Source organism: Sander lucioperca, chromosome 20, assembly GCF_008315115.2.
Source record: "Sander lucioperca isolate FBNREF2018 chromosome 20, SLUC_FBN_1.2, whole genome shotgun sequence".
Taxonomy (NCBI): Eukaryota; Metazoa; Chordata; class Actinopteri; order Perciformes; family Percidae; genus Sander; species Sander lucioperca.
The window spans coordinates 15376249-15664606 of record NC_050192.1 but is presented as its reverse complement, the minus strand read 5'-3'; the positions used below and the strand labels follow the sequence as shown (position 1 = coordinate 15664606).

General features: G+C 38.0%; 1 protein-coding gene across 2 annotated transcripts; it reads left to right on the top strand.

Annotated features, from left to right (window-relative positions):
• The first annotated feature begins 72298 nt into the window (after positions 1–72298).
• On the top strand, positions 72299–213421 carry tafa5a (TAFA chemokine like family member 5a). 2 transcript variants are annotated; one of them, XM_031284882.2, is made up of 5 exons: positions 72299–73085; positions 160536–160685; positions 198346–198473; positions 206341–206554; positions 212110–213421. In XM_031284882.2, exons 1-4 carry the CDS (start codon positions 72974–72976, stop codon positions 206347–206349), a joined length of 399 nt encoding a protein of 132 aa, XP_031140742.1. In that variant the 5' UTR covers positions 72299–72973; the 3' UTR covers positions 206350–206554; positions 212110–213421. The 2 variants fall into 2 exon arrangements, with proteins under 2 accessions (XP_031140742.1, XP_031140743.1); XM_031284883.2 differs by lacking the exon at positions 72299–73085 and adding an exon at positions 125477–126225.
• The last annotated feature ends 74937 nt before the right edge of the window (positions 213422–288358 follow it).

The following is a 288358-nucleotide window of genomic DNA, read 5'->3' as shown; positions in this document are numbered from 1 at the left end:
TAGGACCAAAATACCAGACCGAAATAAAACAAAGTACAAAGCAAAATACCGAAACCTTAACACAGACCTGCTCATTAATGTGCAAAATTGCCTTCAATGACTTGCCAGATATTTTACAGAAATATGTAACTCCATGTAAACGAAATAGCAAGTTCTCTACTAGTTGACAAACCCCTATCGTCTCATGGTAAACAACTTTGTCATCAGTCTGCACTAAAATCCTCATAAAGACTTACTGACTGTATATCTGCCAAGCAGATCTGCATTCTGTCATGTATTTCTCTATTATTCCTTGCAGAGTTAGGCAGCGTCTGAGAGCAGCCATTTCAATACATTGTACAGACTTCCAACCAGATTCAAGTCTGTTTTTTTTGGCTGTGAAACCTTTACATTCTTGTTCTAAAGACAACCATGGTTTGGTTTGTTGAATTCATATACTGTAGTTAGGCCTGTACGATTCGGGGAGAAATATAAATCACGATTTTTTTTAGCTTAGAATAGATATCACGATTCTCTGCCATGATTTTTTTTCTCACGAAGTGAAATGTTTATTGCACACATGAACCATGACACAACAAAACAAATTGGCAGTACCAAACATAATTTTTTTTTGGCACCTATAGCACATTGCGCATCACCACAAGCCTGTAAACACAGAGGCTTCAATGAAGAGAAGGGAGAACATTGCAGCGCTTGGGAGCGCTTTAAAACCTATTTTATACAGTCTATGTTTAAAACTCACAGAAGAAAGTAGTAGCATTTGTGATGCAGTTGCCGAACAGGGGTGAATTGAGATCGCGATTTTATAACGATTTATCTCCTCTACAATCTATTTCCCTTTATGAATGGGCCTGCATTTGTCTCAGTTAATTCTTCCCTCAATCGTCACAGGTCTCAGAGTCTGTGCCACTAAAAAAGCTCCCCGCCTCAGCCTGATTCTTCCACCTGCATGCATCGCAGTAGGATGGTGTTAGATGATGAGCCTTGCTGTGCCGGGGCTTCTGTCAGACATAACACTGACTGAAGGTCAATTTTTGGTTCATCAGACCACATATTTTGTGTCAAGCTCTCAGAGCTTTAACATTGTTTCTTTTTTCAAACATTTGGCCTGGTGCTTTGGGTCCTCTGTCATTTACCTGATCGAGGTCCTTCACACCCGATTACTCAACTTGATAACGCAGGCAGTTGTAAGAAGAGTGAAGATACTTAATATAGCTTTTCCAATTTTTTTTACTGATTGAATGTGTTGACCAACTTCATCTGGTTAATTGGGGACCATGTGTACTTTCTTTTGCTATGCTTGTGGCGTTGCTCTACGTATGGCAACGTCGGTTTGCTTGGTCAGTCGGTTGCTTCGCCCACCATTTTGTTCCAGACCGAAATATCAGCTATGAGATAGATTGCCTTGACATTTTGTACAGACATTCATGGTCCCCAGATGGTGTATCAGACTAAGAAATAGAGTCTGCACACTAGATAATGCTCCAATGAAATATTTATTTAATTACCCCAAAGGTACGGTGTCCGACAGGGGCAAACGCCCTGCAACTTAAGAAAACACACGCAAATAGACAAAACACAAGCAAATTAAGAAAACAACTTCATTAATTTGACAACATATGCGCGGCATTCAGCAAACGCACTGCAAATACACACAACACAACCAAATACATAAACGCACTGCAAAGACACACAACACAACCAAATAGATAAACGCACTGCAAATACACACAACACAACCAAATAGATAAACGCACTGCAAATACACACAACACAACCAAATAGATAAACGCGCTGCAAATATGAAACGATGCAAAAAGAAAAGCACACAAACCCAGAAAACAAATGCAACAAAAAAACGCAGCATCCAGATTACACAACGGAAGTTCTCCAGACCTCCAGAGGGAGCAATTAGTGGAATAGCTGGATTTTCGACCCCACAGGGAGGGAGGGAGGGAGAGAGAGAGAGAGAGAGAGAGAGAGAGAGAGAGAGAGAGAGAGAGAGAGAGAGAGAGAGAGAGAGAGAGAGAGAGAGAGAGAGAGAGAGAGAGAGAGAGAGAGAGAGAGAGAGAGAGAGAGAGAGAGAGAGAGAGAGAGAGAGAGAGAGAGAGAGAGAGAGAGAGAGAGAGAGAGAGAGAGAGAGAGAGAGAGATCTATGTTTGAGATATGTTTTCTCTCGTTTGGTGGGTGTGTCTCGGCTCAGGTCACAGCTGATACTCAATCAGCAGAGACGTCTGTAAACTCGTGGTGATAAAACATTTAAAACTGCATCAGCGTTTAACGTTGACGTTTGTTTAAGCCATATTACATGAGAGGGTTCCATTTCGGACCTCGGGTTATTTCGAGGTCCGAAATGACTGAAGTATAGGCCTCCTCAAGTGTAATATTGTGATTATACAACAACGGTTACCAACAAAATAAGTGATTAATCTGTATTCATATTATGGAGCAATTCGCTCTTGAAATACGAAAAACAGACAGGATTTCTAGTCCCTCCCTGTTTAGTAAACCAGCCAATTTACCGTGGGATTTATCAAACTGAATAAATCCCGCCCGCACATAAACACAAAACTGCTTTGCTAACTCCATCGTGTTGTAAGTAAGACATCTGCTGAAAAAGTTATTGTATTCATCAGCATGATTGCCGTACTGTTTAGTTCACAAACACCCAACACACCAAAGTACAAACACATAGCGGACCAGACGCGAGCTTTTATTTTGAAAAGCCGAAGCTCGGGGACAGCACCAGCCGGGAGGGCATGTGACGGGAGCATAGACTGTATATTAATAATATATTATGTTATTAATAATAATAATAATAATAATAATAATAATAATAATAATAATAATAATAATAATATGAATTTAATATCGGTTAATAACGGTCGAAAGTCAAGCTGTTCCACTAGTTGCTCCCTCTAGAGGCCTGGAGAACTTGTAATCTGGATGCTGCGTTTTTTTTGTTGCATTTGTTTTCTGGGTTTGTGTGCTTTTCTTTTTGCATCGTTTCATATTTGCAGTGCGTTTATGTATTTGGTTGTGTTGTGTGTATTTGTAGTGGGTTTGCTGAATGCCGCGCATGTGTTGTCAAATTAATGAAGTTGTTTTTCTTTTTGCATCGCTTCTTTTTTCGGGGTTTGCGTGCTTTTCTTTCTGCATTGTTTTTTATTTGCAGTGCGTTTATGTATTTGGTTGTGTTGTGGTATTTGCAGTGCGTTTGCTGAATGCTGCACATTGTGTTGTCAAATTAATGAAGTTGTTTTCTTAATTTGCTTGTGTTTTGTCTATTTGCGTGTGTTTTCTTAAGTTGCAGGGCGTCTGCCCCTGTCAGCCACCGTACAAAGGTGACGTTTCGAGTATCCTGCTTTTCTTCATACAAATAAATGAATACACAGACACCTTTAAATACCTATTAGTCCAGGTCATCTGACAGAGTGATACAACATTAGATTGCCATATATAGAATAAATGAATGCATATATACAGTACATTTTTAGATAGATCTATCATACAAGTACACATTACTGCAAAAAGATGCTTGAAAATACGTAGTAAAACTAGTAACTATGTGATTGCGTTTATAAACAACATACTATGTACTGCTTGTGTGAACTTCCCCAGTTGATGGACCTCAATAACTTTGGTGAGCCCCTGACTTTTACTTTATTGCCACCATGAGGTTCACATTTGTGGTTTTGAGTACAATGTCTCAACAACTATTGGATTGCTATGGAATTAGGTACAGACATTCATCTCCCCCTCAGGATAAATTGTAAAAACTTTGGTTAATCCCATACCTTTGGTATAGCGCCACCATCAGGTCAAGTTTAACACTACTAGTAGGCCTACCTGCAAAACTAATGACATTCAGCCTCAGCTGTTCTTTGTTTAGTGCTACAATAGGTAGCAAATGTTAGCATGCTTATATGCTCAAATAAGATGGTAAACATGATAAACATAAAGATCAGCAGGTTAGCATTGTCACTGTGAGCATGTTAGCATGCTGACGTTAGCATTTAGCTACATAAGTTCACCCTCAAAGAGCTGCCAGCATAGCTGTGGACCTCTTAGTCTTAAAGCATGTTTTTTTCATAACTGTACTTCAGTTAAGTTTGAGAGACAAATAAAAAATTCTCAGTTTTCTTGGTTCATAAAAAATGAACTCAAAACAGTCAAGTCACAAAAGATAGCCTAAAGTGTATAATTCTTCACTAGTAACAGAAATGTATGAGCATTAGTTTGGCAATCCTACTTTACACTTCCTCTGTTCTGTGTGTGGATAGCTGATTATACTATTATGTTTTTTAGTTCACTTACCTAAAAGAAAGCTGCTTAATTTGAGGTTGTGACCTCTTTCCCCCTGTAATCCTCTTTTTCTGCTCTACGGCAAACACAATAGGTAACGGACAGATAAATATTTATAGGATCAAGCTGCATCGGGACCTTCGCCAGAGTTCCCTATGAATTTTTCATCCAGGGCAAAACTGCAGAAGCGTGTTGGAAGCTGGCATCTTTGTATACCTAATGTCAGGAAGCGGAGTGGGCCCATGTCACAGTTACAGTATATCTCCAGTGATATTAATGCTGCAGGGCTGTGGCGGGAAACGCATGTCGGAGGGTTGAATTACATACAGGGTTACATTGTAGAGTCACATGGAGGGAAGGGAGTAAATGCTCTCTTGAACTGATGTCTCTGTGGGCTGGAGTGGTTACTGTAAGTGTGTATGTATGTGTACAGTTGTAATGCACGTTTTATGCACTCCCCTCTTCATTGCTTCCCTTCCGTTCCACCATTACGGGTCGAAGGTGACGCCACAGGGTAAGAGGTCAGACAATCAGACAGATATCACTGTGCAGGGAAACCCAATCTGTTGTTGTCTTAGAAAGCCAAGTGGCCAACAGAGGTCTTGGTTCATGACAGAGGTTACAACCGCACTACACTTGTGTGTGTGTGTGTGTGTGTGTGTGTGTGTGTGTGTGTGTGTGTGTGTGTGTGTGTGTGTGTCCTGTTTACAAGGGGTCAGGCTCATTTGTGAGCTGTCAAACAGAGATGCTTGGACAGAGATCAAGAGCAGCTCACAGGGGCTAGTCCTGCTCTCCTGGGGAATTGGATTCAGTTTGATGTTTGGTACGACCAGGAGGGAATGATGGGGGGTGGCAGGGAGGGGAGAATGGGTGATGAGTAAAATAGTTGGGGTACGCAGAGAGAGAGAGAGAGATATAGAGAGAGAGAGGTTGCAAAGCTCGGCAGATTAAAGATTGATGGAAACAGGGAGGGCAACGATTTGTGATGATGTAAGAAAACAGAAGCTTGACTAATGGCCGCCAAGAAAATAATACCCCTAACTGAAAGGGAGGTGAAAAGAGAAGAGGGAAATGCTTTTCTGCAGCTAATACTCATCTGACTGTTAATGAATGCTCTTGTATGCAGATACAAGCCAACGTCTCATTATCTCCCAAGCTCTGGAAACTAAACTGGCTGAGCGGACCACAAAGGGAATGAAATTATATAGATTTTGTTACGGACTTTTCATTTTAAAGTTTCTTTAAAGTTTTTATAAATATTCATCAGTTACTTTTGAAATCCACATGAACCACTCTTCACATTGGCATGAATTAGAGCCACTGCACAGCACTGATTTTAAAAAGAAAAAATGTCACTTCAAAAGCTGGTTCGCCTGTCACTCCTGTTATTTCTTTACAAGCAATGTAGCGTTTAAAAGGCTATTTGTTAGTCCAGCGCAGTGCTCACTGTGCGAAAAAAGCACAGGGGCTACATTGCATCACGTCCAGCAAACTTCACGGAGCCTGTTTGTAACAGGTAGGCAGTCTTGCATAAAGTACTTGAAAGCAATACTTGAGTAAAAGTACAAGTATCTTACAAGAAAATGACTTTGGTAGAAAGTCACATTTTAGAATATTACTTGAGTAAAAGTCTTAAAGTGCTCATATTATGCTCATTTTCAGGTTCATAATTGTATTTTGAGGTTGTACCAGAATAGGTTTATGTGGTTTAATTTTCAGAAAACACCATATTTTTATCGAACTGCACATTGCTGCAGCTCCTCTTTTCACCCTGTGTGTTGAGCTCTCTGTTTTAGCTACAGAGTGAGGCATCTCACTTTTGTACCATCTTTGTTGGGAGTCGCACATGTGCAGTAAGTACTGCAAGCTTGTATGAGGGAGTGCCACACTAGCAGCTAGGCAAGCATTATAACGTGTGTTACACAGTGACGCACGTTATGTTACGTGACGTCACATAAGTAAAGGCTGGACTACAATAGAGCTGTTTGGAGCAGTTTGTGAACAGTGTTTTCTCTGGAAGATGGTAAGTCCCTTTGGGGTGGACTTTGGGCTTTTTCACTTTGTAAACCTATAACGTGCACAAAAAAGATATATAACACAATAAAGGAAAGGGGAAAAGCCAAAAACCATAATATGAGCACTTTAACATTTCTGATAATAACTGTACTTAAGTATCAAAAGTAATTTCTGAAATTAAATGTAGTTAATTATTAAAAGTAAAAGTAAAGAAAATTTTTGATTTTAAACTTTATTGTGGCTTCCCTAGAGCATACTATTCAGGGTTTCCACACATTTTTAAACATCAAATTCAAAGTCTGACATTAACAAAGACAAAAACAGAAACTAAATTTCCATTTTCTGTGAGGAAGAATCTTTTACTCCAACGTACGAAAACATTTCTTGCAAGTAACGAGTAACGAGGACAACTAGGGGAAATGTAGTGAAGTGAAAGTATACATTTTATTTAGGAGTGGATTAAGTAGTGGAGTAAAAGTGAAAGCTTCCAAATCTATTAATAACGAAGTAAAGTACAGACACGTGAAAATTCTACTTAAGTACAGTAACAAGTATTTGTACTTTGTTCTTATTACATCACTGCCGGTAGGCTAATGTTACCGACAACGTCATTTTTCACTTCACCTGTTCAACTGACTCCAGCAGTTTAGATAACACACTCGACTGTCCTGCTGTTATTACAGACATCATGTGAACTAAACACAGACAGTTGACTCATTCATGGACTCACGGCAGTGCGTCGCTGCAGAATGAATATAGGGGAAACACTGGAGTCAAAACCGTGCTCACTTGGCCAGAACTGCAGCACCGTGCCAGTCAGGTTTTAAAACGCACACCGTTGTCCACACAACATCGGGGGGTAACAGCAGAGGCAGGCTATAAAGTTTTTACAAATACTCTGGTAGCGCTACCTTTCTGTTTTCCTGTGTGATCACCACATGGATTTTTATTACTGATGTGATATGATTACATTTATTATTTTTAACATCACAGAAATTAATGATTCATATGAATTATAAGAAAAAAAAACATACACACAGTGATATGTATCATTAGTGTCCAAAATGGATACTAGATATTTGAGACCATACCGCTCATCTCTAATATAATATATGTTCAATGTTTTAGGTTTAGAATTGTTCTCTCCACAAAGGACACACTGTATAGTTACAGTATTGGCACATAATGATTTTGTCATTATACTGTACTATGATCAAATATAAAAATAACACCCCGCAGTTTGTCATTTATAATACTTGTGGGTATGGCAGTGCTGTCTTGACATCACATCACAAGAACATATAGTCACGGCACAGAAACCCCTTTGGGAATTGAGGCCTTTATACACCATATGGCTGATGTATGGAGAGGTTTCTTAGAACAATATAATAAACAATACCTTCAACTAATCCATGAGCAATTGCCAATCATTTATATGATTCAAGTTCTACCAGCAGCTTACTATATAGAACTGTCAAATGTCAGCAGGCAGATACAGGTGATATACTGTATAAGGTTGCCATATCTTTTTTTTCACAGTTGGCTGTGAGGGTGAGATCCCGGTCGTGATCATTTTGTAATTACACTTCGACACTTTTGAGCAGACATGGAGCAAGACGTATGGATTTCTGCAGGGAGGCGAAGTGAGGAGAGATTGAGTCTATCTTTCTGTTCGTAATACCTCGTAACGTATCTCCATGTGTCTGCTCATCATCTCCTCTGTCAGAACCTCTCCCTCATCTCTCCTCCTCCCCCTTCCCCTCTCCTCTCACTCCCTGATTTTCCTATCAAACTTTCTTCTCCACACTGTCTTGCTTTCTGTATCCATGTCCCCATCCCTGTCTGAATCCCATTCCATCTCATTCTCACCTCTCAAACTCTTACCCTCCACTATCCATCTCCTCATCCTCCCCCTATCTATCCTATTCCACTTCTGTTGGCATGACTGATTACTCAAACTGGTGCCCATTCTTCGCCACGTTGCCTGCAAAGTATCCCTTACAACCACAACTATGTCACCCCCGATACGCAGCCTCTGCGTGCATTGATTACCCCACATTGCACAGGGATAATCAGTGGGCGTGACCAGATTTTGAAACATGATGGGTCCGTGCTTGTGTTTAAATGAAGCTGATCTTGCTGGTTTTTAATCTGAGGCGCAGAGGACGCTTAATCAAGCAGTATTTTGATGGATTCACGGAATGGGAAAGCCATTCATCAAGTCAATTACACATTAATCACGAGCTCACCCGTAGATTTGGGAGTGAGACACGAGGAGGGGCACCACTTTTGTTCTTGGAATGAATAGCGAGCTGCATTATGTAAAACCCTCTTATCCATAACAATGAGTCTGTGAATTATTGTACAATAAAACGTGGCCTGTTGAAGGATGTTGATCAGCCAACCATTGGCGTCTTTTACAAAGACGGATTCTTGAAGGGGCTCCGTTTGATCAATACTCTGTGAATCGTGATGTGAGAATAGTAGTCTACATCCAAAGACCACGTACAGTATTATAATGAGTAAACATGCATTGATTGGATTGTCTGTACAATAATGCAGAGCTCTGAATGCTGCACATGAGATTGGATGTAAATTAAAGTCCATTCACTTCCAAGTGTAGACACAGTGTGATTGATATTCAAATATTGATTATCATATTCCCTCGCCTTTTGGAGTGCACTGTGTGGACCATCCATTTGCATAACTTCCAGTGCCAGTTAGTATTGAGGTCACAACAGGTGAACTACTCCCACAAACCTCCCATCAATAATCCATTCAGACTGACACGCTCTCAAGGCTTGTCAGGAAACCAAGGATGAAATATGAATTGTGAAAGCTGTTGCAGAGAAACGATCGTGTGCGTATATACAATGACGTTAGTTGGCTCCCTAACCCACAACACATTTTGGCAGCAACCGAGGTGATTAACTGAGGATCTGAAAAGCAAAAGAGGAAAACCTTAGTATGGAATGTCTGTAAAATATGTACATCTCTTTCTATAAGCTCAACATCCGCCAAGGAACTGGCCGGAAAATCCACAGCTTGTGCATATTCATAAAGGAACACTTATGCAAAAGTATTTTTTTTTTCCAAACACCGTAGACACAGAGGAAGGGAAAAGACAACGCTAAAAAACTTTCTCTGAGAGACACATCAAATAAGTTATACAACTATACGGTATAATTTGTGGTATTCCCATGACAGTTGAGTTTAAAATAATTTGATAGAAGTGTACGTAGATGCATAGAACACGTCTGATACATTTTCGATGGAGGAGTCGATTTAAAAAAAAAAAAAAAATTTGATTTAGCTGTGTTCATGTAATGCGTTTTGATATATATTTTTTTAAGTATTTATGAATGAAACTATTCGGCTTTAATAATATACTTATTACAAAAGTAGGGTCAATATTTCGTCATTTTTTATTTCAAATTTTGAATTGGAAAATTGTCCCAGAAAAAACATTAAGGGTAGGAATACACTGGGTAACTTCCATACATTTTTTTTTTTTAAAGACAATGTGAAAACAATGAGTTTTGTTCTGCCAAGGCAAATTTTATCAGTGTTTCATGTTATGAATTTCATAGCAACGGTGTGTGTCATAAGTCTGATTCTTTGATTTTGACTTTTTTTCTCTCTTAGCACAATGTTCACATGTCCATTTATACATTGAAACCCTTTTTGGTAGCTGTTATTGTTCCTCCTGAGATACCTCCCTAATGCGACTCCACTGGAGATGGGGACAAAATCCAGAGTCCTCATTTTTTATTTTCAAAGTTCAGTTGGAGCTAATATTAGGCTTCAGCAGTCTAAATTAAACAATTACAGTGATAATCGTCCATATTTACTTTTCAGTACAAAATGTCCTATTTGTGTTTCCATATACAGTGTTTCCATGATGAGCAGCTGTGGAAGGACACAAATAAGTGACACAAAGAGGGAAGTTTGTACCAATAAGTCTGTGACTTTGGAGGATTCCAGCTTGAATAATCTAACTCGCACTGCTGAATCCTCATTAGTATCAACTGAATTATTTTTGTCACTCATGTTTTTAATGGGAATTACAGTAAGATGGGATCTCATCACAGACGGTATGGATAGAAGGACTAACTAAAACGACCAAAAACGGGCATGTGAATATTGTGCTAGGATAGACTTGAAAAAATTTGAACCTATCCTTTTATTTAGTATCCAAGCATGCTGGCTACACACTTAGGTAAATGCATGGAGTTTTTGCATTCATTCACTGATTGAGATTGTGAGAGGGAGTTAGCATTGCGGCAGGTTGTGAGTTATTGTGTTATAAATTGCAATTAACTTGGACATTGGGTGCTCCTGAACAAGTTTGATCCACAGCAAGAGGATAGAATAAATGAAGAATTAAAATAATGAGTACAATTAAAACAAAGTCAATGACTCCTTAAGGGCACAGTACAGATGTAAACTGAATATGCATTTTGCTGCCCAAGTGGTTCATCAGGTTGCTTCAGGGGGGGGGTAAGACATCAGCATCAAATGATTAGCACAGTGACGGAGAATTTTTTTTAATCATGGAAAACCAATTCATCATTCTTAGGCGCCCTTAATTTAACATGAGTGCAGTCAATCATGGCAGTTACTTTTGGGGAAGTGGACATTGCTGCAAATTGTGTTTTAATAGCTGCCTGTTCACCTGCAGACTGACAGAACCTAATGTACTCAACTCAATGATATTTCTATTTGAAAGGTACACTGTGTGTGTTAACTTCCTGAGCGTGAGCACATATGGCAGTTTCTGATATCAGTCAAAAAAGAAGAGTGGTGCAATGCGTCAACAGATACTGCAGCACTAAAGCTGCCACTGTATATTGTTATGAATTGTGAACCATAATCCGTATGGACACTATTATTGATCCAATTTAGTTCATTATTTCTAACAGTTATTGAATGCGGCAACAACTGTTAGCCTCTTTTAAAGGTGAGTAAAGATGTGACATATGGCAACGCCTGTATCAAAGAAGGTAAAGTGACCCACGACCCTCTGTTTTCATCACATCACATGGTCAGAGGTCATGTGATATGCGCAAAATTCCAATGTATGTTTATTTTTCACATATCACATGAGCTGTGACCATGTGATGTGATGAAAACAGATAATGGTCATGGGTCACTGCAATAAAATACACCTGAGGAAGGCCAAATTGTGGGCCGAAACGTTGAGTGCCTTATTTGCACTATTAAAGTATTTTTCCAGAGCATTAAGCTGTTGTGCGGACTGTACCTTCTTTAAACATTCCCTTTTTTGTCCTGCACCAGCAACTACATCGTCTTTTTTGAACGCCTGTATCAAGCAACGATACTGGCGACAACAGGGGTTAGTAGTCGGTTCACGTTTTCTTGGGCTTGTTTATCATATAATCATGAGATATAAATTATGTTTTGAGTCGTTAAGCTGGAAATGTGTTCGAAATGTAATCCTGTTTCATCTTTGCACCTGATGTGTTGTGATTAATCGCTCCTACCAGCAAATAAAACTGTTACTGATCATTAAGTAGCTTCAAATCTGCTATATTATTACATCAAATTTAGGAATTGGGCACTTGCATCACCAGAATATCTAATCACAATGTTGTTTATTTTGGGCTTCTGTCGGGTCAAACCCAGTCCAAATGTAGCTGGGTGCTTTCACCTTTCACTGGATTTTAAGCCATGAACAGTTGAGTGTTGTTGGCCAACAGATATTTCTCCCAGAACCACATTCTCCTCTGGCAGTCACCAAGACCATATTTCTCCTGTCAGTTCACGTCCAGACCTGTAGTAAGCCAGCTGGCCTTTCTCAATCACTGTCCCCAGCCAGAAAGCCATAGGGCTCTCTATCCGCTGAAGAATTTCAGCCAGGAAAAGTCACACTTATCTCTCTGTGCCAAAACCGCAACGAGCCATGTGCACATTAAGTTTTCGATGCATGGCAGAGCTACAAAAGATTACATGAAATGATAAGACATTTTGAGTTTTGATATCAAGTGAAACTCAACTCAAGCTTCAGGCATGAAAACTTATTGGCTAACAATGAAAGTGTTAATGGCTTAGTTCAGTGCAACTGCAGCCCCACTTGGGAAGGTTTATCTGTCTTTGCATTCACTCTGCTTCACTTTCTCATATAGATTTTTGACTGCAAATCCTCATTGATGTGTCTATCCACACAGCTTCTGAAGCAAGATAACCTCAGCAAAGTTGGATGACATGAGTGAGATAACTTGGCCTAAAAATCACAGAGAAACTCACAGGTACCAGATACAAATCCACTTCTATGTTTGTGCACCAGATGACAAATTATTTCCCAGTCACGATGGGCTATATATTTTCAGTAAGGAATGAAATGTAATCTGCAATTGACCAACTACTTTGGTTATTTTATTTTGGAACGGTTTTAATATTTCCTTACCAAAAAACCCATCTTCCTGTACATTTTGTGTACTTCTCACTTGTTTAGACTATATAATCTATTTATTTTGGAGCATAATAGTTTTGTGTCAGATAGCAACATCAGGGACGCTGGGTCCAGCGACCTGACTTTGAATAATGGTCCTCTCAAGCTCCATGTAGATAAGACTGGCTAGAAACATACTCTACGGATCTATCTGACCAGCCACATGAGACACTCCAGTTTGCTCAGTCACTGAGCTGAAGCCAGAAGAAAAATATCTTTCTGCAGCCAACACTCGCCATGAACACTCTCACAAGGCGTCTCTATTATAGTCCTGCGTGTTTGGGACTAGTGTCTGGACTGTCATGTCAGTTATTATCTAAAGACGATGTCAAACTTAGACCCTTAGGTCCCATGGCATGAAAATTTCACTTTATGAGGTTTTTTTTAACATTAATATGAGTTCCCCCAGCCTGCCTATGGTCCCCCAGTGGCTAGAAATGGCGATAGGTGTAAACCAAGCCCTGGGTATCCTGCTCTGCCTTTGAGAAAATGAAAGCTCAGATGGGCCGATCTGGAATCTTCCCTATATGACGTCATAAGGGGAAAGGTTACCTCCCCTTTCTCTGCTTTTTTTTTAATCAATTTTAGTGCTTCAAGTTAGAGTTTGCAAACATGTGTTAGTGACAGAGGACAAACAATTACAGGTTCAAAGGACTTGAAACAGGTTTAATATCCTGTGTGGCTGTCGCCGATGCTATTCGCCTGTAACCAAGTCAAGGAAAGGGTTAACAGAAACGTATATGTTGGCCAATCGGAGGTGGTTGTGCCAGACTCCCGCCTTTGGCTGAGTCTCTATCTGATCTGTCAGAGGGAGAGCAGGAGACGGTTGTGAAGTTTAACGTTGGTAGTCCCCAGAGTAGAAGTTGGTAATTTCATGGTGCAGATTAGAACCCAAATTGAAACAACCAAGAGTAAGCAACACAAATTGCTGAATGTTAGAACATTGTGTCAAATTGGTCGTTATTACTGTGATTTATACAGTGTCAGGTTTAGTTCCATCATAGTGTTAATAGTGTCAAAAACCGTTAGCTGACGTTGTTGTTCCGTAGCTAGCTCAGAGATTATCGGCTAATGAAATTACTGATTTAGCGTGGTTAACACTTTTGCAAGGCACTGTATCCATGTCACATTCTCATTAGGGGCTGAGCCCCCCTGAAGGTCTGATCCTAGAATCGCCCCTGATTGTAAATGAAGACATTAATCATATACTTTTATTTGACTGGTTTAAGTTTCACATCCTATAAAATTCAGTTTTAAGGGAGGTTTTCAAATATATAATCTGCAGTACCTCAGAATAACAATGGCCTTGATGGTGTTCGGCAAAAAATGTGGTTAAGTTAAACTGAATTAGTTAAATTCAAATGAATTTGAAGCAAAGTCCTCACAGGCAGTCACAACAAAGCACAGTGATTGGCAGACAACACCAGCTCCTCTAACTAAACTGTAGTAAACCTGCTGAGAGGTGTTTCAGTCAGTGTGTCAGTTTAGATACCCCAAACTGGCCTGATTACAAAGTAAATCTTACACGAAAGCAAAAGGAAGAAAAAAAATTCCAATTTTGATGCATTGACAGGAGTCTGCCCACAATTGACTATTTAAAGTTACAATACTTAACATTTAATAATTATTAATTATTTAGATAAATTAACTATTTTTTATTTTAGTTTTAGTTTAATTATTGTTCAAGCAAACTTGCCAAAACATTTGCTGTCCAATGTGAGGATTTGAGGAATTTCTTGATAATTAATTGAAAATATTTGAGGTTTGGACTGTTTGTTGGACAAAACAAGCAACCACAAGATATTACCTTGTGCTCAGGGAAATTCTAATGGGCACTTTTTCATTGTTTTCTGACATTTTATATACAAAATGATTAATGAATAAATCAAGAAAATAGCAATTTTATATTCAATTCAATTTTATTGTCATTGACACAATGTGCAGGCACATATGTAACGAAATGTAGGTCGTAGTCTCCATACTCCTACAAACAGTGCACATACACAGTAGATTAAAAAACACGTTATTAACATTATCAATATTATTTACAAGCTCAGAATTATTATGAATTATATGTGCTTGTGCAAATGGCATAATTAAAGTGCAGTAACAGGTGGAGGAAGGGGCAGAGGGGAAGGATAAGTAAAGTTCAGTGGTTGGCCAGGTTCAGATGGGTGACAGCTTGTGGGAAGTTACTGTTTCTGAGCCTGGTAGTGCGGGCTTTGAGGCTCCTGTAGCGCCTCCCAGAGGGCAGGAGGGGAGAACAGGGCGTGGTTGGGGTGGATGGGATCTCTACTGATGCTGAGACCTCTGCGCAGGCAGTGTTTGTGGTAGATGTCTTTGATGGCTGGGAGCTGGGTGCCCGTGATGTGCTGGGCAGTCCTAGGGTTGGGTACCGAGACCCAGTGCTAATACGGTACCGGTGCCTAAACAATCGGTAACTACCAGACCGAATAGCAATGCAGATTTCAGTGCCTCATTTCGGTGCCACTGAAATGCCTGTGCTTCTCTCTGATGCTCCGAAACGGACATTAGAGGCAACAGAAGCATTGCTGCTAGTTAACGGCAAGTAACGTTAGCCTCTGTTAGCTAGTAACTGGATTAAACATGGATAAAATGCTGACGGCTAACGTGTAAAGTGTGACTGTATTTCACTGTAGAGGATTCCAACACTGAGACTTAACAGTCTGCAGCTGCCGTTGTCGGAAAGTGTTCACTTGAAACTCGCCTCACCAGCCTTGTTGTGCATTAAGTTATTGTAAAATACCCTTTCCCCATCAAGTGGTTGTTTTTCTCATGTAACAGCAATTTACTGGTGAAATAAGTTATTGTTATAAGTAATTGTTATTATATTTTTAATAAATCATTCAATTTTGACCAATAATAGCAATAAACAAGTCTTAAATGTCGCCGACTTTCGTTTTGTGCTCCTTAAAAAAAAAAAAAAAAGAATATATATATATATATATATATTTTTATATATATATATATATATAAATATATTTATTTTTGAATATATTTTTAAAAGAGGTTTAAGCACTGGTATCGGAAAAAAATGATACCCAACCCTATCCGTTATTACGACCTGCTGCAGGGCTTTCTGGTCAGCTGAGGTGCAGTTGCCGTGCCACACTGAGATGCAGCTGGTCAAAATTCATTTTAAAAGGTCTCGCTTGCCATAAAGTTGATCAACCACTCACTTTAAGAAGAATCGTTTTGACCCATAGCAGGCTATACAGTACACAGAAGAGCTATGTCTTGGAATGTTCTCCTAAGCCACAGCCGAAAAGCAAAGGCCCCAATGAAACCAGCGTACCAAGCTCTCTTGCAGTGACAGTTCTGATCTCATGAGGGTTCGAGTCTGACCTGTGGCTCTTTGCTATGTGTCATCCCCCCTCTCTCGCCCACCTTTCCTGTCTATCCACTGTCACTATCAAATAAAGGGAAAAAATGCCCCAAAAAATAATCTTAAAAAAAACCCACTAACAATCAGCAGTTACCCTCCGAAAACCACCAGTGAGCAAATGGAAATTGTCCCCATCTGTCATTAATTGTCCTGCAATGACAGATTACTTTAACTGTGTCATTGTCCACATCAGTGCCCGGCATGTAATAACTGGTGAAGATACAGGGGGCCACACAGATGTAACTGTTTGGAAGGGGCCTGGGGGTTTAAAATGCCAGGGCAGATTAATTCACCTCCTGCCATGACGGCTGCCCGCTGTTTAGATCCACAGCCGGACAGCTGTCCTCACTGGCTTTGATATGATGAGAGGGCTGGGGAGGCTGAGACAAGACAGGAGGGAGAAGGAAGAAAAGGATGAAGGTAACCAAAAATGAATGAAGAGACAGGGAGAAAGAGGACAACTGCTTTCTATAACCAAGGACAAAGTCCAGATTGGACAGGCCTGTGAATGATTGACAGTGCTTTGCTTTTGAGCCAGGGGAGAAATGGGTTGGGACAAGTGTGTGCGTTGCTGTGTGTGTACGTAGCTAGGAAACAGTCCCCATGGAGACAGCTAGACTAAGCATTCAGTCAAGAGAGTGGAAGTGAGCACAGAGGTGTGTGTGTGTGTGTGTGTGTGTGTGTGTGTGTGTGTGTGTGTGTGTGTACTGTTAATAGAAACCTGGTACTATAATGGATTTAATGGTAATTCACCTGCTCACATACATTAAAGGTGCTTACACACCAACCAGACGGCCGACCGTTGGCAGAAAAGGCAGTCGGACTGATCAGTCGGGTCCCCGTGGTCCAAAAAGTGCCTCAGAACACACCGAAGAGACGCCGACTTGAGCGTACGCTCTGCGCGTGCACAAAACATAATACGTCTCCATAGCAGCAGGCGGTGCTGCTCTGTATTGTTTCCATTAACGGTCTGATTGTTTCCCAGAAAATGAAAACCGGCAGCTGATTGGACGAACGCGTCACGTGGTTCTTTTTTCTCCAGAAATTCACAGCCAGACTGTCATGGCGGCTTGTTCAGAATACGATCTCATATTGTACTAAAATAGTTCACCGAAACGTGTTTCTGAAAACATTTTAAGCGAGAAATAGGCCATGCAGTTGCTGAATCTGTCTTCATTTCAGATCGACAAAGGTCAGTTTAAAAGATTTTCGTAAGATTTTGAGAGGCTCACCTGCTCGCCATTTCCGGTGAGTCCCGACTGCCCCTTCTTATATACTGTCTATGCGACTGCCCTGTCTACGACTGAACATGTCGGGTCGGCCAAAATGAAGGCCGACGGCCCCTCGGACGGACGACGGCACGGAACACACCGAACAGACTCGAGTCACTGACCTCGCCAGACTGTCCGACAGCCGATAATCGGCTCTGTGTGTCAGCGCCCTTACAGTAAAGAGCGTATAAACAGCATGTATACTGGACATATGCGGCCTCTTAGTGATTGAATATGGGGTTTACTTTGCTTCCGGCTGCATTATGTCTCAACCTTTGTCGTGAAACCTTTGCAAACCAATTGTGCTGGATGCAGATATGTATAGTGTGCAAAAGCACTTTGAACCTCATTCTACAACCTACACAAACCACTGAAATTCTTAAACAAGTCTGTCTACCGCTACTAATGAGTTTCTCAATTAGAGCTAACTTACATAGTTTAAGTTCCTCAGAAATATTGTCCCATGAAATTACAACTAAAACATTGTGAGTGGTTTCAGATGTTTTCAAATCCATCCAAAGGTCTCGTATTATGCTACTTTTTTAGATTCCTACTTGTATTTTGTGTTTCTACTAGAATATGTTTACATGCTTTAATGTTCAAATCATTAGTTTTCTCATACTGTCTGTCTGAATATACCTGGATTCACCCTCTGTCTGAAACGCTCCGTTTTAGCACCGGTCTCTTTAAGCCCCCCTCCCCTCCCTAAAAATTCCCAGTCTGCCCTGATTTGTCAGCGTTTCCGGGTCTTCCGCATTTTTGCCCTCTTGGCGTCTCGGCACCATCATTGCAGCCGGGAATAGCTGTAACTGCACTGTGGCTGAACTTTCTAACTTTATATGGTATAGTTGTGACATCACAACTGTTCATTTAAAGGCACCATTTCTGAATACAGGCTGTGTGCATTTTTCTGTGGATTGAGCATTTTGATACCCTCACAGTATTTATACAGCACCTCAACCTGCTTTATAATTAAAAAAGACATGGAAATCTCACTTTTTACAATATTTGACCTTTTATACAGTACTCACATGCCCATATTTACACTGGAAGAGCTCTATGCCACTGTAATCATTCCTCCTGCCCATACCTGCTGTGAAGAGATCCCTTCCTCATGTGATGCCAATGTAAGAGATGTAGGACAAAATCCACAGTCCTTGTACTGTGCAAAGTTCAGCTGAAGCTGATATGAGGCTTCAGCAGTCAAAGTTAGTAAAATCAATTTCTTCCGCTTTTCACGTTTTCCTGGACAGTGTTGCTGAGATGCAGAGGATGGAGAGTAACACAACGACTGGAAGGTACTTGATATGTCTCTGCTGAAGCATCAAAGACAGATTTGGAGCAAAAAAATGTAAACATATCCTTTAAAGCTACATTGTGTAAGAATTTCTCCCATCTAGCAGTGAAATTGTATATGACAACCAACTGAATATTACTTTCTAGCCCCCCCCCCCCATTCCGAGCGCGTTGTAACTGCTACGGTGGCCGAACGAAAATTACCAACGACTTTGTCCGTGAGTGTTCCTTCCAGTGTAATAATAGTTTTATGTTATTTTGGTACCATTTCATTGCTAACGTCAGCTATCAGGTTCCCAAACATATGCAAGCTAATGTTAGTAAAGTATCAGTACTATCGTTATTCTGTATATTGTATGAGATTAATAGCGTAAGGCAATGTTTACAGCGTAGGAGAGAAGCAACGGAGGTTTGTGTTTTTAATATATTTCTCTGAGCAGTATGAACAGTGTCAATGAAACCGAAATTATCTCTTAGTATCTCCATCGTTTACACGCAGCTGTTCTAGCTGTAGCTAGTCTGTGTTACAACTCCATTACATGAGTTGTCTGCCAGGGAAATCACGACACATATGATTACGTTTATGTTACAAGGTAGACAATCCTTTTTCATCATTGACGCGAGGAAAAGTATCATAGACGTCGTTTGTAGCGTTATGCACAACCATGCTATAGTTAGCCAAGGAAGTAGCAACTATAAAACTTTGAATTTACACAAATAGGCAGAATTACCTGTCGAGAAGAAAGCAGGCAACTTTGGTGTCCCTTTTTAAAATTCTTGCTCCTTATGAGCTCTTTCCTTCTAGAACAGCCACTCCAATATTAACTTTGGTCTTGTTGCTTTGCCCGTCGCGGTGTAATTTTAATTCTCTTTTTTAACTTCCTAGGCGACTCAGTTACATTTCCTCGAGAATAGGCGTGATCCTCCATTTTCAACAGGCTTTCAAATCTGCCGGCAGTAGCAAGTAATCTTCTCCCCCTCCCTCCCTGGCATTCGTCACAGTCAGTGCCACTGAGTGAAAAGCGCGAAAGGCGGTATGTCCGTCTTTGGCTAATGTATTTTAAAGATGGAGGCGCAACATGGCGGCCGTCATTCGAGCGAGTCGCTTGTATGTATTCTGAATGATTCTAACTGGCAGATTCTACGCTTACGAGAATACTTTGATTAGTTGGTGGAAGTAATTAGACATGAATGAGCACATATTTGTGAAAGAACAAAGGAGTTTTTACTAAGAATCAACTCCAAAAATTACACAATTGAGCTTTAAATAAATAGGTCACTCCACATTGAAAATTTAAAAAAAAGAAATTTACTCACTTTGATGTCAATGCATAATCCTTTGATGCGTGTATGATCAAATACTGTACACAACAAATTAGTTCTCATCTATGCAGAGGTAAAAAACTGCAATGGTGAATGTTCTTCCTATGGAAATTCTACAGTTTGAATGTGGATCGGGTCGTTATTCCTTGCAACTGCTTTACGATGCTGTCCAACAAAGCATCTTGTCCCTTGGCCTGATTTGCGTGTTTGGTAACATGCACAACCATGTTGATTATAATGTTGATGTAGAGTTTGTTTCTCAGCAGTCATGTAGCCCACTGCATGTCAAAGTATAGCAGGCTGCAGGTGTCTGGCAAACTCACTTCTTTCTAACTCCTCTGCCCTAAGTTTCATTTTCAAACTTGTAGTTTTCAGCTCCAACCAACCTTGACTCAAGTGACATCACTGTAGGCAATTTATCAGGGGCACGTTCAATCTCAAAACGGTGTGCCCTGCGTTGCTACGGTTTCCTGGTTGAACGACATGTTTCCTTGGAACGGTGTGAAAAGGTGTGCAACTGCTTTGAGATTGGTGGGTGTGTCTCTGGTTTATTCGCTGTGTCACAGGTGATACCCAATCAGCAGAGACGTGTCTGTAAACTCATGGTAACAAAAAGGCAGAGCGCGTGCGCACACAACAGGGTATTCAGCGCACGATCTGCATCAATCTGTAATCAAAAGCCTTAGTACACCACAAAGAACATCCAATCATGCCCCATCTAATTGCCAATGCTGCTAAAAGGATAACTTGTTACCAAATACTCTCAATCAAAGAGCTACAGGGCAAAAAGACTTACAAATGCCTCTGGGCAGCTATACAAGTACATGTAATTTCAAAGCCCTTTTATTTAAGCAATCAGTAGCTTCTGTATCAGAGATGACACCAATCAGTGAAGTCATTGAACTCTAATGAGTCCTTTTGATGGTTTCTAAATGATACAACAGCAAAAGAAAATCTCAATTAAACTCAAATTTGTGCTATAGAAGAATGGGCCGATATATTATTTAATCTTAAAATGTATTATTAATGCAGGTTAATGAATAAAATGGCCACAGAACATTTTAAATGTACAGTGTGTTTTTGCACTGGTGTTCCATTTTGCCTTTAATTATTGGTCACTGCAACGAGTTCCTGATGTACAATGTGAATAAACAGAGCAGCACTGATTTGAATTGATTTAAAAAAGAAAAAAAATAAGGTGCAGGAATAATTTCACATGGTGACTCAACAAATGGACCATGTTCATTGTGCGTGTCGTGCCGTTTGATTGATGTTAAATGAAAAGCTGGACCATTTCATTAACGCTGTTTTATGCAGCCGCCTTTTTGGCATGGTTTTTCTGCATAACCAAAGGAGGTTAGAAAATAAATTGATCATATTTTAGATTCCCAGTTTCGAGCAGGGGCAATAAATGAAAAACCATAATTGAAACGGCAATGTTACCAACAAGTTCTCTAGACAACAAACCAATAAAACTTTGATTTTATTCTAGAAGTTATTTGCTGTAGTTATGGCTAATACTGGGGCAAGGCCATCACAGAAAAGAAGGAAATTAAACAAAGAACAACTATAAGCTAAAAGGGAAAGTGATAAACGACGGGCAAACCGAAATCTTGGGTTGGCTTTCAACATATACAATACAGAGACAATTATGGGATTGTAAATGATTCAAAACAGACCCAAATCGGCCCTCAGGTATGTAACATGTCTATTTCATTCATAAAGTAACTTTACAATGCACAATGTGGTTGTACATCTGTAGCCAACATAAAATTACTCCTTCAATTTAGCGCCCAGTGTTATTTCTTTTCAGTCCCTGTTTGCGTTGGCCTAATATTTTCTTTTCCCTTGTTCCCCTGTACTTGTGTGAAGCGTCCTTGGGTTTCATGAAATGCGCTATATTAATCTAAATTATTATTAGGTTGGTTGCTACAACAAACTTGTATTGCTTTGGCTCACAACACAGTGACAGTGATAACGTTACCCGGTTTAGCTCACAATACATCCAAAGTAAGTTACTGTATACAACACTTGAAATGCAACGATGCATCAGCAACGTATTCTCTTATTGTAAATGAATGATTTTCTGTCTGAGCAAAATATTCATTGCAACTATATGACCTTCTGGTAATGCTAACTCAGTAATATACAGTGGCCAATAAAACACAGTAAAGAAAAGACCTTTACGACAGCAGGTGTGGTAAAATGACTACCGCTTTTGTCCAAAGCAGCCACTAGAATCAACACAAACTGAAAGTTACATAGACTCTTTAAATAAGTTACCATCAACAACTGAAGCCATCATATCTGGTTCATTTCTTTTACCATAATTTGAAAAAATTTGTAACTTTGATTTATTTAAAAGACATGTTGTACCCACCTAATTGTAACTAATGGAAGGTTTGTATAACCTGACTAACCAGCTTGAATAATAGTTAGTGTGTAAGTCATTGTCAATCGTCAATTTGCACTTCATGAGTTACATTAATATTCAACCCCTAAAATACACTGCATGGCTCAAAGTATGTGGACACCTGAAATTATAACTTATATTTGAAAGATGGACATGTAAATGCAAAAAATAGGCCTTACAGTATGTGAACAGGAGAGTCTACTTACTTTTTCCAATATTAGTGTAATCATTCCATTATCAAACCCCTTTGTAAGCCCTCTTCCTCACCCTGCTAGTCAGTAGGTCAAAGTATGACATTATACCTACCTTAGCAGTCATGTAAATTATTAGCTACTTTACATTTCCTGCTAAGATATGCAACAATGTAAAGCTTATCCCAGCTGAATTGCGTAAATGTTTCACTGCTTAGTTTTACAAGTATTTCTTCATTCTCTATGGAGTGAAGAATAAGATATCACCCAGGGCATCATATCATTTTATCAGCATGGCTTTTTCAGCTTTAAACCGGCTGAAGCCCTTGCAGGTCTTTAGGATTCTAGTCTCGCATTGCCAGACCTACATTACCTCCACAGCGCCGCGGAGGAAGGTCTGGCGAGTCCACACAGCATTCCGGGATGGGAGAAAAACATGCTCTGGTGTATTGGCATTTCTTCAAACCAATCACAATCATCTTGGCCGGCGATAAGCACCGGACACAATGACGGTGCCTCTGCAAAATAGCATCGGGAAGGAACTTGTTTTGGTGGAACATGTGTACCTTTAAAGGTTGTTTTAGTCGTGCAACAGAAAACTCAGATTGGACAGATAGTCTAGCTAGCTGTCTCGATTTACCCTGCAGAGATCTGAGGAGCAGGCCCACATCCGGCCTAAATGAGGGACATCCGGCGGAATTTCCGGCGGCACCTGAACAATCCCAGAAATGAAACATTGTTGATATAGGCTACCAGAACTCTGACTGTCACCTGGAAAACCCAGAGAAATAATTAGCACAAGGTCAAATACTTTGTAGAAGTACTTTACATGGATTAGTAGGGTGTTCTTTGTATAAAGGGCTGGTAGATATCACCTAAAATCAATCTCATCATTATTGGCACGTTTATCTCAGTAATGTTTAATGAAATATTCTATAAGATATATATATATATATATATATATATATATATATATATATATATATATATATATATATATATATATATATATATATACATGCACATCTGTGCACAGGATTCTCCATCCTCACAGTGGAGCTCTTATTGATGCTTTATACTCAACAGTAAACTCTCAATCATTGACCATAATGATATGATAATGAGTAACATTTATTTGACATATTGAGTAGTTAAGAACGCTTGTAGGTATTTGTTTGCTAAAAAAGTAAAAACAAAGGCTCTGTTTCACATCTCTTGACTATAAAAACGAGTTATATTACAATTATATAAAAGAAACCAAAACAAAAACAAATGGCTTGTTATCACAATCCATCTGCCGGATGTTTTATGGAGTGACAGTATTTGAACATTACGGTGACATTATTTTACACGCTTGTGCGCAGACTGCTGCATCTCAAACAACCTGCTTCATGCTGCACACTGTGCGTGTGGTGTTTTTTTGACCAACTGTAGCATTCACGACTCTTCTCTGCACAGACACACCATCTCTCTTTCACTCATCACCACAAACATAGACAGAAATGGGGGTGTTTTCAGTTTCACAAAGTTTAGGCAGCACGCGATCAGTCCATGTTGTGCGGTAGTAGAGTCAAATGATGCGCCAAACGCCTCCTTTTATGGGAACGTGCACAGAGCCTGATGATGAAGCGCACTAGTTAACAAAGAAAGTTGATAACGAGCCAGCTAAGGCAAAGAAAGCCTGGCTCTGTCCAACTTGCTTTGTGGTACATCCCTCTGACCTCCTCTTTCACATACATTGTCTAACAAAAACCGTGAAGACGAACCATTTCCGCCTGTTGTCGCAACGTAATTTCCTCGTCCGCCATTGTGTCTGTAGCCAGGTCCTTCTCGACCTGTTGGCTTGGCAGCTCTCTTACCTGTGCAGGGAGAAGGTTACCTTGCACGGCAGCTGGATTCTTGCGATGTCACAAGATCACATAAAAATCCATCTTGTCAGGCTTCAAGTAGTCTCTCTTTGCCAGACCTTTCTCCACAGCACTGCGGAGGATGGTCTGGCTAGTCCACACAGCATTCTGGAATGGGAGAAAAATGTGCTCTGGTTTATTGGCATTTCTTTAAACCAATCACAATCGTCATGGGCGGCGATAAGCACTGGAAGGAGCCCCAGTGCCTCTGCAAAATAGCCTCGGAAGGGAACTTGTTTTGGTGGAACGTGTGTACGTTCAAAAGTTGTTTTAGTCGTGCAACAGAAAACTCAGATTGGACAGATAGTCTAGCTAGCTGTCTGGATTTACCCTGCAGAGATCTGAGGAGCAGTTAACCATAGTCCTCATAAATCCACCGGAGTTTAGAATGCCAACACAAAGAAAGCAGTAGGTGACAGACATCCAGCCGAAAGGAGTGAAATCGGGCGGAATTTCTGTCGGCAACAGAGCAATCCCGGATGTGTGTGTGAGAGAGAGAGAGAGAGAGAGAGAGAGAGAGAGAGAGAGAGAGAGAGAGAGAGAGAGAGAGAGAGAGAGAGAGAGAGAGAGAGAGAGAGAGAGAGAGAGAGAGAGAGAGAGAGAGAGAGAGAGAGAGAGAGAGAGAGAGAGAGAGAGAGAGAGAGAGAGAGAGCCGCAATTGTTCACTCAAAACAACAATGGCAGACATGATAGACAGATGGTTCATCCAATCACCTGCCAGGTATTTTTTGCCTCTGCCCTTTTCTAAACAGTTTCCAATGACGGCTTCTCAGATGGTTCTGTGTTAATCCTGTGCCATCTGGGAGAGGAGTGGTGCATGAAAAGCAAGGGAAAATTGATTTTATCCACTGCCATGCACAGTCGCTCTTACTGTTACTTTGTTAAAATGATCAGGTTTAAGTCCTTGCAACATGCATGGTAGAACACTTTAAAAAGAAATAAAGAAGTCTTTGAAAACTGCAAGCAAAGCCACAGTAATATTTAACACCACAAACCAAATAACATCAGCTAACATTGAAAAGGGTGCAAACACGTTTCAGTTAATGTGTATCAAAACGACAGCAATTTTATTTTTTGCTTTGAATGGTAACAACGGACATAAACACAGTGTATCAGACAGAATCTGACTCATCTATTCAGTAGATAACAATTCACCACATTCTGATGCGGCTGAAATTTCATCATTAAAACTCACACTTTTGCCAAGTCATTATCAAGGTGTTAGAAAATGAAAATCCCCTTTTTTTATTATAACAGAGTGCCTTCATCTATTTTTTCCCCCAGCAGACGGTTAGGTGAAAGGCCTGAGCACAGCAAAAAGCTCTGTCTTTTATTACCATAACTATTTGTTCCCAAGATTCCCTAAAAAATTAATGAACAATATTCGGTGAAAGATTTCCTCACCTATTTCCGACAAGAAACCCTTTTACTACCCACATCTTTTGGGTAAGGCCTTGTTTTAAATGTCACATACTGTACATGCAGACATTCTGTTCAAAGTAAATGAAAAATAATGAAACTATTTAACATTTAAGAGAAATGCCAGGTTTATGTTTTAAAGATGTTCAGCTCACCTCAGTTCCTTAGGGAGGCTGTGCCTATGGGAACATAGGATCACTGCTGCCTCATCAAATGGTTTTGTTCTACACTTTGGCACAGTTCAAATTCTGCTCCCATTGGACCCGACAGACTTCCTGGTTCAGACAGCTTTCAGACATGTAGTTCAAGGCTATGTAGTACTGTACTCTATATCTCAAGTTATTTTTTTCTTGGTATATTTTTGCATACTAAAATTTGTTCCAATATAGTGCTTTAGCTGTGGTTTGGTCCACTGTTACGCAGTGCAATATTACAGTACACATGTGGACAAGTACAATTGCTCTGTATTGGCCCAATTTAAGCACTGCTGTCCAGGTTGATTCCCTGCCTTCTGTCCAATCTTCTGTCAAATGCTTGCAGAGTTTGGCTCCAGTCTCCGCTGTGATCCTGAACAGAAATGAATGGGTAAAGATGATAAAAGAAATTTTTGCCACTCGTTTAGGCCTAATAGCAGACTGTTGGTGTGACTGCATCATGCAATATTAAATCTAGGCAAGCTGTCAACAGTGAAAATGTCATGAATTCAGTTTCAAACCACACTATTTTGAAACTGTAAATAATGTATTTTCTAACAGGTTGGATTTATGACTTTTATTTTAGAAAGAAAAGCTACTGAGGGATCGACCAGTCATGCCTGATTTAGTGGGATCTTTGAAAGAGCTTCAGAGATAACCAGCACTATATGCGTACACCCTCAATTTCTGCATTTTTGAGAAATGAGTTTGTTTTCATCCTGTCTGTGTGAGGAGACAAAACCAATACCGTCTGTCAAACACGCATGCACATTTCAGGTGAGTCCCTAGTATAGATAGAGAAAAATGCATAGACAGAAGAAGAAAAATAAATACTAAGACTAAAAGTTGAGCTGAAATTTTAATTCCCGTCCAATTTTTCTGTCAGAAAATATAAAGTATATTAATAATCCAGCTATTTTTGAGAGAAGAGGACTAAAACATTTTGGACGTTTTGGTAGTGGTTGATGGTCATTTCAGACGAATTTGCTAGGAGACATACTGTCAACTTCCGAAGTGTGCTTTTAAAGGCCATGAATGTTAGTAAAGGACGTTATTTCCCCCTGTTTCCACAAGCCTGCATAGCGTTGTTCATGTACCATTAGCAAATTAAGTTAACTTTACATTTAACATTTGAAAGGACCCCTTCTCTCAAAAGCCGAATCTAGCAAACTATGCTAACTAGCTTCCACTAGGAAAGTTTAAGCTATTTACAGTAGCTTAGCTCGCTAGCTAGCCCTGATTTCCACTAGACGCAGTCATTGGCAGCTCCCACACACTCAAGGCCTTTCTCAATTTCCAAATTTGAGAAAGTTTTCGACATCCGTTCATTCTGATCACATTTTGCCGTGTTGTGAATTGAATTCACAATATAGAAGTTGTCATGAACGCTTCTGATCCTCAAATACAGCATATGACAAAACAATGAAGAGCTGATGCAGCTGTGCCGCACGTCATATTTAATTGATGTCGCTTTTAAACGACTGCTGAGACGTAAAGATTTTTCATGTTGCCTCGACTCCTCTCTCCTCGAGTCTCCTCCTCGACTCCTCTGCTCGAATCTCCTGTGGGCGGGACTAAGACGCAAGGAGGAGAGGAATTGGGGATGAACAAACTGGGAATTGGAAAAGGGCTACAGTGTGTGCTTGTCCCACATTATACAAATGGGTGTGTCTAGCTAGTGTTAGTTGTCTCTCTTTTTTTTAAAGGGTCCAGTCATGGTGACGGCACAGCTAGTACAACCAGGGTGCGATTTGCCGGGGTTGATGCGTGGGATTCCACCTTTCTGGTCTACATTTCCCTGCCTTGCTGAATTATTTTTATCCCCGATAAGTGCTAAAATTAAGCATGGTAGGACTAACAACGTTGGCTAATTAAATTAGCTGTACCGACATCGTCAGTTGAACCAAAAATGTATGCCCCCTGGAGAACATCAATGTAGGTGGTGAAAATACTAATACAATGTATAGTATGTGAGAAATTAAAATAATGTTTTGCTCCTATCTATCTATCTATTACATTACATGTCATTTAGCTGACGCTTTTATCCAAAGCGACTTACAATTAAGTGCTTTCAACTGTGAAGGTGCAAACTCCAGACAACAAGTAGTAAGTGCAAGTACATTAGCTTTAAATAAGCAAAGCTACAAAGAGACATATGAAAGTGCAGGTTCAAGATTTCTTTTTTTTTTGTAGTCGGAAGAGATGTGTTTTTAGCCTTCGGCGGAAGATGTGTAGGCTTTCGGCCATCCTGATATTGATGGGGAGCTCGTTCCACCATTTGGGAGCCAGGACAGTGAACAGTCGGGATTTCGTTGAGTGATTAGTTCTCCCTCGCTGTGAGGGGGTAGCAAGCAGTTTGGCTGATCGAATCTATCTATCTATCTATCTATCTATCTATCTATCTATCTATCTATCTATCTATCTATCTATCTACAGATATCATTTTAATTTCCGTTTGACTGTAAATAAAATGTATGCCTACTTACATTAAGAAAGTTATTTCCCCTATGGCACAATACATACTCATCTAGAGCCCAGAGGTCAAATAGGTCAGTAACTAAGTAATTTATTTGTTATATAACAATTTTTGTGCTCATTTTGTAAGCTACTGCAGCTTTAATGTACTAGCCTACTGTATATATGTTATGCTAGAGGAGATGGAAAGGTCTGATTTTATACTTTATTGATCTGTTAAATAAACATTCACCATCTCTAGACACTTTTCATGTCAATCAGCAGTAATCAGCAGCAGTAATCAGCAGTGTGTGTGTGCGCATGCGCACACACACACACACACACACACAATCTTGCTTCCTACTACTTTCGGTGAGCTTTTCAAGTATTACCAAACTCTCCTGTGAAACTAACACAGTTGCTTTCTTTATATAAAAAAGGCATATTCCCTCCACAATTCACCAGCTGCCATTTAAAACAAGTTTGAACGCAGCATAAAAGAGTATCAACATAGCACCTGTCACCATTTACAAACTTACAACTTGAAATAAGAGGCAGTCTAAAAGAAAACACTTGGCAGACTGGCCTGAATTCCTATCATTTTGGCTTTAGGAGCTTATGGGACAGATGCTGCATTACGTCTTTAATTGCAACCTTCTGCTCGTTAATTTACAAGACTGTCATTTGTGAGAGTGCGCGTAGGTACTGGAAAAAATACTGAAGCACAGAACAGCACAGAACAGCAGGCAGAGGAACTGTTGCACAAAAACACATGTTGAGAAAGAAGTTATTCACTTTGCTGCAGAAAACTGTAACTGCGTGATGTTGAAAGATGTACCACACAAAGATAATTTTGGCATTCATAGGCTGCTGTTACTTTGCATGTAAACAGTGACTTCGAGCTTGCTGCACCTGTTGCATCATTGTCCTTGAAAAACCTTGACACCTTTGTTTTATGTGTTTTGTACCGTATTCTCAGCAAGAAAACAGCATAAAACATTTGTCACAATACTCTTTGCTTTGTCACAGTTACTCAGTTCGTCCACACGACATTGAGAGTTGCAATCACAGTGTGCAGTCTGTGGTGGGTTTGGTGATGTATAAAAGCCTTGAGGGGGCAGGGTAGGAAAAGTAGCTAAGAAGAACTGTTGTTGGACTCAGAGTGGGAGTCTTACTTTACTGGAAGCTATGCTGTAACAATAAAAAGTAAAAAAAAAATAGCCTAAGATTTGTTTGTGCTATTTAGCTGTTGGCACCAGCTGCAAGTGCTATGGCCTTGGGCGTGCATGTAGCTTTATGAAAAGTAATGAGGACGATAATCTGTTACGTGATATGATTATACCAATTTCAAGCAGGTCTTTTTGAGGTTGATATCAGGTTCTTTTTTATTCCAGGCACGGCATGTAACAGATGTAATTAAAAAGTTAGTTGTTGCAGTTTAGGGGTGGCTGTAGCTCAGTCTGTGGTGGAGCTGTGCGGGCGGTGCATCAGGGCCACTGTGGCTGCAGGGCATATCATTTTTTGAGTGGCATAAGGCCAAACTAAGGAGGCATGGCTGCCATTGCTGTCGTAAAATTCCTACCTTGGTGGACTGGTAGCTGGAGAGGTGCCACCTCACCTCCTTGGCACTGCTGAGGTGGCCTTGAGCAAGGCACCAAACCTCCAACTGCTTGAGGAGCCTGTCCATGGGCAGCCGCCTCGCTCTGACATCTCTCCATTAATGCATGTTAATAAGTCCTGTTTTTGCATGTGTGTGTATTTTGGGCCTCTGTGTGTAATGTATAAATAATAATAGAGTGAAAAAAATGTAATTTCCCCTCATGGGACTAATAAATGTAAGCTTTCTTTTCTTTCTTTCTTTCTGGTATTATGCACACTGGCTCACTGGTATTAAATGTTTCTGGAACACAGCCACTACGAATGGACAGCTGTGCATTTCTGACTGTGACAAGTTAAAATGTCCACCATTAAAAAGGTCTATATTTGTGATTGTGAAAAAGCCTATTGGTGTACGTTTTTACTTTAAATCAATATGAATTGTCTGCATCATTACAGCAATTTAGACATTTTAGGAAATTATTATTATAATAATAAATAAATAAAAATAATTAAGTAGTTTTTGATTATTAAACATAATAAAAACACCTACTTGGGTTTCTATTTTCAATCAACAATAAAATAAGGAAGAAAATTAACTCTTCCAATGATATCAGTTGGACATATTGCACAGGATGTTGTCTTAATTGCCCCTTACTTTTGAGGCCTATTATTCAAGTTATTTCCTTAATGGTAATATAAATAGCATGTTAGTTACCAATAAACAAGAATGTACTAATGTACATTGTACATTTACAATGTGACTAATGGAAACCTTGTGGCCGGGTGGGAGAGAAGTTTGCATTTAGACTATTTTTTGTCTTGGCTGAAGGATGTATTTGTGCACCAATAAACATTCTATCATCATTAACACACTGGACTTTGCCAACAAGCACAGGTGTAATTAATAATAACTGCTAATGATAGCTCAGTTAGGTGTCCCATGTAAGCTATTCCAGTTAGCCAGCATGCACAATACAGGCAGCTAACCTAGCTCACCTACATAAGATGTAGCTGTCATTTAAGGAGAGTTCAACATTTTGGGAAGTCCACTCATTTGCCTTTTTGCTGAGAGTGAGGTGAGTAGATCGATGCCACTCTTGCATCTGTACCTTAAGTATGAAAGTATAGCCGTAATCAGTTAGCTTAGCTAAGCATAAAGACTTAAAGCAGTGGGAAACAGCTAGCTAGGCGTTAAAGTTAAAAAATATGCCTTCTGGAAGCTTTTAAGCTTATAAATTAACACTCCTTTTTGCTTAATCATTTAAAAAAAGGAAAGTAACAAGTTGTGGTTTTACGGAGAGGCTATATTTGAACTTTTGACATTAGCCGTTTCCCCCTGCTTTCAGTGTTTATGCTGAAGCTAATTGACTCCAAGCCATAGCTTAATAGTTAATGTACAAATATGAATAGGATATTCATTTTCTTATCTAGCTCTAAGGAGTAAAGTGAATAAGCATATTTCCCAAAGTGTTAAGCTATTTCTTTTAATTTATAACCTATGCTTGGATTTGTTTCTGCTATAAAAAGGGCATCAAAGCCTAATATGTAAATAATCACATGTTTAAAAAATTACTAGATGAAGTTCATTTTTTGTTCTGTATACTTAAAGAAGTTTATTTAATTTTAAATACATGCTTAGGAATGATGCAGCTTCACCTAATCCATTATATTTAGTTTTCTCCACTTGAACTTGCATCACCTTAACCAGCTTAAAAAAAAGGGACAAAAATGTGTGTTTTCGCCTCCCTTGGTGGAATATGTTTAGCACAAGGCCTTGGTGCTGACATATGGTCTCAGAGAGCTCCATTAAAATCAACAGATGGGTATGGGCCTTGCCTCCCTAAGCTTTTCCTCCTGCCTGCCACCTCAAAGCACGTCTCCACACAAAGAGTCCCTTTTAAAGAATTTTATCCAAGGTAACCCTGACCCTTCATTCTTCAAAGGGCCAAGTCATTTTTTTTCCAACATCCTCTGGAGCAGTGAAATTGTTCAGGCTGATGTTATAGCTCTTACTCAAATTTGGCAGAAAAAGTCTGCCATTCTCTTGACTGAACAATGGCAGTTTAAAAGTGATAAAAGAGAAAAAGGTGATAGAGAAGGAGGCTGAGGTAAAACGATGCTGGTGGACAACAAACCAATTAGAGATGACGGACAGAGATTGTGTGTTTGTGTCATTGTGTTGTATATAAAAATATTTTTTTAGGAGACAAGGTTGCATTGTGTGTAGACAGACAGGTCGAAAAAATGGCTACATTCAAAAGAAAACAGGACTTTTTTATGAAATAGGAAATGACAGGAACTTTCATTTTTCTGACTGGTTTCTTTTAAACATGGCAGATTTTGGCCCACTACACGGGGTAGCTTACTCGCGTGTCTACTTTTCTGATGCCGTATTTGTGTGACTACATGACTGAGTGAGCATGTGTGTCTCCGTGTGCGAAAGCTCATCTCTTTAATGGGACCCATCCTTTGTCTACCACTGACAAGCGTGACCACTGTCCCAATCCCCCTCAATGTAGTTTCATGCATGGTTGAAACTAATCATTATGCATGTGAACACAGTGACAGTTTCACACGAAAAGATGGAGGATATTGCAGTGGCGTAAAACAGAGAGAGCCAGTCACTGCTCTCTATGTAAATAACACGTTTTGAAAGGACATTCGATTATATACACTTTCAACTTTAAGGATTTATTTAGTAGCAAATATTTTAGTCTTTTTGGAAAAGTTTAATTTCTGCACTTTAAGCTTCATAATGTGTGAAAATATTGACTGCTGTAATATTACTTAATTCTACTGCTGTTTTCTAAAATATCTTTATCTCAAGTTCAAATTGGATAAACAAGATAGCTTTGCTTAGTATTACATGAATAATGATTGCATTAAATAAGCACTTTGCCGTTTTTCCGACTCATTATAGTTTATGATACGTGTGATTACTACTGATTGAAATTTCTAACACTTGCCAGTGGTGTCTGAATCCTTCCAACTGCCTTAACTGTCCACTGATGTCTGACATTAACGGGTGATTTTGGCTGAGATACGTTTTGCTTTCTTCTCTCTGCATGCACTGGCAGTGTCACCACAGCTCATTTTGCTTTTTGAGTTTCAATTCAAAAGACCCCCCAGTGGGACCTTATGAATAACCTCACATTTTATAAGCTTAGGCTGGTGCTGATAGTGCTGCCGCCTGGCGAAAGCCCAGCTGACACTGGCAGAGCAGCTAGCTGGCCAATAAAGAGAGCTGCTAGAAGCCAACAGGTAGAGTTGACTGGTAATATTAATTTTGTTCCAGCTGGCCACCAACGCTGCAGAACTTTTTCTAGGTCGGCCACACAACCCCAGACCGAAACAGGCAATGGGTGTGATTGAAAGGCATGGAAATATTTTACCGATACAGCTCTCTGAGACTTTTAAATTTTTACTAGACGTAATTGATCTAATTTTTCATTATACAAAGAGTCATTTCAGGACGTTTGTGACATTCATATAGAACCTACACACCCTCATACCTAAACGACATTATAAGTCAATTTTGCGTACGACCGCTCTATTTATTCCCGCACGGTGGCAGTTTACTGATGTGACCGTAATCAAGTGACCGTTCACATCATCAGGGATTGGCTTAAAATGAGTCACATAAAACAACTAAAATGAGGACCTAACATGACGTTACGGACGTCAGCGTGTCACGGACTATGGTCCGTAAAGTAAAACTCGGTTAATTTCGAAATGACAGATCACTTCTGGTTTTACATGAGACACAAACCCTGGTCTCCTGAGTAAAAGTCCTGTGTTAGTTTGATCCATCCACCACCACACACCACAACCTTCCTCCCTCCTTACGTGGACTTTGGCGCTCTTACACTTTCAAACCTCACTTCCTTGTTTGCTCTCGCTATAATTATTACAACCACAATAGCCATGTAGGGTCTTTTTCTATGTGTGGACAGTCTGATACAATGGACCTACCCTTATCTTGACTTAAAGGGATAGTTAGGCTATTTTGATGTGTTTGAGTTTGAGGAACTTATTCATAGTCAGAAAAAAGGCCCACCTAAAAAATCATATCAGTTCAAGTATACGCCATATTTAGAATGTCTTTACTACTTTACCTTGCTGTTAGACAGCCCTTCCCGTTGGAGAACTGAAGCCGTAATATCCATTTATGCTCTCTTCAAAACCACCGGACTCCTTTGACAAAAACAGTAACTTTACCTTGCAGAACACAGGATTTGCTGCCTAGTTGTTGTGTTATTGTGTGACTTTGGTGTTTTAATTCAGATTCACCAAAGTCACACAATAACACAAACAAACTAACCCATCGAGGCAGCGGTAGACCAACAACTCCCGTGTTCTGCCAGCTAAAATTACTGTTTTTGTCGTGGGAGTCTGGTGGCTGACCTGTCTGGTATTATGAGAATGAATTTGAGAATTACATTTGTAGTTGCTTAAAGATGATGGTAGAGAGAGTGGCAAGGACATAGATTATCACTTTATTGTCTTTGTTGGTGTGATCTGTGAGAGTTGCACTTCATGGCAGTGAAATTCCAGGGCACTCAAACCTGAGATCCACAGGTTAAATTTGACACTTGATATGTGTTGGCTGTTGTGTTTCATGTTGGTGTTTAGTATCCAATACTCAAGTGTCCTTGAGTTTGTTTCACATGAGAAAGTTAAATGGCAGCAGGAGAAATGCCATGGGACCAATATGACTGCAGTTTCTGACAGCAGGGAAATGATTGATGTTGCTTAGCCTGTTGGGAAGATTGTGTTTGACATAATCAGATAATTACAATAATATGGATGACTGCATATAAACAGAAAGATTAATGGGATATTATTTTCCCCGGAATCAAAACGCAATAATGAATGCCATTGAACAGAAGTCATTGCTGATTTACCAAAAGCATTGCACTCTTAATTAATTGTTTCCTCTTGAAGTCTTGCAAACTTAAAAGCAAAGGGAACAGACGAGTTTCAGCTAAAAACCAAATCAGTGTTTAATAAGCATGAATAAATATGAATATGTCTGTTTATAATGTGCTTAGATCTCTGAGTGATTGCTCATTTCCATTTCTAGTGTCTTCATTAGGCTTGGTGAATTCAGTTACATATTTCACAAAACCAATTGTACACAATAACTTGGCACAGTGCTCTAACAACTTAGATCAGCTAACTAAACAGCCAGTGCCAGTGCATAAATGGCTAATGATAATGAATTCTACTGTCAGTGTAAGAACACGTGTCTTCACCTTAAGGCACAGTCAAAAGTACCACTTTTTAGCACAATAAAAAGTGGAAAGGTCAGAGGTTTATAGAGAAAAAATATTTACACCCTCATTTATGGTTTATTTGTTCAACATCTTTGACCCATTGAATGGCCTCCAGCTGCATATAAGCTCCATACTGTGGTAATGAATGTTTTTGCAATGAATTACAACAACACTCTTAACTTCTAACTGCACATTATGCAAAGTTCAAGAAGTCAGGAGGTGAGAACATCATCACAAGCTGTTGATTTTGCCATTTACTCACCTGGAGTATGTTTTATTTGTAAGTTACATAACACCAAAAAAGCAGTTCAGTCTGGATTGGGTAAGGTTGTAAAATAAAACTATATCTGACAATGACAACTAATGATAACTAAATTGTATACGACTTTGTCAAGGACTTTCAGATGTCGAGGATGAATCAAAGAATCTTTTCAAGAGAGGTTGAGATGGTGATGGAAGATCTTTTATTTCATGAAAGATCTGAGTTAGTCTTCAGAGCAACTGAACTTGAGGGTGCAGTTACACAAAATTAAACTGCGAAGAATATTAAAACACACCTTCTTCTCCCCCTCCCTCTAGCTCACAGTTCTTGGAAATAATACCCATTAGGGACAGAAAAACTGTTCTGGGAAATTATGTTTTTAGCTAGTTTAGGTCACTGTGAACTCATTGTCGTATTCCACTTTGGTATCTTGTTATTGCATTTTTCTATGGTATGATGCATTTGAAAAGTACAGGAAAACACTTGTGTGACACAGTGTCAGTTACCAGCAACTTACCCTTTATATAATACTCAGGTTACATGGGTTTCTACCACATATAAAAAAACCCTGCACTGAACCAACTGCATCAATGAACTACCCCTAAAGAGAGTTTATTGCTTCTTTTTAAACAACAAGCTCATTCTACAGACAAACCAAAGTCGGTGCATAAGCAATTAAGATAATCAAATAACATTTCAATGTGAAAACAATAAAAAAAAATCTAATCTTTCAGCTCATCATCATCATCATCATCATCATCATCATCATCATCATTGTCTTGACATATTAACAATATAGATTATTTATGGGACTTAGAAAGACTATTCCCTAAAACAATTACCCCTCCCCCATACCCTACTAAACATGGTACAGTCTGAGTTCCCTGTACAATAAAGCCCTTTGGAAGTTCTCACTTCCTGCTTGGCAGTTTAAACCTATGTCCAGCAGGTAATGAACAAGGGATCATTTACAAACATTTTGGAAGGTGCATATAACCAATAAATGAATGTGAAAGGAAAAGTGATGTAATTAATGTAAATGATGATAGCATGCATGCTGAAATGACCAAAAATTAGTTAGCAGGTTAGCATGTAATACCCACATGTGCTACTATGCTAACGTAACTCAGCCAGAGAGGCCTGGGCTACACAACTTAGCAACATACACAAATGGTAGGACTACAGATCTATTGTGTAGACAGGATGGAATAAATAACAGAACTGCAGAAACTAAGATAAGCTTGGCCAGTGTGCTTTCTACTGAATAGGGCATCGTAACATGCGGTAAGCAGTGGTAGCCTTTAGAAGAGCAGGCTTATGGCTGGAAAGAAACTTAGTTTGTTTTCTCAAATAACTGGTTAAAATGTGCAAGAAATGTCAATAAGTACCACTTATTCGTTCCATCAAATTCCAGTGCAGTACCTTTTTAGCAAGGCGTTGAATCCACAAATCCATCCCTGTAGCTGTGTTAACATGCCTTTGCTATTTGTGCAGTTTTTTCACCATGTTGTGAGGCTAAACTAAGAGCGGTATGTCGTTGAAGTGCAATGTAAAATAAGTGTATTTTAAATGTTTGAAATACTTTTACTTGGCTGAATCAGACCCTACTTGGCCTTGTTATGGAAAAAAATGCCGGTGATTTGATCTTCATCACCCTGCATACATAGATCTAAAACTCTTACATTCATACTATGTTCCCATTTCTTTTTTCTGATACTTTTAATTATAACTGCTCTGTTATTTGGTCTCAAGTCTCTCATTCTATGAATTCAATCCTTTTCCCTTCCACATATGACACTTTAAATTATTTCTCACAAACGTGTATCTATGTGTGCACATACTCAACAAGTATTGCTACTTCTTGTGTACACAGGTATTACATAAGATACATGACTGAGACAGCTTTGCCCAACCTGCGCCACCAGACAGCAAGCAAACAGCACATGACTGCTACCTACAGGTAAGGAAAGCTGCTGTAATTGGGACACCTCAGTGTTTTTTGTGTATGTGTGTATATATGTAGTTTGATATTGAACTATGCAAGAGGAGGGACTTGATTTTTGAAACTGTTTGTTTATCACAAGTTGGATTTAAATCTCAGAGCTACGGGACAACTGACATTAAATGAGCAGAGTTTATTCCTCCTGTCAATCCTTGAATGTTCTTTTGGTGAAATCTACAGAGTACACTGTGATCTACCAACGCTCTGGTTAAGATTTGGTTAGATCTAGACACAAAAAATGACTATGTTAGGTTAGCGTTAAAACGTAGCGTCCATGATGGCTGCTACATTGGGCACGAGCACAAGGGGACCATCCGTGTGGAAAGACACTTAAAACTCTTTAAAAAGCCTGGTTCGGTTTTTTAAAAAAGCTATTCAAAAGAATAAATGCTAAGGGAAAGATCTCGGTTTGGGTTGAAAAAAAGGAATTAGTTGAGTTTAGGTAGCTTTGTGGTCATGGTACTAATAATAAAAGGTTATGGAACGATTGTGGCCATGCTTGAAAAGAAACAATGTTGTCTTGGACCTTGACGCTCTTTAAAGGTCCCATGACATGCTGCTTTTTGGATGCTTTTATATAGGCCTTAGTAGTCCCCTAATACTTTATCTGAAGTCTCTTTCCCGAAATTCAGCCTTGGTCCAGATCGGCCCATCTGAGCTTTCATTTTCTCAAAGGTAGAGCAGGATACCCAGGGCTTGGTTTATTAATGTGAAAAAAACCTCATAAAGTGAAATTTTCATGCCATGAGACCTTTAATACCATCACCTTTGCTCCCACACGGGTGGCAGTGAAGGTCAGGGGCCTCGACGGACCAGACCCGGGCAGCAGACGCTGGCTCTGGGGACGTGGAATGTCACCTCTCTGTGGGGGAAGGAGCCGGAACTGGTGCGGGAGGTGGAGCGCTACCGGTTAGATCTGGTGGGGCTTACCTCTACGCACAGTCTCGGTTCTGGAACCATACTCCTGGATAGAGGTTGGACTCTTTTCTTCTCCGGAGTTGCCCAGGGTGTAAGGCGCCGGGCGGGTGTGGGGATACTCACAAGCCCCCGGCTGAGCGCCGCTACGCTGGAGTTTACCCCGGTGGACGAGAGGGTCGCCTCCCTACGCCTGCGGGTTGTGGGGGGGAAAACTCTGACTGTTGTTTGTACATATGCACCAAACAAGAGTTCGGAGTATTCGGCCTTCTTGGAGACCTTGAGTGGAGTCCTGTATGGGGCTCCAGTGGGGGACTCCATAGTTCTGCTGGGGGACTTCAACGCGCACGTGGGCAATGATGGAGACACATGGAGAGGCGTGATTGGGAGGAACGGCCTCCCTGATCTAAACCAGAGTGGTTGTTTGTTGGACTTCTGTGCTAGTCATGGATTGTCTATAACGAACACCATGTTCGAACATAGGGATGCTCATAAGTGTACTTGGTACCAGAGCACCCTAGGCCAAAGGTCAATGATCGATTTTATAATCGTTTCATCTGATCTGAGGCCGTATGTTTTGGACACTCGGGTGAAGAGAGGGGCAGAGCTGTCAACCGATCACCATCTGGTGGTGAGTTGGGTCAGGGGGTGGGGGAAGACTCTGGACAGACCTGGTATAAACCCAAACGGGTAGTGCGGGTAAATTGGGAACATCTGGAGGAGGCCCCTGTCCGACAGACTTTCAACTCACACCTCCGGCGGAGCTTTTTGTGCATCTCTGTGGAGGCTGGGGGCATTGAACCCGAGTGGACAATGTTCAAAGTTTCCATTGCTGAAGCTGCGGCGAGGAGCTGTGGTCTTAGGGTCTTAGGTGCCTCAAGGGGCGGTAACCCACGAACACCGTGGTGGACACCGGTGGTCAGGGAAGCCGTCCGACTGAAGGAGTCTTTCCGGGATATGTTATCCCAGAGGACTCCGGAGGCAGTTGCAAGGTACCGAAGGGCCCGAAGGGCTGCAGCCTCTGCCGTGAAAGAGGCAAAGCAGCGGGTGTGGGAAAAGTTCGGAGAAGACATGGAGAAGGACTTTCGGTCAGCACTAAGGCGCTTCTGGAAAACTGTTCACCACCTCAGGAGGGGGAAGCGGGGAACCATCCAAGCTGTGTACAGTAAGGATGGGATGCTGTTGACCTCAACTGAGGAGGTAATAGGGCGGTGGAAGGAGCACTTTGAGGAACTCCTAAATCCGACTAATACGCCCTCTATGGTAGAGGCAGAGCTGGAGGATGATGGGGGATTGTCGTCAATTTCCCTGGTGGAAGTTGCTGAGGTAGTTAAACAATTCCACAGTGGCAAAGCCCCAGGGATTGATGAGATCCGTCCAGAAATGCTTAAAGCTCTGGGTGTGGAGGGGTTGTCTTGGTTGACACGCCTCTTCAACATTGCGTGGAAGTCTGGGATGGTGCCTAAGGAGTGGCAAACCGGGGTGGTGGTTCCCCTTTTCAAAAAGGGGGACCAGAGGGTGTGTGCCAATTATAAGGGTATCACACTTCTCAGCCTCCCTGGTTAAAGTCTACTCCAAGGTGCTGGAAAGGAGGGTTCGGTCGATAGTCGAACCTCAGGTTGAAGAGGAACAATGCGGATTCCGTCCTGGTCGTGGAACAACGGACCAGATCTTTACTCTCGCAAGGATCCTGGAGGGAGCCTGGAAGTATGCCCAACCGGTCTACATGTGCTTTGTGGATCTGGAGAAGGCGTATGACCGGGTCCCCCCGGAGATATTGTGGTATATGGTATATGGTGGTATATTGAGGTGCTGCGGGAGTATGGGGTGAGGGGGTCCCTTGTCAGGGCCATCCAATCTCTGTACGACCAAAGCGAGAGCTGTGTCCGGGTTCTCGGCAGTAAATCGGACTCGTTTCAGGTGAGAGTTGGCCTCCGCCAGGGCTGCGCTTTGTCACCAATCCTGTTTGTAGTATTTATGGACAGGATATTGAGGCGTAGTCAGGGTGGAGAGGGGTTGCAGTTCGGTGGGCTGGGGATCTCATCGCTGCTTTTTGCAGATGATGTGGTCCTGATGGCATCATCGGCCCGTGACCTTCAGCACTCACTGGATCGGTTCGCAGCCGAGGGTGAAGCGGCTGGGATGAGGATCAGCACCTCTAAATCGGAGGCCATGGTTCTCAGCAGGAAACCGATGGAGTGCCTTCTCCAGGTAGGGAATGAGTCCTTACCCCAAGTGAAGGAGTTCAAGTACCTTGGAGTCTTGTTCGCGAGTGAGGGGACAATGGAGCGGGAGATTGGTCGGAGAATCGGCGCAGCGGGTGCGGTATTACATTAAATTTATCGCACCGTTGTGACGAAAAGAGAGCTGAGCCAGAAGGCAAAACTCTCGATCTACCAGTTTTCGTTCCTACCCTCACCTATGGTCATGAAGGCTGGGTCATGACCGAAAGAACAAGATCCAGGGTACAAGCGGCCGAAATGGGTTTCCTCAGGAGGGTGGCTGGTGTCTCACTTAGAGATAGGGTGAGAAGCTCAGTCATCCGTGAGGAGCTCGGAGTAGAGCCGCTGCTCCTTCGCGTCGAAAGGAGCCAGCTGAGGTGGTTCGGGCATCTGGTAAGGATGCCCCCTGGGCGCCTCCCTAGGGAGGTGTTCCAGGCACGTCCAGCTGGGAGGAGGCCTCGGGGAAGACCCAAGACTAGGTGGAGGGATTATATCTCCAACCTGGCCTGGGAACGCCTCGGGATCCCCCAGTCGGAGCTGGTTAATGTGGCTCGGGAAAGGGAAGTTTGGGGTCCCCTGCTGGAGCTGCTGCCCCCGCGACCCGACACCGGATAAGCGGACGAAGATGGATGGATGGATGGACCTTTGCTCCCGTCATAATACAGCTGCTAAAGGGCCTTGTCGCTTTAACATAAACACATGTTGTTTTCGGCTACTTGCTGAAACGATAGATGCTGTTCTTCTTGGAAGGACAGTCTACAAAAGAAAAACAAATGTTGATGAATCCTACATTTTTTTTCGAGGCCTGGTCACACTAGCAGGTTTATCTGTGCATCCTCGTGAAATGCTAGGGGTGCTAGGACATAGAGACGTGGTCATCCCTATGTTCCCCAGCTCTTTATTCCCTGAATATAACAGATAAGACACACTTTACATTGGTTTAAAAGATTTACAAATATTTATTTTTGTCTCTTAATATAAACTAATATTGTCTGAGATCGGTAAGGGATGATAGCCCCCACAGTTCAAATTGCAAAAGCACAAAGGGACTTGGATGTTTCAAATGCAGTTTGAATGTTAAAAATCTGTTCAGCCACTGAGGAAATATCAATGTCTTAATTCAAGAAAACTGTCCGCAGATTTGAGGAGTTTAACCTCAGTAGGCCATATGCTGTAGGTGGAAGATTTCAACATTTTGACCAAGAGAAAAAAAAACATTGCTGAGAACATAAAACCCTTTGAAAGGTCTCAGTGTGTCATTTTAACACGATATTGAGCTGGGGAACATGGGACCCTGGGAACTTAGATATGCTCCCATAGGGAGATGGTAGTTAGTTGGCAAACTAACTGCTAGCGCGTTAGCATGTCAGGGATACGCTAGCGCTAGTCAGCCGCAATACTACTCCGAGTTTCTTTCTAGTTTTTCTTTACTGTACGGCTAACTCCCCATTGGACATCTTTGATTTATTAGACTTATTAAAGAGCTAGCTTGACCTGTACTTCAAATATTGTTGTTTGTACAATAAATTACCATGTTTGTATGTAGGTCAAACTGAAAGAGTTGTTTTAAATTAACGTGTCTCTGTGTTGGCAGCTGTATTTCCTTATTCTGTTTGTAAGTGTGTGAATACAAGTGTGTGGGCGTCTGTGTGTCCTTGTCTTTCCGACCCCTTGCATCTATATTTCATGATATTTCATACTGACCCAGATGATTCTTCCACATTAGTACCTCATGGCTATCCAGAAAGGTTCCCTACCAGGAAAAGAAACACGCATGCACACAGACCTTTGCTGCCCCATCTAAACATCCTTATTAGACCATAGTAAACCCAGATATGTGAGGGCGAGCTTTGACCTGCTCTGTGTTAATCCACTCAAAGCACACACACACACACACACACACACACACACACACACACACACACACACACACACACACACACACTCACTGTGTTTGCAGAGCAGACAAAGAAGGTAGAGACTCAAGCCAGTAAGTGCCTTTGCAATATTTTATGGTCATCAGGCTACCTAACTCATCAACGCAGAAACTGAGCTTGCAAAGCCTTTCGAACCAGCTATTTGTGTGTCTGTGTCTGAGAGAGAGAGAGAGAGAGAGAGAAAGAGAGAGCGAGAGCGAGAGAGAGACACTCCAAGTCATCCTAATTGATGATGACAAACTACAATTCTAACCACCAGGACCTAACTGCCTCTGCCATTAGGAAAATGACCATTTTCTAATGACAACAGCTTGAGAGAGGCTTTTGTGTGTGTCTGTGTACACTGTTGAGTTTGTGTACAATATTGTCATCCTAATATTTTCTTTGACTTTGGAATTACAGGAAGCACTCGTAATTGCTAGTTGGTAAAAATAAATTAAAGAATACGTGTGTCCATTTCAGTACATATAATATATAGGTGGGGCAGATGGCTGCTCTTTGTATAAGGTATTGAATCCTTAACCAGACCTTCAGGCTGGTGGTTGATCTAAGCTCTTCTCTGTCTGAGGCCTGTACTACGAAGCAAGATTTGGCGTTACCGAGGTAACTTCAGGTTCAACCCAAGGTTTTGTGTATCACGACGGTGGATCACTTGCTACTGAGTTAAATCACCGTGGAGGTTATGTTAGCAGGTTATGTTGGAGATTAGAGATCAACTGGTGTAAAAGCACCGCCTACTGACCAATCAATACTCGATTGATAACAGCGTCACCGTTCTTTGAAGATCAGGCGGAGCTCGGTGCGCGGAGAGGGAGAGGGAGAGAGAAAGGGAGAGAGAGAGAGGGGGAGAGAGGGATGCGCTCATAAAAGTTAAAACATTTAGAGACCGACAATCCCGTTAACATTCCCTAATGGGTATTTTTATGAAATATATAGATTTTAATGGGAGGGAATTACATATAGGCTATCGGCATCTTCAGCCGTGTGTTGCCAATGCGCACATCGGTTTAAATTATGTTTATATATATTTAATTTGCTCTCACGATTGCTTCCACTGCCAGGGTTGCAACTTAATGAAATAAAGCAATGGCAGTTTATGGAAAGCACAAGTGTAATTATGGTCTGATCTAGTGCCTGACTGATGGGGAAGTGATATTGATAAGCGTTGATTTACAGCGTCGGCTATTTTTTTTGCCAGCTTTCCTTTCTGTTTTAGGAAGCAGCGACTGTATTGCGTTTTGCCTGCAAAACTGTGTCTGTGTTCTTCATATTTATGTAGAATTATAATTTCCTCTTCTTATATAAAATATGCGGCTCTGGTAGATGTTTGCGATTGGTCATGCTGTGCAAACACCGCCTCTTTTATGTGAACGTGCGTGCCGCTGGATTGGGAAACCCAGGGTTGATTGAACTAGTTGATAACCAGCGTCGTGACACAGCTTATGCAGGATGGTAGGTTATGTGAAGCCGGGTAACTGAAATAAATCCAGGGCATGTTGATCTTGAGTCATAGCACAGGCCTCACGCCTCTGGTCACAGATCAACCCTTGAAAACCTGTTTAAAGGGGCCATGCTGTTTTCTTATAGCCTGACAAGCCAGACCCACATCAAGATGTTGGGTCTGGGAACTCACCATTGACGGAGCTCAATCCGAGGGGCGGGATAAACAGTTGTCTTTCAAATTCCCTCTGCACGCAATAGGATAGCGCTACAACCAGGCAGAGCAACAAAGAAGGTAGCAAAGCTAGTTGATAGATTCAACTTTTTCCGCATCCGGTCGGCAAAACTCCGAACACATCTTCCTTTTTTTAGGAATGATTTCAGTGCCGTTCTTTGTTCTTTTCTCAAAGAAAAGCTTAACTCCAAGTCTTCCAGAAGACCGCTGTTCCCAGCAGCAGTAGCCATAAGCCCGCATACCGACTCTATACACGATGGGATTGGCCTGACCAGAGTTTGGTTTTTCCAGCTCGCAAGCCAGTGGAGAGTGCCTAGACCCCCCTGGCTGCAAATTAAATTCGCTGCCGCTAGGGTGCGTCTAGATTTCTAGGCTAGTTTTCTCAGAGTTTCCAAAAACAAAAGTAAATCAGATCCAGTTGACATAACTTATAATAACCCACTTTACCATCACTAAATCAATGGATCAGATTTAATTCTAAGTAACACATCGCCACTGGTATCACCAAATAGATAGCTGCTATGCTGTTTATTGCATTTATTCATGGTCTGCAACCCAGTCCTTCCAAATGGAAAACAAAACATTTGTATAGAAGGTCAAATGGGAACCTTTGGCAGCGGGAGGTATAATAGTCTTAGACAAGTCGACTCTGCTGCCGTGGGATGAACTGGGTCATGTCTTGGTTTGAATCAAAGCTTGTTTTATTGTGCTTTCAGTAGAATAGTTTTCAGGATGTGAATAGGCATCTGGAGCTGACATCTCAAAGCATAAGATGTGCAAGGCTCAACTCTGTGTGTGGGGGGCGGGAAACAAACCTTTGCGTGGGTCAGAGGCAATCCACATTGTCTTAGATTGACATGTAATTACAAGTCAGAAATTAGGAGCAATTAAAGTAGATGTAATGGGATGGCATTTGTTAAGTACATGGAAGAATGTTGGTTTGTGTGTGTGGAGAAACCTGTTTCATGTGTCTTAGTAGGATTAAGTGCAGTTTATTCCAGTGGGCCCACTCAAAAAACAAACCCTGCAATAGGTTGATTTAAAGAGGAATAAGTTGCCTTAAACAGCTTGCATGACATAGTCACTGTTGTCACAGATGCTTCTGTCTGTCAAGATGGTAACAAGGGATCCTTTGACGCCAAATGGTTAGAATATGGTGCCGAAAGTTCCAGGTTAAGTGGTTTGATTATAATTATGGGTACTCATACTAGCAATAAACATGTGGCTATTTAACCAAAATTGTACACTAAAATTCATTCATAGAATCGCATCTTGGAGCCATTTTCACACTGCAAAAAGATTGCCTATTCATACATCCTTAAATAATGCCTTGTTCCTGTGATTACTCACAATTTCAGGAGCTGGGGCGGTTTTTAGTGGTTTGATTATAACAGTTGCACAGAGATTGGAGGCTTTTCGCAAATCTGACACTAAAATGTCAGATCTTTGTTTAAATAATTGACATGCAGCTTACTCTGTGAGAGTGCATGCACATATGTGTTTATCGGAGCAAGTGGTGTTTGCATGTGTTTGCCTGCAAGCCTGTGGCTCTGTTTTTCGGTGAATGTCAACCTATACCCATTCTGGGGCTGCTTTGAGTTTCTGCGGAGTTCAGTTGACTTGCTGTGTGGATAAGGACACACCAACCCTCTGTGTTATTACTTCTGTATAATGACCCGTTGCACGTAGAAACAGATGCATGTAGTGTATGGTAGTGTGTTTGTGTTTGTAAGCTCAGCCTCTGACTGATTTCAGAACTCACCCAGAACTCCAGTCCTGTCTGTCATCTTCTTCCAGTCTCTCTTCTTTTCCCTCTGGTCTCTGTACATTAATGAAGGTGATTTATAAAGCCATTAGATAGGCAGGACTTTTTGTACTATGGAAAGTACCAAGTCGGAAAATGTTTTAGTTTGTAAACTAAAACATTTTCCGACTTGGTACTTTCCATAGACTTTGTATGCAATTGCAGCGTCTCTAAAATATGCCTCACCTTCTGTTGTAATGCAATTTAATTTAAACAGGGACAGTATACAATTAAACATTAACCTTGTATAAGAACAAGGACAGATGCATTGCATCAGGTTGTAGCACACTTGCTATATTCCACCCATAGTCCCTGGACAAGCTGTTACCCCCAGTCTAGACCGCAAGTGTGTCAGAAGTTTTTTTTTACCCGCACATCTCACCAACAGATACACTGTCATTTCAATCTATGCAGCTGTCTTCAAACCCTAAAAATGCAAGCTGCAATTGTTTTGGTGAATTCAATGTTGGATACTAAAAACTACCCTAATACAGTTTCATATACTTTTTATTTACTCGTTTACTTTTATTCTGTTTATTTCTCCTTTTTGATCATTGGGTTTGCAGTTTTTCAGCAAACCCTTATGCAGCAGCCCGAGCCATTCACTGCATCTTCACCAGCTATGTGTATGTGACTTCATGCTGCTGTACAGTAACATTATGTGTGCACACATCAGGCCAGTCACACACCCAGTGGTTTAGAAAATGACTCATTCTGACCTTAGTCTCGACTAGCAGTGTGTAGGAGCTGCATGCCCTATAAACTGCACAATAGACCCAGCGGCTGGCAGGTAAACACAGACGCACCGGTAAAGGTCATCCTATACAGCTCCTAACAAGATTAAAAATGATTCATGAGACCTCAATGATGCTTTTATTCCTCCTACAGGGAGTTCTTCTTTACTTTCCCAGCGGAGGGTCAGAAAGAAATATATATTTTTAAACTACACCACACCACGCTATTACGGAGGTAAAGCAGTTGCCCCATTTTCCTGGCAAGTCGATCTTGAGAAAGACCTTATGGTAGTATATTCACCATATATAGTTTTAAACTAGATGGAAGTGGCTACCGGTGCCTTCCTTTTTCACTGCGATCGATCCACATCCAGTTCAGATGAGGCAGGTTTGTGCATTTTGGGCCGTCTGTGCACTTGAGCCTATGAAAATATTGTCCTTTCTATCTGCATGTGTCTATTTGTGTGTGCATGTGTGCATACACAGCATTTGCATCTGTATATGAGTCCCGAGACTGCGGGCCATTTTATTATCTAAATGGGCCCAGGCAGCGCTGGGCTGGAACCAATCACAGCAACCTGCTATGATAGGAATCCTGGGGGACAGCATCAACTAAATTCCTTTACTTTTCCATCTCAAATGTGGCTCTTCTTTACTTTATATGCACATGAATCAGCCAAATATGACCATTTAAGATAACTGCAGTCATGAAATTGTCAAACAGAAGAACACCACCTGCATACACATTGTTGTTGAATACAGAGTAATCACAAATAAAAATGCCCCTTGCATCTGCATCCACACAGTCAATGCCTGTGCTTTTTGCTTTATATTTCCAAGATTGATAACAAAGCACGACCTCTTATGTCATAACTGCTCTCACCACTAGAAATACAAATCATAATAACAGCCTAGAAAAAAATCAAGTCTGTCTTTGATTGTCTTAAACTGGCATTTTATTGTGAAGTTTCATCATCCAGTCTGTGATGATAAGGTATGAGCTGTTTGTTTCATTTATTGTTTCTAAATTAAACGTGACAAAGATTTGTTCAGGTGCTACTGCTATCTTTGTGTCACTTATAGAGAGTCTACTTCCATACTAGCAGCTCTGTGAGGCTGTACTTAGGCACAGCTATGCGTTGTGCTAAATGCTAATGTCAGCATGTTCACAATGACAGTGCTAACATGCTGATGCTAACTGTAATCACTGTATTGGTTTAACGTGCTAGCATGCTAACATTTAATAATTAGCATTGAACACAAAGTTGTGGATGATGGGAATGCCATTAGTTTGAAATGTTGACCTGATGATGGCACTAGATGAAAATTTAAGTTTAAAAAAAAAAAATAAGGATCAAAATCGATGCAATAGAAACAGAGATTTTGGCTTTTTTATGCCCTGCTTTCTTTTTCCTTGTCAAAACCTGGCTCTTACAATGCATAAAATCCAATGCAACTACAGTTTTGACAGGTCGGACATTGGGGTGTGTTTTGTGAGTAGCAACCAATGTAGCCTCAAGCAGAGATGAGCAGCGGGCAACAGATCTCTGGTAAACTCACTTCTTTCTTACTCCTCAGCCCCAGATTATTTTCTTTTTTTTTGTGATCAACTTTTTATTAGCACCTTCAGACATACAAAACAAATTCCACAATGTGTGACAGGTAATATCAGATGGTGCACGATTCTTTTCATTTTTAAACTTTTAGTCTTAAAGGAGAATTCTGGTCAAGTTCAACACATAGCTCTGTTGTTTGGAAATTTGGAGTGCAGGCAGTAGCAAAAAAAACCGAAAACAATCGGTGCTGCCTACACCGTGTTATCCCCCTGCTAGCGTTAGCACCCAACAGGCTTAAACAGGGCAAGTTTTAAACTGTAGCAGTGATTCCTTCCGAGGGAACACAGCGAATCTTACTGCAGTAGCTGTGACAGAAAGGCATACAAGTTGTGTTAATCCAGTCAGTGCACATACCTCTGTTTATTTCCTGTTTTCCGATCAAGTCCACACTAGTCGATTGTCAAACTCATACAATCCAATATTACATTCAAATTTGCTGTGTTCCCTCGGAAGGAATCACTGCACATGGGTAGGCACTTGTAATGACATTTCGAGCATGTTTAGAGGCTAAAAACACGTTTAAAACTTGCCCTGTTTAAGCTTGTTGGGTGCTAACGCTAGCAGGGGGATAACACGGTGTAGGCAGCACCGATTGTTTTAGTTTTTCTTGCTACTGACAGCACTCCAAATTTCCAAACAACAGAGCTACGTGTTGAAATCGACCGGAATTCTCCTTTAAGCCCCAAGTGATGTTGACTGATTTATCAGATTTTTCAGCTCCCTCTGGAGCCACAAAAGGCTTTATACTACTATTTTTGTATAGTACTCCCTGAGACCTGCACACAGATTTTGATGTGTAAAATTTGTGTAGTTCACCTTTAAGGGATCACCAAGGTGATTACAATCTATCCAGAAGGGGACATGAATGTGTGTACCAAATGTGATGTCAGTCCACCCACTTGTTGAAACATTTCACTCAAAATCACAATTAGCAATCTGGCACCAGAGAAAAAGCGAGTGGATCGCCAATGTCATTCAGATTCATCATCTGGGAACCATGAATGAACATTTTATAGCAATCCACCCAACAGTTGTTGTGATAATTCAGACTGAACCAAAGGGGTGGACTGTGGACTGACCGATAGGCCGACATTGCCATCGTGGCTTAAAAACATTCAGTGTACCACCCCCAAGAAAATAAGTAATCACCAGTGTTGGGAGTAACGCGTTACAAAAGTAACGCATTTACAGTAATGTATTCCTTTTTGCTGTAACGCAGTAATATAACGCATTACTAATTAAATTTCAGTAATATTATACTCGTTACAGTCTCAGTAACGCGAGTTACAACGCATTTTAACGCAACATTTAGTGGTGCGTTTTTTTTAAGAATTCACCAACACCGTGACACATTTCTTCACAGGAAAAAAAAAAAGCCGTATTATTTTCCTGTCGCTGTATTCGATGGTTGAGATGACTGCAGAGACAGATACATTTGCGAGATGGATATTATTTTCAGGAGTTATTACGCTGCGTTGAAGTGAGCTGTCCTGTTTCTGTTCCCGTGGTCAGAGCCAGAACCAGAGACAGTACGGACAGCATGTATGTCCCAACAGGTGACGGTACGTCAGCTGCTGACAGATATAAACATGTCGGGAATTAATGTTGAGGCTTGCTACACATAAATATCACTGCATTTTATCAGCCGTAGAGAGTAACTATGCCTGTAGTGGAATGGCTTCGAATGACGACCAAAAGCACTTGTCTTTTACTGTGACCATTTACAGTTCAATATGTTGCAGTTTTACAAACAAGAAAGTGAACAACTTTAGCCTGACGGACATGTTGCATCTCAGTAAGCTAGCAAGAGTAGGCTACACAACAGACAACTCGTGTAGCTTACTTCAAAATAAAAAGCACTTCCTGTGACGGTTCGCAGTAATACTAAATTACTGTTAAATAAGGTTGTGTAGGCTACCTTTTCACAAATCAGCTGTAAATCAAGTACTGTAAATAATGTAAATAGTGAGTTTTAATCACACTATAATTGAACATTTCCTTTAGAGTGTTTTAAACTAAACAACATGAATTTCTTATTCAAGTGCTATAAACAAACATTTTACAACAATGCCGTACTTTTAATTGAGTATTTTCCTTTTCTCCTAATTGCCTATTATACGTTTTACTTATCTATTTTTTATAGCTTTAGTTACTTTGCATATTTATATTAATTATACAAAATATGAATAATCTATGATGTATTAAAGTGGATTCACAAGCTAGCTGCCAAATCAAACTTCCCCTGTTATTTTGGTAAAAGTAACTCAAAAGTAATGCAAAAGTAGTGTAACGCATTACAATTCAGAGACAGTAATATTGTAATATAACTAATTACTCTCAAATGACAGTAATTGGTAATCTATAATGTATTACATTTTGGAAGTAACTTGCCCAACACTGGTAATCACCCCACACAAAATCTGATCCACAGACTTTGTTTATTGCATTTATAATTAAAAAAAAGAGTACAATCAAGAAATGCAGCAGCCTTATTACTCATTCCAATTTTAAAGTGGTTGGAAGGCATTAGAAGTATGAAAGCTGATTTCTAATCTCAATAAACACCTGCAAAGCTGCTACTTAGCTTCAAGGGAGTTTCACAATTATTCCATATTAGTAGTGTTGTTGTGACCATGGCTTTGTCTCAGGATACGATAGGCCGGATCAGTGGAGGAAGTGATTCGTGAATCGTGGTTTGTTTGCTTTACTTCCTCACATCGCTTAAGAATAGCAACCGCATTGAGCAGTTCTGCTGCTAAATGTTTTATACGGCATGAATTAAGAATGTGAGGATCCCGAAGGGAAGACAAACAAAGGCAGGCGGATAGTGAGAGGAAAAAGGTATTGAACACTAGGGGGTTTACCGCCGGGGGGGGGGGATGTTAGTTTTCCTGGAAAGCCATAGGGCACAGGTGCAGTAGCTTTCATTCTGTAAGGAGGACACGAGAGGCACACACAAATCCTTGCATGCACACAAACTAACAGGCACACTTGGTGGAAGTCCACTCATGCATATCAACGAAGGTGATGATCTCAAAGTGTAATCCATCCTGAACAGCAGCTTTGCTCATTTCAAAGCATGTGATTGTCTCGAATTTATGCTGGGATCAAAATCCATTCAGCTATGTTTTTGAAGCTCCTTAATTCAAATCAATAACAAAAAAGCTTGCAAAATCTCCTAAGACTAATTTAGAGGGTGAGAGAGAGAGCGATGGGAAGACTACAAACAAGGAAAACTAGTGACTTGATCAAACTTTATTCATGCTCTAGCACATTTATCTGAGGAAATGACTGTAATCATCAGAGACATTTCCCTTTTATCTGATTCAATTAAACCAAAGTGAAGTGGTAAAATACTCCACCCTTTCACCCATTCAGCACATCATGTTTGCAAGCCCCAACATGTCTCATGTAGTGAGCCTCTAACTACAAAATGTAAAGCTTTTTGCACCAGATACTAAATGGCACTCTTTATTTTCTAATTGAATAACAGTTTTAACAGTATTTGAACCCATACTGTAGTCCTAGCCAAAGCAGTAAAAACTACAGCCTGATTTAAAGCCAGTGGGTCTTTTCAGGTCGTGTCAGTTTCAGGAATCAGCCTCACACCTTCCTTGTTTATTGACAATTGAACTACCTCTGGGGCAAGGAGAGAATATATACTTGATCTAAACGAGTGCTGAGAGAGAGGGAGGATTGTGCTTTCCAGGAAAGTGGGCTTTCTTTGAATTCAGTCAGGGAAATGAGTGTTGGCTGTAATGGGTTCATTAAGGAGTTTGCCAGCATCCTGCACACTGCCATGGCTGCTCAAACTGTCCTTCTTTCAATGAATTCCAGAGAGTTGCTCTCCATTTGGAGACGAGGTGAGCACACTTAGTAAGTTTTGAGAAGACGACCAGGTGGCATGTACAGGTCTGTGGAAGTGCAGAGACATACAGAATCTGCTGCATGATTGAAGTAAAGTTGGTTAGTAGATGAAAAAGATGTCTGGCACAGTAATTCATCTCTGAGATACAGAAAACCAACATAAAACAGCTGTAAGGCCCAGGCACACTAGCATTTAAAATGGTGAAATTTTGTTTATTGGATTTGTTTGGGGAGGGTTGAAGAAATATTTTTGGTCTCAAGTTTACTTTGGTGAACTTTGACGCACAAATCCCCCCTTTGGTGAATATCAAGTAATCTTAACAGTGCTGACCTTTTGAAGGAATGGAGAGCCAGAGGAAGCTATCATAGCTTATCAGCTGGGTTTCTTCATCCACTTTGATTTAACCTCCTCTGTCAGAGTATACAATACTTCACAAAAGAGGGATAGTTTGTTCACATTATACGTTATAAGGCAGGAGTTGATGGTACAGTACAAATACGTCTTTTGAATAATCTGTGTAGATTTACTGTCCTGTTCCCTTACTATGAGTTACCACAAGCTGTTAGCAAGCTTGTTAGCTCTGAGTGCTTTCCCCCCTCCTATTCAATAAAACTCTTCATTGGATGAAATAATGTACAATACCAAGAACAAAATGAGTAACCAGCACAATACAGAGAAAATCGATCGAACCTCTCGGGTAGCTATTAGTGATGCATTGTAGGGATAGACCGATTATTAGGCCGTCTTTTGGCAGTTTGCAGATTATCTGTATCAGCGTTTTATTTTCCTGATAACCTATGACGTTAATTCATTAAAAAGTGCGCTACTTTGGCTCGGCTACAGCTCTGTGTCTGTTTTTCTGCTTCGGTTTCACTCACCACTGAGTCTGACTTAATGTCCCGCCACAACACTATCTGACTATCTGTTACTGTGTATTATGATGAATTTTTCTAATTTATTAAATCATTGTTTAAAACGTTTTAACAAAGTTTTGTGTTGGGGTTTGTAACATTCCAAAATCTTAATTTTGACTTAAAGATCTTCATTTTCACTGTCAATTCATATCGGTTCCAAATATCGGTTAACGTTTTTATTAACTACTAATAATCGGCATTGGTATCGGCCTTGAAAAACCAGTATTGGTCGATCCCTAATGCATTGTTTGTAATTTCACTCACGTATGACACATGTAAGCGTTTTGTCATCTGACCCCACTATCAGCAGGATGACGTTTGTCTGTGCTTTCTGAAACACCTCTATGGTTACAATTTGGTTGTGTTTAGGCACTGAAATTACTTGGTTAGAGTAAGGAAAAGAGCATGGTTTGGGTTAGAATAACCACTTTGTCAAGTTTAGGGAACGATTATAGGTAAAAAAAACCCAGTGCTGACTGTTGATAGTTAATTGGAAACAAACAGCGCTCCAATGTTTTTGGTGACGCAAGTTATCATTTCTACAGCCGCTAGAGGTATTTGTTTCTGAACATATTTCGTATTTGGTCATTGGTTTGGAACAACTGCTGCTGTCTTTTTTCTTGGGGTGACATTCTCTTGTAGATATACAAAACACACATCTGACTAATTGCCTAAACTTTGCCTTACCTAGTAGTTTGATTCGGTGCACATAACCAGGCATCTTTGCAAAGGGCACGCAGAAAAGAAGTCATTCATTCTTCCCCATCTCTCTCCCACTTCTCCCTCAGACTCCCTCTGTAAACCAATACTGATTCCAAGCCAGCAGAGTTGCTGACTGAGTGCCTGTCGGGTAGACACACCGACTTTGCCCAGTGGTGGATTAATGTGGTTACTATCGAATACACGGGTTAGGAATCGATCTATCCGTTCGTGGCATGAATGAGTAAGGAGGTTGGGGATCAGTGTGCGGGTGTGGCTGTGTAACTCTCTGCAAGCATGTGCATAATACTGCAGTGTGTTCATGCGTGTGTTTCTCGAAATTTGTCGTGACCTTTAAACTGTACTTGTCTGTCTGTCTGGATGTGTGTAGTACATTGATTTCAATGCACTGCTCTTTCTAGTTTTCATTTGAAAATGCACTCGTTGTACAGCGTCTTCATGTCTGTCTCTGTGTGTGCACACAGTTTCTAGCCTCCTTGTTAATTGTATCTGTGGGCCATGCCTTTGCTGATCACCTGCCTCCATTTGGACGATGGATGGAGGGCCGATTCCACGATAGGTTTCTTCATTGCCCGATATAGCTCTATTAAATCTACTCTAATTTAATTTTCCTTGGTGATTTGGTCACATGTCTCCAGCAACACACATCTTGAATGAGCTTGAGATTGAATTGCATCAAGGCATATCAGCTTCTGAAGAGATCAGACCTTAGTTCCATGGCAGCAGGTGTGTGTTTTGGATTTGATTGTAGTAGAAGGTGTGTGTATGTGTGTGTGTGTGTGTGTGTGTGTGTGTGTGTGTGTGTTGAATCAGAATATACCAAACTCTCACACACATACGAAAAATGGGAAGAATGTAGAAAATAATGGAGTCGTCAAACTGGGCTCTCAAGACTGGCTTTCATTTATTTATTAAAACCTTCAGTCAGCTATTAGTGGTATTGAGGTTAAGGCCTCATTTGGGCTGGCATAAATAATTGAGAGAGCACAAAATAAACATAACACAAATTATTTAAAAACAAAAAACGTATTATATTTAAATCTGTATGATTTGATATTGGATTCTTGACATATGCTGTATAACTAATCATACACAAAGATACACTACACACAAACACCCCCAGTACAGTGATCACTCGACAATTTTGGCAAAGATTTCCGGCCACCGCTTCCTCCTCCCACTCACCAGTTATGACCTCTGGTCTCTAAATCGGTACCTTGCGGTTGCTTCCTTCCAGCCTGCTGCCTCAGTGTCTTCATGGGTCGGTTTCCTTGACTAAGACCATGCAGCAGCATGCAGCCGCTGGTGATGGATTGTCCCATTACCCTGCAACTTCCTTGCTGTGTGCGTGTGGCCTACCATGGTGTGTTAGAGTGGCTTTGTGTGTGTGTTTGTGTGTGTGTGTGTGTGTGTGTTTCTGTCTTGTCAACATTAACACTTGCAGAATTCACATCGACAGAGAAATTAAATCCTGTGTGAACGTACCTGCATGTGCAGTACCAGAATGTTGCATCTACCGTAGCACCAACAAGCAATCATTAGCACAATAAGGGATTTGTTATAGAGCTGAAGATCTTTGCCCAAAGCCGACGGGCCCTTAGGGGTTAATTTCTATCATTTACACGGGCTCGGGCCGGGCTTGGGCCGGGCTCGGGCTTGCGCCGGGCTCGGGCTTGCGCTCCGGGTTGCACGGTAAATGAGCGATCAGGTGATGCGTTTCGATTATCGCAAAAATGGATGCTGAGGAGATTAAACGGAGGCTGGCCTCTGGAGGACTTATTTTATTTATTTTTTCGAACTTCTGCAGCAGAAGTGCGTGCGCACATTTGAGTAATGTCGGGCTGTAAACGGGTTCGGGCTTTTAAAAAGCTGTCAATCAAAATGTACTTATTAGGCTCGGGCCAAATTCTGTCGGGCTCGGGCCTTGTCGGGCCTAACTTTTAAGGCCCAATTACAGTTCTAATTTGTTATTACTTTTCATTGTATTGTATCTTGCTGTTAGAGGAAGGTTTAAAGTTGCAGGGCTGTTTTTAAAGACTGCACACATCCCAGCTCTTTGATTTATAACCAGAACAACCCATACTCATACGATGTTCTCCTATGGAGCTTGATATTCTGTACTTTATTCACTCCCATCCTTTTCTTTATTCATCAGCCTCCTGGCTCCTTTCCATTCAAATATTTTCCTGCTTTCCTTCATTATCTTATGAGCTTAAATCTAGGAGGCAACTCCCTCCTGATTAATTGTATCCACTCAAGTAAGCCTAGAGCTACCTCTCCTCTCACTTACCCATACAGGAATCAATCGCTAATCACCATCCTCTTTATCAATCCAATTAGCTGCACCTGTAGAACCCCGCTTCCAGCTTCTCCTGACGCTGGAAGTGCTGTTTGCTGTGCTCTGTCATCTAGTGTGATGCCGGAGAGTGACTCTCCACGGGCACCGCCTTTAGCCTCGATGTAAATATGCTGTTGGATCCTTTCGAATGCAACAAAGTATGTTGATTCTGCCCCAAGAAGGCTTGTTAAGGAAATTAAACAGTTTGCACCACCCATCCCGCTGTTGTTGGTGGAAATACAATAACTTGCTGGTAATGTTAAGGATGTCACGAGAACCGATATTTCGGAACCAACTCGGTACCAAAATTCTGAAAACGTGCCGGTACTCATTTTTCCACAGTACTGTAGGACCTGACGGGGGCAATATATACGCCTAACGTTAAAAATGTTCTAGACTGCCGCTAAATGCTGAGGAGAAGAACACTGACCAGCACGGAAAAACAGCGAATAGCCCCTCATCTCCCTGTACGGCTTGACCGGATTCAGCTTCTGACTTTACCGTACATCTACGGCGGTGGCTTTCACGACTTCACCTGGAACTCCTAAACCGCAAGTGAGTCTATTTCTCTCCCCGGTTCTTTGTGAAAAACAACAACGGCAGAGAGAGAAGAACAAACGTAACTAAACATGCTTGCTGTCTGGGAGTTCCGGGTGAACTCATGAAAGACGGTACCGTACGCTGGCTGTGTGGTGAGGTTTAGGCTGAACCCTGAATGTTTACGACGTCTGACTCTGCCTCTGACTGTTACTAATACATGGAAATACAAGCAATGTTGCAAACTGTTTCTTTAAGGTCAAATTTAAAATATTTTTTTTGTAGTAGCGGTAGCTAGTCCTCCTCCCTTTTTTTAAAGCAGAGCAAACACTACACTGTGTGGGAGCTGCCGATGACTCAGCAGGTGTTTTAAAATACTATGGACAAAAGGAACGTCTGGTGAGAATCAGTGATAACATTAGCATGCTAAGCTAACTAGCCTCCACTTTAGTTATTTTAGTTAGCCTAGGTTGCTAGCTTCCACTTTACGGGTGAAATACAAACTCAGCGAAAGGCGGGTCTTCCCAAATGTTGAATGTTGTAAGAGGAAAGATGTGTTATAATCATTAAGCCTTGTATTACAAATCTGTCTGCTACTGCAGCACCATAGACAGCACCATGGATTTATCAACACACAGCACAGTTAGGCTACTGATATTTCCGAGCCAGTGATGTTAGATCTGCAAACCAATCGTTGATTTTGAAAAACTTTAAAGAGGAACGAGTTAACTTGATCCACAAGTGGAAGTGAATCCAAAATCCTGAACCCCTCTGCCCCTCCACTAATTTCTGCTTCTAGGGGATGGAGAGGGGGGGGGGGGACGATGCAGGTTGATAAGGGGCATGCATTTTGGTCATTTTGCTAACAAGGGGGTTGGCATCCCCCCTGAAATTGCCTGCTGATTGTAAGGAAAGTTAGTTTTTAAGTGAGGGTTGTTAGAGGTTGAGTAAAACCAGCATTTGACTCGTATAAAGATTGAGACTGTGATTGGTAACTATAGTGAAAACTGTAGAGTAATGATTAAGTAACTTTTGTTTTTGCCAAGAAGATTCATGGCATTAAAATATAGGCTTTTTTCTCCTACCACTGTGGGTTCCTGGCTCAGGAAAGGCTTTACAGAGTAAGCTTAAGTATTTGGACAGTGACACTCTTTCTTATTATTCTGGATGTGAAATGACAGCGTCGCTGCTGACTGCCAGCTTTAATTTCAGGGTATTTTTTATAACATACTGGTTAAAATCAGAGCTACTGTCCTTATTTTCGTGTCACCCCTTATTACATTGCACTTAAAAGAATTTCATCAGATTAGGATTGCAATGAATTATCAGGTCTCCTTCCTTTTTTTTTTTACTTGTCAGAAATTCTTCATGTGCAATTACTTCTGACAAAAGAGACAAAATTGGAGAGGCAGTGCTTATTGCTGATTCGAGACAAGCAAGGTGACACAGAAAAAGACAGAGATATGGAGACAAAATTAGAGAGGGAGCAGCGAAGGGCAGAAACAGAAAAAATAGGCAAAAAGAGAAAACACCTGACAGCTTCAGCACGTCACTCCACTTTGCCACCATGAAGCTTTACACCTCTTCAATATTTGCTCCCTCCGTGGGCTGTCAGCCTCGGGACTGTCCCTCTTCACACCCAGAAGCTACCCACAGTGTGACAGCCCTGCACAAAGTCAAACTAACACACATACAGACATACACAGCCACAAATCTAGTACACAGGTATGCTGTCAGGTGTACATACACAGCCGCTGATGGATGCACACACACATAAAAACCCACGCAGACACACTCATAAGGCCAAGTGAGGTGGAAGAAGAATCCTATCAGCTGTCCACCTACAGATTGAGAAAGGCTGGAGTCTCACCTGGGGACCCACACACACACACACACACACACACACACACACGCAGGCTTGTCACTTTAACTGTGCTAACTTGCTGAAGCTTGCATCTGATGGTGAAATCTGGATGACAGTCTTCAACCCAAGTCCCAACCCACATCAGTATACGAACAAACAAGTGGGGTAAAGTAAGTGACAGCATTGCATTAGTGTTAGCCAAGACAAAATCCAACCTTAAGGTTAGGAATCAGTATTGCCTCAACTACAAGAAAAAAAGACTTTCTTTTTCGACTAATTGTCTTATAGGCGTGAAAACAATTGATCTTTGTAAATGTCTTTAACTGAAATTAATTATCTCTCTGGCATCGTATGCTTTTCAGGTTCGCCGAATGAAAACAATGAATGAGCAGGAAGCATGATAAGTTTGATTAAGCCCACTCTGGTAGTTCTGGCATTTAAAAATAAATAATGAACACCACGCCTAATCGATAGCAATGTGCTTCACAGTTCGGGCCAAATCGTGTGACGCAGGAGGAGTTATTATTAATGCAATTATCTATTTTCATGCCCAGGTTGTGATTTTGTGCATTATCCCACTCAGATCAATCTGGATAAGAATACTGGAATTATACAAATGAGAAATCGCTTTAACAGGTACAAATTCTGCATGTGTGATTGACTCTGCTTCCCTGTAGTCCATTCTGACATCTTGCAGAAAGAAAAAAAGGAGAGGGAAAGATGGATCTCAATACTTATTGCACTCTTTGTTTTTGAGACAAAATCATATAAAACAAGTCAGCCAATGACAACTTCAGTCAGTTTCCATGAGTCTGCCAGTAGGCTAATGGTAACATGTTAGCTGGTGATATTATAGACTGTATTCTTTGTGACGGAGCGATGGATGAGGAAAATTGTTTGATAGCTCAGGTAGCATGCTAGTTACCTTAACATGTTGTTAGTTGTTATCGGCTAGCATGTAGTAGAAGAACGAAAGGTTATGTGCCAGACTATGTCTATACCTTTGGACCGAGCCAGGCTAGCTGTTTCCCCATTTTCAGTCTTTATGCTGAGCTTAGCTAACTGCTAAAAAATCTCTTCTAGGTTTCAGTTCTTCTTTGATGGTAGATAGCATGACGTACAGTAGAGAGAATATTGGCCTAGCCAACTTTAGCAGTACGGTACATAGTCCAATTTAGCCCAGTGAATCACCACAACACTCCATTTAACCAATTTTGCAGGAAGCAAACAGACTGTACTGACATTGCAGTGACAAACAGTACCTTAGGCTTTTCCCAAACACAAATGAGCCCATTTAACATGCTACCTCTCTGTCGATCTCTAAAACAATAAGCTATTATGCACAGCATATTCTCCCATTCCCAGTCATAAGGTCCTTATAGTTTTGACTGGATTGTTTGTGAATTGTGGACAGACACAACATGAGTGTCAATAATTCAGCCATGATAAAACTTCCAACAAACTTCACAGCTTGTGTAAGACCATCTCTCATGCTATGAAAACTCCTGATAGCGGCCATAAATCATTCCAGTAATTACGAGGCAGAAAATAAAGAGTGGGGGCGTGCAGTTCCTTCACACTCTTTTTTTCCCTTTCTGCCATTCACTTAATCTCTTGTCATTCCTTTAAATATCGCATGCTTTGCTTTTGTCTCTTCTTGCTTTTTTATGCTGTAGCTATGATCTCCACTCTTTCTGGTCATTTTGCTATCACTCACTTATTGCCTCCATCTCCCATTCTCTCTGTCTTGCCAGTGCATTGTGTCTTTGTTTGAGAAACATCTAGAGAAGACATTGGCAGGTAATTTGGGAGAAAACAGCTCTTCTGTTCTATAGACTGATATGCCAACAGCGATACTCACCCAACACAACCTTCTCTAATTACTTCCTAGCCAGACGTAGACACTTTGTTATTTACTTGTGTGTGAGTTTTTGTGCGCATCTCTGCCGCATTGTTTGCAGTTGGGCATTTTTCATCGGAATGGGACTTTGTCTCTAGAGCTCGCTGGCTAGCTTTGAGCCCAGGCAGTAAAACCCTTTTGGGGGGTATTATGGACTGAGCGAGAAAGGTACCGTGAATGGTCGAGTAGATTATGGAGCGATTCCCTTGAGCTCACCTCCGCCTCTTCACATTACACAGCTAATACACACACAGGCTCCGTGGCATTGCTTGTCCCCTGGATCAAACCAGATTTTTATTCAGTCAGCTGGGAGCCAGCCAATTCATGATGCACTCAACAGTATGGCTCGGCAGACTGTTGTGCAATGCATTTACATTTGTTTGGCTGTCAACACATTTTGGTACAATATAAGAACAGGTTAGGGCTTGCACTCCAATAGGAAATGAGAAAATGATCACACCTTTCCAATCGTCGCCGCATCTTTGCATATAAGCAAGAAATACCCACCAAACTACTAATTCCTCCTGAAGGCTTTCATTCCCTGAGTTTACTGTATATTGCTATTCTAGCCGACTGGGATTGTTAGATAGCGCAGAAACATATCCCATATCCCCAGATCTCTTTCAAGGTTATTTTGTATTTAGCCATCTAGTGGCTGGTCTTGCATGGCTGCACACGCCTCTTGCCTAACGCTGCACCAAGAATCCATAAAGCCACCCTGAGGATTCAGGCCTGTCAATTTGTGTTTGTTTGTTTTTTTTCAAGAAAACTGATTCCTGCCCTTCATGCTTCTCCTCTATTGTTTAGTCATAGTATTGAGATAAAAAGAACAAGACTGAAAGTAGAATGTTCAAAAGATGGGCCAAGCCAAGGAGACTGAAGTTGTAAAGAGGTCTGTGGTTTGCAAGAGAGGCCAGGGTAGAGTTTGGCCAAAACAGAGGTCCTGGGGTTTGACAGAAAATATGAAAGGGTGCGATGTGGAGGCCAGGGGCTGGGGTAGCGAGTAGACACTGAAGTAAGGATATTAAAATGCTGGAAGGAAAAAAAAGCTCAGGGCAGCAGAATGGAACGGTCTGAAGGCAATGTACAGTGTAGAGGAGGGAGTGTAGATAGATGCGGGGCATCGGGGTTGGAAACACAGTATGGAAAGGGAGTGAAGGAATAGCTGAGCACAGTGGTCAGGAAAGTTAAAAAAAGAAAGAAAGTTGTCTCAGATTGGAGCTGAAGGCAGGGGAAAGGCTAGAGCAGGGTTTTGACTGGAGGAGAGATTAGACTGCTGCCTGTCTGTCTGGGATTGATCTAATACACAAGGTGGCTGTTCTTGATCGAATATGGATGATAAGCTAGCAGATTGCCAAACAGCCCAAAGCATGATGGAAAAATGAAATCATCCTCCACTCCACATGTAAATCTTTAGCATTGTATTTGCTTATGATCCAATTCAAAAAGTTCTTAACCCATTTAGGGATTTGTTTACACTGAGACACAGTCTTATTACAGCAAAAAAATGCCCGTTCTGTGAAGAGGCACAGTTTCCCTTCTATAAATGGCCCTTGTACAGGCTTAAGACTGAGCGTGGCAGATTTAAACCAACGGGAAATTTACACACAATGGCTTTGATTAGAGCCTTGCTTCATGCTCACCTCCTATTCCCAGACTTCTATTTCCAAGCATATCATAGCAGTCCTTCCAAAAAGCTCACATGGGATCATTTCAGATTCCCAGAGAAATATATTCATTACCATGCAAATTAGTTTGGGAGTCGTTGACTTAAAGCATTCGCCATACTTCATTTCAGAGTCTGTAAATGCAATTAATGGGACCTCGTTCACAAGAAAGCGAATTGCCTGCAGATAATTGTCATTGTCGGGATCCTATTAAAAAGTTTCTCCCCGCAGTAAAACATAGCATTGAGAGGAAACGCTAGCCATCACGTCGCTGCTACATAGGCCCCATAATGGGATAATAAAACCTCTTTCATCTGCCATGAATAGAGCAATACTCACAACAAAGCAGCAGAAAATGATTTCCGACATGATTTCTGAGAGCACCCCATTCAATTACCATTCTTGAACAATCTATGCAAATAGGCTACCTGCAGCGCCCAGCTGCGACGGATGCTGTGTGAAATCCTACTTAGCGGGGATTGGGGAGGAGAAATATTGAGATAGGGGAAAAACATAAAGAGACCTATGCAATTGGAGGACAGAAGTAATCCAAACAGCAGAATCCAAAATGCCATACCGTTCATAGAAGTGACGGTCATTGCTGGTTTTCTTTTCAAAGTACAGCTTGTTTTCGTGTCGTAAAAAAAGTAGCAATGTCAAATCTTGAGGAGGGGGCGGCAAAGAAGGAAAAGAAAGAGGCTCTATGTTTAAATCTGGGCCAGCCAGTTCATCACTATGGTGATAATCTATGATCCAGCATGATAGGGTCAGAGGCAGGTGACAGGAAAACAGCCCCGGGAAATACAGATTGAGTCATTGGATGCATGTTGTGTGTGCTCAAGCTCAGCAAACTACAACACATAAGCTATTTATTTTTTTAAACTGTTGGCTGGAAAGTTGACTCCATTGATGTATTTAGGTTGTAAGATGTGAAGCCTAGACCTACATTTATCAATATTTTTTATTTTGATATTGAATCAAATGGCTCATAGTGAAGTGACAAACAAACCGAGAATTATCACCAAACTCTTTCTGCTCATTATCTTGGTTTTTCAGTACCTTTGGTTCCGTCACTTTTCTCCCAGCAACACTGTTTCCAGCAGCAACAAGCTGCCTTTTTTACCAGATAACCTCTGATAATTATATTTTTGAGAAATATTTGAGTCGGTGAAGCCCAAATAGAGACCTCTAGCCAGTAACACTATACTTCCTGTGAATATTACTCTGCATCTGCTGGAGGCAAAAAAGAGTAGGTCAACACTTTGGAATACATGCTTAATTGCTTTCTTGCCAAGAGTCAGATGAGAGGATCAATGCACGCTTGTCTGTCTGTTAATATGAAGCTACAGCCAGCTGCCCATTAGCTTGGCAAAAAGACTGGAAACAAACTGGAAACACTAAAATCAGCAATCCTGCCTCTGTCCAAAAGTTTTAAAAAAAATCTTCAGATTTTGTACGAATTAAAACATGTTAACTAGCAAGATTTAGAGGTGCTAGGTTTTTTTTTTTGTTACCTTAGGACAGAGCCAGGCTAGCTGTTTTCCACTGTTTTCCAGTCTTTATGTTAAGCTAAACAAACCATCTCCTGGCTGTGGCTTCATACTGTACATAACAGACAAACATGAGAGTTAATCAATCTTCTCGTCAACTCTCATTAGAAAGTGAATTTAACGTATTTTCCAAAATGTCTATTCTGTTAAGAACTTCAGACTTGATTTGTTAAGGCTGTGTCCGTCAGTTTCGAGTTGGCCATACATTTATTAATGCAGGTTTAAGGATTCAACTGTTCAGATGTCTATGTCCAAAATGAATTGTGCAGGTGCACAAGCAGATGAAATACTGTTGTTTGTGGCAAAATTAGAATTATATATCTGATTTTTCATTTTTTTTTTATTGTGGGCATTATTCCTTTTCTCTATTTAATTTTTCTTCTGGCTTTGGGCATGGTGCCAAGCTGGGAGGCAACACAAGCAAACACACCTGTTATCCATTTGTAAATGACAGCAAAGAGATCGGTGCGGGGAACAGGTGGGTCACTCTGTTTCCCCCATGTTGTTTACCTGGGAGCAGCATTCACCCCTGCTGCTGGAAGGCATATTATCCCTTAGCTACATTTCCATTAGTCAAATGGCTGTGCTGAAATGTTAATTTGCTGCAAGAGGAGAATACAGGCACAAGGTTTTCACCAGCTACTGCACTCGGGTCAACCAGACGATCGAGCGATGGCGGATCAAGACATTTATCTCATGCGTGTAATCATCACTGTTGGCATCGTCATCTGCAATGTTAAAAATGGATTTTCTTTTTTCCACATGTGGGAGTAGATACATGAACACCATCACACGTGCACATGCATTTATTGTGTGTGCCCATTCCCTGTGGGATCTAAGGTACTCAGAGATGTCAGCAGGAGGTGCTGGAATATGATGTACTTTGATTGTAGTCACACCACCATTAGTCTCATTACACCATTTCATAGTCGGATGTTCTGGGTTATGGCCAGCTGTCAGAAAGCGGTAACAGTAGATTGAAGAGTGGACAAATTGTTTGGATTCCACATCATAGTCACAGTACGAATTACGTGCCAAACATAAAACTAAAGCATTTTATTTTTTGCAGATTCAATCAGGATATTGAATGTTGGATTGAAAAGTTAAATTATGGCATTTGCCTCGTGAACTATCTGCATGCATCTCACAGCAACACGATAACAAATTGCACAAAAATATGACATATCAGACACGCAGTATAAATAGTATATCAGAAGAGAAGGCTGATGTGAAATACTGAATGGTAATGGGGGAGTTAAACAATGATTTCATGTTTTCTCATCTCATATGTCAACAGAGAGACAGACTAGGCAATAAAACTATTTTTTTCTTGGATATGGGGAGGATATATATACATTCACAATGGCATGTGAGACTTCAGTAATGAATGATGAGTTGGACATCACGGGTACACATTTACTTCTTCATTTCACAATACTTGCCTACAGTTAAACAGTAATGTTTAAACATTAAAAAGTAGTTTGATGAAAATTATGTCTACCCACATTTGGTGATGTTGATTTTATTCAGATAAATAGAAAGATTTAAATGTTCTCTTTCATTTTATGTTTGACAAACCATTTAAATCCACTGGACTATCAAAACACATTGTTAATGAGCTGGCGCGCAAACAGCGCATTTTTTCTTAGCTCTTGACTTTTTCTTTAGTACCACCATAAGATTGAAATTTGTGGTTTGGATGGATTGCCATGCAATTTTGTACATTCAAGTATCATGTTCACAAGGCTAGCAGTAGGGATAACAATGTTGGAATAATGACACTTCCAAGTCTGAATTACGGGCATTTTTCCCCAGTTTTCCCATTCTGCCCACATTGTGTGACTGCAACATAAACATTGGTATGCTGGCATTGTCATTGTGCTTAGCTCAAAGAACTGCTGTGCCTACATACAGCCTCATGTGGCTGCAGACCCTTGGTCTAGTAGTTGAAAGAAAAATGCATTTTTAATGAAAGGCAATGCTGGGTATTGTCTTACTTTACTTGTTTGAAGTTTACTTGTTAATGTCACTTCTTCCCATTTGAGCAAACAATGTTAGCTAGTTGTCACAAAGCTGAAGACATATTGTATTTATCTGTATTTCAAAGCTTTTATGCCGCATTGATATTGTATTCAGTGAAAGCCGAAATGAGACAAAATTGTCGTTGCTGAGGGCCACAATAAGAAATGTTACTATTATGCTGACATGTTATCAGCACAGCAATTAACTTGCTGACTCTATGAAGCCATTCAGCTTCAGCGTTAAGTCTGAGATTTCTTTCTCCCTTCCTCTTTATGGTGAACAACTGTCTCTCAGATATTCAGAGAGCTGAAAAGGCTTCTCAGTTTCCTATTCTTCTCTTAATCCATGACAGTGAGAGAGAGCCTGCTGTGGTACCAATAAGAACACTCGGTTCACTTAAATCACTGAGTGGCAAGCTAAGTTCAAAGCCCAGCTAGATGGCCCAATAAAGAGGAAGTAGCTTGTGTCTGGACGGATCAAAGGCAAGACGCACGGAGAAAGGTCAGGTCTCAGACACTCTCACACTGAGAAGCTCAGTGCTGCACAGGCTCCCCACCAGGTTTTCTATTACTGACACAATGGCTGCTGCTAGGTTCATGCTAGGTGATATGTTATATGCTAGGTGATATGTTATTTTACATGATGGGCCCTTATTCATTATTGTACAAAAAGAACAGAAAAATCCATAAGAGTCTTGGCTCCAAATTGCCTCTTGACATTTAACATACGTCATTATTTTTTTATTCTTATGTCAAACTATACAATTCTCATCAGCCTAAAAACACAAAGGTACCTCAGTTGAGAAAAGGCTCCTGTCCCACCTAATTAAGACCTCATGGATTCATCTTGTTTGAACGTGTGGTCTGGTAGATACTGGACACCCTGACTGCTAAGTCACCCTGCTGCTCATAGTCAGAAACCATTTTAATTAAGAGGTATTTGAGCAAAAATGCTTTGAAAAGTAAGGACTTGGAAATCCTGTGATGACAGGATTTTAAGTGTATGTTACTTACTTTATCAGTTATTAGGACACAGCTTGTTAGTCTTAGGAGATCGGAGTACGTGTTCCGTGTGAAACCAAAAGTCATCTTTTGAAATGAACCGAGTTTTATTGACCTCAGACTGTGACTCAATGACGTCTGTTCCGTCACGTTCCGCCACGTTCCGCCACGTTCCGCCACGTTCCGCCACGTTCCGTCACGTTCCATCCTTATTTAGGCAGTTTTATGTGTCATTTTAAGCCAATCTCTGATGCTTTACTTACGTTAATAGAAAGCTCATAGTCAAATGAAGTCGCCCTATTTTTTTGTTTAGGTATGAGGGTGTGTTGGATGATTTAGCTATTCTTAGAACATTACCAGCCTTAGCTGGCGGAAAGGTCAGGAGGTCCGCTTAATCAATAGGTATTCATCATCTGGGAAGCAGGAATATCCTCAGTATGGAGATTTGCTCCTTTGTAGCCAAACTGTTAGACAGTCTGACTGACAGTGTGGTTTAAACTGTGACCAATCGAAGACCACAGAAGAATAAAAATGGAGAAATCGGTAATATGATAACCTTTATTAATTGACGTTAAAGTTAATTTAATTGTGTGATTGGCTGTTGCATCATGATCCTAATGAAATATTCACAATATTCACAATGATTTTCTAAATGTGTGCACTTTTATTATGCCCATGCAACATTGTGAATCACATATGACTGCACCGTATCATGTTTTGTCAGCGAAACAATATGACAGTGATCAGTATAACTACACTGACAGCACAGAGTCGTCACTCATGACAAAACCACATTTTGTAAGTGCTGCTGTTGGTTGAAAGCTGCATTTGAACTACATTTTGTTCAAGCTGGAGACACTTGTACGTAAAAGTAGAGCAAGAACAATAAAGCAAATAATTAAAGGCCATTGCATAAAAGCATTTCCATGGCAAACTTTAAGGTCTGGGAACAAAAGCCTGAATGACAAAGGTGTGATTGCTTCTCATTTGTTTGTGTTTACTCTAAACTTGGATGCAGCCATTGATCATTTTAGCTTCACCCACAGCAGTTTATTTTCTTCACTATTTAGAAGTAATTATTGTTTTGTTCAACAGGTTGTCTGGTCTGTCCTGTTCTAAATTCTCCCCTTTTACTTTCCTAAATTCCATTCAATTCCATCCTCTTACATTCGTCTGGATTCCAAGACAGTACTGCCCATACATACATCTTGCACTCAGTTAAATATATACAATCTGGATCACTGGAAGTACTGTAGGGCTGGCAAAATGGCCAAACTCTTTTATCCCGACATAGTCTTTATATAAAAATCACATTGTAGAGCCTATTTTTGTATAGTAGTTGTAATAGTGTTGTTAGTACTGAGTATTTTCACATTTTATTTAGAACTTTAGTGCAAAATGAACATAACATGCAAGGATCAGAACGTAAAGTGCCGTCAAAATGACGTATCGCTGCAATACAATGTTTTTTTGACATTGTGATAGAAACAATATAGAAAAATAAATATGATAGACTATGTTTTGAGGACTATACAGTATATCGTCATATCGCCCAGCCCTAACTTAAGTTATTCATTCATTACAATGTTTACATTGTTTTCCACATTTTTTCATTAATGCAGTTCTGTATTTTCCAGTGCCCATGGGGCTGTCTAAGTGAGTTAAGGATCATTATCTGACTGTAATCATTAGGAGTTTCGGAAATATTAAGGCTGTTTAATCTTTTTCCTGCTTTTCTTTATGAAATACCATATGTTGATTAAATTTGATGTGAGTACACATTTTGTGAAAGGATGTGGTACCTAATCAAGCGTGAATATTGGCTTTGGAAACTACATCTCTTCAAAAGCATCATTAAGCATCAAGTAAACAAAGAAGAGCAGAGCTCCTTCTGTACTTGCGTATCTCCGCTGCAGTAGTTATAGGTATCATTCACTGCTTTCCTCTACAGTTAAGTCTTTTTCTAGTCTCAGCTACAGAAGTCCTGAGCTTGCTACTGAGACCGGGATCACATCTCTACCAAAGGGAAATGTTTGTTTGATTTTTCCGAGCTCTTGCACTTGGCAGCAGCGTGTGGATGTTTCATTTGAAATCCTCTACATTTTAAAACACCATTTAAAGTGCGCAAATATTTTACAAATCCATTTGAATTCCAGTTGAGGCCAGGCATCAGCACTAAGCACAAGTCAACACAGAGAGTCAATAGAACCAGTGCCACAATGTCGATTCATGTTGAGAGGCAATAAGATTTTTTTTTTTTTAAGGTTCACAGCCAAAGAAGTGAGTCAGCCAGTATCTTTTTGTTCAACTTGGAAGCCTCTGAAGGGGGGTAACATCCTCCAAAATAGCAATATCCGAGTCAGTGTTTTCAAGCCGTGTGCTTCATTCTGTTTGTAGTTTTAGAAATGTTATGTAAAAGTGAAGGAGGGGGATAACATATGTAGGCCACAGCTCATGCATTATATCCGCGCTGAAAGCAAATGGCAAATTGTTAGTGTGAATGTATGAGAGAAAAACAAAAAGACAGAGGGAACCAGTGTATATGTGTTTAATTGCATAATTTGCACTGACATAATGTCTGTACTGTAGGTGAGTGGGCTGCTGTATTTGTGCGTGTGCGAAGGAGGCTTTGGCCTCGCTGCACAGATAGTGCCACAGCCATTGATGACACAACACCACGTTGGAGGCACCATGCCAGTGCTTTCCCACCAGGGCTGTAAGTGATTGTCGATATTGAGTCCACTGCTTTTAAGATCAGCACTGCAACAAGGAAATGGAGAGAAGACATGAAGTGAGATGGGGAAGGGGAAGGGGGATGAGGCACAGACGATTTTGGAAACAAAAGGTCCACTTTTCACATTGTTACTAACATAAGTTACTGAATAGAGCAATTACATACACATTTAGAGGTTTACAATAACTGATAAGGACACATGCCGCAATTAACTATTTTATCACACCCAGTGTGGTTTACAGACTAGTTTACAAGCGCTCCAGTCTAGTGCACATTACTAAAGCAAGGCTAAGCAGAGATAACTTGGAGTCTCTTTAAAGGCACCTGTTAAAATGATAGCCCAGCTGACAGACCATATTGATTAGCTCCAAATTAGAAGCAACTTTTTTTGGGTTGAATATTAAGACATTCATGCTTATTTCTTTCCCTAAAGACCACAACATAGTGTGTGGGCATAGGCTTAGATTTAGTATGCATGGAAGGTGGTGTTGTGGTGAATGCACAGAGACCTCCAGAGACTCACTGCCGGCAGACAGAGCCAGCTCCAGCTTGATAGGAGCAGCCAGAGTTTAGCGCTGTCCGTGGTGCTGAGGTTCAGCCACTGGAGCTGTCCGTTTTACCGCATCTCCATTGTGTTAGTAATGGGGCTGAGCATCAGGGTCTGGCTCTGTCCACGGTACCAAATCTTCGTTGCCGCATGGGCTGTTCCTGGCACTGTCCGTGGTGCTGAAAAGTCCCGTGCGCCAGCGCACTGTCCATTGGGCTATTAGTAACTGCCGCTGTCCATGGTACCGCCTTTCCATTGTGCGGTCCATGGAGCTGTCTGTAAAACTGAGACACAGACGCTGGCGCTGTTCATGGTCCTGAAGCACTGAAGGGAGTGTTCAGATCCTTTACTGGTGTACGATTTGTCGTAATACAATGTAAAAATACTTTATTACAAGTTAAAATCCTGTGCTCAAAATAAATCTTGCATAAACCTGCAATACCTGATTTTTTTTCTTTTTGGTCACTTGGGGGCAGCAGAACCAAGTTGTAATCACAACATGGACACATACCTAACGTTTACATTGATATGTTGAACTTGTGAACAAACAGTTGCTTATTTACACATCCAGTAGTCACAGAATAACATTATCATTCATTTGGAGTCGTGTCTCTGGCCGCCAATAGTCAGTCACTCTCTTTTAGCTCTGTTTTTGGCCTCCACCAACTCCTGTCCTGAGGGGAATATCGGACTCTTAAGCTGCTAAATGCTCCACTATGTTCAGCAGCTATGTCACTCACTTTATCTGTCTGCTGTTTGGTGCTGAGCAGGTAGTGCTGAATGGGTTTTTAGAGCTTTTACACTGAAAACAGCTGAAACAATGAGCTTAAACTTGCACTAAAGCTCCGTAAAGCTAAGGGGAGCTGCAGATTCGGGTGACAATTCTCTGTAGGTTCATCACAACGAGCGACCCCTTTCACATTGTTTCCATATCGTCATCAAATACATTATCATTCTGAAAATAGGGGTTATACCCGCTTTAAGTAAAAGTACATAAATATTATGTCCAATTAGTAATCAATATATCAAAAAGTGAAAATAACCCTTCTCCCTGTAAGTGTTATATCATGATATATTATAATGGGTCATGGTGGAGCTATACTTTTCACTACCTATAATTTAAATGTTGTTCAATCTATGACGTAACATAATTCATAAGATATTACAGTGTAACGTGTTATTGTTAATCTACAAAAAAAGATATCAGATGAATGTAGAAATTAATATTTCCCTCTTAAATATAATGGAGAAGAAACAAAGTGGCATAAAATGGATTGGGCTAAGTAAAGTAACGTTTTTTTCTCAATGACACTTTTTACAGAGTTTAAATCTTTCATATATAAAAATAGCAACATTTCTTTATTGTGAAAGGCTGGTTTTAGTAATAAATACGTGACCAACATGACTGGGCTCAATATGGCAATAATCTATCTTCATGATGCTTTTGACATTTACAGTATGTTTAACAATTTCTGTTCCTTGAAAATGAGCCTGTGTGAAACATGCATGCTTAAAAATATACAGTATGATTGTACTATATACTTACTGAAAGGGGAGACAAATGCATCACAGGGAAATAACTGAAAAACGCACCTTTGCTGCAGAATTTGAAATAAAAGTCACGTTATGTGCATGTGTGAATTATATGTCTCCTACTGAAGGAGTATCGATAAAAAACAAAACAACGGACATACATGTACAATATAAAAAAATCAATAAAATCATATTAAGCCTTGATTTACACTGAATTTGTGATGCAAGACGATTAATTTCGTGTACAGCATCGAGCTGTTTCGATATCACTGTAAACCTCGACCTCAAGTGGCGTATTGCTGACGTAATATCGATTATCTGAATGTTTCACTTTGACAAAAAACAAAAAAATCACTTGGAGTCGCACAGTGCGCACTTTTCTCCGTTCCTTTCTCTGACAGTCTCTCTGTCTCTACCCATCCATTCTCCATTCCCTCCTGCAAGCATGCTGTGATCCTCATCTACTTCGTTCCCAAACCGAGAGCTTAAAGGACCTTTTACGACCAACTCTCCTTCATCCACCCAGGCGTTTACTCGGCGGATTTTATTGGACCGCGTCTATTTTTCAACCCGGTCTTTGGGCTTTGCCGTCGGGGCTCGTAAGGCTGGAGAGAATCGAGAAAACCTACCACAGGTGAAAGGAGGCTTTACGACGCTGCGGTATAGATGATTGAACACTTTGAGCATTAACTCAACGCAATCTTCAGGCACCAGCGCACCGCGCATCCTTTTACTGAAAAAATATAGGACGGGAAATTTGAGGTGAACACACTTTGGGCCAACTAAAGGGACGTTTACCAACTTGTGTTTTGGACGAATAGAAAAAAAAAAACACTGCGTCTATTTCCTAACTGAGATTCCTATGGAATATGTGACCTTTTTCTTTTGCGCACCTACAATCCGAGGAGCACAGCATTGCTTTTCTATCAGTTGCTCTATCCTGACATGTCTTTTTTTTGTGGAATTACACGCGGAGATATGAGCATTGTGAGAGGCCGAGCTGGGTTGTGAGATTACCATCTTTTGCTTTTTATTCGTCTCGTCAAAGAGGAAGTGCTCAGTTTGTTCAATGGCTTCAGTGTCAAGGTTGGCAAGACGCAAAGATGCCAGTCGCTGGCCGAGAATGTCGTCAACTTTCTGGGCTGTGGTGCTTCTGACAGCGCTGCTGGTTCTCTACTGCGGTAAGTCCCGGCGCTCAATTATTGATCACACTTATCGGCATTTGACCACAAACGCTGGTGCGCAGTGGGTGACCGTGTCATGTGGGATGTGGGGGCGTGTGTGTGTGTGTGTGTGGGGGGGGGGGGGGGACGCTTTGACAACACAATTATGAGACTGGTCTTGGCATACGCTCTAGCGTATTGAGCTCACTAGTGTCATTTTTCTTTAACAGGTATCGGAAAACACGCACTCGCAGCTGCGCGCACACATACACACGCACTCCCTTAATAATTTTACATTCTGCTCTCACTCATGCAAACAGACAGGCATGAGAGAGCAAGCGCGTAAATGAGAGAGAAATTTGTCTTATTGTCTGGCGAAAACACTTTCTTTGGACAGGAGGTTGAACTCAAGTGTCCCAGAGGCCTAATTAAGTCTCTTGTGGTTCCCTTCAACACACACACACATACACATACACATACACATACACATACACACTCTCTCTCTCTCTCTCTCTCTCTCTCTCTCTCTCTCTCTCTCTCTCTCTCTCTCACACACACACACACACACACACACACACACACACACACACACACACACACACACACACATATCTCTGTCCTGAGGGCTGTGTTACTGTCAGGCTCACTTACTGAGGTCAGACAGGCATGCATCTGTCATATTGTCTCTGGACTAAACACTGGTTGCAGGAGATAATGAATACACATGAGACATGCAGTATAAAAGAAACAGATTTTCTTATTCATGAAAAAAACCCTTTTAGTTGAACAAACAGTAAGTATTACTCCAGGCGGTAATCAACTATTGCCTGAGCATAACCATATTAGGCAAATTTATGCAAGCACATACACACACATGCATGGTCACACACTCCCTCTCTCTCTCTCTCTCTCTCTCTCTCTCTCTCTCTCTCTCTCTCTCTCTCTCTCTAAAAGGCTACTTCTCCAGCCGAGGATGCCTTTTCATTTCTTGTTCCCTGGCACCCTCACACCTTCTCTCCTTCTCGCTTCCTTTCTCTGACTCACTTTTGAGGAGCTATCCAGCTGGCACCCTGTGCTCCAGTCTGCCATGTGTGGAAAAAATATTAAAAAAAAATGTGCAATAGCCATAATAACCCCATTTAAAAGAAAAACAGAAGCTATGTCATTAGCCACCGAGCTAATGATGAATATAATTGTCTTTTTTTAGAGAGATTAACAGATTCATTACATGATTATTTCTTAAGTTTTCCTTAAAGCCTCTGAAGAGGCCCATGCTCCCTTTCCATATTTTTCTCCAATGGACAGAAGATTGAGTTTGCTTTGTAATCATACAGGCCCCAGGTTAATCAGTGAGGGGGAGGGGGGGTTGGTTTATAAGAGCGAAAGCTTCTGGATAGGGGGGACTTTTTCTTCTTTTATGGTGCCTTTGGCCATGTCGATTGATCTACTTCTTGTGTCCAGTCAATTGCGCTTGGATGTTTGTTTCAGTCAGCAATCTTTGAGCCCAACCCCAAGGACCCGAACCTCCTGCCCGCAACACCTCCCCCCTTCTGAAATTTAGCAATCTGGGCAATAGTGATTCTTTGATTTCTCTTTTATAATCTCTTCACCCCATACTGCTCAGAATTGTTTGGTTCCTTAGTTTGAAGTGCTATTTGTGCAATGCCAAACTAAAGCCAGAGAGACTTCTTGCTTTTTCCTCTTGGCTCCTCTTTCTTATATTTCTTCCCTTTTTAGATTTTTCTTTTTTCTCAGCTTGTGGTCTTTCTGGCAGATACATTTCCAATCTGCACTTGCAGCTAAGACAATTTCACTGCTTTCTCTTTAGTTTTTCCATTTTGTTTGACCTTAATCATCAGGGCTTTCTTTCTGTTTTGTCCTTTTTTCATATTTATCTCACCCTCTCCTCTACTCTGTTCTTGTGTCCTTCGATGTCCTGGGAGGCTGTCCGGTCCAGTTTCCCACATGTTTTTTTTTTAAATGTTTTTGTCATCTTTATCTCCATTTAATACTCGGTTTCCCTTATATTCTATTCTCCTCTTTCTCTGTGTTGCACTTGTTCTTGCATTCTCTTCCTCTTCTTCCCATTTATTTCAAATCTTATAATTTTTGGGTCTCTTTTCTGGTGCAGGTCTGAGCTGAGCTGACCGCTGCACGTCATACTGAGTTCTCTGCTCTCAGCAGTTTTTTTTTTGCCGCCCGTCTGTCGTCATCTCTTGTCCTCTCTCCCGTTCCACTGCTGACCTCTTCTCTTATCTTTTCCTTTAGACTTGCTTATGTTTGTTTTATGACATTAGCATTCTCAAATAATACGAAACTATGCCAGATATATATATATATATATATATATATATATATATATATATATATATATATATAAGGCTGCAACTAAGGCTTATTTTCACTATTGATTAATCTGCGAGTAATTGTATTGTCTATAAAACTGAGCTCTAGAAAATAAATTTTCTAGAGCTCAGTGTGATGTCTTCAAATGTCTTGGTTTTGTCTAAAACCCAAAGATGTTCAATACTATAATGTTGGACAAGGAAAAGCCGCCAATTCTCCCATTTCAGAAGCTGGAACTGTTGTCAATGTGTCATTTCTGTTTGAAATATGTGAAAAATAGTTGCTGATTAATTTCCTGGCAAAAGACTTATTGATAAATATTTGCCTGTATTTCTTCACACAATAGTATTGCATTTGCAATAATAGTACAGTTTTTAGTTTTTGGAAGGAAGTTTTATGTTTTCATGAAAATTGTAATCTTCCTTGGCTATCAATACATGTTTTATTCAATTCTAATAATATTTATACAGTATGTGGAGGAAACCTGTTTATGCTAGACTGACCATTGAGTTGGCTATAAATATGGTTATAAAGCATATGCCCATACAGTATTTATGCATACATAATAGCTAGGGAAATGGTCCAGAATATGCACAGCGTCTCAATCTGTACCATACATTTGGGTGCTTTTATGCAAATCTGAACTACTAACATACATTTTGTTTTAGTGCATTGTAATATGCACTTGTGACTCGTCTGGATGACTCCTGTCCCTGAGGTGTTGGAGTCTGAGTGACAGAATGAAATACTGTACAAATTGTAGACATTTACATGCATGGTGTGTACTGTATAGCTATTGTTTGTACCAAGGGCAGTTTTGCTTTGCAGTACTGTTGTGTGTGTTGTGCAGCCGGGGGCAGGGGGGGGGGAGAGAGAGGGGAGGAGGGGGGGGGATTGAGGGGAGCTCTGTGATTATGGCTATGACTCATATGGTGCCTGTCACCTAGAATCAACATCCAACTTCACACAATCTGCCGTCCTCACTCAGGCCCTTCTCACAGGGAGAGATTTAAGAGGAGAGAGATATGTGACTGAGGGAGGGATGGATGGAGGGAGGGATAGGAATAGTGGCATTGAAAGAGGTGAGAGCAGGGGGTGGCTTGATATGCTTGCTAATGCCTTGATAAGAAAAGGGAGAGGTGTGAGGAGAAGAAAGGGAGGAAAAGAGGTCCAGGAGAGGTAGGGACTAATGAAAAGGAGATTAGTAGGATAGAAGAGAGAGAGAAAGAGGTACAGAAAGGAGATGAGTAAATGAAAGCCAAGCCCTGCTGAGGGTGAAGAAGCAAGCACGGTGGAGAGGGAGCAAGAGGAAATAAAGTGGGAAACAAAAGTGAAAAGATTCAGGAAGAAGGAGACAAACAGGGAGAGAAAGATAATTGGCAACAGTAAAACAATTTTTATTTAATTTATTCTCATTGGCTTTTAACCCAGCGTGAGAGTTTTTCTTATCCGTGGTTTCATTGTTTCTCTCTGCGTATATCAGCCCCTGTGTTTTTGTTTATTTAATGTATTTATTTATTATTTTTATATAATATTGTGTCTCTGTTACTGTAATCCTTTTTTTGCTTTTCGACTCTGCAGCACTTTCGCTCAACTCTGTTGTTTTTAAAAGTTGGATTGGATAGGAACAATTTAACCGCTCAGAGTTGGAAACTCTAATCACACGAGAATGCCTCAGTACCCTCTGATTACATTACAAAAGAAGAAATAAAAGCATTGTATTGTGTGCACTAGCTCCCTCCTCTGGAAGCTCTCAGCTATGCATTTGTTTGCCAACGGTGCTATTATGTATTCATGAGGCTGTCGTTGGGCATGTGAGCTCAGGGGAAGGCGAAGACAGAGCCACAGGGCTAGCTAATCAGTATGCTAATCTTAACTTGGGATGGCTAAGGAATGTAGCCACGGCTGGGTTCCTGGTTTGAACTGCGAACAGACAGAAAGGGAAAGAGATGAGGGAAGAGAGAGTTACAAGCAGTAAGGTAAAATGGGAAAAGGAGGTGGAGGAAGTGACGGAGAAAAAGAAAGGAGGAGAGATCATATACCACATCATGTACCACTCCCTTCTTATAGCAACCATCAGTATCAAACGTGGTAATTGCTGATTCATTCCAGCATTCAATGTAATCCAATATGTGTATATACACACACCTGACTGCGCAGACAGATACAAGCACTTAAACGCATACATTAGAGATATTAATGAAGTTGAACACAACATCAAAGCAGGTCACACCGATGTACACGCATGAGCACAACTGCATCAAACCAGTTATTCAGGGTCATACTGACAACAAATGCAAACACCCCTGATCTACTTGCACATATAAGAACATCACCCAGATTTTATGGATGCACAAAGGTCGGACACGCACACGCACGCACGCACGCACACACGCACGCACAAGCACAAGCACAAGCACACATTCCACTGCTGTCAGTGACAAAAGCTCTCTGCTGCTGCTTAAAGCCGTCCCCGCTCTGTGTCTCAGTGTGGTCTTCTGTGTTTCCTTCTGCCTGTTTGTTTATGACTCGCTGTAGTTCTGCGGTTGAATTGATAGATTGTTGACTGTTGACTGAACCCCAGCTCGGGGGCATCCATGGAGAAAAGATGGTGTGACGCGCCCAGGCATCCCACCTTGTCGCCCGAAGAGCTCGAAAACACATAATCACACATACATCAGGCTAGTGATATAACAGGCACACAGGGCCGGACCTTGCACATTTGGTGCCCGAGGCAAGCTTCCCCTGGCGCTAATTTAAGCGTAACATAATATTGTTTAAAGCAGCCATATTATGCTCATTTTCAGGTTCATAATTGTATTTTAAGGTTGTACCAGAATAGGTTTACATGGTTTAATTTTCAAAAAACACCATATTTTTGTTGTACTGCAGTGCTCTCTCTCACTGCTGCAGATCCTCTTTTCAGCTGGTCTCTGTTTTAGCTACAGAGTGAGACCTCTTTTCTTCTTCTTCTTCTGTACTATCTTTGATTGCACTGCACATGCCCAGTAGCTCAGATGTAGATCATGTCAGCTAGCTAGCTCCATAGACAGTAAAAGAAAGGCTGTTTCTACAACTTGGGTCAGTTACAAGGCAGGATTAGCTGGGAGACTTCTAAATGAGGGCGCACATGGAAGTAGTTCTTTTGTAGATTATGGTGAACTTGTGTGTGTTGTAGCAGTGCTTTGCTATTGAGAACGAGGTAGCATGCTAGCGTTAGCATGCTAGTGTTAGCATTAGCGTTAGCATGCTAACGCTACGAGCTAATGGTTGCGGTTAGCCTGCTCGTTTCGGCTTGTGACGTCACAAGCCGTGCCGATTGTGACCAGCTCACCCAGAGACTGAAGGCAGGACACATTCAGAAACCGTATCTCACTCAAACAGCATGGATGGATTTTTTTCAAAGTTTGTATGTGTGTGGAAGCACCAGAGACACAACAGAACACCCCAAATCCCAGAAAAAGTGATTTTTTCATAATATGGGCACTTTAAAAGAGAACATCCCTGAGCTAGAAAATTAGACCTATACAGTAGCTAAAAATCGTTAACATATATTGACACATTGCACTGAAGCCGGCACAGGCTCAGCTGATAAATATGATATAACAATATTAAGTATGACCAATTATTTTTAATTTAGATTGTAGGACCATATCTGCGATTGCTAAGCAACAGTTAGTGATTTCCATGGTTTGTCTATTTCCCAATCCTAAATTGGAAACTTTTTTTTTATTCCAACCCAGAATAAATGCACACACACACACACACACCTTTTAACAGGTTTAGTGTGAGGTAATGGTAGCATAGTGCTCAGCTGAGCTAATGCTAACCTTATACCACACTCACTGGCTATAGCTCGCTACACTACACCAAAACTAGTCTAACGTTTACTCAAATTTAAATTTCATGGCACAATGAAAATTATGCAAATTACAGTTGAATTTGCCCTTTGTATGTTTTGCTCCGAATGACAGTTTTGACTGAATGGCAATAACATTTATTTTGTAAGCAACTGCTACAATTACATGATGCTAGCATGACAATGCAAAGCTAACTCAAAATTGCATACCTTTCTCCAAAACACGCTTGTCGTCTGCTTCTTTATTCTTCACTTTGCACTGCGTCCCGGGTGGCTTTTGCCTTTTCATTTCCTTGCTCTCCATACACTCCCCTCCACTAAACCCATCAATGATCTAGCATGTTCTGACTGTGATGATCACTAACAGATGAACCGCCTCTAGAAGGCGCCACCCCTGCGTGCACACACCCCACAATTGGAGAAGTCTAATTCACCAGCTGAGAAAAGGGGACTTGGCTGACCTCGAAAAACTCAAGAACTTGTAGGTGAATGCACGGACATATTTGAATATCTTATCTTATTTTCAGCATAGCCTCGAGCCTGTTCCTCTGCAGGGAGGGAGACGAAGAGAGGAGCTGCTGTCAGAAAGCAGAAGAAAGGGCTACCGATGGCCTGGGGACGTAAATTCATAAAGGGAGTCAACTTGTTGAGTTTTCCACGAGAAAGCGAAAAGCCACATTATGGACACCCGAAAATGGGTCCAGAGACCACATACATATTTGAACAGCTTTTTAGGAGCCTGCGTTGCAAAACTTAAAAACTATGATGAGTGTCATTGGGGGGGGGGCATTTGCTGTTATTGCATAATGAGCTTGCCACAGATGGGAAAACGTCAAGTTTGGTAAGGCAAGGAGGAAATATTACAAATTTTGTGACTCACGGTATGAAATATTGAGTACCAATGGGATCTTTTTTAGCGTGTGCGGGACATATTGACATTAAATGGGAGATGGCAGGGTGGCCACAGGCGATGTGTTTTTTTCTGCGCAGCCTGCACTCGTGTCAACCCGTTTCTGCTCCTCTTTGTCTGGAAGTGAGTGAATTATACAATTTAGAGTTAAGGGAATGCTTGTTGATAGGAATCTTCAGGCATACGGTTGCTGCTCTTGGCCCCTTCTGTGAGGCAACGGGCATGCATCATCCCATAAGTTTTACAAATGTGTTGATGTTCACACACTTTGGACTGTGGAAAGACAATTACATAAAACCAGGGGCCCCTTTTTTTTCTTTTACAGTGAAATAGTGCGAAATTTGACAAGTAGATTGCTTCCTTTCTGAACAGCATTTCCCATTTTTTACAGCGCACATCTGTTTTACTGCATACAGACTTTGCTGTTTCACCTCGAATTTTAGCAAACTTCATGCTGGCGGTGTGGCTCTATGGTTGACAATGCCGGTCTCTCAGAGTGTTGGTCTGTCCAGACTGAAAGATGTTAACAACTATGCATGGGTTGTATAGACATTAATCTTCCCCAAAGGATGTATCTTACTGACTTTGGTAATCACCTGACTTTTCCTTTAGTGCCACCAGCAGGTAGGCACTTGTTGTTTTAGGAACATTTCTCAACAATGCGTGGATGGTTGACCATGAAATTTGGTGCAGACATTTCCAGCATATCTCAGGATGAATTGTAAAAACTTTGGTGATCCCTTCACTTTCATCATATGAATATCTCTAATACTTTTGTTTATGACCAAATACCTGAAAAAATAATGACATTCCCATCAGCCTTAGCTTTACCTTGTGTTTAATGAAATAGTAGAGGTGGAAATCACAAATCAGTTTGGTGAATCCAATCATTTTGTTCAGTTCAAAGTAGGGCTGTTAAAAGGAAAGCGATAACGAGTTAATGCAAATTTCTTTTAACTGAACTACATTTTTTTGACGCACAATTAACACACGCACATTCTGTAATTTGGGCTTCGGGCCTTACCGTAGTTTGGGAAATCAGGAAGCATTGCAGCAGTATTGTTGTACATCCATGCGATCACCAAATTTGCCATCCGCCGCCTGGCTTGCTGCTGCGGCGGACTAAAGTGCATCTCCAGTCTGATCTACAAGGAGACCCGCGGTGTGCTGAAGGTGTTCCGTGAACATGATCCGATGACCGCCATGGATGTGGTGTAAGCCCTGTACGGCTTCGGAGGTTAAACCTTTTAAGACCCCGTCCCATGTCAGCGATAGAGGCGGGGATGTATACTGTTATGTTACTCTTTCACCGCCTTTAAACGGACTGACAAGTCTGATCGCTGGTTACATGATTGGCCAACACAGTGTGACGTCAGGTTGCATTTCTCCAAAAACAGAATGTTGCTGTTTATCGCTGGGGTGCCTGATCCTGTGTGAATGCGGCTTCAAATAGCAGCTAGAATGGCACTTACCGGCAATTTCCACTGGATGCGGAACGTCTGCGGAACGTCGACGGAGTCATTAGGTTTCCATTAAAGTCAATGTGTGTATTTCCACTGACTGCAGAACGTCTGCGTCCCTACTCCGTCCCAGTTCCGTCAGTCCGCAGCCCTCTGGAGCAGATACGCAGAGCTTCTATTTTTGACGCACGACGGAGAGCTCCGCAGCAATTCAGCACAATTCAGGTTGTGCGGGACAGGAAGTCGAACACAGAAACAAAATAGAACATCCGATTACATCCGATTTATTCAAAATAAAATACACCGTGCTCACGGTGGGTCATATTTTCCTGCACTACACCTTGAAAACATAGCACAGAGTTGTTTCCCCTCTACTCCTCTGGATGGAAACAAACGGTTGTTGGTTTTGTGGTTCTGTTTATAGAAACTACATCCTGTTATATCGCGCGAACATACGTGAACTCGCGAGATCTCGTGGTCGGCTGGCCGCAGCCGTTACGCAGCAAATCCAGACCTGGTGGGTATTGACGGACGGCGGAGCACGTAGCCGTTCCGCAGCGGAACCGGTCCGCAGACGTTCTGCATCCTGTGGAAATTCACGGTCAGTCTTGTTCCATAATGGACCACAGTTATATTGAAGATAAGCAGCTACTCTGCATTCTTTAAAACCCCCCCCAAAAAACGCTTTTGATTTACATGGAAACATAGAAGTCAAAGAGAATTATTTTGAAATGAAGAGAACATTGCATTGTTCTCTGCAGCCTGCAGCCTCTCATAATCAATGAATGCTGGCCTTTAAGTTGACAAGCCTAATACACACAACACTTATAAATGCAATCAATTACAGCCTCAATGCTTCTCATTTCAACATTACCACTTGTGTGTATGTGTGTGTGTGTGTGTGTGTGGGGGGGGGAGGGGCAACCTGCCTAATAAAAGAAGGATGTAATGTAATTCGTTGTGGCAAAGAACATAGATAGTATGTGCACACAAGTGTGCAGGTAATTCCATGCACAAACCGTCCTGGCTAAAAGACAGTAGCAAGTATAGCAGGCTGTTTGCTATAGCTACAGTAAATCCTACAAGTCAGCATCATGGCTGTGTTTTGCAGTTTTGTTATTATAGCATCATCTTGAAGTGAAACAGCACACAGCTTGTTCCTCCCCAGCTGCTCCACGGTCTCAGAACAGTTAACAGCTACAACAGTTAGTGCACTTGTTTACACTGATGCAGTAAAAGTTGCATTAAAGCTGCTTGTCTCACTGGTTGTATTTTTTTCATCACTTCATCTCCCCCTCTGTTGTTGTTTCTCTCACAGTTCCTGGGTTTTAAGTCGTTTCCATCTGCACCTTGGTAAACACCCTCCTGCATTAAAACAAACATGGATGCCATTATAGCTTGTTAATATGCTGTGACATTTACTTAATGTGAGAACAAATTGTGAAGTGTTTGTAGTTTGCAGTTAGGCAAAGTATCGGCGTAGCTGCCTCCATGGCTAATTGCACCTTAAATGCTCCATGTACCATCGCAAATTAATTTGGTGTCAATGTGACTTTAATTACCGTTAAAACGGCATGTATAATATTTACATATATTGTTAGTGGTGTATGACTGCAGGGCTCAACATGTCGCAGTCAAAGAAGGGCATTGTTTGTGTAAATCAGCTCCAGGAATTTCTTATTAAAAAGAAAGTATGAACACAGAATTTAAGATTCAGGAGCCTCATTCGGGGCCTTGACAAAGAATCAGTGATTAAAGGTGCGCTATGCGTTCCTGCATGACGTTACTTCTGTTGACGTTCCAAGTAAATTCAAAACAAAACAGAGCAAGCTCGCCCCTTCCCCCATGTTTCCGTAACTGTCATGACTAACTGACTAACTGTCACTAACCCGGTCTTTGGTGTTTTTTGCCCCCAACGTCTCCTCCCAGGCAACGTGGCAATGGTTATGTTTAGGGTTAAGGTTAGGGTTAGCTGCCTGGAAGGCGCCGTTGGAGGCAAAAAACACCATCGAGCCACTAACCCCAAACCATCTTGTCGGTGATTGGCTGGAACGTGTTTGTTGTATTATGGTGCCTATCCTCTGCCTCTAGTGTTTGTTTGACGTTTACGACACCTGTGTTGTCTCCCGAGACTGGGCTTTTTCACAGTGTATTCAGGGGGCAGGTAACTAGCAGATCAAGGACAGATGCCTACGGTTTCAGACAAAAATTAAATTATGCTGAAACCATGCAGGAACGCATAGTGCACCTTTAATGGTATGTTTTTGAAACTCATCCTGTAAATTATCTAAGACGCTTAATTGAGTGGGAATCCAGACAGAGTGATGTGCTCCAGCCTCAAGAGGGTTCACGGATGTGCACTTGTGCATGTTTTGCCTATGGCCAGTAAGTCCATTCAGAGAGAGATGCAAAAGCTACTCCCCCCTTTATTACTGCAAAAAGCAATTGCTTGGAAGAAAATGCCAGAATGGTGCTTTGAATTCCTTGAGGGGCCCATCACTGAGACGCGGCCCACGGAGCTGAGACAGCTAGCATCTGGAGCAAAGACATGGTGGTAAAGTGGAGAGAGAAAATGGGGAAGGTGGAAAGAGGGAGTTGGATGGAGGAGAGGCAATGAGAATGAGAGAGCAGGAGAGGGAAGAGAGACAGACGGACAGAGAGCACAAGGGAGGCAGAGAAATGGTGAGTGCGAGACAGAGCAAGGGGTTGACAAGGGAACAGTAGAAAGAGCTTGGGAGAAAAGAAAAAAAAAAGGACGACGCAGGCAATGAGATAAAAGACAGACAGACAAGAACACTCAGCCGGTCCACCAATTGACAGCCGGTTGGGGAATAAAGTCAGCTAACACAATGAAGCAGTCGGCAGACAGACTCGCCGCGGAGTAGCCGAGAGGCTCTCAGAAGTAGAAACAAATATTACATTAGAAGAGACAGAAGTCATTTGTCACAGTGGGAAGCCTGAGAGGTAGTTAAGCTGCAGAATATGGGGACCAACGGGCCTGGTTGATGCATGTCGCCACAAGGAGGAAATTGTGCTGAAGTCAACTCCGTTCAATCTGGTGTCCTTCAATGACTCCAGCACTTAACAAGATAACGCCGGCACAAAGTTTCACCAGCCCAACTCTTAAGAACTTGTTATGGGGCCTTGAGGGCCTCCCCTCATTCCCTCCCGCGATCCTTTTCTCCCTCATTTTCTCCTCCCTTCTCTCCCTTCCTGCCAGCTTGTCAGCGGCACCACCTCCACATCAAGGCCCGGTGACATACATGCTGACAGCCACGATTCAATGTTAATGTTTCTGGAAGATAAATCTGCTGGACATTTATAGCCTAAATGACAGCTGCACTCTGCTTGCACTCATGTCAGAGACAGTTGAGATTCTGAAACCGTTTCAAGGATTGTCAGAGACAGCCAGTCAGTCCAGACTGATCTCATGAAGTGGCATATGTATGACACGCCAATTCATATGCGTTTATATTGCGTGTTATAAAGACGCATACTCGCTATTTCGCGTGTTTATCAACGCTGTTTGGCCCCCATTGACTTACATTTATGACTTACAAATGGCGTACACCATTTCTGGCTTTTGGGCATACGTACACTTTTAATAAGGATCCTACGCACAGTTTTATAAATGAGACCCCTGGTCAGTCAGTCAGTATGCTTTTGGCTTTGTGCCACAAGGTGCATTAACTGGCTCTCAATATGAAATGTGCTTTATTAAAATAGCCAAAGTAGAATGTTCATGACAACAAAAGCATCAATTTCTTTTTCTCTCTCCCATTCTCTCCTTCTTCCTCTCTTTCCTTTCCCTCTCTTTCTCCCCAAGTTAAGCTGCTGACACTCTCCATGATTGATATGGAAATTACAATGCGCTTGCCCTCATTTATCTTGCGCTATTGCTTGTTGCTGCTCCAACAACGACTTTGGGATGCAGAAACGATGAACTGATTTGTGGCTGCTGTTGTAAAGAGCAAAAGGGATATACTGTAAAGATTTGATTTGAGATCCTGCATAGCCCAGAGAATGAGGAAGGTGTCCTGCTTTAATGAAAAAAAAACAACCACTATGCCTGCGAAGAAGGCAGTAACCTCAATAGCTCTAGAGAAACGTGTCCCAGAAGCAACAAATGTCACTAAACGGATGAGTCAAATGTAGCATTGAATACATTAATGAATAGTACAACGTGAGCTATTTGAATTAGCTGGACTGTTTATCTTTTAGCTAACAAATTTAACTCTTTATTCATTGCGGTTAGCTAACTATTTATAGTTTATATCCATTACTTTTAGCTAACTATTGCAACAATTTATACATTAGCCTACTTTTAACAAACTGTTCAGACCACTGCTGACTCGCTAACTACTTTTCCCACTCTTAAACCAGCATGTAGTGTTCAGGTATTACAGCTGACTCAATATGTCGATTTGTTTATTGCATTTTCTATTTTTTCAAAGTAGTTGAGCTACTCCACAGTGTCTCCATCAAGGTTATAATCGTTAACGAAAACGAACAAAATAACGAAAACTAGGTGGGGAAAAAACATTGTCATTAACTGAAATAAAAATAAAAACAAAAACGAGGCATTACAAAAAACGATAACTAAACAAAAACTGTAATGTCTGTTTGCAAAACTAACTAAAATAAAATAAAATTATCGAGTAACTGTCCTTAGTTTTTGTCTTTGTTGATGTCTTTCATAGAGCAAATAACGTCATATCTTTCTGACCATGACATTTCCCATAGACATGTATAGTTTCCGACTGGGAACCCAGAAATTCCGACATTCCATGTCAAATTGAACACAACAAATCCGTGCCTCTCGCCTGGCATCATAGCGGTACCGAAAGTCGGAAGAAAGCGGCAGTCCTATTTGATTATGACTGTGTCAGATAAAAGCAAGTGCCTTGCAGTGGAAGGTGGTAAACTATGTGGACAATTTATTACAGGGAAAAATCCCATGAATTTGAAAGTACATTTGAGAAGTGCACACAAGCTAGGAGGCTAACCTTGCTTACCTTAACAAGGTAATGGAGAACGCAAAGCCCCCTTTCCCCGAAACAGAAGCTAACCCTGGTACAGCGCATGGATGTATGGGTACAGGGCCAGGCAGCATGACAGAGACAACAGCAGGACAGAGAACACTACAGGAGGGCTTTCACCGGCGACCCGATAGCTGCTGGTTAGTAAATACGCAGGAACACCAAAAGCGGGAGGAAGTGTGGGTTAATATGTGGATTGATACTGGGATGTCTACACAACTGAGTCGACTGACTTCAAAAGGTTCGCCACTTTACTCGAACCAAAGTTCAAAACACCTGTTCATGTATGTCTTCTTTAGTCTGTTGGCTAGTTAGTTTTTTTTCCTGGAACACGTCACTTACACATTTTGCACTTAATGTGGCGTCTTGTGTAGACTGTTTACATATTTATGACCATATGTAGAATACATTTTATGTACTGGTGTTATTGTTGAATACATTGTGAATACATATTTCTAAAATTGTATGATGTTTTTGTTGAGTTATTATTACACAATACTTTTTCTGACCTTTTTGAATCCCCCGACATATTACAAAAAAAGACTAAAACAAACAAAAAAACTAAACTAAAACTAAGCATTTTCAAAAACTAAAACCTAAACTAAACTAGCAAACCCGCTTTAAAAACTAATTAAAACTAAACTGAATTTGAAAACAAAAAGTCAAAACGAAATAAAAAGAAAAACTAATGAAAAATGCAAAACTAATAACCTTGGTCTCCATGCACTCCCTGTTAACTGATGGGGAATCACTGACATGTTTGTTATTATAGTATAAATAGATGTTAGTATAATTATAGTATAAAATACTCACCAGCTGTACAAGGCCATCAGTTAAAAAGTTTTTTCTACCATACAAAATTATTAGTTCCTCTTTTGATAAATATGTTGTATTATTTCGGCTTATGTTAGTCATTTATATTCATAACTCCACTAACTACAGTAATCCAACAGATTGATGGAACATAAGTGGAAAAGTTCATGAGAAATGTGGCAGGGTAGTCTATAATTAGCAACAAGTTTAGTATGGCATCGAAGCTTAAAAACTCACTAAAGTCGCTTGTGCAAGTTTCCTTTGCAATGAGGATGTTGGAGGAGAAATTAAGATTAAAAATCCTTGAACTGGATAAGCCTGATCTCGCACTACAGCAGCAGACGAGGCAGTCAGATGAAATAAGTATCTGAGCTAAAATATTACAGTTTTAGCTTCTATCAGCTTTAACACATTCCCTACAAGATTCTATCTCAATTTGATAGATGGATTGTGTTTACTTTTTAATTTAAACTGCGTTGATGTGAGTAAATGCAATAGACGTACTATACGAGTCAAAGTTTTCAATTCATGCCAACAGTTTATCATGTGTGTGGGCAGACACCTTCAGTCTCTGTAGTCCCACTAGTCATCAGACACAACTAGTTCTACTGCTTGAAAACTGAACGAACAAATCTTTTTGACTGCTGCTTTATTTAACTTTGGTATGTACAAGGTCTGCACTGGGACGTATTGCTTCCAGGAAATAGCCACTGCCTGGAATTACACGCTTTTTTTTTTTATCACCCACTTTGGTTTTATGTATTATCAAACTAACTGGTAGCAATCAAGGTAAAAACAACTTCAACAGTACTACAATCTCACTCAAGTACCTAGTGACCAAATGTAACTCACTTTAAGCAGTCCAGGCAGCAGCGCTACAAACCCGTATACTCTTCTTGACCTGCTTTGACTCAACTGCTCGTGATACAAGTTCCTGTACATACTCGCTGTCCGTGACACTTCCCGCACATTCCGAACTACTGCCTCTATGCCAGAGAATGACAAAGAATAAAGAAGATACAGCTTAGGGGATTTGGGGCTTGCCAGACTCTTTCATGTCCCGGTATCAGACAGTAGCTTAGTGCTTGTTAGCCTGTTCCAGGCAGCCTGAGTTAAGACGAGACTCACTGCTGCAGTTTTGTAGTGTGTTTTTGTGTTGGGTGCTGATTTAAATACTTTTAATTGTGTTTTTAATTGCTACTGTCATGAGGCAACATGCATACATATTGGGTTTTTCTAGCCACACAAGTAGCATGGCTGGTAGGGTCAGCCAGTCAGTCAACAGCTTTGGTCATTATCATGACTTTAGACTGTTGGTCTTGGTTTTTTATTGGACAATTATTCACAAGTAGAATCAACATGATTGTCACAGTATGTAAAATAAAACCCCTTCCATGATTTCATAAGTCAACAACTACATATTTTGGAGGGACAGTGAAGCCCATGCAAGTGCTTGAATGTTGAATATATTTAAAGGTCTAGTATATACCGAGGAAAAATAACACTTTTCGGCACTAACTGGTTGTTGGTTGGGGGTCTGTCCTTGAAAAGGGGGTGAGGATGATCCCTGTCTGCTCTTTTTCTCTTTACTCGAATATCAACAGTAGTGATAGACCGATTATCCGCCCTGGCCGATTATCGGGCCGTTTTTTGGCAGTTTGCAGATTATCTGTATCTGCGTTTTATTTGCCTGATAACTGATAAAATTAATTCATTTAAAAGTGCGCTACTTTGGCTCGGCTACAGCTCTGTGTCTGTCCCTCTGCTTCGGTTTCACTCACCACTGAGTCTGACTTAATGTCCCGCCACAACACTATCTGACTATCTGTTACTGTGTATTATGTTCAAAGTTTCTAATTTATTAAATAAATGCTTAAAGCATCTAAACAAAGTTTTGTGCTGTAACATTCCATTCCATTTTCATTTTTTACTGTAAATGCATATCGGTTCCAAATACTGGTTATCTGTTTCATTAACTACTAATAATCTGTATCGGTATCGTCCTTGAAAAAACAGTATCAGTCGATCCCTAATCAACAGGAATAGAGGCAGAGAATGCAGGATAGAAATCCAGGAGAAAAGTGTGAGAAGCAGAGGTGCGGGACAGAAGGTTAGCATTATTGCAAGGGATACAGTAGAAAATGTTGCCTGAGAGTGCTCAGCGAGCTGCGGCAGTGTAATTCCAGCTGATACTCCTGCAACATGCTTCAGTTATGCATGCATGGCAGACTGGAGGCGATTTTCTTTATTGCTCTCATGCTCTCTCGCTATTTCAGTTTCTATTTGTATGCAGTATTTCCTCCCTCCCCAATCTCCCCAGCGCCTGCCGCTCTCACTCCCCTCCCCCCCCCCCTCCTTGGCAGTGATAAACCCTTCTATTGTCACAGTGGAAGGGTAACGTGCGAGTTATGCCTGCCTCTTCAGGGTTGAATAGCTCATTACGACTTCTCAGCAGGGAACCTATACGCAACACTGTGTGTGTTGTGTATGTATCAGTAACATTCATGCAAATCTCTGTCATGAATGATTATGTTGGATATTACCCTTTCTGATATATAGCACTCACATTATTGCTGGTAAACCCCATATTTCATGTGGAGACCTTCATTTACACAAGACCCATGTTAGGACTACTATATTCTGATTAAAAAGCCAGCATGATTTCTTTTGATTTCATGCTTTTTCCACATTTTCTGCCTGGTATCTTTATATGCATGATATCATCTTTGAATATATTAAAATGGCCTATGTGTCTCATTGTAGGAGCTTGGCACCATAAAGGATTTTACCTCTTATAATTTGATCTCCCCTCTGAGAATAGGCACCTTAATGTAATGGAGGGATTTGTGCAAGTGCTGTCGGGGGCAGTAGCTCCTTGTAGAGTCTCCCAAAGCAAATTGGACCCAGGTTAGAGACCACACTAATACCCTTCTTTCACCCAAATTAGGGTGTATATGCAGGTTTTTTAAACGCAGGAAAACCCGCTAACAATAGGCGATCGACTCCTTTCTCATTGCCGGTAGACAAGTATGCCTTTTTGGGTTTTTTTTCTTGGTGTTCGACACCACAAATGTGCTAGAAAACAGGGTTAGTAACTAGAATGCAGCATAGAGGCCAGTGAAAATGTACGGTGGGTACTTCTTTTTTATATATGTTACTTATTCAGTCTCCCTTTCAAACTCGGTGGCGACCAAAGTGGAATGATGTTCGAGCACTGCTTGGGCTGAGACGAACGGAATTTGTGGCTGAGATGACAAAGAGTTGCAGAAGTTACAGACGGAGGCGACAAGCCTTTATTTATATTGCCCACCCGGGTGTCATGTTTCCTACGCGTGGTTAGGTTTAGGCTTCTAAAGAACTTTGGTTAAGTTTAGCCAAAGTTTATGGTTTTGGTTAAACACATCCTGTCTCATGCTTAGACTCAGCAGAGATATTTTACCATAATCTTTCCCAAAGTGTGCTGAAGTTTAAATTTGAGGTACTTTTCATTTCATGCTACTTAATGCTTCTACTCTACTACATTTCAGAGGTAAATGTTGTACTTTTTACTCGACTACATTTAGCACACAGCTGTAGCTACAAGTTACTTTCTGAATGAAGATTTTGCATGCAACATATACGTATAATGATTTATGATGCAATTTTATAGATTAAACTCCCCAATACAACCATAAAAATGTGAATCATGCTTTAGTTTCACCCAACTGGATATTGTAGAGAAAACAAGTAAAATGTACTGTCAGTGAAAGTTTTGCAGAGAGGTTCAATATGAACATGTTGTGACTGCAGTTATGTTTGTTACAAACATTTTCCTTATGTTGATAAAAAATGGAATCTGGGCGGCATAATTTATTCTTCCATAGTATAAAAGGAGACTGGATTTCATTTCAATTTCAGTTGCTCCTTTTAAAGACTGAAGGTCTGTACTCCAGAAAATGTCATAAATGCTTAACCAGTGTTCACATTTTAAGCTAAATTATCGATGACTAGGTAATTCTACAGATTTTGTATCACTAATTAACAACAATTAACTTTCACTCTGAAAGTATGAATAATTGCTATCGATAGAGTTAAACATAAACCAAATTGTACATCATCGACACGGGGCTGTATTGAATTCTGTACATAATATTGGTGGGTGATTTCATTTGGATAAAGAATGATCTGTTATCACAGGAAGATGCATGTGTCACCAGCTCCCCAATTAAATCTGGAGCTCTTGGTAGCCAGCGTTGGTTGATGAATCAATCCCACACACTCACATAAATGTAATTACTTCATTTGTCAACGTCTGGGGAGACCACATCGAGCTCCGGGTACCCAAAGCTTCCAGATGAGAAATGAATGGAGAGAACTCATTGGCTTTTTTGCCCTCGTCTTCATCTCCTACAGGGTCCGTCCCGTACAACTTGATCACAGCCATGATCATTCTGTAAAAGCAAAAGCTATAATTTCATCAATTCCCTTTGGCCCATGGAGGACATTACAAGTGGAATATGAGTTTCACATCAAAGTAGATACTACCCCTATTTACACACACACACACACACACACACACACACACACACACACACACACACACACACACACACACAAATGATTGCTGTACTGTATAGTAATCTGCTGGAGAAGGGCATGCATTATTCAACAACATGCTAACATCAATTAAAGAAGGATCACATAAAAAAATGGGCCTTTTTTATGTATGTTGGGTGGGGTGGGGGGGTGGGGGGGAGGTTTAACATCTGTTGTGATGGCTGCTATCGCGGAAAGATGGTGATCAGACGATGGGCGTTATTTTGTTGTATTCTAATCCCCATCTTACATTGAGAGGACAGATGTTAGCAAGCTAATTAACAAATCCTTGGGCGATGTCGAAGTGTGTCTTCGCATTCAGAGGCTGCAGGAGGGGAGGGGGATGTTTTGTTGGATCATACACAGTCAGCATCTCAATATACAAGCATATACATATTACTAGTGTGTCCTTGTGTGTGTGTGCAAGCAGTAGCTCTCTCCCTGAAATGCAAACCGCCAGCTTCTAATCCCTGGCTTTTGGAGTGACACAAGGCGGGGAGGAACTGGGGTGACTTGTTTTCCATTTTCTGTTGACACACTGTGTCATCACCAGCCATCAGTTGTTGCTATTTTATGTGAGACGAGACAGAGGCATTGCAGTATTGCTTTGATAAATCAGATGAAAGTAAATACTGAATATTCCACATTTTTTGCAGGAGTATGTAATAATTATGAATCCATTTTTTTTCTCAGCAGATGATATATACAAGCCTGTGTTACAAACTGAGACAATGAGTTTTAATTCTGCAAGAACTGCTTTTTTGACCACAATATTGACACATCACCTTTATTTACACATTAGCAGTTACTGAGCAACATTATTATTCATTTGAAGCCGTGATTCTGGCCACCTGATGACCTGAAGTCCAATATTCACTTTCTTTTAGCTCTGTTTCTGTGTTTCTGGTCTCCAGTAATTCCTAAGGGAAATATCAGGCTCTTTAGCTGCTAAATGCTCCAGTATGTTCAGCAGCTAGTCGCTTACTCTGGCTGTCTGGCTGTCTGGCTTTTAGTGCTAGGCACGTAGCGTATAGTGTGTTTTTAGAGCTTTTTCACTGAAAACAGACACCTGCTGCAGCTGCTATGAGCTGTGACAGTAACCCAAAACAGAAAAGGTTACGGGCCATACGGCTAAACAATGAGCTGAAACTTACTAAATAGCTCCGTAAAGCCAAAGGGAGCTGCAAATGGTGATGATTCTCTGTAGGTTCCATCAACCCCATTCACATGGTCACATTGTCTTTTGATTCATTTTTATGTAAAAAAAAAGAAAATAGTTATTGTTGCATAAAGACGTGTGTATTGAGCAGAAAGAGGAAGTCTATAAGAATGCAATTGAGTTGCATTATGGGAAATGTAGGATCCAGCATTTCAAAATTAGAAATGTATTTTGTTATTATACATTATGCATTTGGTAAAAACATTTGTGCATTTTTACCTCATCCATTTTCATGTTAACCTACAAATCATGAAGCTAAAGTGAAACTGTTTCCCCCCTCTCTTTCTGTGCTGATGACTTGAACCTCTGGGCATCAGGGTTAACACTCGCTTATAAGCCTGCACTTTAAATGACTCAGCTTTCAGCGTCTGATGAAAAGGGCTCACCCTCACCGGAAACTGGGGCTGCCCTTGTCACGGCTGCAGCTCACAGGAACGTGAAGCATTCCCTTGAACACCCACATGGTGTACACACACACACACACACACACACACACACACACACGCACACACACACAAATGTAAACATTCATATATATAATCAGATTCTTTACTGACACTCACTTATTATCTATCTCTATTTTTATTGCTGCCTTTTTCTCATTTTCACTCACACTCTTTCCTCCACGCTAGGTGAACGTGACTACAAAGATACACACACGTACCCCCCCCCACACACACACACACACACACATGCACACACGCACACACACACACGCATACACTCATCCATATACGCAGAGTGTGCAAATTCATAAGATGCACAGAGGGTGCCAAATAATGAATCCACTTCTTACTATTGCAGGGAGATGAATGGCCAGGAGGGTGGAAATAGAATTTCTCGATTTCATAACCTCGTTCTTTTGTTGTATTGTCAGCCTGCGTAACGAGGTCACCTCAAATCACTCGTCAGCCACTGGAAATCAGGGAAAAGGAGTACGTTAACAGACAAAAGAGGAGAGAGAGAGAGGGCGAAAAGTAATGTCAGAAATGTAGGGTTCTAGAGGGCCAATCCTAACTGTTGAGATTTCGAAGCGAATGTGTTGACGCCTTTGAAGAGCTTCGTTTTATCCTGTAGCATTGAGCGTGGATTGCTCTGCTCATTTGAATGTCTGTCTGGAGTGTGTGTGAAAGCAGTTTTGTTAAGGTCTGCTGGTGGAGCATGTGGATGCATTGTATGATTAAAATGAATTATCAAAAGCTTACAAGCGAACACACCTTTTTAATACACACACGCACACGCAAATGCTTTCTACTCCATCTTTTAATTGTTCTTACTGTCCCATATAGACACACACGCACCGCCTCCCACCCTCCACCTACAGCCACAGGAAGGGGCACTAAGTTCCCATCTCTTGGGAACCACCAGGAGAGATTAACGTGAAGTATTTCTCTCTCCGCGGTGGTTCACTTCTGTAGTACTGCTAATCTAATGCACACATTATTCAGTGAGGCCCTGCATCTATTAATGGAGAGCACAGCCAGATTTATCGCCCAGCTTTAACTGTATGGCAAAATAGCACATTAAGCAGATGATATCACGGCATATAAGAAATGATTATGCAGGCTAGCAGTTAGAAAAAAAAGAAAGAGGCTGAGGAGACCTGCTTAATTAAATGCGAGGTCCACTGTTATACATCACTGGTTTTCTTGTGCAAAGACCACTTAATGTAAACTGTGAGGAAGGGAGCTGTTTTCCTTTCTTTTTTTTTTAATAGTAAAGAGCTGATCTGCAGTGTTTTATCCCTCCCCCGCCCACTCCTCCTCCTCCCTATTCTTCTTCTCTGCTGTGTCATCTCCAGAAGCTGCTGTGCTCAAATTATGCCTTAAATTTCTTCCCGCTTGCCGGATTCATGCAAAAAGGAGCCAAATGACTTCCTCTGTGGCTCACTACAAGAGAACATTGCGCCTGAAGTTTTACTAAAACTCCAGAAATCTGTTGTTTGACGTTAAGTTACCAGTTTGTACTCTAAAGAGATCAAACTGACACTTTATTGACTAAATAGGAGTAATGAGTGCTCTCACTGGAAACCTGTAACCTCCGCATTAGGACACACACTCCGCCAACCCTTGCTACGCTTCTGACGACCACCCGTCCTCGTACAACACGACATCCCAACACCCGGTGTTACACTCAACAATGTACCACGCTACTCTGTAAAGCGCGGAAGCCGTTCCCTCATGGGCATGCACAATTTAGGTCCTGTTTTGGGAAAGACAGATTGGGGCATAATGCAGAAGCCTTTAAATAAGCCATAGATGTCTTATCTGTGCTTTTATCAGGGTAAGCACACAAACCCTGGGATAATGCAGGCAGAAATTGAATGCTCACTCCATTTTTCCGTCCAGTTCCTCGGAGCTCCCCGAAGCTTCTTTATTGAATAGCCCTAGATGTTGTAAAGAGGAAAAGTGGGAAGGGACCACCAGTGCTGCCAAAAATGGAACTGTGGCTCCAGGGTGAAGCAGTCTAAGTATCAGCGTCTGATAGTGTGCATACTGTAAGTGACGGAGTATATATGTGCATGCTTTACATGATGTACTGCACATAGGGATTGTGTGTGAGCAGAAGGGAATGGTACCAGAGTTCCCTTCTCCCTGTTCCTTTTTGATTATGAAATTTGGTGTTGGAAGTATGTGTGTGTGCGTTTTACATGTATGAGAAAATATTTCAAGGAGTTTAGTGTTCCAGACCGTTATGGCCCTGTCCTAATGGTCTCCATGACTCATTCCTACATGAGATTACAAGAACCACTATTTCACAAAACATACTCTTCTATCAATCATGCATATCCAAAAAAAACGAGCAAAACATAAATAAATTTTTTCTACACTATAAAGTACTCTCACAATGTTAATGCAGTGTGAATTTTCCCAGTGGTTTAATCATTTTTCACAAACACATGAATGCAGAAGAAATGCCCTATCTCCCAATGTTAACAAAAGTGAAAAATAATTTGTATATCCGCCTCATGATTTAGATCCATTCCAAAATTAAATAGGGTTTTCCTTGGCACATGCTACACCCTTCCATGTTTTTTTCATGAAAAGTTTAATGAAAATCAGGCCAGTAGTTTTTCTGTGATCCTGCTGACAGACAGACAAACAAACGGACAAACCAAACCGAAAACATAACCTCCTTGGCAGAGGTAATAACTAATTTTAAATGAACTACAATGAAAAGAAGTGCTACCTACAGTTTATCATAATAAAGAGCTTTTCTTCTTCCCAGGCTTTCTCCAATTAACAAGCTAATCTACAGTATATGCTTTATATGTGAACGGCCAACTCAATCTTTGTGCCTCATCCATATTTTCAAAATCAATATCTGTTTTGATCTTATTAAATGTTAATGTTAGGTATGACGAGTGTCAGTAGATGGAAAATACATTTCTCAAGTCTCTCACACTCCTTTCTTAGGCATTTTAGTTTTGCTCTTGCACACACTATAATGGAGCTATATGATGATAAAATGAGTTTGGGTGTTTAGTAATGTACATTTGTCAAATATTACACACATAAATTATATTTTCATATTAAGACACATTTTATATTATTACTGTCTACTGTTTTATATTGTCAGTCATTATGTTTATACAGCAGTCTCCACGTGCTCACAGGAGGAGTTATAGTTGTCGTAGTGTGTTATAAACCTTTTTTTTTAAATGTTTATAAAGTATTGGTAAAGGCTAAATAAGGGGAAACTAAGTCAAGTCTTAGTATTATTGTTTCATTACTTTTACTGTGCAAAATTGATGTTAGTACCCACAGTTAGGTTTGACAGTGGGGGTAAGGAAAATACACCTTTTGCAAAGTGCTCCAGAATGCAGTGGTCTTTGTGATATTACAAAAATGTGAGCTAGAACTTTTTAATGGTTGCATCATTTAACAAAAAAACAAACAACAGGAGCAAGATCTAAAGTAGACACCCTAGCTGTGAAGAAGAGGAGAGCCCTTTGAGCCAGCAGGAGACTTTATTTTCTGGCTACGCTTGTGCCAGGCAGCCCCCTGTGAATGCTTACCTGCTCTTTAACTGCTCACATACACACGCACGCATGCACACACTTGCGCACACGCACGCATGTACGCACGCATGCACACACACACACACACACACACACACACACACACACACACACACACACACACACACACACACACACAGTATATCAGGTTACCCTGACTGACAATGACTGAAAATACAGTCAGGTGGGCAGATAGACCTTCTAATGAGAGAAATGGAAGCATTTGCAGAAAGATAAACAAACAACTTCTTTCAGCGTGCACACCTACAAGCTACATGTACAACTCCTGCGGCTGTGTACGTACACTCTTTGTTCCCTTCAAGAAGCACACACAAAAACTCTAACATGCAACACGCTTCATTGTGTTAAATAAAAAAGTGGTTCCCTTGAGAGAGTGTAGGTGGAATATATAGGGGCACTTCTAAAGCCCAAGGCACCGTAAGTCACTGCAGTCTTAGACAACAGACTCCTAATAGGCTTTGCCTTAACTCAGAGGGAGTGAGTTTTGAAAGAAAAAAAAAAGGTTACGATAAAAAGAAAAATCTCTAATAGCACCTAAGATAGTGTGTTGCCATGGGAATACACAGGCAGACTTTGTCAAATAAAAGCTTTACTTTTATAGGTGCTGTATGTGAAAGTGAATAACAGGGAGACTATGTGGCTATAATGCAGAAAACGAAACCTCATTTTATTGCGTTTGTCAGTTACTTGTTGCTCATTTATTTTGGTCTTACTTCTCTTAACTATCACTTTTATCTCCTCCATCATGTCCAGATCTTATAAATCAAGTTCCTTCCTTCTTTCCATTTCCTTTTCTCTGTGTCCATCTCTCTTTTATTGCATAACAGGCCCATCAGCAACAGCAGCAAAGCTATTAAGTGCTTTATGTTACTGTAAGGCGTCTGGCCCCAAACAGCCTTTGGTCAATTTTGCCTAGTCATGCAGTTAGAATTGGTGTCACAATTGCTGTCCTAAACATCAGTTGCTGTCACAGACAGCAATTTTAAGTTTGATTTAAATGGCAAGGAAATGTGTACCGAGGCCAATTACCACTGTTTTTGTCTTACTTAAAGCAGCCATATTATGCTCATTTTCAGGTTCATAATTGTATTTTAAGGTTGTACCAGAATAGGTTTACATGGTTTAATTTTCAAAAAACACCATATTTTTGTTGTACTGCACCGCTCTCTCTTACTGCTGCAGATCCTCTTTTCAGCTGGTCTCTGTTTTAGCTACAGAGTGAGACCTCTTTTCTTCTTCTTCTGTACTATCTTTGATTGCACTTGCACATGCCCAGTAGCTCAGATGTAGATCATATCAGCTAGCTAGCTCCATAGACAGTAAAAGAAAGGCTGTTTCTACAACTTCGGTCAGTTACAAGGCAGGATTAGCTGGGAGACTTCTAAATGAGGGCGCACATGTAAGTAGTTCTTTTGTAGATTATGGTGAACTTGTGTGTGTTGTAGCAGTGCTTTGCTATTGAGAACGAGGTAGCATGCTAGCGTTAGCATTAGCGTTAGCATGCTAACGCTACGAGCTAATGTTGCGGTTAGCCTGCTCGTTTCGGCTTGTGACGTCACAAGCCGTGCCGATTTTGAACAGCTCACCCAGAGACTGAAGGCAGGACACATTCAGAAACCGTATCTCACTCTAAACAGCATGGATGGATTTTTTTCAAAGTTTGTATGAGTGTGGAAGCACCAGAGACACAACATAATACCCCAAATCCCAGAAAAAGTGTTTTTTTCATAATATGGGCACTTTAAGAACCTCGGGCTGACTCCCCTTGTCTACTCTTTCTTCATTTATCCCTTCATCCAAATCAGTGTAGTGGAGAACGAAGAGAGGGAAAGTGATTGTGAGAAAGATGATATAAGAGGGAAGCAGAGAATGGAGGAAATGTAAATGGAAAAATGGAAAGGAAAGCAAATGAAGGGAGTGAAAAACAGTGGATTAAAGAAAAAGTACTGAAGAAGAGAGAATAGAAGAAGGAAGTAAACATGCAGAGTTTAACACATAGGTCAATACAGTAAACTTTTGTTTTACAAAGCACTTTATTGGCCATTCCCATACACAGCAAATATACATGCTGACCAGAATCAGGATAAGCTCATTCACTTCTGTGGGAGCAACATGTGTCTTTGCACTGTGTACATCCATGCCTGCAAACCAACATGCATGGTGGTTCTTTTTGCAGTGTTTTTAAGAATACATAAAATTCTACACACTCCAGTTGTCTCAGAATATTATGACTACGAATGTCTGTATTTGAAAAATACCAGACGTTATAAAAATTGTTTGGTTTTGAAATGTCTATTGAAATGTGAAAAGCTTCCTTGTTCCACTTGCAAACACGTTTAAGATGGTCCCTACCCTCAGCTCCTCAGTTTCCCATCTACTATTTAGTCATGCAAGGTTCCAGGCTTCAGTATTGTCTCATGAGGTAAAAAAACAACCCCAAGATCAGTGCAATGTAGGGAAGGAAACTCAAATTCATCATCCCATTGGACAAAAAGAGTACTGTCCTCCTTACATCTTTTGAGGTGTCCTGGTAGAGACACAAATGTCTTGGGTGTTGCAAATCAGAGCTGTGCCTAAAGTCCTGGTGGCCTCCAAGTGGCCCAGTTTAACAAAGACTGCCAAAAACAAAGGCTGATGGCTGATGTCAGTGTTCCTGAGATAATACAGAAGCTGAGGTACATGATAGGGTCAGAGAGGACAAGGCTTGACAGGGAAGAAGAGGACAAGAGATAGAAAAGGCTTAATTTTATGGTTTTTGCCTTGAGAGTTTCCTTGTGTGCTTTGCATATTTATGATATTGAGGGGACAGGTGGAATATCAGAGACAGGATTTAGAATAATTCCCAATTGACCCCCCTGGCTGTAAAATTGTAATAATCCAGAAGCCATCTGATATTCAAAGGTATATTAACTTAGTTGGTTCACACTGTCTCTCTTCTCAGTGGCTGACTATTGGCCTGACTGAATGACTGACCATGCTTGACTGTGCTCTTGCATGCATTAAATTTAATTTAACTTCATTGTATTTTATTTTGAGCTTGCAGCTGGTTTTGTTTCCCAATACTGCTGCCTTACCTATGTCACCTCTAACTCTGGGGCAAGGCAATTTAACATATGTAGCACCTTTCAACAACAAGGCAATTCAAAGTGTTTTACAACCCTAGGGAATATAAAAATACCATATAAAAACACACACATAATATGATTTTAAAAAGAGGTAAAATTAAATAAATTAGTAGATGAAAATAATATTTTAATAAATAGATAAAGTTTAACTTTATAAAATGCAGTGGAAAGCAGTAAAGTTGTATCACTGATTTAAAAGAACTCAGAGTCTGAGCAGATCTCAAGTTTTCTCTGAGTTTGTTCCAGATATGTAGTGCATACCAAGTTCAAAGTTCAAAAGTGCAAAGTATCTTGTTTGTCCCTTCCTGGAAATTGGTTTGCAGTCGTGATCCATGCAAAAAAAATCAGCTGAATCAGCTGCAGCTGTCTGATCGACTTTTTTTAGAGAGACCTGTAAAGACAGTAGTCATGTTGAGTTAAAGTGGATGTTTTTTTTTACTACACTAAGATTTTTTGCCTGGTTTGTGGTCTTTAATGTTAGCAATTGGAGTTTTATCTTAATTGAAGGAAACTTTGACACATCCAATCATTGATTTCTTTGATGCGCTTACTCAGTGCTTGTCACCTGGTGATATTGTTAAATAAATAGGTGTGTTGTCTGCATAATTATGATAAGATATTTTGTTGTCTTTCATAATCTGCGCTAGTGGGAGCATGTAGATGTTGAACAGAAGAGGCCCAAGAATGGAGCCTTGGGGAACTCCACATGTCATTTTGTTTTACTAATCAACACAAAGTAGTCCCTGTCCTCCAATTAGGTTTTATACCAGTTTAGCATTGTGCCAGAAAGTCCCACCCAGGATTCCAGTCTAGTAATATGTCTAGTAATATGTTGTGGTTGACCGTGTCAAATGCAGCACTGAGATCTTGTAATGCCAAGAGTAAACATTTTTGACTATCTGTGTTTATGAGGATGTCATTGAAGACCTTAAACAAGAGCAGTTTCTGTTATGTGGTCAAAATCTTAACTGGAAATTATCAAAAAAGTTGTTGAGGGCCTAGAGAATGTTAAGATTCTCTAGAGTGGCTTAATACAGTAATTGCAGTTTTCAGGGTATGTGGGAAATAGTCTGAGAGTAGAGAAGTATTGACATTTTGCAGAATCTCCTATGCCATGCAGTTAAAACCATTCTTGAAAAAGCTTGTAGGGAGAATATCAAGGCAGCAGGATCTCAGATTTTGTGCAATTTCCTCTAAGGTTTTAGATCAGATTGGTTTAAATGGTGTCATGCTGATTGAATTGGTTTTAAGTGGACGCAAGGGCAATACTGGAGTAACTGACAGCTTGTCTAATTTTCTTAATTTGGGGGGTAATAGAAGTGAGATAGGGGCTCTGTCTGTCCTGGTGTCTTCTCTTCTGTATGCGCTGGTCCCAGGCAGATTTGTTTCAAGTTCATTTGAATGGCAGTGATTCGAGATGTAACAGTGTAGCTTAGTGGCATCCATTAACATCACATCCCGTTCCCAAAACCGATTTTACCTTGTCATAGTTGAATAACGACAGTTCGGTGGGTAAATAAGACATACATAGAAGCTCAAAATCCCATTGATACCCCTATCCTCTGCAAATCTCACATTTTGAAACTGCCGCTGAAAACGGGCTAATCTCCACAAAGCTGGATCCTGATGTCAGGATCCCAAAACCATCAATCAATCAAGTCTTTGTCACGCCCCAACATTTGCATAGGCTACACTACTGACCTGAGGTCAGCTTAGTCTTCTGAATCTAGCTAGGTCATGCAGATCTCCAGAGGTACGCTATTTAATTACTAAATTCACTTCTGAGACTTTTTTATGCGAGAAGTCAACTATGTAGAGGTCAAATATGGGCCGTTTTACGAAAATTGATGGCTAATTGCAAAATTTGCCCGACTGTGTGTGCAGTTCAGCAGGAGCTCAGCAGGCTACGTGATAGCGGCTCGGTGCTGCCTCGCCGCCCGGCGTGTCCACTTCATAGACTCGCTGTGAGCTAGCTAGTTGGATCTCCGTCACGAATGGAAGCCAGCGGCGCTCCATACCCGCGCAAAGTCACCGGTTACTGGGTTACTGGACTACAAAATGCCGAGGCCCTAATGGAGCTCCAGGGCCTGCAGCTAGCCGCGATCTTTACTCATAGAAATGAAGGGACAGTAGCAGCTAACAAAATCCCTAATGGTCACAAAAATGCATTAAATTGAAATCGGACACCATAGTTAGCTTTATAAGACCTTGGAGTACATGTTGTATAAGTGAAGTGACGAAATTCAAACTGTAAATATACGTTTATTATGCCGAAAGTGAAGCTAACTAGCTGCTACCTGTACACATAGGCTTGAAGAGAGAGTAGCAGCTAACGAAATCCCTAATGTTAACAAAAATGCATTAAATTGAAATTGGACACCATAGTTAGCTTTATAAGACCTTGGGGTACATGTTGTATAAGTGAAGTGACGAAATTCAAACTGTAAATATAGCTACTCTAGTTATGCCGGCAGCTGGCAGCCAGCCAGCCCCGAGCCCAAGAAACGGTGACTTTCACTGGGTATGGAGGTTCAGGCTGCCGCTTTCTCGTCAGACTGTGTGGAGCTCTTAGCTAAAGTCCGACAAGTCTTACCAAATTTGCAATTAGCCATCAATTTTCATAAAACGGCCCATATTTCAGCTTTATATAGTTGATTTTCCTCGCTTAAAAAAGTCTCAGAAGTGAATTTAATAACGAAATAGCCCGACAAACAACGTATAACTTTGCAGTGTCTGAAATATGAGACCTGCTGTCTCGTCTCCACTGTGTTTCTATGGGGTTCGCTCAAACCAATCAGCGCGCAGCTCATCTAAATATTCATGAGTATACCATATTTGGAAGAAAAGCTCTTGTTCTAAATAGAGCCATATTCACAGGGTAGTTAAGGGCCTAATAAAATAGTATTCGGGCTATTTTCAGCCCAACCAATGTTACATACCCTATTAGGAGACTTTAAGGAACAGTGTAAAATACCCTATATAATCATTCTATCACCCCTTTAATATCTGATCTCAGCCTGTTAGAGATGTCCCTAAGAGGTGAGGTGGGGGGAGACTAATGAGGCAAACTTTTGGTGACCTTGCTGGCCTTATCATTCTCATCAGCCCAGGCAGGAGAGTGGTCTTCTCTCATTGTGTCGTCTTTGTTATCAGCGAGTTTGGTGTTACAGAATGTGCTTGGTTGAGGTGGAGGCAGACAACGTGGCAGTGACCGGGGGCTGAATTTATTGCCAGCATTACCCGGCGCTTCCATTTTAGCAGTGAATCCCAAAAGGGGTGATGCAGGGGAGGATGAAGGGAGGAGGAATTAAGGGACTGATCCATGAGCTGATTGTCAACATGCTGACACAAAGGCTTCTGTGTGTCAGTGTGCATCATCTTAAGCCTGGCCAATAGGTGTCGCAGACTGAAACAAAAATGGTGCATCAGTCCATCAGTACTCATTCGGCTAGCACTCTACATAATACTCCCATATCCACTCCTATCAGCAGCCATCTCCACTTCTGTCTCATTGAGATTTATTAATGTCTCTAACCTGTTTTCCAGCTGTAATGTCAGGGTTGACTGTGGTCTGTATTTATGCCCACCTTTGGCTGTCCAGGGTCGAAGTTGGCTGAGCTTAATCCATAACTTTTTACCTTCTATGGGACTCCAGTCTTGCACTTATCTCTCAGTTTTGCACCTAGATTATCCCAGCAGGTAGAAATCCCATTCACAGAAAATGACTTCACTGGTATGCTCTCGGACATACATACACATACACACTATATACTTTTTATTTATGTATTACTTGTTCTCTTACATCTACTCATTTACCCTCTCTTTTCTTGTTTTCTGACACACACACACACACACACACACACACACACATGAACCCAACGCAACAGACTGCCCGGCACTTTTGCTAATGTTTCATGTAGCCGCCTCATGTAAACCATGTCATGTCATGTCACCCAATGTATTATGTCCAGTTTAAGACACCTGTCATGTCTCGCTTCACTAAATTGAAAAAAAGGAGACATCGGCAGAGTGCAGTGGAGATTTCTCCAGCACGAATATCCTTGTCTCTGGTACGACTCTGATGAGCAGAGAAGCATAGTGCAGCCCAGGGCTGAATTCTGTCTGAAGTCCACTATGTCTGAATGGTGTAAACGTTGTAAGTAGCAGAAGGAAGTTCAATGTAGATACTTTTTGAATTGTTGAGTTGTTTCATTCAATCAGTATTTAAAGGAAAATTCAAAACTATTTGACAAATTTACGTCAGATCAACATCATTCCCTGGTCTCATTAAAGCCCTCTTTAAACCAAGTCCCTCAGCAGGAACCTGTCAAGCAAATCACTGAGGAGTACAAAGTGCATTGAAGAACCTCTTTCCTAGTACAGATCAATGTCCTTTGTGATCAGCCGAGCTTGATAAGATAAAAGTGTTTCAAAACGTTTTAAAGGCAAAGCTGTTTCCCCAGTCAGATACTTTGAAGCTTAGGGCTTTTTTTTCCATTTTTCTATTTGTTGACTACACTGAGGTTGTAAAAGTGGGCTAGTAATTTCACAAGCACAGCATGAAGCAGCATGAGGCCACCAGGCAAAATCATTGTCATTGTATCAGACACAAGAATTGATGCAATATCTGACATTTTCTTTGTTTAACATTCAGAAAGAAACCCCAGCTACTATTCATTACTTTTGTTTACAATGTTGAGGTCTTAATCTAAGAACTGAATCCGTCCTGATATATTATCCTCTCTAATTCAAACATATTTGACTGTGAAGAGGGAAGAGGCTGGATTTATGGCATCACAGTGTGGTTCAGGATTTAAACCTGCATGGGTGGTGGCGGTCTGTGCAAGCGCCAGGCTGTGGTGTTAGCCACTGGTCCTGCCAAGCGAGGCCCCGCCATATAAACAGGATTTCCCTCCTTGGCGGCCAGGCTGGCACGGCGGGCCCCGTGGCCCTTTGAAGTGACAGGCTCCCTGGGTCCCCCGGGAGACGCTCAGGATCTGATCCCTCTGCTCACACACACTTGCCAGGACACAACTACACACATATGCACATATTCACATTCATGCAGACACATCTCGCTCAATCGAGCACCCAAAAAATATGAGCTACCGCCGTGTCCAGCAAACACACACAAGCAGCAACACACAAACCAGACTTACATCTCTGCAGCCAGTGCTGATAAAGGGCAAGCAGGAAGCTCCCAGAATGCACCTGGCTCTGTGTTGATAAAGGAGCAGGTCATGGCTCCCAGCATGCATCCTGGGTTGGGCCAAGAAAAGGATGAGCTTGACTGACAGAGGGGGAGGGAGATAACAGCAAAAATAAATTAAAAAAAAACAGCCTGATCTTATCCATTATTTGTGATTTTACTATTTTATTAACACTTATATCACTACTTCTCTACTAAATGTAATAATCATGACCCAATAGAAATGTCTGCATATTCTACCAGTATATTTTGTATGAAAGTACAAAAAGAAAAATCTTACTTTAAGTGGTATCTAGCAGGATAGTTTTGGTTTTATGTGCCCCGGTTCACATACTTTTCAAACACTTAGTTGTTTGACAGAACTGTTTCCAGTTTCTAAAATGTAATGGAGGCTCACCCACGTGCATCTGCAAGCTGGTGTAAGCCTCTATTCGAGCACCACACACAACCCGTCCTTCGGCCAAAGTGTGGCAAATAAATTGTTGAAATAGATTAATTAATTGGCCCTCCCCATCAAATTTTTTCCTATATGATTTAAATACTTCAGCCTCTGAATTTGCAAATTGACAATTATAATTATTATATTTTGCCTGGAGGGGAGAAAGCTAATGATTTGAGCCTATTTTATTGGGATTCATTTCATTTATATTTTGAAGATTGTGTGTACTAATTGATTAGCCTTAATCTGTCTAAAAGTGGGAGTCACTTTGCCCATGGCAGTGTTGATTATGTCATGCTGCTGGAGCTTCAGTTGGGTTATTAGACAACACACTTCCTCTGAAGGTGTTGTATCAATCATGTGCCCACAAACTGATAAGTGTTTGTTATACACAAAAGTGGTAGACACCGAGATTGATTACACCACGAATGGTTGAAAAGATGAAGAGGGAGGAAAAGCCAGAGACACAAATAAAGACAGAGCTTGGTGGAAACTACAATTGAAAAGTGCTGGAGAGTTAATCAGAAAGATAAAGAGAGAGAGAGAGAGAGAGAGAGAGAGAGAGAGAGAGAGAGAGAGAGGGGGGGGGGGGCAGAAATCAAGAGAGAATCAATGAAGAGAGAGAGGCTATCAAAAGCTTTCAACTCAGCACAGAGCTTTGAAAAGGACTTCATCAGAATTGCTCTCCTCTTGAACCCCCCCACCCCCTCCACCCCCCCTGTTGACTGTGGTGCGCTCCATCAGCCAGGGGCTTGGCAGTAGCGATGGTAATTAAGTTGCCTATTATCGATTTAGCTCGTGGCAGCCCCCCTCTATCACTGTTAGCTCTGTGAGTGATGGGACACAGGTAGCATGAAGGGAACGTGGGGTTAGGGTGGTGACATGTGAAGTATCTGCAGAGAAGACGCTGAGAAAGTAGAGAGGAAGAAATCGAGCATGACAGTAGAATGAGAAAGTAGAGCATGATCACAAGGTATTGTGCTTTATTAGGGACTGTCATAAAATGATTGGCCTGGGGAGGGGGGCTAAACCTTATGTTTCACTTTCTAAAATATCAAGGCTCTCCCCAGTGTTATTTAATATTTTGAACCCACTGCTTGACTACAAAAAAAGATAAAAGAGAGACAAAACTGCAATACTCTCATTGCTATGGATAAAAACAAAAACAAAGAAAGTAACCCAAGAACATAAATATGCTTTCTGTTATGATGCAGAATAAAGAACACGTTTTGCTTTAGATAATGTTCAGTCACAAATAAGATCTACATTTATTGTACATAAATTTACATTTAGTGAACATAATTGTACTATTAGCTAGTTAATTGCGATTAGCCATGGGGCACATAAAGCCTCTTTGATCTCTTTTATAAAATATGTGGGGTAAAACAAATCAGGCTACCCTAACTTCAACAAAAATAAATACCTCAATAATTCCCATGCAGCCTCTTACAAGAAGTCTGTGAAAATGGCCTCCTAGCAAAAGTTACGTTTGAATGTTGCCATTTTCCCCCTTACTTTATGAGCAGTTTTATTTGATTTTTTCACTCCTTTTTTTTCTTCTTTTCCGGTCTCCTCAACCTCACTTTCTCTGCTCCCCTTTTCTCTTTGTTTTCCCTTCCTCTTTCCTTTTTTCCTCTTCTTTTCTGGCACTTGACAACCTGTCTCTATCTTGCCTTGCCTTGTCAGGTGATTGAGAGGCATGATGCGAAGGAGGTAACAGGAAGGGTAATAAACCCAAAGATGAATCAGGGACCAGGCAGTGAAACATACATTTCCTCTCTCTCTTCTCTCTCTCTCTCTCTCTCTCTCTCTCTCTCTCTCTCTCTCTCTCTCTCTCTCTCGCTCTCTCTCTCTCTCGCTCTCTCTCTCTCTCGCTCTCTTGCTTCTCCTCCAGGCACAGAAGGGTGTGGTGATGAGGTTGGCAGGGTAGTAGCAAGAACTGCTGAGGACTCACAAATCTTTGCGCCTGTTTTTCTTTTTTAAAGGCCCTCCACCGTTAAACGCATGTAAATAGTCGTGTTTTGTAAGCAGTCCAGATGACAGGCGGCAGATGTTTACCCCAGGGCTCAGTAAATCACAGGTTATTTACTTTGATTATGGACCCTCGTCAGGCCCCGAGAGAAATAACCTGACAGGCTTAAAGGCAAGCTTGTGGCATGGATCATAAACAACAGTCAGTTGATTACTGCTCTTCGATGGTGTAAAGGTGTTTTTGCTTCAAGAAAGAGTTTGAGAGTGAAACTAAAGGTATAAATGTTACAGATTAACTGATAGAATTCCTTCATGGGTTCCAACAAATGTCAAATATGGGTGCTTAACAACCTGTCTTCTATAAAAATACATTTATACACCATTAATTACCGACAACTGCTATATGTTTTTAGCAGTATAATTCATATGGTTATTTTTTCCTCAATGTATTATTTATTAATTTATTTAATATTGAGCACTTTTGGCCTCTGTAGTTTTGAAACTTGGATGCTACCTGAACGTTTTCTAAAGGTTAGGGAAATATTGTTTTTCCTGTCAGCATTGAGTTTTTCAATATTTATCCCAGGCGGCAATCTTTTTCCAAAGCTTAAACATAACCATTATAACATGAATCATGTGTTAGTTAACAGTATACTATACAATATGTTTATTTCTGTGTTTGACACGAAACCCTTAAAGCAGCCAGTGTTTTCTTCCTCACAGAAGAGCTTTCCACTCAATAGGTGGTAGCACATGATGCCAGCACACACTGCCCATGTGTGTGCGTATGTGTCCGTGTGTGTCTGTGCATGTGTACGTGGCAGCCAAGCAGGCAGTCAGGCATCACGCTGCCACTGTATCAAACAACAGCAGTGGATGCCAGCCACACTTCCGCTCCTCACATGAAAGGAGGCAGGATGGAAATGGTTGTGGATCGCAGAAAAAAGTGGGGGGAGCAGAGGTGGGGGGGGGGGGGGGGTTTGTTGGAAGCAGGGAGGGATGGATGGGGCGGATGGATGGCCGAGCGGCCAGAGGAGGCTGCCAGGCACCCAACTTCCCTGCACAGATGGAGCCCAACACTGCCCAGCCCCAGCCAAGAAGTCCACAGACCATGTGTGTGTGAAAGATGTATGTGTTGGGAATTTTAAGGTGTTTGGGTTAATTTCTTTAAATTTGTGTAAATTTTTGTATGTGAATATGTGCCGGGCAGTCTGTTGCGTTGGGTTCGTGTGTGTGTGTGTGTGTGGGTGTGGGGGATTGAAGAGATATGGGAAGAGGTTATTTGTACAGTACAGTAGGAAGGGAGGAGGGTGGTTGGAATGCAAATGCTCTTTTTGAAAGAGATAACTCAGGCCTCAGCTTATTTCTATGCATTTTTTTTACGCTTACTTCGCTCAAATCAATCAATAAATAAAGCAAATGTGGGGAGAAAAAGAAAACGCACATTTTATGGGGTGGATAAATATGTAAATGCTCAGTACTGCTGTGAAACATCGGCATTGCCCTCCAAGCGTTTTGGGCCTACTTTAGATGCAAACCCATGAGTGATCAGAGTCCGAGTCTTGCTTGATAGCACTCCTCTGGAGGAAGCTTTCATGACATGAACTCTCTTTTTCTTCTCTCTCTCTTCTTAATCAGCTTGCCACTCTCACTTTCAATTAATCAACCTCTCTCTCTCTCTCAATCTGTTCCTCTCTACCTCTTTCATACATTTAATTAACAAACCTATTTCTTTTTCAGCCTGCAGACTCTAGTCACACTAACAGTATGTTGTTGTCATCACTCCTGCGGTTCATGTAAAACCTGCACCTCCTGCACTAAGAGGAGGTGTGTGTGTGTGTGTGTGTGTGTGTGTGTGTGTGTGTGTGTGTGTGTGTGTGTACCCTATCAAAAGAAACATTTGACTCCGTTTTGACTCCACCTTGACTCCTTCATGGATCAGCCCCTGCGGTGAAAGCAAGACCTGACATTTGTGCCCTTGGCGGGTAGAAAGTAAGATGATTATCAGGGATTGAGGTTGTGTGTGTGTGTGTGTGTGTGTGTGTGTGTGTGTGTGTGTGTGTGTGTAGGAGAGATGTGATGATGAATATGTTAGTGGTTGCCTGTGACTCATGCAGCATGCAACCTTGTGTGCCGTTGCGCCTGTACATCTGGGTGGGAGCACTGATCTATAAATTCTCGTGTGTGATAATTCCCTCCTTTTTCCCCTGCTCACTCTCTCTCTCTTACACACACGCACACATGCACACAGATACAGGTTGCAGGGGTGGCAGGCCAGCAAGCAAACATGTGGCACTTGCCAACACCCCGCAAAACTAATCTCATATCTACTTTTGCTGCTGGTAGATTGTGCGTGTGACGGCCCTAAGGAGAGCCGGGAAGGCAGAGAGGGGATAAAATCAAATCTAGCTCTTGTCACCGACTCAATTCTCTAAGTGATGTGTGTGTGTGTGTGTGTGTGTGTGTGTGTGTGTGTGTGTGTGTGTGTGTGTGTGTGTGTGTGTGAAAGCCAAACAAAGTGCATGTGGGAATGAACATGCATGGGTGTGCCCCCCATTCCATTAAGGTTTACATTGGTATGCCAAAGTTAGAGAAGATTGTGAATGCGGCTGCCGCTCGAAATGAGTCCCATCCATTCTCTACTCTAGCTCTATTTACCCTTCAACCTGAGAGTCTCTTAGGCCTACGCGAATGGGTGAGAGCCTTTTTTTCAAGGCTGGAGCTTCGCTCTATAGAGTGCAGGTGGTGCTATACCCTCTGTGCCGTGGAATAAGAGATGAAGATGGAGCCCTCACCTCTTTATAGCCGGGATAATGGGATTCCAGGCCATATTTTCACGGTGTGAAGAGACAAAGTCTGGTTGGAATCGGGGGTGATCCTCTGTCTTTCTAGTGCTGTCAGAGGGAGTTTGAGCCCTAAAGAGGCCAGAGGATGGTGCTCTATCTTTACAGTGTTTGTCTTCATACTCCCTAAGTCTCCTCTCTCTTCTGTCTGTGTTCCTTCCATTTTTCCTTCTTCTCTCTCTTATAGCTTTCTCTCTTGCTGGCATGCTCCTTTTCTCTCTTATTGTCTGTTTCTCACCTTCTCCCTATATGCTGCCAGTCTTTTTCTGCCTGTTAGACAATCTTTTAATGTTGACTTGTCAATGAACTGTTCAAAAAGGGCCTCTATTCTATTTAAAGGACCATGCCAGTGCGTTTTTGATTTTACAAGTAATTATAACATTGACCAAAATTAATTGATCTTTATTTTCACTGTAGAAAACACATCCTAAGCAAGTTTTTGTGTCTATTTGTGGACCTGGCTCTAATTTGGACAGAACTGAATTAAATGGAAAGAGTCAGGTTGATTTGCCATACTGTATAGTTATGAATAGAAACCAATCAATGCCTGAAATGGTTTAAAAAAAAAAATCTTAAAACACAACAGCAATACTGTCTTCTGTATATGTAAATTTTAAATTGGCTTGCAAAACTAGTCTGTTAAATTAGACTTAAAGCCACTCTCATCAATATTTTTGTATAAAAAAAATGGCTGTGTAATGTGAAAGAGCTCACTTGGGATGAAGAACCCACAGAGAGTTATCACCCGACTCCGCAGTTCCTATCAGCACTACAAAACGTTTCGGTGGCTTTCAGCTGCTTTGCTGCTCTAATAAACCTGTTGTACACTACCTGCAAAGCACCAAATGGAAGACGGACAAAGTAAGCGATTAGCTGGTGAACATAGCTGAGCATTCAGCAGCTAAAAAGCCAGATATAGCCCTCAGGGGTTGGTAAAGACTCATTGTGGGACTGGCTCTAGTGGCTGTAATTCTGCACCAAGGCTGAATTTCGGGAAAGAGACTTCAGATACAGTATTAGGGGACCACTAAGGCCTATATAAAAGCATCCAAAAAGCAGCATGTCATGGGACCTTTAAAATCAAAGTTAGTATTGAAGTAACATTCGGCTGGTGGCCAGAAACATGACTAAACGAATGATAACGTTGTACAGTATCTATTGGATGTGTAAATAAGTGACCATTTGCTAACATGTTTGCCATAATAACCTAAAAGCTGGCCAAAAAATCTGTTAAGTTTGTTTAATTATAATTTGTTTGTGATAAATTGGCTAAAACAGGCTGTAATATAAATATATTAGCTATTCTCACAACAAAAAAGCATAAACTTTGCATTCACATGTATTTCATTATTTTACATATGTTGCATATACATATTCTCTATCCCAAAAAGAAAGGACAATTGAGAGTGTTAGGCCATCAGCACAGAAAGCAGACAACATACTGTACATAAGAGTAAGAAACAACAAAAAACATAAAAGCTTAGTATTAGTTCTCCTCTCACCGTTTAATATTGCGCTCACTGTGTGTGTGCCGTTATCCCGGAAAAATCCCTAACTGCTAAACTGAAGGCCGTGTGTCTACAGTGTAGAACAGCAACTGAGCAAAGAGGTGGTGTGTGTATCTAGTAATGTGTGTCCATCAGCTGCCTGTGGTGACAGCCAAGACTGTGTTAGTGACTCTCTACTCAAGCGTTACTGCAAAATTGTGAATCATCCCACCCTTTATATCACTCCATACGCTTTACTCCCTGTCGTCCTCACGCCGCCTGAAAGAATTTGTTTACAGTATGTCTGACCCCCCCACTCCAGTCTGTATTTCTTCTTCTATGCTTCTCTTCCAACTTTCTGCCTCCCTTTGTCTGTTTCTGTCTCTCTCTACATGCCCTCATCTAATAATCACATTTCTTTTCAATAGCCTTTCCTTTTCTTTCTCCTGGATGAATGCAGGCATGCAAGGGAGACTCAAGGTTACAGCAATTGAGAGAGGAGGCTGCTCTTTTTGTTCTCTCTTTTTACCTTGCCTGACAATGCTGCTACTAAATATTATCATCATCTACTCTTATTTTCACAATTGAATTTAGTTTTGGCCAAAGAGGCCACAGCCTTTCCTGCTTCGAAGCAATTGCTGCTTTTCAATTTCCGTTGTATTGCTTTTTATTCTGCAGCAGGTATATGCACAGAGCCCACTGTGCATCATTTATTTAGATTGGGCTTAAAGCTACATTTAAATATATATTAAGTTTGCAGTAAATGACCCCCCCCCAGCATGAAAAAACAAATGTTTGACATATTTCCTTTAATGTTTAGATTTTACCTGTCATAATTCAGAATAAGTGTCAATACAACACCTGTTATATGATCAATATGCATGTATTGTGAAGCACGTGCAGTTTTCACTAACAGTGACATTTTACTGAACAAATTAGTATGCAAGCAGCGTCGTGTTATTGTCATTATGGATTGGCTATTTAAAGGAATAGTTCAACATTTTGGGAAATATGCTTAAAGAAATACACCAAGCGTTAGACAAGAAGCTCAATACCCCTCTCATGTCTGTACAATAAATATATAGCTACAAGTGTTTAGCTTAGCTTAGCACAAAGACTGAAAACATGGAAAACAGCCAGCATGGCTCTGTCTAAGGGCCGTTTGACAGTCGCCGCAGCGCGCGCCAATGTGACGTCAAAATGACGTAGATCTCGCTGGCGCGCCAGGATTTTGAGTAAGCGACCGCTATTTTTTTCAGCGGCGCGCGACAAAGCGGAAACAAGAAGCATGAATGAGCTCGAGGGCGAACCGGATGCCAGGACTCTCAGAGTGACTGCAAGTCTCTCTTGTAAACCTACTGGGTTAAGATGAGTTCTTTTGTGGGGAATGAAAGGCTTGATCCGACAAAGTAGGTCATCAAATCGAAGCATTGACGTCAATGCTGCTGCCAGTTCTGCCGTTGTTTACCTTTTTCTTCTTCTTCTAGTCCGTAGGAATAGCAAAGTCGGTATCCTTTCCTCATTAGCACCACCTCTGTTCAGGAGAAGACTGCAACTAGTGTCGCGACCACCACGCATGAGTATAAACAGTTACGCCGCTCCCATGACGTCACACTGGCGCTTGACAGGTTGGCTGCGGCGAGCATACCCCACGTTTAAGCATGTTATCACACACACCGCGGCGGCCCTCAGATGGTCCGGCGAAAACACACGCCTTTCCTTTCATTTTGAATGGGGTTAGTGAATTCAGGCTGTGGGGGTCGCAGGGAGTAGCCGAAAAAACCCCGCAGAATTTGAGACCGATTCAGCTTTTGGAGAAACACAACCCAACATGATGCTGCGGTGGCCAATCATGTAACCAGCGATCAGACTAGGCAGTCCGTTTTGAGGCGGTGTGAGAGTCCCGTACAGTAAACCGGAAATATCACTGCCTCTATAGCTGCCACAAGGAAGTTTTAAAACACTATGAGGGTAAAAAACGAAACACAAGTTTCTTTTCTTTCTCTCTTTCTCCATGAAATGAAGCTGCCTTCAAGTGCTGTTGGAAGTGTCGATCTATAAACAATCTGACAGAAAACAATAATTGTGAAATATAGAGTCTATTTATGCTACATTGGGGGGGGGGGGGTTAAAGAACACAACAGGATGTCACACAAATGGGCCATTTAAAGCAACACCAGCACTTTTCCACTTCGGTCCCCCTACAGGTTGGAAGCGGAATTGTCCATTACCATTATCATTCGACCTACAGATCTGCTACCTGATCTGGCAAACTTGCATAGTGTGGTTATAGCCGATAGAGGGCCGCAAAGCGAATGCAGAAGTGCTGTTCACCCTGTTACGAGTTGATGAGCCACTGAAACGATTTTGGAAACATTATTTTAAGGTACAGAATAATCTTTGGTGTTGCTTTAAGTGACACTCCCACCGCGGCATATGCAGCGATTCGCTGGATCACTTTTTCACGCTCCCTTAAAGTAATGAAATCTGCCTACCAGCGCCTCTAAATCTCACTTATTAACACGTTACCACAGAAAGAGCTCTTATCACACAGCTAGTAGAGACTCCACGAAGTCACTGCACCCTGCTGAGAAGTAGTCCGCCGTGTAAAACCACAACTTTTACAAAACAACAAAATATAAAATATTCATCAGTGAGCTTTAGAGGTGCTGGTAGGCGGATTGTGTTACCTTTGAGCAGAGCACAAGGCAAACATTGAGTTATTGTTTCATGACCGTCTTGTGTCCTGACCCATTTTAATTGCTTTCTTAGGGGCAAAGAGACTTGGATCACCTGGATCAGTGTCTCGCATCCATTTCCATAAATATATTTTCCTGCCTGCCTTGTGTGCACAGTCTCTTGTTGTGTTCACCATTTTGCTCTCAGAGGTGTTCTTCTGTATGCTGAGAAGCTCATACAGAAGGCCAAACATTTTTCTTTGTATCTCTCCTAACAATGCTCTGTGACCCTGTGTGATCTATTACTAAGTGTGCCAGTAGGAGATTTTGACCACATTTAACACCAGTGAGGATGTTCCAAATAGAAGACTGGAGACTCGGGTCAATTAACGCACTATGTTGATTCAGAACAAAATAGAAACTGTGGTTCATTTAATGTTGATAGGGTATTGATTTTTAATGACTTCTTAACAGATTGACTATGACATCCTCATTACAAAAGTTGATCAATATTTAAATGATGAAGTCAGCTTTCTTCCTGAATTGCTTGTATTGAATGTGAGCTGAAGCCAGCCATAGTGAGAGGTTGACACTGATGCGAGACACTTGTGTGACTCCATAACCAAGACTATCTATCAGTGATGGCAATTCTTTGGCTATGAAAGTAAAACAAAAGCATAGCAGTTAAAATGAATGCTTGTGTTGCAATCTGGCTTGACACTAATTGTGAAAACACTGTCATCTCATTGATGTATAAAGCATCATTAATATATTATCTACTACCACTTAAAGGGGTGATAGAATGCAAAACCGAGTTTACCTTGTCATAGTTGAATTACGACAGTTTGGTGGGTAAAATAGGCATAGAGAGAACCTCAAAGTCCCATTGGCACCTCTTTCCTCTGCAAATCTCACAATTTGAAACTGCTGCGGAAAACGGGCAAATCTCAACAAAGCTCATAGTTGACGTCAACTCTGTGGCTGTACCTTATTTGGCTCTTCCTTGTACCTTTGTCACGCCCCAAAATTTACATAGGCCACTGATCTGAGGCCAGTTAGTCTTCTGAATCATAGGTCACGTAGATCTCAGAAATTTTATACATTGTCCGTCTGCTATTTCATTACTAAATTCACTTCTGAGACGTTTTTATGCGAGAAATCAACTATGTAGAGCTCAAATATGGGTTGTTTTATGAAAATTGATGGCTAATTGCAAATTTGGTGTGACTGTTTCGGACTTGAGAAGCTGACAGCCGGCGGCTGCCTGCCGGGGTTGCTGCCTTCCCGGTCGGCCTCTCCACCTTCACAGACCTGCTGAGCTGGAGCTCTGTCAGGATCTCACACACGAGCTTAGCTGCAAGCTGCGCTGTGTACTTTAGAAAGAAAGTTTGGAAGTTTTTCAAGGATATTGAAAATGAACCACGGTCGTAAATGCAGTGTTCCAGGCTGTACAACGGAATACTGGCCCAGAGAAAAGTGTTTAGAATAAGTAGATATCGGACAATGGAGCCGGAGTTGGGATCTAACGCAGCGGCGCAGAGGACGTGCCTGCAGGGCTTCACTCTCCGCTAAATGTCCCCGCGCTGACTAGCTACAGGGTGACTTGTGATTCTTTGGTGGAGTTTTTTTATGTCCCAAGGGTAACGTTACAACAACACTAGTTGTAATGAAAGTGTCGAAACTTTGCATTGGTGTGTGTTTGTGCGCGGCACACTGGAGGATGAAATTGTAACGAAACTGTGTATCTGGTGCTTTGTACAGTAACATTAGTTGATGAGTTTATGTGTTGGAGCCAGCTGGGGATATTTTCTCTCGGCTGTTTTAGCCATGCTGCAGCCGCTGCTCGCACCCAGGCATTTCTGGGCATGTCTGTATTTGGAAGTCTATCGGTAACTTTAACAGACATTGTGTCCGTGTGTGTGTGTGTGTGTGTGTGTGTGTGTGCTGCGAGGCAGCTCTGTGTGTGTGTGTGCAACCAATCAGCATGCAGCTCTTCTAAATATTCATGAGCATACCATATATGGTTTTATATGGTATATAAAACCTCTTGTTCATTCTAAAGCCCATTCACAGTGTTGCTTTAGGGAGCATAGAACAGCACCTGGGCCATTTTCAGCCCAACTAATGTTACATACCCTATTAGGAGACCTTAAGGAACAGTGTGAAATACCCTATATAATCATTCTATCACCCCTTTAAAGAGACTTTTCCATCTTGCAAAATGTTTTATTTTTTTACGCCTATTTATGCCATGTTCTGAGGATACCTGAATCTTACAGATATTACCTAATTTTCCGAACAGCCCAGGCTGTAATAGATATACCTCCAATTGAACAAACTCATTTTGCAAAGATGACAATCTCAAAGGCAGTGTTTACGATCTTTATTCCCTATATTGCAAAAAATCTTTACAAACTCAGCAACAGCAAGCAAGGATTAGAGGCAAGAGCAAATAGGCTTGGTTGGTTAAGTTTACAGTGTTGTTCATTTTGTTCTCGGGTGTCATTGTGATTGAGTCTGATTTTATTAATTATTTTAGCACATTTAGACGCATACTTTGTCCAATGGGTATCATTACCCACATCTCTCCCTGGAGACAATGGAAAGAGTAGATACACTTGTGTTTGATGTTGCTGAGACCTTGCTGTTAAATATTTAATTGTCAATGCTGTTGCTCTTATTTGTCTTTTGTCCACTGAGATGGCAGATAAAGAGGCAGCAGGAGAGTGCTGCACAGCCAGAGATGATTTCTTTATTAGCTATCTAATTGGGGCCTTGTTTTATCTGTTTAGGCATTTTATTATCTGTATGAAGTTCGCTTCTTTGCAAAACTTATGCAAAATGAAGTGCATTCTCTAAAGACACACTATGAAAATGAAGGAGTTGAGGAAACTAAGCATTTCAAGGCAACGACACATTGACAGTTATGTCGTTTTGATTTTGTCCAACGAATTTCCACTCATGCCACCTCAAGTTGGGGTAACTCATTATTTTAAACTTTCACAAGTTTATATTTTAAAGATGCATTAGGTAAGACTTATAAAACTAACGTTCTGTCATATTTGATGAAACTGACCCTATATTCCAGTAGAACTACATGAAGCAGGTAATTTAAAAAAAAAAAAAAACCCGGCTCCTCTGGCACCACCTACAGCCTGTAGTGCGATTTGCAAAAATCCACAGCTCCCTGTTCAGATGCACCAATCAGGGCCAGGGGGGGTGTCTAACTGCGTGTCAATCACTGCTCATGCACACGCATTCATTCTCCCTTGTGGGGGTAGGGGCTTAGGAGACACTTTTGGGCTTTAGCGGAAAGGGGGGAGGTACTGAGAAGTTGTTGATGTTCAAATTTTTTGGCTAAGCCCTGGATCTTCGCAGTCCTACCTACGGCACCTTTAATTCTGTTAATATGCTCTATGTTCAACATTAGAACACTTGTACGATTGTTACTTTATCAATCCCAGATGGTGATGGCAGTGTTAAGTTAGTTACACTGCCGGCAGTTGGAACAGCAGCAGTGACTGTGATACACAGATCATAGAGGCAGTTAAGGTATTTTAACCTTTACAAATTGCATTTGTCATCTGTCAGTCATATCTGAGCACACGGACATGATACACATATTTTTTAGATTCAGTGTGAGTTACACTTTTCCAGGGTTATCTCCTATGTTCATCACAAATAGATGTCCATGAATACGCTTAAGAAAAAAGGCGCTCCATTGACAGTTGTTTGAAGATCGACGGGTACATTGCAAACAGGAAATGCTAATAGCTAATTCAGAATATTTTTAATGGTACCAATTGTATATAAACAAATAATTGCTATATAAAAAAAATATAAAAGAGACAAACTATAAAAATATATATATTGTCTGTCCAAGCCCGACCCGAGCCCGAACCACGTCAGCAGTTTTGGGCCCGAGCCTGATTTAAATACCTGAATTTGAATTCTGCTTAATCCATTGAGAAAATACAGCCCGGGCCCAGCCCAAACCTGGCGGGTCGGGTTGGGCCTAATCGGGTTTAGGACAGAGAATCAAAGCTCTAAGTCAGAACACAGTCACTTGTGTTGAAGCAAGGGACAAGTGTTGTTTGCAAACACAAATACTACTACTACTACTTCATCATAAGTTGGCATTTTGACAGTGAGTCAACTTGGTTTAATTTTTCTTTTACTTACTGTATCGCTTTTGTTGACACCGATGTCATGGATTCACGTTGTTGACACAGCAGTTGCTTCCTTTTTGTGATGCAAAAGGAAATATTTCGCAAAGCCTATAAATGCCAATTATTCTCAGCGGTACTGTTGTACTTAACTGGTAACTATCAGGCCAGGTGAGCCTTCAGTGCAGAGGGATGATGGATGAATGAAGATCAGGCAAATGGAGACTAAATGGAGAGGAAGCTCCCGGGAGAGTGCATGTGGGTGCTCGTTTGTTTTTCTATGACTACAGAAAATGTAAGAAGCTTAGTGAGAGACTCAAGAGGATGAGTGTATCTATTGTTTGTCAGCTTAATATATTGCATTTCCAATAATAAGAGCTAATTAAGTGTGTGCTCTGTGTGTGTACAGTTAATAATGAATAGTATAATAACTGTGTTGCTTAATGCAGTGTCAGTGACACTGCTTCCAATTAAAATGAGTAGGATGTTTAAGCATTTTAGATGTAAGATTTGAATGTATGAATATGTCATCACCTCTATATCTAATTACTAAAATAACTCACCTCATGGGCTGTACGGATGTATCAGAAAAAAAAAGTGAAATCCTACTGGGCAACATTTTCCTCATAATTCTTGACATATATCTGCCAAGGAGATGAAATTCTTGGAGAGGCTACACAAATAAGGACTAGAAATATGCAGCTGAATACCATGCATCTCACTCTGGTCACTTATACGACAATACAAATAGGAACTAGGCTGAAAAACCTTGATAGACACCCCCGTAATGCACATGTTCTATCAACGTTTGAAACCTTTTTAGATTAGGTACAAAACACGTTTCCCAACAAAAGTATTGTCTTTCTTTTTTTGAAGGCTAATAATAAGCCATTCTTAGAAATAAATTAGCCATAAATGATACTGGTAGGTTCTTTATAGCTCATATACAGTATTTCTATCTTTAGATTCTCTCACGTTGCGCTATATAATGTGTGAAATTAGACAAATTTACTAAAAGCACACACAACTTTCTTCTTTGTTTCTTTCTTGTGGGTGTCAGTTGATTGACAGGACAAGAGAATTCTGATTAAACCAGTGACTTAAATGTGTGCTTTGTGTTTACTGTAATGGGTTACTTTACTCAGGTGATGTTTATGTCGGTAGTAAAGATGTGTTTGATAGTGAAACGTGTGACTGGCAGCAGAAGGCCTCTCTTGAAGGAAGATTGATCCGTAGTATCTCCACATACCCAGGGTTTCTGTGTGCAGATTCTTCTGGAGATGATGTAAAGGAAAACAGAAACTGGACAGGTCTATGACCTTGTGGACCATTTGGATTGAAAAGACAATTTTCAAAAACACTTCAAGAGCACATCTTATAAACCCACAGAGATCTATCCCTCGACTCAGCAGTGTTGCTCGGTCACTCCCTCTTTTTCTCTTCTGAGCTTCCTCTGTAGCGTCTTTGGTCTGTTACAGTTCCTAACATTAGCAACAAGTAAGGTTTTCTGACCATCAGGAAACTCCATAATTCGCTGAGAGTCGAGGCAGAGCAGCCGGAGGACACAAGAGGAAAAAAACCTGAAAACTGTTTCTCCATAAAATAGGATTCAGTTACACCCAAATCAGTGGCAGTGCCACAAAGTGCAACACACTTTTCCGGGGAGCTCTTACCCGCTCACCAAAGTTACATAGTACAAAAACAGGCGTTCAGGGTGCAGAGTGGGAATAACAGAGGCACCATTCTCCCTATTACAAGTCAGTTTAGCATCAAAATGATTTAGAAGCTGGTATTTTAAAGTAAAATAGTTGCGCAATGTTGCTTTAAAGTTGATAACTGTATGTCAATGTTGTGTTCATAGCTTGTTTACGCCCCCAAGTGGCCAAGAAATTAGTTATTGTGGGTTTAATTTATTAATACGATGATTTGTTCTTGTTGCACAACTTTCACCCAACTATGTTATACATATTTTTTTATTCTAGTATAATTAGGAATCATCAACTTGTTACACAATAATATGACCATATCAAGGAATTTGTTGAACCTCATATGTTTTAGATTTGGAGAAGATGTAGTTGATCACAAAAACTTCCTGTTTCCTAATAAAGGTAGAAGTGCATCTGAAAACACTTTATAGTGTAATATCTGTCTACTAGATCCTATTGGATTGTTGTATAGTAATTTTCCAGTCGTTCTGTGAAACTTTGATTTTTCACTGAGTAATTCATGGATGATGAAACGTTTATTCAATTATCGGTCTATTAGGTTCTTGACGGAATTTGGAGCCCAGCTCATCCCAGAAGCAGCCATTGTTTCATGACAGACAGCTGGAGTGTGTTCAGCTGCCCAAACAATAATGGCTCCACCTGTCAGAAGACAAAGTGGGTCACAAGGGGGACGCGATATTGGTGGCTGCCACCTCAACGTTTATCTCTGATTAACCCGTAAGACATTTTTGTATTGGACACCCTGCTGGACATGAGCCGTATGTTCCAGCTCTTCCCTCTGATTAAGCCCTCTTTCAGATTTATTGGCCGTGGGAAAAAAATGGGAAACACAGCGAATGTAGAGGTTTTAGGCCATTACTCATGGCTTTTATTGGCATAGGCTTTGTCTGGCACACAGCCAGTGACCTGCACAGAGGACAAAGCAAGTAACGCCTCTCCTGGCTCCTGGCAAGCAAAATCAGCAGTGAGAGGGTGGCAGCACAGAGGAGGAGAAAGTGAGAGAGGAGACGTGGCACAGCACTGTAAGTGGGTGGTGTGACGATGGAGGGGAAGGAGATGGTTTAATAATTTACGGAGAAGAAAAAAACAATTCCGCGTTGCTCCAAAACATATCTTAAAACATTTTTGCTACCCCCTTGTAATATTGAAAAGGGGTTAGAAAAAAATACAAGCAAGCATCTAACAGGGATTTATAATGGTGTCTAGACAAAATAGTTGGTCCCCAAGGCAGCAGTACACTGAGCCCCTGTGTACTCTGTGATAAAACTAAAGTTCAGAGACGAACGTAGGTTATAAAACACTAGCATACAAATATGTATAATTTAACCTGTCATGTAATTGTACAGTTAACATAGAGTTTAATTTTTTTGGGTCCTGGAGACGCCAGCCCTTTTTAACAGCTCAAATAAAACATACTTATCATTGTTTTATCAGCTTGATACCTCATGATCCTAATTTTAGGAGAATTGCTTATAAACATGATTTTGAACTGATGACATGGTTCATACACATATCAGAGATTCAGACCTCTCTGGTCTGATTTACTCCAAATATGAGTAATGTCACTATACAGGACAACATACTGTACATTAACATAGACTTTTTGGTAAACAAAAGGAATATATATATATATATATATATATATATATGATAAATTTGTTCATGCATAACATTATAACATTGCCTATAGTAATATTGCTTTATGGGTATATTTATTCACCTTCATCAAATGTGCAAGCTCAGTTTGGAGCAAAGGGGGGTTTGAATACTCTTCTATATTTTGCATTTAATAAGTTTAAAAAAGAAAAGAAAAATACATTTAAAAAGGGCATGTTATCAGGGTTATTATATATATATACATATTTAGGAAATAGGAAATGGTAATATATGGCTGTAGTATCCCTCCAAAGGAAAATTGCAAATTGAATTTTGCAAATATTACTACACATGCAGCAACAATGAGGAAGTAAATCCAATGTCAATGGAACACAAGGATTAAGGGCTTATAGGCCGATTTAAATAAATAAATAACTTGCTTCATTCTGCTTCATGCACAACATACACGGAAAAATACATGCTCGCCTTTTTTGTTGATTTAGCTTTGCTGAAAATTCATGGTGATATCTGACATATAAGGAGAAAGCATGGATGCATAAAAGGAGCAGAATTCCAGCAACAGCCTGTTCACCCTGTATCATGCCTTAGCCAAAGGTGCACTGCTTGTGGAGGTTGTTCCGTGCCGAGTGAAGGCTCCAGCGGACTGAACAGTGAAGCGAATGTTGATCCACACATTTCTACATTATAAATATAATAACTTAACAGAAAAAAAACTAATTATGTAGGTGTAGAAGCTGCATTACTTTCATGTTCTAACTATTTTCACACAGTTACACAAATTGCTGCTGTCACCTTAAATTGGCGTTGGTTTGGGTGCTTTGGGAATATTTTACAGGTTCAGGTGCATTAGGCGAGATGTCAGAAGTGCATAAAGATGGCAACCTTGTGAATAGTTGTAATTGGTTCCACTGGCATATCTACCTGTATCATTCCTGTCTCAGTGTTTCCAACTATTTCCTAATTAGGCTTTATGCCCATGCACAAAGTTATATTTAGTTGCTCTTCTGGTGGCTATAGAGTCGTATACTGTACATGTACTGTAGGCTGAGCACATGATAATGTCAGACATGCACACACACCCCCACACAGTCATAAGCACACAAACAGTCTTCCAACCCCAAATCCGTGTAGAGGTCAAGTCTCTGTTAATTGCTTTCCATGCAGTAGATGGATGGATCACAGCGTTAGAGAGAGAAGGCTGGGAGGTGTCAGGAAAAAAAAGGCTTTCTCCAGTACACAAAAACACACACACACACACACACACACACACACACACACACACACACACACACACACACACACGCGTGCGTGCATACACATGGCGATTTGCAACAAACAGACCTAGACATCCAGAGCATGCACGAAAACACATACACACGTCTGGCACACATGGCAGCCTGCAGAGACTGTTATCAGCTAATTAGTGCTCGTAGCTGCAGGGGCCAACCTTATTGACACTGCAATGACAGTTTTCTGGTTTGAGTGGGACCATCAGTCGTCCAACCATGTCATTCTGATTCAATTATAAATACACAGACACAGGGATAAAACTCACAATTAGCCCAAGGAGGAAATGCTGCTTTCAAATGCTGCGATCACTTGAGCAGTAATATGGGTTATTGTGTGCAAACTGACCAGTCTCTTCCAAATGACTGGCTGGCTGGCTGACTGACTGACTGGATGAATAAAATGAATATCCCACGTCATGTGAGACTTCATAGAAATATACATAAAACAGAAACAATGGCTGCGTAGGCGCTCAGCGGGTGGAGGGATTACCAAGCTTTGGTTTTACTCAAAATTGGTCCTCCTCACTGCCATTGCTTTCACTTACAGGATCAAGATATCCTTTTTAAACATCAGGCTGAGAACATAGGCTTTTTAGGAATTTGCAACGGCATTGATTTGTTATGGTTGTAATATGATGAAATGTAAGGCTACTTGTGTAATAGGTTTCAGGGGGTGTTGAATATTCTTGGAAAATGAGCCTCGAGCTAGGCTACCCAAAGACTATTGCTTGTTTCAATAACCAGGAGGCTTGGTTAATATGGAGGTTCAGAATTTCCTCTGCATAATTTTTACATGTTTTGCAACATCTACAGATGAGGTGCAGGAAAACCACCTGAAATCAGCACACTTTTTTTTTGATTTCTTGAATGGAAGTTGCACTTTGGCCAGAAAGACATCTTTACATAATTTTAATAAAATGCAGGTTACAGTTGAACATGAATCACTCTAAGTTTGAATTGGGATATGATGATAACCTGCTGCCCACAGTTTGCTCACTTTGGTATCAGTGGAAACATCCTTTCATAGCCATAGCTAGCACTATATAATGCTTTGTAGCTGGAGGAGATTATTTGGGGAAGTTGTGACGTAACCTGGAGCTAAGCAGAGATAAAAAAACAAAAAACAAACAGTCGATCTCTGTTTGACTAACACACACAGGGATAGAGAGAGAGAGAGAGGCATGTGCCGGCAAATGTTTAAATATTGATTATCTGATGGGAGCATGAACTAGATAGAAAGAATCTGCGCAGCCATTCTTTGCTCAGTTAGATTTTATTTGCCTTAAAAAGAGAAGTCGGGGCGGGGGGTGTTATTGTCATCCACAGTGATTTGTAACAAAACGTTTTCAAGAGGTAGGATGCGCTCATGAAGAAGAACAGGGACGATCCAGGAGACGCATGTGACTGGCAGTTCTCATGCGTAAAAATGGAAAGAGTTGCATTGGACTTAATAAAGAGAGAGAGACATAGAGGGGGGGCGCGCTACACACACACACACACACACACACACACACACACACACACACACACACACACACACACACACACACACACACACACACACACACAGAGAGAGAGAGAGATTGAGAGAGGGGGGGAGTAACGGAACAACGGAGCAATATAGTGGAGAACCGGGAGAGAGAGAGGGAGAACGCGCGACAGAGAGAGAGAGAGACAGACAGAGGGAGGGAAAACGAGAGAGAGAGCGAGAGAGGGGCAGCAAGGCGACTTGGTTGGCAGTGTTTGCCTCAGCCTCCCCAGCAGTGGGAGAGATGTGCGTAACATGCAGCGGAGAGCGGTGATCATCATCTGCGCGCCGCATCACCGTAGACCGCCTTGTGCACTCGAAGACGGAGACGCACCGAGGGGCGCAGCCCGCTCTGCCGAACCTGTCGTGAGCGAGACGCCAGCTGAGCCGACGACAGACTCTTGAAGAAGTGGTGTGAGGGAACATGTCAGCCCTTCAGACGGTGATTGGGGGTTAATCGCCCTCCTGTTTGGAGCCACTCTGACGCACCGGCGGCGGATCAAGTCAAGAGCGCATATATTTTTGTTGTCACACACACGGAATCCCAGCGCTCTTTATCACATCAAAACCGGACTATCAAGTGAGGATTTTTGCATGAAAGGAGTGAATGCTTAATTCCGTGGCCATCAGAATATGAGTCAGCGCGTGTGTGTGAGCTGAGGTGGAGTGCGTGTGTCTCCCGCTGCACGGCTGTCTCTGTCCGCCATAAAGCTTCCTACGCCAGGATGCAACTGCTCAGAGTTGCGTGGGCACTGACCGGAGCAGCGATCTGCTGCTTTCTCCTTCTCCTCATTCACTCCCGCCTGCTCAAAGAAGGTAATCACTCAGAACTCCACCAGATTACATGCCACTTTTTTCACTGCTTTAATGCGCCATCGCCTGCCATGTAGTTTATAGGAAGTTTTCCGCAATAATAATTCCAATGCGAAGTGTCTCCGTCGCTTCGGCGCAATCGTAATCAAGTATCGACTTTTTTAGTCGCTGTGAAATAATTCATGTCTAAACAACACTAAACAATATTAGATACAATTGCATGAAGCACAAATGCTGTTGTGATTCCTCTCACCCGCATTTTTTTTCTTCCCCTTATCAACAAGTTCGCCAGAGGATGATCGATTGATCCATTTTGATCAATCAGGTGATAAATTCAAGCTGTGCAGAACAAAAAAAAAAAATCCGTTTTAAAACCAGCAGTTCACAGTTTGTGAATGCTGATTTGTTGAAAACGTTTTCAATAGATGGCACTAGAGTCTAGCTTTAGGGTAACATTGAGGTCAAGCGGTTCTAATGTCGTTCCATTCACCTTCTATTGTGTTTTCTGCCCCATTTATGTTCAAGTCGGGATGAATTTCAATCACGACCATCATTCACACACATCACAGCGTGGCTCAGTGCACACATACACATACACTGTGTGTACACCATCGTTGCCATGCTGTATGGGTGGCACAGCCTGAGGGCATGGCTGCATTGTGGCAAGTGGTTCAGTATTTAAATTATTATTTTTTTTTTTTTTTTTGGCAGCGTAATTGAGTTTCATTTCCTGACATTTTGAATTTGACAGTTGAATAATTGACATGTGATTTAATGACTGATCATCAGAAACCCATCCCAATGTTTCAGTGTGTAACAAATCATTAATTCCACATAATAAATATACATCATACCTGTCCACTGGGAGATCTTCACACAGAGGTTGATTACACTTAATGCTCAAACTCCTTATGAAAGTCAAATGGTGAAACCCAGGGGATAACTGTACTACAACATTGCAAAAAAATAAAAATAAAACAGCACTTAATATTCCGTTTGTACATGTATACCCCTAGGCGAGCAGAGTCTGTTTGGCACTTAGTAACTGTCTTGGGTTTGTCCTTTGTGCCGGTTTTCGAGGAGCGTGGCTTGGAATGGCCTGCCATCCCCTCTCTGCCTGCCTCCAGCCCTGGGCAAACATTTAGGTCAAGCAGTGGTAAACTCTCCTCACCGTGGTGAGACCAAGGCTACTGCAGGGATGGAGAATGTCTGGCCATACTGAAAGGGGGTAGGGGGCGGGGAGGTGAAAAAAAGTTGTCTGTCAGCCAAAATGGGAGACAAGGGGGGAGTTTAGGATTTTTTTTACTGGCACATGTCCTAAAAGCCTTTCTTTTAGAGTTTTGATTTACTGTGGCGTGCTAGCCCTTTTCCACAGCGGTCAAAAAGAGGATTGTGTGGCCACCTAACAGTACGAACAAAGTGCTGCTCGCGGCTGTGTTAATGCGAGGGGCTCTCATTAGATTCAGGCCATCAGCATTGTCGAGCTTGTTGACTGGCAAGGCAATATTTCTGACCTTCACCGCCGAGTTGTTTGTCTGTATCATGTTGTGCCTTTATGGCGAGGTTTTCCCTAAGCCTGCATTTTCTTCACTTTCAAACTTGACACCGAATAGCTTTTAACTTTGTGGGGGGAAGGCTGCTGGTCGCTCAGTGGCGAGGACATGCAATGTAAGTTCATTATGGTTCATAAGATCCCTTTTGAAATCTACTAGAGAGAGATGGAGGGCGAGAGGCACACAAAGGAGGGTTGAGAATACGCTCACTTTAGGCTACAAGAATGGCCAAGGTCAAAGCCAGCTGTGAAGGCTAATAATACCAACTGATAAAATGAATTCAAAGGACTGCATTAGTGACAGTCTTTTGGGGATAAAGATAATGAAAGGCATGCACAAGGGACCTTAAAAAGAACAGACCCCTTTTTAATCTGCTCTCACATATTCCTTCATAAGAACATCAGGGTTGTGCAACAGAAGCCTCTCCAATGGGTATCACAAACGGAACAAAAAGAGGGGAAAAAGTATTTTAAGTCTCCTCTCTATCGTGCCACAGATTGATCACCTGTATCTGTGTTCACATGCAAGTTGGTGTGTGTGGCTGTGTGTTATTCCTGTTGCCCACATGCTTATTATCATACCAGTAAAAGGTGGGCGCGCTAGCTAGCAACTGATCCAGTATGGTGATTTAGGCAACAGGATGTGCCAAAATGTGACCCCTCTGTCGGCCTGTTAGATAGCATAAACACGCCAGCAAGAACACACCAGCAAGCGAGTGTATTTTTGGGAGTGGTACACCTCATTGTGTCAGCCCTCTTGCATAATGTGACACGGGATTTCGTGCAATGAGAAATGAGGATGCGGAGAGGGTGGATTGGGAATGGAAACCTATTAAAACATTATGCATAGGGAATGTGGATGAATTTTGCGCCATAAATTTCTCACACTGTCCACTTCAATAATTCAGGCAATGGAGCAAATCCCATTTTGCTCTTCATTGGCCGAGATATTTGTCACATGGCAATAAAGATCCTGACAGGTTTGTGGAATAGTTTCTTGGTACGGGGAAATTCTCTGGTGAATCCAGGACAATCTGTTTTTAGCACAGGATAATGTCAAATAATGAAGAGTTTTGTTCCCCAAAAAATGAGAGAACCATAAGTCACTCAATGTTTATAAAGTATTTTGTCGCATGAAATTGAGGCCTTGTGGGTTACAATTAACGTTATGAATAGCAGCTTCTTTAAAACCTCAATAGCGTATAGTTCCTCTCAATGAAGCACATTATTGTTGAAAATGATCTCCTTAAGTGCTGTAAATCCTGAGGAAAGTTTCAGGCCCACAGCTATAGAGGAGATGAATGGCATCAATTTGAATGATTGATCTGGATCTGCTTTTTGATGTACATGGCACCATAACTGTGGTAGTACTCTTTATCTAAGGTAGAATGATCTCAGCTATTACCAATGAACACCTTGTGGAACAAAATCCATTTTAGTGCTTTTAGCTTGTGGAATAAACATCGTCAAGTATCTAAGAAAAAAGGCTTTGAAAAGACAGAAGATATCATTTGATTTAAAGTAGATTTCAAATAAGCCAGCGCTTTTAGACGTGGTGTTATGAAAAGTAAATCCCTGTACTAAACTCCCTTTTAACTGTACCCATTTTGCTAGTAGTCACCATCGCTGTTTCATACTTCAAAGAGAGGCATATTGCCGAAAACGTTTCTGTGGCAATGACAAGTTGAATTGGAGTACCGTCGCATGTTTTCTCCTTATTCATTCATAAAACCTTGTGTCTGCACACCCCAGTGGCCTCTTAACGTCCTCTACGTACTTCCCCCGCCCAAACAGGCCACCAGTCTGCCTGACGACTGCAGTTATTGATCCTCAGGTAAAACCACAGGGTGAGCCACAATGGGCCAAAATGACAGAGATATATGTATTCATACACTACGCTTGACATCAGGCAACCAAAATCAGTTTCATTTTTCCACAGACAGAAGCGTGATCCTTTAAAAAAAAAATAAAGTTATGGATTAGAATGGCATTCTGTGGCGTGATAGCTCTGCTCGGGGCAGCCTCAGGCAGATTTGGGTCAAGCAGTGGTAAACGCTTGGTGTCATGCATGTTCGCGGCCCGTAGAGAAAGGGAAGCCCTGTCTTTAGACATGAGTTTAGAAAGGAAGGCACCTCGTGTCTGCACTCCTACGTGGCTTCTATGTGTCACTATTTCTTGGTTAGCCGGCTTAGCAACCTTTGTCAGGTGCCCACCTTTCAAGATGTGACCCCATTGCCTGCCGGTGACCAGTCGATTCATCAAGCCTTTCTGCAGGAACGGGACTAGTTCCACAACTGCAAATTCATGTTTGGCTTTCTGCACCCGAGTTGCCAAACAGCGGGTGGTTATGTAAGATACCAAAGGACGGCTACACAACTGTTGTTTATGATGACAGTTGTCAGTGTTTCCCCTCTTTATGCTACACTATCTTGTTTGCCTGTTATTTTTTTTCTCTTATTGCAAAGAGTACAGTCCGACTATTCAATTTCATCGTGCCATCTGCGAATGTTTCATTCGTTGTTTTTCCAAGCATCCACCTGCATCCAAAAGACATCGCTTGTTTAATTACAGACAAGGCCAGAGTGAGCTGCAGTAAGAGCTCTGACTTCAATATGACTTAGAGATACAGCAGCAGCAGCAGCAGAGTCATTAAGTACGTCTTCCTCTTTAAGCATCTATTATTAATCTGCAGAAAGGAGTGATTTTAGGGAATTCAGCCCTGAAGCACAGCTTTAGGCTCAAGTGACATAAAGATGGTATGCATTGTATTTAATGCCGCAGTTAATACTCCTTTAGCATACAGAAGCAAATGTCACAATCACTGTGTTTTACTTGGCAAATTCCTCAGTGATGTCAAAGCCCTCACAGCAATGGTACCCAAAGGTAAGCAGAGCATTCCTCCGCATGTAATCTGCTGTAAACTTGATTTAAATTGAGCACAATTTATCTCTAATGGTCAGTATCAGCTGTAAACCATGAGGGCAATGCACATTAATCAATTGCTTAATTGATTCATTACTTAAAGGGTTTGTTAATTAATTCACGTTTGATGAATCAATCACAGTTGCAGCAGAAACCTGTGGTAGTTTCTCAACATAATCTAAGCCTAATCCGAATGACCCCCCTCGAGCCCTGCGTCTAGGGCACTTTTCATCTGTGCGTGTGTGTGTGTGTGTGTGAAATGTCCGATATTTACACATTGCACTGTTTTTTACAGTTCTTATTGATTGTTGAACAGTAAAGTGTGTGCACTATTGCACCCAGTTTTCCTAAAGTCCTATTGATTGCGCTTTGGCAGTGCTCGGGGCCAATAAAAAAAAGGCAGTGGTTTGAGTTTGAGTCTAATAAAAAAATAATAAAAACTGGCTGTGAGGATCCTCTCTAGGTTCCAGATTTTACTGGAGAGTCTCATTGGCCCTTGGAAATAGTGATGTCAGAAAGACATTGACCTAACACACTTCATCCGTGCCCTTCCACCCATGAAGTGCCGTCTAAAACTCCCCGAGGCCCAACCAATCCGCGCTTGAAGACACAGAATTGAGCTACTCTGTAAAACCTTGAATCAGCAAGGACATTCGATGCTACGCCTTACATCCTCGGGCGCATTAACGTAATACAGATGCTGCTGATAAAATGTGTAACACATGCAGTAAATTGTGGCACATATCAGCAAGCTAGCGCAGATTGCTAGATTGTGCTCTCCCTGGATATAAGATGTTGGGGGGGGGGATTGAGGGATTTTAATAACTGCAGCTGTATCTTCAATTAAAACCTAATGCAGTAGCCAGGGAACAAGTTCTGGTCACTGGGATAGCTGCGAGCTCGGCTCTATAAATTAATCATGTGCGTGTGTGTACACACACGTGCGAGATTGGATGAAGGAGGAGGAGTGTTTGGCAGACGACACACACACACACACACACACACACACACACACACACACACACACACACACACACACACACACACACACACAGTGAGGAGTCGGACAAGAAAAAGGAGGGCCAGTAGTTTGAGAGGTTAGAGACTAGAGAGGCCATTTGTCTGTCAGCTTGTCAGCTGGTGGGAGAAAGATCCTCTCAGATCAGCGTTTTCCTCCGAGGATGGGCGGATTCCTCTGGGCTCATTCTTGCAACACTGGCAACATGTCCGTCATAACCATCGTTCGAAGAGATCGTCCCTCCCCTCGGATGATCTAACCCGAGTTTGTAGTGTATCCATCAAGATATACAAGTGCAAAGAGTGCTGATTTAAGGGAACTGAGCCTCTGTCCATTCTATTCATAAACTAGCTCTCCTGACTATTGATTCGGTGACCCACCAGGGTGCTTGAGTGTGATACGTCCACACATTGAGGAAATGATGGGTGAGAAGTGTGCTTCCCCTTCTGCGGTTTCAATTTGTGATTTCCCGCTGTGTCAAAGGTGGAGATGAGGTCATCCCAGCGTTCGATCAGTCGCCGAGTCTCTGTTCATCTGGCTGATCAATAGCTACTTAAGAAGTTTGATCTTCTCCGTGCGTGAGATCACAATCCTTTGAACGGATTTAGAAGCAAGGTTTTTCTGTCTTCACAAAAGCTTGGCCCTGGAGGCCATTGTGACACAATTGTGGTGTCTGTGGTAACAGGCTCGGTCATGCTTTATGGATCCATTGCGTTCGGAGTGTTTTCTTTCATTTCCATCTGACAGAAATGTAGGTTTAATCTTACATTGGGTTGGCTATAGTGCATTAGCCTTTTGTGTCAAAGGGGCAGAATATTACCGATGCTATGCTGCTCCAGCGAAACAAATTGCATGTTACTCTTTAGAAAACTAATGGAGGCTTTATCGATTCGTACAAGGCCAGCCACTTGCTTTGTCTCGGCTGTCAGATTGTGTCTAAAGCAATTTCATAAAGATCATTATTTTCTTTCATGGAATGTCTTGCAGCTAAACAAGATCCTCCTTCGTTCGTTCCTGCCTTTTGTACTGCTTACAGCAGCAGCTCTTATGGCCCAATTGAAAATGAATTAGAATAGAATGACACATAATGAAAATCACTAAAAAACATTGGCACGTCACATCCCCTTAGCTTGTTGCACCCTTGAATAGATTGTTTGTGGGGTTGCAATTCCTATTCTCGATCTAACGCAGCAAGAGAAAATGGGTTTAGCTCACTGTAAAGGACAAGCCATAACATTATGGGTCATAACGAGCGATGCCACACATTTATCTTCTAATGCCATTATAGCGTCTGTGTGTGTGTGTGTGTGTGGGGCTGACATGGATGTTAGTCATGCAACAAAGCGAGGTAACTCAACATGTTCGCTGCACTTATGGTGATCATCATTGACATAATTGACGTAGCTGGCTAGCACCACAGCGTCAAATTGTAATCCAACAGGTTGCTTGAATAACATTATTCAAATGATTTCCCGTTTTATCGTGTTTACTCAGTGCAACCACACTCCCTTTGTCTTATGAAGTTGTGAAAGTAGTTTGAATACAGAATCTGTGACGCATGAAATTCAAAACACAGAACCAAAAACCAGCTATTACTCCAGAATTGATTGATGGGTCTTGTAGTACACAGACTTATTAAAGTTCTAAGATAGTGTTTTTACTATCTTAGAACTTTAATAAGTCTGTGTACTACAAGACAAAAACTTTGAGATATGCTCTGCTGAGAGAAAATTAAAATTTGCTAGAAGTCTTGTGCTGCGATTATACCTCAAAATGCAATACAATTGTTTGTAGATCTGTTAGAATAGCTTGAGTTTAAGCAGAATCTCCTGTCTTCTGCTTCCCCCCTCTTTCTCTCTCTGCATTTGTTAATAGCCTTTTTTTTTTACAGTTACACCATTGCTACATATAGTTTTATGCTTATGTTTACAGCTCTGTCGATACAACAGCAGGAGAGGGGTTGGGGGGGTGACAGCCGGTGATCTGCTTCATCATAATCATTACGGTCCATTCCACATGGGGGAGAGGAACTTCATTATTGTACCTGCAGGGACTGTTAAAACCAAACTCATGAATACAGAAAGCTTTCTTCCGTGGTGTGTTGTTTCTTTACAGTGCTGCCGCTAGGGCATTTTGAAAGCCACATTCTTCACTTAAAAGTAATACATATAGTGCACACACTGTGTGTGCGATAATTTAGAAGGTATGCCGGATCCACTGCTATGGTTGCTAAACCTGCTCTCTGTTTGAGCTCAAATAGAAGTGTGTAGGGGTCAGTGCTTTTTCAAACCTAGTGTTTCATCATCTGAGGAGTAGTGGACATTTTTCTATTTGGTATGCATTGATGTGCATTGACGTGATCTGACTCTGCCACACATTGTTTCCCTTTCAGAACATTGACTTAGCTAGCTTCTTCCGCTCTCACGGTGTACCCTATATTTCATATTTCAGAGGTCATTATCACCAAGAAATTCACAGTAAGGGCATGCATCAGACGTACCCTAGATAGCATTTCACCACACAGTGTGAAACACACATCACACACACAAAATCACATTTTAATAATGATATGTATTCAGCAAATGAAATATGCCAGCCTTGCACATTTGCCTTGCTGAACAGACAATAAATTATACCTCTTGCACGGCCACATAAGCCCAAGGATAATACCACATCCAATGAGTTGAAAGGAAATGGGGCTTGTGGGATGCAGGAAACAGAATGCCCTTGTTTAAATCAAACAGCAGAAGAAGGAAACATTGACATGTAGGTCCTGTTGGTGCGATTTACCTCCTGCATGTGCCTCGGAGCACATCTGTACGCCGAGGTTAGCATTTAAACACACTGCCTCGCTCCTTGTGCAGATAAACTTTGTGGCCACAGATGTCTCTGCGCGTCAAGTTATTATGCAGAGGTATAGCGACAAATACAAATGCAGACATATGCATACACACACACACACACACACACACACACTAAAATATACACCGGAGCTTGACAGACTGTATGCACTATCTCGTGTTTGTCTTGTACATTGCAAAGCAAATTCCTGTAGCTCCAAGTCTAATTTATCAGATTGTGTGTGTGTGTGTGTGTGTGTGTGTGTGTGAGAGAAGTTTCATCATACATTCCAAACACACGCTTCTTCAAGATAGTGAATAAATGCTGCGAACAAGTGAATATGTGCACACACAGGCACAGAGGCAGCCGTGTATACATATGCATACACGGCCACAAAGGGTCACTTGCGCACACAGACAAACACACACAGTGCAGTAGCTTCTTATGGGACTCTGGAGAGGATGAAATATTGCTGCAGAGGCCACACACATACACACAGTCGTACATCAGAGCACACACACACGTCGAGGGTTCACTGAAGCAATCTTATCAAAGATGGAGATGTGTGCGAACAGAAGAAGCATCTGCTACTTCTTCTACATGTCAGCAGCTTGATGACCTGACACATAACACACAAACACACACACACACACGCACACACACTCTGACTTGCAGGCACAAAAGAAGGCAGAACTGAGATCATGGAGGCAGGGCAGAAGTAAAACCAGTGACATCTCACCCTTAATAGTGTCTGATAGGTAAACAGAGCATAGCCACCCACCTGCCTTTTGGCCCAGGTGGAACCACTTGAGCAAATTGCCTCCTTAATTGATGGACTTGAACTGGTTGCTGTGTGTGTGTGTGTGTGTGTGTGTGTGTGTGTGTGTGTGTGTGTGTGTGTTGAGGTTTATGCCGGTGCCTGTGGCTAGGGGAGCAGTAATAGTGGAAAGAGAAATCTGTCAGCTGGTAATGAAATAATTGGCACAAATGGTTAGACATGCAGGGCTCCCGTGTGCACAGACAGACACACCCACACACACACACACACACACACTTGCACTTTCTAATGCACGTAAATACACACACGTGCACAGACGCAGACTTCTCATAGATTTGCACTCTTGTGCGCTCTCATCCACAAACACACGCACACGCAGCTCCAACCATGAGTACAGATAACAGTGTAGTAAAGGAGCCTGATGCACCATTTTCTTCTGGTTGTAATTACAAATGAACTAACCCAGTGGCTGAATATGGACCGACTGTGACAGCAAATGAGGCGGAAAGGAAGACAAGGGAAAGAAGGACACTATGTCTCTCTCTCTCTCTCTCTCTCTCTCTCTCTCTCTCTCTCTATATATATATATATATATATATATATATATAAAGAGTAGAGTAAAAAGGGCATGAAAGAAAAAGTAAAAAAATAGAATGACGGAGGAAGAAAGAGAATGAGACAGACAGAGAGAGTCACAGGTTGTTGCCAATGGGTTGCTTCCTGGAATAAATTATTTTTGGGGGAGGGTTACCATGGCAACTCAGGTAACGTCAGACAGGGATTGGTTGTGCTACTAACCTGCACCAGCACTGAGAGAGAGAGAGAGAGAGAGAGGATGTAATCCAGATGATGTGTATAGTTTCTATCCATGTACGATTTAGTTCAACTATTTGGAATTTTCCAATACTGTACTTGATCGGAGGGATAAGAACTAAGATTATTAGTCAAACTTCTGTAATTTCCTTTCTGCAAAAATAAGTCAATATACTATACTGGTTGTTGCTCAGTTAATTGGTACGTAAGATGCTTATCGCTGTCATTATTTTGAGAATGACATGGCAGAAGTCATAGGTCTTGTCTGTTTGTGATGTTGATGTGCTCAGTGTCAAAATTACTGCCAACCAAGAGTTAAACTCTGTTCTCCCAAAATGTCAGAATAAGAGGTTTGACTGTGACCAACTTTAGGCTGGAGCAGTTTACTAAAAAAAGATTGTATTCCCTGTGTTTTACATTGAAACTGTGGTGTTGGCAAAACTGAAATATAAGTCCTGCATTATTAAATGTCACTTTTGTAAAAGTACATTATTATTACAAGTATTATTACCAAGATGTACTTAAAGTAAAAAGGCCCCTGTGATTGTTTTGCTTTTATGCTGATGCATTATTGTAATGTATACGTAGCATTTTATTGTTGTAGTTGATTGAGGTGGAGCTAATTTCAACAATTTTTTATATATACAGTATATGTGTGTGTACTCTACCATTGGGTAGTTTAACTTTTAAGATCATTGTCCTGTTTTATCTATAAAACTTTAATCTGTAAAGTAACTAAAGCTGTCACATAAATGCAGCACGATGCAAAAGAACATGTCTCTGATGTGATGGAGTGAAAGTATAAAATAGTATGAAATATATATTCAAGTAAAAGTATCTCAGATTTGTACTCAAGAACAGTACTTGAGCCAATGTAATTAGTTGCATTAGATCACTGCCAATAAAAATGTAGAGCTGATGAATATGCAGAGAAGTTATTTTTTTTTATAAATGTGTAGCTCAAAAGTGAAATACGTTAATGATGCATTGCTCCTGGTGTCGCTCTGCATTTCCATCAGTCTCTGCCTCAGTTTTGAAAGTTTTGAAAACCTAATCACACAAAAAGTTAAGCTAAGTAACATGTCAATTTAAGATTAGAGATTTTACCCTGGAAATGTTGATTTTATGGGAATGTTGATACTTTATATGCACTTGTGACACTGTGTTTTCTTAAGTTGTCTGTTGTAGTTGTTGTCATTAATCTCTCGCTGTTTTTCTGTTCTTAATCATTGATTAAGAAACTTTCTTTTAAAAGCATACATATATATATATATATGTGTGTGTGTGTGTGTGTGTGTGTGTGTGTGTGTGTATATGTATACATATGCATATGTGTATATATAAAGTTGTCTTAATGAATTCTCATTCAAGCTAATGTCACATTTTACTGTGTGTGAAGATGCAGCAGTTTTGAGTCAAGAGCCGGTTGCGTTTACTCAACATCCTCAAAATAGCTCCATAATGATGCTGCGCAAGTACATGTGTCTTGTAGTGTAGCCCTCTGGAACTGAGAGGAGATAGAGCAGAGGACACAGAGAGAGAGAGAGAGAGAGAGAGAGAGAGAGAGAGAGAGAGAGAGAGTAATAAGTGTGGTACTGTAGATGCAGATGTGGGGTAGCTGCGCCAGTGAAAGCCTCCGTAGGGGGCTTTATACGGTTGTGTAATGTCTGTGCAAGTGTGTGTGCATGCAGGCAGGTGTCCCTCCATGCTTCCTTGCATATATGTGTTCCTTTATGTAGTTAGTTGTGTGTCATTACAGGCTCCAGTAAATGTGTGCAATCCCAGTGTGTGTGTGTGTGTGTGTGCGAGTGTGTGTGTGTGTGTGCGAGTGTCTGCGTGTGCGTTCGCGCGCTTAGAAGCCTGCAACACAGCCAGTCAATAATTAGCACAGACAGCAGGGGGAGGACGATGAGAGAAAACAAGACCAAAAAAATGTAAGAAAAAGACAAAATAATAAGTGCAGCAAGTGTAGCTGGGTCCCCCACACACCCACCCTCTGGTTACCGTGGAAATCCAGATAAGGATGTTTTCACTCTTATTCTGCTAACAGGGCTCTGCATTGGCTCTGACAGAGCCTGAATACCAATTACACTGGCCTGGCACCACCTCCACTGGAGATAGAGACAGAAATAGGGGTTGTGGGAGCAAGACAGAGCGACGGAAGGGGGTGGGGGCGGAGGGGAAGAGATGAATGCAAGGAAAGAGGGGGACATAGTGGATATAGTTGACTATATGGAATAACGACAAGTGGGAGTGGGCAGAGAGGGAAGGAAAAGAGAAACCAGTGGCGAATAAGGGACTGCATGTGTCTTCTGGCAGAATGGGTGAGAAGAGGGAGATAAAAGGAGTGAAACAGGGAGTTTTGGGAGCAGTAAACAACGGGCACTTAACTCTATCAACACTCCCTCTGTCCACAACCTTTATCTAAAGTGAGCATGGTGAAGCGGAGCTACAGTTGACCATCAGCTGGTAATAAAGGCGGAGGCCTGATGATAGCTCCGGTGTTGAAGCCAATGAATAATTTATCATTTATTCCGCGCCGCAGTGAGCACATAGTTTCCTTAAAGCACATTGACTGTCTGGGCTTCAGCTCTAGCCCCTGGCTTTATTACTCATGCACATACATGTGGACATGCACACACACATAATCATAAATGGAGAACCTCCTCTACATGCTTGACATGCTCGCCATCTTCTTTTTTTCTGGCTTGCTTTTGTTATGCAAAATGCTGTTGCCGTAGTAAGCGTTGCTGTTTCCTCTGTCTGAGCAAAGTGTGTTGCCAAAAGCTTGGTGCGGGATGAGAATTCAGGTTGTGATGATCTCCAGAAAAAAAACAACCTGGACGTGGATATGGTCAAGTCCTCCGAGCTGAGCTACAATGAAGGAGGAAGTGCACTCTTTAACTCTCATAGCACTAACATTGTGTCACTTCTTGCTCTGATATACAATGCCTTCCTGTATCTCTCTTTCCTCTCTCGCCTCCTGCTCTCAATGGCAGCAACGGTATTTATTATTTTTATTGCAGGAGTCAATTTACCTTTGTGACTGGCACAACAGATTTGTCAGCCTTGAAAAGCAGCAACTGTGCCGAGCCATCAACTGCAGCTCATCCAGTTATTGTGGAAGGAGGTGTGTACGAGTCACAAAGTTCCCTGCCGCATTGGAAGTTATTGTCCCGCCGGACGTGATTCCGGTTTGGTGTTTTGTTGAATGAAATGATGTATGCATGTTAAGGCGCTGACTTCATGTCGACATGTGCGATTAACTTACTAAATGATTTCACCATCACACCCTACTAGGTTTTTATGGAGCCCTATGGTGTTTCTCAATCTTCATATCTGAAGGCTGTAGAAACTGGCATGACGGGTAATTGGTTGTCGAATATATTTATTGTACAAACTTAAATCAATCATAATTCATTTTAATTGGCAGCAACATAACTCCAGTTTTCAGACGTGATCATTATTTATTAAAATGGTAAAGGTAAGGGTTTATTTCTGTCAGGGTTGCAGTTAAGACCTCTTAAAGGTGCCGTAGGTAAGATTGTGAAGATCCAGGACTTAGCCAAAAAATTTGAACATCAACAACTTCTCAGTACCTCCCCCCTTTCCACTAAAGCCCAAAACGGTCTCCTAAGCCCCTACCCCCACAAGGGAGAATGAATGCGTGTGCATGAGCAGTGATTGACACGCAGTTAGACACCCCCCCTGGCCATGATTGGTGCACCTGAACAGGGAAATCACACTACAGGCTGTAGGTGGTGCCAGAGGAGCCAGATTTGTTTTTAAATTACCTGCTTCATGTAGTTCTACTCGAACATAGGGTCAGTTTCAGCAAATATGACAGAAAGTTTTATAATTCTTACCTACTGCACCTTTAAGTTGAGTCTGAGAGTCCAAGTCTGAGCAGCTTAAAGACCGAGCCTAGATGGCGGCGAGTCCGAGTCAAGACCAGGCCCACGGCTGTAGGCACCAAAGTCCTGTGGCGTGTCTGCAGGTACCAATAAGATATGGGTAGCCTGTATGTAGTCTGAGATGCAAAACCAAATGCTATAAAAGTCCGGAAACGCTCACTGTTGCTTGTTAAGCTCAATGCGTTGAGCGCATCATCATAACTGAAGGCGACTCAGATGGGCATCGCTAAGGCAATCAAACTGAAAAAGGAAATCAAGTGGAAATGATGCCCTTGCGTGTCTGTGTGGTTAAGACTTCAAAACTAGAGACCATCATGCTATAATTAATCTGTTGAATGAATAAATGTATGTGGCTGACTGTTCATTGTTTACCTCTGTTCCCAGGTCACTGCCATCCACACATCTATGATCTGAATTAGTCAACAGCGCAATATCGGTGCATATCCTTGTCAATAAATTGATTGATTCAGTTATTATGTTCAACTGGGAGGAGTGTGTGGTGGAGAAAGTGTGCTTTGGAAGTAGCGTTAGCAGCTAATGCTAGCATTATTGTGTCAGGTCAAATGGTCCTGCACATGGGACCAGCACACAATTCTGGACAGTGTGCATAGGCATTCTCTATGGGGCCATCCTTAGTCCCATGCCCACCTCAGTCCGACGCCCTGCACACACACATTCTTGATTACTGATTTGTGAGTTTGTGATTGATTGTAATTGAAGATTGTTTGCAGTGTAATTCAGGCAGTGTTGAACACTAGCTAGCAGAAGAGGAAGGGGCACAGAGAGACATCAACGGGACTCGGTTGAGACCTGAATAGCTAAAACCAGACTTGGGTGCTACAGCCCTAACGCCTGGTTGCACTTCTACAAGCAGAAGTTATTTTGCATTGCTGCCATGTTTGATTAGCAGTCTTGAAAAAGATTGGGGGGGGTTTTGAAAGGCAAATTTTAATTCCTCTGACATTTTTAGCTGCTTCTAACAAGCTTGCATAAGCTAAGTAAAATAATTTCCCAGTGACTCACATGCATGAGAGTTTTTTTTTCTTTTCTTGAGCTGCAATGGAGTTTAATTAGCTCTGTCATATATTTTGCAGTGGTTTTTATTGGTTGCCCTATGGAGTATATCCAAATGCATAACCTTAATATTTACTATGGTGGAAGTGACACGGTGCTTGTAATATTGCCAAAGCATCCTTGTGCTTGTAAAATTAGCATTGTTTTTTTGGTGACCCACCCTGCTCAGTAATACAGTGGATATATTTGCCAGTAACTGCAGCACTTTGGCTACCCAGGAAATTATAACTGTACACAACATAGCCTTGTCTTGTCTTTAAGATGTAATTGTATCCCTGAGGTTACAGCATGGTGTCCATGCCAATCTGCACCTCTTTCCTGCAGGGAATATTCCAAAGTATTATACAAACAGTATTTTTCTGTATGTGTCTCTCCTGCTTCCTCCTGACTTTCCTGCACCTGAAGCACGAGATTGCGATATCTCTGCAACCACGGGGTGGCCAGTAAGGTGTGTTATCACTGTTGACACACTTTAAGGGGCACCACACATGCACAAATGACACACACATACAGATACTGCATTGCACAGATAAAAAAAAAAAATTGCGACTCTTCTTCTTCTTGGTGTACCTCAGGGGCAGAGGAGAAACAAACCAGACAACTCAGATCTGTTTGCTTTAGTTTTGCTCAAATTGACTGTGTTGTATACTCTGTTTAAGACCAGATGGTGGATTTAACAAAAATCATAGCTGCGCATATGCAATGCACATGCATGCGTTAGCTTCTGTTTTGCTGTGTGCATTCTGTTCATCATACCGGTAGCCAGGTTATCTCCTCCTTTATCATTATCTCCTACACTAGCTCATAAATCTGGGTGCCGATAGCGCTTTCTCCAGAGTCCTAATGCATATTCATAACGCCACCACCTAAATATTCATGAGCAAATGTCTGGCCAAACACCTTCCCCCGCCAGAATAGTGAAATATAAGACACAGTTTGCCTTTTTATGTGCTTGTTTTTCGCTGCTGTTGTGGCAATGGGTGGGGAGTTTTTGAGGAGATGATGTATTTGCAATTCTAAAGGAGAATTATTGGTGCAGAAGTTTCTCTCCAACTATGCAGACGACTTCACAGAGGTAGTTCCCATTTGAGTTTTTTTCTCTCTCTCGAAATTGTCCAGGGGCTGGTAGTTGAAGGTGAAAAATGAGCAGAGTAACAACTTTTGATAGGTTTATTTTGCAGAGATGGCGCACATACATTACGGTTACAACAATAAATGACATATTACCATGCAAATTAGAGATGCATCACCAACACTTTTTTACAGCCAAAACAAAACTGTAAACTTAATGTATTTTATCAGTTGAAATCAAGTGCCCCTCTGACACCTTTCAGTTTTTATTGAATAGTGCTTATTAGGAGCTCTAACATTGTTTTTGATGCTATGTGCATTCCAATTGCAAACACCTCTCTATCACATCTATTTTTGCACAATCATAAATAGTGCAATCAAAAGTAATGTGAATATTCACCCTGGTTCTCTCCATTTTCATGTAATGACAGTGGAAATTAGAATGCCGCAGAATGCCATGTCTCAGACAAACCACAAAAAAACAATACAACTAAGACAGGGTGAAAGTGTCTTGTCTTTCATTTATTCACCTCCGTTATTCTCTGCATGAATGACTCGATAGCAGATTGATGGCAGACATAAAGAGAATGGGAGGTGAGGCCTGTCAGGTAGACATACACATGAAGAGGTTGTCAAGAATCCTGCCATTTTCCCATTAGTTACAAGTGTTTGCTACAGTGATAATGCAAAAGTATACCACAGAGTCAGTCACTGTACACGGACGTTTAAATGTGATACCCACAATGACATTTAAACCTTACCCAAAGCAATACTCCACTTTTTAACCTTTACCTTCATGTCTTTAACATCAGGAGTAATGATCGGTACAAGAGTTAGTGAGCACTTCCTGTCTTTGCAAGGGAGCCAACTAAAAGCAATTCAGATTGGCCTCAGAGTGTTGTAGTCCTGGAGACATCCTGCATATTGATACATGAGTGCCTTTTAGCAAACCTGATGATTCAAGCTTAGCTGAACAAAATGACTGGGCTTATAAAATTGGGGTAACTGCTAAGTAACCCAATTATATATATGCCGTGCAAAAAATAAGGCCTTGAGGGAATTCCTCTATTAATGGCCTCTTCCCTACTGATGCTTAATATGCCGTGAGTTTTCTATTCCTCCCACTTTTATTTGACTTCAGCCTCCAACAAAAAGTATAATACTGTACATACTGCAGAGTCATTTACCATAGTTTATGACTCAGGCAGTATGTTTACATGGTTTATGACTCAGGCAGTATGTTTACATGCACACCAAAATTCTACTATTATTCCGAATATGACAATATTCCGAATTTGATACTTTTCATGTAAACAGCATATTCCGGTTGGAAATTCCGAATAATGCCTTTTTCCGAATATAGCATTTTCCGATTAAGACGTGGGTTATTCTGGTATTATTCGGGTTTTAGAGGCATTCTTTGGACATGTGTATAGCGCATTCGGAATATGCGTCTCAATCTGGATTTTGAGAGGATGAAATGTGAAAAAAAATCTGTGCATGCGTGCGTTTGAATAAAAGCCACCTTTAACAATGGTCCGACATGAGATGAGCAGTGTGCTTCATGCTCTGCAAACTTGTCTCATTGTCAGTCAGTCAGCTGCCAGTGGCATTATTGCGATAATAAGGAAAAGGCCTTTTATTCAAATGAGAGAATCATTCCTGTTCAGCTCATCTGGAAGATAGAGGAGGTGGAGAGGAGTAGTAAGGACTGATAAATCTGGATGAATAACTTAGGTCATAGAACATACCACAGTTATTTTTTTACTGGTTTTCCATCTCTCTTTTGTTAGGGTCTTTGCTCGATCTCTCCCTCACTTTCCTCTGCTACATGCCTCTATCTTTAACTTGCCTTCTCTCTCTCTCTGTCCATCATCTCTCTTTTTCTCCTTCTCTTCCTCTTAGACACAGTGACATTGCGCACATAGAAACACAAATTGCAAACTTTAAAGTCTGAATGAAGTGACAGCTGCACACTTTCTCACTGTTTTCTTAACTTTGCACAACGGTAATTGGGTGTGCTGCTAATAAGGCACAGCATAGAGGTTGTTGTTTTTTTGGTAGTATGACTATTTTCCAGCATAAAACGACTGAAGGCATCTGGTAATTGACTGTTTGCTGAACCCCGCCCTCCCCCTAGTTAGTGTTTCTACGTTCTACATTCCATTCTAGCATGGCACATGTGCAGTTTACTAACAGTGGTAGATTTATCACTCCAAATCTCAGTAACTTTCTCAACAATTGCTGCTTGATTTCAGACAAAGGTAGACGAAAGCAGCTTCTCATTTCTAGCCAGTCTAGTCTAGTCAGTGATCGTAGAACAGCTGGAATGGCTATGTAAATCCAAATGACAACTGTTGCTTCATGGGTTGGTTGGAAGCACTTATTTTTGGGGCATTTTAGGCAGGACAACTGAAGAAAGGAAATGGGGAAAGAGAGGGGGAATTACATGCGGCAAAGGGCCGCAGGTCGGAATCGAACCTGCGGCCCCTGTGGCAAGGTCTGAGCCTCTGTACATGGGGCGCACGCTCAACCAGGTGAGCTATCCAGGCGACCCAGTTGGAAGCACTGTCTTTGGCTTGACTTTTTGCTTAGAGTTGACCTTTGAAAACCAGAAGAAACCTTCTGGTGCACTTGCACGAGACTGTGCTAAAAGACCGAGTCTAAAGATGCATGTCCCAGGCAAAAGAGCAACATTTTCACAATTTTGATGTATGAAGATTAACTGATGTGTTTGGCTAACGCTATTGCGGGTGTTGTTGGCAGGTGATGCTGGAGTTTAAACTTCCCAATCCAATAAAGAGCTGGACAGAGTTGCTAATGTTATCCTAAACTCCGATAGCATCCAGCACCAGCTTCCAAGCTACACAGTGGATGTCCTAGTTGTGAAAGAGGCTTTTTGAACGTAACCTGTTACCCCACAAACTAGTGTTGGTGGTTAATGTTTTGCTTCTTTACGTTGGAAGTAACGTTAGCTTACTGCTGTAGGTGCTCTCTCCCATTAAATGTGACACTCTTACTACAGCCCCAATTCTTGTTTAATTGACATAATGTGTTGCATACATACTGCTGCACAATATATTCAAAAGCCTTTCAAAATAGCATGCCCTTCCACAATTTTTATGCATCGCCCTCAGTTTCATTGCTTATAAATGCAGGCCCACTGCTGGAACGGTTCACTTGAAAAGCAGCCAAAAGCCGAGACCCATCAGCGAGAGTGGAGGTTCTGATGGCCCGCATCTCTTGTTTTCATCTCCCATATCCCAAGTTGTGCTTACAACTTCTTTTTCCCTGTGGGACACACAATTATTAACTTTCAGCCTGGTTTGGCTGCCAATTTACTGCATCTAATGGCACATTCTGTCCATCAGCGGGACTGGTTTAAACAGGCATTTTGGGTATAGGGATAGGCAGATATTAGATATTAGAGATATTTTAAATGTGTTATGCTGAGCCTGTAGAATTGTCCAGTGTTTCCTCTGACGGCGGGGTGTCTTGTTAAAAGGAGGACCACTCTTCCTTTCACTGTGTGATTGCACTATACAGAATACCTCTACTCCCTCTCTTTCTAAGACTGACCTTGCATCCATGTTGCCTGCTGGAGCTGTGTTCATCTTTGTGGGCAAGAAGTTTGGGGTTGCCTCTTCATATATTGACTCTCTGCCTTTAAATAATGAAACGCTCAAGAACCATTATCCTCTCCCTCTGCCTGCGTGGGTCATCGTCTTCAGGAAAACAGGACTTTCACGCACAGCCTTGTGCACATTGAAAAGGCAGTGAGGGAGGAAATGGACTTTGATACATTGACCTAACCTATTAACTTTCAAGCATTTGTGAACATTTTCAAGACTTGGTTGCACCAGCTTGTCTTTACCTTGACAATAACTTCACCCTTATCTGCACCCCCATGTGCTGAAAGAGACTTCTGGAAACAGATACACTTTGACAGGTAGGTCGGCAGAAATTAAATAGAGGACAGGGAATCTGCAGAGACAAAGAACATGCCTTTTTGTACAGTACTCGCTCCAAGGACAGAAGCAATAGGAACACACAAAAACAGGTTTTTCACAGCAACAGTTTTGTTTCCCTTTTCTGGGATCCTCGTTAAAGACGACAACACTCTTACAACCCTCTTACAACAGCAATATTTAGAGGAAGAGACTGATGGCTACAATTATAACACACACGTTTCCATCCTGCCTCATATCACCTCAAATGTCTGAAACAGAACCTGCAAGTGGGGCCACTCCTGCACCACAGACACTTGTGCTCCAGGATGAAGAGTTCATTTTGAAATGATGATATTTCAGGAGTGTGTTTACAGCAATAAGACAATCTCTAAATCCTATAAAAGAGTGCTTCATTACTAAAGATAACTGTAACTACAACGCAACCCAAGCCCCACTCACTGATCTTATTATATGCAGTCTGCAATGTTCCCCTTTGGCTAATAAAATAAAATGGATCATGCTCTGAAATTGACATTGACATGTTTAAGCTACATAATACCTTGAAGGAAAACCCCATCATTGCACTTAGGGCTTCATGACAGTTTAGTGGCTGTGTGTTTTTTTTTTTTTTACAGTTTAGGTGTAGTTAGAGAGGAATACTGTTTATTTTCTCGGAAATATTTAGGTTTGTTTATGCAGAGGACAGAAATGTATGAAAAGCACCCAAAAGCGAATGAAAAAGCAAAACAGCCAATAGAGGACAGACAGTAGAGATTGGGACAACACATTGACAGAAAGACAGACAGATGAGAAGACAGATAGGACCGGGAGAGTCAGGCAGACGGAGCGATGTGTATGTGTGTCTTTATGCCCCAGCTGAGCCTCAGAAGAGCAGCAGCACAGAGGCCAAGTTAAATGGGGAGGAGAGATTAAAGGCAGTGCCGGGGCCTGCAGCCTCTGTATTCAATCACCGCTCTCCCACACACCTCCGCCTGCATGCTGATCAAGCTGCAGTGAAAGGAGCCATGCACCCTGCCACTCCCATACACAAGTGCATGGACTACGCACTTGTGCTAGCGTGATATCAGATTTTTACCATACGATTATTAAAAATAAGATTAACTCATCATCTTTAACACTGTTTGTGTGTGTGTGTGTGTGTGTGTGTGTGTGTGTGTGCGACCAGCCTTGTTAATGTCACAATCACTGTAGTTTTGCTTTTCATCAATCATATGAATGGATAATAATCATAAAAAGATGTTTACTCCAATTTTCTGATATTATTTCAGCAACAATTCCTCATAAATCTGTGGTAGGCAGTTTATTTTGTTTTGGTGTCGGTGGGCAAAAAATTCATAATAACTTTTCAGCAAATTGTAGTGAAAGTGTTCACAAAGAAAAATAGACTTCTGCACCTCTTGGTTCTGTTTTCAAGCTTTGGAAAATCTAGTCTGTGATGGGAGACTTTGGCCAATCACAGGTCTTTTTTTTTTAGAGAGAGAGAGAGAGAGAGTTCCTATTGGCTGTTCTGCACATACATTGCCCATGCGACAGAGAGGGGAGAGCTGCAGGAAGAGGTCTCATTCTACTTCAAATTCTTGCATTGTTTCGCTTTCTACCCACTGCAGCTTTAAAGATTATTGTAAAATTTGAGATTTCCATGTCTATTTTGATTATTAAACAGGTCAAGGTGCTACTAAGTACTGTGAACTTGTCAAACGGCTTAATCCACAGAGAAATAAACACAGGCCGTATTCAGAAACGGTGCCTTTAAACGAGCTGTCAGGACTTCTGTACGGTTGTGATGTCACAACTTTACTATATATAGATAAAAAGTGCCACTACAGTGCTGTTACAGTCTTTTCACGGCTGCAGTGCAGAGACGCCGAGAGTGCGGTTGCGGAAGACCCAGAAATGCTGACCAATTAGAGCAGACAGGCTTTTTTAGGAGGGGGGCTTAAAGAGACAGGTGCTAAAATGGAGGCTTTCAAACAGAGGGTGAATACAGGTAGATTCAGACACAGACATGAGAAAAAGAATGTTTTTTGAACATTAAAGCATGTAAACATGTTATAGTAGAAACCCAAAACACAAGTATGAACCTGAAAATGAGACCTTTAAAGGTACAGTCACTGCTACAGTAAAAGGGAAGGAATAGACATTCCATTTTTCCGTATTTATTTTGGTAATATGAAGAACAGGAGCATTGCTCATTGACATTTAATTAACATCAGGGTGATCTTCTGCATTCGATGCTGCTCTAAGAGCGTCTCTACTGTTTTATCCGGGTTACTCAAATTTGTTAATTAAATCTAAGCAATATTTTGCCAAATAGCTGAACTGTAAACTACCATTCAAGCATTAAAGGTAATTGCATAAATGGATACAGGTTAAAAAGTTGGTCCAATTATATTACTGAAATTTAGGTGCAGCAGTTGTGCATAGGTGTTAATTAGGTGTGGAGAAAGCATCTTTGTTTTTTGTACTTATAATATTCTGCAGTATCTGCACATACAGCCAAATACATGATATATGTGTATATAATTAATTTAATAATTAATCTAATTAATTACAGACTCTGTGATTAATTAATCGAAATTAATCGCATACATAATTAACGGTGCCTGAACCGATACTTTTTAAGAAAGTAAAAAAAGAAAAGAAAACAAAGGGTGCTAAACAACAGTTGGTGACATTAAAGAACGGCTTGTTTATTGCTAAGGCCATATGGTCAAAATGAAATGATGAATAATAATGTATAACAATAACAAGAACTTATTTCACTAGTAAATTGCTGTTGAACGACAAAAACAACCACCAGATTGGAAAAGGACATTTACAATAACTCCAAATGCACCACGAAGCTGTAGTTTACCAGTTTCATTGAACGCACTGTCTGTGTTGTTTTTTTCGACGGCAGCTCAGCAGCTGCAGATTGTTACATCCCGCTGTTGAGTCACAGTCCTCTACAGTAAAACACAGTCAAACTTTACACCGTTCAGCGTTAGCTGTCAGCATTTTAACCGTGTTTAATCCAGCTACTAGCTAGCGGTAGGCTAACGTTAGCTGCTGTCGAGTATAGCGTTAACTAGCGTCACATGCAGCGGTGTCTGTGTATCGTCTGTTTCAGAGCATCAGAGAGAAGCGCAGACATATCAGTGGCACCAGATTTCGGTAGCCAGGGTTGGCAGGAAGAAGATTTTTACAAGTAAATGTTCCAGTTAATGATCCAGGCAGCACATTCTCGTCTCCCTCCTTCATTTTACAGTCCAATGGTGGCTAGAACGGCTCCGGGTCAAATGTCAATATGAAATGGATTAATCTGCGTTATTTTTTTTAACGCGTTATTTTTTTCTCAGATTAATTAATTGAAATTAACGCGTTATTTTGACAGCCCTAATATATATATACATACATATATATATATATCTTCTTGATGTTCCAGTTTATCTCTTTACTACCCACCATCTCTGGTGGCATGAGAAACATGTAGGAGAAAACACGAGCAGCTCAACCTGACCAATGGCAGTTATTGTGATCTCCATGTCTGCAGACCTTGTCGCCCCAAGCTGCAGTTACAGTTACATTTGAAGAGTTGCCCCCCAACTTAGGCAATGCCTCCAGCAGAGCTACAGAGCCTATGTGACATCCTTATGCAGCAACATAAGTCCATTACTCTTTCCATGTGACTGACTTGTGAGGTTTGCTGTGTTTCCTCCTGGCCATCACTGTAGCTGTCCATTCTTCTTCACGTCATGTTCGACTCCGAATCCAAAATATCCCCACAATGAATAAACCTTTTTGAGGTGGGAATAAAGACTGTTCTTCTAAAAAAAAAAGAAGAAAAAAATATTGCTTTGTTGAACTGATATTTTTTTGGCAAAGAGCCAGAGAGGTTGTATATTGTGAATGTCCCGCCCCCTGCTTTTATGCCTTTCTGTGTCACTGAAAATAAATGGAAGATAGAGCAGGAAACTAACAATTTTTGAGAAAAAAATAAAGCACAAATACAAAGAAAGTAAGTTTTAAAAGTGAAATGGCATCTGCAATTTAGCTAGCTATCTCCCACACATGCATGAAATAATCCTTGCATACGGTACAAGTTCACACTCAACCATACACACACACTCGCAGATGCTTTATTATAGATTTTCACACATTGGAGCCCAGCTGGCCTTGATCAGGAGCCTAACCCTGTCTAACATACCTTGCCTCTGTTCCCCAAGGGTGCAGAAAGAGAGACATTTTTGGACTTTCACACGTTCACCCAGGGGTCTTTCATCTGCGAAATCATAGCAACATTTAAGGGACTTAACCTATCATCATTGCCTGTTGTGATGCATCCTCTAGGGGAGGAAAATGTGCTTAATTGCAGTAGTGAAGTGGCACTGGTATTTATGTGTGTACACAAGTAAGCTTTCCGTGTTACCAAGGGTGACCGGGGTCATTTGTTTTCCCTTTTCTCCCACCGTTTTAATTGATGATCATTCATTGTTTCACACCAACACCCTGCTATTAAGCAGAGTTCATTATTCTAAAACACTAGCACTGGGGAAAAGAGGGCATCTCATGGGAAAACACCATTCTTCATGTGCTTTACACAAGGTCACAGTAGAATTAAGGGGCCCTAGCTTCATTATGAAAACCCTATTAAGTTACACAGGGACTCAGTTGATTTTTTTAAAATTTTTATTCAAGTCAATGCAAAAGAAACAAAACATGCATTAGGTTGATAAGAATGTGTCTCAAAGCCTCCCTATTCAGACTTTTTTTTAATTAATTAACCTTTATTTAACCAGGAGAGTCCCATTGAGATTAAGAATCTCTTTTTTTCAAGGGACACCTGGCCAAGACAGGATGCAGCATAAATAAAAACACATAGTTACAGACAAAAAACACAAATGGAGACCCAATTAAGAGGAACTAAAAATCAAGCATTGGGAACTCTTATTTCAAAAAAGAAATGTATTTAGTCAGTTAGTTGTCAGGTGAATAAAACAACTAAAGGAATATATAAAGGAATCTGCCTCTAATTGTTTCATTTTGGATTTAAAAGCAATTATTCTGCATCATATTACATGCCGCACGTGGACAGAAGCCCTTTTTCCAATTCCATACAGGCATTTGGGAAGGAAAGTTTAAAGATATACAAAAGTTTAAGTATACAAAACCAGTCTACAGCCATAGTAGCTCTCTGTAATGCTGTACTTAGGCACAACGGTGCTTTGAGCTAAATGGTAACGTCTGCAGTCTAACATGCCCCCCATGACAGCGCTAACAAGCTGATGTTTAGCGAGTGTAATGTTTGCCATGTTCTCCGTCTTAGTTTTATGTGTTAGCATGCTAACATTTTGTAATTAGCATTTAACACTGTGTAGCTAGTTTTGTCTGTATTTTGGTCCTACACCAAAGTATTGGACAAATTAAAACAGAGGCTCTGTGTCATCCTGTGTGCTTTATTTAAGCTGAGCTAAGCTAGGCTAACCGCCTGCTGGTTCCAGCTTCATATTGAACTGACAGATATGAGAGTGATATTGATTGTTTAATTTAACCGTTCAAATAATGCTAATACCTACATTGGAAAATGATGATTAAATGAAAAAAAGCTACAGATAATGTTCCACCATCTTGTATCACGCAGTAGATTGCTGTTAGAGAGAATCAAACTCCCTTAAAACTGCACTGAACTTACAGTAGACATCCATTTTCCGCCTCAGACACTGATAGAGTGACCAAAAACTCATCGTAAAGCCAGCCTTGAAATTATTAATACCCTGCCTATGCTGCCATGAGTCAGAGAAAGTTCTGGAGACAATTGTCATTGGGAGCACAGCCTCATCATGACGAGGGAGAGAGAGAACTGTGGTCTGGCCGATCTATTTTGGGTGAAGCAAGCTTGTCTGAGCTCTGGAGCCACTCTGAAAAGTGATTTGATTTTCCTTTTTCTGCCCCTTTTTTCCTAAAATGCTTGGGTAAGCAACAGTCACACAGAAGCCCTATCGCACGCACACACACGCACACACACACACACACACACACACACACACAAAAGCATAAACACATGTACTTATGAAAAGATTAGAAGCACAAATGCAGCTTTTAAATGCCAAATATAACCACAAGATAGACCTCGGTCCCTCTCCCTCTGCCTCATACATACGCACACATTAACTAAGTGAATGTTGCCATGCAACCACAGCTAAACTTCTTCTACATCCTACATGTTTTATGAAAATAATTATCTGCTCCTATCATGTTCTCAAAAGGCCATTTTAAAAGACTGGAAACAGGGAAACCGCTAGCCTGGCTCTCTTCATAGGTAACAAAATCTGCTTTTCTACCAACTCCAGGTTTCACATTTGTTTGATGCAAGGCTAGCTGTAAGGTGTATGCGCCAGACTATTCCATCTGAAAGTCACTGCTTCTGACCAAGAAAAAGTCCAGCACAAAGCAAACCTCAGTAAAGTATTAGTTTTTTACGCTTCGTTTTTTGTACGCCTTAAAACAAACAAGCTATAATTTGTTAATTAGTGAGCTTAAGAGTTATTGGTAGACAGATACCAGATTGGCAATCTTCTCATCTAACTTGGAAATGTCTACCTCCTCCTTCAAAACTAGAAATAGATATTGCAGGAAACTGCCACTGTATAAATCATTAAACCACTGTGCTCACTGATCATGATTCATCAAATGTAACCTGATCAGAGATTCTTCAAATCATTTCTATTCACCCTTACACATTGCTCTGAACATAATTTTTCACACCTGTAAAAATCAAGGCTATACTGCACCCTCTTCAAACTGTTTTCAATTACAGTCAAAGTCCAGAATCCAAAAAAATTGTAGTCCATGTAAGTGGCCTTTTTCATTGTTCATTGTTTCTGGACCTCACTCTCCTGCTCAAGTGCAGGTCGTTTTGGAGTTTTTCATTCAGGCCCTACATCATCTGACTACTCTTTTACCTTAAGCTATAATTTTCTTCTGCTCTGCTCTCCTTCCTGTTACACCACATGCTGTTCAGCTGGCTCTGATTAGGCTTGTTAAAAGGATTAATTTAAAAACTAGCCCACAGGCCTCCTGGTAAAGGGATGACATCAAGGTTCCACTAATGCAGGCGTTTGCATCCAAAGTGGAATTTCAGACTCGCAGTCTTGGCGGACTCTCCTCTCTCATTCCGAACAGCTGTAGAGTGCTGGAGTGATATAGCATTTTAGTCTGGCAATGTCTAACATGTGTACACACACACACACACACACACACACACACACACACACACACACACACACACACACGCACATGCTGTCCTCTCCAGCAGAACAGATGTGATGCTAGTTTCCATCTACATCATGCCGCCATGTAGGGTTTCTGGGTTAAGTGGAGAATATGTTGAAAAGAACATTTTTGTTTGCAAGGCTTAGCCATTACATGCATCGTTTTGATGTTTAGAAAAGAGCATGTTCGTGCGTTGGCATCCTTATAATTCACATTGCCTCACAGCCAAACACACACACACACACACACACACACACACACACACACACACACAGAGACACACACACACACACACACACACACACACACACACACACACACACACACACACACACGCACGCGAGGCATTCGGCTCCTCAGAGACACCATGACAACATTGTTTGCTTAATACGCAAATCAATATGTTATAATTCAGCATTTAATGTTCTTCACCTTACACTGCATATTTTTAGCCCTGGCAGCAGGATCACAGTGCTCTAAGGATGCCGATGTCAGCCGCTTGATTGGCTCAAATCACATTGGTCTGTCTGTAGGAAGCAGCATGGCCCCTATAAGCTGCTAGCATAGTTTTATAAACTCTGGTCTTGTCACTAATTTTCAGGCTTCAAGAAATGCGTTTGTGTCAGCACAGCAGCGGGCCAAACTAATCATTGTCCTATGAGGAGCTACTGGCAGCTACAGGCGTGGTTTAGGTGTGTGTGTGACGGCTGCGACTCTTCGTTCAAAACAACGATGGCGGACGTGATAGAGAGATGGTTCAACCAATCACCTGCTAGGTACTTTTTGAAAGTGCCTGCCCTTTTCCATGACGGCTTCTCAGATTGTTCTGCGTTACAAACCTGCAAACTGAAAATTAGACAAAAAGTGGAAACAAAACAGCAACGACGAGCTAGGAAAACACACAGGCCAACATTTACAAAATAGTTAGCCAACGTTAACACTTCAGTACAGTGTGTAGTTGTCAACGTTAATACGTTTCATGTTTATCTTCCCCCTCACCTTTCATATGTTGCTACAAGTATTACTGTAAAAAATTAGGGCTAACTCATTCTGCAGTTTTTCATTAAATTTCATGGAAGAATGCATTTTGTGTCCAATTTAGGACACTCAGAAATACTTTGGAAATAGTGGTTTCTTGTGCAGCACAATATGGAATCCCAGCATGACTCCATCACACTGCAGATTTTCAAAGGACAAAAACAAAACTATCCCTACCAAGCCTAAACCACACATTATATAAATACCTAACCATTTGATTCAGCAGATTGCGACTCTCAAAAAGCAGTCTTTAGTTGTATTGGGATCTCGTAAGCATCAAATACAAGAATTCTAAAAACAAATGAATAAAAAGGCCTCTAAAAAAACATGGTCTCAGGTTTCTGGGCAAAAGATATATAATGGAACAAATGGCATATCTCCCTGCGTTGTAGCTGTGCTGGACATTTGTCAAATGGCCATGTATGGCAGAGCAATTGTAATGTGCTGAGGAGCGGGAGGAGAAATAATAAAGCATGGGAGCATGTCAATAACATTACGTTGTATTAAGCCGTACGCTCTGCCACATGAATCCATCTTCTGCCACAGTCAGAGCTTTCATTTCACTCTAGGGTGACCACACATACATTTTAATCAGCCATTTGGCTGGCCAAGCTGACAACTGCTCGACACCAGAAGCTGATAAGGTTGATGATAAATCATAGCGCTACTGGTACAAGCTTTGGGTTTGTTTCTGAGACCACCTGCCAGTTTTAGATTTTTCCCTCTATTCACGGGGCTATTCTAAGAAACAGGATTACTGCTTCCTCTCTTCACGTCCAATTTCTTCACGGGATGACTGTGAAGAGATTGGACTACATCTTGCATCTTTTGTAAATGTAACATTATTCAATTTCAATTCAGAGCAAAAATACGGAACTTATTTTTTTGACCAAATGTGTAGTCGTGCTGTCTGGTAACTGCCTTGTTGGAGCTGTGAATCCTGTAATACTTTCTCAGCTTTTCTGCAGATCCCTCTAGGCCAACAGCAAGATGAATACTTTCTTGTGACTGTTTGGTTCAGTTCGTTTTTTTGCTTTGTTTGTTTAGTTTTGCTATGTTTAATAGTGGCAATGTACGTGGTATTCCTGGCAGTGTGCTCTGGAGGCTGAGCCACGGGGACGCTTGGAGCAATTTGTTTTAGAAAAGAAGGAATGGAGTCGGCTCCTGCTTTATTGGGGGACTGAGACCAGCTTGTCCTCAAGTTCTCTCACGTAATATTTGGGAAGACTGCAAGACACCTAGAATGCTTGCAGCTGAAACCAACTTATTTAAAACAATTTTTTTTCAGCAATTCTCTACAGACTTATGACTCTATCATCCCAAACACTTGAGATTCACTGCCTACATATTAAACATAAGGGCACAAAATGTTAATTCTGTTTGGGGATCTTGAATTGAGTGTCAAGACTAGATAAACTCATACCTCAGGGTAATAACATTGATACATATTTAATACTAGCTTTCTAGCTTGACTTCAGGAATGGCAAAGTCGGTCTGTTGGTTGGCTGATGGTTTGGTCCAGACTAAAGTATCTCAACAACTTTTGGATAGAGTGCCTTGAAATTTAATAAATACATTCACGGGTCTCAGTGGATAACTCCTACTGACTTCGGGGATCCCCTGACTTTTCATCTTGTACCACCAGCTGATCATAATTTTCATTTATCCAGTGAAATACCTCAACATCTAGTGAATGATTTGGAACCAACATTTTGTACAGATATTCATGGTTACCTGGGGACAAATCCTAATGACTTTTGGCGATCATCTGACTTTTCCTCTGGCCCCACACTAAGTTTGACATTGATAGGTTTGATTGAAATATCGGACTGGTTTTGAGTAGGGGTGGTACGGTTCACAAAATCCACGGTTCGGTTCGTATCACGGTTTTAGGGTCACGGTTTTCGGTTCTGTACGGTTCTTGTTATTTTTTCTTTTAATCTTTAACACTCCAGAAATATACTTCAGCATATGATATATAGCTAAAATTAGCATATTGAATGCATGTTGCACAATACATGCACACAGTGGCAGTTCTATCTATTGTTTTATTTCTGCTGTCATCATAGGTAACATGAAATCCAAAATGTTCCCACACACCAGACTATATACGACGCTGGTGCATCCTCCAACTCCGGGCAGCCTTCCTTATCTCTCCCACTTACCATTTCTGCATGTGATGTGACCTGCAGCACTCCACACTCCACCTGAGGAGCGGTCGGCTCGGCGCCTCTCAAAATCTGACGAAAATCTTTTAAGCTGACCTTTGTCGATAAAAAAAACTGACAGATTCAACAACTGTATGGCCTATTTCTCGCTTAAAATGTTTTCAGAAACACATTTCGGTGAACTATTTTCGTAAAATATGAGATTGTATTCAGAACGAGACGCCATTAGAGTCTGTTTTGAAATTTGGGAGCAGCAAGAACCACGTGACGCATTCGTCCAATCAGCTGCCATGTGTTGTGTTCGTCGCGCTCATCCCCCTCGTCGTTTCCAGTAAGTGTTTTAACATAGGTGTCGAAAGTGGGCACTACGGCAGTAAGTGGTTAGTGCACATTAACAGTGTACTGACGAACCGTGCGACGCACACACGCTCCAAACTGAGACATGCGAACCGAGCGGTTCGGATGTTTTTTCATGAACCGTACTCAGTGAAACTCAAATTGCCATGAAACTTGGTACAGCCATTCATGTTCCCCTCAGGAAAAACTACAATAACTTTAGTGGCCCCTTAACATTCTAATCTAGCATGGCTGTGGACTTTAGTCTTGCTAAATTATCATGACTTTGACCAAACTCTGTGAAGCTCAGGAACAAGTTGTGCTTGTTGCACAAACTGAAATGATATCAGCCTTTGTAAGTATTAGTATTTGAATCAAATACGGTTTGCAATGTGCCTTGCAAAGTAATTTAACAATTTCAACAATTTGACAATTTTTATTTAAATAATTTACTTAACATTTGGAAGATGCAGTGATTAACAGCAGAAGGCATAAAGAATACACTCATGGTGGATGACCCCTGCTGAAACATTTGATTAAAACTTCTTATCCTCAACATGGACCATACACAGTGCTATTAGAGATGTTGCAACTGAAGTATTTTATGAGAGAAAGCACAATTTTATTTTTATACTGTGTTAAAATTAGAAGATTCTTCATCCCTATAAAGAAGTCAGTGCAGCTGTGTAGAAGACAACATACATTGCAAGACAACATGGAATTTAAATTAATTCAGTTTCCCTGCAGCTACAACTGTGACAGTTTCAGCAAGGCTGCTGTTTGTTTTTCTTCTTTCTTGCGTCAATGGAGCTCATTAATTGCCTACATTTCATCAGAGAACGCGACGTCAAATAAGCCCGTCTTTGAGCTTATAGACTTCACACATGATACCTCAGCGCCCCAGCGATCCGCGCGATTACATAAGGCATCCGAAAAAAGTCTTTTCAGCTTCTTGCAATGGAAGAGTTCCAAAGGAGAAGGAACTGACAAAGAGAGGAAGCTGGAAGAAGGGAGCGAGGAGATGATCTGCAGAGATGGTGGGTGGGGTAGGATGCAGGAAGTATATGCACGCGCATGCACATCAACAGATTCACATATGCACACAGGAGCTTACATGACAAGTCATTATCTGGTATCACCCAGAGAAGACAGAAGCGTTGCAAGACATAGTTAAGTGAGGAGGCATGAAGGAGAAAAGAGAACACAATTTAATGGAAGAAAGGATGAGGAGGAGAGCAGTGGAAAGGAGCCGTAAAGGTGGGGGGGGTTTGGTCTTGATCTCCCAAGTGCAAAAGACATGACAGATTGGATTTGTTGGTATCCATTTCCGGGCAAAGACATTGAGTGTTATGACATATTTCGGCACATTTGTAATCACTCCTACCCACCTTCTTCCTCTTCATACAGTTATATTTATAGACACACAGAGCCCTAATGTGGATAGCTACTGGCTTCAGAGTAGAGAATGGAGTTGGCTAAAGATTAGTGGACTTGGAAATTGTGAACACATCTGTGGTTGAGTTAATTGGCTTATGTTTACTTGTACACAACCTAGTTTTGCTCAACAACACAAAAAGAAATAAATTAGGATTAATAAAAATGAAATAATATCAAGCACAATAAGCAACTTATCTTCAGTCAACCATGTATCTCCAATTTTGTTTTAGTTTTCTGTATTTTTTTTAGTTAAACTGAAAGAATAAACGATTTAAAAACAACCATCCGATTATCTGAAAATGCATTGTCACAAAGACGAAAACAGGGCGGTTTTTTTTTAGCTCATGAAAAGTTGACGTGTTGGAAGCGCAAAAAGAAGAGTAATGTTATTTTTCTTTATAGTTCAAGTTACTTGTTATTCAAACTATATCCTTATACTGCACAAATCTTGGCTCCCCTATCAGGTGTGTTAGACGCTGTGATCACCAGTACAGGTAATCATCTAAATGTTTGATAATGTGGTTGGATGTTAGAGCAGGATAAGCCAACTATACTATAGCTCATGTTACTACAGTATAGTTGTATCAAGTTTGTAATATTTTGGTTTTTCCCTATAAGATACATCATGATAAAGATGAGTATGTATTTACAGTTATACATACACCTTTAAAATGGCTACATACTGTATGCACACAGACATTTTCTCCGCCTGTGGCCATGGCCACCACAGTGTGAGGATGAATCCTGATAGATCCCCATTACCCCGAGTGTGACCCCTCACAGCTCAGTTCATTAAGCCAGCCACCCAAGAGTTCGGGACTCAAGTCCAGATTTAATCACAACTTCCATCCTCTTGCCAATCACAATTAGATCCTGATAAGCCTCTCCAGGATGGCACCCGAGGGCCTCCACACACAGACAAAGGTTAATTTGCGAGCAGCAAGGGCCCGGCTACAAGGCCGAAGGTCACCTGATTGAATACATGAAGCATGTGTGTGTAAGATGGGGGAGGCGGCAATTACAAAGTTCATCAGTATTCATGTGTTTCATTCATGGCTAATGGGTACTTTAGCTTACCTAAAGAGGTGTTCTGATAGGATGTGGACTTTAATGAGAAATAGCTAGTGGGTTGTCTTTAGGTAGCTGAAATTAAAAAAGTAATTTCCTCATTGTCTTTTAAAGTCCCTTCACACATCTGTGAGCTGCTCAGTACCACCACTGTGTTCCTCTGTTGGCCTTCTGAGCAATTCCACTGGAACTGTTCAGGATCAGGTTTTTGTCAAACCCTAAAGAACCCACAGCTCTTCTGACGTAAATGTTAACATTTCAAAACAGTATCCTCACTGCATATCTAATGTGGTAAAAGTCAGTTAAACTGAAGTATTTCTTTTTTTCAAATGCTAGTTTGTTTGAGTACGCCGTTCACGGCTTAAAAGTGAGACTACTATTGAAAGATGAATTAACAAAATTAAACTCATAGAAAAGAACATTTTAATTCATGAGCAGTAAAACGCACCCTTACTCAATTCAATTCACACAATGGTTTTGCTGTTATAACATTCCTTGGCCTGATATGGCCAGTCGCTATCGGTAGCTAATGTTAGCTAACTGTCTTGTTGTCATTGTTAGCGAACTAGCTTGATGCTATCTGTTTGTGTAGCTGACATTACATTGTTAGTTTGTGATATTCATGATACATTTTAACATGCCACAGATTGAACCATTTCAATGGTTTTATAACAAAAGTGAAACAAACTTCCTCAAGAAGATGCCAGTTGTGTGGCCACAATGGCCACTGTTCAGCAAAAGTTACATTTGCTTGCTTTTGCTGTGTCTACATTTTTTTATTATGTGTTTGAAATCATAATGAGTGACGTAGATGATTACAGTAAATAATAATACAGTACATGCACTTGTGTCAGTGGTTCCTGTGAGACCCACTCCCACGGATATATTACTATTTGTGCCGTGCCAATTGAGCTCCAAAGGATTGTGAAAAATAACAGTGCTACACCAGTGAACATGTGACAGAGTACAATTTTAACAGACGAGACGGACTAGTTTATTTTTCCCCTGTTTTTGATTTCATCTCTCTGACCTCACCTCCTGTGGTGCAATGTCATTTACAGGCCAGCTGGCAGCGGGGACATGTGAGATTGTGACGCTCGACAGGGACAGCAGCCAACCACGGCGGACCATCGCCAGGCAGACGGCCCGCTGCGCCTGTAAGAAGGGCCAGATCGCTGGAACTACAAGAGCCAGACCTGCCTGCGTGGACGGTAAGAGGAGGGGCGGGGGATCCCGGCTTAGCTCGCTTACTTTAAGGGGCCACTTCAGTAAAAACTACTCAAACACGAGTATGTTTTTCCCGAGGCACGTTTGACTTTTACATTGGATTATGTTGGTGTTGAAGCACATGAACAAAATTAGGTGTAAAATTCAGCCGTATCAAAGTGTTGAATCATGTCATCAGGGCAGTTAGGCTGTATTTAAGAAGGTGCTTAAGGTGGATAAACCTACAATGTGGGGCAAAGAGGATCACAGGGCTGTCTTTGTGATATTAGTGAAGCCTGCAGCAAATCAATTTACAGTTGAATAATTTAAAAAAGTGGCTGCATGGGGGTTTCTAAATCCCCCACCAACAGATGGGCTTATATTTCATGGAATAGTGACACTATTCGTGGTATAGTGTCTGCTTTGGCACAGAGTGCATTTGTATGATTATTATCATTAATAGAGCTCAGAACAATTACTGTACTTGATTAATCAATAAGTTGATTGACAGAAAATTAATTGCAACTGTTTTGACAATCGATAAATCATTAGAGTTTTATTTTATGTTTGTTTATGTATAGTTATAGTAAACATATATCTATGTAGTCAATTCCATACCTTTGGGCTTTGGACTGTTACCTCGGGCTCTACGACAGTAGTCACTATTTTCTGACATTTGATAGAACAAACAAGTAATCAAGAAATCAATCAAGAAAGTAATCGTAACTATTTTGCAGGGAATAAGCCAAATTCATAATGAAATGATAATTTTCCAAAGACATTTACACTAAAAGCATTTTTTTAACATTCACTTAATTGATCTTTATTCAATTTCTTGTAATCTATCTATACAACTGGAAGCCATTAAGTGAATTTTTGTTACTTGGATACACCACGTATACCTGTATAAAACCAGTAAAAAAACGTGTATCGCCACAGTTGTCAAAATGTCAGCTTTTTTTATGATCTAAGCCCCGTTTCACTGTGTTGCTGTGGAACAATTAGTCTTTCAGATAAGTTAAAAAGGTTTTTAAATGGTTTGCGTAGCCTAAAGTAGGTAAAGTAACAATTAAGTTTTATTGAGAACTTCAAAATCACCAAATTTGGAGATGCATAGTTTTTACAGAACAGCGGTGAAGAGAGAAGTGAGTATAATGAAAAAATGATGTTGTACTTTGTGTACAGGGGAGAGGAAGAGTTTCATTAGTTGTTGCCATGTCTTCCTCACATACGTCTAATGGGGAAGAAGCTTGAGCAGTTTTTTCTGGAGCCTATGAGTCATTTCTCTAGTCACCATTCTGCCCCCATGACAGCTCAAAGGATTTCAAGAAATTGGAGTCTACAGATAGGGTTGAACGATGCTGTGACTCTGGGGTTTTCTTACATCTTTTTATGACATCTTCATTGCCTTCCCGCTGTCTCTTAGGGTGCCTGTCACCAAGTGTGTCTCGCACACGATGTGGCCTCTAGCTTGGGGTAGGAGGGGAGGTTATGTGCACAGGTGAAGGCAGAATGAACAGCCCTGTTAGTTAGAAGAGACCTGCAGTGAACTGTACCTTTTTGGATGTCTTGTTTTGCCTGTGATTCAACTGTGCCTTCACAGTTGTGTCTCCGATTGGAGGAGCTGCCTATCCTCAGTGCGCTGTTTGACTATTTTACCTATTTGTGTTGCAGGCATAGATGAACATGACACTGGAGATTTTCTCCTAATTCAATTTCTTCCTTTGGCCAAACTGCTTCACACTGAGATTTGTGCACTCCGTCTGAGTCCTATAAAGAAAGACCTGATATTGTGGACATGACCACATGGCCAGCTACACTGTAGAGTCACTTTGCTGTCCTTACGCATGCCTCTTTTGCCAGTGAATAAGTTGTACGGATGCTGCATAACTCCACAGTATCCAGATAATATCAGGAGGTATTTGTCACAAGGTGGGCTCCCTGGAGCTCTGTGGCATTTTGTGTTGGCTTGATACCTTTTTTCTGAAGGCAATTTAGGCTTATCAGCTGGCTTTTTCGAGACCTGCGCAGGTGGATAGCAGGTGGAGTGTTCACAGTGCACCTACCGGAACAAAAATAAAATAAATTAAATTAATAAATAAAATTAAATAAACATGGAAATTATACTCGTATAGTTGTGTTGTCAATATAGAGCATATGTATATAGAATGAAAATAAAATGCGCTGGTGGTGTCGTGAACTTAGGCCAAGCAAAGTTTATTTGTTATTTCATACACAAAAGCAATTCCCAGTGCTTGACATAATGCATTAAAAACACAAAGGGAATGCAGCATAAAACATTAACATGCAAATAAAACCATTTTAAAGGAATTGAAAAGATAAAACAGAGGAATAGATAATAGACAGGTAATAATGATAATGTTAATTTGGACTCTGGGAAGGGTTAGCAGACTACTACCAGATGAACTGAGACGCTGAGAGCTTTTACAATACACAGTCAGAGATTTTTGGTTCTATAATTTAAACTCGATTATATGAGTTTTTATTTTTTATTATTATTCCTTTTAATTACTTACATAAAATACACAAGCTTTCATTTAACATTCCTTTTATTTCATACGGTATACAGGTTTTTATTTTACATACAACACTTGCCTATAATAATAATATATTCCCTGTGAATATTTAAATTTTGAAGTATGGGGCACAAGTGGCTTTGTGGTTATTGGCACTGCTCCCTTCAGCAGGGAGGCACTGGGATTGAATTTGGACCTGTGTGGAGTCTGCTGGGTTTACCCCAAGTGTTCCTGGTTACTCCCACAGCTCAAGACATACAAATGGAGACTGTACAGTAGATCACTCACAGGTGTAAATGTAATTAGGACTACTTAGTGACACTGTGTATATGATTATTTCATATTTAGAGGTATACTCTTCAGTGAATACCCACCTTTGGGCAGGAGGATTCACCTTATACTGGGAAATAACCAGCAAGCTTTGTGGAGGGAAATGAAACTGATGAGTACAGATAAAATTCCAGTAGCTAGCTAATTGTAACTACAAATATGATGCGAACACACAAGTGCACTCATGTACTGCACTCAAGTACAATTTTAAGGTACTTGTACTTAAATATATACATTTTCTGCTACATTATACTTATAATTTTGTGCTTTTTAAGCTAAATATTAACATAAGCTACTGGTGACTTTGCAGAATAAGATTTAGTTTACCCACCTACCAAGGCACCACTGCACCACTGTGCATAATACAGTATTTGAAGTGTAATTCAATTTGTGTTGGTTTTGCATATTTTTCAATGTCAGTCATTTACCATTTCCTCCCATACTGTCCCATTACTTCCCATCAAAAAAAAAAAACAGACCCACACCTACGCACGCACCTTTTATTGCTGCTCATGTCACAATATCCCACAGCTTGATATTATTGCCAGGCAAATGTGAGATGCTTGTCTCCACAAATGCAATCTTATTTGTTTATTCAGACTCGGGCTCTGCTCACTTTGGGGACATGGAAAGCAAGCGAGAGCAGGAGAGAACGCTGACATAAAAGACCCCAAACGCCGCAAATGGGATTTCAATCAGTTTTAATCTACTTGAGTCCTTGAGGTCTGCTCTCTGTTTGTAATATGCCTTTGCCTTGGCTGACACGATAGGTGTCCTTCATGCTTCCGAGTCTGCATCCCATGCATGCGGGATAATCCATTGCTCCATCAGCGGACTCACACGGCTTCCAGGACACTATGTGGTAATGAAAACAGAGGGAGTGCTGTAGCGCTGTTGATCCTGAAGAGTCACTCTTTTGTTGTTGTGCATTTCAAACCTTCCAGTCGCTCTTTGTGTGTTTATTGCTTTGAGGAGGTGAAAATGGTAGATAAGCCGTTGACACGATAAGCTTTCCGTAGCTGCGTGTCCATAAGAAAAAAAGAAAAGAAAAAACATCCCGAATCACATCTCTGCCTTTTTTTCTCTGACCCTTTCTCTTTCTCCATTTTATGTGCTCTTTGCCTTTTTTCCCTTCTCTCTCGTTTTGAATCACACTCTTACAGTCTTTCTCTATCTCTTTACTGTATGTCTTCAACGGCTCTACCCATCTGAGGCCCATATCAGAGCCTAGTGTTGCACAAGTGCACCCTCTCACATCTACAATTTCATGCTCTTGAGCCTTTTTACCTCTGTGCTTGATGACTTTTAAGAAAGCTGATATTGATCCTTATTAGGGGGGCGAGAGACCGAGAGAGGCTATTAGAGAGAAACAGAGAGTAAGCTACTCGCGCTGGCTGCAGGAAAGAGTGACAGAGCAGCAGAAGGGCGCGACTCCAGAGATGTGCAGGAGCTTGTCGAGGGTCACTGGTTGTGGCGGTGGCTGTGATAGCTCAGCGGGGAGTCCTCGTCTGAGGTAAACGTGTTTGTGTTTGGTCTCTTTTTGCTGGGATGCTGACATTGATGAAAGCCTTCAAAGGTCACCAGTTTTGAGATGCTTAGGCCATCAGATAATAGTGTGTGCATGTTTGTTTGTTTGTTTGTTTGTGTGTGTGTGTGTGTGTGTGTGTGTGTGTGTGTGTGTGTGTGTGTGTGTGTGTGTGTGTGTGTGTGTGTGAAAAAGAGAGAATGATACACTAACACACAGTGGTGGAAAAGAACTGAGTAGGCATTATGAGGGGGGATGCAATCCCCCTTGTTAGCATAATGACTAAAACGCATGCCCCTTGTTAACCTGCCATTCCCCTCTCCATCTCCGATAGCAGAGAGAGTGCACGGGCAAAGGCGTTGTTTAGTTGAATATGTTAGTCTAGTCTCTTCAATCCTTTATGCGACTGAGGTTTGTGCAAGTTAGAAATTGTGGCCCTGACCACTGTGGCCCTAGGGGTATTAAAGAGCCCCTATTATGCTTGTTTTATTTTCCCTGTCTTTTAGTGTTTTATATAGTTTTTTGGTGTATGTAATAGATGTGGGGCTGGGTACCGAATTCAATACTTTTTAGGCACCGACCGAATTGCCTCTATAGTATTCATTCAATAGTCATTCAGTACCCAATTTCAATACCTAAGGAGTAAATCTCCTCTCAGTGAGCCAATAAGCATGCAGCATGCTTCTACTGCTGTCTTAACGTTGCACGTCGTAGAGACAGGCAGGACAAAACTCTACATTACGCACTGAGACGGGGCTCATCTAGTAGGAGCTGAAAAATAAATAAAAAGATTTGTGTCATAATGTGTAATGTTGTAATTTCTTTTTGTTTTATAAAATTGGTATCAAAAAAAGTATCATTTAAGAACTGATATCGAAGTCACGGTATTGGTATTGGTATCGGTACCAGTATCGAAAATGTTTGAACGATACCCAGCCCTAAATAGATGTATAAAGTTAAAAAAAAAAAACATTTCACTCCAAATGGAGCTTTCTCTCCCACAGACAGCAATTTTTCTCAATTGCCTAAAAACGCCTCGCCCACATTCCTGCTTAACATTCCTCAATTAGTGATGTCATTGATTGAGAATGCCCAAAGGTTCTGCCTGAGCAAGCACAGCCCGCCCAGTGGCTCGGTTGAATTTGCTTGACCAATCACAACAGAGTGGGCCAGCTGACCAATCAGAGCAGACTGGGTTTTTCAGGAAGGCGGGCCAAGAGCTCAGACAGAGTGTTTCAGGCAGAGGAGCTGCAGCAATAGGCAGTATGAGAAACATAATGTGTTTTTTGTATGTATATCAAAGCATGTAACCTTATTCTAGTAGACCCCAAGAGTACAAATATGACGCTGAATAGAAGAATAATAGGGGAGCTTAGGGCCCCTAAGCCGTTTTTTCCAATCTTTGGGTCGCCTGGTTTCCTGTGTAATAATGCTTGTATAACCTCAACCCTGAAATGTTCAATCAAGTCATAGACATCATTGTTATCAGGATATGTATGCTTGTAATGGATTATTTTCAGTGTGGTATTGCTAGTTTTACTTAAGCAGGATCTGAGTACTTTTCCCACCTCTGCTAACACATAACTTGCATAGTTTTATCTGTAAAGCTGCATTGCAAGCTTTTGAAAATAACTTTCATCCGGCCAGATGCACATCCCTGGGTAGCTTGCATATGAGGAATTGTTCCAGTGAATCAGGCGGTGATAGAGACAACAGTATGCGTCAGGCTTTGTCTCTGGGCTATTAGACAGTACCAGAGCTCCAATCATACTGCATCAGCCCACTGGTTTGATTTGATCCAGGGAGGAGAGGAGGGGGCCGCAGTCTGTTGGGGAAACATGTCATGTCAGCTCCAGCAGCCAGTTAGCAAGCCGAGCCGCTATACCGCTGCGCTGTCCGAAGGGACCGGGGCTGAAAAAGATGGCCCATCGGTGAATCTGTAATCTCGCTGCTTCTCTCTTTTTTTTTTGTCCTTTTTCTTTCTGTTTCACATACACACGTACGGCGCAGACTGAAGACTGATGACCACGGGCAGTGGCCTTGTCAAAGAGAGAGGAGTGGGGGGAGGGCAGGCAGATGGGGACCGCAGCCCGAGGTGGGTTGCTTCTCCCTGGGTGTGCTGGTTTGGAGGCTGTAGACTCTAAACTGGAGCGGGACACACATCACACCCAGCGTACACAGCCCGTGTCTGTTTTACATCCTGTTTTTTTTTTTCTCATTCAAAAGATTTTTTTCCACTCCAGAAATCTTCAATTTATAATTCAGTATGGCTTAAACATCCAAGCTGACATAATAATATATCTTTCAGTTGCAGTTTGATTGCTTTTCTTTCTTTTTTTAAAGCCATTCATGTAGATTCATGTGTGTAACAGTTTTGCTGGCTGAAATCTTATTTTTATCGGTTTTCCCCATATCAGAAATAATTTTGTAAAAAGTGCAATTGTGTCCAAACATTCAATTTCTCATTTTGGAATCAGTCTGTAGTAAATTGAGCCAGTACCTGTGTTGTTTATATGAGGTGGATATTATATATGGGCATCATGTTGCCTGTGCTCTTGGGAAATGTTTTTACCAAATTGCTTAAATTAAAATAGCTGCAGGTATCTGGTGAAAGAGAAAGAAAACAGAAAAGACTGGACAATATACAATATAGTATAGGCAAAATAACAAAAGAAAACCATTTCAAATGGCTGCAAGTGACTGATTTAGGGTCACTGTATAATGCTACTTACACCTATACTGCAACAGCTGATGGGACACTGAAACTGAACATGATGATGGTATAGGTTAAAAATAAAAACACAACTTTTGGAAGGAAAGGCTATTTTATATTCCCTTTGTGATTTAGGTCAGAGAACAAAGTGTCAGAGTGAGGTGAAGAAAGGTCCGGCCGTGCTTCCAGGCAGTGATATTTAGAGATTACGTTTTTACTGCTAGGTTTTTAATTTAAGAACTTTAGGAACTACGAGAACTCAAGTTATGTGGCGTTGTTCAAAAGCCAAAATGTGTTGAACTTTTAATATGATCAGCTGCTTTTTACATGTAGGTTTTGCGCATTTCCAGTGGTGGGCATTTTATTTTAACATTAAGTAATACTTTGTGGGGGTATTTAATCATATTTGTCAAAAAGAATTTGCTTTTAATCATAGTTCTGTTGCTTCTTTTTTGGGTCAAATATTCTTTTTTGCATCATAGGACAGGTAATATGGCAACATTCCCTTACACTCTTGTTTCTTTTAATTGTTTTAAATCGGCAGGAACTGCATGTGAACATAAAGATGTTGAGTAAGTTTTTCAGAACTCCTCTCTCCTTCCCCTTACAGTCCCTGAACATTATTGAGGCTCCGACTGTCAAGCTATCATCTTTACACAGTGTGAGAGAGAACAAGAACCAAACTTCCAAACAAGTGTGTTTTTTTTAAATTCTTTTCTCTCTTTTTTGGAAATATTAATGCGAAGCTCTCCCCCCGGAGTGACTGATATCAAAACAGTTTCTTTGTGGGTTTACATGCACAGAAATACTGAGCCGGTTTGTGTTTTGCAGTATGACAAGCAGAACTATAATACAAAGAAAGCTTGTGTTTTCCCTGCAGGGTGAAGGAGCTGACGAGTGGTGCGCATTAGCATAAAAATAATGCAAAGTGTCTGCTCTGGCTTTCATTCTGTGGCAGAGTTACATTACTTTTTCCATCCATTAACCTTGCATTATTATGTTGTTTATAACACTCCTCCCTGTTGAATTCCTCAATAATAATAACACATTTCACAGCTCTTTAAAATATGACTTGTTTTTTTAGAATTTCCCTAAATCAAAGACTGATCTTACATGTATTTAGAAATTCCCTTTCACATACGTTAACATAGACAGATAAAACTGAGCTTATGTAATCCTCAAAATTGTTACTTCTATGCCAGCACAGACTTTAAATGGCTGATAACTGAGCTAATGTATTTCATCATGTCTTAGTTTGATGCACGTGACCATTTTTGCTAAAACAGATTGCTGGCATTTCTTTTTCCTCCTAATGATGGATGTTAATGCAGCCAAAGATGAATAACTAGGTGTGTGTGTGTATGTGTTTGATGTGTGTGTGTGTGTGTGTGTGTGTGTGTGTGTGTGTGTGTGTGTGTGTGTGTGTGTGTGTGTGTGTGTGTGTGTGTGTGTGTGTGTGTAATTCCATATGCATACATTGACTGTAAATATTTAATATCCCAGATAATATAGCTCATACAGATGCCATATTGCATTCAGGCAAGTCGTTATGCTCTTTCTTAATGAAGCTGCATTATCCACATATTCTGCCTGGAACCCATTGCACTCTGCGTCCATAAATCTACAGACGCATGGTGATGAAGTGGACCCAGGTGTTCCAGGGTTCTGAGTTGATGATAACGTCAGAGGTTATTGATACCCCATTGTTGTGCATCTTGCTCTCTGTGTTTTATTATAATTAATCCGGGTCGAATGAGAAAGAGGCCAGTATAGCTCTCTTGAGAAGTGTTTGATAAGCATACTGTAAGTGAATATAATAAAAACAGTAAAAAATGCTACCTGCATTTACTTGAAGCTTTCAGTCACTTTGGCTCGTTTTCCTGCACCTTTCAGGCTTTTATTCAGACACAGAAAGTGGTGTTACCTAAGCAACTGTGAATCACCGGCGATTTTGTTCTAGAGGGTTGGAAAAAAAATCATTTATGTAATTCTTGCTCCCTTCTATGCTGATTTAATGCCAAATCATTCAGCTGAAGATCAACCCTGCCCTAAGTGTTCATGAAGAGGGATGTTGGCTCGGTAGATTGACTTCACGCGCGGCGTCTAGCTTTCAAATGAGCCATCAGGCCCTCGTGTTGAAGTATTACGGAGCTCTTCATAGAGCGGGATTCTTAGCAAGGCCAGCGCACCAATCACTTGGTAAGCCCATCAGAGTCATCCTAACATCTCGGCCTTATAAATTGTCAAGAGCTAATATGTCTCAGCTCAACTGTCACTCACTCCCGCCTGGTCTTTTACATCCTCTTAGAACACACACACACACACACACACACACACACACACACACACACATCACAAATCACACATCACACACACATCACATACACTTGTATTGTAGTTATGTATAAAAGCACATATGAATTAAGTATGTGAATACATTAAAAAGGCAGCTTTTTCTCCCCTATGCTCCCATTTTGTCCACGTCACGTTTCTATCTTCGTCTGTGACACCACCAGCGCAGCCTTTTGGCTCTTCACAACGCAGTGCGCCTTCCTTAAACGCCTGCCGCCTGTCCTCCCTGTTTCCCACAAGTCCGCTCGCCGGCGCTACCGTGGTTGATGGTCTGTGCTCTCACCCTCTCCACCTCGCTGGTCTAATTGGAAGAGAAAAGTTCCTCCGCAACGCATGTCCAAGGGGCCATGGCTGTTCGCGAGGCTACGGGCTATGAACAATGAATTAATAATCACTGCTTCCACGGACCCCCTCAGGGCCGAGGCTACAATTTTTCAGCAGGAGGAGAGCGTCAAGTGAGTCTGTAGTCTTAACTAAGGCTGCCACACAGTGATTGCAAAACGATTAAACAGTCTCTCTGTCAGATTTTTTATTTTTATTTTCACCAGTTGCTAATCCAACAGTGTGGGTATTAATGAAGTCTGGGCTTCTTAAGGTGTCACTTTTCTTGTGTCATAGTGGCTGTTGTTGCTCGTGATAATGACCCAGTACTGCTTTTCTTTCCTACAACTTGTACCTACAGCTGTGGCTGTTGCTGGACATCATTTATTTTGTGCAGCAAAGTATTTATGAATACATAAATGAGTAAGAAAGAAAGAAATTAAATAATCAAAATAAAACATAAAATATCTAAAAACTATTAAAATTATTTACATATGAATAAATTATGTTTTATTACTGTGCCATACACACAACTATGCCCAGCCCACATGGCCTTAAGAGACATCACAAATGTGTGTAAGTCCTAAAGCAAAAATGTACAATCACATTTTTAGATCTTCATGTCTACAATCAAATACATAACTCACTGATAAAAACAGTCACTATACGCTCTCATCTTGTATAAGTGGACTTGGAAACCCGTATCGTTAAACATTGAAGTTTTTACACAAGGGGAAACTAAACGGGTCAAGTTGTTTTAACATAGAACCTTAATTAAACGCAGTAAACATTAAAGATTATATTAGTAGGCTTTACTCAAAATCATTTGGTCACATACATTATTTATTTTCTGGAGTCATTGCATAACATTTTTTAACAAGTTAAACATGCAAACAAATGCATTATTTTAGTGTTACTTACTGCATGTTTTTCACACACAGTATGAATCAGTATTGTCATTTGGAGTGGGTCAGTCTTTCAAGAAAATGGATAAATGTTTTGCATCTTTTGGATATTGTGTTGGATACAAATGTGATTGATATTGTCAGTAACCTGGAGGATAATTTACAGCAAAAAAAACATGCACACACAAAACAACTACGTTGACATAGTTTTCCAATTATTTCCTTGAAATCACCCCAGGAAGAAAAACTGTCTGCCATCTACAAGCATTTCAGACATCATCAAGGATTCCTGAAAATGCTACAATATCTCAGTGCCGTACATAGCTATAAATATTTCCCCTTCTTCCAAACATCGACATGACACATGTAAAAAGACAGCTTGTTTTCCAGTAATTCCCTGTATCTGTCTAAATGTCGGTCTGTGACAATGTCGGTGAAACATGTCCACGCTGGATTGTAAAGTGGCTTTTATTGCCAGTTCTGGATGGAAGCTTGGAGGAGGTGGGACAATCATCTCTCGAGTCCTCTTGCTGTTTGATTTCTGCTGTCGACAGAGGGGCTGCCAAGGAGGCCTGCGACTGTGTTCACTCACTCATTCCCTCACTCTTTCACAGCTCCGATCCAACCCACACGAGCCCATCTGGCACTGAGAGAGAAAAGCGCTTTCCCTTTTTAACCCCCATTACTCACAAGGTGCTGATTCCATATGATTGGTGTCGGAGCCCTGCATTGTACATCTCCTCCACTCTCCCACACCCACTTATCTTCCTTTCATCGCTTCCTTTGATTACAGTTACTTTATTTTCTGCTTTTTCTTTAAGAGCCCAAGGAAATCAGATTTTAGTGGGATGGATGGATGGATGGATGGATGCAGGGGACACAACATGACGGAACGGCAACATGATATTACAGCTCACCCAGGAGTCAAGGATCTGTGCTAGCTTTGACTGTCAGGGACATAAGAAGAAACTTGATAGAAGAAAAAAGGAGAGGTGATGTGCACTGGTCTTTATTTCTACAGCGTCAAAACACAAGCAACATCCCAGTGAAAGCAATTACCTGTTGCCTTGTATCAAGCTATTAAGCTCATGTTGGCTAATTTTCAGCACACTTGGATGTGCGCTTTAACGATGGACAAAAACAAGCTTGACAGCATTGCTTTTACACGTTTTAATGTCGTTACTTGAAATACGAGGGGACTGTGGCTATGAGGGCCTTCACATGATTTGGAGATTGTGCGTGTATGTGTGTGTGTGTGTGTGCTGCTGCTGCTGCAGAAGGAAGTCATTTGGTGGCCGGTAGATGTAAATATAACACTGTTGTGATTATTCTTTATCTTCCTCATTAAAGCAGTGGAGGAACAGCTGCACAAGTACATCGGGCAGCTAAAGAAGGGAGGCACTCTATTGTGACTGAAATGATAAAATGCATAATTAGGTAGTCAATGTTGTGTTCCATCTCTCTCTCTTCCCCTCGCTCTGTCTTGCGCTGATCGGTGCAACTCTATGTTTCCTCTCCATTTTCAGAAATGATGTTGTTCATTAATGCAATGCCGTTTCGGGGCAAGGCCCTCTCTCTCTCTTTCTTGCTGCCGCATTTTGTCTTTGGTAATTTACCTTTTATTGGCTGGCTTAGCAATTCCATCTGAACACGGGTTCATTTAATAATGAATGCGTCGTGTTGTTGTGCACCGTTCCAAACCCCACCTGTAATTGCCATGCAGCTGGGTGCACTCAGCCGGATGGATGCACCAGCTGAATGCAAGGGCTTGGTGTGGAAAACATGGGCACAAAGAAGAAAAAGGGAATAAAAGTATAGAAGAGGGAAAGGTTCTGTACGCATTGTCTTGATCTGAAGACGTTTGAAGTAGGCAGTATATTAGATTGATTTGTATGTGTATTTTTGTGTGTAAAATATCTAATCCAGTTTTAACTACATGCACAAAAAGATCATTTTCAGTCAAAACGCAGATGGTAGCTGGCTACATTTACGGTCTTGAGTTTTGACAGTCCTATAAACACTGATGTTAATAGTTACACTATATGCACACCTGTCACAGTTAACAGGACTGTCATGACTCCAGGTGGAGAGCTGGCTCTTGCTATTCCATAGTGAATTTTAGACTAAAGAAACAAAGTCTCTGCGCACTGATCTGCATTCTCGATTTGTTTACAAGGTGCTACCGCTTGTTATGAGAGGTGAAGCCACGGGGGTCCACTTAACATTCTACTTTGTCCCTGTCATGTAGCCGGATAGCTAACACTAAGCTCAGGCGTGTCTTGCCTTTGGCAGACAGATGCATTAGTGTGCGGACATCTTTTCTCTATCTGTGAAACAGATTATTAAACCATGCTCTACTTAGTTGAAGCATCTGGTACTTGACAGTGCATAGCTGTATGGGAAAACCTGCATTTTTGAATGTGCTGAAAGTGGTTCAGGTATCTTATTATTCTTGTTCAACTGTCTTGCACATGAACTCAGAAAATAAATCTTCAATCACATTCATTAAAATGTTAAATTGTCCCCGTGCTTGAAAACAGTCAAGATTTAATTTTTTTGGCCATATCACCCAGCCCTAGTTTAAAATAAGTGTTCAACAAGGATGTGCAGTTATGTACAGTTATTTGCTTTCTTGCTGAGAGTTGCTGATTCATAATTTTCTCATGTAAGTACAGAAATGATGTAGCTTGAGCCAGCAGCTGGTTATCTTAACTTAGCACAAAGACTGGAAACAAGGGAAAACGGCTAGCCTGGCTCTGTTCAGATGTAAAAGAAAATCTGTGTACCAGCACAAAAACTGTAAAAACAACTATTTGGCGTTTTATAGTGGGAGAGGTGTGACCAGCCAGACAACCAGTGGAGACTCCAGGAAGTTACTGGTCCCGACCAAGAAATGTGAATTGTCATTTTTGTACTTCAGTTTCTGTAAGGATTAAACAGTCAAAATATAATGTGTTAATTAGTGATCTTTATCGGTGCTGTTTGGTGGATTTTGTTACCTTTGGATTAGTCTATGTCCACGACGTTCAACTTCTGGGATTTTTTTAGGTGCCGCTGGAAATTCCACTGGATGTCCCTCATTTCGGCCGGATATCCGTTACCTTCTGCTTTCTTTGTGTTAGCATTTTAAACACAGGTGGATTTATGAGGATCTCTGCAGGGTAAATCCAGACAGCTAGCTAGACTGTCTGTCCAATCTGAGTTTTCTGTTGCACAACTAAAACCACTTTTGAACGTACACGTTCCACCAAAACAAGTTCCTTCCCGAGGCTATTTTGCAGAGGCGTCGCCCAAGACGATTGTGATTGGTTTAAAGAAATGCCAATAAACCAGAGCACGTTTTTCTCCTATCTCGGAATGCTGTGTGGACTAGCCAGACCCTCCTCTGCGGCGTTGTGGAGGAAGGTCTGGCATTGCGAGACTACCTTTGGATAGAGCCAAGCTGTTTTCCCCTGTTTTCAGTCTTTATGCTAAGCTAAGCTAACCAGCTGCTGGCTCCAGCTACATATTTAACAAACAAACATAAGAGTGGTATCAATCTTCTCATCTAAATCTTGCAAAAGCGCGAATAAGTGTATTTCCAAAAAATATCTGACAATCGCTTTTGATGTGTTTGTTTGCCATGTGAGCCTGCTTCAGTTTATACATGCCCTGTGTCTGTGCTGTGTGTTTGTGTGCATGTGTGTGTACTGTCCTGAAACCCAACTGCAGTCACCCTCCACTCTCATCTAATTGTTCTGCAAAGCCCCGCAAGGAGGATTGTGGACACAGTTGTCTTTGTCCTTGGGTTGGAGCACCACTGGCTCACCTTGCCAGTAATAAAAAAAAAAAACAGCCAGGCCCTCTGTTAAGTGCGCACACACATAAAAAAATGTGTGTGCGCACATGCGCAAGTGTTAGTGTGTCCCTCAGTAGGAGGACAGACATCATTATCCCCACCCTTCACACCATCCTGTCCAGGGGAATCTTTTTCATCTCCCTGTAAAAAAGTATAATAAAATCAGATGAATGAAGTAAGATAGAACCCCTCCCTGTGCACCATCCTCTCCTGTCGCGCTGGGCAATTTTTTTAAGAGCCAGTTATGGGGCATCACATGGCCAAAATAATATTAGTATGGTGGTGACAGGCATGTGAAGGCAAGATGAATCTAGGATAAAAATAAAGGCAAATGAATACAAATGGTGTCTCCTTCACCTAGAGGGGGGAATAAATCATATGTGGACTAATGTGGTGTGTTCTCTCTTTGTCGCCATCACACACTCTCCCTCTCTATGTCGCATCACACACACTCTCTCTCTCTCTCTCTCTCTCTCTCTCTCTCTCTCTCTCTCTCCCTCACTTTTTTGTTACCTTTCATTCTCTGACTCACTTCATCTGATTAAGTTAGCTGCAAAGTGGCCTTCTGTATTAATAATCAGAGAGGGAAAGCAGAGGTATTTACTGTGTGTAGGTGTCAGGATGTTAGTGTGGAGAAATGCAGTGATGGATGTGATGTAAGTGGGATGCTTTAAGTGTGTTTCTTTCATCTCTTTTATATATTCTGTGTCTCTGTGCTTACCTATGTGGTCCACTGGTAACTAAAGAACACGCACACAAATTAACCTCTCATATATCTGCTGAAGTGCTCTCCTGCTGTAGTGATAGTATAGGTAATTCATTGCTTTTTAAAATCATTGAAACAGTTAACAGTTAACAACAGAGCTGCCATCATAATCTGACCATCTCATCTGACTCATAGTGTGTATCTTTAAGGGGGGTAATATAGAGCTTAGATCGGCCCAAAAAATCAAGCCCGAACCTGCCCGAGCCCGAGCACGTTGCGTCCGAGCCCGACCCGGCCCGACACATTAACTGTAATTATGAGCCCGAGCCCGATTTAAACCCGACAATTTTTTAATACGTTAGCCGTTATAACTGACGTTCTCAACTACAATTCAGAGTTGTTTGAACTACAGAAATCTGTTTAGAATAATACAACAAGGACGAAGCCTGTAAACTGCGCTGTTTGTTTAGAATGGAACGGATCGCAAATGGATCTGAATGAAGAAATGTAAAAAAAAAAAAGAAACATTGATGAACAACATATTGTTGTCACTGCCCACGACTTGTTTAAACTGCTTCCATAGCTGCGACTTTCCTCCACACTTGCTCAAAGGTAATTCTCCTGTTTTTCTTTTATCTTCAAGCTCCCGGTGTGATGCGTGCGAGAGGAGGAGACTCCGCGCATGAAGTGCTGCATTTTGTAACTGCAACCTAACTTTTGTAGGCTACACATTTGTTACTTTTATATAGCCTATATGTATATTTATAATATTTCTGATTATGGCATAGCTTTCTCCCCACCCAAATAGGATAATAAGGTAATGGATAAAAAAAAAAAAAAAATTGCTTGATCAAGGGTCCGGTCCGGCCCGAGGATGTGGCGGAAAATAACGGCCCGATCGGGCTCAGGTCGGGCTCGGGCTCGGGCCGAGAATCTAAACTCTAGGGTAATATCATTTTTGGAGTATGAGTCAGGTCTAAGACTAGCAATTGCAATAAATCTCAGCATTCATTAAAGTTACTATATAAACCTTATTAAACCCTTTTTAATGTCAGACCCCCAGGTATACTGTCCTTCAGTTCAACAGTGTACTGCCCCACAAACACAGCTAACAACTGTTAGCTTAGCAGGGTAGCAGTAATGGTAGGCTAACTAAGCTCTAAAGTGAAATTAATATTGTTTGGTTTGGTTAAGCTACCTTTAAATCACTTAAATGTATTAAATTGTAGATTAATTTATTATTGACTTCAATATACTGTAAATACTGATAGGAAGACTGACAGCAAAACAATAATACATTTAGCTCTGTGACTTTAAAATGTCAGAAACAAGTTTTTATTCAAAATAACAAGAACGGTTTGGTTTGTCGATTCTGTTTTACTCTGAAGCTTGAGAGTGCAGTATCTGCATCTTTTAGGTGTTATGTAAATTCTTAATCAGCCTAAACTGGTATAAAATGAAGGCAATACAACCATTCTGCTTTTCTCTATTTCACTACTGCTGTAGTTACCGCTCTTTGTGTTTATAGTATTTACAACACAACTTTTCATTCACAGGTTCACGTGCGCTGGCACGTGTTTGCCAATTTGATGGTTTCCTTTTGACACAAGTAATCCATGCAGTAATCCACATGATTCCCCATGTCCATCTGCACGTGATTGATTAATTCCATCAACTCCTTTCAGTTGTCCATCTTGATGTTAGTGTGGATTAAAAAGTCTCCTGACACCACTTTGAACATGCAAACATGGAGCTAAACTAACCCATGCAACCTAGAGAAGAGACAGCTGTGAGGCTATGCGAGGAAGGACTGGACACTTTGTCCTTGAATGAATGAATTTATTGGTCGTAACCAAAGGGTAGGGTCAGAAGCTTCAGCTTATATAAGGCCCCCTTTCTCACATTTTTAAGAGTAACAAACAAATTGGCAATGAAAACATTTATAAGACAAGAAAGATATAAATAAATTATACAAAAAAACTAAAGAACATATACACTTACCCAGATAACTTCCTACATACATGCATACATACAGTGTGTTTGCATATGCATGCATACACTTACCTACATATATACATACATATATACACGCCTACATATACCCATAAGGGTCAGTACTCATATACAGTACATTGCCACCATAAGGTGAATAATATCCTAAATATTGATGATAACCATAATGATAATAATGATGTTCATCATCATCATCATCATCACCATTATCAACATTCTCATAGAATAATACTACTCAATGTCTATACTTATCTAGTGTCATGTCTTTGAACCCTTTTTTAAATTTGAAGACATTCCTACTATGTTTTAATTCCTCTGGTAATGTGTTCCATAACATCAAGCCACAGACAGATATGCACCTGCTTTTCATCACTGTGTTACAGGTAGGTTGTTTCCAATTGGGTTTGCCTCTGAGGGCATAACCCCCTTCTCTTTCTCTAAACATGGTTTGTATGTTGGGAGGAAGTAGGTTATTTCAAGCTTTATACAGAACTAACGCAGTTTTCTGGTTCACCAGGCACATGAATTTCAGTGTTCAGTCTCCTTGAGGAGAGGCTACTATGAAGAAGAGGGAACTGGAAGATGTGGCTTGTAATGAATGGATGAGTCATACTGTAGGAAGGCAGAACAGGTACATGTGAGGACATGTATGTGTCATGGCAATTGCCTGGATTGCCATAAGGTTGTGACTTGTAATGACTAGGACAACATGGGGCTATAAGTGGGGCCCACGTGAGCAATAATGCTCATGTGCCTTTGTGCCTCTATTTTGTGTTCACTTAAACATGTAGGCTAATGGGCCGAAGTTTAGTTACCTCATGGGCAAAACTGGGTCTCAGGACTTTATCGTTACCACTAAATCCCAATCAAAACCAGTTTTCTGCAGCGGTGGGCCAATAGTTCTGTGCCATCTATTAGCATTTTAAAGCTTCCAACATAGTAACATTACCCATAGAAAATGCTAAAACACAGACACACACACACACACACACACACACACACACACCCTTTTGTCACCACTACATGCCCAAATGATCCTCAACATAACATAATCATAACCTCATATCTTAACCCCAATTAAAAATGTTGTTAACAAACGCTGCAAATACTGCTACAACAATGGTTGACGTTGGTTTGTCTACTGTATTTGTTCATGTGATTTTTGAGAAGTCCCTTCTTGAAATATTTAAACAAAGTGTAGGTTGTTCGAGTAAAACACCAGAAATCTCCCGACAAATACTTTGGCCTCTTTCGATAGGTTGTTAGTTATTAACTTGGTAGCTTATTATGGTACTAAACCTATTTACACTCGCTTGAAAAAATGCAAGTGCTAATTGAAACTCTTTTACAGCTAGGAAATGCTTGTCATTGTCATTCGACATAATATAACTCACCTTTGTAGTCGTAAATCTAACAGTGATGAAGTTATTTTAATTTATGGCCGTAAATAGTCTCTTGATGATGTGAGAACCAGCCAAAAATAATCTGACGGTGCAAAAGTACATTCAATTTGAAGATCTAAAAATAAAAAAGTTACTTAGAAGAATAGAAGTTCAGGAATACACTTATACACAAACAAAGGTGTATATATTATTATATGGAGTCCAGCTGTGTAGGATGGAGCTAATGAGTCAGCCAATGGCCCTACCCTCTCATCATTGGCACTAATTACACTCATTAATATTAACAAGCTCATTTGCATGCTGACAGAATGTATGCTGTTTTTGAGCTACATGTGCATGTTGGAGGCGGCGGAGAGGAAAAGACAGGAAGGTCACTGAAACTAAAAACAAAAGAAGTTTGCACATGCAGTTATGTGTGTATTTACTGACAAAATCCATTCTTTCAGTTTTTGGTATTTAAGATTATTAAATCGTGTTCGTTATTATATTATTGTTCTCTGTAATAGGCTATTATTTCATGTTTTTGTGAGGTAGTTCTAGTAGTGTTTAATTTAAATGTAACACTATTGATGTCATGAAATTAAAAAGGCAAAATGAACCTGCTTGGATGTTTTGTTTTGAGTTCAACTTTGGTGGTGAGCTTTGACACGTGAATTCAGGCCGTTGACTAATAGCAAGCAGCCTCGACAGTGCTGACGTTATGAGGGGACTAAGAGCCGGAGAGTCCAAAATAGAGGAAGCTATCGTAGCTTATTAGCTGTGTTGCACCTCTTACTTTTCTTTAACCTCCTCTTGTCAAGGTAAAAACTGCAGGCGGTTATGGGACAGGAGTAGGTGATAAAAATATGACATTTGAGTAAAGTGTATCCTGTTAGCAACTGACCTAAGCTAGTTTGCTAATTGACCATTAACAAGCTTGTTAGTTGGAAAGATTTATTTCTCTCTTTAATAACTTTTTATTGAACAACATGGTGTGCAACGGTAAACAAAATTCCAGGGCGAAGTAGAACAGTAAAAGCTCCAGAAGCTATTATCACTTGCTAGCGCTAGTTAGGGAGTAAACCGTTAGCTAGCTAACCAGCTACAGCAGTTCACCAGCTAGCGGGCCCAAACTGCAAGCTTCCGGCCCATCTTTTTACGCATGGACGGGAGAATGTCACATTGTGGTGTGAGCGCCGCTAAAAATCGTACTCGCTGTCTGTCAGTGGCTCGTTGAAAGGATGTGAACATCTTCACAAATATATGCCTCTTTCCACAAGATGCATGTTTGACCAATAATGTGATTAACATTATTGGTCAAATGTTGATCACATGTTAGGTGATTAGACTATAATAATAGGTTATTAGCTCCAACTGCACAATGTGGTTTTTAAAAGACTGTGATTAAACATGCAAATACTGTAATACTGCCATACTGAAAGGTGGTGTGATATTCAATCCACCACAAATATGCAGTTTGCTTAGTGTGTGTGAGAGTGTGTCTAGTTTTTCCATAGGTGCATGTGGATGTGCATAAAAAGTGTAATCCCTGTGGGAGACGAGATCATCTCCTGAGACAGGACAAAGTCAATATGGAGAGTAACGCTGAGCCCACAGGGAGTAGTCCAACAGAGGCCATACCAACAGATAAAGATAGAGAGGGAAGAAGAGATTTTATGTGTGTCTGTGTGTGAGAAAGAATATGCAAGGAGCAGGACAAAAAATGTTTTTTTTTTTTTTTTGTTTTTTTTTCACTGTATATCCGGTGCACACAGCTGTGTGGTTTACATAAAACCCATACACGGGTATGGGAGTGATACATTCTCCTTTGCGGTTGAGTTGTCATGTATTTAATCAAGCATTTAAAGGGTTAGTACACTGTACTGAGTGTACTTCTGAATGTGTCTATGCATATTGACTGAAAAGACTAGCAGCAGGGAAACTGCAGCTAGAGCCTATAATAGAGTTCAGTGTGTACTTAATAAAAAAAAAATTGAAATAGCCAGAATATTAAAAACAAAAATACAAATTATTTGATAGGTATTGAATGAGTTTTCTTTAAGGAAATATAGTATTCAGTAGATTTGTCAATTCATAAAGTGATACATTACATTAGGATGTATTCATTCCTCTCTTGATTTACATACACTTGAAGCTAAAGCTTAAGCTCATTAAGGAGAATAAGAATATAACTGTAACCTATTGGTGTGAGTGTTTTTTATTTTATATTAAAATGTATGCATGTATTTGTATTCCTTTCAATTGTAAATACATTTGCACTAGGGTTAAAGAGCTCATATTATGCTAATTTTCAGGTTAGTAATTGTATTTAGAGGTTATACCAGAATAGGTTTACATGGTTTAATTTTCAAAAAACACCATATATTTGTTGTACTGCCCTGACAAGCAAGCTAGTGTGATCCAAAGCAAACCCGCGAGTCTGATCCCGAAACATATGCAGAACAACCCGACAAGCTTCACAACCTAGACTGGAGCAAGACGTTTCAGAGTGGTAAGTTATTTAAATGGTAACAAATAATCTTTCATACGTGACGTTTTGATTCTGCACTTTTTCCGGGACATGGCGATACAACTATCTGTACTCTTCAGGCCTCCGCTACTGTATAATCACTGTGTGCTTTGGCACTTAAAAGCCTCTTGTTTAGGCGATTCATTCTGAGTGGTCCATTATCTCTGCCTCAGCATGGTTCATCCACTGCTAAAATAAACTGCACTTGCCCTTCTCTATCTGGCACAGGTATGGCACTTCAGAAACAGCAGTTAACGTATCCAACAATTATCAAACTCACATTGTTTTAATAAAGATATCAGTCAATGATATTTGCAACAGTAAATACTGATGCTCATATCTGCAAATCTATCCCCAACTCGGAATGAAAACTAATATATAGAGAGGTGATTACAGAAGGTATATACATTGAATGAAAATTGCAGAAAAATGACCATAAATAGTACTACAATTGGGGGTTGGTTTCATAAAAATAAGACTAACACTTGAATCTTAGTACTTGTGTCTGAAGAGCACTAAAAAATTTCGGTTTATCTTAAGGCAGAAGTTAGTGTAGCGGAAAGAGAGTTTAAGCAGGAAGTGAAATTTCACATTAGATGTGTGGGTGCTTGCAAGTCAAAAAGAGAGTAAGAGAGAGGAAGATATCCACCTTGTAAGTTGTGATAAAAGTTGCACGGCTTTAGGGAAAGAGGGAAAGAAAAAAGGGAGCGAAGAGAAAAGCAGACCAACCCTCCCTTGTACCTACATTCTCCCATGGTGCCGAGTTGTTGGGCTGCCTTTAAATTTGTCCAGGGACAAAGCGGTACAAGGTATAATCCACCTGCCAGTCCCGTTCAGCATCAGCAGCAGTCTGGCAGGAACATTCTGCCCCCCACTTAAACACAAAATACCATCAGTGCGGAACAGGAGAACCCATTCTCCTCTCCACTCTTTCTCCACATCCTCTCTGAATTACAAATGCACCACAGGAAAGCAACGTGGGTGGTGTTGTAGAGAGACAGGAGAGGGAGACAAACTCAGAGACGGTAAACGGACAGAAAGATGCTTCGGAAGCAGAGCGAATATTAGTGACAGCGGAAAAGAGATGAGCAAGGAAAAGATATAAGACTCGGGGAAAGAAATGAGTGAGGCTAGGGAGACGGAGAGCTTTTTTTCCCCTTCTCCTTCCCCATCCTCCTCGCTGGCAGGGGAGGCCCCAGGAGAGAGCCGAGATTGATCGGTTCATTTGGATTGGAAAAGTGGATCTCTCCCCCCCAAAAAACTTGTTTCCTTCCAAACCAAATGACAAATGAGCCTATCGATTTGTTGTTTACAATCCAGGGTGCACAATGCCCCCTCAGCGCGCATGATGGACCTCATAATGGCCCGGGTCTCCGAGGTTTACCATGGCCGCTAGCTGCTAACTGACAGCTTTCTAGGCCTCCGACTGCTCACCACAGTACTCTGAGTGAAGCCCTGTTGTTATGCCGAGCGCTTAGACACTCTGCTCCGCGTAAAATGACAAACAAAGGCGACTCTGAACTACCCTTGTGCTCAGAAAAAAATTGTGGCACAATCACTTGTGGCTGCTGTAGTTAATAGCCTCTCTTCTTCCTTTCTCTACTATCAGAAACCAAAAGGACCTAAGTTGCGCTCTGCAAATATATTGCAATTTTCAGTGAATACAAGGAAGGTGTCAGGATCAAAACGTCCTCAATGTCTGCCTGTCTGTTGTGTCCAAACACAGCATAGTTCTTTATCGACGCAGTTTGAGGCTGTACTGTAAAGACAGAGCAGCTGCTGGCAGACTTCCTGTACCCAGCCTCACAACAAGCCGGAGGTTATTGCTTCCCTGACCTTTGCTATTGATCCTCGCTGATCCTTGGAAATGCCAAGGTTAAAAGCTCCACAAGGCTCAGCCACACTTACTAAATACAATGCTCACACACAAACATGCAAGACAAAATGCACACGTACAGCGAGAGGGAACAAGAGAGGGTTTCTTTTTAACCTAATTCCATTGTGAGATGTAATTATAAGACAACATTATTGTGGCGAGGACGTCTAATTACAGTAGTTATTGCTGTATTGCATGATGTCTGCGAGTATGAAATAATTCATAAGCCTTGTAATCATCAGTCTATTCTTCCGTGTCTCCATAACACTGTTCATTACCATCAATAGGCTTCTGCAAAGTAGATTACTTTATTGGTCATTTTACACAAGACTGTGTAAAATAGTCTTGTTTTGTGTACCTCCGACATACAACAAACACACATAAATCAATTGTGTATTTGCATGTGGGTCTCCCAATAGGGTATTATATGTAGTGGTGTGCTGAGCCATTTGAAGTTGAGTGCCTGGCACAAAGGCACTGTGTCAGTAATAGAGGCTAATAATCAGGTTTCCACCCAAATTTAACACATTTTTCCATTAAATCTGCAACAGAAAATGCAAAATAATGAATGGAAACGCATGTAATGTGGAATTTCTAAATTTCATTTAGTAGGTCACGGCAACAAATGTTTAGTGGTGAAAGAAGTATACAGATCCTTTGTTTATAGTAAAAATACAACAATGTTAAATATACTTCATTATAAGTAAAAAAGTATCAGAATAAAAATACTCCTGCAGAAAAATGGCCCCTGATAAATCATTAAATATATCATTATTAGATTGATTAGATTAGACAAAGTTCTGCGTGATAAATTTCTATCTAGGTTTCACACTTTTCTTTTCATCTTACCAGTTTTTGTTTAATATCCACCGAAGAATCCTGCTAAAAACGGGTCACAACCATTTGTTTAATCTATAACAATGCATTGCATCTTCAATACTTATGTTTTTATGTAACATTTTAATGAAAAAAAGCAGTGAAGTAGAAGTAGCCTATAAAGTAGCAGAAAGTGGAGATACTCAGTGAAATCAGATCATTCTGTGACTTTGTGGGAAAAACTGGACGCGGGCAGAGGCATTAATAAAAACTATTTGTATAAAAATAGCGTTCTTTTCACTGTTAGTCTCGTTTGCTGTTACAGGTCATTTAAGATCATCAGATGGAAAATGACAGAGTTTTAGAAACACTAAAAAGTTACATATAGTCACTTTAAGTACAGTTGTGTGAATGTTATTAGTTACTTTCCACCATTGCAAAAACATCCTGCTTTTTTTCCGCTTGACACCAAACAAGCAACATTCCCATTCTAACTTTACCTCTCTCTCTCTGTGTCGCTGGGCTACCTGCAGCACAAAGACAATGACAGAGGCCAGAAGAGATAAAAAATGCTACCAAATAGGGAGTAGGGAAAGTTCAAACATTAATCTAAACTTGAAAGTTTGATACAGGAAAAAAGATAGAATCAAGAGGGAAAGGCAGATTGGCCCGATTTTGATCTGTAGCTCAGCACTTTTCTGGCAAGGAGTGAGGGTGCGGAGGTGGAGGAATTGTGTGCATTGTCAGAGTGAGAACTAGATTGCTTCCTGATGCCGCTGCCATGCCAGGTTGGGAGGAAATGACATCAGACATCAGTGGAAAACAGGCAGAGAAGAAGAGAGGACCAAAAGGATAGAGAGGAAAGGGACAAGAGGAGGGAGGTGGAGGAGGATGGATACAGAGCTCAGCCAAGCAGTACTCTAAATACATAACTAATGTTCCTTGCGGTGGAACTAGAGTCCCGGCTCATTTATTGTCTCAATAAAGCTTGTCTGACGGCCTCTGCATCGGTTATCAGTCACAGAACCATCTTAACTGGGTCAAGACCGCTGGGGTGGGGGTGGAGAGGGGGGGGGGATCAGTTCAACCTCTTTCTCCCTCTCTTTCTCTCTCCGTCTTCAGAGCAGCGGTTGTGGCAGGAAGCACAGCTGGGGCCCTGTTATCGCTCACACTTAATGGAGAGAGGTCTTGGAAATTCCGAGTACCATGGCAGATATATTTGGCCCGTTTATCCTTTGAAATGCACACATGCGGCTGAGTGAAGGACACCTGGTGCACACTGGATGTGCTGGAGTCAATACCCTCTTTTTGAGTTACTATGTTGTTTTGATGTGAACTTCTAAAATTGCAGTTGAATATGTCTTTTAATACTTGGCACAGTATTTGGTTTATTTTTTCATTGTGCATTCAAAGTGACATGTTAAGAGGCAGTTTGATACATGACAATGAAATGCTGTTCCTCGCAAGTCCTTAAATGCTGCTGTTTCTCACATGGGAACCGGTATAAACACCCTTTCTGTGCTTGCCCTATTCCATGCTAGCATCTGTCAAAGGAAATGGTAAAAGAGAGGAGAAAAAAGGTGCAATTTTGAAAGTACGTAGGATAATGAAGCCTGATAAGTCTTTTTTATTAGCGGAAGAAGAGGGCCTTTTAAATAAATGAAATGAATCATCAGAAAAGGTACACTCAGAGACAGCATTAAATAAATCGAACGACAGCAGTGGGACTGCTGTGAAAAGTACTTTTCTTAAACAGAAAGTTCAAGTCAGTTCAAGAGAATGAAAGATAATTTGTTGTCCATTTGAAAATACAAAACGAATATAACTCCAATCTTTAACAACCAATACATGCATTCAAAAGAGCATGCATTCCTTAACTACTGCACTATTTCATCAAAAGAAATGGAATGTGTTCTCTATAAAAAAAAACAACAAAACAACAGTGTCTTATAATGTAAAAAATTACTTTAATACCAAAATTGAGTAAAAAAAAGTTCAAAAGATAACCAAACTAATAACAGTACAGCAACAACTTAGTTTTATATTATCTCACTCTATTAACCTTTTCCATGATGAGCTTCTGTTATGCCATTTTCCTAATATCATTTAGATTCATTGCTGCTCCTGTTATTTTTCTAAATCAAAGCTTATTCAAAGATTATTATGTGCCTGACACATTGCAAGCTTATTCTTCTTCTTTTTACCAAGGTAATTATCTAAAGCAGGGAAGTGTTTTGACTCAAAACATCACATATTCCATTACTGTTTCATTTTGTTTTCTTGCTCTAATTATTAAATTATCATACACTGTAGCTGCAGCTGAATAGGTAATAAGTTCTTAGCTAGTGGCAAATAAAAAGTAAAAGAAAGGCTTTACAGAGCCACTCTGCAGCTCACAACGCAGCCAGAATGAAAAAGGCACGACCACAAGCTTCAGGCAGAGTGAAAAGCTTTAAACATTTTCTTTTTTTTTTTTTTTTTTTACTATCAATAATAAATCCCACGTTCTATAAATATTTGACATGCCATTTTTGGGTATTTAGCTGACACTTTTAATGAGAACAATTCACAGTGAGTGAACAGTTTTGGTCAAAGACAGATTTTCTGCAGATTTAGAAGCATATTCAGACTATTGAACCTTTCAAGGGATTGTATACAAATTATTACAGGGGAGAGGGATCATAAAAGGGGGAGGGTTGTGTATGCATTCTTTTTGCTGAAGGAAGGGTAGTCTGACTTTTTGGGAGAGCACAGAAGGGCCTTTAAACTTTTTCTGACCCTAAATCAATATTTCAGCCTCCTCCTGTGTGATTAATTAAAAAAAGAAATGGGCAATGGTTTTTTTGCCATATGCAGAAGACAACAATTCTGACTCTGGGATTTATTTTTCCTATTACAGTCAATAAGCTAACAGAACCAATATTTCTAGTTGTGTGACACTTGGATCTTTATATTAGGTCTACAAAAGAAGAAAAACGTTCAAGATAAGTAATGGAATATTTATCATTTTGCTATAGTTTCCATACATTTGGAAGTCCATTTCCAATTGGCAGCAATGGTGACAATTATTTTTTAATTAATACATAAGGCCTAATTAGATTACACCATCTTCAATTATTATTGCATTGCCTCTTTTAGGTATTTATTGTGAAACAAGTTGTACCAACTCAGTGTTATAATAATAATATAATAAGATATTAGGGGGAGAGTGTGGCAGTTTTTTTAGGGGAGGCGTCTATAATGGTGGGGTGGGCCTTGCTATTTTAAAAAAATTAAATAAACTGAAATATAAGATTAACCCCCTCACCCCAATAACATCCATACAGTCCCTTAGATTTTGTTTAAACAAACCCCATCTTTAATACTATTTATGGTATTTTTTCTGCAATAGCCATTCAGTGTATTTACATTTTGTAATTACCTCTATATTCTTGGTATGTGTATGTCCATATGCACAAACAAAACTTTATGGACATACACATGGAAACATGCACACACATTCACTGCTGAGTATTCACAAAGACCAAATGACCTGAAAATAATAAGCACTAACCAGATATGAGTGAAAACGAAAAGTCTTTTATAAGCTGCCTTACACATAACAGCAATGAGTATGCTCTTATCTGCTTTGGGGACTGTACTGAGTTGAATTATCATTCATGCTGTACTGCTGTTTTGCTTAATGGAATTTGTTTAGCGGGCTTTGTAAGGGAGCAAACAGGGAATAAACAGATTTATGGGGAGCTCTGCCAAGTAAAAGGTTATGCATAATTTAAGGCGGATTAGTTAGGATGTAGAGGTCAATAAGGCTAAATTGACAAGAATCATCAACATCCAGGAAGGAGAAGGGGTGTCTTGAGGGTCCGGGCCTCCACCAGCTGTACAAACTCTTTATCAACGGACACTAATGCGTGCTCACATGCATCCAGGAGCATGCATTAGCTTACATTAACACACCCGTACACACACACCTCACTCATACGTCAGTACACACATGAGCAGTTAACAGAAGGCATACTATAGGAACTAATTACATCAGTGTGTTTATTTTGGTTTGCAGCCTGAAGGCATTGTTGTACTTTAATCTAAGTATGTCACTATGTCATTTATCATCAACTTCAACGTAGTCACTTTCATTACCGTCGGCCACATCACGGTAACAACTGTCATCAGAACCCATCATTACAGCACCATACTCTCATGCTGCTGTGCAAGTCCATTTGTCACATTTCCTCGCTCCTTGTGTTGTTTACGACTTGTTCACTCAGCTGCTGATAATGGCAGTATAAGCAAACAGTTTTTTCTTCTTCTTTTTTTTTTTGCGCTTATTATAAGTCGCCCTCGACAGACAGACAGTTCAGTTTTGGCACATCACGCAGGGCAGTGAGTCTCCAAGAGGTTGAGACAGAAAAAAAGAACTGAAGATTGTAATGATATGGTGATGGGCTGAAGTGTTCACTTTAGTTTTGCAATCCATTATGTGCTCCGTGTTAAAATGAAGCAACTTATTTTTGTACTATCTCAAGTTTTAAAGTGCAGCTTAGCTCCCCATTTTAGCTTGAAAACACCTCTTGACATGTTTCAGCCTTATTATATATCTATTTATTTATTGAACCACAGTTTTGTAAGTAACTTCTGTTTTAACGTCTACTGTATACCGTCTCCCATTTCATTCCCATAACATCTTATTTTTTACCGGCCAAAACTGAAAGCCGTAGCAGTGACTTCAGCCCAGACTTCAGGCAGAATTGGTCCTTTAGGCCCCCGCCTGAATTCTGTGTTTTTTTTAAACGTTTTTGATGGGTAAGCAGCTTGGCGTCTATTGTGTGAGTTCCTGATCCTTTTTGTATCATATTAGGCACAGATTGTGACATTTGCCTTCTAACTTTAAGTTTAGATTTTATTTTTCTATTACATTAATATGTTAATCAATAAACCCCAAATCACATGGATGAAATAGCAATTTAATGCAAATATTTTTTTCTGTATCGGAGTATATAATAGGTAAATTTGTGTTCGCCAGCTGCTTTCAGGTGTCAAGGGTTTACTATTCACTGCTGATGTACTGGTGTCTCTGTAGACAGTGGTGTAAAACAATCTCTTTTCCACAGACTCCTGTTCACACCGACATTTCCTCCTCTGGCTCACAGTGCCTTTGGGCTCTCCTTCTTTGTGTGTGTTTCTCTAGTGGAAGGCACATGCATGTGTGTGTGTGTGTGTGTGTGTGTGTGTGTGTGTGTGTGTGTGTGTACGTCCACAAATCAGGGGTTGCTCTTGGCGTTCAGCTGTGAGAAAATGTCAGAGCACATCTGCGAATGAATGATATCAGCAGTACCTGGTGGCCTGTATATACACACACACACACACACACACACACACACACACACACACACACACACACTGAAGAAAAACAAGCCCGGGGCAATGGCACACCACAAAACCTGCCAGGTATGCACCACGATGGCACCTAGCATAAATAGTATGCAGGCAAAGGAGGATGTAGCTGGAGGCAGCGATGTGTACTTCATTGTAGAGATTTGGAAAGGGAGACTTATTATGGCATGAGTCTCAGGTTTTTCACAATAAAATGCGTAATCAATATGGATCAATCTGTATATTTTGAAAGATATTAGTATTGGAAATTCCAAGAATGAAGACGTTAACCACACAAAAATTATTTTAAGCAGATAAAGAAAGTGTAAATATAGGAATATTGATAGTGGCTATCAATATTACTATGTGAAATGTTATCACAGACTCAAATATTGGTAATTACATATCCTAGTGTAAAACCTTTTTTTGTTTCACTCTTGAGAAAAAGGAATCGGCAAGAACTTCTGCTAGGTTGCAGAGTGTAAAAGTTTCTTCTAAAACAGGCCTGAATTCTGGTGAAATTTGCCACAAGGATGTTGCACGAAAGGCGAAAGAATTTTAGAGAATTAGTTGACATTTTGTATTCGCTTTCTTTCCAAGAGTTAGACAAGAAGATCGATACCGCTCTCAACATGAAGCTAACCCCTTAGCTTAGCACAAAGACTGGAAACAGGGGGGATCAGCTTAACACAAACGAGATACAACTTGTTAATAAGTGAGCTTTAAAGGTTCTGATTGGCAGATGTTACCTTTAGAAGGAGCCAGGCTGGTTGTTTCCCCTGTTTCCAGTCTTTACGCTAAGCTAGGCTAACGGTGTCCTGTGTCTAGTTTCATACTTAAGGGACAGAATGATACCAATCGTATCATCTAACTTTCTGCATGAAAGCAAACTATTCCTTCAGGAGTAACACCCCTCTACTGAAACATTTATCTTGTTGGAATGAAGCAAACTAATATGACAAATTCTAGCATTTTCATTTATCAAGGATGAAAGAAAGAAGGAAGGAAAAAAGAAAGGGAAATAAAGAGAGGCAGAAAGAGAGCAATTGTCTGTTGCAGACTTTAACATTGATTCAACGGAGAATTCTAATTTCAGTTTTTCCTGTTAAACTGAACTCAGTTGTAAAGCATTACCCTTGTTCACATTAAATATGTTCATTAAGCACATCAAACAATTTCAAAGAAGCAGTTCTCTGTTTTGGAAAATGTAATCAATGAATATCACTCTGAAGCTTCTGTTTCCTTTTTCTTCATTTTTATCAAAATGAAATATCAAAGTATTATTTTCATGGTGCATGGGTAAAATATTATTAGTGACTCTCCCCTATGCACACACACACACACACACACACCACTGGAGACACCCACACAAGCATACATGCATGCACACAGACACAGGGCTGAGGTCTGGAAATGTCAGTCAGCATGCTATCTCATTATCTCTGCCTCTTGAAGTTTGATGAGTGCAGAGGAGCTATTTGGGACACAAATTCACTTCACCAAAAAAAACCTCGGGCTTTTTAAAAAGGGGCTTGACAGCTTTTAGTGTGCAGATACTCATCAAGGCCGCCAAACGGGTGGAATAATCTTATGAAATTCAGGCAATGCAGTAGACTGGAAAGGAACAAGCATGGGAAGGAAAGAAAAAGAGGTGAAGAGAGAAAAACAAGAGGGTAGACAGGATGAAGAGGGTAAGGGTAGAAATAGAGGGCAGACAGAGTATAGAAGGAGAAAATAGTGGTTGAGGGAGGCAGAAACAAGGGGAAATTAGCTGAGATGAGCTGAGAGGAAAGGGGGTAGAGAGCTGGTGGCTAATTACAAAGTGCAGGGATTTATTTCTTTGCATAGGGTTTTTCCTCTCACATTCCGCTGAGCTTCCTTCTAATTCCTGCTAGGCTTGATTCAGGTTTAGGGAAACGTCTGCCTACCACGGCAGGTCAGATAGTACAGTTAATTATCCAGATAGCAGATCCATTGTAAACGGAGACATGGGAGGGGATTTCCATGATGAAAGCAGATCTCAGAGTCTTAATGGCACTCAGTTGGCTTTTTCAAGCCGTCTTTTGTTTGACTTTGTTGCCTGACATGTCCGGGAAAGAGATTATTCTGCGTGTGTGCTTCTCTGTGGGTGTGTTTTCATAATGTAGATTGCAAATGTTGGTTGTACATTAGTGTGCATGTGCGTGTTGTAGCTTTTCTTTTACTTAGCTGACATCCTTATTCTCACCAATTGAAATGAAGTGTCGTGCAGCATAAAAGCAACCACGAATGAAAAAAATGCTTTTTGTGTTTGCGTGCATATGTGCACATGCTTTCCTGTGATACAGGGACATGTGCACATTTATAGTAAGAAGAACTACATAGAGGGATAATTCGGTGAAAAAGATTTGTGAATTGAAGACGTTCATTTGCTTAAAAGGCTATTTGACTTGCCATTACTGGGCACGGAGAGGCCTGCACAGCATGACAAGCAAAGGTGGGCAGAAAGGTGGCAACAATTTGACAAATAGAAAGAAAATGCATGTGAATGCTTGTGTGTATTAGGTTTATGTGTGTAAGTGTATGTGAGTGTGTGTTTGAGAGCCCCATTTTGCCCCCGGCTCATTGTAGTGAATAAGGAGTGATAGCAGTAAGCAGTTCAGTCCTTGCACAGAATCACACAGGCATACAGAGTGTTGTGCACCACCACATTAACTAATGTGACACAAAAAACGCAACAGCTGCCGATTTTGACAGGAAAGGGTAGAGAGATAGGGGACGACATGCAGCAAAGGGTTGGAGTCGAACCCAAGCCGCTGCGGTAAGGACTGTCCCAACATTCTAACTTATCTGGTGTCCAACATCAGTAGCCCTTGACATGCTGTTGACTCTGCTACCTGCCCAGGCCACATCTGATCCATACAGTTTGTAATTGTCTTAGCACGTCTTCTTATCTTAGCACCATCTCTTGAAGAGTGCTGCACTGCAATTATTATACCATATCTGATCTGTATTTAGGTCTACTTTCTGTCTTTCTTGTCTGCTTTCTTACTATCTTCACACATGCACACATGCACATACACGCACACATGCACACACAAATGCAAACACATACACACACACACACACACACACACACACACACACACACACACACACACACACACATACCTTTCTCCTGCCATCTCAGGCTTGGCATTGCATTAGATAGAATTTATTAAGCCAAGATGCTGGCTGTTGACATGAGTGTGATCTACCATTTAGTGGGATGATGAGTGTCCAAGGGAGGGTGTAATAATGTTCTCTTCCTCTCTCCTTCTTATCTCCCGCTGATGAAACCACGGCTGATACCTTCCCTTGCACATAGCATTAAACCTGTGTGTGTTTATTTCTGTCCACGCCTGTGCTCACTGGTGTGTTTGTGCCTGGCTGCCTGCATGTGTGGGTGCATGTTTAAGGGATGTTTCTATTTCATATCAACCTTGAATCTTATGAGTTTCAACACAAGCCACTGCCCTCATACTAGTGATATGGTTGAACGGTAACAGAGTGTCACTATCAGCCAAGATGTTGCTGGGAGATGAGTTTAGTTAGTGATGCGAATCCAAATGTGACAGATGAGGGCTGTGTCCTAACTTGTCTTTAAGGTTTCTGATTGCTCACATGGTAAATCACAGTTATTGAACTAGTCTATGTGATCTTTCAAAATTTGGGAATTCAGCATACAGGCTGCTGCATTTTCAATCAGACTATCTGGCCATGAAGTCGGAATGAATATAAAGATACTTTGAATTGATAGAAGAAGAAAAAAAATGGTGAGAATAAAATAGTTTGACTGGTAGTCGTAATGCTGCAACAAATAGTAGCTTTACAATCTGTTGAACCGTTGTGTGAGCCAATTCTTTACGTTTTGGGTATGTTGAACAAATTTAGATATGAGCTTCAATGTAGAACCACCATAGCTGAATGTCAAAGCCCAACTATGCCAAAATATGGTTACATTCACAGTTTTTATCTGTTTTAGCCACGTCATTTAGCCATGATTTGGTGGAAATATGAGTGTTGGGGAACTACAGATGGATAGCAAAAAAGTGGATTATGCTGCAGAAGTAGTTAAAGATGTTTCTTTGGATTTTGATACTTTTATTTCACTGTGAAACTGGGTCACTTGGAATCCTTTGTTACTACTATGAATCCAAGACAGTAGGACACAAAGCAAGCTACAATTCATGAATCATGAAATCATTATGTTTTACAATGACAAAATCAAGCTAGGGTGCTAATAAAAGCTTTCATTTCAGAATACAGCAGTTGGAACCTGCATTATTTGATCATTTTTTCTTGCCACTTGTGAGCAGCGCAACAAGCTGTAAATAACAAATGATCACCTGGATGGTAATTATTTGGAGCTTTGTCACAACAAACAAACCTTTCGCACTATCCATCGCCATTTGATTCATTATTGCTATAAAAATAGATTAGAGCAGCTTCAAGTTGTTGTTATTATTGTTATAACTTTATATTTGTCAATAGCACAAATGTGGAAATGTGTTCTGTCAACATGAGATGTCTGTGCTGTTACATTTTAAATCATTCATCCGACACAACTGTAATCTTTTAGGTCTCAACAGCAGCAACATGATGCTTGTTTAACATGGGAGTGTGGATGTAGAAGATGGAAATGTAGAAACATTTGTTTTAGTACTGGGGAACAGTTGCGTTCAAGGTACAGCAGAAGTAAAATACTGAGAACTGAGTCATCACCGATAGAGCTGTTTTATCGTTCGTTCTGTAAGAAATGGCATCTCTAACACACATGCAGAGAGGAGCACTTGTAACAGCATTCATTCCCTCATTAATATTATTTACCTGGCGCCGCTATACATCTTCATCAGCTGAGGGTCACCCCACTGGATGGTAATTTAGAAGCGAAACAAAACCGGTTAGAGAATTGTATAAGTGACCTTGCTGACAATGTGATAAATTCACAGTAATGGATTAAATAAAAAAGGAGGAAAAAAAAATCTTGAGAACACAGCCAAACCTCGGGCTATTACAACTGACAAGTTTTTTCCTTTCACCTCAGCAAATGGTGCGTTTTCAATATGTCCTCTAATTTTCTCTTCTGCTCTCTTGCTTCCCTTTTTCATTTATGAAGCGTGCTTTACACCCCCTCTCCCCTAACACTAAACTTACTGCTACTGAGGTACAGCTGGTTGTAGATGCAGATTCAGACATTCAACACTTTCTTATCCTTTAGATTTACATAAAATGGAAATTTGTCTTTGGCACTGGCATACTTTACACAACACATCAGGACATGACCACAGAAAAGACAAATTTAAAATCATGAATATGTGATCAATTTTAAAAAGATAAAATAGGTTCTTTAAAAAGGGGAAGACGAGGGCTCGGGGAGTCATAGTGTGCATGGGTGTTAGAGGGGAAGTAATGAAAGACGCTTGTTGAAAATAGGCACAGTGAATAGAGTAAAGGATGTCTTGAACTTGGAACTTAAAGTCTTTGGCTTGAAGGCAGCATCTGGTATGCTAATTCAGAGGATGGGTGGGGTCACTGAAAAACTGGATTGCTTTTTTGATTGTAGATTGGTACTGCAGTTTGAGTCTGCCTCAGTTCACTTGTTTTGCTTGATTGTGATATTTCCCTATCATGAAATGATGACATAAGAACATGCTTAGTCAGTGATCTATGGTCAAATTTGAGCAACATTGTCCCAGAACATTGTTTTCATTTACTGTTGCCAGTGACCAGCTTCTTTCCCTGCCCTTTAGTGTTGATTAACTTGTTCTGTAGGTAGGACCTATTCTATTTACCCTCATTCTGTATTCTCGACACAGCTCCTTGTGACCTTTGGGGTCTAAGAAGGCTGACAATGCACAACATTTCTGTGTATGGAGAAAAGCAGGGGAGATAGAACACATCCCTGAGGAACACCTGTGGGGACAATCTAGTCAGAGAAAGGTGCTAAGGCCAGGGTATACTTGAAACAAGCTAGTTTGTAAGAAGTGTTGTTTAACCACATCTGATGTTTTCATCGTTGTTTCAAATGGCCACACTTGAAGGTGGGGTAGGAGGCGCGAGACTCAATAATTGTTCAAATAAGGATAACGACGTACACTATCGGGCAATCCTCGAAAGCAATCCTCGAAAGCGTTCATGATGTTGCAATCTATTGTACACATGAAAAGTGACGGAAGTAGTTGTGAGGAATTAAAAAAAAGATAAACTATTGCCTACTTTCTCACCCCCACCCACCTGGCAAGTAGCTGCATGAACTAGGCACGCTTTTCAGATTGTTGGTTTTGGAAAGCGGGCAGATCTTTCTATTTGATTGGCTTAATGAGTAAACTGTATGGCGTCCATAGCAATTCATTTTGATATTTGTCAGGAACTGGCAGGGGAATAGGGTTAAATATGCTTTGCAGAGTGCAAGTTGTGTAGCATAGCTGATCTAGAAGAAAAAAAATACTGCTGACAACACTTACTCAATTTCAGATATTTGAGCCATTTGAAATGGCATTGTTCCACACATGTAACTTTGTCCCTGAAGTGAAAATTCAAGTTGCACATGTTTTTAGATTGTTTTTTTGCAGCTAGCCTTGAGGCAAACTACAAGCAATTGAACCTCAAGTAGCATGTCAGCAAAATGCACTCAATAATAATAATGCTTTACATTGTAACTGTGTCAATTTCAAGCTTACTCTTTACTGTGCTGACACAGTGTTTATAGTACTTTCATTATTTAGCCATGTGGTGCTTGAGAAGGTATACACATTTCATGGATTGATTGATTGATTTAAGGATATTGTTCATGGTGAACAGATATTAGCATTTGGTACGGTGCTCACTGATGATCTACATGTGAGGTTATGACAGCTACTGAAGGTGCCCTTAGAGCAAATTTATAGATATGGAGCTGAGCACAATTCCCACATGCTGTATAAGAGAGCCAGCATGCCATGAACGCCATGGCAAAGATAAAATGATGTATGTATGCCCTATAATTCATCCTGGGTTTTACTGTTATCCATTAAAGAATGCTATTTTCCATCCATAAATGCATACGAATATGAGCTCAAATGCATCTGTCTTCCTTTATCTTGAACATGTTATGTAATGGTCAAGAATGTTATCCTGATATGCTTATTCTGTACTTTGTCTTCATTTTCTCACCTTGTATCTCAGTTCATCTCATTTCCTTTTCTGATTTACATACTTAAGTGGTCATGTGTTGCTTTCTTTTTATTCTTGAATCCTTTTAAATGCAATTACTGAACATTGTGAGCCAACCCGAGACACATGGCTGGTATTAGACACTTTATCTTTAGATCTTGTGTTTCTTATTACAAGAAAAAGCACCTCATTACACCACTTAAATAATGACCCTTAACTTCACGTTCACTTTTTCTTTCTGTCTTTTTCCCCCAACAGCCATTATTTTCATGAACTCTGTTGAGTTTACATAAAGCAAAATAATATTTGTTTACAAAAAATTAATTTCCACACAGTACCTTTTAATGTTTTGGAAGTGGTAAGGGGATTGTTTTTATATTTTGAGTTGTGCCTTCATTCTGGCTGTTATTACTTAGTCTTGTGCTGATATGTTATTAGAAGCACAGATTTAATGTAAATTTGTGATCATTTGACGTCTTTTTCAAATGCTCATTGATAATTAACATTCACAAGTTGCAGTAAGAGGTACTGTCATTGTGCTTGCCTTAGCAGCTGATTGGTTTGAAATGCTTTTTTGGAGGGACAGGCATCTTAAAGAACAGAGCAGAGTACAGTAAGTGCACAAACTCCTTGCTGTCAGGTGAAAAGAAGCTCGGGTGTAAAAAATATAGAAATTACAACATGTTACGACAAAGTCTTGTGGAATGCGTTAAAATGTCACAGATTTCTAAAACTGTAGCCAATATAAAATATTTGTTGTCCCTTGTGGTAGAAGCTACCAAATATGTTTTGGTTTAAAATTTCGCAGAATGCAAGAAGGGCTGTAAACCTGCTAAATCTCATTTGCAATGTTTGATTTTATTTACCTGACTGATCACAGCTCTCTTCATCTGTCTGATTCTTTCCATCTTTCCCTCATCTTTCCCTGTCATCCCCTGCTCCCATATCTCTCAATTGTATCTTTACTTCATTGCTCTTCATCCACCTGCATCGCTCATCTCTCTTCCAATCCACCCTTCTACATCTTTCCATCTTTTTTCACTCCATTTAAATGTATTTCAACATTTTTCTCAAATCTCCCCTTTTCCATCATCGTGTTACATTTTTGCCCATATCTGTCTAACTCTATCTGTCATCCCTCAACCCACTCTCTCTATTTTAAACGTTACATCTCGGCATTCGCCTCTCTCTAGCCCTTCCCATTTATCTGTTTATTCCTGCTATTTTTCTAACCTCTCTAATCGTTCTTTCTCTCTTTTCCTGTGTTCTCTGCAGCTGGTATTGTTCGGAAAAAGCAGTGGTGTGAGATGGTGCCATGCTTGGAGGATGAAGGCTGTGACCTGTTAGTCAATAAATCTGGCTGGACTTGTACACAGCCCGGAGGCCGAGTCAAAACCACCACGGTGAGTTCAGGTTCTCTTTTACCCCGCCCCCCCCCCAGGCTACACAAACCAGTAGCACTGAGAACAACATGACTATAAGAGCTGAAAATGAAGCATTTGCATAGAAAATCAATTGTGGTGTAAATCAGAAATGACACATTTTCTGTAAATCTCTGGTAATGGTTAGACAGTTTTGCTTGCTAAACATTAGTTAGAGGCCATTTCAACAAACTGAATCATTATACCGGATAATAAAAACACTTTTGAGTATTGGCCCCCATAAAGAGCTCTCATTTACAGGCACATATAAAAGCTTATTTTAGGGGCAGCTGTGGATCAGGTGGTAGAGCGGTTGTCTACTAATCGGGAAGGTCGGTGGTTCGATCCCTCTACATGTCGAAGTGTCCTTAGGCAAGACACTGAACCTCGAATTGCTCCTGATGCTGCACCATCAGTGTGAATGTGCATGAATGTTTATCTGATGAGCAGGTGGCATGGCTGCCTCGGCCACCAGTGTATAATTGTGTCTTTAAGACTAGAAAAGCGCTATTAAATTTACATTCAAAACGCTGTTTTCGGCTACTGCTTTTATGGTGATTTTTGTGATAGACTTATTTCGTTTCAAACATTTTCATTCTCAGACTGCCTGCCATGGCAGTGTGTACTTAGTGAGACTGCAAAATGTTTTTAATCAGTTGAATACTGTTCATCTACTTAAAGCTAGATTAAGTTCCTTTTAAAAAGATGAAAGAAACACAGTCTGCCTCTCATAAATAAATAGTTTAAATTGTAAGCAATAAAAGGCACCCTTACTCAGTTCAATACACTCATGGGTTTTGCTGCTAAAGCCTCACTTGGTCTGATATGACCAGTAGCTAATGGTGGCTAGTGTAAGCTAATGCTAGCAAAGTTTAGATTGACACTGAGTCAAATTGCTATTACAGATTATTACATCTTTTAAAGTTGATGTGGCAAACAAGTTAGCAAACACTTAAGTCCAATAATCATTCCTCTTTTAGCTCTGTTTTGGGATCCACCAAATCCCATGGAAAATGTGGCAGGTAGCATATGTGGGTTTATCAGAGGTGTTTCACTGAGAGGTGTTGGGCCATAAACCAAAACTACGAGCTGAGACGCTAAAATTCTTCATTGAACCAAAGGGAACTACAGAGTCACTAAGGGTGACACCCTTTTAACATTACACATAGTCCTTGGACATTGTTAATATGAAAGTATTGGCTAGTAGTGCTGCTTTAAACAACCTACTCTGGAGATTCTTGGGTAATACAAGAAAATTGAAATGTACCATTATTGCTGCTACTTCTTGATTGCATCTTTGAGCCTTGTCTCCAACTGTTGCCATATATATACACTGTAACTTTGGAACAGCTTGCACACTGCCAGCCGCAAGTACATTGATAGCAGCAAGAAAACCAATTGGGCATTCACTTCACAATCCCTTCAAAATGTTTCTCTCCCGCCCTCCTCGTCTTCAGCTCATCTACCCAAACTATACTCAGTTTGTTTACTTCCTCGTCACCAGCAATTAGCTTGAATTAGGGACGTTCTTAATGTTAATGATGGCAGCAGATGGGGAGCCACCACTTGTATTCGCTAAGATGCCGCCCATTCATTCAAGTTTGTCCTTCAAACCCTATCTCCAGCTCTCCAAGCAGCCTCCTCTCCACTTCACCTCCAACACACACACACACACACACACACACACACACACACACACACACACACACGCACACCTTCCTACCGCTTTCCATCCTCCCACTGCTTTACAAGAGACTTAAACACTGTTGCTCTGCAGTCTATACTATAGCAATTAAATAGGTTTCAGTTGAGAAACATGTTACACAACACAGCTGCCCTATGTTTGAATGTCAGTGGGTGAACGCTAAGGACCGGTGGGGCATCATTAATGCATCTTCCATGATTTAGTCATCAGCTGACTAACTTGTTTATGCCTCCCTGCTGAAAGACGCATACATGCACCCGAACAAACACGTAGCAGATGCACACACTAAATGCTCAACCCAGATGATATGGTTTGTTATCAGTCAGCTGCTGCCTCTGTGCTCTTACTGTGTTCTGAGTCTCTCAGCGGCCTGACACCAACCTGAATATACCTGGTTGTGAAGACTGAGGTGACAGCCATGACATGTTCCACCTACATTGTAATTTGTTATCTGGGCAGGCAGATAGCCCACACACACGCACACACACACACACACACACACACACACCCATAGGCAACATATAGCTGGATCCATTTGTTATGTTTGACAGATATAAGAGCTAGTGTTGTGTTGGAGGGAGTTGAGTATGCAAATGCGAAGGTCACTGTGCATTGGAAGGCTAATAGATGCGATGCATGCACATTCTTACGTTTTTGTTAACATGCTCTTACTGATGTTTTCAACTATTTGCATATTCAGAGTTATGAATGTTTGTCCCTGCTGTCCTACAAAGGGTGGCCCTGTACGCTTTGGCCTACATACACATTTCATATCCTGCTTAGGACGTCAGTCAATGTACCTCTCATAGGCTTAGACTGACAATATGTAAGACGTGACAGGTATTTCTTGCTTGCTTCATTGGCTACTTTAAGCACGGTGACAGCTAGTCAAATGGCTGGACAGCTATGTGCACTCATCTGTGCCTGTCCGTGTGTGTGTGTGTGTGTGTGTGTGTGTGTGTGTGTGTGTGTGTGTGTGTGTGTGTGTTTAAGCAGCTTTCACTGTCAAGGATTCTAATAACTGGCAACATGCAGACTTGGGGTCATTGTTTAAAATTCTTCTAAACATATTTATTCATGTGATGGAAGAAATGGCCTAATGTGACCGCTCTCTTTAATCTCGGGCAAGTTGAGGAAAGTCTTTTTAGATAGACAACCATGCGTGTAACCTAAAATTGCCCAGAATGCATTAAAGCTTAGGGCCGATTCTCCAAAGCAAAAATTACATAAACCTCTTGTTATCTGCTGACCCAAGGGAGAATGACAGGCAAAAACAAAACACGCAATTTACTCCTTAGCATCCCTTTAGTTAAATTTGAACAAATGGCCCCTTCCCTAAGGCTTTCCAAGGTTAAACCCAAACTGCAGCCGCCCCGATATCGCCAAAGGATGACTGCTGGGCTGTACACAGTCCAGTGAGCATGTCCGACCTGTCTGTCAGGTGTTTGTGCGAAAAACATCAATGCAGACAAACAGACATGTCCCTCTGGGCATTTGACTAAGCCAAGTCAATCTGACTCAGCCCCATAGCCCCATAAAGGGCTATTTTGGATAAATGTCAGGAGGCGGTTTGCGTGTATCGGTCAAATGTTTGAGAGTTTGTTTTTCTCTGTCAAACAGCGGGAGATTGTTGTCCACGGTGACACCGCTGACCTCTTCTCTACATTTAGTCGGCAACACGGCTCTGTACGAGTTGCAAGGCAGATTAGATGTATGCTGTGCGTTTTCCCTCTACCTCTCAGCGGCCACCATTTGATGTGCTTCCGTTTAAAAATAATTTACTCCCATACCTGTTTTCTCTCTGCATGACTCCTCAGTCTTTTTCGCTTTCACTAGCTATCTTTTTTTCCCCCCGTCTATCTCTTGTTCTCCCCTCGTCTCTGTCCCTCTTCTCTCCATGCATTCATCTTAGTCTGACCCTGCATTGGAGAGTACATGTTGATCCTGTCAATAAAAAAAACGCAAATGGATTTTTCTAGGGCCGGCTCCAGAAAAAACGTATGAAGATTGATATGTACATTGCTTATTGGTGACAGTGACGTTTTGAGCAAGGTTTCTTTTATTAGCAGCGCACGTCAACCGCAGCTGAAAAGGACACATATCAAACAGAGGTGCACTTGTGAAGCCGTAGCACATAATTCATTTCAGTATCAAGAGTCTCGCTAATACAGTGACAAGTTTCTCCTCTAAAGGATTGACCTAACAATAAATGGAATTCCTCAGATGAACCATATCAAGTTCTAAGACTATAAATGAGCTCCTTGGGTTCACTTAACTGCATTAATGAAACAATAAAATGCACACGGACACTCAGCTGCACGTCCATTAGTAACCACTTTATTTTATTTTCTTGTTTTACCTGAGTACATAAAAGCGAATGTCTGCCAAAAAGCATGCTTTATGGCAACCCATATGGGCATAAAAATGATAATCACTTACAGAAATACTGGCCGGAGAGATCTGTCAAAACATAACAAATGTTCAAATGTTCTGGCAATTGACGTTTACTAAACCCTCACTAGGCCCCTTTTTCTCTTGTAAAAATTAAGCAAACTCTTTGAAAAAACAAACAATAAAGCATACATCTAACACTGTGTTGCTTATCCAAGTATATCAAATCATCTGTTTCAATTACATTTTTTTTTAAATACTGTACGTACTGCAATACTAGTTCAGTCCCTAGCGTTATATCATACTGTTTATGTAGTCACCATCAACCAGAAGTTGATTTTATAAACTGCTACTGATTTCCAGTGGCAATTCTGCCATATATAATTTATATATATATATATATATATATATAAATATGATATAATATATAATTTTGGAGTGCATACTGGATGTGCCATGCTAGAATGAAAAGCTAGCAAAAGTAACTTAAGGGGGGCAGGGAGAGGAGATCGTCTTTCGGACTGAATGTGAAATCTATTATGAATTATGAATAAAAATGAAAAACAGTGAAAAACAGATTCATGACATCTACCTGCATTTTGCTATGGTGCCCACGCTGCAAAACAATTTGTATTGCAAACAAACTACTGTGTTGTTCTCTAACCTACAGTGCCATAACAATATTCACATGTTGTAATACATGTAAGCGTTTGGGTAGTCACAGCATTCCGGACGACACAATATGCCATGTTCCCTGGAAAGCTCTTTCTCAATGGTAAATCACCAGATAGAGAAACACTTTTACTCAGCAACCAGGGGTTAATTCCCCTTTCCCAATATACTTTCCTCCCTCCATGACACTAAATGCTTTGAATTTACATTTTATCACACAGTTAGCACAGTCAAATGCTGCCTTTCCAAAGCGCTCTCTTTTGGCAAAGCGATATGTAGTCTCAGCACTCATCTCCTATACCTCCTTCTCTCAGTGAAAGGCTTACTGCCGTCTCTCTCCAGAGAGGAGGATGCTCTGCATTGTGCCCTCCACCATTTTAGACTGGCAGATGAAACAGCGCAAGGAGCTATCTCTCTCTGCATGCGCCGACACGGGGAGCTCGGCGAGAAAGAGGCAGAGTGAGTGCGCCATTAGAGGAGAAAACGGAATCACCTCGGGTTATCTGCCGGCTTTTGTGACAGCCCGATAAGACGAACAATTTAAAAAAAAAAAAAATCAACAGAGAGTCAGTGTGAGGGAAGAAATGTGCAGTGTTAGTGAAAGAGAGAGGAAGAGATTTGGGCCAGTCAGACGTATAGCATCGTGAAACTTTTTTTTAGTCAGTTGGTGTGCATCAAGCAGTGGCTCTTGTTGTCTTTCAGTGCTTGTTAAGTCCTTTCAAAAGTTGTTTTTTTTCTCCCACTAAGTTAAAGTTGCACAAACTCAAACAGTCATGATACTTTTTCTCATTGCTGCCATTCTGTTTATATATCATCCAACAGATTACATGCTTTAGCCAATGTTTTCACATGATTAATACACAGCAAAAAGAAGAGCATTTGTTACCCCGAAATTCAGCCAAATACATCCACTTGTCTCGTTGAGTGCTGTACTTGATACAGCACACCATCATTTTCAGACATTAAGACACAGTGATTCGAAATGTAGAAACCGTAAAAATCTAAATGACTAAAGATCCTTAAATTTGTAACTAGGTCTTAATCTTACGTTCCATTAGGTCGGTCCTGATTGGGGTATTTAGGCTTTGAACAGAGTGTTACGAGCAGAAGTGGCAACTCCTGAGAGAAAGACTGTGATTACTGTAATCAAGACTTTCTGAGAGAAAAAGGGAAAGGAATACAGATAAGTAGACATGTTTGAGCGTGAGTATAATGTTTGATACTATGAGCCCATGCATATTTTATACACTCTGGAAGGTACTCTGTGGGAGAGGGTAAGAGTCAACATGCAGACCGTGTGTGTTGCTATGTATATGCATGGCGATAAAGGCAGTTTTCATCCTCACACAAAATTTTTTTTACAAAGGCTGCAGTTTACACATGACAATCCCCCAGGCAGTCTGTGTTTCCCTGTAAGCTTCCACAGTATTTACACATTTATACATCTGCCAGTGACAGCATGTGTTCGGCAGAGTATGAAAAAGCTCTTTTGATTGGGGTTTGTAAACAAGTGCTGAGCCCCACACACACACACACTCACACTGTGCCCCCACCTCCTCTCCCATCACTGCCTTTCTGTTTCTTACTCTCAGTCTGTCTGTGGATCCGGTTCAGGCTGGGCCTGATGGGTTCCCCCAAAGCCCCACCATCACCATGCCCCCCTCTGCGGTTCTGGGTCGGTACCGGCCTTGGTAATTGATCCCTCTGGGCCCTACAGTCACATCCAACAGTGGGTTGAACAGAATCACCACTAAGAAGACAGCTGCTTTGCCACCCCAGACAGACTAAGAGAGAAATGGAGAAAGGGAGAAAGAAAAAGAGACCCTGTTGTAGCTAACCATTAGCTGTGTCTGCCAGCTTCTTTCTAGAGAGAGCCAAGTCAGCACATCATCTCATCTTTTAAAAATACCAAAACCTCCATTTTGGGAAGCTGGGATAGACATTGGGTCTGTTACTAAAGAGAGTGTGACTACAAAAAGAGCGAGAAAATCCACCTTTTTAGGTTCTTAGTAACAGCCTATGAGATTGTGGGATCGATCGGCTAAGTGAGCAGTGTTTCTGAAACCAAAAGCCTTTGCTAGCCAATGAAAGCACTCCTTAGTGTATTACTTTGCCAAGTTTCAGAATTTCAGCAATTTCCATGTGGCCAAAAAAAGGTAATTGATTACGTAAAGCAGAGAGTGCTTGCTGGCTTGTGCTCGCAGTGCAAGCTGCGCCCAGTTAGAAGAGTTGCAGGTTTATTCCAACATGCAGGCAACAACAAATGACAATGTGCACACTCACACACAGGAGTAAATACAGACGGTTGTTGCCCCCTTTGAGTCTACAGCCATGCTAGCAGCATTGTGAGGCTGTACTTGTGGTGCACTGCAGTACTTAATTAATACTAAGCTAAATGTGACATTAGAAGGTTAAGTATCTTAGTTTAGCATGTTGGCATTTGCCAATTATGAACTGAACACAACGTGCAGCTGAGGCTGATGGGAATGTAATTTTGCATATTTTTTTCACCCAAGTATGGCGCTAAAGGAAGAGTCAGGGGATCACAGTCATTAGGATTTCTCATCTGGGAACCATTAATGTATGTATCAAATCCAAAGCGGAGGATGCTGTTGGCACGGCTATAAAACAGAGGTTTGTCATGCTAAACAATAAGTGTATTAGAAAATTACAAATTATTTTTAAAATAATGAATTTTGAATGAATTAATGATTTATTGTATTGCCATTTTATTTCACTTTTATTTGACTTTAACAAGTCAATGGCCATTTTAAAACAAACCACTGGGAAAATTTGCTTCCATATGGGCTACTTTTACACAGAATCAGACCCTGTTTTGCTCCCACACTTCTATATTTGATGTGCACAGAACTGTTTCCTTGCGACACACAAGCACAGCACAGCTCATCGGGTTTGTAGAAAGCCAAGCAGGCACGTTTTCAAGACACTTTAGTGAGGCAAATTGATAATGGTGGTGGTAGTGCTGTGACTGTGTCTAAAAAAAAATTAAAAATAAAACACTGCATCCTCGTTGTGAGCTTGATAACCATACCGCCTTCCCCTCTCCCTCTTTCCCCCCAGGCTCTATGACGCGACAAGAGTCCCCTTCGACACTCTTGCACTATGGAGAGCATTGATGACCCCTTGACAGACAGCCAAAAACCACCTGCCAACACCACTCTACCACCACTACCACCACCATCATCACAACAACTCCACCCAAACCCTGGTCCCGCAAAGGCAGGAAGCAACACAAGCAGTTACAGAGCACCAAGGGCCTCATGGAGGCAGCAAGGTACAACAGAAAGCCCCTTCCCCTTTGTGACTCAAGTTCTTATAATGAAGCTAGTTTTGCACCTGAAAAGTGTTATTCATAGCCAAATGTCTATTTTAAAATACAGTTTTATAATTTAAAAAATACTGAGTGATAGTCATCTTATTCACCTTCACTGCTATATGCAATTTGTCCAGAATCAATTTTTATTATGCTGCGGGGTTGATAAAACTGGGTAAAATGAGTTTCTGAATCTGATGAAAATTATCGCATTATCCTCCAGCTTTAGCAGAACATGCAAACAGGAAGCGCAGACACAAACGCAAGCACAGCACACACATAAATCCAGATACAATTTAAACAACCGTCGGCTTGTTTGATGCCTTAATTTGACTTACTCATTTTTCCATAAGCTCGCCAGGTCCCTGCTGTGCGTTTAACCACAGAAAATCCATGTGTGCTGTAATACCAGTAAAACCCATCGGTTTATTTCCAGCTCATTTTTGCTCTGCTTTATTGGCATGCCTTGTACATTGTCTTTGAAAGTATTGTGTCATATGGCGTCTGTGCACTGAAATAAAACAAGGCGCCAGACAGATATTAATGCATGTCATTGGGAAACAGAGAGTAAGCATGTAGTAAATTTAGTGTACAGTGCAATAAACGGGATGTGGCCAAAGTCATAAAAATGCCCGGTCTCATAGAGTTTCTAAAAACCAGGCTCTTCTCTCGGTCAATACTGTCAGCATTTATGGTCCAATGTTATGATTCGCTTTCGAGATTCAAATCTGATCCAGCTGCTTTTCAGGCCAGACAGTAAGTCTTTAGTAGATTTAAACTATAAATAGACACAGGGTGGACTGCATGCTGTGAACTCAGATCCTCTCACAGTGCATCAAATAAAAGATTATTGTCTATCTACTAACGGAAAAGGCAATCTAAGATTGGATTTAAACATTTGATCCCATAATGTGCTGTACAAAGGAAAACAATACCATATCGCCTGCAATCATTGATGTCGTGCAGTGGCATGCAATACAGTAGCTTAGATTGCATGAACAGATTTAATCTATAAATTACAGTGTATTAAGGGACATGGGGGACCATTTCAAGTTGTTTGTATCTAAAACAAATCAGTGACATTTTCTGTCATTTTCAGTGACTTCTTCCTTTCGGGTAGAAACGCGATGTGAAATCTGTTCTAATGTTCCCTCTTGAGCATTAAAGTTCTGATCATATTGTAGAATGCAGATAGTGAACTGTGTTTGCCTTGATGTTCTAAAGAAATGCAGTATGGAATGGTTGATAATGACATAACACCCCAGATAGCTTTGAACTCTCTCTTAATGTGGAATGGGGCCTCGTGTCTGGAGGCCCGTGCATACATGTTTGTGTATTTTGATCTCAGCGTCTGCTTCAGGCATTATACGACTTCACAGCATATAATTAGCGATTTCCCATCCCTTATTAACCTGTGGATCATTCCTAACCTACAAGTTCTCCTATGAATATTCATCGAGCGGGCTATTGTGCAGCTTCCGTGCTCCGATCCAAACGGAAGCGTGCTCGGCTGCGCGGGGCTTAACATAAAACAGCGAGGGCAGGATCAGGTATTAGAAACAAGTAGTTGATGAGTGGAAAAGACGTTTCCATTAGATGATGTTTCGGCACCGCCTCGCCTTCTTCAGGGTGTAGCAAGGCTTCTGCCGATTGTACAAAATCATCCAATTCAATCATACATCAACATAGTCCTGAGATTCAGCATTATTTACATCTAAAAAGAGTTTGGAAAGGCAACGCAGATCAATTTTCCCTAATGCATGCCCATTCACACGTTCACCGTGGGTCACAGCGCTGTGACATTTTGAAAGGAGTCAGAGAGAGTTCACGCAGAGAGGAAATGTCAAGCCGGGGCCATGTGTTCCGTCGCATTCCCTTTAACTCCCAGGCGGAGAGCAACTCCATATGTATTGTGTATAATTTCCTTTAGCTCCCAACAGATGTGGCTCCATGCACTTGCAAAATGCATATAAAGCCGGCACAAATGCATGCTCATGCTCTCTGCTGTTCCCGGAGACAGGAAGCTCTAAGTACCGCCCCTGAACTCTAATGTTTAATGCTTTCCTTGTCCTCGATAGAATGCTGCTGGGTACATATTAATATGTATTGAGTGGATTGCCTACCAGCTCCAAAACAAGAGAAGATTGCACAAATTGGACATTGACACAGATGGATTCTGTCCCCTTCTGTTACTATGACACCTGCAGCAGTTCTTGTTTGGATAGCCAGACCCCACTGTACTCACAGTTTGTCTGTGTTCAATAGCCAGACGGGCTCTGCTCACATTTCGCTCAACTCTGTATTCCTCTGGCGCAAGAATGTCAAAATATTCTCTTGCTGTTATAAGATATAAAAAATAGAGTAATGTGGCCGTTTCCTGATAAACCCGAGGAAATAATCACCTAGGGACTGTGAATTTTATTCATAGGGCAAATTCATCTCATATTCATCTGACATTCGTTCCTCTTTTTAATAGAAGGCTTGCATTTCCCTGAGATGAGATTTGTGTGTGAGATTTATGGGGAACCATTTGCCACAGTGGGTGTGAGAAAAAGGGAAAGGAACATAGAGAGAATATAACAAAATGACCATGGTAGACACTGACTTACATAAAACAAGACCGTCTCTGTGCCTAGGCGTCTATTTAAATTAATTTGCATTCCATTCCTCTCAACATTTCTTCTAGGGCGGCACAATATATCGTTTTTTTATCGTCATTGCGATACCACCTGGCACAATATACATACCGCGAAAGGCTGCGACATATTGCAGAAGACACTCCCATTTTTTGTGTTAGTTGAAAGAAAATATCAGTAGAAAACTGCACTTTATTGTTTTTTTTAGTGGTGCCTTTTATATTCAGATCAATGTTCAATATGTTCAATAAAATGTTGGAAATGATTTCCTTTCAATTGTTTTAAATTTGACAAGCAATTTGTTGTATTTTTGTAGAATACTGAAAGCAGCAGAAAGGCAAAACTCAGTACCCTTTAATAGTTTATTAATTGCAATTAATATTGTTTTCGCAATATTTACAACGTTATCGCACATTTTCCTCTTATCGTGCAGCCCTAATTTCTACAACAATGTTTCTGAGCAGTGATGCGGCTCCTTGACCATTCGGTGCTGCTGTAATCTCAATGTGCTCACTAGTAGGCATCAAGATAAGGAAGTGTGTTTACACTGGGATTAAACACCTGTTTGGGCTGTGGTCACAGTCGAGCACTTAGCACAGTCATGCCCCTGCTTTAAACTGTTTTACCTCTGGGTCATTTCATGCCCCAGCTCCAACAAAACCATGACATTCTCTATTAAGCCCCGAGCACATTGAGATTTTTATTATTCCCACAGCATCAGACATTGTCATCTGTGATACATGCTAGTTCTCCATCTAACACCTGCCCCTTTCATGCCACTTTGTGAAATCATCAAGAGTTCATTATTATGAATTAAACTTCAGCAGTCTTGTAAGGCATCGGCGCCTCTATCAAGTTGGCTGTGTGACTGGCGGGGGCCAGATGGCGAGGAGGCTTCCAAATTTGTCTTTCTGTTGGTAGATTTATTGTTTCTCAGTCTGTGCAATGCGAGACACACTTTGTCTGAAGCATTCTAAATATTTGACTGACAAAGCACTTGATTTGACAGAGTAATCTGTTGAGTTTTTTTTTTTTTTTTACGATTCTGTATTATGAGTGTAATTAACATCTCCATTTGGTAAGGAAGAATATGTATACACAAGGCTTAATAGCAACACACAGCGTATGCAATGATTCTCCCATTAATAGTAGTTTTTTTTTTTCTTTTAAAAGAATAGTTCAATATTTTGCTTTGAAAGTTGCTCTCTTGCCAAGAGAAAGAATATAAGATTGATACTATTATCAGTCTGTTAAATATGAAGCTATAGCCAGCAAAAAAAATTCAACAAATATACATATTCAAATTGTAAAAAAACAACATGGAACTACCATGCCTGTCTGACTCGTGCATTCTCGCCTGGGCCGCTGCTCCTTACAAAATGTCTAACTGGAGAGGCGACAAGTTTCGGGAACTTCTTTCAGTCAGGGCTGACACCAAAATGACTTTGTTGCTTATCACCAAATAATGAACCCTGCGGTGTGATTCACGTCATGTCTTGCACGCTCTAGAGAGAGGTCTACGGTCTCGGACAATATATTTTTTGGTTTATTTTGTAATGTGTAGGTATGTAGTTCCGTTAAAATACATGTTTATGCTGAAACAAACATACCTATACAACTTGGTATGTCTGTCATATGTGTTTGCCCTCTTGTGGACATAATGTGCAAAAATAGATATTCAAACCTATATGTTTTTTAGAAGGAATATTCAACCGTTATTTTTGCCCAATTTTGCCAACCCTAGAAACAGTTAAAGGCGGCACTTAGTTTTTTTGTACAAAGACTCCAGATTTTATTACCTTAGGACAGAGCCAGTCTAGCTGCTTCACCGTTTCTAAACTAAGGCTAACTGTCATCTGGCTTCATATTTAAAGTGCCCATATTATGAAGAAATCACTTTTTCTGGGATTTGGGGTGTTATTTTGTGTCTCTCGTGCTTCCACACGCATACAAACTTGGAAAAGATACGGGTTTCTGAATGTAACCTGCCTTCAGTCTCCGGGTGAGCTGTTCAAAATCGGCAGGGCTTTTTACGTCACTAGCCGAAACGAGGTGGCTAACCATAGCATGCTAGCTCGTTCTGAATGGCAAAACACTGCTACAACACACTAGTTCACCATAATCTACAAAAGAACTACTTACATGTCCCACGCAAATTTGGAAGTACGCCCTTGTTGTCTCCCGGCTAATCCTGCCTTGTACTACTGAAGTTGTAGAAACAAACAGCTAGATGATGTGATCTAGCTCCAACAAAGATGGGATAGAAGTGCGATGTCTCACTCTGTAACTAAAACAGAGACCTGAACACACAGGGTGAAAAGAGGATCTGCAGCAATGTGCAGTACAACAAAAATATGGTGTTTTTTGAAAATTAAACCATGTAAACCTATTCTGGTACAATCTCAAAATACAATTATGAACCTGAAAATGAGCATAATATGAGCACTTTAACAGACAGACATGAGAGTGGTATCAATTCTTTCATCCAACACTCAGCAAGAAAATTTCCCAAAATGTTGAGAAAATACTTTTTATTTAAAAAAAGAGGAAGAATACTTATGAGAGGAGAGCAGGTGCAATTATTCTATATTATGAGACAAACTTTTCTTCCAAAGTCTTAGGTAAATGACAAATGACTAAACAAGAGATCTACTGAGCTGCTGCATGAAAGATTACAGAACATGAACATGATCATATTATCAAATAAATTGCTCAATATATAGGCAGGAGAAAGAAAATGTCATCATACATTTTTTTTGTTTTTTTTTCATATACACCTTCAGAAATTATTTAATTTCTTTCACAAGCTAAGAAGACTGTGACAATGACTGTGTGCTAAAACAATAATCTCATGTTTGCTGTGTTTTTGTTGATTCACAGGTCTCATAACACAGCCAGAGACGGGAAAACCAGGGAGCGACTGTTTGAAGGAGTAAGCTTTCTCCTGGACACTGGACAACTACTCGCTGTAAAACACTTTCCATTTCCTGTGACTGGCCCCTCCGGATTTGTGACTGCTCCCTCCTGTTATCTGTCGTTGGGTCAAAATGTTGCGTTCACCTCCTCTTCACTATCCTGCTCGTGCCACGGAGGATCGGACACTTTAAAAAATCCCATGAATGGTTTTTGCCACATTGGAAGTACTGTGTTTGAAACGGCTAACTGCTTTGAATAAGGGAATTCCCAACACCTCTCTCCTAGCCTCTAGAGCAGGAATTCCAGAGCAAAGACGGGATCATTACAGACCGGACGCTGTTGCTTCGCCGACCACTTTACGAGGCTGTTAAAAAAAATTAACTGAGCGCTCTCTGCTGTGAATAGGCCTTCTGCTGGAGTAAACCTCCCATATTTTTATAGACCAAAGAGCAAAACAACAAATACGATCATAATGACGGAGTGGACCATGTGGTAAAGACACACAGAGTCTTTGTGAACTTGCCGTTTGTGTCGCCACCGACCAACGACTGCCCCCACAGAGACATGATGCACACGTGGACCGACGTAAACCGAACCTGCCGTCCGGTGGCACATGTACCGTAGTACTTTTAAAACTTTCCAGACATTTTTTTCTCAGACTAAGCCCATCACTGTATTTTGGAACTGGAGATATAGGTACTACATATGTATAACTGTGTATGAAAAAAAATCTGATTTGCATTTTTCAGTAGCTACTGTTGGGAAAGCTTGCAGAGGCATTGTCAAGTTGGTCACGGATCAGGAGCGCAAATCATATCAAAGAGATGATGAATATCTACAGAGTATGAATGCTATTGAGTCTGAAAAGAAGGAGTAAAGAAATGTCATTAAATGTATTTTGAAAGGCCCTAAAAAGTTATATATTTAACAGTTTTATATGTTGTACCTTTGTAGAGAAGCTTATTGGACTTAAAATGTGGTCACAATGGCAGTTTAGTAGGATGTGAACAAATGCTGTTGTTCTCACTACTGCTGGTTCGTAGTCCCAGGTTTTCTGTTCACACCTCAGTAGCTGCTTTCTTTTCATGGTCATCTACAAGTCACTGTCTATTAGAACCATTAATGAAAAGAAGGAAAGTGACACAATTTATTGAGGACTGATCTGCAGCCAACTGAACATTGTAAATCTATGGTAGTCAGTGGAAGCCATTGAAATCTGCTAATTTGCTATGATATTGTATTGTACACGGTGTGGAATACTGACTCATTTCCTCTCTATGGGTTTTGATCTCTTAATTTATTTTTGTGCTTGTGTTTGTTCTCGCACAAATCTGGCCTCTCTCCGACGGCGACGAATACAACAAGGAGAGAAAGAAAGCAGAGGAAGCATTGCAGTATTAGAGTCATTTACATACATTTTCTATCATGAAATATTTTAAGAATAAATTAAATACATAAAAAGAAATGTGCCCTGCAAATTTAGATGGTCTTTGTGTTCAAGGTAATCAAAGGCTTTTTTCTAGTTTTACTTTTAAAGACAAAAAAGTGACAAAGTTACTTTAAGTTCATTTGAATTAACTTAAAATTAACTTAAATTAATTTTAGAAAAATTTTAAAAAAAGTTAATTTAATCTCCATTAAAGTTAAATATTTTGTCATGGGAACAAGATGTCTAAACCCCAATAACTTTTTTCAAACATGAATACATGAGACATAACTGGTGGTCACATAAAACAGAACATAAAAGAATATCATATGTTGTGCGATCTCTATACAACTGGCTCGGACTTGCTAATCTTTTTAACCAGTATACCAAGAATTATTGTTGTTATTTTAACTTCTTGCAAGGAAGCCACCTAAAATTGTATCTATTTTTAGCCTAACATAGTTCAACAAGAGATGACTCAGTTAGGTTGAGTTAACAATCTTTTCGGTATCACAAAATGTGCCTTACCAAACAGCAGAAGAGACCTATGGCTCATCTTTAAAAGGTTACAACGGACGTCAGCCAATCCCAGCACATGATGAAAGACACCTGGACAAAAAGAGTATGCACATTACATATTTCTGTACATGGTATCAATAAAATGTCATCCAAGGTAAGTTACTCTGCCAGAAAAATGTCTCTAGAGGTCTACATCTGCAGTGGTTCCTGATCTAGAAAATCAGAATAGTATGTCGAAAAAAATTAAAAAAGCCATAGTATAGTATTTTCGAAAAAAGTGATTAAAAAAGCCATAGTCTAGTATGTCGAAATAAGCCATATTATAGTATGTTGAAATAAGCCATAGTATAGTATGTCGAAAAAACCCATAGTATATTATGTCAAAAAAAGTAATAATAAAGCCATAGTATAGTATGTCGAAACAGTGATAAAAAAGCCATAGTATAGTAGGTCGAAATAAGCCATATTATAGTATGTTGAAAAAATCCACATATAGTATGTCGAAAAAAGTGAGAAAAAAGCCATAGTATGTCGAAAAAGTGAGAAGAAAGCCATAGTATAGAATGTCGAAAAAGTGAGAAAAAAAAAGCCATAGCATAGTATGTTGAAAAAAGTGATTAAAACGCCATAGTATACTATGTCGAAATAAACCATATTATAGTATGTTGAAAAAAACCATATATAGTATCTCGAAAAAAGCCATAGTATAGTATGTCGGAAAAAATTATGAAAACGCCATAGTATAGCATGTCGAAAAAAAGTGATAATAAAGCCATAGTATAATATGTCGAAAAACGTGATAAAAAAGCTATAGTATATCATATCGAAAAAGATTATTAAAAATGCCATGGTATAGTATGTCAAAAAAGCCATAGTATAGTATGTGGAAAAAAGTGATAAAAAGCCATAGTATAGTACGCCGAAAAAAAAGATAAAAACGGCATAGTATAGTATGTCGAAAAAGATTATAAAAGTGCCATAGCATAATATGTCGAAAAACATTATAAAAATGCCATGGTATAGTATGTCAAAAAAGCCATAGTATAGTATGTCGAAAAAAGTGATAAAAAGCCATAGTATAGTATGTCGATAAAGATTATAAAAACGGCATAGTATAGTATGTCGAAAAAAATGATAAAAACGCCATAGTATAATATGTCGAAAAAGATTATAAAAATGCCATAGTATAGTATGTTGAAAAAAGCCATAGCATAGTATGTTGAAAAAAGTGATTAAAACGCCATAGTATACTATGTCGAAATAAGCCATATTATAGTATGTTGAAAAAAAACATATATAGTATGTCGAAAAAAATTATAAAAACGCCATAGTATAGCATGTCGAAAAAAAGTGATAATAAAGCCATAGTATATATGTCGAAAAACGTGATAAAGAAGCCATAGTATATCATGTCGAAAAAGATTATTAAAAATGCCATGGTATAGTATGTCAAAAAAGCCATAGTATAGTATGTGGAAAAAAGTGATAAAAAGCCATAGTATAGTACGCCGAAAAAAATGATAAAAACGGCATAGTATAGTATGTCGAAAACGATTATAAAAGTGCCATAGCATAATATGTCGAAAAACATAATAAAAATGCCATGGTATAGTATGTCAAAAAAGCCATAGTATAGTATGTCGAAAAAGATTATAAAAACGGCATGTATAGTATGTAGAAAAAAATGATAAAAACGCCATAGCATAATATGTCGAAAAAGATTATAAAAATGCCATAGTATAGTATGTTGAAAAAAGCCATAGTATAGTATGTCGAAAAAAGTGATAAAAATGCCATAGCATGGTATGTCGAAAAACATGATAAAAAAGCCATAGTATAGTATGTCGAAAAAGATTATTAAAATGCCATAGTATAGTATGTCGAAAAAAGTGATAAAAAAAAGCCGTAGCATGGTATGTCGAAAAACATTATAAAAATGCCATGGTATAGTATGTCAAAAAAGCCATAGTATACAATGTCGAAAAAAGTGATAAAAAGCCATAGTATAGTATGTCGAAAAAGATTATAAAAACGGCATAGTATAGTATGTCGAAAAAAATGATAAAAACGCAATAGCATAATATGTCGAAAAAGATTATAAAAATGCCATAGTATAGTATGTTGAAAAAAGCCATAGTATAGTATGTCGAAAAAAATAATAAAAATGCCATAGCATGGTATGTCGAAAAACATGATAAAAAAGCCATAGTATAGTATGTCGAAAAATATTATTAAAATGCCATAGTATAGTATGTCGAAAAAAGTGATAAAGAAAGCCGTAGCATAGTATGTCGAAAAAAGTGATAAAAAAGCCATATTATACTATGTCGAAAAACGTTATGAAAAAGCCATAGTATAGTATGACTAAAAAAGAAATATTATAATATCGAAAAAAAACCATTATAGAATGTCAAAAAAAGGTGATAAAAAAGCCATAGTATAGTATGTCGAAAAAAGTGATAAAAAATCCATAATATAGTATGTCGAGAAGAGACATAGTATAGTATGTTGAAAAAAGTTATAAAAAAGCCATAGTATAGTATGTCGAAAAAAGTGATCAAAAAGCCATAGTCTAGTATGTCGAAATAAGCCATATTATAGTATGTTGAAAAAAGCCATGTATAGTATGTCGAAAAAAGTGATAAAAACCCATAGTATAGTATGTGGAAAAGATTATGTAAACGGCATAGTATAGTATGTCAAAAAAAGCCATAGTATAGAATGTTGAGAAAACTGATAAAAAATCCATAGTATAGTATGTCGAAAAAAGCAATAAAAAAGCCATAGTATAGTATGTCGAAAAAAGTAATAAAAAAGCCATAGTATAGTATGTCGAAAAAGGTGATGATAAAGCCATAGTATAGTATGTCGAAAAAACTGATAATGAAGCCATAGTATAGTATGTCGAAAAAATTGATAAAAACGACATATTATAGTATGTCGAAAAAAGCCATAGTATAGTATGTCGAAAAAAGTGATAAAAACAGCCATAGTATAGTATGTCAAAAGAAGTGATAAAAAAAGCAATAGTATATAGTATGTTAAATAAAGTTATAAAAACGGCATAGTATAGTATGTCGACAAAAGCCATAGTATTGTATGTTGAAAAAAGTGATAAAAGAGCCATATTATTGTATGTCGAAAAAAGCGATGAAAGAGCCATAGTATAGTATGTCGAAAAAAGTGATAATTAAGCCATAGTATAGTATGTCAAAAAAAAGTGATAAAAAAAGCCATAGAATAGTATGTCGAAAAAAGCCAAAGTATAGTATGTTGAAAAAAGTGATAATAAAGCCATAGTATAGTATGTCGGAAAAAGTGATGAAAAGGCCATAGTATAGTATATTGAAAAAAATTATAAAAACAACATAGCACAATGTGTCGAAAAATGCCATAGTATAGTATGTCGAAAAAAGCGATAAAGCCATAGTATAGTATGTCGAAAAAATTTATAAAAACGGCATAGTATAGTATGTCGAAAAAAGTATTAAAAAAAGCCATAGTATAGTACGTCGAAAAAAGCAATAATAGAGCCATAGTATAGTATGTCGAAAAAAGTGATGATAAAGCCATAGAATAGTATGTCGAAAAAATTATTAAAAAAAGCCATAGTATAGTATGTCGAAAAAAGCGATTATAGAGCCATAGTATAGTATGTTGAAAAAAGTGATGATAGAGCCATAGTATAGTATGTCAAAAAAAGCGATAATAGAGCCATAGAATAGTATGTCGAAAAAGTGATAATCAAGCCATAGCATAGTATGTCGAAAAAAGCGATAATAGAGCAATAGAATAGTATGTCGAAAAAGTGATAATCAAGCCATAGCACAGTATGTCGAAAAAAGAGATAATAGAGCCATACTGTAGTATGTCGAAAAAAGTGATAATAAAGCCACAGTATAGTATGTCGAAAGAAGTGATAAAAAGCCATAGTATAGCGGGTCGAAAAAAGCGATAAAGCCATAGTGTAGTATGTCGAAAAAAATTATAAAAACGGCATAGTATAGTATGTCGAAAAAAAGCCATAGTATAATATGTTGAAAAAAGTGATAAAAAAGCCATAGAATTGTATGTCGAAAAAAGTTATAATAAAGCCATAGTATAGTATGTCGAAAAATTCCATAGTATAGTATGTTGAAAAAACTCATAAAAGAGCCATAGTATTGTATGTCGAAAAAAGCGATAAAAGAGCCATAGTATTGTATGTCGAAAGAAGAGAAAAAAAGCCATAGTATAGTATATAGAAAAAAGCCATAGTATAGTATGTCGAAAAAAAGAGATAAAAAAGCCATAGAATAGTATTTCGAAAAAAAGCGATAATAAAGCAATAGTATAGTATGTCGGAAAAAGTGATAAAAAAGCCATAGTATAGTATGTAGAAAAAAGCCATAGTATAGTATGTCGAAAAAAGCCATAGTATAGTGTCGAAAAAAGTGATAAAAAAGCCATAGTATAGTATATTGAAAAAAGTGATAATAAAGCCACAGTATAGTATGTCGAAAAAAGTGATGATAAAGCCATAGTATAGTATGTCGAAAAAAATCATTATAGAATGTCGAATAATAATACTAGTATAGTATGTAGAAAAAAGCCACAGAATAGTATGTCGAAAAAAGCCAAAGTATAGTATGTTGAAAAAAGTGATAATAAAGCCATAGTATACTATGTCGAAAAAAAGCGATAAAGCCATAGTATAGTATGTCGAAAAAAGTGATAAAAAAGCCATAGTATAGTATGTCGACAAAAGCCATAGTATAGTATGTATAAAAAAGCCATATTATAGTATATTGAAAAAAGTGATAATAAAGCCATAGTATAGTGTGTCGACAAAAGTGATAAAAAAGCCATAGTATAGTATGTCGAAAAAAGCGATAAAAGAGCCAGAGTATTGTATGTCGAAAAAAGTGATGATAAAGCCATAGAATAGTATGTCGAAAAAAGTATTAAAAAAAAGCCATAGTATAGTATGTCGAAAAAAGAGATAAAAAAGCCATAGTATAGTATTTCGAAAAAAGTGATAAAAAAGCCAAAGTATAGTATGTTGAAAAAAGTGATAATAAAGCCATAGTATAGTATGTCGGAAAAAATTATATTTACAACATAGCATAATATGTCGAAAAATGCCATAGTATACTATGTCGAAAAAAAGAAATAAAGCCGTAGTATAGTATGTCGAAAAATTTATAAAAAAGGCATAGTATAGTATGTCGAAAAAAGTGATAAAAAAGCCATAGTACAGTATGTCGAAAAAAGTGATAAAAAAGCCATAGTATACTATGTCGTACAAAGCAATAGTGTAATATGATGAAAAACGTGATAATAAAGCCATAGAATAGTATGTCGAAAAAAAGCGATAAAGCCATAGTATAGTATGTCGAAAAAAGTGATAAAAAAGCCATAGTATAGTATGTCGACAAAAGCCATAGTATAGTATGTATAAAAAAGCCATATTATAGTATATTGAAAAAAGTGATAATAAAGCCATAGTATAGTGTGTCGACAAAAGTGATAAAAAAGCCATAGTATAGTATGTCGAAAAAAGCGATAAAAGAGCCAGAGTATTGTATGTCGAAAAAAGTGATGATAAAGCCATAGAATAGTATGTCGAAAAAAGTATTAAAAAAAAGCCATAGTATAGTATGTCGAAAAAAGAGATAAAAAAGCCATAGTATAGTATTTCGAAAAAAGTGATAAAAAAGCCAAAGTATAGTATGTTGAAAAAAGTGATAATAAAGCCATAGTATAGTATGTCGGAAAAAATTATATTTACAACATAGCATAATATGTCGAAAAATGCCATAGTATACTATGTCGAAAAAAAGAAATAAAGCCGTAGTATAGTATGTCGAAAAAATTTATAAAAAAGGCATAGTATAGTATGTCGAAAAAAGTGATAAAAAAGCCATAGTACAGTATGTCGAAAAAAGTGATAAAAAAGCCATAGTATACTATGTCGTACAAAGCAATAGTGTAATATGATGAAAAACGTGATAATAAAGCCATAGAATAGTATGTCGAAAAAATTTATAAAAAAGCCATAGTATAGTATGTCGAAAAAAGTGATAAAAGAGCCATAGTATTGTATGTCGAAAAAAGTGATGATAAAGCCATAGAATAGTATGTCGAAAAAAGCGATAAAAGAGCCATAGTATAGTATGTCGAAAAAAGTGATAAAAAAGCCATAGTATACTATGTCGAAAAAAGCCATAGTATAATATGATGAAAAAAGTGATAATAAAGCCATAGTATAGTGTGTCGAAAAAAGTGATAAAAAAGCCATAGTATTGTATGTCGAAAAAAGTGATAATTAAGCCATAGTATAGTTTGTTGAAAAAAGCGATAAAAGAGCCAGAGTATATTGAAAAAAGTGATAATAAAGCCATAGTATAGTATGTCGAGAAAAGCGATAAAAGAGCCAGAGTATTGTATGTCGAAAAAAGTGATAAATGAGCCATAGTATATAGAAAAAAGTGATAATAAAGCCATAGTATAGTATGTCGAAAAAAGCGATAAAAGAGCCAGAGTATTGTATGTCGAAAAAAGTGATGATAAAGCCATAGAATAGTATGTCGAAAAAAGTATTAAAAAAAAGCCATAGTATAGTATGTCGAAAAAAGAGATAAAAAAGCCATAGTATAGTATTTCGAAAAAAAGTGATAAAAAAGCCAATGTATAGTATGTTGAAAAAAGTGATAATAAAGCCATAGTATAGTATGTCGGAAAAAATTATATTTACAACATAGCATAATATGTCGAAAAATGCCATAGTATACTATGTTGAAAAAAAGAAATAAAGCCGTAGTATAGTATGTCGAAAAAATTTATAAAAACGGCATAGTATAGTATGTCGAAAAAAGTGATAAAAAAGCCAGAGTACAGTATGTCGAAAAAAGTGATAAAAAAGCCATAGTATACTATGTCGTACAAAGCAATAGTGTAATATGATGAAAAACGTGATAATAAAGCCATAGAATAGTATGTTGAAAAAATGTATAAAAAAGCCATAGTATAGTATGTCAAAAAAAGTGATAAAAGAGCCATAGTATTGTATGTCGAAAAAAGTGATGATAAAGCCATAGAATAGTATGTCGAAAAAAGCGATAAAAGAGCCATAGTATAGTATGTCGAAAAAAGTGATAAAAAGCCATAGTATACTATGTCGAAAAAAGCCAAAGTATAATATGATGAAAAAAGTGATAATAAAGCCATAGTATAGTGTGTCGAAAAAAGTGATAAAAAAGCCATAGTATTGTATGTCGAAAAAAGTGATGATTAAGCCATAGTATAGTTTGTTGAAAAAAGCGATAAAAGAGCCAGAGTATATTGAAAAAAGTGATAATAAAGCCATAGTATAGTATGTCGAAAAAAGCGATAAAAGAGCCAGAGTATTGTATGTCGAAAAAAGTGATGATAAAGCCATAGAATAGTATGTCGAAAAAAGAGATAAAATAGCCATTGTATAGTATTTCGAAAAAAGTAATAATCAAGCAATAGAATAGTATGTCGAAAAAAGTGATAAAAGAGCCATAGTATTGTATGCCGAAAAAAGCGATGAAAGAACAATAGTATTGTATGTCGAAAAAAGTGGTGATAAAGCCATAGTATAGTATGTCGAAAAAAGTGATAAAAAAGCCATAGTATACTAGGTCGAAAAAAGCCATAGTTTAATATGATTGAAAAAAGTGATAATGAAGCCATAGTATAGTATGTCGAAAAAAGTCATAAAAAAGCCATAGTATTGTATGTCGAAAACAGCGATAAAAGAGCCATAGTATTGTATGTCGAAAAAAGCGGTAATAGAGCTATAGTAAAGTAAGTCGAAAGAAGTGAAAAAAAGCCACAGTATAGTATGTTGAAAAAAGCAATAAAAGAGCCATAGCATAGTATTTTGAAAAAAGTGATAAAAAAACCCCATAGTATAGTATGTCAAAAAAGCCATAGTATAGTGGGTAGAAAAAAGTGATAAAAAAGCCATAGTATAGTTTATTGAAAAAAGTGATAATAAAGCCATAGTATAGTATGTCGAAAAAAGTGATAAAAGAGCCATAGTATAGTATGTCGAAAAAAGTGATAAAAAAGCCATAGTATACTATGTCGAAAAAAGCCATAGTATAATATGATGAAAAAAGTGATAATAAAGCCATAGTATAGTATGTCGAAAAAAAGTGATGGAGCCATAGTATAGTGTGTCGAAAAAAGTATAAAAAAAAGCCATAGTATAGTATGTCAAAAAAAGCGATAATAGAGCCATAGTAAAGTATGTCGAAAGAAGTGAAAAAAAGCCATAGTAGAGTATATAGAAAAAAGCCATAGAATAGTATGTCGAAAAAAGTGATAAAAAAGCCATAGTATACTAGGTCGAAAAAAGCCATAGTATAATATGATGAAAAAAGTGATAATAAAGCCATAGTATAGTATGTCGAAAAAAAGCCATGAAGCCATAGTATTGTGTGTCGAAAAAAGTGATAAAAAAGCCATAGTATAGTATGTCGAAAAAAGTGATAATCAAGCAATAGTATAGTATGTCAAAAGTATGTCGAAAAAAGTGATGATAAAGCCATAGTATAGTATGTCGAAAAAAGCCATAGTTTAATATGATTGAAAAAAGTGATAATAAAGCCATAGTATAGCATGTCGAAAAAAGTCATAAAAAAGCCATAGTATTGTATGTCGAAAAAAGCGATAAAAAAGCCATAGTATAGTATGTTGAAAAGAGCGATAAAAGAGACATAGCATAGTATTTTGAAAAAAGTGATAAAAAAAACCCATAGTATAGTATGTCAAAAAAAGCCATAGTATAGTGTGTTGAAAAAAGAGATAAAAAAGCTATAGTATAGTATGTCGAAAAAAGTATACAAAAAAGCCATAGTATAGTATGTCAAAAAAAGCGATAATAGAGCCATAGTAAAGTATGTCGAAAGAAGTGAAAAAAAGCCATAGTAGAGTATATAGAAAAAAGCCAGAGTATAGTATGTCGAAAAAAGGGATAAAAAAGCCATAGAATAGTATGTCGAAAAAAGTGATAAAAAAGCCATAGTATACTAGGTTGAAAAAAGCCATAGTATAATATGATGAAAAAAGTGATAATAAAGCCATAGTATAGTATGTCGAAAAAAAGCGATGAAGCCATAGTATAGTGTGTCGAAAAAAAGCGATAAAAGAGCCAGAGTATTGTATGTCGAAAAAAGTGATAAATGAGCCATAGTATATAGAAAAAAGTGATAATAAAGCCATAGTATAGTATGTCGAAAAAAGCGATAAAAGAGCCAGAGTATTGTATGTCGAAAAAAGTGATGATAAAGCCATAGAATAGTATGTCGAAAAAAGTATTAAAAAAAAGCCATAGTATAGTATGTCGAAAAAAGAGATAAAAAAGCCATAGTATAGTATTTCGAAAAAAAGTGATAAAAAAGCCAATGTATAGTATGTTGAAAAAAGTGATAATAAAGCCATAGTATAGTATGTCGGAAAAAATTATATTTACAACATAGCATAATATGTCGAAAAATGCCATAGTATACTATGTTGAAAAAAAGAAATAAAGCCGTAGTATAGTATGTCGAAAAAATTTATAAAAACGGCATAGTATAGTATGTCGAAAAAAGTGATAAAAAAGCCATAGTACAGTATGTCGAAAAAAGTGATAAAAAAGCCATAGTATACTATGTCGTACAAAGCAATAGTGTAATATGATGAAAAACGTGATAATAAAGCCATAGAATAGTATGTTGAAAAAATGTATAAAAAAGCCATAGTATAGTATGTCAAAAAAAGTGATAAAAGAGCCATAGTATTGTATGTCGAAAAAAGTGATGATAAAGCCATAGAATAGTATGTCGAAAAAAGCGATAAAAGAGCCATAGTATAGTATGTCGAAAAAAGTGATAAAAAAGCCATAGTATACTATGTCGAAAAAAGCCAAAGTATAATATGATGAAAAAAGTGATAATAAAGCCATAGTATAGTGTGTCGAAAAAAGTGATAAAAAAGCCATAGTATTGTATGTCGAAAAAAGTGATGATTAAGCCATAGTATAGTTTGTTGAAAAAAGCGATAAAAGAGCCAGAGTATATTGAAAAAAGTGATAATAAAGCCATAGTATAGTATGTCGAAAAAAGCGATAAAAGAGCCAGAGTATTGTATGTCGAAAAAAGTGATGATAAAGCCATAGAATAGTATGTCGAAAAAAGAGATAAAATAGCCATTGTATAGTATTTCGAAAAAAGTAATAATCAAGCAATAGAATAGTATGTCGAAAAAAGTGATAAAAGAGCCATAGTATTGTATGCCGAAAAAAGCGATGAAAGAACAATAGTATTGTATGTCGAAAAAAGTGGTGATAAAGCCATAGTATAGTATGTCGAAAAAAGTGATAAAAAAGCCATAGTATACTAGGTCGAAAAAAGCCATAGTTTAATATGATTGAAAAAAGTGATAATGAAGCCATAGTATAGTATGTCGAAAAAAGTCATAAAAAAGCCATAGTATTGTATGTCGAAAAAAGCGATAAAAGAGCCATAGTATTGTATGTCGAAAAAAGCGGTAATAGAGCTATAGTAAAGTAAGTCGAAAGAAGTGAAAAAAAGCCACAGTATAGTATGTTGAAAAAAGCGATAAAAGAGCCATAGCATAGTATTTTGAAAAAAGTGATAAAAAAACCCCATAGTATAGTATGTCAAAAAAAGCCATAGTATAGTGGGTAGAAAAAAGTGATAAAAAAGCCATAGTATAGTTTATTGAAAAAAGTGATAATAAAGCCATAGTATAGTATGTCGAAAAAAGTGATAAAAGAGCCATAGTATAGTATGTCGAAAAAAGTGATAAAAAAGCCATAGTATACTATGTCGAAAAAAGCCATAGTATAATATGATGAAAAAAGTGATAATAAAGCCATAGTATAGTATGTCGAAAAAAAGTGATGGAGCCATAGTATAGTGTGTCGAAAAAAGTATAAAAAAAAGCCATAGTATAGTATGTCAAAAAAAGCGATAATAGAGCCATAGTAAAGTATGTCGAAAGAAGTGAAAAAAAGCCATAGTAGAGTATATAGAAAAAAGCCATAGAATAGTATGTCGAAAAAAGTGATAAAAAGCCATAGTATACTAGGTCGAAAAAAGCCATGAAGCCATAGTATTGTGTGTCGAAAAAAGTGATAAAAAAGCCATAGTATAGTATGTCGAAAAAAGTGATAATCAAGCAATAGTATAGTATGTCAAAAGTATGTCGAAAAAAGTGATGATAAAGCCATAGTATAGTATGTCGAAAAAAGTGATAAAAGAGCCATAGTATAGTATGTCGAAAAAAGTGATAAAAAAGCCATAGTATACTATGTCGAAAAAAGCCATAGTTTAATATGATTGAAAAAAGTGATAATAAAGCCATAGTATAGCATGTCGAAAAAAGTCATAAAAAAGCCATAGTATTGTATGTCGAAAAAAGCGATAAAAAAGCCATAGTATAGTATGTTGAAAAGAGCGATAAAAGAGACATAGCATAGTATTTTGAAAAAAGTGATAAAAAAAACCCATAGTATAGTATGTCAAAAAAAAGCCATAGTATAGTGTGTTGAAAAAAGAGATAAAAAAGCTATAGTATAGTATGTCGAAAAAAGTATACAAAAAAGCCATAGTATAGTATGTCAAAAAAAGCGATAATAGAGCCATAGTAAAGTATGTCGAAAGAAGTGAAAAAAAGCCATAGTAGAGTATATAGAAAAAAGCCAGAGTATAGTATGTCGAAAAAAGGGATAAAAAAGCCATAGAATAGTATGTCGAAAAAAGTGATAAAAAAGCCATAGTATACTAGGTTGAAAAAAGCCATAGTATAATATGATGAAAAAAGTGATAATAAAGCCATAGTATAGTATGTCGAAAAAAAGCGATGAAGCCATAGTATAGTGTGTCGAAAAAAAGTGATAAAAAAGCCATAGTATAGTATGTCGAAAAAGTGATAATCAAGCAATAGAATAGTATGTCGAAAAAAGTGATAAAAGAGCCATAGTATTGTATGTCGAAAAAAGCGATAAAAGAACAATAGTATTGTATGTCGAAAAAAGTGATGATAAAGCCATAGTATAGTATGTCGAAAAAAGTATAAAAAAAAGCCATAGTATAGTATGTCAAAAAAAGCGATAAAAGAGCCATAGTATAGTATGTCGAAAAAAGTGATAAAAGAGGCATAGTATTGTATGCCGAAAAAAGCGATGAAAGAACAATAGTATTGTATGTCGAAAAAAGTGGTGATAAAGCCATAGTATAGTATGTCGAAAAAAGTGATAAAAAAGCCATAGTATACTAGGTCGAAAAAAGCCATAGTTTAATATGATTGAAAAAAGTGATAATGAAGCCATAGTATAGTATGTCGAAAAAAGTCATAAAAAAGCCATAGTATTGTATGTCGAAAAAAGCGATAAAAGAGCCATAGTATTGTATGTCGAAAAAAGCGGTAATAGAGCTATAGTAAAGTAAGTCGAAAGAAGTGAAAAAAAGCCACAGTATAGTATGTTGAAAAAAGCGATAAAAGAGCCATAGCATAGTATTTTGAAAAAAGTGATAAAAAAACCCCATAGTATAGTATGTCAAAAAAAGCCATAGTATAGTGGGTAGAAAAAAGTGATAAAAAAGCCATAGTATAGTTTATTGAAAAAAGTGATAATAAAGCCATAGTATAGTATGTCGAAAAAAGTGATAAAAGAGCCATAGTATAGTATGTCGAAAAAAGTGATAAAAAAGCCATAGTATACTATGTCGAAAAAAGCCATAGTATAATATGATGAAAAAAGTGATAATAAAGCCATAGTATAATATGTCGAAAAAAAGTGATGGAGCCATAGTATAGTGTGTCGAAAAAAGTATAAAAAAAAGCCATAGTATAGTATGTCAAAAAAAGCGATAATAGAGCCATAGTAAAGTATGTCGAAAGAAGTGAAAAAAAGCCATAGTAGAGTATATAGAAAAAAGCCATAGAATAGTATGTCGAAAAAAGTGATAAAAAAGCCATAGTATACTAGGTCGACAAAAGCCATAGTATAATATGATGAAAAAAGTGATAATAAAGCCATAGTATAGTATGTCGAAAAAAAGCCATGAAGCCATAGTATTGTGTGTCGAAAAAAGTGATAAAAAAGCCATAGTATAGTATGTCGAAAAAAGTGATAATCAAGCAATAGTATAGTATGTCAAAAGTATGTCGAAAAAAGTGATGATAAAGCCATAGTATAGTATGTCGAAAAAAGTGATAAAAGAGCCATAGTATAGTATGTCGAAAAAAGTGATAAAAAAGCCATAGTATACTATGTCGAAAAAAGCCATAGTTTAATATGATTGAAAAAAGTGATAATAAAGCCATAGTATAGCATGTCGAAAAAAGCCATAGTATAGTGTGTTGAAAAAAGAGATAAAAAAGCTATAGTATAGTATGTCAAAAAAAGTATACAAAAAAGCCATAGTATAGTATGTCAAAAAAGCGATAAAAGAGCCATAGTATAGTATGTCGAAAAAAGCGATAAAAGAACAATAGTATTGTATGTCGAAAAAAGTGATGATAAAGCCATAGTATAGTATGTCGAAAAAAGTATAAAAAAAAGCCATAGTATAGTATGTCAAAAAAGCGATAAAAGAGCCATAGTATAGTATGTCGAAAAAAGTGATAAAATAGCCATTGTATAGTATTTCGAAAAAAGTAATAATCAAGCAATAGAATAGTATGTCGAAAAAAGTGATAAAAGAGCCATAGTATTGTATGCCGAAAAAAGCGATGAAAGAACAATAGTATTGTATGTCGAAAAAAGTGGTGATAAAGCCATAGTATAGTATGTCGAAAAAAGTGATAAAAAAGCCATAGTATACTAGGTCGAAAAAAGCCATAGTTTAATATGATTGAAAAAAGTGATAATGAAGCCATAGTATAGTATGTCGAAAAAAGTCATAAAAAAGCCATAGTATTGTATGTCGAAAAAAGCGATAAAAGAGCCATAGTATTGTATGTCGAAAAAAGCGGTAATAGAGCTATAGTAAAGTAAGTCGAAAGAAGTGAAAAAAAGCCACAGTATAGTATGTTGAAAAAAGCGATAAAAGAGCCAGAGCATAGTATTTTGAAAAAAGTGATAAAAAAACCCCATAGTATAGTATGTCAAAAAAAGCCATAGTATAGTGGGTAGAAAAAAGTGATAAAAAACCCATAGTATAGTTTATTGAAAAAAGTGATAAAAGAGCCATAGTATAGTATGTCGAAAAAAGTGATAAAAAAGCCATAGTATACTATGTCGAAAAAAGCCATAGTATAATATGATGAAAAAAGTGATAATAAAGCCATAGTATAGTATGTCGAAAAAAAGTGATGGAGCCATAGTATAGTGTGTCGAAAAAAGTATAAAAAAAAGCCATAGTATAGTATGTCAAAAAAAGCGATAATAGAGCCATAGTAAAGTATGTCGAAAGAAGTGAAAAAAAGCTATAGTAGAGTATATAGAAAAAAGCCATAGAATAGTATGTCGAAAAAAGTGATAAAAAAGCCATAGTATACTAGGTCGAAAAAAGCCATAGTATAATATGATGAAAAAAGTGATAATAAAGCCATAGTATAGTATGTCGAAAAAAAGCCATGAAGCCATAGTATAGTATGTCGAAAAAAGTGATAATCAAGCAATAGTATAGTATGTCAAAAGTATGTCGAAAAAAGTGATGATAAAGCCATAGTATAGTATGTCGAAAAAAGTGATAAAAGAGCCATAGTATAGTATGTCGAAAAAAGTGATAAAAAAGCCATAGTATACTATGTCGAAAAAAGCCATAGTTTAATATGATTGAAAAAAGTGATAATAAAGCCATAGTATAGCATGTCGAAAAAAGTCATAAAAAAGCCATAGTATTGTATGTCGAAAAAAGCGATAAAAAAGCCATAGTATAGTCTGTTGAAAAGAGCGATAAAAGAGACATAGCATAGTATTTTGAAAAAAGTGATAAAAAAAACCCATAGTATAGTATGTCAAAAAAAGCCATAGTATAGTGTGTTGAAAAAAGAGATAAAAAAGCTATAGTATAGTATGTCGAAAAAAGTATACAAAAAAGCCATAGTATAGTATGTCTAAAAAAGCGATAATAGAGCCATAGTAAAGTATGTCGAAAGAAGTGAAAAAAAGCCATAGTAGAGTATATAGAAAAAAGCCAGAGTATAGTATGTCGAAAAAAGGGATAAAAAAGCCATAGAATAGTATGTCGAAAAAAGTGATAAAAAAGCCATAGTATACTAGGTCGAAAAAAGCCATAGTATAATATGATGAAAAAAGTGATAATAAAGCCATAGTATAGTATGTCGAAAAAAAGCGATGAAGCCATAGTATAGTGTGTCGAAAAAAGTGATAAAAAAGCCATAGTATAGTATGTCGAAAAAGTGATAATCAAGCAATAGAATAGTATGTCGAAAAAAGTGATAAAAGAGCCATAGTATTGTATGTCGAAAAAAGCGATAAAAGAACAATAGTATTGTATGTCGAAAAAAGTATAAAAAAAAGCCATAGTATAGTATGTCAAAAAAAGCGATAAAAGAGCCATAGTATAGTATGTCGAAAAAAGTCATGGTTTAATATAATTGAAAAAAGTGATAATAAAGCCATAGTATAGTATGTCGAAAAAAGTCATAAAAAAGCCATAGTATTGTATGTCGGAAAAAGCGATAAAAGAGCCATAGTATTGTATGTCGAAAAAAGCGATAATATAGCTATAGTAAAGTAGTCGAAAGAAGTGAAAAAAAGCCATAGTATAGTATGTTGAAAAAAGCGATAAAAGAGCCATAGCATAGTATTTTGAAAAAAGTGATCAAAAAAACCCATAGTATAGTATGTCAAAAAAAGCCATAGTATAGTGTGTAGAAAAAAGTGATAAAAAACCCATAGTATAGTATGTCAAAAAAAGCCATAGTATAGTGTGTAGAAAAAAGTGATAAAAAAGCCATAGTATTTTATGTCGAAAAAAGAGATAAAAAAGCCATAGAATAGTATGTCGAAAAAAGTGATAAAAAAGCCATAGTATACTAGGTCGAAAAAGGCCATAGTATAATATGATGAAAAAAGTGATAATAAAGCCATAGTATAGTATGTCGAAAAAAAGCGATGAAGCCATAGTATAGTGTGGCGAAAAAAGTGATAAAAAAGCCATAGTATAGTATGTCGAAAAAAGTGATAATCAAGCAAGAGAATAGTACGTCGAAAAAAGCGATAAAAGAGCCATAGTATAGTATGTCGAAAAAAGTGATAAAAAAGCCATAGTATAGTATGTCGAAAAAAGCCATAGTTTAAAATGATTGAAAAAAGTGATATTAAAGCCATAGTATAGTATGTCGAAAAAAGTCATAAAAAAGCCATAGTATTGTATGTCGAAAAAAGCGATAAAAGAGCCATAGTATAGTATGTCGAAAAAAGTGATAAAAAAGCCATAGTATACTATGTCGAAAAAAGCCATAGTTTAAAATGATTGAAAAAAGTGATAATAAAGCCATAGTATAGTATGTCGAAAAAAGTCATAAAAAAGCCATAGTATTGTATGTCGAAAAAAGCGATAAAAGAGCCATAGTATTGTATGTCGAAAAAAGCGATAATAGATCCATAGCATAGTATTTTGAAAAAAGTGATAAAAAAAACCCATAGTATAGTATGTCAAAAAAAGCCATAGTATAGTGTGTAGAAAAAAGTGATAAAAAAGCCATAGTATAGTATGTTGAAAAAAGAGATAAAAAAGCCATAGTATAGTATGTCGAAAAAAGTATAAAAAAAAGCCATAGTATAGTATGTCAAAAAAAGCGATAATAGAGCCATAGTAAAGGATGTCGAAAGAAGTGAAAAAAAGCCATAGTAGAGTATATAGAAAAAAGCCAGAGTATAGTATGTCGAAAAAAGAGATAAAAAAGCCATAGAATAGTATGTCGAAAAAAGTGATAAAAAAGCCATAGTATACTAGGTCGAAAAAAGCCATAGTATAATATGATGAAAAAAGTGATAATAAAGCCATAGTATAGTATGTCGAAAAAAAGCAATGAAGCCATAGTATAGTGTGTCGAAAAAAGTGATAAAAAAGCCATAGTATAGTATGTCGAAAAAGTGATAATCAAGCAATAGAATAGTATGTCGAAAAAAGTGATAAAAGAGCCATAGTATTGTATGTCGAAAAAAGCGATAAAAGAACAATAGTATTGTATGTCGAAAAAAGTGATGATAAAGCCATAGTATAGTATGTCAAAAAAAGCGATAAAAGAGCCATAGTATAGTATGTCGAAAGAAGTGATAAAAAAGCCATAGTATAGTATGTCGAAAAAAGTGATAAAAAAGCCATAGTATACTATGTCGAAAAAAGCCATAGTTTAAAATGATTGAAAAAAGTGATAATAAAGCCATAGTATAGTATGTTGAAAAAAGAGATAAAAAAGCCATAGTATAGTATGTCGAAAAAAGTATAAAAAAAAGCCATAGTATAGTATGTCAAAAAAAGCGATAATAGAGCCATAGTTAAGGATGTCGAAAGAAGTGAAAAAAAGCCATAGTAGAGTATATAGAAAAAAGCCAGAGTATAGTATGTCGAAAAAAGAGATAAAAAAGCCATAGAATAGTATGTCGAAAAAAGTGATAAAAAAGCCATAGTATACTAGGTCGAAAAAAGCCATAGTATAATATGATGAAAAAAGTGATAATAAAGCCATAGTATAGTATGTCGAAAAAAAGCAATGAAGCCATAGTATAGTGTGTCGAAAAAAGTGATAAAAAAGCCATAGTATAGTATGTCGAAAAAGTGATAATCAAGCAATAGAATAGTATGTCGAAAAAAGTGATAAAAGAGCCATAGTATTGTATGTCGAAAAAAGCGATAAAAGAACAATAGTATTGTATGTCGAAAAAAGTGATGATAAAGCCATAGTATAGTATGTCAAAAAAAAGCGATAAAAGAGCCATAGTATAGTATGTCGAAAGAAGTGATAAAAAAGCCATAGTATAGTATGTCGAAAAAAGTGATAAAAAAGCCATAGTATACTATGTCGAAAAAAGCCATAGTTTAAAATGATTGAAAAAAGTGATAATAAAGCCATAGTATAGTATGTCGAAAAAAGTCATAAAAAAGCCATAGTATTGTATGTCGAAAAAAGCGATAAAAGAGCCATAGTATTGTATGTCGAAAAAAGCGATAATAGAGCCATAGCATAGTATTTTGAAAAAAGTGATAAAAAAACCCATAGTATAGTATGTCAAAAAAAGCCATAGTATAGTGTGTAGAAAAAAGTGATAAAAAAGCCATAGTATAGTATGTTGAAAAAAGAGATAAAAAAGCCATAGTATAGTATGTCGAAAAAAGTATAAAAAAAAGCCATAGTATAGTATGTCAAAAAAAGCGATAATAGAGCCATAGTAAAGGATGTCGAAAGAAGTGAAAAAAAGCCATAGTAGAGTATATAGAAAAAAGCCATAGAATAGTATGACGAAAAAAGTGATAAAAAAGCCATAGTATACTAGGTCGAAAAAAGCCATAGTATAATATGATGAAAAAAGTGATAATAAAGCCATAGTATAGTATGTCGAAAAAGTGATAATCAAGCAATAGAATAGTATGTCGAAAAAAGTGATAAAACAGCCATAGTATTGTATGTCGAAAAAAGCGATAAAAGAACAATAGTATTGTATGTCGAAAAAAGTGATGATAAAGCCATAGTATAGTATGTCAAAAAAAGCGATAAAAGAGCCATAGTATAGTATGTCGAAAAAAGTGATAAAAAAGCCATAGTATACTATGTCGAAAAAAGCCATAGTTTAATATAATTGAAAAAAGTGATAATAAAGCCATAGTATAGTATGTCGAAAAAAGTCATAAAAAAGCCATAGTATTGTATTTCGAAAAAAGCGATAAAAGAGCCATAGTATTGTATGTCGAAAAAAGCGATAATATAGCTATAGTAAAGTAGTTGAAAGAAGTGAAAAAAAGCCATAGTATAGTATGTTGAAAAAAGCGATAAAAGAGCCATAGCATAGTATTTTGAAAAAAGTGATCAAAAAAACCCATAGTATAGTATGTCAAAAAAAGCCATAGTATAGTGTGTAGAAAAAAGTGATAAAAAAGCCATAGTATAGTATACAGAAAAAAGCCAGAGTATTTTATGTCGAAAAAAGAGATAAAAAAGCCATAGAATAGTATGTCGAAAAAAGTGATAAAAAAGCATTAGTATACTAGGTCGAAAAAGGCCATAGTATAATATGATGAAAAAAGTGATAATAAAGTCATAGTATAGTATGTCGAAAAAAAGCGATGAAGCCATAGTATAGTATGTCGAAAAAAGTGATAATCAAGCAAGAGAATAGTATGTCGAAAAAAGCGATAAAAGAGCCATAGTATAGTATGTCGAAAAAAGTGATAAAAAAGCCATAGTATACTATGTCGAAAAAAGCCATAGTTTAAAATGATTGAAAAAAATGATAATGAAGCCATAGTATAGTATGTCGAAAAAAGTCATAAAAAAGCCATAGCATAGTATTTTGAAAAAAGTGATAAAAAAGCCATAGTATAGTATGTCAAAAAAAGCCATAGTATAGTTTGTAGAAAAAAGTGATAAAAAAGCCATAGTATAGTTTATTGAAAAAAGTGATAATAAAGCCATAGTATACAATGTCGAAAAAAACCATAGTATAATATGATGAAAAAAGTGATAATAAAGCCAAAGTATTGTATGTCGAAAAAAGTGATAATTAAGCCATAGTAAAGTATGTCGATAAAAGTGATAAATGAGCCATAGTATTGTATGTTGAAAAAAGCGATAAAAGAGCCACAGTATTGTATGTCGAAAGAAGCGATAATAGAGCCATAGTAAAGTATGTCGAAAGAAGTGAAAAAAGCCATAGTATAATATGTCGAAAAAAGCCATAGTTTAATATGATTGAAAAAAGTGATAATAAAGCCATAGTATAGTATGTCGAAAACAGCGATAAAGCCATAGTATAATATGTCGAAAAAATTTATAAAAACGGCATAGTATAGTATGTCGAAAAAAAGCCATTATATAGTATGTCAAAAAAAGCAATAAAAGAGCCATAGTATAGTATGTCGAAAAAAGTCATAAAAAAGCCATAGTATTGTATGTCGGAAAAAGCGATAAAAGAGCCATAGTATTGTATGTCGAAAAAAGCGATAATATAGCTATAGTAAAGCAAGTCGAAAGAAGTGAAAAAAAGCCATAGTATAGTATGTCAAAAAAAGCAATAAAAGAGCCATAGTATAGTATGTCGAAAAAAGTCATAAAAAAGCCATAGTATTGTATGTCGGAAAAAGCGATAAAAGAGCCATAGTATTGTATGTCGAAAAAAGCGATAATATAGCTATAGTAAAGCAAGTCGAAAGAAGTGAAAAAAAGCCATAGTATGGTATGTTGAAAAAAGCGATAAAAGAGCCATAGCATAGTATTTTGAAAAAAGTGATCAAAAAAACTCATAGTATAGTATGTCAAAAAAAGCCATAGTATAGTGTGTAGAAAAAAGTGATAAAAAAGCCATAGTATAGTATATAGAAAAAAGCCAGAGTATTTTATGTCGAAAAAAGAGATAAAAAAGCCATAGTATACTATGTCGAAAAAAGCCATAGTATAATATGATGAAAAAAGTGATAATAAAGCCATAGTATAGTATGTCGAAAAAAAGTGATGAAGCCATAGTATAGTGTGTCGAAAAAAGTGATAAAAAAGCCATAGTATAGTATGTCGAAAAAAGTGATAATCAAGCAATAGAATAGTATGTCGAAAAAAGCGATAAAAGAGCCATAGTATAGTATGTCGAAAAAAGTGATAAAAAAGCCATAGTATACTATGTCGAAAAAAGCCATAGTTTAATATGATTGAAAAAAGTGATAATAAAGCCATAGTATAGTATGTCGAAAAAAGTCATAAAAAAGCCATAGTATTGTATGTCGAAAAAAGCGATAAAAGAGCCATAGTATTGTATGTCGGAAAAAGCGATAATAGAGCTATAGTAAAGTAAGTCGAAAGAAGTGAAAAAAATCCATAGTATAGTATGTTGAAAAAAGCGATAAAAGAGCCATAGCATAGTATTTTGAAAAAAGTGATAAAAAAAAACCCATAGTATAGTATGTCAAAAAAAGCCATAGTATACTAGGTCGAAAAAAGCCATAGTATAATATGATGAAAAAAGTGATAATAAAGCCATAGTATAGTATGTCGAAAAAAAGCGATGAAGCCATAGTATAGTGTGTCGAAAAAAGTGATAAAAAAGCCATAGTATAGCATGTCGAAAAAAGTGATAATCAAGCAATAGAATAGTATGTCGAAAAAAGTGATAAAAGAGCCATAGTATTGTATGTCGAAAAAAGCGATAAAAGAACAAAAGTATTGTATGTCGAAAAAAGTGATGATAAAGCCATAGAATAGTATGTCAAAAAAAGCGATAAAAGAGCCATAGTATAGTATGTCGAAAAAAGTTATAAAAAAGCCATAGTATACTATGTCGAAAAAAGCCATAGTTTAATATGATTGAAAAAAGTGATAATAAAGCCATAGTATAGTATGTCGAAAACAGCGATAAAGCCATAGTATAATATGTCGAAAAAATTCATAAAAACGGCATAGTATAGTATGTCGAAAAAAAGCCATTATATAGTATGTCGAAAAAAGTGATAATAAAGCCATAGTATAGTATGTCGAAAAAAGTGATAAAAGAGCCATAGTATTGTATGTCGAAAAAAGTGATGATAAAGCCATAGAATAGTATGTCGAAAAAAGTATAAAAAAAAAGCCATAGTACAGTATGTCGAAAAAAGAGATAAAAAAGCCATAGTATAGTATGTCGAAAAAATCAATAAAAGAGCCACAATATAGTATGTCGAAAAAAGTGATAAAAAAAGCCATAGTATAGTATGTCAAAAAAAGTGATAAAAAAGCCATAGTATACAATGTCGAAAAAAACCATAGTATAATATGATGAAAAAAGTGATAATAAAGCCAAAGTATTGTATGTCGAAAAAAGTGATAATTAAGCCATAGTAAAGTATGTCGATAAAAGTGATAAATGAGCCATAGTATTGTATGTTGAAAAAAGCGATAAAAGAGCCACAGTATTGTATGTCGAAAGAAGCGATAATAGAGCCATAGTAAAGTATGTCGAAAGAAGTGAAAAAAGCCATAGTATATTATGTAAAAAAAAGTGATAAAAAAGCCATAGTATACTATGTCGAAAAAAGCCATAGTTTAAAATGATTGAAAAAAGTGATATTAAAGCCATAGTATAGTATGTCGAAAAAAGTCATAAAAAAGCCATAGTATTGTATGTCGAAAAAAGCGATAAAAGAGCCATAGTATAGTATGTCAAAAAAAGAGATAAAAAAGCCATAGTATACTATGTCGAAAAAAGCCATAGTTTAAAATGATTGAAAAAAGTGATAATAAAGCCATAGTATAGTATGCCGAAAAAAGTCATAAAAAAGCCATAGTATTGTATGTCGAAAAAAGCGATAAAAGAGCCATAGTATTGTATGTCGAAAAAAGCGATAATAGAGCCATAGCATAGTATTTTGAAAAAAGTGATAAAAAAAACCCATAGTATAGTATGTCAAAAAAAGCCATAGTATAGTGTGTAGAAAAAAGTGATAAAAAAGCCATAGTATAGTATGTTGAAAAAAGAGATAAAAAGCCATAGTATAGTATGTCGAAAAAGTATAAAAAAAAGCCATAGTATAGTATGTCAAAAAAAGCGATAATAGAGCCATAGTAAAGGATGTCGAAAGAAGTGAAAAAAAGCCATAGTAGAGTATATAGAAAAAAGCCAGAGTATAGTATGTCGAAAAAAGAGATAAAAAAGCCATAGAATAGTATGTCGAAAAAAGTGATAAAAAAGCCATAGTATACTAGGTCGAAAAAAGCCATAGTATAATATGATGAAAAAAGTGATAATAAAGCCATAGTATAGTATGTCGAAAAAAAGCAATGAAGCCATAGTATAGTGTGTCGAAAAAAGTGATAAAAAAGCCATAGTATAGTATGTCGAAAAAGTGATAATCAAGCAATAGAATAGTATGTCGAAAAAAGTATTTTTTTGACATACTATACTATGAGTTTTTTTGATCACTTTTTTCAAAATACTATGCTATGGCTCTTTTATCGCTTTTTTCAACATACCATACTATGGCTTTTTTTCACTTCTTTCGACTTGCTTTACTATAGCTATATTATCGCTTTTTTCGACATACAATACTATGGCTCTTTTATCGCTTTTTCCGACATACAATACTATGGCTTTTTTATGACTTTTTTCGACATACTATACTATGGCTCTTTTATTGCTTTTTTTGACATACTATACTATGGCTTTTTTTCACTTCTTTCGACTTGCTTTACTATAGCTATATTATCGCTTTTTTCGACATACAATACTATGGCTCTTTTATCGCTTTTTCCGACATACAATACTATGGCTTTTTTATGACTTTTTTCGACATACTATACTATGGCTCTTTTATTGCTTTTTTTGACATACTATATAATGGCTTTTTTTCGACATACTATACTATGCCGTTTTTATAAATTTTTTCGACATATTATACTATGGCTTTATCGCTGTTTTCGACATACTATACTATGGCTTTATTATCACTTTTTTCAATCATATTAAACTATGGCTTTTTTCGACATAGTATACTATGGCTTTTTTCACTTCTTTCGACATACTTTACTATGGCTCTATTATCGCTTCTTTCGACATACAATACTGTGGCTCTTTTATCGCTTTTTCAACATACAATACTATGGCTCATTTATCACTTTTATCGACATACTTTACTATGGCTTAATTATCACTTTTTTCGACATACAATACTTTGGCTTTATTATCACTTTTTTCATCATATTATACTATGGTTTTTTTCGACATTGTATACTATGGCTTTATTATCACTTTTTTCAATAAACTATACTATGGCTTTTTTATCACTTTTTTCTACAAACTATACTATGGCTTTTTTTGACATACTATACTATGGCTTTTTTATCACTTTTTTCAAAATACTATGCTATGGCTTTTTTATGACTTTTTTCGACATACTATACTATGGCTTCATTATCATTTTTTTCAATCATTTTAAACTATGGCTTTTTTCGACAAAGTATACTATGGCTTTTTTATCACTTTTTTCGACATACTATACTATGGCTCTTTTATCGCTTTTTTCGACATACTATTCTCTTGCTTGATTATCACTTTTTTCGACATACTATACTATGGCTTCATCGCTTTTTTTCGACATACTATACTATGACTTTATTATCACTTTTTTCATCATATTATACTATGGCCTTTTTCGACCTAGTATACTAATGCTTTTTTATCACTTTTTTCGACATACTATTCTATGGCTTTTTTATCTCTTTTTTCGACATAAAATACTCTGGCTTTTTTCTATATACTATACTATGGCTTTTTTATCACTTTTTTCTACACACTATACTATGGCTTTTTTTGACATACTATACTATGGGTTTTTTTGATCACTTTTTTCAAAATACTATGCTATGGCTCTTTTATCGCTTTTTTCAACATACTATACTATGGCTTTTTTTCACTTCTTTCAACTACTTTACTATAGCTATATTATCGCTTTTTTCGACATACAATACTATGGCTCTTTTATCGCTTTTTTCGACATACAATATTATGGCTTTTTTATGACTTTTTTCGACATACTATACTATGGCTTTATTATCACTTTTTTCAATTATATTAAACTATGGCTTTTTTCGACATAGTATACTATGGCTTTTTTATCACTTTTTTCGACATACTATACTATGGCTCTTTTATCGCTTTTTTTGACATACTATACTATGGCTTTATCATCACTTTTTTCGACATACAATACTATTGTTCTTTTATCGCTTTTTTCGACATACAATACTATGGCTCTTTTATCACTTTTTTCGACATACTATTCTATTGCTTGATTATCACTTTTTCGACATACTATACTATGGCTTTATTATCACTTTTTTCATCATATTATACTATGGCTTTTTTCGACCTAGTATACTATGGCTTTTTTATCACTTTTTTCGTCATACTATTCTATGGCTTTTTTATCTCTTTTTTCGACATACTATACTCTGGCTTTTTTCTATATACTCTACTATGGCTTTTTTTCACTTCTTTCGACATCCTTTACTATGGCTCTATTATCGCTTTTTTTGACATACTATACTATGGCTTTTTTTTATACTTTTTTCGACATACTATACTATGGCTTTTTTATCTCTTTTTTCAACATACTATACTATGGCTTTTTTATCACTTTTTTCTACACACTATACTATGGCTTTTTTTGACATACTATACTATGGGTTTTTTTTATCACTTTTTTCAAAATACTATGCTATGGCTCTATTATCGCTTTTTTCGACATACAATACTATGGCTCTTTTATCGCTTTTTTCGACATACAATACTATGGCTTTTTTATGACTTTTTTCGACATACTATACTATGGCTTTATTATCACTTTTTTCAATCATTTTAAACTATGGCTTTTTTCGACATAGTATACTATGGCTTTTTTATCACTTTTTTCGACATACTATACTATGGCTTTTTTATCACTTCTTTCGACATACTATACTATGGCTCTTTTATCGCTTTTTTTGACATACTATACTATGGCTTTTTCATCACTTTTTTCGACATACAATACTATTGTTCTTTTATCGCTTTTTTCGACATACAATACTATGGCTCTTTTATCACTTTTTTCGACATACTATTCTATTGCTTGATTATCACTTTTTCGACATACTATACTATGGCTTTTTTATCACTTTTTTCGACACACTATACTATGGCTTCATTGCTTTTTTTCGACATACTATACTATGGCTTTATTATCACTTTTTTCATCATATTATACTATGGCTTTTTTCGACCTAGTATACTATGGCTTTTTTATCACTTTTTTCGACATACTATTCTATGGCTTTTTTATCTCTTTTTTCGACATACTTTACTCTGGCTTTTTTCTATATACTCTACTATGGCTTTTTTTCACTTCTTTCGACATCCTTTACTATGGCTCTATTATCGCTTTTTTTGACATACTATACTATGGCTTTTTTTTATACTTTTTTCGACATACTATACTATGGCTTTTTTATCTCTTTTTTCAACATACTATACTATGGCTTTATTATCACTTTTTTCAATCATTTTAAACTATGGCTTTTTTCGACATAGTATACTATGGCTTTTTTATCACTTTTTTCGACATACTATACTATGGCTTTTTTATCACTTTTTTCGACATACAATACTATTGTTCTTTTATCGCTTTTTTCGACATACAATACTATGGCTCTTTTATCACTTTTTTCGACATACTATTCTATTGCTTGATTATCACTTTTTCGACATACTATACTATGGCTTTTTTATCACTTTTTTCGACACACTATACTATGGCTTCATTGCTTTTTTTCGACATACTATACTATGGCTTTATTATCACTTTTTTCATCATATTATACTATGGCTTTTTTCGACCTAGTATACTATGGCTTTTTTATCACTTTTTTCGACATACTATTCTATGGCTTTTTTATCTCTTTTTTCGACATACTATACTCTGGCTTTTTTCTATATACTCTACTATGGCTTTTTTTCACTTCTTTCGACATCCTTTACTATGGCTCTATTATCGCTTTTTTTGACATACTATACTATGGCTTTTTTTTTATACTTTTTTCGACATAGTATAGTATGTCAAAAAAAGCCATAGTATAGTGTGTAGAAAAAAGTGATAAAAAAGCCATAGTATAGTATGTTGAAAAAAGAGATAAAAAAGCCATAGTATAGTATGTCGAAAAAAGTATAAAAAAAAGCCATAGTATAGTATGTCAAAAAAAGCGATAATAGAGCCATAGTAAAGGATGTCGAAAGAAGTGAAAAAAAGCCATAGTAGAGTATATAGAAAAAAGCCAGAGTACAGTATGTCGAAAAAAGAGATAAAAAAGCCATAGAATAGTATGACGAAAAAAGTGATAAAAAAGCCATAGTATACTAGGTCGAAAAAAGCCATAGTATAATATGATGAAAAAAGTGATAATAAAGCCATAGTATAGTATGTCGAAAAAGTGATAATCAAGCAATAGAATAGTATGTCGAAAAAAGTGATAAAAGAGCCATAGTATTGTATGTCGAAAAAAGCGATAAAAGAACAATAGTATTGTATGTCGAAAAAAGTGATGATAAAGCCATAGTATAGTATGTCAAAAAAAGCGATAAAAGAGCCATAGTATAGTATGTCGAAAAAAGTGATAAAAAAGCCATAGTATACTATGTCGAAAAAAGCCATAGTTTAATATAATTGAAAAAAGTGATAATAAAGCCATAGTATAGTATGTCGAAAAAAGTCATAAAAAAGCCATAGTATTGTATGTCGAAAAAAGCGATAAAAGAGCCATAGTATTGTATGTCGAAAAAAGCGATAATATAGCTATAGTAAAGTAGTTGAAAGAAGTGAAAAAAAGCCATAGTATAGTATGTTGAAAAAAGCGATAAAAGAGCCATAGCATAGTATTTTGAAAAAAGTGATCAAAAAAACCCATAGTATAGTATGTCAAAAAAAGCCATAGTATAGTGTGTAGAAAAAAGTGATAAAAAGCCATAGTATAGTATATAGAAAAAAGCCAGAGTATTTTATGTCGAAAAAAGAGATAAAAAAGCCATAGAATAGTATGTCGAAAAAGTGATAAAAAAGCATTAGTATACTAGGTCGAAAAAGGCCATAGTATAATATGATGAAAAAAGTGATAATAAAGTCATAGTATAGTATGTCGAAAAAAAGCGATGAAGCCATAGTATAGTATGTCGAAAAAAGTGATAATCAAGCAAGAGAATAGTATGTCGAAAAAAGCGATAAAAGAGCCATAGTATAGTATGTCGAAAAAAGTGATAAAAAAGCCATAGTATACTTTGTCGAAAAAAGCCATAGTTTAAAATGATTGAAAAAAATGATAATGAAGCCATAGTATAGTATGTCGAAAAAAGTCATAAAAAAGCCATAGCATAGTATTTTGAAAAAAGTGATAAAAAAGCCATAGTATAGTATGTCAAAAAAAGCCATAGTATAGTTTGTAGAAAAAAGTGATAAAAAAGCCATAGTATAGTTTATTGAAAAAAGTGATAATAAAGCCATAGTATACAATGTCGAAAAAAACCATAGTATAATATGATGAAAAAAGTGATAATAAAGCCAAAGTATTGTATGTCGAAAAAAGTGATAATTAAGCCATAGTAAAGTATGTCGATAAAAGTGATAAATGAGCCATAGTATTGTATGTTGAAAAAAGCGATAAAAGAGCCACAGTATTGTATGTCGAAAGAAGCGATAATAGAGCCATAGTAAAGTATGTCGAAAGAAGTGAAAAAAGCCATAGTATACTATGTCGAAAAAAGCCATAGTTTAATATGATTGAAAAAAGTGATAATAAAGCCATAGTATAGTATGTCGAAAACAGCGATAAAGCCATAGTATAATATGTCGAAAAAATTTATAAAAACGGCATAGTATAGTATGTCGAAAAAAAGCCATTATATAGTATGTCAAAAAAAGCAATAAAAGAGCCATAGTATAGTATGTCGAAAAAAGTCATAAAAAAGCCATAGTATTGTATGTCGGAAAAAGCGATAAAAGAGCCATAGTATTGTATGTCGAAAAAAGCGATAATATAGCTATAGTAAAGCAAGTCGAAAGAAGTGAAAAAAAGCCATAGTATAGTATGTCAAAAAAAGCAATAAAAGAGCCATAGTATAGTATGTCGAAAAAAGTCATAAAAAAGCCATAGTATTGTATGTCGGAAAAAGCGATAAAAGAGCCATAGTATTGTATGTCGAAAAAAGCGATAATATAGCTATAGTAAAGCAAGTCGAAAGAAGTGAAAAAAAGCCATAGTATGGTATGTTGAAAAAAGCGATAATATAGCTATAGTAAAGCAAGTCGAAAGAAGTGAAAAAAAGCCATAGTATAGTATGTCAAAAAAAGCAATAAAAGAGCCATAGTATAGTATGTCGAAAAAAGTCATAAAAAAGCCATAGTATTGTATGTCGGAAAAAGCGATAAAAGAGCCATAGTATTGTATGTCGAAAAAAGCGATAATATAGCTATAGTAAAGCAAGTCGAAAGAAGTGAAAAAAAGCCATAGTATGGTATGTTGAAAAAAGCGATAAAAGAGCCATAGCATAGTATTTTGAAAAAAGTGATCAAAAAAACTCATAGTATAGTATGTCAAAAAAAGCCATAGTATAGTGTGTAGAAAAAAGTGATAAAAAAGCCATAGTATAGTATATAGAAAAAAGCCAGAGTATTTTATGTCGAAAAAAACCATAGTATAATATGATGAAAAAAGTGATAATAAAGCCAAAGTATTGTATGTCGAAAAAAGTGATAATTAAGCCATAGTAAAGTATGTCGATAAAAGTGATAAATGAGCCATAGTATTGTATGTTGAAAAAAGCGATAAAAGAGCCACAGTATTGTATGTCGAAAGAAGCGATAATAGAGCCATAGTAAAGTATGTCGAAAGAAGTGAAAAAAGTATTAGTATACTATGTCGAAAAAAGCCATAGTTTAATATGATTGAAAAAAGTGATAATAAAGCCATAGTATAGTATGTCGAAAACAGCGATAAAGCCATAGTATAATATGTCGAAAAAATTTATAAAAACGGCATAGTATAGTATGTCGAAAAAAAGCCATTATATAGTATGTCAAAAAAAGCAATAAAAGAGCCATAGTATAGTATGTCGAAAAAAGTCATAAAAAAGCCATAGTATTGTATGTCGGAAAAAGCGATAAAAGAGCCATAGTATTGTATGTCGAAAAAAGCGATAATATAGCTATAGTAAAGCAAGTCGAAAGAAGTGAAAAAAAGCCATAGTATAGTATGTCAAAAAAAGCAATAAAAGAGCCATAGTATAGTATGTCGAAAAAAGTCATAAAAAAGCCATAGTATTGTATGTCGGAAAAAGCGATAAAAGAGCCATAGTATTGTATGTCGAAAAAAGCGATAATATAGCTATAGTAAAGCAAGTCGAAAGAAGTGAAAAAAAGCCATAGTATGGTATGTTGAAAAAAGCGATAAAAGAGCCATAGCATAGTATTTTGAAAAAAGTGATCAAAAAAACTCATAGTATAGTATGTCAAAAAAAGCCATAGTATAGTGTGTAGAAAAAAGTGATAAAAAAGCCATAGTATAGTATATAGAAAAAAGCCAGAGTATTTTATGTCGAAAAAAGAGATAAAAAAGCCATAGTATACTATGTCGAAAAAAGCCATAGTATAATATGATGAAAAAAGTGATAATAAAGCCATAGTATAGTATGTCGAAAAAAAGTGATGAAGCCATAGTATAGTGTGTCGAAAAAAGTGATAAAAAAGCCATAGTATAGTATGTCGAAAAAAGTAATAATCAAGCAATAGAATAGTATGTCGAAAAAAGCGATAAAAGAGCCATAGTATAGTATGTCGAAAAAAGTGATAAAAAAGCCATAGTATACTATGTCGAAAAAAGCCATAGTTTAATATGATTGAAAAAAGTGATAATAAAGGCATAGTATAGTATGTCGAAAAAAGTCATAAAAAAGCCATAGTATTGTATATCGAAAAAAGCGATAAAAGAGCCATAGTATTGTATGTCGGAAAAAGCGATAATAGAGCTATAGTAAAGTAAGTCGAAAGAAGTGAAAAAAATCCATAGTATAGTATGTTGAAAAAAGCGATAAAAGAGCCATAGCATAGTATTTTTTAAAAAAGTGATAAAAAAAAACCCATAGTATAGTATGTCAAAAAAAGCCATAGTATACTAGGTCGAAAAAAGCCATAGTATAATATGATGAAAAAAGTGATAATAAAGCCATAGTATAGTATGTCGAAAAAAAGCGATGAAGCCATAGTATAGTGTGTCGAAAAAAGTGATAAAAAAGCCATAATATAGCATGTCGAAAAAAGTGATAATCAAGCAATAGAATAGTATGTCGAAAAAAGTGATAAAAGAGCCATAGTATTGTATGTCGAAAAAAACGATAAAAGAACAAAAGTATTGTATGTCGAAAAAAGTGATGATAAAGCCATAGAATAGTATGTCAAAAAAAGCGATAAAAGAGCCATAGTATAGTATGTCGAAAAAAGTTATAAAAAAGCCATAGTATACTATGTCGAAAAAAGCCATAGTTTAATATGATTGAAAAAAGTGATAATAAAGCCATAGTATAGTATGTCGAAAACAGCGATAAAGCCATAGTATAATATGTCGAAAAAATTCATAAAAACGGCATAGTATAGTATGTCGAAAAAAAGCCATTATATAGTATGTCGAAAAAAGTGATAATAAAGCCATAGTATAGTATGTCGAAAAAAGTGATAAAAGAGCCATAGTATTGTATGTCGAAAAAAGTGATGATAAAGCCATAGAATAGTATGTCGAAAAAAGTATAAAAAAAAAGCCATAGTACAGTATGTCGAAAAAAGAGATAAAAAAGCCATAGTATAGTATGTCGAAAAAATCAATAAAAGAGCCACAGTATAGTATGTCGAAAAAAGTGATAAAAAAAGCCATAGTATAGTATGTCAAAAAAAGTGATAAAAAAGCCATAGTATACAATGTCGAAAAAAACCATAGTATAATATGATGAAAAAAGTGATAATAAAGCCAAAGTATTGTATGTCGAAAAAAGTGATAATTAAGCCATAGTAAAGTATGTCGATAAAAGTGATAAATGAGCCATAGTATTGTATGTTGAAAAAAGCGATAAAAGAGCCACAGTATTGTATGTCGAAAGAAGCGATAATAGAGCCATAGTAAAGTATGTCGAAAGAAGTGAAAAAAGCCATAGTATATTATGTAGAAAAAAGAGATAAAAAAGCCATAGTATACTATGTCGAAAAAAGTGATAAAAAAGCCATAGTACAGTATGTCAAAAAAAGTGATAAAAAGCCATAGTATACTATGTCGTAAAAAGCAATAGTGTAATATGATGAAAAACGTGATAATAAAGCCATAGTATAGTTTGTCGAAAAAAGTGATAAAAAAGCCATAGTATTGTATGTCGAAAAAAGTGATAAAAGAGCCATATGTATATGTATGTCGAAAAAAGAGCCATATGTATGTCGAAAAAAGTGATAAAAAAGCCATAGTATTGTGTGTCGAAAAAAATTATAAAAAAGCCATAGTATAGTATGTCGAAAAAAGCGATAAAGCGATAGTATAGTATGTCACAAAAAATTTTAAAAACGCCATGGTATATTATGTCGAAAAAAAAGCCATAGTATAGTATGTCGAAAAAAAATGATAAAAAAGTCATTTTATAGTATGTCGAAAAAAGTGGTAAAAAAGCCATAGTATACTATGTCGTAAAAAGCCATAGTGTAATATGATGAAAAAAGTGATGATAAAGCCATAGTATAGTTTGTCGAAAAAAGTGATATAAAAGTCAAAGTATTCTATGTCGAAAAAAGTGATAATAAAGCCATAGTATAGTATGTCGAAAAAAGTGATAAAAGAGCCATAGTATTGTATGTCGAAAAAAGCGATAAAAGAGCCATAGTATTGTATGTCGAAAAAAGTGATAAAAAAGCCATAGAATAGTATGTCGAAAAAAGTATAAAAAAAGCCATAGTATAGTATGTCGAAAAAAAATATTAAAAAAGTCATTTTATAGTATGTCGAAAAGAGTGATAAGAAAGCCATAGTATACTATGTCGTAAAAAGCCATAGTGTAATATGATGAAAAAAGTGATAATAAAGCCATAGTATAGTTTGTCGAAAAAAGTGATATAAAAGCCATAGTATTGTATGTCGAAAAAAGTGATAATAAAGCCATAGTATAGTATGTCGAAAAAAGTGATAAAAGAGCCATAGTATAGTATGTCAAAAAAAGAGATAAAAAAGCCATAGAATAGTATATCGAAAAAAGAATAAAAAAAGCCATAGTATAGTATGTCGAATAAAGAGATAAAAAAGCCATAGTTTTGTATGTCGAAAAAAGCGATAATTAAGCCATAGTATAGTATGTCGAAAAAAGTAATAAAAAAAACATAGTATAGTATGTCTATAAAAGCCATAGTATATTATGTCGAAAGAAGAGATAATGGAGCCATACTATAGTATGATGAAAAAAGTGATAATGAAGCCATAGTATAGTATGTCGGAAAAAAAAGCCACAGTATAGTATGTCGAAAAAAGCGATAATAGAGCCATAGTAAAGTATGTCGAAAGAACTGAGAAAAGCCATAGCATAGTATGTCGAAAAAAGAGATTAAAAAGCCATAGTATAGTATGTCGAAAAAAAGCCACAGTATAGTATGTCGAAAAAAGCGATAATATAGCTATAGTAAAGTATGTCGAAAGAACTGAAAAAAGCCATAATATAGTATGTCGAAAAAAGAGATAAAAAAGCCATAGTATAGTATGTCGAAAAAAGCGATAAAAGAGCCATAGTATAGTATGTTGAAAAAAGTGATATAAAAGCCATAGTATTGTATGTCGAAAAAAGTGATAATAAAGCAATAGTAGAGTATGTCGAAAAAAGTGATAAAAAAGCCATAGTATTGCATGTCGAAAAAAGCGATAAAAGAGCCATAGTATTGTATGTCGAAAAAAGTGATAAAAAAGCCATAGAATAGTATGTCGAAAAAATTATAAAAAAAGCCATAGTATAGTATGTCGAAAAAAGAGATAAAAAAGCCATAGTATAGTATGTCAAAAAAAGTGATAAAAAAAGCCATAGTATAGTATGTCGAAAAAAGTGATAAAAAAGCCATAGTATTGTATGTCGACAAAAGTAATAATTAAGCCATAGTATAGTATGTCGAAAACAGTGATAAAAGAGCCATATTTATTGCATGTCGAAAAAAGCGATAAAATAGCCATAGTATTGTATGTCGAAAAAAGTGATAAAAAAGCCATAGAATAGTATGTCGAAAAAAGTATAAAAAAAAAGCCATAGTATAGTATGTCGAAAAAAGAGATAAAAAAGCCATAGTATAGTATGTCGAAAAAAGAGATAAAAAGCCATAGGATTGTATGTCGACAAAAGTGATAATTAAGCCATAGTATAGTATGTCGAAAACAGTGATAAAAGAGCCATATTTATTGCATGTCGAAAAAAGCGATAAAAGAGCCATAGTATAGTATGTCGAAAAAAGTGATAAAAAAAACATAGTATAGTATGTCGAAAAAAGCCATAGTATAGTATGTCGAAAAAAGCGATAAAGCCATAGTATAGTATGTCGAAAAAAGTGATAAAAAAGCCATAGTATACTATGTCGTAAAAAGCAATAGTGTAATATGATGAAAAACGTGATAATAAAGCCATAGTATAGTTTGTCAAAAAAAGTGATAAAAAAGCCATAGTATTGTGTGTCGAAAAAAGTGATAAAAAAGCCATAGTATTGTATGTCGAAAAAAGTGATAATAAAGCCATAGTATAGTATGTCGAAAAAAGTGATAAAAGAGCCATACTATTGTGTGTCGAAAAAAGCGATAAAAGAGCCATAGTATTGTATGTCGAAAAAAGTGATAAAAAAGCCATAGAATAGTATGTCGAAAAAAGTATAAAAAAAGCCATAGTATAGTATGTCGAAAAAAGAGATAAAAAAGCCATAGTATAGTATGTCAAAAAAAAGTGATAAGAAAGCCATAATATAGTATGTCGAAAAAAGTGATAAAAAAGCCACAGTATTGTATGTCGAAAAAAGTGATAAGTAAGCCATAGTATAGTATGTCGAAAACAGTGATAAAAGAGCCATATTTTTTGCATGTCGAAAAAAGCGATAAAAGAGCATAGTATAGTATGTCGAAAAAAGTGATGAAAAAAACATAGTATAGTATGTCGAAAAAAGCCATAGTATAGTATGTCGAAAAAAGAGATAATAGAGCCATACTATAGTATGATGAAAAAAGTGATAATGAAGCCATAGTATAGTATGTCAAAAGAAATTATAAAAACGGCATAGTATAGTATGTCGAAAAAAAAGCCACAGTATAGTATGTCGAAAAGAGCGATAATAGAGCCATAGTAAAGTATTTCGAATACAGCCATAGTGTAATATGATGAAAAAAGAGATAATGAAGCCATAGTGAAGTATGTCGAAAGAAGTGAAAAAAAGCCATAGTATAGTACGTCGATAAAAGAGACAAAAAAGCCATAATATAGTATGTCGAAAAAAGTGATAAAAAAGCCATAGCATAGTATGTCGAAAACAGTGATAAAAGAGCCATATTTATTGAATGTCGAAAAAAGCGATAAAAGAGCCATAGTATACTATGTCGAAAAAAGTGATAATAAAGCCATATAATAGAATGTCAAAAAAAGTGATAATAAAGCCATATAATAGTATGTCGAAAAAAGTGATAAAAAAGCCATAGTACAGTATGTCGAAAAAAGCCATAGTATAGTATGTTAAAAAAATCATAAAAACGGCATAGTATAGTATGTCAAAAAAAGCCGTAATATAGTGTGTCGAAAAAAGTGATTAAAAAGCCATAGTATAGTATTTTGAAAAAAGTGATAATAAAGCCATAGAATAGTATGTCGAAAAAAAGTGATAAAAAAGTCATAGTACAGTATGTCGAAAAAAGCCATAGTATAGCATGTCAAAAAAGAGATAATAGAGCCATAGTATAATATGTCGAAAAAAATCATAAAAACGGCATAGTATAGTATGTCGAAAAAAAGCCATATTAAAGTATGTCAAAAAAGTGATAAAAAAGCCATAGTATAGTATATTGAAAAAAGTGATAATAAAGCCATATTATAGTATGTCGAAAAAAGTAATAATCAAGCAATAGAATAGTATGTCGAAAAACGAGATAATAGAGCCATACTATAGTATGTCAAAAAAAGTAATAAAAAAGCCATAGTACAGTATGTCGAAAAAAGTGATAAAAAAGCCATAGTATACTATGTCGTAAAAAGCCATAGTGTAATATGATGAAAAAAGTTATAATAAAGCCATAGTATAGTATGTCGAAAAAAGTGATAAAAAAGCCATAGTATTGTATGTCGAAAAAAGTATAAAAAAAAGCCATAGTATAGTATGTCGAAAAAAGTGATAAAAAAGCCATAGTATACTATGTCGTAAAAAGCCATAGTGTAATATGATGAAAATAGTGATAAAAGAGCCATAGTATAGTATGTCGAAAAAAGAGATAAAAAAGCCATAGTATAGTATGTCGAAAAAAGTGATAAAAAAGCCATAGTATTCTATGTCGTAAAAAGCCATAGTGTAATATGATGAAAATAGTGATAAAAGAGCGATAGTATATTATGTCAAAAAAAGTGATAAAAAAGCCATAGTATAGTATGTCGAAAAAAGTGATAAAAAGGCCATAGTATTGTATGTCGAAAAAAGTGATAAGTAAGCCATAGTATAGTATGTCGAAAACAGTGATAAAAGAGCCATATTTATTGCATGTCGAAAAAAGCGATAAATGAGCCATAGTCGAAAGAACTGAAAAAAGCCATAGTATAGTATGTCGAAAAAAGAGATAAAAAAAGCCATAGTATAGTATGTCGACAAAAGAGATAAAAAAGCCATAGTATATTATATCGAAAAAAAGCCACAGTATAGTATGTCGAAAAAAGCGATAATCGAGCCATAGTAAAGTATGTCGAATGAACTAAAAAAAGCCATAGTATAGTATGTCGAAAAAAGAGATAAAAAAGCCATAGAATAGTATGTTGAAAAAAGTGATTAAAAAGCCATAGTTTAGTGTGTCGAAAAAAGCATAGTATAATATGATGAAAAAATTGATAATAAAGCCATAGTAAGGTATGTTGAAAGAAGTGATAAAAGAGCCATATTTATTGCATGTTGAAAAAAGAGATAATAGAGCCGTACTATAGTATGAAGAAAAAAGTGATAATGAAGCCATAGTATAGTATGTCAAAAAAAGCGATAAAGCCATAGTATAATATGTCGAAAAAGATTATAAAAACGGCATAGTATAGTATGTCGAAAAAAGCCATAGTATAGTATATCCAAAAAAGTGATAAAAAAGCCATAGTATAGTATGTCGAATACAGCCATAGTGTAATATGATGAAAAAAGTGATAATGAAGCCATAGTAAAGTATGTCGAAAACAGTGATAAAAGAGCCATATTTATTGCATGTCGAAAAAAGCGATAAAAGAGCCATAGTATACTATGTCGAAAAAAGTGATAAAAAAGCCATAGTATACTATGTCGTAAAAAGCCATAGTGTAATATGATGAAAATAGTGATAAAAGAGCCATAGTATAATATGATGAAAAAAGTGATAATAAAGCCATAGTATAGTATGTCGAAAAAGTGATAATAAAGCCATAGTATTGTATGTCGAAAAAAGCGATAAAAGAGCCATAGCATTGTATGTCGAAAAAAGTGATAAAAAAGCCATAGAATAGTATGTCGAAAAAAGTATAAACAAAAGCCATAGTATAGTATGTCGAAAAAAGAGATAAAAAAGCCATAGCATAGTATGTCGAAAAAAGTATAAAAAAAAGCCATAGTATAGTATGTCGAAAAAAGTATAAAAAAAGCCATAGTATAGTATGTCGAAAAAAGAGATAAAAAAGCATAGTATAGTATGTCGGAAAAAGTGATGAAAAAAACATAGTATAGTATGTCGAAAAAAGTGATAAAAAAGCCATAGTATTGTATGTCGAAAAAAAGTGATAATAAAGCCATAGCATAGTATGTCGAAAAAAGAGATTATAGAGCCATACTATAGTATGAAGAAAAAAGTGTTAATGAAGCCATAGTATAGTATGTCGAAAAAAATTTGAAAAACGGCATAGTATAGTATGTCGAAAAAAGAGATTATAGAGCCATACTATAGTATGATGAAAAAAGTGTTAATGAAGCCATAGTATAGTATGTCGAAAAAAATTATAAAAACGGCATAGTATAGTATGTCGAAAAAAAAGCCACAGTATAGTATGTCGAAAAAAGCGATAATAGAGCCATAGTAAAGTATGTCGAAAGAACTGAAAAAAGCCATAGTATAGTATGTCGAAAAAAGAGATAAAAAAAGCCATAGTATAGTATGTCGTAAAAAAGCCACAGTATAGTATGTCAAAAAAAGCGATAATAGAGCCATAGTAAAGTATGTCGAAAGAACTGAAAAAAGCCATAGTATAGTATGTCGAAAAAAGAGATAAAAAAGCCATAGTATAGTATGTTGAAAAAAGTGATAAAAAAGCCATAGTATACTATGTCGTAAAAAGCCATAGTGTAATATGATGAAAATAGTGAAAAAAGAGCCATAGTATAATATGATGAAAAAAGTGATAATAAAGCCATAGTATAGTATGTCGAAAAAAGTGATAAAAAAGCCATAGTATTGTATGTCGAAAAAAAGTGATAATAAAGCCATAGCATAGTATGTCGAAAAAAGTGATAAAAGAGCCATAGTATTGTATGTCGAAAAAAGCGATAAAAGAGCCATAGTATTGTATGTCGAAAAAAGTGATAAAAAAGCCATAGTATAGTATGTCGAAAAAAGAGATAAAAAAGCCATAGAATAGTATGTCGAAAAAAGTATAAAAAAAAGCCATAGTATAGTATGTCGAAAAAAGAGATAAAAAAGCCATAGTATAGTATGTTGAAAAAAGTGATAAAAAAGACATAGTATACTATGTCGTAAAAAGCCATAGTGTAATATGATGAAAATAGTGAAAAAAGAGCCATAGTATAATATGATGAAAAAAGTGATAATAAAGCCATAGTATAGTATGTCGAAAAAAGTGATAAAAAAGCCATAGTATTGTATGTCGAAAAAAAGTGATAATAAAGCCATAGCATAGTATGTCGAAAAAAGTGATAAAAGAGCCATAGTATTGTATGTCGAAAAAAGCGATAAAAGAGCCATAGTATTGTATGTCGAAAAAAGTGATAAAAAAGCCATAGTATAGTATGTCGAAAAAAGAGATAAAAAAGCCATAGAATAGTATGTCGAAAAAAGTATAAAAAAAGCCATAGCATAGTATGTCGAAAACAGTGATAAAAGAGCCATATTTATTGAATGTCAAAAAAAGCGATAAAAGAGCCATAGTATACTATGTCGAAAAAAGTGATAATAAAGCCATATAATAGAATGTCAAAAAAAGTGATAATAAAGCCATATAATAGTATGTCGAAAAAAGTGATAAAAAAGCCATAGTACAGTATGTCGAAAAAAGCCATAGTATAGTATGTTAAAAAAATCATAAAAACGGCATAGTATAGTATGTCAAAAAAAGCCGTAATATAGTGTGTCGAAAAAAGTGATTAAAAAGCCATAGTATAGTATTTTGAAAAAAGTGATAATAAAGCCATAGAATAGTATGTCGAAAAAAAGTGATAAAAAATTCATAGTACAGTATGTCGAAAAAAGCCATAGTATAGCATGTCAAAAAAGAGATAATAGAGCCATAGTATAATATGTCGAAAAAAATCATAAAAACGGCATAGTATAGTATGTCGAAAAAAAGCCATATTAAAGTATGTCAAAAAAGTGATAAAAAAGCCATAGTATAGTATATTGAAAAAAGTGATAATAAAGCCATATTATAGTATGTCGAAAAAAGTAATAATCAAGCAATAGAATAGTATGTCGAAAAACGAGATAATAGAGCCATACTATAGTATGTCAAAAAAAGTAATAAAAAAGCCATAGTACAGTATGTCGAAAAAAGTGATAAAAAAGCCATAGTATACTATGTCGTAAAAAGCCATAGTGTAATATGATGAAAAAAGTTATAATAAAGCCATAGTATAGTATGTCGAAAAAAGTGATAAAAAAGCCATAGTATTGTATGTCGAAAAAAGTATAAAAAAAAGCCATAGTATAGTATGTCGAAAAAAGTGATAAAAAAGCCATAGTATACTATGTCGTAAAAAGCCATAGTGTAATATGATGAAAATAGTGATAAAAGAGCCATAGTATAGTATGTCGAAAAAAGAGATAAAAAAGCCATAGTATAGTATGTCGAAAAAAGTGATAAAAAAGCCATAGTATTCTATGTCGTAAAAAGCCATAGTGTAATATGATGAAAATAGTGATAAAAGAGCCATAGTATATCATGTCAAAAAAAGTGATAAAAAAGCCATAGTATAGTATGTCGAAAAAAGTGATAAAAAAGCCATAGTATTGTATGTCGAAAAAAGTGATAAGTAAGCCATAGTATAGTATGTCGAAAACAGTGATAAAAGAGCCATATTTATTGCATGTCGAAAAAAGCGATAAATGAGCCATAGTCGAAAGAACTGAAAAAAGCCATAGTATAGTATGTCGAAAAAAGAGATAAAAAAAGCCATAGTATAGTATGTCGACAAAAGAGATAAAAAAGCCATAGTATATTATATCGAAAAAAAGCCACAGTATAGTATGTCGAAAAAAGCGATAATCGAGCCATAGTAAAGTATGTCGAATGAACTAAAAAAAGCCATAGTATAGTATGTCGAAAAAAGAGATAAAAAAGCCATAGAATAGTATGTTGAAAAAAGTGATTAAAAAGCCATAGTTTAGTGTGTCGAAAAAAGCATAGTATAATATGATGAAAAAATTGATAATAAAGCCATAGTAAGGTATGTTGAAAGAAGTGATAAAAGAGCCATATTTATTGCATGTTGAAAAAAGCGATAAAAGACCATAGTATAGTATGTTGAAAAAAGTGATAATCAAGCCATAGTATAGTATGTCGAAAAAAGTGATTAAAAAAACATAGTATAGTATGTCTTTTTTCGACATACTATATTATGTTATAGTATGTCGAAAAAAGAGATAATAGAGCCGTACTATAGTATGAAGAAAAAAGTGATAATGAAGCCATAGTATAGTATGTCAAAAAAAGCGATAAAGCCATAGTATAATATGTCGAAAAAGATTATAAAAACGGCATAGTATAGTATGTCGAAAAAAGCCATAGTATAGTATATCCAAAAAAGTGATAAAAAAGCCATAGTATAGTATGTCGAATACAGCCATAGTGTAATATGATGAAAAAAGTGATAATGAAGCCATAGTAAAGTATGTCGAAAACAGTGATAAAAGAGCCATATTTATTGCATGTCGAAAAAAGCGATAAAAGAGCCATAGTATACTATGTCGAAAAAAGTGATAAAAAAGCCATAGTATACTATGTCGTAAAAAGCCATAGTGTATATGATGAAAAAAGTGATAATAAAGCCATAGTATAGTATGTCGAAAAAAGTGATAAAGAAGCTATAGTATACTATGTCGTAAAAAGCCATAGTGTAATATGATGAAAATAGTGATAAAAGAGCCATAGTATAATATGATGAAAAAAGTGATAATAAAGCCATAGTATAGTATGTCGAAAAAGTGATAAAAAAGCCATAGTATTGTATGTCGAAAAAAGCGATAAAAGAGCCATAGCATTGTATGTCGAAAAAAGTGATAAAAAGCCATAGAATAGTATGTCGAAAAAAGTATAAACAAAAGCCATAGTATAGTATGTCGAAAAAAGAGATAAAAAAGCCATAGCATAGTATGTCGAAAAAAGTATAAAAAAAGCCATAGTATAGTATGTCGAAAAAAGTATAAAAAAAGCCATAGTATAGTATGTCGAAAAAAGAGATAAAAAAGCATAGTATAGTATGTCGGAAAAAGTGATGAAAAAAACATAGTATAGTATGTCGAAAAAAGTGATAAAAAAGCCATAGTATTGTATGTCGAAAAAAAGTGATAATAAAGCCATAGCATAGTATGTCGAAAAAAGAGATTATAGAGCCATACTATAGTATGAAGAAAAAAGTGTTAATGAAGCCATAGTATAGTATGTCGAAAAAAATTTGAAAAACGGCATAGTATAGTATGTCGAAAAAAGAGATTATAGAGCCATACTATAGTATGATGAAAAAAGTGTTAATGAAGCCATAGTATAGTATGTCGAAAAAAATTATAAAAACGGCATAGTATAGTATGTCGAAAAAAAAGCCACAGTATAGTATGTCGAAAAAAGCGATAATAGAGCCATAGTAAAGTATGTCGAAAGAACTGAAAAAAGCCATAGTATAGTATGTCGAAAAAAGAGATAAAAAAAGCCATAGTATAGTATGTCGAAAAAAAGCCACAGTATAGTATGTCAAAAAAAGCGATAATAGAGCCATAGTAAAGTATGTCGAAAGAACTGAAAAAAGCCATAGTATAGTATGTCGAAAAAAGAGATAAAAAAGCCATAGTATAGTATGTTGAAAAAAGTGATAAAAAAGCCATAGTATACTATGTCGTAAAAAGCCATAGTGTAATATGATGAAAATAGTGAAAAAAGAGCCATAGTATAATATGATGAAAAAAGTGATAATAAAGCCATAGTATAGTATGTCGAAAAAAGTGATAAAAAAGCCATAGTATTGTATGTCGAAAAAAAGTGATAATAAAGCCATAGCATAGTATGTCGAAAAAAGTGATAAAAGAGCCATAGTATTGTATGTCGAAAAAAGCGATAAAAGAGCCATAGTATTGTATGTCGAAAAAAGTGATAAAAAAGCCATAGTATAGTATGTCGAAAAAAGAGATAAAAAAGCCATAGAATAGTATGTCGAAAAAAGTATAAAAAAAGCCATAGTATAGTATGTCGAAAAAAGAGATAAAAAAGCCATAGTATAGTATGTTGAAAAAAGTGATAAAAAAGACATAGTATACTATGTCGTAAAAAGCCATAGTGTAATATGATGAAAATAGTGAAAAAAGAGCCATAGTATAATATGATGAAAAAAGTGATAATAAAGCCATAGTATAGTATGTCGAAAAAAGTGATAAAAAAGCCATAGTATTGTATGTCGAAAAAAAGTGATAATAAAGCCATAGCATAGTATGTCGAAAAAAGTGATAAAAGAGCCATAGTATTGTATGTCGAAAAAAGCGATAAAAGAGCCATAGTATTGTATGTCGAAAAAAGTGATAAAAAAGCCATAGTATAGTATGTCGAAAAAAGAGATAAAAAAGCCATAGAATAGTATGTCGAAAAAAGTATAAAAAAAGCCATAGCATAGTATGTCGAAAAAAGTGATAAAAAAAGCCATAGTATAGTATGTCGAAAAAAGTGATTAAAAAGCCATAGTATTGTATGTCGAAAAAAGTGATAATTAAGCCATAGTATAGTATGTCGAAAACAGTGATAAAAGAGCCATATTTATTGTATGTCGAAAAAAGTGATAAAAGAGCCATAGTATTGTATGTCGAAAAAAGTGATAAAAAAGCCATAGAATAGTATGTCGAAAAAAGTATAAAAAAAGCCATAGTATAGTATGTCGAAAACAGTGATAAAAGAGCCATATTTATTGCATGTCGAAAAAAGCGATAAATGAGCCATAGTCGAAAGAACTGAAAAAAGCCATAGTATAGTATGTCGAAAAAAGAGATAAAAAAAGCCATAGTATAGTATGTCGACAAAAGAGATAAAAAAGCCATAGTATATTATATCGAAAAAAAGCCACAGTATAGTATGTCGAAAAAAGCGATAATCGAGCCATAGTAAAGTATGTCGAATGAACTAAAAAAAGCCATAGTATAGTATGTCGAAAAAAGAGATAAAAAAGCCATAGAATAGTATGTTGAAAAAAGTGATTAAAAAGCCATAGTTTAGTGTGTCGAAAAAAGCATAGTATAATATGATGAAAAAATTGATAATAAAGCCATAGTAAGGTATGTTGAAAGAAGTGATAAAAGAGCCATATTTATTGCATGTTGAAAAAAGCGATAAAAGACCATAGTATAGTATGTTGAAAAAAGTGATAATCAAGCCATAGTATAGTATGTCGAAAAAAGTGATTAAAAAAACATAGTATAGTATGTCTTTTTTCGACATACTATATTATGTTATAGTATGTCGAAAAAAGAGATAATAGAGCCGTACTATAGTATGAAGAAAAAAGTGATAATGAAGCCATAGTATAGTATGTCGAAAAAAAGCGATAAAGCCATAGTATAATATGTCGAAAAAGATTATAAAAACGGCATAGTATAGTATGTCGAAAAAAGCCATAGTATAGTATATCCAAAAAAGTGATAAAAAAGCCATAGTATAGTATGTCGAATACAGCCATAGTGTAATATGATGAAAAAAGTGATAATGAAGCCATAGTAAAGTATGTCGAAAACAGTGATAAAAGAGCCATATTTATTGCATGTCGAAAAAAGCGATAAAAGAGCCATAGTATACTATGTCGAAAAAAGTGATAAAAAAGCCATAGTATACTATGTCGTAAAAAGCCATAGTGTATATGATGAAAAAAGTGATAATAAAGCCATAGTATAGTATGTCGAAAAAAGTGATAAAGAAGCTATAGTATACTATGTCGTAAAAAGCCATAGTGTAATATGATGAAAATAGTGATAAAAGAGCCATAGTATAATATGATGAAAAAAGTGATAATAAAGCCATAGTATAGTATGTCGAAAAAGTGATAAAAAAGCCATAGTATTGTATGTCGAAAAAAGCGATAAAAGAGCCATAGCATTGTATGTCGAAAAAAGTGATAAAAAAGCCATAGAATAGTATGTCGAAAAAAGTATAAACAAAAGCCATAGTATAGTATGTCGAAAAAAGAGATAAAAAAGCCATAGCATAGTATGTCGAAAAAAGTATAAAAAAAGCCATAGTATAGTATGTCGAAAAAAGAGATAAAAAAGCCATAGTATAGTATGTCAAAAAAAAGTGATAAAAAAGCCATAGTATAGTATGTCGCAAACAGTGATGAAAAAAACATAGTATAGTATGTCGAAAAAAGTGATAAAAAGCCATAGTATTGTATGTCGAAAAAAAGTGATAATAAAGCCATAGCATAGTATGTCGAAAAAAGAGATATAGAGCCATACTATAGTATGAGAAAAAAGTGTTAATGAAGCCATAGTATAGTATGTCGAAAAAAGGCATATTATAGTATGTCGAAAAAAGAGATTATAGAGCCATACTATAGTATGAAGAAAAAAGTGTTAATGAAGCCATAGTATAGTATGTCGAAAAAAATTATAAAAACGGCATAGTATAGTATGTCGAAAAAAAAGCCACAGTATAGTATGTCGAAAAAAGCGATAATAGAGCCATAGTAAAGTATGTCGAAAGAACTGAAAAAAGCCATAGTATAGTATGTCGAAAAAAGAGATAAAAAAAGCCATAGTATAGTATGTCGAAAAAAAGCCACAGTATAGTATGTCAAAAAAAGCGATAATAGAGCCATAGTAAAGTATGTCGAAAGAACTGAAAAAAGCCATAGTATAGTATGTCGAAAAAAGAGATAAAAAAGCCATAGTATAGTATGTTGAAAAAAGTGATAAAAAAGCCATAGTATACTATGTCGTAAAAAGCCATAGTGTAATATGATGAAAATAGTGAAAAAAGAGCCATAGTATATATGATGAAAAAAGTGATAATAAAGCCATAGTATTGTATGTTGAAAAAAGCGATAAAAGAGCCATAGTATTGTATGTCGAAAAAAGTGATAAAAAAGCCATAGAATAGTATGTCGAAAAAAGTGATAAAAGAGCCATAGTATTGTATGTCGAAAAAAGCGATAAAAGAGCCATAGTATAGTATGTCGAAAAAAGTGATAAAAAAGCCATAGTATAGTATGTCGAAAAAAGAGATAAAAAAGCCATAGAATAGTATGTCGAAAAGAAGTAATAAAAAGGCCATAGCATAGTATGTCGAAAAAAGTGATAAAAAAGCCATAGTATAGTATGTCGAAAAAAGTGATAAAAAAGCCATAGTATAATATTATGAAAAAAGTGATAATAAAGCCATAGTAAGGTATGTCGAAAGAAGTGATAAAAGAGCCATATTTATTGCATGTCGAAAAAAGTGATTAAAAAACCATAGTATAGTATGTCTTTTTTCGACATACTATACTATGGTATAGTATGTCGAAAAAAGAGATAATAGAGCCATACTATAGTATGATGAAAAAAGTGATAATGAAGCCATAGTATAGTATGTCGAAAAAAGCGATAAAAAAGCCATAGTATAGTATGTCGAAAAAAATTATAAAAACGGCATAGTATAGTATGTCGAAAAAAAGCCATAGTATAGTATGTCCAAAAAAGTGATAAAAAAGCCATAGTATAGTATGTCGAATACAGCCATAGTATAGATGAAAAAAGTGATAATGAAGCCATAGTAAAGTATGTCGAAAAAAGTGATAAAAAAGCCATATTTATTGCATGTCGAAAAAAGCGATAAAAGAGCCATAGTATACTATGTCGAAAAAAGTGATAAAAAAGCCATAGTATACTATGTCGTAAAAAGCCATAGTGTATATGATGAAAAAAGTGATAATAAAGCCATAGTATAGTATGTCGAAAAAAGTGATAAAGAAGCTATAGTATACTATGTCGTAAAAAGCCATAGTGTAATTTGATGAAAATAGTGATAAAAAGCCATAGTATAGTATGTCGAAAAAAGTGATAATAAAGCCATAGTATAGTATGTCGAAAAAGTGATAAAAAAGCCATAGTATTGTCTGTCGAAAAAAGCGATAAAAGAGCCATAGCATTGTATGTCGAAAAAAGTGATAAAAAAGCCATAGAATAGTATGTCGAAAAAAGTATAAACAAAAGCCATAGTATAGTATGTCGAAAAAAGAGATAAAAAAGCCATAGTATAGTATGTCGAAAAAAGTGATAAAAAAGCCATAGTATAGTATGTCGAAAACAGTGATAAAAGAGCCATATTTTTTGCATGTCGAAAAAAGTGATAAAAGAGCATAGTATAGTATGTCGGAAAAAGTGATGAAAAAAACATAGTATAGTATGTCGAAAAAAGGCATAGTATAGTATGTCGAAAAAAGAGATTATAGAGCCATACTATAGTATGAAGAAAAAAGTGTTAATGAAGCCATAGTATAGTATGTCGAAAAATATTATAAAAACGGCATAGTATAGTATGTCGAAAAAAGTGATTAAAAAGCCATAGTATAGTATGTCGAAAAAAGCGATAATAGAGCCATAGTAAAGTATGTCGAAAGAACTGAAAAAAGCCATAGTATAGTATGTCGAAAAAAGAGATAAAAAAGCCATAGTATAGTATGTCGAAAAAAAGCCACAGTATAGTATGTCAAAAAAAGCGATAATAGAGCCATAGTAAAGTATGTCGAAAGAACTGAAAAAAGCCATAGTATAGTATGTCGAAAAAAGAGATAAAAAAGCCATAGAATAGTGTGTTGAAAAAAGTGATAAAAAAGCCATAGTTTAGTGTGTCGAAAAAAGCCATAGTATAATATGATGAAAAAAGTGATAATAAAGCCATAGTAAGGTATGTCGAAAGAAGTGATAAAAGAGCCATATTTATTGCATGTCGTAAAAAGCGATAAAAGACCATAGTATAGTATGTCGAAACAAGTGATAATCAAGCCATAGTATAGTATGTCAAAAAAAGTGATTAAAAAACCATAGTATGTCTTTTTTCGACATACTATACTATGGTATAGTATGTCGAAAAAAGAGATAGTAGAGCCATACTATAGTATGATGAAAAAAGTGATAATGAAGCCATAGTATAGTATGTCGAAAAAAGCGATAAAGCCATAGTATAATATGTCGAAAAAAATTATAAAAACGGCATAGTATAGTATGTCGAAAAAAAGCCATAGTATAGTATATCCAAAAAAGTGATAAAAAAGCCATAGTATAGTATGTCGAATACAACCATAGTGTAATATGATGAAAAAAGTGATAATGAAGCCATAGTAAAGTATGTCGAAAGAAGTGAAAAAAAGCCATAGTATAGTATGTCGAAAAAAGAGACAAAAAAGCCATAGTATAGTATGTCGAAAAAAGCGATAAAAAAGCCATAGTTTAGTGTGTCGAAAAAAGCAATAGTATAATGTGATGAAAAAAGTGATAATAAAGCCATAGTATAGTATGTCGAAAACAGTGATAAAAGAGCCATATTTATTGCATGTCGAAAAAAGCGATAAAAGAGCCATAGTATACTATGTCGAAAAAAGTGATAATAAAGCCATAGAATAGTATGTCGAAAAAAGTGATTAAAAAGCCATAGTATAGTATTTTGAAAAAACTGATAATAAAGCCATAGAATAGTATGTCGAAAAAAGCCATAGTATAGTATGTCAAAAAAGAGATAATAGAGCCATAGTATAGTATGTTAAAAAAGAGATAATAGAGCCATAGTATAGTATGTTAAAAAAAATCATAAAAACGGCATAGTATAGTATGTCAACAAAAGCCGTAGTATTGTGTGTCGAAAAAAGTGATTAAAAAGCCATAGTATAGTATTTTGAAAAAACTGATAATAAAGCCATAGAATAGTATGTCGAAAAAAGTGATAAAAAAGCCATAGTACAGTATGTCGAAAAAAGCCATAGTGTAGTATGTCAAAAAAGAGATAATAGAGCCATAGTATAATATGTCGAAAAAAATTATAAAAACGGCATAGTATAGTATGTCGAAAAAAAGCCATATTAAAGTATGTCAAAAAAGTGATAAAAAAGCCATAGTATAGTATATTGAAAAAAAGTGATAATAAAGCCATATCATAGTATGTCGAAAAAAGTGATGATAAAGCCTTAGTATAGTATGTCGAAAAAAGTAATAATCAAGCAATAGAATAGTGTGTCGAAAAACGAGATAATAGAGCCATACTATAGTATGTCGAAAAAAGTGATAATGAAGCCATAGTATAGTATGTCGAAAAAAGTGATAAAAAAGCCATAGTACAGTATGTCGAAAAAAGTGATAAAAAAGCCATAGTTTACTATGTCTGAAAAAGCCATAGTGTAATATGATGAAAAAAGTGATAATAAAGCCATAGTACAGTATGTCGAAAAAAGTGATAAAAAAGCCATAGTATACTATGTCGTAAAAAGCCATAGTGTAATATGATGAAAATAGTGATAAAAGAGCCATAGTATAATATGATGAAAAAAGTGATAATAAAGCCATAGTATAGTATGTCGAAAAAAGTGATAATAAAGCCATAGTATAGTATGTCGAAAAAAGTGATAAAAGATCCATAGTATTGTATGTCGAAAAAAGCGATAAAAGAGCCATAGTATTGTATGTCGAAAAAAGTGATAAAAAAGCCATAGAATAGTATGTCGAAAAAAGTATAAAAAAAAGCCATAGTATAGTATGTCGAAAAAAGAGATAAAAAAGCCATAGAATAGTATGTCGAAAAAAGTATAAAAAAAAGCCATAGTATAGTATGTCGAAACAAATGATAAAAAAGCCATTTTATAGTATTTCGAAAAAGTAATAAAAAAGCCATAGTATAGTATGTCGAAAAAAGTGATAAAAAGCCATAGTATAGTATGTCAAAAAAAGCGACAAAGCGATAGTATAGTATGTCGAAAACAATTATAAAAACGGCATGGTATAGTATGTCGAGAAAAAGCCATAGTATAGTATGTCGAAAAAAGCCATAGTATAGTATGTTGAAAAAAGTGATAAAAGAGCCATAGTATAGTATGTCGAAAAAAGCCAAGGTATAGTATGTTGAAAAAAGTGATAATAAAGCCATAGTATAGTATGTCGAAAAAAGTGATAAGAAAAGCCATAGTATAGTATGTTAAAAAAAATTATAAAAACGGCATAGTATAGTATGTCAAAAAAAGCCATAGTATAGTGTGTCGAAAAAAGTCATAAAAAAGCCATAGTATAGTATATTGAAAAAAGTGATAATAAAGCCATAGTATAGTATGTCGAAAAAAGTGATGATAAAGCTATAGTATAATATGTCGAAAAAAGTGATAATCAAGCAATAGAATAGTATGTCAAAAAAAGTGATAAAAAAGCCATTGTATAGTATGTCGAAAAAAGCCATAGTATAGTATGTCGAAAAAGGAGATAATAGAGCCATACTATAGTATGTCGAAAAAAGTGATAATGAAGCCATAGTATAATATGTCGAAAAAAATTACAAAAACGGCATAGTATAGTATGTCGAAAAAAGTGATAAAGCCATAGTATAATATGTCGAAAAAAATTATAAAAACAGCATAGTATAGTTTGTCGAAAAAAGTGATAAAAAGGCCATAGTATACTATGTCGTTTAAAGCCATAGTATAATATGATGAAAAAAGTGATAATAATGCCATAGTGTAGTATGTCGAAAAAAGTGATAAAAGAGCCATAGTATTGTATGTCGAAAAAAGTGATGATAAAGCCATAGAATAGTATGTAGAAAAAAGTATAAAAAAAAGCCATAGTATAGTATGTCGAAAAAAGTGATAATAGAGCCATAGTAAAGTATGTCGAAAAAAGTGATAAAAAAGCCATATTATAGTATGTCGATAAAAGCTATAGTATAGTATGTCGACAAAAGTGATAATGAAGCCATAGTATAGTATGTCGAAAAAAGTGATAAAAAAGCCATAGTATACTATGTCGTATAAAGCCATAGTATAATATGATGAAAAAAGTGATAATAATGCCATAGTGTAGTAGGTCGAAAAAAGTGATAAAAGAGCCATAGTATTGTATGTCGAAAAAAGTGATGATAAAGCCATAGAATAGTATGTAGAAAAAGTATAAAAAAAAGCCATAGTATAGTATGTCGAAAAAAGTGATGATAGAGCCATAGTAAAGTATGTCGAAAAAAGTGATAAAAAAGCCATATTATAGTATGTCGAAAAAAGCCATAGTATAGTATGTCGAAAAAAGCGATAATAATGCCATAGTGTAGTATGTCGAAAAAAGTGATAAAAGAGCCATAGTATTGTATGTCGAAAAAAGTGATGATAAAGCCATAGTATAGTATGTCGAAAAAAGAGATAATAGAGCCATACTATAGTATGATGAAAAAAGTGATAATGAAGCCATAGTATAGTATGTCTAAAAAAATTATAAAAACGGCATAGTATAGTATGTCGAAAAAAAAGCCACAGTATAGTATGTCGAAAAAAGCGATAATAGAGCCATAGTAAAGTCTGTCGAAAGAACTGAAAAAAGCCATAGTATAGTATGTCGAAAAAAGAGATAAAAAAGCCATAGAATAGTGTGTTGAAAAAAGTGATAAAAAAGCCATAGTTTAGTGTGTCGAAAAAAGCCATAGTATAATATGATGAAAAAAGTGATAATAAAGCCATAGTAAGGTATGTCGAAAGAAGTGATAAAAGAGCCATATTTATTGCATGTCGTAAAAAGCGATAAAAGACCATAGTATAGTATGTCGAAACAAGTGATAATCAAGCCATAGTATAGTATGTCAAAAAAAGTGATTAAAAAACCATAGTATGTCTTTTTTTGACATACTATACTATGGTATAGTATGTCGAAAAAAAGAGATAGTAGAGCCATACTATAGTATGATGAAAAAAGTGATAATGAAGCCATAGTATAGTATGTCGAAAAAAGCGATAAAGCCATAGAATAATATGTCGAAAAAAATTATAAAAACGGCATAGTATAGTATGTCGAAAAAAAGCCATAGTATAGTATATCCAAAAAAGTGATAAAAAAGCCATAGTATAGTATGTCGAATACAACCATAGTGTAATATGATGAAAAAAGTGATAATGAAGCCATAGTAAAGTATGTCGAAAGAAGTGAAAAAAAGCCATAGTATAGTATGTCGAAAAAAGAGACAAAAAAGCCATAGTATAGTATGTCGAAAAAAGCGATAAAAAAGCCATAGTTTAGTGTGTCGAAAAAAGCAATAGTATAATGTGATGATAAAAGTGATAATAAAGCCATAGTATAGTATGTCGAAAACAGTGATAAAAGAGCCATATTTATTGCATGTCGAAAAAAGCGATAAAAGAGCCATAGTATACTATGTCGAAAAAAGTGATAATAAAGCCATAGAATAGTATGTCGAAAAAAGTGATTAAAAAGCCATAGTATAGTATTTTGAAAAAACTGATAATAAAGCCATAGAATAGTATGTCGAAAAAAGCCATAGTATAGTATGTCAAAAAAGAGATAATAGAGCCATAGTATAGTATGTTAAAAAAGAGATAATAGAGCCATAGTATAGTATGTTAAAAAAAATCATAAAAACGGCATAGTATAGTATGTCAACAAAAGCCGTAGTATTGTGTGTCGAAAAAAGTGATTAAAAAGCCATAGTATAGTATTTTGAAAAAACTGATAATAAAGCCATAGAATAGTATGTCGAAAAAAGTGATAAAAAAGCCATAGTACAGTATGTCGAAAAAAGCCATAGTATAGTATGTCAAAAAAGAGATAATAGAGCCATAGTATAATATGTCGAAAAAAATTATAAAAACGGCATAGTATAGTATGTCGAAAAAAAGCCATATTAAAGTATGTCAAAAAAGTGATAAAAAAGCCATAGTATAGTATATTGAAAAAAAGTGATAATAAAGCCATATCATAGTATGTCGAAAAAAGTGATGATAAAGCCTTAGTATAGTATGTCGAAAAAAGTAATAATCAAGCAATAGAATAGTGTGTCGAAAAACGAGATAATAGAGCCATACTATAGTATGTCGAAAAAAGTGATAATGAAGCCATAGTATAGTATGTCGAAAAAAGTGATAAAAAAGCCATAGTACAGTATGTCGAAAAAAGTGATAAAAAAGCCATAGTTTACTATGTCGGAAAAAGCCATAGTGTAAAATGATGAAAAAAGTGATAATAAAGCCATAGTACAGTATGTCGAAAAAAGTGATAAAAAAGCCATGGTATACTATGTCGTAAAAAGCCATAGTGTAATATGATGAAAATAGTGATAAAAGAGCCATAGTATAATATGATGAAAAAAGTGATAATAAAGCCATAGTATAGTATGTCGAAAAAAGTGATAAAAAAGCCATAGTATTGTATGTCGAAAAAAGTGATAATAAAGCCATAGTATAGTATGTCGAAAAAAGTGATAAAAGATCCATAGTATTGTATGTCGAAAAAAGCGATAAAAGAGCCATAGTATTGTATGTCGAAAAAAGTGATAAAAAAGCCATAGAATAGTATGTCGAAAAAAGTATAAAAAAAGCCATAGTATAGTATGTCGAAAAAAGAGATAAAAAAGCCATAGAATAGTATGTCGAAAAAAGTATAAAAAAAAGCCATAGTATAGTATGTCGAAACAAATGATAAGAAAGCCATTTTATAGTATTTCGAAAAAGTAATAAAAAAGCCATAGTATAGTATGTCGAAAAAAGTGATAAAAAGCCATAGTATAGTTTGTCAAAAAAAGCGACAAAGCGATAGTATAGTATGTCGAAAACAATTATAAAAACGGCATGGTATAGTATGTCGAGAAAAAGCCATAGTATAGTATGTCGAAAAAAGCCATAGTATAGTATGTTGAAAAAAAGTGATAAAAGAGCCATAGTATAGTATGTCGAAAAAAGCCAAGGTATAGTATGTTGAAAAAAGTGATAATAAAGCCATAGTATAGTATGTCGAAAAAAGTGATAAAAAAAGCCATAGTATAGTATGTTAAAAAAAATTATAAAAACGGCATAGTATAGTATGTCAAAAAAAGCCATAGTATAGTGTGTTGAAAAAAGTCATAAAAAAGCCATAGTATAGTATATTGAAAAAAGTGATAATAAAGCCATAGTATAGTATGTCGAAAAAAGTGATGATAAAGCTATAGTATAATATGTCGAAAAAAGTGATAATCAAGCAATAGAATAGTATGTCAAAAAAAGTGATAAAAAAGCCAATGTATAGTATGTCGAAAAAAGCCATAGTATAGTATGTCGAAAAAAGCCATAGTATAGTATGTCGAAAAAAGCCATAGTATAGTATGTCGAAAAAGGAGATAATAGAGCCATACTATAGTATGTCGAAAAAAGTGATAATGAAGCCATAGTATAATATGTCGAAAAAAATTACAAAAACGGCATAGTATAGTATGTCGAAAAAAGTGATAAAGCCATAGTATAATATGTCGAAAAAAATTATAAAAACAGCATAGTATAGTATGTCGAAAAAAGTGATAAAAAAGCCATAGTATACTATGTCGTATAAAGCCATAGTATAATATGATGAAAAAAGTGATAATAATGCCATAGTGTAGTATGTCGAAAAAAGTGATAAAAGAGCCATAGTATTGTATGTCAAAAAAAGTGATGATAAAGCCATAGAATAGTATGTAGAAAAAAGTATAAAAAAGGCCATAGTATAGTATGTCGAAAAAAGTGATAATAGAGCCATAGTAAAGTATGTCGAAAAAAGTGATAAAAAAGCCATATTATAGTATGTCGATAAAAGCTATAGTATAGTATGTCGACAAAAGTGATAATGAAGCCATAGTATAGTATGTCGAAAAAAGTGATAAAAAAGCCATAGTATACTATGTCGTATAAAGCCATAGTATAATATGATGAAAAAAGTGATAATAATGCCATAGTGTAGTATGTCGAAAAAAGTGATAAAAAAGCCATAGTATACTATGTCGTATAAAGCCATAGTATAATATGATGAAAAAAGTGATAATAATGCCATAGTGTAGTATGTCGAAAAAAGTGATAAAAGAGCCATAGTATTGTATGTCAAAAAAAGTGATGATAAAGCCATAGAATAGTATGTAGAAAAAAGTATAAAAAAAAGCCATAGTATAGTATGTCGAAAAAAGTGATAATAGAGCCATAGTAAAGTATGTCGAAAAAAGTGATAAAAAAGCCATATTATAGTATGTCGATAAAAGCTATAGTATAGTATGTCGACAAAAGTGATAATGAAGCCATAGTATAGTATGTCGAAAAAAGTGATAAAAAAGCCATAGTATACTATGTCGTATAAAGCCATAGTATAATATGATGAAAAAAGTGATAATAATGCCATAGTGTAGTATATCGAAAAAAGTGATAAAAGAGCCATAGTATTGTATGTCGAAAAAAGTGATGATAAAGCCATAGAATAGTATGTAGAAAAAAGTATAAAAAAAGCCATAGTATAGTATGTCGAAAAAAGTGATAATAGAGCCATAGTAAAGTATGTCGAAAAAAGTGATAAAAAAGCCATATTATAGTATGTCGAAAAAAGCCATAGTATAGTATGTCGAAAAAAGCGATAATAGAGCCATAGTAAAGTATGTCGAAAGAACTGAAAAAAGCCATAGTATAGTATGTCGAAAAAAATGATAAAAAAGCCATAGTATAGTATGTCGAAAAAAGTGATAAAAAAAGCCATAGTATAGTATGTTGAAAAAAGTGATAAAAAAAAAGCCATAGTATAGTATGTCGAAAAAAGTGATAAAAAAAGCCATAGTATAGTATGTCGAAAAAAGTGATAAAAAAACCATAGTATAGTATGTTGAAAAAAGCCATAGTATAGTATGTTGAAAAAAGTGATAAAAGAGCCATAGAATTGTATGTCGAAAAAAGTGATAAAAGCCATAGTATAGTAAGTCAAAAAAAGCGACAAAGCAATAGTATAGTATGTCAAAAAAAATTATAAAAACGGCATGGTATAGTATGTCGAAAAAAAGCCATAATATAGTATGTCGAAAAAAATGATAAAAAAGCCATAGTATAGTATGTCGAAAAAATTGATAAAAAAAGCCATAGTATAGTATGTCGAAAAAAGTGATAAAAAAAGCCAAAGTATAGTATGTCGAAAAAAGTGATAAAAAAGTCATAGTATAGTATGTCAAAAAAAGTGATAAAAAAACCATAGTATTGTATGTTGAAAAAAGCCATAGTATAGTATGTTGAAAAAAGTGATAAAAGAGCCATAGAATTGTATGTCGAAAAAAGCGATAAAAGAGCCATAGTATAGTATGTCGAAATTCTTTTTAAAAACAGCATGGTATAGTATGTCGAAAAAAAGCCATAGTATAGTATGTCGAAAAAAATTATAAAAAAGTCATAGTATAGTATGTCAAAAAAAGTGATAAAAAAGCCATAGTATAGTATGTTGAAAAAAAGTGATAAAAGAGCCATAGTATTGTATCTCGAAAAAAGCGATAAAAGAGCCATAGCATAGTATGTCAAAAAAAGTGATAAAAAAGCCATAGTATAGTATGTCGAAAAAAAGCCATAGTATAGTATGTTGAAAAAAGTGATAAAAGAGCCATAGTATTGTATGTCGAAAAAAGCGATAAAAGAGCCATAGTATAGTATGTCGAAAAGTTTTTTTTAAAAACGGCATGGTATAGTATGTCGAAAAAAAGCCAAAGTATAGTATGTCGATAAAAGTGATAAAAAAGTCATAGTATAGTATGTTGAAAAATGTGATGAAAGAGCCATAGTATTGTATGTCGAAAAAAGCGATAAAAGAGCCATAGCATAGTATGTCAAAAAAAGTGATAAAAAAGCCATAGTATAGTATGTCGAAAAAAAGCCATAGTATAGTATGTTGAAAAAAGCAATAAAAGAGCCATAGTACAGTATGTCGAAAGAAGTGATAATGAAGCCATAGTATAGTATGTCGAAAAAAGTGATAAAAGAGCCATAGTATATTTTGTCGAAAAAAGTAATGATGAAGCCATAGAATAGTATGTCGAAAAAAGTATTTAAAAAAGCATTAGTATGGTATGTGGAAAAAAGCGTTAATAGAGCCAAAGTATGGTATGTCGAAAAAAGTGATGATAAAGCCATAGTAAAGTATGTCGAAAGAAGTGAAAAAAAGCCATAGTATAGTATGTCGAAAAAAGCGATAATAGAGCCATAGTAAAGTATGTCGAAAGAAGTGATAAAAAACGCATAGTATATTGAAAAAAGTGATAATAAAGCCATAGTATATTATGTCGAAAAAAGCGATAAAAGAGCCATAGTATAGTATGTCGAAAAAAGCCATAGTATAGTTTGTCGAAAGAAGTGATAATGAAGCCATAGTATAGTATGTCAAAAAAAGTGATAAAAAAGCCATAGTATAGTATGTCGAAAAAAAGCGATAAAAGAGCCATAGTGTAGTATGTCGAAAAAAGTGATTAAAAAAAGCCATAGTATAGTATGTTAAAAAAAATTATAAAAACGGCATAGTATAGTATGTCGAAAAAAGCCATAGTATTGTATGTCGAAAAAAGTGATAAAAAAGCCATAGTATAGTATATTGAAAAAAATTGTAAAACCGACATAGTATAATATGTCGAAAAAAGCCATAGTATAGTATGTCGAAAAAAGCGATAAAGCCATATAATATGTCGAAAAAATTTACAAAAACGGTATAGTATAGTATGTCGAAAAAAAGCCATTATATAGTATGTCGGAAAAAGTGCTAAAAAAGCCATAGTTTAGTGTGTCGAAAAAAGCCATAGTATAATATGATGAAAAAAGTGATAATAAAGCCATAGTATAGTATGTCGAAAACAGTGATAAAAAAGCCATATTTATTACATGTCGAAAAAAGCGATAAAAGAGCCATAGTATAGTATGTCGAAAAAAGTGATAAAAAAACCATAGTATAGTATGTCGAAAAAAGCCATAGTATAGTATGTCGAAAAATGAGATAATAGAGCCATACTATAGTATGATGAAAAAAGTGATAATGAAGCCATAGTAGAGTATGTCGGAAAAAGTGATAAAAAAGCCATAGTATAGTATGTCGAAAAAAGCGATAAAAGAGCCATAGCATAGTATGTCAAAAAAAGTGATAAAAAAGCCATAGTATAGTATGTCGAAAAAAAGCCATAGTATAGTATGTCGAAAGAAGTGAAAAAAAGCCATAGTATAGTATGTCGAAAAAAGCGATAATAGAGCCATAGTAAAGTATTTCGAAAGAAGTGATAAAAAACGCATAGTATATTGAAAAAAGTGATAATAAAGCCATAGTATATTATGTCGAAAAAAGCGATAAAAGAGCCATAGTATAGTATGTCGAAAAAAGCCATAGTATAGTTTGTCGAAAGAAGTGATAATGAAGCCATAGTATAGTATGTCAAAAAAAGTGATAAAAAAGCCATAGTATAGTATGTCGAAAAAAAGCGATAAAAGAGCCATAGTATAGTATGTCGAAAAAAGTGATTAAAAAAAGCCATAGTATAGTATGTTAAAAAAAAATTATAAAAACGGCATAGTATAGTATGTCGAAAAAAGCCATAGTATAGTATGTCGAAAACAGCGATAAAGCCATATAATATGTCGAAAAAATTTACAAAAACGGTATAGTATAGTATGTCGAAAAAAAGCCATTATATAGTATGTCGGAAAAAGTGCTAAAAAAGCCATAGTTTAGTGTGTCGAAAAAAGCCATAGTATAATATGATGAAAAAAGTGATAATAAAGCCATAGTATAGTATGTCGAAAACAGTGATAAAAAAGCCATATTTATTACATGTCGAAAAAAGCGATAAAAGAGCCATAGTATAGTATGTCGAAAAAAGTGATAAAAAAACCATAGTATAGTATGTCGAAAAAAGCCATAGTATAGTATGTCGAAAAATGAGATAATAGAGCCATACTATAGTATGATGAAAAAAGTGATAATGAAGCCATAGTAGAGTATGTCGGAAAAAGTGATAAAAAAGCCATAGTATAGTATGTCGAAAAAAGCGATAAAAGAGCCATAGTATAGTATGTCGAAAAAAGCCATAGTATAGTTTGTCGAAAGAAGTGATAATGAAGCCATAGTATAGTATGTCAAAAAAAGTGATAAAAAAGCCATAGTATAGTATGTCGAAAAAAAGCGATAAAAGAGCCATAGTATAGTATGTCGAAAAAAGTGATTAAAAAAAGCCATAGTATAGTATGTTAAAAAAAATTATAAAAACGGCATAGTATAGTATGTCGAAAAAAGCCATAGTATAGTATGTCGAAAAAAGCGATAAAGCCATATAATATGTCGAAAAAATTTACAAAAACGGTATAGTATAGTATGTCGAAAAAAAGCCATTATATAGTATGTCGGAAAAAGTGCTAAAAAAGCCATAGTTTAGTGTGTCGAAAAAAGCCATATATAATATGATGAAAAAAGTGATAATAAAGCCATAGTATAGTATGTCGAAAACAGTGATAAAAAAGCCATATTTATTACATGTCGAAAAAAGCGATAAAAGAGCCATAGTATAGTATGTCGAAAAAAGTGATAAAAAAACCATAGTATAGTATGTCGAAAAAAGCCATAGTATAGTATGTCGAAAAATGAGATAATAGAGCCATACTATAGTATGATGAAAAAAGTGATAATGAAGCCATAGTAGAGTATGTCGGAAAAAGTGATAAAAAAGCCATAGTATAGTATGTCGAAAAAAGCGATAAAAGAGCCATAGCATAGTATGTCAAAAAAAGTGATAAAAAAGCCATAGTATAGTATGTCGAAAAAAATTATAAAAAAGTCATAGTATAGTATGTCGAAAGAAGTGAAAAAAAGCCATAGTATAGTATGTCGAAAAAAGTGATTAAAAAAAGCCATAGTATAGTATGTTAAAAAAAATTATAAAAACGGCATAGTATAGTATGTCGAAAAAAGCCATAGTATTGTATGTCGAAAAAAGTGATAAAAAAGCCATAGTATAGTATATTGAAAAAAATTATAAAACCGACATAGTATAATATGTCGAAAAAAGCCATAGTATAGTATGTCGATAAAAGCGATAAAGCCATATAATATGTCGAAAAAATTTACAAAAACGGTATAGTATAGTATGTCGAAATAAAGCCATTATATAGTATGTCGGAAAAAGTGCTAAAAAAGCCATTGTTTAGTGTGTCGAAAAAAGCCATAGTATAATATGATGAAAAAAGTGATAATAAAGCCATAGTATAGTATGTCGAAAACAGTGATAAAAAAGCCATATTTATTACATGTCGAAAAAAGCGATAAAAGAGCCATAGTATAGTATGTCGAAAAAAGTGATAAAAAAACCATAGTATAGTATGTCGAAAAAAGCCATAGTATAGTATGTCGAAAAATGAGATAATAGAGCCATACTATAGTATGATGAAAAAAGTGATAATGAAGCCATAGTAGAGTATGTCGGAAAAAGTGATAAAAAAGCCATAGTATAGTATGTCGAAAGAAGTGATAAAAAGCCATAGTATAGCATGTCGAAAGAAGTGATAAAAAGCCATAGTATAGCATGTCGAAAAGAGCGATAAAGCCATAGTATAGTATGTCGAAAAAAGCGATAAAAGAGTCACAGTATAGTATGTCGAAAAAAGTGATAAAAAAGCCATAGTATAGTATGTTGAAAAAAAGTGATAAAAGAGCCATAGTATTGTATGTCGAAAAAAGCGATAAAAGAGCCATAGCATAGTATGTCAAAAAAAGTGATAAAAAAGCCATAGTATAGTATGTCGAAAAAAAGCCATAGTATAGTATGTCGAAAAAAATTATAAAAAAGTCATAGTATAGTATGTCGAAAGAAGTGAAATAAAGCCATAGTATAGTATGTCGAAAAAAGTGATTAAAAAAAGCCATAGTATAGTATGTTAAAAAAAATTATAAAAACGGCATAGTATAGTATGTCGAAAAAAGCCATAGTATTGTATGTCGAAAAAAGTGATAAAAAAGCCATAGTATAGTATATTGAAAAAAATTATAAAACCGACATAGTATAATATGTCGAAAAAAGCCATAGTATAGTATGTCGATAAAAGCGATAAAGCCATATAATATGTCGAAAAAATTTACAAAAACGGTATAGTATAGTATGTCGAAAAAAAGCCATTATATAGTATGTCGGAAAAAGTGCTAAAAAAGCCATTGTTTAGTGTGTCGAAAAAAGCCATAGTATAATATGATGAAAAAAGTGATAATAAAGCCATAGTATAGTATGTCGAAAACATTGATAAAAAAGCCATATTTATTACATGTCGAAAAAAGCGATAAAAGAGCCATAGTATAGTATGTCGAAAAAAGTGATAAAAAAACCATAGTATAGTATGTCGAAAAAAGCCATAGTATAGTATGTCGAAAAATGAGATAATAGAGCCATACTATAGTATGATGAAAAAAGTGATAATGAAGCCATAGTAGAGTATGTCGGAAAAAGTGATAAAAAAGCCATAGTATAGTATGTCGAAAGAAGTGATAAAAAGCCATAGTATAGCATGTCGAAAGAAGTGATAAAAAGCCATAGTATAGCATGTCGAAAAAAGCGATAAAGCCATAGTATAGTATGTCGAAAAAAGCGATAAAAGAGTCATAGTATAGTATGTCGAAAAAAGTGATAAAAAAGCCATAGTATAGTATGTTGAAAAAAAGTGATAAAAGAGCCATAGTATTGTATGTCGAAAAAAGCGATAAAAGAGCCATAGCATAGTATGTCAAAAAAAGTGATAAAAAAGCCATAGTATAGTATGTCGAAAAAAAGCCATAGTATAGTATGTCGAAAAAAATTATAAAAAAGTCATAGTATAGTATGTCGAAAGAAGTGAAATAAATCCATAGTATAGTATGTCGAAAAAAGTGATTAAAAAAAGCCATAGTATAGTATGTTAAAAAAAATTATAAAAACGGCATAGTATAGTATGTCGAAAAAAGCCATAGTATTGTATGTCGAAAAAAGTGATAAAAAAGCCATAGTATAGTATATTGAAAAAAATTATAAAACCGACATAGTATAATATGTCGAAAAAAGCCATAGTATAGTATGTCGAAAAAAGCGATAAAGCCATATAATATGTCGAAAAAATTTACAAAAACGGTATAGTATAGCATGTCGAAAAAAAGCCATTATATAGTATGTCGGAAAAAGTGCTAAAAAAGCCATAGTTTAGTGTGTCGAAAAAAGCCATAGTATAATATGATGAAAAAAGTGATAATAAAGCCATAGTATAGTATGTCGAAAACAGTGATAAAAAAGCCATATTTATTACATGTCGAAAAAAGCGATAAAAGAGCCATAGTATAGTATGTCGAAAAAAGTGATAAAAGAGCCATAGTATTGTATGTCGAAAAAAGCGATAAAAGAGCCATAGCATAGTATGTCAAAAAAAGTGATAAAAGAGTCATAGTATAGTATGTCGAAAAAAGTGATAAAAAAGCCATAGTATTGTATGTCGAAAAAAGCGATAAAAGAGTCATAGTATAGTATGTCGAAAAAAGTGATAAAAAAGCCATAGTATAGTATGTTGAAAAAAAGTGATAAAAGAGCCATAGTATTGTATGTCGAAAAAAGCGATAAAAGAGCCATAGCATAGTATGTCAAAAAAAGTGATAAAAAAGCCATAGTATAGTATGTCGAAAAAAAGCCATAGTATAGTATGTCGAAAAAAATTATAAAAAAGTCATAGTATAGTATGTCGAAAGAAGTGAAAAAAAGCCATAGTATAGTATGTCGAAAAAAGTGATTAAAAAAAGCCATAGTATAGTATGTTAAAAAAAATTATAAAAACGGCATAGTATAGTATGTCGAAAAAAGCCATAGTATTGTATGTCGAAAAAAGTGATAAAAAAGCCATAGTATAGTATATTGAAAAAAATTATAAAACCGACATAGTATAATATGTCGAAAAAAGCCATAGTATAGTATGTCGATAAAAGCGATAAAGCCATATAATATGTCGAAAAAATTTACAAAAACGGTATAGTATAGTATGTCGAAAAAAAGCCATTATATAGTATGTCGGAAAAAGTGCTAAAAAAGCCATAGTTTAGTGTGTCGAAAAAAGCCATAGTATAATATGATGAAAAAAGTGATAATAAAGCCATAGTATAGTATGTCGAAAACAGTGATAAAAAAGCCATATTTATTACATGTCGAAAAAAGCGATAAAAGAGCCATAGTATAGTATGTCGAAAAAAGTGATAAAAAAACCATAGTATAGTATGTCGAAAAAAGCCATAGTATAGTATGTCGAAAAATGAGATAATAGAGCCATACTATAGTATGATGAAAAAAGTGATAAAGAAGCCATAGTAGAGTATGTCGGAAAAAGTGATAAAAAAGCCATAGTATATATAGTATGTTGAAAAAAAGTGATAAAAGAGCCATAGTATTGTATGTCGAAAAAAGCGATAAAAGAGCCATAGCATAGTATGTCAAAAAAAGTGATAAAAAAGCCATAGTATAGTATGTCGAAAGAAGTGATAAAAAGCCATAGTATAGCATGTCGAAAGAAGTGATAAAAAGCCATAGTATAGCATGTCGAAAAAAGCGATAAAGCCATAGTATAGTATGTCGAAAAAAGCGATAAAAGAGTCATAGTATAGTATGTCGAAAAAAGTGATAAAAAAGCCATAGTATAGTATGTTGAAAAAAAGTGATAAAAGAGCCATAGTATTGTATGTCGAAAAAAGCGATAAAAGAGCCATAGCATAGTATGTCAAAAAAAGTGATAAAAAAGCCATAGTATAGTATGTCGAAAAAAAGCCATAGTATAGTATGTCGAAAAAAATTATAAAAAAGTCATAGTATAGTATGTCGAAAGAAGTGAAAAAAAGCCATAGTATAGTATGTCGAAAAAAGCGATAATAGAGCCATAGTAAAGTATGTCGAAAGAAGTGATAAAAAACGCATAGTATATTGAAAAAAGTGATAATAAAGCCATAGTATATTATGTCGAAAAAAGCGATAAAAGAGCCATAGTATAGTATGTCGAAAAAAGCCATAGTATAGTTTGTCGAAAGAAGTGATAATGAAGCCATAGTATAGTATGTCAAAAAAAGTGATAAAAAAGCCATAGTATAGTATGTCAAAAAAAAGCGATAAAAGAGCCATAGTATAGTATGTCGAAAAAAGTGATTAAAAAAAGCCATAGTATAGTATGTTAAAAAAAATTATAAAAACGGCATAGTATAGTATGTTGAAAAAAGCGATAAAAAAGCCATAGTATAGTATATTGAAAAAAATTATAAAACCGACATAGTATAATATGTCGAAAAAAGCCATAGTATAGTATGTCGAAAAAAGCGATAAAGCCATATAATATGTCGAAAAAATTTATAAAAACGGTACAGTATAGTATGTCGAAAAAAAGCCATTATATAGTATGTCGGAAAAAGTGCTAAAAAAGCCATAGTTTAGTGTGTCGAAAAAAGCCATAGTATAATATGATGAAAAAAGTGATAATAAAGCCATAGTATAGTATGTCGAAAACAGTGATAAAAAAGCCATATTTATTACATGTCGAAAAAAGCGATAAAAGAGCCATAGTATAGTATGTCGAAAAAAGTGATAAAAAAACCATAGTATAGTATGTCGAAAAAAGCCATAGTATAGTATGTCGAAAAATGAGATAATAGAGCCATACTATAGTATTATGAAAAAAGTGATAATGAAGCCATAGTAGAGTATGTCGGAAAAAGTGATAAAAAAGTCATAGTATAGTATGTCGAAAGAAGTGATAAAAAGCCATAGTATAGCATGTCGAAAGAAGTGATAAAAAGCCATAGTATAGCATGTCGAAAAAAGCGATAAAGCCATAGTATAGTATGTCGAAAAAAGCGATAAAAGAGTCATAGTATAGTATGTCGACAAAAGTGATAAAAAAGCCATAGTATAGTATGTTAAAAAAAATTATAAAAACGGCATAGTATAGTATGTCAAAAAAAGCCATAGTATAGTGTGTCGAAAAAAGTGATAATCAAGCCATAGAATAGTATGTCAAAAAAAAGGCATAAAAAAGCCATAGTGTATGTCAACAAAATTATAAAAACGGCATAGTACAGTATGTCGAAAAAAGTGATAATAAAGCCATAGTATAGTATGTAGAAAAAAGTGATAATAAAGTCATAGTATAGTATGTTTAAAAAAGCGATAAAAAAGCCATAGCATATTATTTCGAAAAAAGTGATGATGAAGCCATAGTATAGTATATCGAAAAAATTTATGAAAAAAAGCCATATGATAGTATGTTGAAAAAAGCCATAGTATATTATGTCGAAAAAAGTGATAAAAATGCCATGGTATATAGTTTGTCGAAAAAAGTGACAAAAAAAGCCATAGTATAGTATGTCTAAAAACAGGCATGAAATAGGCATGGTATGTTGATAAAAGTGATAAAAAATCATACTACAGTATGTTGAAAAAAGTGATGATAATATACTATACTATGGCTTAATTATCATATTTTTCTATGATTTTTTCGACATACTATATTATGGCTTTTTTCAACATACTATACTATAGCTTTTCTATCACTTTTTTCGATATGACTATGGCTTTATTATCACTTTTTTCAACATATTATACAATGGCGTTTTTCATAATTTCTTTCGACATACTATACTATGGCTATTTTATCACTTTTTTCGACATACTATACTATGTTTTTTTCGACATACTATACTATGACTTTTTCATCACCTTTTTCAAGATACTATACAAAGGCTTTTGTCGACATACTATACTATGGCTTTTTATGACATACTATACTATGGCTTTATATCACTTTTTTTTTACATACTATACTATGGCTTTTTATGACATACTATATATGGCATTTTCATAATTATTTTCCACATACTATACTATGGCTTTTTTATCACTATTTTTCAACATACTAAACAATCGTTATTTTAACACTTTTTTCTACATACTATACAGTGGTTATAGTTTCACTTTTTTCGACATACTATGCTGAGGCTTTTTTTTATCACTTTTTTCAACATACTATACTATGGCTTTTTTTTTATTACTTTTTATAATATATTATGTCGAAAAAATTGACATAAAAGCCATAGTATAGTATGTTGAAAAAAGTGATGAAAAAGCAATAGTATAGTATGTCAAAAAAGTAATTAAAAAACAATTTATAGTATGTCGAAAAAAATGATAACAAATTCATTAATTAGTTTCTTGAAAAAAAAAAAAAAACATAGTATAGTATGTCCAAAAAAGTCATAAAAAGTCATAGGGGTCATGGGATTTACAAACATATTGCATACTTTCACTGACATGGCAGACATCATAAACACGTGGCTACTTTGTGCACATTATCTCTATTATCAAAAAATGTTGGAGCAGATATACACATCAGTGGTTCTTTAGATGAAGTATACACACTGCACTCTGGGAAAAAGGCTATAGGCACTTGCAGTTATCTGCAAGTATTTGCTACATATCCTACATTACACCAGTGGGAATATGTGTGAACCTCCTCAAACAAGGAGCAGAAATCCATGTTAATCCTTACTGACTTAATGCAGGAAACAAAGTCTTTTGATTCTATTCTAAACACAGAAGCAAAGGTCTTAACCCCAGCTTCTTTCACTTAATCCTAGTTTGAACCATAATGCTCACCCACACTTGACTTCTCTCTGAGAGCTACAGCAATCTTGCTGGATCATCGTGTGCACTACCCTCTATAACTCTGTGTACAGAGGCAAATCTGGAGCCGGAAATAAGACCTCAAAGTAACCAAGGTTTTTTTTTTCTCCATAAGAGACTGATTGTCAGGTGGGGAAGGGGGTGGAGTGTTTAATTACATCAGATTGAATTCCAATCTGTTCTATATCCTTGAGGTAGGGAGTACATGTTTTATTATATTAGTATTATAATTATTATTGTAGGAATTGATTAGGACAGGACAATGTGGGGTTTCTTGGAGCTACGACTATAAGCAGGTGCAGTCAAAAAGGAGTATGACGACACAATTAGGGAGTCAGATTGGGGCATTTATTACGGAGTGAGTAGATTGACGCTTTAGGTAGGATTTTCTCCTTTTTTTAAGCTTCAAAGCCTCATGTATCTCTCTTTTCTAGGGAAAGATGGGAGCACGCCTGTGTGTTTGCATTCCAGCATGTTTCTGTTTGTCGGTCGATGTGTCTGTCAAAGAGCAATGCCTGCAGAGAGTACACAGGCTGCATGCAGCTCTACAGCCTGCAGTAAACCCTAAGGATAAAAGATTCTCCCTCTGTTTACAGCCCAGACAAATCTCAGAAATACCAATACTGCATCACACTGCACAAAATATTATTATTTGCTTTGATGGATAGCAATTTATCTGCTAATTCAAATTTCATACTGTGAGTCTTTGTTTACAATATAAATCTAATTAAGTGCAGCCATCACTGCACAAGGTGGATCGATACACAATATGGCCAGCACAGCTGCTTACCTCACAAGGATGCCTTCCCCTGCCAATACTTTCAACCTATAAAACGTTTCAGGTTTTCTCAGCGCGGCCAATAATCTGTCAAGGTTAGGGCAATGAGAGACAAAACACTACCTCAGTGGGTGACACGCTGGCTACATAAGAACAAATGACTAAACCAGAGTCATGTCGTTTTAAGACAGGATTTATCCATTATTTATGCTCTTTTAATGGCAATTAAAGGAGGTTTCACCTGTGTTTTATGTAGGTTGTTTTCACTGTGATTGAGAACGAATGCTAATTAACAGAAACATGTAATGCTTTAAAGCTGCTACAATCAATATTTTTTATTACCAAATGTGAAAGCGGTCGCTCGTAGAAAGAATCTCACAGATAATTATGACCCAACTCTGCAGTTCTCAGCTCTACTGAGTGAAGCATCTGAAAGCTAGCCCTTTTCAGTATATTGCTTTGGTTTACTTTACCTCATCAATGTCGAAAGCAGCTGTTATCAGCATAAAATCTCCAATAGACCAAACCGTCCTCGTATCATCGCCAAGGCTGCGCCCTCTTTTGGGAGAAAGAAATGCACTGTCACTTCGGGAGAGAAACGGGAAAATGCTAAAAAAAAAAAAAAGCTGCTGTGTAGCCAGTTAACCGAGATTTTAGCTAACAACTTTGCCATAGATCGACTTAAAAGGTGAAACTATGTCAGTGTTGTGTTCACAGCTTTGCCCCCAAGTTACCAAAACAAACAGTAATTGCTGGTTAAACATTTTATAGGCATGTTTTTTTTTTAACTGCGCATGCTAACACTCACAATTTCCTGACCCTGAAATGATGAGGTTCTATCTGTGACCTCTGGTAGTTTTGAGATATTGAGGTTCAAAGTTTTTACATCCTAGATAGCCAAACAGACATGCAGTAAAATAAAAAAAATCTCTTTTATTGGTCAATACAACAGGCACCCTAAAAGTACTCCAGATATATATTTGTAAATTGGGTTTTCTAGAGAAGCTAGAGAATGACTTTGGAGATACGACATTTTCAAGAAATTATAGGGCAATTCATGTATGAAACTAAATATAAACCCACAGTACACAAAATGTTAATATCATGACACGGAATAGTGTTGCGTGAACAACTAATATTTGAGAATAAAAAGTCACCTTATAACTTTAAGGTCACAATTAATCTTTGTATATGCAATCTAGAGCAAGAACTTCATGTATGCCGCAAATGCTGATCATGATCATATTCATCTAAATACGTTTTATCAAGCACTAAATTAATATACTATAATATGGTGGTTTAATAACAAGAATATTTAAAGCCAAGCTCGACACACTTGGTAACAAAACCTAATTAGTGTATATATCCAGCAGTAGTGCTGTCCTCACCCTTTGCTTCATTGAACGCCTCGCTGCTGTGTGGAGTTTGACACGTGAAGTCTCAGGTTAAGCTCCAGAGCTCCAGGCCTGAGCTCTGCCTTTACTCCCCCTGATCAACTTCTCTGTGGTAGATGGTTCATTGTCAGCTGGGTGTTCAAGCTCCATTTAACTCTAACTAACTGCCTTTGGTCATTATCGCTGCTCATTAATGCTCCACTGGTACTGCTGAGCAGCCCTGAGAGCATCTGGGTGAGGTGACTGCACCATGTATAACTGTTAAGACCATGCAGGGGTTGTGTATTTGCGTTTGATCATTTTATTGTTACACAATTAATGGCGTAAACATAATCCTAATAGCGTGTTACATTGAGGTTATTTGCTAACATAAACCTTTATTATAATGGCGACTCCTGTAATCATCTGAAGAGCTAATGTTTATTTTCCTCTAAATAGGACAGGAGCAAAGCTTTGAAGCCTCACAACAAAGTCCTCTATGGTAGTCATTTCCAACCAGGGGTACTTGTATCAGAGAGAGTTCTTATAGTTGCCAGGGGGATACATGGAAATCTCAACTAATTAACTCAACTAAACTCAACTGATCCAAACAACTAAAAATAGAAATTGTACAAAAATGTGTTAAGAAAGATCCACACATTTGTCTTAAGGAGGAAAATAGAAGTATGACAATTTACTGCTGCCCATTAATAAGTCAGTAGTCAGTCAGTAAGTATTGTGGTGGACTGGTAGCTGGAGAGGTGCCAGTTTACCTCCAAGGTGCTCTTGAGCAAGGCAACCCCCAACTGCTCGGGACGCCTTTCCATGGGCAGCTCCCTCACTCTGACATCTCTCCATTAGTGCATGTATATGTACTGGGCATGTGTGTGTAATTCAGGCCTGTGTGTAATAACAACAGAGTGAAAAACATTGTAATTTTCCCTTGCGGGATTAATAAAATATACATTATTACATTATTATCAAACGAGCAGAGAAGTTGAAATACTGTATTTGGCTAAAAGTAAACGATGAATGGTTTGATGAAATAGTTTAAGTGATAAATGAAAAGTGAAATACTTAGCCAAAAGTAATGGATAAACAGTTGAAATAGTTAGCTAAAAGTGATTATTAAACAGTTGGAATGGTTAGATAAATGTATGGATAAACAGTTTATATACTGAGTTAAAAGTACTATGATGATGTGACGACATTTTTTTATGGCATACTATATAATGAAATGTGTTATTACATTTTTAATGGCATGCTATACTATGACATTTTTCATCAAAATATTTACGACACACTATACTAAATGTTTTTATAGCATAATATTACTTATATTAAAGCCTTTTTATGGCATACTATAGTATGACTTTTTACTAAAAAAATTGTGACATACTATACTACACTATGTATCTATGCTATTGACTACTCAATACAGCAGAAAAAGAAAGAAAACAAACAATGAATGACTGAAGAAAAACACATCAAGAGTGTGAAATGCATCTTCCACCCTACATGGCATTAGTAATCAAGGTTTGCTACTGTATGCTGGGTGCCCCTCCGTATCCCTGGAATAGCAGGGTTGCAGGGTGACAGCTGGGGACCTGGCCAACACAATGGACCACTAAATGAGAAAAATGACGAGCTTTCACCAGCTCTTTTAAAAACTCATTTACATCCTGTCAGATTCCATTATGGCCGGGGACCTGCACCGGAGTTGCAGGACAGGACAGAGCCTGGGTGCACCGACCGTGCCGGCCAAGCTCCTATCAGCCTGACCCGGCTCACCGGTCCAGTACACAGCTGATTCTCCTGTGTCAAGGTTTTTTGGCTTCTCTCCTTCTTTTTCCTCCCCTTCCATTTTCCACACTACCTTTGGTGTGCTCTTGGCAAAGAGTAGGTGATTATCAGAGTGCCTGAATCCCCACTTTTGCTCTTTTATACAATTACTGTACAGTATGTGCACCTAAAAGCATCAACAGAGAGGATTATGCCTGTTAAATGCTGAGCCTTGAATAAATTATCTGCTGGGGCGTTAGCATTAAAAGAGAAAAGGAAGGGGAGGGAGGGACTGTGAAAAGCAAGTGGATTCAGCTTCTCAAAATAGAAATACTGTACAATAAAATTACACTTAAACTTCAGCTCATTTTACTAAACACAAGTGAAAGTGTTTCCCATTATCATGCCCATGAGTTATTTCAGCATCAATTTGAGTACACTTCAATTAAAAACAAAATTGGACACTACAGAAGTGTCAGGAGTTCAACGTTGCTCTTGAAGTTACTGATTTACAGTCTGTACACTATCACTGCACATATTCCACATTTACCATTGTCTTTGCATCCACAGTATTTGTCATCTGCACACATTAACAATACATACAACACAGCATGCTACAACAGTAGCACATAAGTCATTAAAAGAATACGGCTATTCAAACATTCTGAAGTGCACTTTGGGTGTACGAGCTCTTACAGAAGTTAAACTCACAGGGGTCACAGTCTGTGGTTATGCACTAAGCTTACCACTTGTGTGTCTCATTCAAACTCCAAGCATGTTTGTAACACTGTGATCTGATGCATACATCAAAGCCATGGAGAGTACCTCAGCACACACTAGGAGCTCCATCAATCCCCTCCGGCCTGCGGAAGATGCCTTTTCCTACACAGTTGGCCATCAAGGGTGACATCCTTGAAGAGGCGATACAAACGGCGTCTAATGAATTTTTAACGACGAGCGCTGCGAGTGGCAAAGAGACAGGGAGCGTTGAAACAGAGGCAGCACGAGAGACCCCTGCTGAATGCATTACAGGGATTTGTGAGCTCACCTTTGAGCGGGGAGTAAGAGGCCACCCGCCTCAGATCATCGGGGTGTTAAGTGTGCTTGGCGGGGGAGCTTCTCGGCACGGCACTGCGGGCCAAATGATGTTTGAAATGTTTTAATCAAATCCTGTCTGTTCATTAGACTAACAATAGGCGTCATGGGGTGAGCACTCAGTGGTTCAGCTTCTTATTGCCCCCGGGGGAACCCTCCCAATAGAGTAACTTCCCTAACCTTCCGGCGACAAATTCCAACATGACACCCTTCTATACATTTAAATGGGCCTTTATCAGTGGTGGCAGCTTGTCATGCAGGGCAATTCATATGAAAAAAAAACGACTTTGGGTTCCAGTCTCAATCTGTCTTCTTGAGCAGCAGTTACATCTAGGTGAGATTACATGTCAACGTAATGTCGCCTGGAATGTATATGTTGAATTGATCAAGTAGACATAGATGACGGACAGCTTGTTGCTAATAGCAGCGGACTACCTCCACAGATAATCTCTTTGGCTTTCCATCACGGAGGAAAGGCTTTGTCAAGTGTGACACTCAAGAATATTGTTTGTGGGATTGTTTAAGATTAAGCCAGAATATCAGTTTAAGTGTCTTAAAGCCCTTTGACTTTCCTGTAGTGCTGCTGCTCAAATCCCATGTGCTTCAATGTGGTTTAGTAATAATAATAATAATAATAATAATACATTTTATTTAAAGGCGCCTTTCTCTGCGCTCAAGGACACCGTACAGGGATACATAAGACATTTAAAAGCAGCTAAAAAATAAAAATAAAGAATAAAATAGAAACAAAAGAAAGAGGCAGAGCAATTGACATCAAGTGGAATAGGCAGTTTTAAACAGATGTGTTTTGTGTTGCAATTTTAAATGGGGGAATGAATCAATGTTTCTGAGTTGGGGTGGTAATGAACAATTTAAGTAAGGTTTATAACAATAGTCTTACAGGTTTTCTTTTTTTTTTTTTTTACTTTGGGCTGTTCCGCTTGTTGCATGCCTTGGTCAAACTTCTTTGGACAATTAATTTGAGGCATCCTGATCAAAAATGTTTAAGTAGATTTTATATATGTCGTATGGGTTGGGCTCTAGTGGTGACAGTGTTCGATGTTATAGACAGCAAAAACTGGAGCATTTATTTCCCTGTTTACATCCTATGGCCAATCATTTTCTGAATATCCACACAGCTGGTAGATAGATCATTAATGTTGTATGTGTACAATTGTACAGAATACGGCCTACTGTGTGAAGACAAATGGTGCTCAATAAGTGACACTTTTCACGTAATTACTGAGAATCTTCTCTGACTCAATATGTAAATTGCAGGTTTTGTTTGTTTTTGACCTTCCTAATGTATTCATAAGTGTATTCATTTTCATTAGGATATTCACCGCCAATTATTTTAAGAAAACGGAATGAAAGTCTATTAACAAAAAAAGACAGAAGAAGCTCCCCCCCTTCATTTAAACAATAAACATGTTTGGTTTTGCTGGTAGGAGGTTTGTCAGACGTGGTGGATCATGTAAGACCGACTCCAATAAGTACCAATATCATTTTATCTAAAGGAGAAACCACACGTTTTTGGCCTTTTTTGGAATGTCTGTTCCCGAATGGGACACTTTTGTGGCACCTGAATGTGGCACAAATGCCCCGGTTTCTTCTCTGATCAACCCAAGGGCCACCTTGGTGTGACAAGGCAACGATATCTTCTTACCCTTACCTTGCACATAAAAAGGGCACCTCTTAAAATCTTAAAATGATCACCCCCCACCCATTTCTAATTTATGATATTGCTTATAATTCTTTTTTTAAACCTTTTTTTTTTAAGATTATTTTTTTGGGCATTTTAGGCCTTTATTTTGTATAGGACAGCTGAAGACATGAAAGGGGAGAGAGAGGGGGAATGACATGCAGCAAAGGGCCGCAGGGCTGCGTCGAACCTGCGGCCGCTGCGTCGAGGAGTAAACCTCTATATGTGGGCGCCTGCCCTATCACGTGAGCTACCCAGGCGCCCGACTTGCATATAATTCTTGACAGATTCCTACACAAATGTATTCCAGATAAATCCTGTACTAAATGAAAATGTGCTAGCATTACTCATCTTAAGTATGCAACTACAAATCATATGAAAGAAATCTCACAGATTTATTCATTAGTGCTGTCCCCATAATTATGACCCTCCAAAACACATTTGTAATGTAAATGTACCATGAAGCAAGACGTTGATGGAACACATTCTCTGTAAATATAAGTACAGTCAACTGCTCAGGACAAATGGGGACATATTATTGAGAATATTAGTTTGTGTGAGAGCCCATTATCCCATCCTTCCTTTGTCAAATATTAATTGCTAAAAGATATAAAGTCGAGTTGTAGCTTGATATATGTAGTATAATACAAACATAAACCTTTTTTTAATGTATACATCCACTTCTTTTTCTTCTTTAATGATATTCTATTAATCATTTCGTAAAAGAACATCCTGTATCATATTTTTCAAAGGGTGGACGTCTGAAACGGTCTAATTCGGGATGTTCTCGGTAGCAGTGACAGTGTTTTACCTCTTCTTTCAGAACACAATGCACCAGCCTTTAATCTGAAGTATGAAATGTCCCCACATTGCTAGACCACTAAATCTACTTTATTGTGTTATTTCAACCTGTCAGACCTATTGATCAGTGGATTAAGACAAAGATGATGTTTTAAAGCTTTGACTGAGGGTTTCATGGCTGTCCTGAAATCCAATACCAATAGGTGTTCATAGATCCTGGCTAGGATTTAGTGCTACAGGCAGGATTGATGACATGGAGCCCGGGCATAATAGTTGAGGTGCATGAGCCCCATCCTTCAACATAAATCAAGATAACAGCCTGTTTTTTATTTGGTTATTAGAGTCATTCAGTTGTCCAGTTATTTAACACATCTAGCATGGCACGCTGTGGCGTGTCTCTGTTGTAAATAATGCCATGGAGTCCTCTCTTCTTGCGGGGAAAATTGTTTTGTTCTAAAACTTCTGTATTACTGATTACTGCAAAACTACAACCTGCATAAGCCATATTACTCAAAGTCAGTGATGTAATCAATTTCATTCGATTATTTTATAGGCTCAAGACAATGTTTGTCAGCGGCACCAGCCCAGGATTTATCACCACTGTAAACTCGGTAAAGCCACCTACAGCTTTTCAATATACACAATATTAAATTTCAAGATGAGA

Bases quoted from the DNA above. Each gene is read 5' to 3' on its own strand.
- tafa5a (XM_031284882.2), top strand. From the start codon at position 72,974: ATGGCTTCAGTGTCAAGGTTGGCAAGACGCAAAGATGCCAGTCGCTGG. The intron at 73,086-160,535 runs GTAAGTCCCGGC...TGTCATTTACAG, and splicing joins GCTGCTGGTTCTCTACTGCG to GCCAGCTGGCAGCGGGGACA. The intron at 160,686-198,345 runs GTAAGAGGAGGG...TGTTCTCTGCAG, and splicing joins CAGACCTGCCTGCGTGGACG to CTGGTATTGTTCGGAAAAAG.